This window comes from Haliotis asinina, chromosome 2 (genome assembly GCF_037392515.1).
Source record: "Haliotis asinina isolate JCU_RB_2024 chromosome 2, JCU_Hal_asi_v2, whole genome shotgun sequence".
Lineage (NCBI taxonomy): Eukaryota > Metazoa > Mollusca > Gastropoda > Lepetellida > Haliotidae > Haliotis > Haliotis asinina.
Window position 1 is genome coordinate 55,005,436 of NC_090281.1, and position 213,740 is coordinate 55,219,175.

The window sequence follows — 213,740 nt, forward strand, 5'->3', positions numbered from 1 at the left end:
CACAAACAAGAGAACGAGCTGGCTTAGTCAAATTTCATATATACACTCTTAAAAATGAAACGCATAGCCGTTGTTAGAAGAATACATGCGGTAGTTAAAGAGCAATTATTCCATGCAATTTCTGGGGTGAAAACGGTGAATATTCTGCTGTGAAATGGCGTGAAAGTCACGTCTTTATATGGCCACCATTGGCAGCAATTACTGCTCGGCACCGTCTCTTCATAGACTCGATAAGTGGACTGTGGAATTCTTCCCCACTCTTCATGCAATGTGATGGTATGTTGTCGAAATTACCAGTTTTAGGCGTGTTCTGACGTTGACGGTCAAGTCGACTGTGGTCATCCCACAGTTTCATCGGGTTCCGATCTGGTGATCGTGAAGGCCACGGCAAGACAATGGCGTTAGAACTGGCAAGGTAACCATGATGTGTTCTGTATGATAAGTAGCGCTGTCATGCTGGAACAACTCTGTCTGGCCATTACTAGGAAGAATGTTACATGCAAGAACTTCGTCCAGTTTCTACGGTTTCCAGTTCCGGACTCAACGACACCTCCGCAAGCGATTTCGCCCATGGAAGTCAGTCCAGGGGCGGCAACTGACCTTCTTGGTCAAATCTCCACCTCACGCAATCGATTCCTGGTAATTTGGTGGGAAATTGTTCGCAAACCAGTGGTACGATGTGCTGACTCCACGGCTGTGGCAAGACGGTGACGAAATTGAGCAACCCGGATGACGCGGTCTTGAGGCTTTCGACCGGAAGCACCCCTGGCTATCTTTGGCATAGATGGTAAAGAAAGGCGTTGATGGTAATGAGCATGCACTGTAGAGGTCAAATTCACCGATAAAAAATGTTGCAGTTTCATTGTCTTCAGTTGCCGCTTTTACTCTTTCAGTAGCGAGGTAGCTGAAGCTTTGCAATAGTACAAAGAAGAAATAGTATATTTATATTATTTTGGTGCAGTGAGTGAGTGAGTGAGTGAGTGTGTGCGCGCGCATAAATGCATGTCTCTAATTGTGGAAGTTACTGTATGGCTATTAAGAGGTAAGTAGATCCAGGTTTAACAGGCTTTTCATGAATGTGCAGTAGTAGTAATATTTTTTACGTATGGGAGCTAAATGTTCAGAGCGGTGGCGAAACGTTCTTTTTTCTCTCTTTTTTTTTACAGCATTTCACGTTGGAAAAGTAATTCAGTCCGGGTGGGAGATGGGAACTCAGGAAGAAAGTACGAACATCCTTATGTCTAAACCATCTCCGTGACCGGAGACGTGTCCATTTTCTACTTTTCAAACTGTATTTTCACCAGCGTCGCTGTATAGCGTTCACTTTATAGTTTCACTTTCCGACTCTTTTCATTTACGAGGTTTTTTAATTCTCCCACGTGGACTATTTCGAGGTTTTTATAATCATTTCATGACGAAGTTCAATGGTCTGATCTTTTAACGGCGAGGTCGCTAGCCGTCGCTGCCGGAAGCTCAGAGTGTCTTTGCTGGTGGAGAGAGAGTAAGTGTGAGAGCTTCTGTGCTTCATCTGGCATTAGGATAGGACGCAAATAGATATGTGCTGTAACGTTCGTTATTTGTCGAGTTTCCTTAATGACAAACTTAAAGACCAACTGCACACACGCAAGCACAGACACACATGGTACTCAAATTCTACATACTAACTATTATACAGAATACATATCCATGTGTCAAATCAGACGGCATTGTTGAAACATGTATAATGGTATTGTATTATTACACATGGGGACTGTGCCAGGTCGTTCTAGATATGGTGTTCAATACGACAACATTATCGGTAAACCAGGTGTAAACAATGATATCGGTGTAGCTTCTAACATTGGTAATAATCCTAGGCCAAATGCAAGAAAAGTCCTTGTCTTTAAGAATCTCTCAGGAGCAGTGTGCGAAATAGCTACTGGCCCGCTACGCCGTGGCTAGTAAAAATTCAGTCGGGTCAGTAAGTTTCCAAACTCACTGGCTCGAGTGGCCAGTGAACTTGCATGGGGTAACATATCACTCTCTCCGACTCGTTCATGCACGATTAAGGCCAGATAACAAGGTTCTTCATATAAAGATGAAACCCGAGTCATGCCGGCAATACCTTTTTCTCATCTATTTTCGCACTTGTGAATTATTTTTGTAACACAATTTGGAAACTATTTCGCACACTGGTCAGCAGCCGTGTTATCTAGCTATTACTATGACGCCTCTGTCAGTATATATGTTATAAGGCGGGATCTATAGCATGGCTTGATTTTGACGGTATCTCTACATTTGGTCCAGGAGTATTGTCAAGCAACGTCTCTATTAATAGTGATGTTAGCAACTTCTCACTTGATAATAATAAAGTTGTACTGTATATCCATCAATCTTTTCCTTTTGTTCATGACATCAATTTGCCAATGAAAGAAGTTAACTATCAGCGGTAACTGCGGCTATAGGACGGTATCAAGGGTAACTGCAGCTATAGGACTATATCAATGTTAACTGCGGTTATAATTATGACGGTATTAGTGGTAACTGCGGCTATAGGACGATAACAGAGGTAACTTCGCTTATAGGACGACATCACAGGTATCTGCAGCTATATGACGGTATTAGTGGTAACTGCGGCTATAGGACGATAACAGAGGTAACTTCGCTTGTAGGACGACATCACAGGTATCTGCAGCTATATGACGATATTAGGGGTAACCGCGGCTATATGACGATATCAGGGGTAACTGCAGCTGTAGGACGACATCAGAGGTAACTGTGACTATAGGACGACAATCAGTGATAACTGCGGCTATAGCACAATATCAACTGTAACTGCGGCTATATGTCGACGTCAGTGGTAACTGCGATTATAGGATGACATCAGAGGTAACTGCGGCTACAGGATGACATCAGAGGTAACTGGGGCTTTAGGACGACATCAGCGGTAACTGCGGTATACGACGATGACATCGGGGACGTGTGCAGTTACAACGCCGCATTGACTCTGCGCTGGTGAACCCGTGAAGGTCCGGGGTAGAACAGGCCTTCAGCAACCCATGCTTGCCATAAAAGGCGACCATGATTGTCGCAAAAGGCGACTAAATGGATTGTGTGGTCAGGTTTGCTGACTTGGTTGATACATGTAATCGGTTCCCATTTGCGCATATCGATGCTCATGCTTTTGATCACTGGATTGTCGGGTCTAGACTCGACTATTTACAAACCATATGGCTTGAATATTGCAGTGTGTGGCGTAAAACGAAACTCACACCACTGGTGGCGACAAAGTGCCGTATCTTCAATAAGATCATCTTTCAACAAGACTTTTTACGCAACGTGTCAACGTTACACAATCCCCCCTCGTGATAAACGTACTCACTATCTGCGCGTTGCACAACCTCTCTATCCACCGGTTAGATATAATTCGCCGATTATCTCGTTATCCAGTCGTCTCTGCAACAGATACATCCACCCGATGTTACAGGTCGAGGGTCAGTTAGGAACAATATCAGAAGCTTAGCCAAGTCAAACGTTTAATTGCAATTAGAGAAAGAAGTGACGAGAGTTTAATCGGGAAGGACAATGACGGACAGATGCCTTGTCTCACAAGCGCCCCAAATAAAGGTCCCAACCGCAACAAGCACGAGTGAACTTTATCGAAGGTTCCGTGACTTCCGGAGATACGTATGCATTTGCTTTATATAGTCCATAACTAACCTCTAATTTAGTTGTTTTTTTCTATAGATCTGATTGTTTAAGACTGCTTTCAACGAGGTTCATCATGTTGCTGAGTGCGGCGTCAAATAGCGTTTTAAGTTTAAATAAAATCTTACCTAATATTGCAATAGGAAAATATATTCTAAATTCATAAAGACATCTTGGTTCAAGAATCATATCAGTCTACTGGATTTAAAAAAAATGGGCTTACGTATAAAAAAACTTTTTGTTTAAGTCTAGAAATGACCCAGGAATAGACTGCATTCTGTGCAACACTTACACAATTGGGGCGTGGATCAACAGGTGAAGCATTGTGAGTCATGATTCCTCAGCACCACGGAAAACACTTACAGTTGAACACAGTCAAAATTATAAAACAATTCCATTTCAGATGAGTAATATGTCCTAATTATGTAACCTTTTTATTGGTTTGTTTGTTGATTGACGATTTTCCACCCAGGTTCGGTTTGCAAAGGCATGGTCAAGGGGAGACAACTTTGAAAACCACATGAAAAACGGTCAGGGTTGAAACTTCATTGCACTTGCCCTCTACCCAAATTAGGTTTAATGCGACATACAGGCGTTATAAATACGACAGCCAACATCTGATTGTAAAATCAGATCTCCGAAGTCGTTTAGTGTTTAAAGTAAAAATGTCGCAAAAATATAGGGAACCTTTTTCCAAATTAAAAAAAAGCGATTGTTAATCAATTGCAATTAACAAAACAGACGCAGAAAAAAATTAAACTTACAATCTCCAAAACAAACCCACAGGATAGTCAGAAATATACTCGACCGCATTAGAGTCGTTATGTAAAAATCGCTCATACGTGAATTTGAATCTCTCGTCGTCGGTAGCATCGTCCCTATTGAAAACTTCCAGTTTTTGTTCATATGTTACAAGTCGTGTAAACAGTGCCATAATGGGATAAACGAGTGAAGTACTCGGGATTATTTTTATCAAAGTACTGCTGTCATTGTACGCAGTCTGATTGATTTGTCGTATTTTCGCACATAACATGCGAGTTAATCCTTTTTCAGGAATGGATAAAACTCATAAAAATTAAGAATATGAATCATAGGGGAATTGTGGAGCGAGAGAGAGAGAGAGAGAGAGAGAGAGAGAGAGAGAGAGAGAGAGAGAGAGAGAGAGAGAGAGAGAGAGAGAGAGAGAGAGAGAGAGAGAGAGAGAGAGAGAGAGAGAGAGAGAGAGAGAGAGAGACTGAGCAGGCGTGGTAATATGCCATAGGGGTGTGGGTCGGATGGTCACAGTCATTAAACTGAAGCGGAGGCTCGGAGTCATATCGGTACATGGTCATAATTAATGTCGCCGGATCAGGAGGTCAGACCACTGACGATGGTCATAATTTCACCAAACAACCCACAGCCAAACATGGCTGCACGGTTGTACAACTCATAAAGCTGTATCCAAGCACCACGGGATGCTGGGTGGCTTCACCGGCCGAGATACCTTGAGGGAATGACACATGATAGTCCCTTCTTGCATTATGTTATCAACAGCTATGTAAACGACGTGTCCGTATCACCCGCAGATCGACACAGACCGCCATGAGAGAGGCGATAGGTCGCTTGTTATCTCCCCCTGATGTAACCGCGTTCAGTGTCCTTGGGCAGATAACAGCAGTTATCTCGTTAATCGGTTCTCACGAAGTCTAGTCGGTCCCCGTGCACAGGGCAAGATGTTTGAAGGCTATCTGGGGGCTAAAGTTGAGTAGGTAATTGCACTTATAAAGATTAGGTGTTTGAGAACCGTTTGAGACAATGCGTATGTGACAAAAGCCTCGTCTCACATTTACATTGTACAAGTTCTATCTAGTTTGGTTTTTGAAGAATATGTATGGAAACATTATTGAATTCATTGATGCGACCATTGGTGACTTAATGGTTGAAATGCATAGACATTGTAAAGAAGTACTACTGCTACTTTTACTACTACTGTTTCTACTCTTGATTCTACGTCTTCTACTACGACTACGACTACTTCTACTACTACTGCTGCTGCTGCTACTACAGCTGCTGCTGCTACTAATAACTACTACTACTGCTGCTGCTGCTACTACTACTACAACAACAACTACTACTACTGCTGCTGCTGCTACGACTACTACTACTACTACTACAACAACTACTACTACTACTGCTGCTGCTGCTGCTGCTACTACTACTCTACTACTACTACTACTACTACTACTACTGCTGCTGCTGTTACTGCATCTTCTAGTACTGATACGGGTGTGTGGGGTAGCCTGGTGATGTTCGCTCGTCACCCCGATTCGTCACATTGGTAAAATGTATGAAGCCCATTCCTACCCCTGGTGCTGGAATATTGCTAAACTGAAAACTCACTCGCTCTACTAATTCTGTTGCTACCAGGGGCCACGGTAGTTAACGTACACAGGTGCTGTATCGCGTTCCGTCCACAGTCCATGACTGTCCACCACACCGTGACCAACTGCTGAACATGCTGGACAATGGTTCAAGTACATAAAGCAGACTTAGATTTGCGAGGGAAAATTAGGTCTGCGCCATGTGCACACACCGTCACCTGAACAATGATAGCCGTCACCGTGGCAACAGCTACATACCATGTCGATTAAACCACAGGTAAATAAATAAATAAATAAATAAATAAATAAATAAATAAATCATACCTCGCCATCAATATTTATGGAGAAAATGTTCCCAAGGCAATTTGATTCGATTTGCAGCATACACAAATTAAACTATCATTACGAAGTGATTTGAAATTCAAAATTCCATACAAAAAGTTACACAAAGAGTGAAAAACAGTTTTCATCTCTTTGTTTATATTTATCTAGTTCATCGCCCGCCCGGCCGCTGTCTTGTCAGTTGAAGTCGGCGATGAAAACACACACACAAAAAAGCAAGAGATTGTCTAATGTTCGTTGCACAGATTGCACAGAAGATTATAAATATTATATTTTACAGGCGCTTGTGCGGGAGATAAGAACTTCTGGGAAAGGTCTATTTGCTCGAATGTGGAACTGGCGCCTCCCAAGGCGAAGGTACATTCTCTGTACATTTAGAGAAGATAAAAAAATAATAAAAGCTCAAGCTGAACGTATTTTTTCATCAGACCCCAGCACAAATCTCCACAGCGAGAATACTTTTCTATGTTACTTTGTTATGGGATCTTTGGCGGGCGGGAGATGGTAAACAGACAGAACTTTCGCACAGTTTAACCTGGCAACAAACATGACATTGTATCCCAGTTGCTCACGGCATCAGTCACTGGATTTCTCCTCGTCATGTATCTGGACATGCCGAGTACTGCAACATAATCACAACACAACGCAGAACTGAGTGAATGCACGGTTGAAGGCATCATCTTAAGTGAATGTCTCTAAATTCAAAATATTTTACGAGTGTTTCTTTAGGCTGTGCACGTTCAGGCATACTACTCAACAATCATTAATGAATGTTGTTTCGAAGTTGAGGAGTCAGACAGACACTCTCCTATAGTCATGGCTGACGTAGTTCAATCTTCGCGCAGCTGTGATCCCGTTAGTAAAACCTCAGTCTCTCGCCTCTGGTTTCACAAACTCTGTTATTTCTTGCCGTCGAGTTTTACTGAATCACCGTCCGAGTTGTGCTGTATCTTTCACTCCTTGGCACCGACAAAGGCCGCTTCTATAGTTTCGTTCACAGAACTTTCATCTTCAAGACAACACGGTCACATACAGCCAAACACCACTGTATACTGATGTGTCGAACATGGGGTTTTCTCGAAATAAGAGCTTATAGTCTGAATATTCCATCTTTAGTCATCATTCTGGAGTGTTGTCGAACCCCAGCTGACTCGATAACTATTTTATTAGGTCCCTTCAAGTTCGATACAACCATTGTTGACTGTTATTTCAGTAGCAAGTTCAGAACGTTTGGTACTACTCAACTTCAAAGAATGCAATTCAAAGTACACGCCTATTATTTGCGACTGAGTGAGTGAGTTTAGTGTAGTGAATTTATGAAAGAACAAAACAAAACGAAACGAAAAAAAGAGAAATTAGCAACAACAACAACAACAAAAACAATTTGAAAACAAAAGAAAACAAAAACAAAAACAAAAACCCAAAACAAAAAAGTAAACACAAACCAACAAAATGAAACGGATGGCGTAATGTGCAGTTGGCAATGATGATGATGATAATCGAGCCTGAATCACACAATCCAGTGATCAACAGCATGAGCAGCATTCTACGAAATTGAGATACGTCAACCAAGTCAGCGATTCTGACCAGTTTCTGATTCTGTCGCCTCTTACGACAAGCATGGGTTACTGAATACCAAATTCTAACCCGGAATTTCAAGAGACACTTTATATTCGAAGGGGTTCAGGATTACGCTGTATGGAAAACACGGGTGTTGCAGAATCAGCGAACACCCCGAGTGGCGATCGACATTCCTTGAGGGCATAGATCATGCAAAGCTTAACGCCACTGGCCGATATCTTATCTCGATGAGATTGCAGCCTATTTGGGGTCGTACTGTCGAAAAATATGTGATTTTGATCATTTATGTTAATAGGTTCTAACTAGAATTACACAATTTTATACTTTTTGGCGATAAATCTGATATCTCATGAATATACACTTAATGACCAACATACATAGCCATCCTACACTTCATATTATGTTCATTACCATGACTCTATCTCTAACATATAATCTTAATGGCACATACACATTTCACTGTGACGCAGTTGGCCTTTGGGAAGGTGGGGTGGGTGTGGGTGGGGGGTGGGGGGGCTGTTGCATTGGTAATCGTAAATGGTCTTCCAAATTAATACACTGTATCACATGTCTTTGCGTACAGCTGCCCCCCCGTCAAGAAATATCTGGGTTAGAACTGGTCGTCAGTAACACATGGTAGTTGTAACAAGCGAATAACGTGATCGGGTGGTCAGGCTCGTTGACTTGGTTGACACATGTCATCATATCCCATCTGCGTAGATGTCAATGTTGTTCACTGGATTGTCTGGTCTGATCATTTACAGAGTGCGGGTAAAACAACCAACCAACCAACTTTGGTGTAATTACAAGTTCCACTGTTGTGTCACTCTTGAATATATATTCTCCGTACATAGTACTGTTTTTGGTAAACATGCTTCCGTGCCGCAGAATCGAAGTATCTGTTTGTAAGTAGGCACGCGGTTCCAGAGTAACGCCCCCGGTAAAATATTTGCTTTCCCGATGTAAAATCGTTTTTAATTATATCCATGTTTCCAAAGGTTATGTCTGTAGTAATTATATGTTCTACACTGTCTTAACTGATGGATGGGCTGTTCCACATTTCTCTGGAACGTACATGCTGTTCTCAATTACAAGGGACGGTAAGGTAGCCAAGTGGTTTAAGCGTTCTCTCGTCACGCTGAATGCCCGCGTTCGAATCCCCCAATGTGTGAAGCCCCTTTCTGGTGTCCCCGCCGTGATATTGCTGGAACATTGTTAAAGCGACGCAAACTCATACTCTCTATCTCACTGCCACTTATTTGCGATTTTACAGTTATCGTAATAATGAGCCAGTGAATAAGTTTGTAGGACATCAGAAATGGGCTTCACCTACTTTATCCATGTAGGGAATCGAACCTGGACCTTTAGTGTGATGAACGAACACTTTAACTACAAGGCTACCCGACTGCTCCAAGGTATCGTACGAAGAACGTTTCTGGACTGTTAGGGTTAACTTTGTACATCCTTTTATGTTTATACAGTGAAACTAAGAATGCTTTAAAAAGAGTTTGATATTTGGAAGCACACTTACTAAAAATGTCCATCGCCATATTTTTTTAGCCACATCACAACAACCAATAATATAGTTCAGATGATGATGATGATGGTGATGATGATGGTGATGAAATGTGTTAATGCTAACAAAAGTCACAGAAAAACCAAAAACATGTAATCACCCACCCCCCACCCATGAAGCCATCCAATCTCCGAGTGCGCAGCGCACGAGGTTTCTGCAACGTGAGCCTCCCTCGATACCACCCTCGGGTTATGTGATAAAGATGTTTGATTGCTCTGATAATTGGCTGGTATGTAAAAGCTTAGACCAAAAGCTTCAAGAAGACGAATTGTCTGCGGCCACAAATCTCCAAACTGATGGAGCGGGTATAGCAGATATCGTCGATAATCGTTATCGGTAATCACTCCGCCGTTGGCGATATGAGTTGCTTGACCTCAACGCAGGACACACATGGCTTGCATTTCAACTGGGCAGTGGGCAGAGGCCGGAACAGGCTTCACACCGGTGGGCTACATTGCAGTGACTGGTGTGTAGGGTGAAGGTCTCACCGGATGAACATTGTGTGACGTACATCTGACGTCCACACACAGGGAATAACAGATCGTACCGGCTACACTTTATATGTAAGTTCATACTTTATTCTCTTTTAACGTAATTTCTGGGGAGAAATAGTACCCCTGTTCACACACCCGTTAAAAGCACGTGCTGTTTTACGCCGCAGTCAGCACTATTTGAATTAGGTGAAGCGAGTTGAAGTAAGCACCACTTCAGTGTTGACGTTCACCTCTTTTTATGCCTGTAGAGTAGGCGAGCGGTTATTGTGTTCGTCGTCATGCCGAAAATATGGGTTTGATTCCCGACATGGGTAACATGTCCAAGCGCCGTAATATTTCTGGATTATTGCTAAAAGCGGCGTGAAACTAAACACATTTATTCACTATTTCATCAGATAAAGTATTGATCTAACACTGTCGAGCAAGTGAAAATAAACAACCGTGATGATGCTATAAATGAAACAAACCAGAAAATATCAATTCGGTCGTATTGTAAGTAAAATTCCTTTTTTTAAAATCCTGATAGTTTTGATAACTTTTGTAATTTTGAGTAAAATCCGTATTTTGATGTTGCTCATCTACAAGCATAGTCAGCATGAGGGTTGCGGACTGAAATACAGAGAAATGGACAACACAAGAAAATATTACCCTGTCAGTGTATACAATTTTACCCGAACTCGTTATTTTCAGAGCTGTGAAAACGGGTACATATAAGTTAAACCAGAAATATTACGGACAAATTCATGACGACGACTACACATAAAATAACAGTATTTAAATATGTTTAACAGAAATCTTTATATACAAGGCAACATTAATTCATGCTCCCGTCTGCACTAAAATTGACATCCAACCCAACTCCCATTTTCTGGTGTCCCCCGCCGTGATATCGCTGGAATATTGCTAAAAGCGGCATAAAACCAAACTCACTCACTCACTCACTCCAACCCATCTCTCTCACCCACAAAGACACGTGGTGCTAAATCACCCCAAAGCAGTATTTTTACCCAACTTATTCCAATTCATTCGTGTTTCAGATAGCGCCATCATGTTTTCAAGGTCACTGAGTAAGCCAAAGACTGCGCTGTCCGTGGTGACAGCCTTCTGTCTTTTATGTACGCTCTACAGCAGTGATATGCTCCGGCATCTGCTGAATGGAGGCAACTGGTAAGTGATGTCATCTTTGAACTGATCTTGAAACTTCAAACATCGTTTCGTGAGATATGTCATTCATATGAAAATGCGTTATCGCCAATGATACCTGTATCAAATACCTGCTATCGAGAATTAATTTCATGTAAGTTTAATATCACTTCCCCCGACAACTCAGTTTGACATTCGGCGTTAGAAAAACAAAACACCAAACTGACAAATCAGAGAAAAAGAATCGCAAAGAATTACGTTAATGTTAAGCTAGTGATTACTGTGTTAGGTGTGTGTTTTCAAAGGCACACATTAAGAATACGTTTGGGACGGCGGGGTAGCCTAGTGGTAAAAGCGTTCGTTCATCGCGCCGAAGGTCTGGGTTCGGTTCTCCATATGGGTACAATGTGTGAAGCTCATTTCTAATGTTCTAATGTTAAACTCAATAATGATATATTACTGTCACAACTGAAAGTATTCATGTTCTTTCAGGCCTACGGATGTTCGGTTTACCATGGATCAATGCCCGACGCAATTTCAGTACTGCTACGAACGCGTTTTACAAAGGTATGTTGATAGTACAGGATGTTAATCACTTGTTTGTTCGCAAGGGGCGTCTAACGGGATCGGGTGGTCAGGCTCGCTGAGTTGGCTGACACAAGTCACCGTATCCCACCTGAGTGTATCAATGCTTATAAATTAAAAGATGATCACTGGTTTGTCTGATACAGACTCGATTATTGACGGACCGCCGCCACAGAGCTAGAATATTGAAAAGTGTGGCGTTAAACAAACAAACATGCAGGCATGTGACAGACAATCCGTCACACAAGACTGATGCAATTACACAATCAACATATTGATTATGGCCTTGTAGAAATACGCTTTTCTTCCCGTAGGAATGTATCACCAAAATGGATTGTTATATGGCTACCGGCCAAATCAAAAGCAGATGTGACGCATATCACCCAGATACCCGGATGGAAGACAGTTGTTGTTGGAGATGGGAACTGTCCACAAGGATGCCGGTACGTGTAATAGTGAGGCAGTCTGGATCCATCTCTTTCTTATGTTTGGAATGGAAATGTCAACCTGATGAAATACTACATAAACCATACATGGATGTCTAAGATATTTCTAAAGTACACATCATACTGACCTGTCAATCTTATCTAAAACCACATCAGTTTAGAGGGGTATTGCATTGTCATATTAAAGATCATTTTGTTTTGTTTTAAATGAGATATAGACAGAATTTAACAAGACAAAATTTATTAAGTTGATTACTTGATGAGGTTTTTGAATGTTCATAGAAATGACTACAGTAATAAATAATAATAATCCTGACTCTTAGTATTGGTGTTGTATTCCGTCTTATGAACTTGAACATGGTGACTCTTTCAGGTTTCCTAACTGTGTGTTCCTCGATCAAGAGGCTCAGGGTTATCTACCCTTCTCCATGGCATCGTTACTCCCCACCGACAACCCCTCCAGGAAGAACCTTGGTTACCTCTATGCTATCCAACAGCAGGCCAAGTTTATCTACGACACTGATGTCAACACGAGACCCCTTGACAATCTCTCGAGCTTCAAATACACTAACACATCAGGGCTTGTCTACCGAGGAGGGGCGGTCTTTAACTACTATAAGCATTATGGCGAGCACTGGCACCGTCCTCAGGGAATGGTGAATCTAAATTTACCAGAATCGAATTCAAGGGATTACGTTTTAAGCGATATTCCTCAACCGGAAGTTCAACACGGCTTGGTCAAGGTCAAGGACGATTCAGGGCCTCGTTTTCAACCTATTGCACCTGTTGCCTTTGTTGGATCAGAATCAATGGCACCCTTTGATGCAAAGAACACCATGTTTAGCAGACGTGCCTTTTGGGGACTTATACTCTTTCCCGTCCCGAAAAGCGACATAGTAAGGTCGTATATACTTCAGTCCTTATTGAAACATATCAATGGATTTGTGGGGTTCTTGCCGCCGAATGCTGAAGAAATGCACACGTTACCAGCTTCCAAAGAACTAACGATTCCTGAAAACTTTGTTTCATTACTTTATAACTGGGAATGTGAGAGCACCAGTTTACGTGAGTGTTTCCAGCTTGTCTCATCAGCGCTGCTGGACGGACGTATAATCAACCAGGAAGGCGTTGAATTGATTTCAGCCTGGATGACCGACCTCCAAACAATCGGCTACGAAGGACTTTCTGCTCCTACAGCTAAACCGACTAAACTGTTTCCGAAAACAAATAAACTCCAACATGGAGAAATGTCAGACACTGTTCACTTTTCTCCATCACCCGGTGTATACTACAACAACAACCCCGCTTCAAAAAATTTTGAATGCGTGGACAGTTTATGCGACAACTTCACCTATCCTCCCGAAGACCCGCGTCAGTTTGATGACGTGCTGCTTATCATTACTTTCAATTACGCCTTTCTGTATGACAATATCAACTTTGTGGAGTCATTATACAGAAGATACTTTCCTCATATCCTGTTCTGCGGACCCAACATAGACAGGTTTCGCACAGCTGTGACGTCACTTCCGAACAACGCAACTGTGGCGTACGTGACAGGGATTGAACGAGGGTGGTTGTACTTCCAAGAGTGTTCGGTGTATGCCATGAAAATGAATTTCAACGTGAAGGGTTATCTACAAATTGGAGAAGACACTTTGTTAAATACGTGGAATGTGTGGACATTACCCAGAGAGAACATCTGGTTTAATAAAGGCCACATAGGCATGTGGAGGCATCTTAAAGACCATTGGGTGTGGTGGTCCCGCTCATATGGCAGGACCGCACTGAATAAAACCTTCACATATATTGAATCCAAAGTCAGCGAATCAGAGGATAGTATGGAAAAACGATTCTATAACCAATATATTAAAAACGTCCATAACAACTTCAGACAAGTTTTTCATCGAACGTGCGATTTTTTTTACTTTCCAAATCGCCTGAAAAATGAATTCATACATTTCACAAAACTGTTTTTCGAGTCGACTTTGTTAGTGGAAGTAGCCATACCGACAATGATAATTGGCTTGGATGATGAAAAGAACATCATTCGAGTTAACGGCAAAGTGACGTGGGGACCTTACAGAAACAAACCAGAGGAGTTTTTCAATGTTGAAACTGATCATTTCCTGCATGCATTCAAAGGGAGAAAACAAATGAAACTGCCAAATTGTAAAAAGTTCATGTGTGAGAAGTATCTCCCGTTGTCAGTGGAGAGGATGGTGGACCTATAGAATCACCAGCATCCTGGTTGAAACAGGTTGTCCGCATCCTGCGGAATGTAGTCTTTGTTGATGTCATTGTAACCTTAAATCATGCATCGATGCTCATGATGACAGTAACTAGACTGTTTTGTCCAGACTGACTACCAAGGCACAGCTTGAATAATGCTAAATAAGACATATCTACTATGATCGAGACATTTGTGGCAATTCACTGTGAAGATGGAACTGTCCGAAAGTGTCAGGACTGGTCATCAGCTTCCCATGCTTGAAGAGTAACGGGATCGTGTGGCCAGGCATGTTGTCTGTATTGCTTCGTGCCTGAATATGCTGGATCAATGCTCACTGGATTGTATTTCCTAAACAAGTTTGTTTATAGACTCTCGTCATATAGCTTTAATAATCATATGTGCTTATGTTAAAATCATAACTTTCGTAACTCATCATACAAACCATTTCATTATCTAACTGTCTTGTAAATATACATTTACGTGTATGTAAATATAGATTCACTATATTGAATATATTCATGCTTGTTTGGTATTTTATGATGATAGTTCTGACATGAAATGTCCTGTTATTTATCACATGGAGCATCTGCTATTACCAGTAGATAATTTGAATTGATCTCTAATGAATATGTACGGGTTTCTATACTGTTTCTATATGATGGAGGAGTTATCCCATGAACACCGCCGTCCCATCGTTGAGGTGGAAATAGTTCAAATGGGCTGTGAAGTACAAGCACCATTTCTATCTTTGAGTGAGTGAGTTTAGTTTTACGCCGCTTTTAGCAATATTCCAGCAATATCACGGCGGGGGACACCAGAAAAATGCTCCACACTCTACCCATGTGGGGAATCGAACCCGGGTCTTCGACGTGACAAGCGAACGCTTTAACCACTAGGCTACCCCACCGCCCCTTTACCTTTGAGGAAACCCGAGATAAGTTAAGGGCAGAAGGCAGATATCTCTGATGGTCAGGGAGATTCAAACCCACGATGAACAGATACTGTGACGACGAAGGAACGTAATTCTGATAACGGATGAAGGTACCTTGGATCATTTGGCAACCCTGCAATTGGTTGAAGTGGATCTTTGTCGATTTGTTGCTCTGTGAGTGTAATGCACGAAATTCGAAGATTTATTAAACACAACATGACAGATGTTTTTCCTTTGCCTTTCCATCTTGTCCAGTGCAAGCAAGACTCTTCACCGCTTTCAAATTCGAAATTCTCAAGAGCGCTTTCCCAGTAATTACAGAATAACAGATAATGTTGCTGAACACGTCACGATGACGACACATACTAGTATATCGACGTCTACGTCTTTTCAGTGTGAATCTGTGAATGAGTGAGGGAGTGACTGACGGAGGCATTAAAAGCAGGTATAATGAAGAGGAATACTTTTTATGGATAGACAACTTCCTCATGGCAGTAAATGCGACTTTTCGGTGTAGATGCAAACGCCATTATCACTGGCTTGATAACGATGTTAACATTTACACCAGAACATCGCATCTATAGCAATAGAATCCATAAAAATGACTCTTTATGTTAAAAATAAGTTTATATCTTAAAGGTGATATCTAAACGGGATTTATGCCACAAAATATATGAATGCTCCCTACATATCAGTTTCATATTTATCTTTCAATTGATATAGAATTCATACACAAGACCCACCTCTTTAAAGTGCAATGTTATACCTTGTTTGATATTTTAAAACATAATTCAGTACATTTGTTGTTAAACACTTACGTAATTTCTCGTGCTTTGTTGAGTGAAAACCTATCTGCTAATTATTAATACCCTTAACGGTTTTCTCTTACGGCTCATACACGTAACGACTATTCAAACTAAACACAATCAAGCACATTCCAAACAAAAAAGATATATCCAATAAGATATATTTTTCCTTTCAGTGTATATGTCACATGTCTATTGTAGACGTAAATAATACTTTACACATATTGTTCTGTTTGGGAAATCTTTTCCTAGAACATAACTAGTTACAGGTGGTGAAAATCAGGTATAATACTAAATTACATAATAAATTCGCCCACCCATACTGCTGTACTAACAGTTCTCTTGGGTTACGTTAGTGACGGGCGGTGGGGTAGCCTAGCGTTAAAGCGTTCGCTCGTCACGCCGAAGACCCGGGTTCGATTCCCCACATGGGTACAATGTATGAAGTCCATTTTCTGGTGTCCCCCGCAGTGATGTTGCTGGAACATTGCTGAAAGCGACGTAAAACTTAACTCACTCACTCACTATATTAGTGACAAGGCGGCGTCATGTGATACGGCCTGTCCACAGTATTCAGGTTAAAAACCATCGACCATTTTTTAAGCCAGCGTTCAGACGCCTTATCCACCACTGACAGAAGTACACTCTTGGAACATGAACGAAATCGATCTCAAGGCTCTCGAGGCAAACTTGAGGATGACCCTCTATAGTCCTCCAGATGCTGTGGAGGACAGCGCCCCCGATGTAAACAGAACACGGACATATCTTCACCATGAACAGTCACCCTTATCATGCGGGAACATGAAGCATGAAGAGGCCAGTCTTTGTACACTGTCCAACCTAAGGATGTCAAATATAAGATACGAGAAGGGGACGTCGTTAGCTGAATGCCACGCTTACACTTGCACGCATTTCGTCGTGGCAACGGGTGTAATAGAAGATGGTACGCATGAAAGCGTGACGCCTAGTTGGCACTGTTCGCGTCTTGTTTACACATAAATTACGCATTAACTACGACTTACGTGACCAACATGGTTGACCAACATTGGCACGCACTGGCATGCCATCGCACGACTTAATTACGTCTAGGTCAAGTATTGTTGACGTGTTGTTGACGTGTTGTTGACGTCTAGTGTACGGCATGGTGCGCGCGACGCGCATTGTTCCATCATGGGCATACATTGGCACAGCCACTTCGCGCATGCGTGAAGCGGTCGTGGTATTATTTGGTCCCGCATTGCCTCGCTTGACGCCACGCCATAAAAAAACAGCATGCATTACATTCTAGCTTCATGTATATTTCCACTTCAAGACGTTGAGGACCAGAGAACGAAACTCTTAATGCAGAAAAGAACAGGTGTCATCCACGAGGAAGATCCAAGAGGCTACAGACATTACCCTACATGTGTCTCTGGTTCAAGTCTGCCATCATGACCAACTGATGGGCCCTGGCTGTCTTCTTCTTGGCAGACATCTAGTTGATTGTTCGGTGTCGAGTTGAGGAATGACAGACAGACAGACTTTATTCGGTAATGTAGGCCATGTGACCCATGTTTCAATGAAAATAAGAATAACATTTTAGTCACGATTTTCTTGACATAAACGATTTTTTTACACAAACTGAAGCGATTTTAAAAACAGTTTTAATTTTGCAATTGAGTATATTTGGCAAACTTAACTGACCATGGAATGTTTTGTGGGTTCTGTAATATATTTCAAGTGATTATAATATTCACATACAAAGAAAACATGACCTTCAATGAGATCATTACTGCAGTAATTACAAATGATATTTTGAAAATCTACATTTTTCTTACGTCACATGTTGACTTTGAAATTGTGTTAATTTATTGTTGATTTACAAAACACGCGCCTTGATGATTTATCTTCTAAAAATGTAATATATCTTTCAACGTTAAGTAAACATTTCACATTTGAGCAAGTATTTTGATGACGACAATTTAGAATAAAGGAATGTGTGGACTGCGATGGACATGCGCAGTCATCGCTAATTATGTGCGACAACAATGCGTAAAATGGGCTCAAACTAATCGTGCTTTGCGGAAACTATGCGGGAACACGTCGTGCCATGACCACGTGAACAAGTCATGACAATACACAGACCTCACGACAAGTTAGAAAGCGTGAAAATTGCAACCACGTCGCACACGTCGTCAGTGCCCGCAGAGCTGGAAATTGACACGCTTTGATATGCACTGCTTACTCAAGCTGCATACAAGAAATGTTGAACATTTTAAAATTTTCTTTGCGTACTGGTACAGTTTATGCACACTTCACAACAATTTACGGCAAGTTTACTCATTGGCATGCAAAATTGCGCACCAGTGCGGGGACAAAATTCGTGCAAGTGTCAGGGTTGCTGAACTACGGTAAATACGCAGACACACTCGAGAATTGTTGATCCGTATCCTCAGTTTCTAACAAATTTGTGAGTGAGTGAGTGAGTGAGTGAGTGAGTGAGTTATTATTTACCGTCACATCGGCAGTAAAACAGTGCCGAGAAGATATTTATTGTGCCAATTATGAGCACAGCGTGTACATTTATAAAACGTTTAATTATAATTATACACACACACACACACACACACACACACACACACACACACACACACACACACACACACACACACACACACACACACACAGAGTGTCAAATATCTTCTCGGTACTGTTGATATATATAATTAAAAGGGGTACAAATGTCCACGTTGTGCTCATAATTGGCTCTAACGTCACCGAGCACCATTGAGGCGGATATTATGCTCCAAACGAACATTATAACATATGGACAATGCTATTCAGCAATATTACAGCTATATAGTCTGTAGATAATCTGACCACCAATACCGTTAGTCTTACGACAAGCACGGGTTGCTGCTGATTAGTTCTAACCCTTGTGTCGTATGATACATGGAGAGTTAATACTACATCGTAACAGCATATTCTGGTATCTGTCAACAAAGATGTTGTTGGTTGTTTCATTGTCAATGACTATTTGGCAGAATGTTCTCATGTTGCAACTATGGCGCATGCTAAAGTTTGTTGCGACAAGACAGTCACACCGTCCGACGAAACCAGTGGTCAGTAGAGACCTGGCATCAACAAAGCTTTCTATACAAAAACATCTGAAAACGCTGAATGTTGAAAATACACAGAAAGTTTTATTAATGTTGACAATTCTTCGGTTAGCTGTTTTTTCAATCGACTGATTACTTCACAAAACAATGACAGGGATTAAAAGAAAACACGAGCAAAAACACTTTAATTACAATCTACGTCCTGAATTGTATCGGCTTAAAATGAGTTGCACATGTGTTGCATTGAGAAATACCTAAATCAATGTTGATGTAGTATTTATTTGGCACGATGGATATCGCAGCTTCTCTTGGGGTATTCTTAGCTCACACTGCTTGAAGAATGGATGGCTTTATTGGTGGTATAAACAGTCGACTGCATACGAAGATGAACTACAGTGCAGCGGCGCTATATTATCTTTCGTCGTAGGTTTGTTCGTCTTTTTATGTACGATTTCTTTTGTGGATCTTCCTTGGATAGTTTTTAACTTAAAATAAAATATTTCCGGAACACAGAAAACATATGAATAAGTTCACACACGTTATCGTTGACAAATAGTTCTATTCGCTGGGACTTTCACATCCGATGTAGCATTGATTTGGACATGTACTAACTACATGGTTACCAGATCTAATACAGCATCGCATTGTTAAAAAAACCTTTCATGTCTTCCCCACCAGAATTATGGCATGGAATACATAACACCAAGTATTGACACACTGAGGGAACTGAGATAGACAACATGTTTGAGTCTTAAAATGGCACAAAGGAAAAAGCTTTCGACAGAAACAAATATTACTGGACAAATATATTTTATTTTAAGACAATGCACATTAGCGTTAAATTGTATATTCCAAACATCAATATTACTTAGATCCTAAAAGATTGGACAGTGGGCTCTTGAAGATGTTCCATGTTTGAAGTCTTATTATTAGATGATTCCTTGTCCACTGTTCAGAGATAGCCCATATGCGTGATGAAAAACATTCATATGAGCACGTGTTTGTTAATCTAGCATGGAAGAAACATTTAGCATAAAAAGCGGCTAATGTGTTTGATGTTGATAACAAACGTGCGTCGCTGGAGTTGAAATAATTGGTTTGTAATGCATATTGTCAGTTTCTGTTTGAAGCTAGTTTGTTTGTCTTTCCGTACTCGCACTGGGAATGTTGTTATCATTCAAAGAACAGAACAAACATTGAACAAAACATTATTTATAAAGAAAAAGACCCATGTAACCAAACAGTAATATTCAATATAATACAACATAATCGTATTGATCATTGCTGTCATATTCCTGCTCGAGACCTTTCTGTTGAACGCTATTGTCGTGTTATAATTTCCTTGTCGTGTGATAATAAATCTTAGTGAAACCTTCCACCCAATCGTTATTCCATATCAACAGGAACATAAGGTTCCTTTTCGCGGCACATTGTCATCCAACGACTGAACTGATTAGATGAAAGGATGTGGCATCATCTGCCTGGGCAAGGGATTCATAAACAAACACTTGTAGCATACCAGTGATAGTGAAAAGGATTCTAATTTTATCATTTCACCAATTCCATCGAGTAAAGTTAACGCCTCGAGTCATCAGTGCCCATATACAGAGAAATGACGAAATTGACCATGATCCACAAGGAACCTAGATAGGAACCCTATCTATCTGGCTATCATGAATGCCATGCGAAATCTTCTCGTTCAAAATATGATGGAATTGGCACAAGCACGGAGTGGCAGAGGATTTCGGAGCTGAGAATTTGACGTGTTATTGCCAGTATGTGGAAGATATATCATCCGTTTGTGGCAAAACCAGTCAACCCATGGTTCAAGCGATCTCAAAACTCTGAGAACTGATACTTTCAGGCATTGTTGATAGTCACGTTTTTGTGTATTCCTCTCTGATTGGAAGCAGATTGTTTTCACATTCCAATTTGTTTTTATCAGAGTAAGATATGTTACAATTACCATTTTATTACAGTTTCAACTTGGTTTTGAAACCACATAAAGCGATCATCATCATCATCATCATCATCATCATCATCATCATCATCGTCATCATCACCATCATCATCATCATCATCAGGGTTCGATAACACACATGGCTACCATGCATGAAGTCTATTTTTTCTCTCGACGTGACATTGCTGAAAATATGGTAAAAGCGGCGTAAATCCATATTCGCTCATCATTTTGTCGTTTTCTCAGTTTTTCTGTTCAATAAATTATGTATTGAAATACTTGTCAATATGATATCGATATTACGAAATGATTGTTACCCAATATAATTTATGTTTCACGTACAGGATTCTAAAATATTACGCGAGAATTTGAAATACTGTATTTGCATTGATCTCATATTCTTTGTGCAGTGCAGTGCAGCGCAGCGCTGTGCAGTGCAGTGCAGTGCAGTGCAGTGCAGTGCAGTGCAGTGCAGTGCAGCAACTATAGGAAACTTGTAACCGGCATTATGCATACGAGTTATGTCTCGATAACTGTGTCGGGAATTCAGATTTCAAGTGAAAATGCAAAACATTTTCACACAGGTTTATAGTAGCACACAAATTCATTCAAAGACATCTCCCGAAACGTTCATCGACGCACTTAATTGAAACATGGACGTCATTTGTTCTGACATCTTTGACGGTCTGAATTACGTTGTCCATTTACTGCATACAATGGTCCATGAGAATTGCAGCAGGTCACGTGATAATGGATCCGTGGAACAGATGATCCTGACACATCATATCTCCTCCTAACTGATCCAGAAAAGTCTTCATGATGTCACTGGCAAGTATCAGTTCAGTGATGGAATTGTTTCCTCGGTTTTAAGACATGCACGAGAGCGGCAAGCATGTCGGGACCTGTCAAGAACATGAGGATGGTGGCAATGAAGACAATGCCGACCCATCCCATAGTAACCGCGCTAGGTCTTTCATCAGGGATGCTAATTCGTTTGCGTATAGTCTTGGATAGTGTTGCTTTGTCCACAGCCAGGTCTCTTCTAATGAGCTCAACATCGATCATGGTATGTTCATAAGGTTTGCAAGTACAGCTGTAGCTGCAGCTGCAGAAGGCACTAGAAGCATGGTAGACTGAGGATGCACATAATGAAGGTATAATATCCGAGACAGGCTTCTCATCCAGGGTGCTGCTGTTTGATGCTGTGACAGTGTCAGCAGTAGGTTCTGCTGCAGAGGCAACTGATGCTGCTCGCTGGACCTTACTAGCAGTTTGATCAGGTGAGATTGCCATGTTGACTCTTGAATGCGTTGATGATTCCTGAGTTGACAAACCCTGGCTCGGAGTGATCTGTGTTTCAATAGGTGCACTTATAACAGACGTACTTAGTGCGTCGACTGATAAGACTGATGTTTTAACCACGGTGACTGCCGGCTGAGAACCTTGGGCTGAAGAAGCTATCATACTGATTTTTGGAACTGAATCAGAACTTTGAGACAACACCATGGTGTCAGTAGCAGACTGAACAGAAGCTAGAGCGTTTAGCACACTGGTCGTTAGAACTGCTTTTGAACTTTGTGACGACTCCATAAAGCTGGTGGATGTTTGCAGGATAGTCGTTTGCACGTTTGCGACTGGGGTATCTGATGTAATTTGATTAACTTCAGCCGTCAAAACGCTGTTGACAGAAAACGTTGATGTACTAGAGATAGTAACTGAAGACGTCGTCGCCGATGGCATGCAGTCAGTCTGCAACAGAAATTACATTATATATACACATAACATGTCGGACGAAGGTCAAACTCTTTTTTTGTCAAAGAATGTTTAGTCAGACGGAAAACGTTTTAATAAATAAAATAAGACATCATAATGATTTCAGATTAGACGTTGTTACAACTTACATTAATAACTTGAAGGTTTCCACCTAGTGCGAATGACACAGCCGTTTTGTATGCCTTTCGGTAAATGTACCCTGAAAAGCCAGGGCATCTACTATCTGTTGTTCCAATCCAATAAGCTTGGTTTGACAGGTCAAATGTTGCAGACACAAATGCAGTACTTTGTATTCCTGACCAAGACGACGATGGTATTTCATTGTCCGCAAAGTTTAGAACCCCAACGCAGGATATATTAGTGACTATTGTTACCGAGGTGACAAAGTTAGTAGGATACAGCTCAACGATTTCAAATCCATAAGATGTCTTCCATTGATCTATCGGGGGAACTAGAAGCATACTTGGATCTGTATCTGTCACAAATCGTTCTGGGCTCATGGTGAATTGAGCAACAATAATTCTTGAACTTGAACTGAAGTACCGAGACGTTCCTGAAGGCAGCTGTAGAGTATATCTGTTTCTGTAACCAATCGTGAAGGTAGTTCCTGAAGAATCTGTCACCTCGGCTGTGTCTTCCGCTGCCACGATTGTAACCAAATCTGATGATGACCTCCCTGGAAATGACGTCACAATATAAGAACATCCCCAGGTGTTCAGAGGTGGCATCTGTTCTACCATAAAATCACCCAGCCCGTCTTTTTTCCATGGAAGGACTGGTGTCCAATCCGATCCAACAAATACGGCGACTTTATCCTGAGATGTGATTATGGTTCCAGTCATGTCGGTCCCTACCTGCAGCTGAAGGACCTGGTATGCCATAAGACTGACAGTTAGGATATCACCGTCTCCATACTGAACCAGGTCATGTGTAATGGTGTATGATTGGGCCAGTTTAAACTGGACCCTAAGAGATGTATTAACAGTAGCTGCTATAGCCACTTGACAAACATATGTTTCACAGTATGACGTAACCATGTATTCGGTACCCAGAGAGCTGATTGGAAAGGCCTGAAAGCCTCCAGTGCTATCTCCGTCTGTGGAAGAGAGGCTCTGACTGTAACCTTGAACTGATATGTCTCCATCACTCTCAATAAGGATTCCTTTATTGCTTATTCCGGTTCCAAGAACATTCAGCTCACTGGCCACGGTGATCAAAGATGAGTTTCCTTGAGTAACAAATGTCGAAACTGGTGGCAGGAGGTCTAGGCGTAGCGGAGCTGATATTTTCACAGTAACGTCCTCCGTGCTGATGGTCGATATCAGGAGATCCTGCTTAGATCTGTTGACGATGCTCTCAATGAACAAGACCAGAAACTGTCGTCCATTGTTACTTGGCACTGTAAGGAAGACCCGGCATGAATAAGTTAACATCGTTTTGAACAATATTCAGTTATAAGATTCTGTGTCAGCTTGTTATCTCAGATGAGTAACTATTAAAAAAACTGAGGTCAAGAAGATCATATATGCTGAATTGGTGAAACCAATGAACAGGTAGTGGCAAACACAGACACACAATCTGCGAAAAGTTTGAATACCATCAGTGTCTGATCAGCTTAAGGTAAAACATCAGGCGTCAGGGTCCCAGTTATACCACCAACGGACCCAAACTATAATGACATCAAAACGACTTTGGAAAGCAGTCAGTTTCTTCCAGAGTAAACTCTAATGACGCCTGTAGCGCGGTCATTTAGATGTTGACATTCGGTTGATGGAACCTTTAACACCTACTCAATACTCTGAATCAGTGCATCCAATGTCTGACTGAAACTAAGACCAGACAATTTCGTGAAGATAGGTATTTTGGTATCTGGGAACATCGTCCTGTTGCAACTGTCTGGATGGGAAACTAGACTAGTACATGAAGATGAAGAGAAACCTGCCTGAAACGATTTGTTGTACTGACACAGACAGCAGGATCCAAACCATGAACGTGACATCCATCTGAAAAAAACCCGCAACACTCATGATATATGTCTCAGACCATTTGCACTTTCTCACATTCATTGCATTACATTTGGCGACTAGCCCAGGATGTGGTCGTACGATTTTTAATGATATTGTTTAATATAGCTGCAGGATAAAATTACAGGGCGACCAAAATAGAATCACTTAGCATCAGTGTCATTCTGTGGCACTAAAATACACGACAATGATATCATCCCTGCATTTAACCAAGTCACAGAATCAAATCGGCCAAGGAAGGAGGTACATCTAGCAATGATTCTCATCATACTGACTAAAGGCCTATAGCGAACCTAATGCGAGAATTACAGCATCCGCTGGTGATCCAGATATATCTCATGGGAGGTTTGACCGAAAACGATAGTCTTCCGAAAAAGGCACTACATAAAATATCTGCTGGAGGGTGTTTGTCGATGATGTGTTTTCTGTAGCGGATGACCACTTTCCTGAATATTTTCAACGTGGTGAAACAAAGTACAAAGTTTCAGAGGAAGGTGCTAAAGACAATGCTGAAGTAATTTTTCACATTTGCAAATGCGGTGAGCTGAACCGCCTTTGCTCTCTCAAGCTGAGTCGATTCTTGACAACAAAAGGGTCAGTAGATAGTCGTGCCTGATAAACTGCAGAGTGGTAAGTAAATAGCTTCCTGAAGCAAAGGTATTTGCCCAACACTACCCTTTTGTTTGTCGTAACTTCAACGCGTTTGGGTCGTACGCCAATGGTAAAGAGATTCGTATTTACCTATGTGAACGCATATTCAGTCCACGTTTCACATTTAGGCGCTCTAAACGTATATGTTTACTAAACTCATTAAAGATTAGAACTTGTTCTAGTAATCGTAGAATGATTTCATCATTAACATCGATTGGGTTGTACACGAATTTGCTATTAAAACGTCCAGGAATATCTTGCAGGACTGTTTTTTGATATAATCGGCCTTGGCATTCAACAATACGGTGCATAAACAAATTGAAAATTTTAGAAGTATATTGCTTGGAATGTCATTGACCCGAATACACATAGAGGGCACTACAGCACAAGGCTTTTACACACACATTGACTCATTTCTTTTGTGCAAGGAACTCGACAGGTATGTGTCTTGATGATTGTCTTGGCATAAGGCAAGTAAATTGTTGGAAGGAAGCCAGATCACAGACTGGTATGTATCGCTTTCGATGTCTTTAAAGATCATGGACACAACATGGGAAGGGTACAGAACTTTCATGTTGTGAAGGTCACAATATTATTGATGCGGTGAGAAGCCTGGTGGTTAAAGTGTTCGCTCGTCATGTTGAAGACACGGGTTCGATTCCCCCAGGGATAGTGTGAGAAGCCTATTTCTGGTGTCCTCCATGATATTGCTGGCATATTTCTAAACACTGGCTGTGGTATCATGAGGCCTCTTCCACATACAGAGGGATGAATCATGAATCAACAAGAGGAACCACAAGTGCATGATGTAACTACATGTATGTGAATGCGCTTGGGGAAAGGCGGCAGTTGTCCAGTGGTGGTTTTAATTAACTTCATTAAATACAATCAAACTATAATATGAAGCAAACGCTGCAGAAGTAGATGAATTGCAAATATTTGACGGGGCTTTGATGATATTCATTCAAAGTGAAAATGAATTGTAATAAATATGGTTACGTCGAACATGACTTTCTCCAGTAAACTGGTTGAACCAACTGCAAAACATATGCAAATGAATTGCATGACGATCATGCATCATATTGCTGAAATGCATATGCAAATATTGTGCATGTGAACAGTTGCGTTTTTGTGTAAGGTTTTGTTAAGAATTAGCCATTTTCCAATGAGTTTCACCATTTATAGAATTTTGACAATAATCTTTTCAACGTTACAAATTTATTCTTCTTGTGTAAATAGAACCTTTAGACAGTGTGGACTGCTATGCAAAATCTAGTTTGGACAGCTTACTGAAGTAAGTGGGTATAATTACTCTAGTGGGTATAAACTTTTGATGGGAAATATATGAGATGCGCCAATCTAAGCGTTTTGAGATCGGAAATGGGTACTTTATTAAGCACCTATAGGCTGTACAAACATGTTTTGTCAAATAGGCTTTGGATAACAGATTGTAACTCTGATAAATGCATGGTATTCTCTGAATTTTTTAATAGTTTAATTTTACACCGCCTTACCAATGCTCCAGCTATATCACGGCGGGGGACACCAAAAATGGGCTTCACACATTGTACCTACGTGGGGAATCGAACTTCGGTGTGTCGGACCACAAACTTTAGCCACTACACTACCCCAGCGCCAAAAATACGCAGGGTTATAAAACAAAGAAAAAGCTCGAGTGCACGTGAAAAAACGCTGCACTCATTTTCCAAGCTCCAGAACGAGGTTGTAAATAACAGTCTGGACATCAGACTGAGAATCGATCTTCGCATGTGGGTATAATTGCATGTGTCAGCCTGACCGCCCGATTTTGTTTATCGCATCTTAATAGACAATGTGCAGATCATTTCTAACAGAGATCTTCAAGGGTTCACTCACATGCAGTCGTAGCTTAGATTGACCAGTATGTGCACTCACATAATTGATTGTGGGTTCGTACCCCTCTGGTAATATGTATTTTCAAACAACATTGTATCTATGTATTTATAGCTGGTTGAAACTAGCACCATACGTACTCCACGTCCATACCTTTCCAGTGTGCATAAATTGATTTTATCTATGTACCCCAGCCGGAATGAGAGCGTCACAGCTGTTTAATGATTCATAAACATACGTAGTGATAAAGTCGGAATAAAAATGGATTCTATACACCTGGAAATTAATCAAGCAACACCCCAATTTTTTCTATTGGAGCAACTTTGAAGTGTTCTGACAATCAAAATATGCCGGGTTGATATAGTTTGACACTTTTTTATTCAACAGACGATCTCTGACAAACAACTTAAAGGGAAAAAGTATCAAGACTTTGCTTTATTGCAACGAAATCCAAATTCTTAAAACTGTCTTAAATTCATGAAAAAATGGACACAATTTACTATTCATCCACAGACGTTGTTGTCAGGTGTATTAACACAAATGTCACATGGAAAGAAAGAACAGTCATCTGAGAGTCTGCACACCGACTTTCATCAATATCTAGTGTGTCCTCCCTGCGCACGCACCACCGATTCCAGACGCCTCCTCATTCCTTGGATGAGTCTCCGGATCTGATTCTGGGGGATCCTGTTCCACTCCTCATGCAGGGCAGCCGTCAATTCGTTGAGATTATGGACTGGTGGGTCTCTCTGCCTCACACGACGGCCAATAAAGTCCCACAAATGTTCAATGGGGTTGAGGTCAGGGCTCATGGCAGGCCATGGAATTCTGTCAATTGCATTTTGCCGCAAAAAATCATTTACAGCATGCGCCCTGTGAGGTCTAGCATTGTCGTCCATAAATATGGGTCTCGTTGCCAGAGGATGGTTCTCAAAATGAGGTACCACAGCCCTGTCAAGAACCTCCTGTTGGTAACGAACACCGTTAAGGTTGCCACGGATGGTAATGATATCCAACTTGCAGTTCATGGAAATGCACCCCCATACCATAACGGAACCTCCCCCAAAGGCCACAGTCTCCTGGATGTTCCGTGGAGCCATTGCTGTGTTCCTCTGCCTCCAGACCCGAGTACGACCGTCCACCATGTGCAGCAAGAACCGGCTCTCATCTGAGAAATGGACCTTCCTCCAAGAGGCAATGTTCCAGTGCAAACGGTCATTACACCAGGCCAGTCGGGCTGCCTTATGGGCTGGAGACAGTCTGGGTCGCTTGATTGGCCTCCTTGCCCGGTATCCTGCAGCTTTCAGACGATTCCGAACAGTCCTGTTCGAGATGGGTCTCCCTGGAAGCCACTCCTGTCTCAACCGAGAGCTCGAGTCGAAGGACCTGCGCCGTACAAGTCTCAGTAAAGCTCTGTCCTCCCGGACTGTGGTCTTCCTGGGTCTTCCTGGTCTAGGCAGGTCTTTAACTTCATTAGTGGCCCGGTATTTTTTCAAAAGTTTTGAAATTATGGAATGATGTCGTCCGATTTGAGTCCCGATTTGTCTTAGAGACATACCAGCATTCCTCATGCCGATTATTTGCCAACGAGTGGCCTCTGATAATTTCCTACGTGCCATGACATTGAAATGAATGAAAAACCGAATGCAATCGACAACCTGCGCTTGTAAACACCCCAGGGAAAAAGTGCATTTTTCGAAAGTTGAGGTTAAAGCAATGCACGTGCGCTGTGCAAGCTTCACGCGCGTCATATCAACCCATGAAAAGCTCATGCTGTATGTCAATACATCAAAATTGAATAATCAATCATCAAAATTACTTCGTTAAACTTTGTTAAGTTTTTATGTGTCTTTGAATTTGGTGTTGCTTAATTAATTTCCATATGTATATATTGGTCGAGATATCTTGATTAAATGGAATTTGCCTATGCCTTATTTCAATCACAAAACTTATGTAATGTTGGAGCAGCCATTAACGTAAAATGACTATACAACTGATTTATTTTTTGGGCTTGTTTAATAAGAACCAGATGCCCACGTGTTTGAGAAGTCATTCGATGTGGGAGGAAAACAAATGACAATGGCTTGCACTAATATAAAATACATACCACTGAACTGTTGAGACTATAGTAGAAACAACCTGTTCATATGAATACAGCTTTGTTCGATAGAATTGAAGCGGTACATTAATATGAAGCCTGGATTACATTGAATATTTCATTTGAATGCGACTTCCAGAATGAAAGCGACATATTCATACGATTACAAGGTAGTTCACACAGAATGAAAGGACCAAACCAAGATGAACACAACATAGTTCACTCAGAATGAAAGCGACAGATTCACACAATAAACACAAATTCACACTGAAATAAAGCGCAAATTCACACATTTCGCTAGTCAAAGAGAATGGGTCAACAAATTCATACAAATTACCTTAAGAAAAATACACATTTCCACAAATACAACAACAGAGACGTACAACATACGAGGCAAGCTGAGATGAAGACAACCTACTTCTTGGAAGCCATGGACATGAAAATCCAGTTTACACAAACTCCTGGATACAAATTGAGATGAACACAACGTACGTCACAGAAACCACAGCCATATGAAAATCCAGTTTGCTAAAAAAACTGTATGCAAGTTGAGATGAACACAACCTAGCTCTTAGAAGCCATGGACATATGAAAAGCCAGTTTACACAAAACTTATGGACACATGTGAATATGTTCCAGGTAACTAAGAACGAAAGCTTCGGATACCTATCATTGAGACATTACCAAGGTGGACTTGGAAGGGATAATGACGATCATATGTGTAGAATTACATGGAAATTTACACATGTAAATCTTGATGGCAGCCGTATGTAGAAAAACGCTTAAAAACTTACCGTATAGATGTCTGATCAGTCGGCCATTGTTGTTGTGAAATAGGTAAGCAGAGTCACCCACGCTGTAGCCTCGACACGACTCAGTTTAACCGTCTTCTCTTTTCTTTATTCCCAGTTCGTGCAGCTCCATCGACCTGGCGTCATTGTCAAAGGATTACAGAGAAGAATATTGGTCGATGATAAACGATGTCATCTGGTAGAGAAGAAAATTAATTTAACTGTCTTTCAAACGAGTGCTGTAAAATGATGTTAAAAGTTTTAGATATGCGGATGATATGATATACATCGACAAGCACTTGCATTACGCTTTACCTTTTTATTTCATTCTGTAATGACCATATTATTACTATTATTAATTGCACATACGTTTAGTCTGTGTGACATTACGAAAAGGCTAATAACATATGGGTTCAACTGCAGACTCAATATCTAGACAGTAAACTGGACACTGAAGAGACTGAAATCTCCTTTTTTTGCTATTTGATGATGGTGTCGACGATGAAGCTTTGCTCGCAAATTCAATTTAAGCAATCACAAAAACAGTTACGTAATTCGTGATCTACAATGACTAGTAATCAGAATTGTGTGAATCCAAACCAAAGCGGGAGCCTGTTTTGAGGACGAAAATATTGTAATCCTCATCAGACAACCGACAACTTATAAGGTTCTTTCACATCTTTGTAGAATGAACCCGTTGATGAATCGGATAAGAATTGGTCTTCAATAACCTATATGTGTCGTAAGAGACGACCAACGTCAACGGGTAGTCAGGTTAGCTGACTTGGCTGACACATATCATCGGTTCCCCGTTGCGAAGATCGATTCTCACGTTGGTGATCACTGGATTGTCTGGTCTAGAGTCGATTTTCTACAGGTGCTGCCACATAGTAGGAATAGTGCTGAGTGCGGATGAAACCAACCTCACTTACTCACTCTAGAAAGCTCATCCTTAGATGTACCTAATCAAGACTTGACTTGCGGACACAAAAGGACTGAGCTGTGAGAATATTGTTTCTCAGAAAGTGATATTGATGGAATATTGCTGAAAGTGGCGTAAAATCAAGGTCACTCACTCACTCCAGGAAAACTGAAATCACTCACTCCTTTTATCTTACCTCTTGTGGATAGTCTTTTCGCCGACTTGCATCGTAAATCTAAATCTTTCTTATGGACGTGGAAAGGGTTTTGTCGTTTCTATTGTTTCAGTGGTAACAAGAAATCTCTTATGCATTAAGAAACATATCAGGGAGAAAGGGAGCGAACTTTGTGCTCTTGGGGTGCAAGCGCTGCACTTGTTTCTACATGTCCTATCTCGTCTTGGACGTGTTTGTCAGTAGTGACCACCAGTAGTTCACAAACTGTTTCCTCAGTAATCTTCAGGGGATAATAACCAACACTAATGAAGTTTATGCTGAATTGGTGCTGACTTGTATGGAGCAGTATTCATTATGAAAGAGGATTAAAACAGTTTATACCTTGTGGGAGATGCTCGTCCTTTTCTACAGATCCTTTCAGTTTCCATTTTCAGGTAAATTTATAAATTGTTATGTTCGCTTGAAAATTCACATATCTCGAAATTTTGTAGTCAAACCGTACTTTTTTACATGGATATGCCACAAGGGATACACTTGAGAGTGGAAGATAGAGAAACACTTCCGTCATACATCAATGTGTGGTTTTGAAATGAGTTTTACAATTTGCACCTTGACAGCATGAAACTCCTCCCTAATCAGCACGGAGAGGTAGGAAAAGATGACGGATTAAATGATACTGGAAACGATACCGACAATAGATTTATTTTGAAAGATGGCGAAGAAAAGAAAAAGAAATACAATGAAAGCGGTGGTGTATATAGAGATTGATTAGAGAATGGGTAATGGAGAATAGTTAATTTTTATGACCGACGTCATTTAAGTGAAAGAGACAGGCTCGGACAAATTCTTGTGTTTTTGAAAAGTACTATAATGGACTATACTCGCATCCATGTTAACATCAGCTTGTGCCAGATGACACCAGTGTGGCCGAAGGTGTCGAACACTTGTCATCATAACCATTTCATAGTGAGTCACAAACACGTGCTACAGCTTTAATGCTTCAATATATCTATTTAGATTCGGTTTGTAGAAGATTTGATGGATGTGTTTTCTGACGTTGTCACCATATTTTCATTATGCTTATTCCCGGTGTGACCGTCTATAGGGAATTGTCACTGACACACATACTGTCATCAATGTCCTGGGAGTTATTGTTTGGATGTACTCAGTGGCCCTAACCACTGTTCAACTGGACACTGTTTATGTCTTTATTTGTGTGCATATTCGGGGTTAATCTTCTTTAATCGCAAACCAATTTCCGTACATTGTTACCAGCTTAAAATATACATCTTAATAATATAACAGTATAATAGCAACTTCGTAATGAACCCGTTAGCGTATTGAACTTCACAACTGTAGGATTGAAAATATTTCTGGTGAACAATTATGGTGTTAATCTGATCTTGGTGCCCAAATGTCCATTTTCAGTGGAACCAGTATATAAGATCTTAATAGTATTGATATCTGTGTTGAGAAATCTTCCTTCCACGCATATATAGAACAACCGATTTCTGTTCTATTTCCATCATTAAGCGAAAACATCGGTAGAAAGAATAGTGCGCTCGTTTGATGACCAGTGAATTAATTGCCGCGAAAACGCACGGAGCTGACGTGTTAGCGTGTTTATGAGACGAGGACGAAAGACTTTTTAAAAAATGGCATACAGCTGACTACAGAAGTGTATTGCAGACAGGACTGAGTCAGGGTGCGACTAACGATCACCTGATCACAAATCCCAAATCAGTTCTGGAATATTTAGTGCAGCAAGGTTGATGAACATGACACGCAGTCTTAATGTTCAGTATTTCAGTCACCGATGGAGCCAACTTCTGGAAGACCATTTTGGGACTTAAGCTAATCCTGAATAGACTATTTAAGGAAATATTTAGTCAGTGGTGCTTAGCTATTGTCCATAAACGTGTATTTTCTCTGTCTCGGTGTATATTATCACTTGACAGTACCATAAGACGACGAACGCTCTTGTTGTTCTTAAAACATAGGTGTTTTCCACTTGTGAAAAAAATATCGGAACATCTACGGTTTTTAATCCCATATAATAATTTACGAAGTCTATATATTTATTTTACACACCTGGAAAAAATATCGCAACGTCTATGTGTTAAGAGCCACAGAAGGAGTCGCCATCATATGTTAATGGCAAGAGAGGTTGTATATCTGGTGGTAAACATTCTAGCCCTTCCAGGTATCAACATTGTACTAGATTATATTCATTTAATAATTACGTTTGTTTGTATGATTATTCTGACCCCAAGTGCGCACCATGCATTGAATACATATACGCGCGTGCTACGTTCAAGATGACCATCATCGTGTACCCGTCATTTAGCAAATATGAAGTTTCAATAAACCGTTGCCACAGATCTATAATTTGGAAAACCATTTGTTTTCATTGTTGATAAGCAAATAGGTAAAAGTGATCTTCTCAACCGACAACTGCACAAAAATAGCAAGTCGTTGGTATGAGGAATGCTGACAGGTCTTTGAGGGTTCACGTGGTTGTCAGCCTTTGACCACCAGCGACTGGACAGAACAGGTCAGAAAACTATAGTTTTACTTTGGCTTTGAATGCTATAACGTTAACTGGACAACTTCTAAGCAGCCACAAAATGAAGCTATTTGAAATCTTGGCAAAAACGGGAATGTTCCATTGTACCTCTAAAGTTGTAAAATGTAAATACGTAGCACAAGAAATGTCTTATAAGGTTTTGAAATCAACACATTCCGTCGAAATAGTGGATTGGTAAAAGGACGCATTGGAAGTGTCTTTACAACATAGTTGTCTTCGATTTAAGCGGAGAACCTTAAACAGGGACTTAATTCAACATTGTCAGTTGCTTTTCCAAGAACTGCATTTCTGTTAATGTCGGATAATGTACATGCAATGTTGCAAGCGGTTTTTTCACTTTGTCTGTTGAGGACCATTTTGATAATAACAGGAAACTGTTCTGTCTTACCGCCTACTCCTTTCTTTATCGATACCTCTTTGTCGTAGCACACCATGTAAAGAGCTTTCAAAACACTCGGTATGATACACTACATTTTGTCCCCACTATTCATTATATCTATGAGCGCTTTGTAATGGAAGTTAATTTCGGTGGATCATTAACGACTGTGATTAACGTATGGATAATCTTTTGTAACTAATCTGAAAAGGAAAATGGACGTTTGACTTCTAAATAATTACGTCTCTATATTGCACATAACAGGATACTGCGAAGAGCAGCTTAAATCGTAGTGTGTACATTTTGTGAATGGCGTAGAAACGCCACTATGACTACTTTCCAAAAGAGACAATGGTTAAGGACAGGCTTTACATGTAACATCTATGGATGTGAGATATTGTTTACTGTGGTTTGAGATTCATGTGATGATGATCACACACGGATCCTTTTAGACCGTACAACGCACTTTTTTGCGTTTTCCTTTTTAAAAAAATAACCAAATTTATATCATTCCTAGTATGATACCACTCAGTAGAAGAGTGAGAGAGTGAGTTTTGTGTAACGCGAATTCTAGAATTATTTCAGCAACGTCACCTGAAATGGGCTTCACACTCTGTACCCATGTTGGGAATCGAACCTGGACCTTCGGGATGACGAGCAAAGGCTTTAACCACTAGGCTACCCCACCGCCTCTCTCAGTAGAAAACACTAGGTGAGACTAGCAAGGAATCAGTATATCTGTTGAGGCGTGAGTACTCAGTCGCTTCATGTTGGTTTAAATCAACCTTTGAGAAGGAGACCCTGCAACAACCGAAGCTCTCTCCATTAAGGACGCATAGCTTGAGAGTGGAACCAACCAATGTTAACAATGTCATTAAAGCGCTTTACTAGAATAGTTTAGTATAAGCAGTGTGCGAAATAATGACCAAATTTTGCAATCCAGTCGAGCAAGCTATCCTTGAAACTTACTAGCTCACACTTCACTAGCCCGATATATGAGTGTAGAAATTAAGCAAAAGATTACCCAAAGGTAAAATGGCATCAAAAAGAAATAGGAAAACACTTTCTGAAACATTTGTCTTATGCTCAACTGATTAAAACGTGTCACCATAAAGCTACTATATTATAGGACCATATTAATTAATCGGGTATTTAAACTTAACTAGTCGGAGTGAGTGGTATATTTACAAAGTGATCCCAGGCGGGCAAGTAGTGTCCTGTGTGGATTTATACTAACTCCAATACGAAAGTGTATACGTACAGTCATGCCTGTGTCCTAGAGCGCATAAGAACTCACAGCACAACAGTGTATTCGACACATCAGAATTCGAGGGGATCGAATATGCCCTTCTATGTCTTGGTCACATGTGTTTGCGAAGCCATTAACAAGGTATTAACATATTCACAGAGAATAGTCTGTACAGCTACGAAATACATCTTTAGTATTTCATGTTTACTTTCAGCTCGACCGAATGTCTACCTTATGAATACCCTTTGTGAACTGCCCACATGAAGACAAACGCACTGGTTTGTATCAGCACCACTGGACACTGGTGTCTATCTGACAATCATTCAACGGATGCAGCTAATGAGCCATCAAATACTGGCAAGTGAACCGTTAACAAACATGTAAGATCGATCAGGAATATAAGAATTTCTTTATGGGACAGAGTACGGGATTTTATCTTAGTGTTGCTTTCAGTAGATATTTACACATTAAGAAGAATTACAAGGAACGTTGCTGACGCATAGTTTATATAATTTTTCTAATGGGTGTGGTTTCTGTAAAACATCTGGATCTTACGTGTTTTCAAGAAGTTGATGTAGAATCAGGTTTTGTATTTCATCAATGATAACTCATGTGTTTTGGTTGGTCTCACATTGTGAAAGTGAATTTACAGTTATATAAGACATATGTTCCATCTTACAAATATCAGGAACTAATCACTGATAATTAACTAATAATTTGTTTTCTGGTCTTCGTGGAATTCGTCGAAATCGTTCAAGCTACATCGTGCGCGTCATTGTTCTTGCCTTCAACATAAACGTCTACGACGTTAAATTATATTCAGCACAGTTCTAATATGGACAAGCATACAAATCATACACCTCTACAGGAGGAAATTCAATATTCTAAGAATATAGATGTACTGTTGCCGTACATGAAACATGCATTAGGTACGAAAGTAATGTTAAATTACAATTATCGACTCCTTTACAAACCGTTGTAGAGTGATGCAAGTGCCGGTGCTAACGTGACGTGGTGCTTTAGCTGATTGGCGGCTCTGATAAAACAAAAGAAACGCATAGACGAACAATTTGTTGCAAAAATGTTGTATTTTCAAACATGTATAACACGTCCAAAAATAAGATTTAGTGCATGAAATTTTACATCAGTTTAGAAGACGGTAATGTCTATACAGCTAAGTCAGTAGTTTTGGATAACTGAGACACTGAGATGGCGACGACATAGCACGACCTCGACGTCGGGTTTCCTGACTCTCAGACTAATCTCTTACATCCTGTTCCGTACAGTTTGACCGGATATTCTCTGAAGTCCAGGCACCCTGACTGCTGTGCTCTCACCCGTGGCAGTACGATCACGCAACTGTAGTACCCGGATTACCTATCCTGGTGCTGCATCGGTAACTTGAGGTTTGTCTGTACGGGGACGGTCATTTGTTATACCTGTTTGGTTGCAACGAGCTGCAAGCCATATCTTCCTCAGAGAAACATTCAGTCGCCTGGCAACAGAAGCCTCGCAATCTCCAGCATGCAGTCTTTCAATGGCGATGGTCCGTGTTGCAGAGTCAAGACGTTACTTAGTGATTTGACCTAGAAACGAATGCCGGTCCTGAAAGATTTTTATTGCCAGACCGCGAATGCTCTTTGCAACACAATTTCAAATGGAAGGTGATTTCTATCGCGTTGTGGCGATGCCTTAGTTTCTAATCCTTGTAAGAAATCTCATGAAAATCCACATTTTCTGGTAAAATCGATTTTTCACTTGTGCAATAGTGTAAAATCATGTTATCACCACTTTTTACATAGTTTGACGATTGTTTGAGCACAATAGGTAATTAATATAGATTTCTAAAAATACCAATCGCCTATGCGTTTCTTTTTGTGGGACAGTATATGAAAATGATTGACGTTGTTGTTTAGGGCACACTCCAAGACTTAAGATACGTTTTCCTACGCTGTGAAGTGGGCCTGTGTGTCCACTGTCATGGCTGACTTTCATTAATCCATACACTGGATTTACCATTACATCCAATGTAGTCTGATAGATACGTGAAACGTAAGTTTTCTTTAATGCGCACCTGACTCATATCTCTCAGTCCTAGATCCACTACTGAGATCGAGATGAAGGTAAATTATTCTCTGAAACTATCATTTGTTCTGTGTACCCAACACTTGCAAACTTTGGTGATTAAAAGAATATAGTTGTATGCTGTTATAGCAATTTTAAAATAATTTCAAAGTGAGACAAAAGAAAATAAGAACACGGCCAAGGAAATCTATACTGCAATGGTGTGACTTTCAGTTGTATTTTTGCAAAGGCATTATGAAGCGTATTTAAGTAATGCATAAAACGGAATATGATAATTTTCATATAGGTATTTATCGCACAGTGCCATACTCTGAGCGATTGTTATGAGTGAGTTAGTGAAATTAGTTTTACACCGCACTTAGCAACATTCCATCTGTATGCCAGTAACTAATCGAGTCTGGAAAAGACAATCTAATTATCAATAGCATGGTTATCGATCTACTCAGTTGTGATACAATGACATGTAATTCAGCGAGCCTGACAACCCAGTCCAGTTAGTCGTCTCTTTTGGCCAGCATGGGTTACTGAAGACCAAATTCTGACCTGGATGTTTACCAGTCCAACACTGGAAGCAACATCTGACATAATGATAAAAATGTGCCTGCTGAAAGTGTACTATCGTCACCTGCCGTAAAGGTTGACTAACAAATGTGAAATAACATCATGTCAGCAACCGTAGCGTGCCGCAAAACTCGACTAACAAACGTCAAATAACCACCCATCAACAACCCTCGCTTGCCGTTAAAGTCGACTAACAAATGTAGGGTAGTCAGACTTGCTGCCGTGCTCCCAACTGTATCATGGTCTCTGGATGAAGTTTGTGCATCTTCAGTACAACCTATTTCCGAAACATATAGAAATGCCTTGTTGAATTATTTATACTAGTATTCCAGTAACCTTCTAAACATTCAAATGAATAGAAGCAGCAAAAAATGACACACTATCAACAAATATAAACATAGATATTTTATCACTAACACAATTAATAGGGATACCATAATTATCATCAATCCTCATAACACTTTCCGGTTCACCTATATACATAAACAGTAACGGCGACAGCATGCACCCCTGTCGAACGCTACATATGGTATATAATAAAATTGTGACTTAATTTCATAAATATTTAATGTTCAATATTTATAAAGTGAGAACAAATATATCATCAATAAACAGAAACTATATTTCCTATCAAAGGTTTAGACATTTAAACACTAGCTATATGGTTACACAGAAGATTGATTTCTCCACTAAGTTGGCGGAATCAACACCAAACCATATGCAGATGAATGCATCACCTTGCTGAAAAACATGTGTGAATATTGTGCATGTGAACAGCTGCGTTTTGCTGTAAAGATTTGTTAAGAATTCGTCAATGTTCAGTGATTTTTATCATTTATTTAACGCATTACAATAACCTTCTCAACGTTACGAATTTGTTTTGCGATACACCAGTTAATGTATAAACAATACCTTTAAACAGTATGGAATAGTTTGTAAACTTTAGTTTAGAACAGTTTCTTGAAGTAAGTTGCTATATTTACAGTAGTGAGTCTAATATTTTGAATGGCAATATATAATACAGATATTCAATTTAGTACTTGAAACCAGTATTGTTACTGGTGATGAACTTTTCTTAAAATCAAGGACGGTGTTAGCTAAATTATTATAATGGTCCTTACGTATAAAGAGAATATACGTGCAATAAACCAACCCACTGTTCCAAGTCAGCGGACAATTCTTAAGAACTTCATTGTGAAGTATTACAACCCAGTTCACGCCATTACGATGACACATCAGCATGCGATAAAGTTAAAAGAAACGTAACGCACCACTCACTATAGGTCCGTCTAGTCTATTTCCGCTTCTGTTGTTACATTTCTTGATTTCTTGGCTGCACACCTGAATCCCCCCTACAAATAATACATGATGTGAATCGGGCATATACAGTATCACGTAAGTGCCACGTCTTTGAAACCGTTTCATTTTCAAATAATGACACAATGCTAAACACAATTTAGAAATGATTGTCATATTTAGACTCCTGACCGGCAAACATCCGAGTCATTTATGCCTTCATCTTCTGAAAGAGGTACGACACGACAGCCATGGCATCAGTTGCCACTAATGCGACAACAGTGAAGGTGATAAGTATCACCCCTAGAGAACCCATAACTGCTGCTGAGGGTCGTGGGTCTTTTACACTTGTCAGTTTGCGTATCGTTGCCGACAGATATTGTTTGGGTAGTAACAGTTCGTTCTTGATGTCATTAACAATGCTTGTCACACTGGTGTTTGTTAAATTCGTTTCACATGTGCAGACACAAAACTGTTTTGGAACTGATGAAACTGATACTGACGTAGTTACTGTTACTGTCGTTGATGTTACTGGCGTTACCGTTGACGTTACCGGAGTTACCGTTGATGTTACCGGCGTTATCGTTGATGTTGAGGGATCTGATGCTAGGTTTGGGATGTCCGCTTCAGTGCTTGGTTTATTTGTTTCGTTTAATGTCAAAGTACTTGAGGTCGTTGAACTAGGGAACATAGTAGTTTTTGGTGTGGTTGTAGTCGCTGAGGTTGTCTGGGTAGAGGTAGTTGTGGATGGTGTCATAGTAGTTAAAGTTGACGTTGTTACTTCACTGGTTGCATGCGTTGAGGTGATGGTAGATGTTAGAGAGGTAGTTGTAGTAGGAGGTGTAGGAGGAGCTACAGGTGTGGCCGTTGCAGTGGCGGTTGTGGTCATTGCACCTGCAGTCGCTATAGTTGTAGTTGATGTCGTTGTTGTTGGGCGACTGGTCGTTGTAGTTGTAAATGTAGTAGTGGTAGTTTCACGTGTCGTTGTTGTAGGTGCTGATGTTGAGGATGAACTAGATGACGTTGTTGTCCTTGTCTAAAACATAAAACATGAATTCTCGGCAGTTAGTAAACAAACTAAAATGGACTGATGCAACTGCGTCTGTGTTTGTTATATGGGCTAATCTCATTATTTGTACTGGCTAAGAGAGGCTGAAGATACTTTTTGTTCCGGGTATATTTGTTGAGAAGATTTCCTGAATATATAACATGTTCATGACTCCTAATTTTCTGTGTTGAGTACTTGGCTCATACCGTTAATACGTGCCCTAACCCGTTTCCCAAAGCTCCCGTAACTTGGCGTATGCCTAAGGTGTTACAGTGCAGGAGGCAGGAATGCTGCGAGAAGTGTTGCCAGATCTTAGGTTGACGAGTGCTTTGAGAAAAGGAACCCTGGTTGTTAATCAGCTCAACGAAGAGTCCACACTGTCTTCAAAAGGAATGTGTTGATGTGACAGTTTTGAAAACAGCAAATTTTACATCAAAGTATCTTCTAATAAGCCATGAAGTACCTGTCGTCATTTACAAGTTTGTTAAGGGAGGACATCAAGAAATGACTCCAAGGCTACAACACAAGTATCACCTGATCTAAATACGTGGCACCGTTACAGTGGAAGCTGTCTAAAACGGGACTCATCCGGACTGAAGAATGAATCCGGCTTAGACAGCGAGTCGGATAGTAGGGCTGATGATAAATGTACAAGCCATGGACGGGACTGAGATTTTATTCCGGCGACGACGACTTGTCTAATTGGACAGATGCCGGTTTTGACAACTTCCACTGTTTATCTGTCAGTCAGTTCATACGCGGAGAACAACACAATGGGAATATAACAGTGACAGCCCTGCGTTTTGTTGAGTCAGTGAGTGAGTGAGTTTAGTGTTTCAATAGTGCTTTCAGCATTATTGTTCGCTGGTCAAAGCGGGAATATTGACCGTCTGTGGAGATCATACCAATTACTTTTTTGAAATCCTCAGGTTCTAAACAATGGTCGTTTTGCTGCATCTGAAACAGCTCATCTGGCAGAGATAATACGAAACTTATTTGTAACTGATATGTGATGTCTCAAAAACAACGTAATCGTTGTGGACGAAATTCCGAAATGATATGGCAACGTACGTTTGTAACGAAACGGTTCCTACAACTGACTGATAATTATTTTTTCTCGCTTGTTTTATGTTTTGTCCGACAGTGACGGACCTAAATTGTTATTCGTTATAACTAGAGTTGAAAGTGTCATCAAACGCAGGCCTACCTCCGGCAGTGTCAGCATATTCCATCCTACTGGCATTGACCACGCGATCTTGGATGAAGTCCCGTACAGATACCCCCACAAGGAGCCACATGAAGACTTGACCCGGAGAGTATGAGAAGTGCTGTTTAGAGTTACGTAAGTCACAGCGACGTCATCGACATCATTCCATGTTAACGTTGGAGATGTTGTGTTCACAACAACGTCATTTTTACACGCTGAATCAGCCAGTATTGCCATCGTCACGGGATAATACCCACTGGAAAGTTGAGGGGTAGCGAAGACGTAGTGTTGAAGCCATTGTTCTTTGGGAGGAACTATCATCATGGACGGGTCTGTGTTACTTTGTTCACTTGTTAAATGTGATTGAGACAATTGTGCCACAACAATCCTTTTATTTGATGTCAGCGTCGACGCAGAGGATGATGGTAATGTCAACTCCAACGTATCTCCAGCGTTGGCAATGACGTAATCTAGCGCTTGAAACGTTATTTTTGTATCTGCAAACTCTGCAACAATTTTGATCACGTCTCCAACCGTACGACCTGGAAAGGGCGCTAAAAAGTAGTCCATGCCAGTCACGTGACTTGGTGGAAGCTGTTCTACAATGAAATCACCCTCCCCCCTTTCTTTAACACGGGTCAGGTCTGTTCCTACAAACACCCCAACTGGTTGGGTGGCAATAACGCGAGATCCCGTGAGATCTCCAGCTGACTGCAGCTGGACTGCTTGATACCTGTCCAGTGTGATATTAACGGTGTCGCCGTCGTACAAATCTTTCCCCGAGAACGTGACTTTATTATTATTGGATATTTTCAGCTGAACGGTCACTCTTGTATTATTCACCGAACTCACCACGGCTATTTCACAACTGTGGTCTTCACAGTACGTAATGACGATGTACTCCTTAGCGAACGAATTCACTGGATAAGCTAAGAATGCACCGGCACTTGGGATAGGGCTGTAGTCGCTCTGAGTGAAACCCTGAACGCAGATATCACCACTGCTTATTACCGAGACACCACGATTGAAAACTCCCGAAAACTTCAGATTAATCCTCTTTGAAAGAGTGACACGAGTACTCTCCCCTTTGTTCACGGTCGTGGTAATGGTTGCCTGCGTTACCGGTTCGCGTGGAGCCGATACAGTCACAGAAACCGGCGATGGTTCCTCTGTTGACAAGAACAGTTCCAGAGTGCTAAGATCTTGGACGTGTTCTAAAAACACGACGATAAATTCTCTCCCAAACTGGTTCGGTACAGCTGCAACGAAGACGAAACAGTACCAGTAAATTTAACGTAAATAAACGCGAAAAACAACACATATAGTTTTACATATTTCATGATATGTGCATGTAGTTTACTCAAATCTGACTTTGTTCTGTTGGCCTGTGGCCTTTCAGTCCTGGAATAAAACGAGATTGGATAGTGATCTTAAATGTTTTTTTAAATGATAGGAAAAGAACGACAATTTTAAATATAGGATTTGATGAAAATATACACATTACTAACGTTGTGAAATTATTACTGGACTGAAAACAGTAGCTGGAATACGTCCGGGTTTACGTCACATCAATGACGACTTCTATCACCTGGGATTGGAATCCACACTTTAGACTGAGACACTTAATCGCTGGCCCACAGAGTCAGTGACTTAACCCACACCGCGGCCTTCACAAGAATGGAAGCCTAACAACTGGCAGTCAAGATAGCGTACGTGTTCCCCTCTGTAAAGGTGCGTCATTGTGAGAGTTTGGATTCAAATCCTATTGTCTCTTTGCAGTGAAAACGTACCGATGAATTTCACTTCAAACACAAAAGTAAATCAAGTAAAGTGCAATTTAGACTGCAAATCTTCATAATTTTACCTTCCCCATTTATAATCCCAGAATGTTATTCAGCTTTAGACAAAAGTTGTTTAACAAACGATCATAGATTCAAATCGCTATTATCGGTTTGTGTTACAAGGGAGTAAGCGCTGTAGGTGGAACAGCGGAACAATCACACGTACGGTACGTGATGAATGTACACTTAGACCAACCCTGCTTGTTCTCGGTGTTTCATTTAATGTGCATAACCCCTTGTAACATTTATTTGAATTCCGTTTTTGGTTAAAATGAAATCCACCTGAAATCACTGCAAACAGACAATAGATGGGATTCACGTCCAAACGTATGAGTATACATTTTATATTGAGATGGTGTGATGATGACATTTATTAATATCGACTATATAATATACCCTCACATAGCTACAAGTCCACTACTAATAAAGACATCCCATCAGACGTAATGCTGACTCTGAACCACCGGTTCTTCTACCCGCCAACTGTCAAGGGGCAGTATAATAGTAAGTGTGACTACCCTTTAACGTACATGGATTTGGGTAATTCACGAGCAACATTCCTGCTGTAAATAATCGGGTTAATCCAGTGATCAACAGCATGAGCATCGATTAGCAAATGGAATACGATGACGTGTGTCGACCAAGGCAGCGAGCCTGACCACCCGATCCCGTTATTTGTACGACAAGCATGGTCCAATTCCGATCCGGATGTTCACCCGGAACAAAAGGTTTTCTGCTGTGCTATGATTTTCACTCACCACATAAGCACGTGCTTGATAGCAGGATCACTCCAAGCACCACGACTGGTCCCATCTCGTAGGCAGCACACTATTGATAAGAAACCACTGCATTAAGTACATATACAAATGTGCAAAAGAAAGTAAACTGGATTTATCCCAAACATTACAAAGTCTGAAAACAAGTCGCCGTAGCATTGCAAACGTAAGGTCCAAAGCTGAGACACCTGTGTCAAATGAACTGCCATCAAATAACCGTTTGTGCGATTGTTATTTTCCCTTAAACACGGACGTGTGCTTCATTTAGCTGGTCAGTTTACTGTGAAACACGCTGTGTTAATACCGTTTCATGTACATGTTTCACGTTAGTCGTGTTTCTTTACAGCAGAGAAACAGACACTCACCGTTATCCTGTTATTAAATCTCCTTTATACCGCCTTGATATAACGGTAAAGTGGTCATCATTCACCACTTGCATTCATCGAACGACAAACTTGCATTTGCATCGCTCGTCAGCTTGGAATTCTGATACGATTACAAATGAATCCCTTGAAAGGGTGGTGTTTATTCACAGCTGCTGCCCCGGACGACCCATATATATGCTAACTGGAAATACAAGACTGAGCAAATGTTTTTTCTTGATGCCAGCTCGTACTCAAAAAAGAAAGCACTGCGTGTTCCATTCCATAACAAAAACAACAGTAGCACCTTTTCCCTCATTTCGAATATATTATGCAGACGGAGAATACTTTGATTTTAAATAAAAGAATAATTGATTATATTGACATTAATAATACACAGGTTGAAATTTATAGTCGTATACACTAATGTCTGTACAGTACCAATGTCCAGCATGACTGCTCAAAGAGGCTTTGTTTTCCCTCGACTATTGGAATTTCATCTCACTGACGATCAAACAAGTCTTATTGCCATCAGGCGTACCAAATTAATGTGGCTAACCCATCCTTACGGGGTAATCATTCTGGGTGGACAGTGCCACAAACATGTATTTGTTCACTGCACGTTGCTGTACCCGCAACAATGGTACTTATTCGTATTTATCACAGCGGTGGCCCGATCTCGGCACCTGAAGCTCACTGCATCACTAGCCTGGCGCCTTAGATCCCTCGCCTCCATACCATATACTGCCACAAACGAATGATTTTATGTATCTTAGGTCTTTATGTTTATGTAACCTATTATAAAACGTAAACAGAACATGTACATGTACATTGGGCTGTACATGCTTTGAAAAAAAGGTTAATTTAGCATATACTGAACAGCAAAAGAAACGCAACTCTGGCTTTCTGTCAAGTTTTTAAATAGGAGACATAAATACAAACGCTTACGTTTTTGAGATTTCATTTTTTCGAAAATTGCGTTTCTTTTGCTGTTGAGTACATTTTGCTCTGATTAAAACAGAGACCAACGCAATCTACCCCTTTCATCGCTCACAAACACATGCAAAAGACAAGCCAATTGTTGACTGGAAAAGATACGTCACCGAGTGGTATTCGTCAGGACAGCGAACTGTAGAAGACACAACTTTGATCATGTGTGTCTAAATTTGGAAATGTACAGCACACACACATATAAAGTACTGAAAGCGTCAGGTTTGAATGTTGATGTACTGATTGGACAATCTTTGAGTAGCAGAAAGAAAATTTTCAAACGTTGTGAAACTTTTTTTTCAGGGATCTTCTGGGCCGACGTGGGTACATCGATGTCATAACTGAGAGATAAACTATGGTGGACGTTGAAGCTTCTTGCACAGGTAGACAGTGACTGCCCTGCTTCCAGAACTTTTAAAGCCAATCTCACTATTCACGGTTCCGACACACTGCACGTGTATCATTATCTATGACTGTGATGTGTAAAAGGTCAAATCGGCTGCATGCCGTATGTTACTTGATATGAAAGGAAAATAATCAACTTGGACTTATTGATATCCTTGTGGTCTATATATGTACACATTAAACAATGGCACTTCCAACAATAGTTTCGGACAATTCAGTGGCACAAAAAGTGAAGCCCATGTTTAGTGCTCGCTTTCTCGCTGGCGTACCGCAATACTGGTGAGAGCAGTGTGAACACATTTATGTCGAACTTTGAGTTGTCGAACACGTAAACGCATATCCATGCGTACTTCGTCCGTATTCCTCATGTTTTTGGCTGTGTTGAACGACAGATTCTTGTTTGACTGAACACACTTTTGGACTCAGTTGATTGGAGATGATTTTACGCCGCATCAGTCAGCTGCCCACTCAAAGTGTTGACTGAAGAAGTCGATATGAACTGTTTTGTTCTTCTAAATGCAGGGCCTTGAAACGCCAATGGTGGCATGAAGATATGTAATTGTCACTGGCGAAGTTTTCACACAATATAATAGGAAAGGTCGACCCACCGTGGTCGTTCCAAGAAGAATTCTGTAATACTCACTGTATATAATCCTATAAACCTACACACACATTTCAAGCCAATGGCTATATCTACAAAACGACACACTGACACAAACACCAAAGCCGTACTTTGGGGGACTACGGTCTTCGGATTCGTTTCGTAAGTTTTATATTCCGAGCCAAAATACCTGCTCGGAATATGTATCCGTGAAGACCCATGCTCGTAAGAGGCGACAAACGGAAACGGTTGGTCAGGTTCACTGATATGGTTGACACATGTCATCGTATCCCCATAGCTCTCGGTGTTGATCACTGGATTGTCTGTTTCAGGCGTGATTATTTACAGACCGCAGCATCATTGCTGAATGCGGCGTTCAACAATAAACAAACTAACTACAAACTAAAAACGAATTTGTTCAGCTAACTCACCGAATTATTTTTTAATTGTCTACACATACGACAGGCACTAACAGCACGCAGAGGATCCTGAGTGTCAGCATGCCAATCGCCAGTCTTTCCGAGACATTGAATCCAAAATTAAATGTCCATATATATGCATAATAAACAGGACCATGTCGTGCCAGTTCGCCATTGACTACATTGGCCATGCTCACCCCTGCTCGGACAAGGGCCAGCGATCTGATATTTATAAATAAAATATGTCCAATCAGATCAAAACAGATATTGTTCTTCCGACTTTGTCCGAGGTATTCGTGGACCTGTAAGAACAGTTCGCAAAGACAAAGCCTCAATAACTGCACTTACACGAAAGCATCACAATATAATGAATGTTTGACCTCAGACCATGGTACATCTGACACATCAAATAATTAGGAGATAGATATACTGCGTGCGGTTGCAAATCAAATTTAGAGCTCTTAATGATTGTGTTATATAATAACAATATTTGCGTTTATATTGCGCTAGACTCCACTCACATTGTGAATGCTCATAGCGCTAACTGTCAAAGCAGGCATATTATTACCCCAGATAACCCAAGCTGCCTGTTGGGCGCTAGAAGGTTAATTTCACATTCCATCGAATACCCATTTTCTGCCGGGTGAACAGAGGCAGAGGCTCATCTTTGCTTAACATAACCTGATTGTGATGCGATACATTGTGCACAACACCACACACCGGAACAGAGCAAGCGCATCTACATTCTGCCGTAACTGTGTTATTAAGCCGTATTGTGAAAACAATGCACACAGTGTTGGATACATTAGCAACACCCCCCTTTTTGTCACCACCCATAAATACAACGCAAGGCATGCACGTGCACAATGCTGTACCCCCATGTGAACTGAGCGCACTCTTGATTTTGAGTTTTCAGGAATGTCGGTAAATTACTGCAGTTCATGATAAAACAGTTATTAGTGTTTGTTTCTACTCTGGTTTTGTTTGAAAATGAAACTCATACAACCACACATGCAAATTCCTCGTCATTGATCGATGACCTTTCATGAACGATTACTGTACAGTGTCTGAGGTTCTGATATTGACCGTAAGGAAGTGTAAGAGGTGATGCACTTTCAGAACTCTCATTATCATCATATCAAGATTTATTGACTTCGATATATCTTCAAGTGTTTTCAATCTTAAATAAAAATCAAGTTCCCTCATCTTTTTAAAGAGTATACATAAAGCACCATTGCAAATATATATCCAAGATTGTTTGTCAAGATCAGATTCCAGTTGATGTAAAGAACAAAACTGCTGTGTAAGACTATATTTTGACCTTCAGATTTGACGTGCTCTGCTGAGGTCTCTTGATGCTGCAGTTATGTTTCTATATGAATTATATAAAAAAAAAACAAAACAAGAAAAACTACGGAAGATGCAGGTCGAGTTGAAAGATAAGCAAATGATGTTATTGAGTATGTAATAGTGTCTATAATGCAGTTTCAGATGGCCATTATTTTGACTGTTGTCACGAAGCTCGAGAATCTCTTGACCTTTCACTGACATCATCGTAAGTGCCTCTTTAGGATATGTGACAAAACCTTCGCTACACACAGCTCTTAATCAATCGATAATATTTGTATTGGCTTACAAAGAAGCGGATCTGTAGCGGTGGAATCGATTATGGTGTATTGTACAACCATGTATTGCTAGCCATTCGCTATAATGACACCATGTGATAATAATATAGTTTACGCGTCACAATTTGAAGGAATTACATAGTGACGCTTTCACACATCTATTTCAGTCACTAAAACACATTAATATCTGTTGTAAACATATTCCTATCACAACCGATGTTTTTTTTTGTATTTAGCAATTCTTTGAAGGCATTAACAGTTTAACTTTGAGTAACATTTAGCTTCTGCTTATTTATACATAGCAGAGATTGTCTGCAACTCGGGCACTTGGGTATCCTTTTACAGGATCTCAAACAAAAGGGAGATTTTGAAAGACACACACTCATTACACATGTTTTCCGTAAAAAAGCAAGGACATTATTGAGCTAGCTCGTAATAACTGCATGATAGCTTCAGAGCAATGTCCAATGTCCAATCGGTGACTTCGATTTAATCACATAACTGTATAATTTTATCTATTTTTCTCTGTATGGTTAGAATTTGTCTTCAGCAAAACTTGTGAGATACGACTGATGGGATCGGGTGGTATGGCACCCATACTAGGTTTATGCATGTCGTCGAAAAAATACTAAAACGGTCCAGACTTGATTATACACGGATATCACAGAGCTGGAACATTGCTGAATCTGTGTTTAAACATCCAACAACCAAACCCAAACTGTTAAGTTCATTTTAATAGAAGAAAATCGCACAAGCAGTCCGAATATATTCAAATCTCAATCAAAATATTCTTTTTCATGTCTGTTCCTTTATACAAGAACCTTGCGCAAAATATGAATGGCATACTACAAATCCTGATTCGATTATCTATACACCACGATCATATACCTTGAGAACTTCTCATCACAGCAACTGACAGTAAACAGATATAGCATCATATAGCATCAATTTCCTTTATACAACTTTAATGCTTTCGTATACATGACGTGTGTCACTTGAACACTTTACTGAAATTAAATAGTATAATGATAGCTGGCATATTCATGCAGACAACATAATAAATAGTGAGAAATATTTGAGAATTGCCTTTAGTAACCCGTGTGCATACTGTTTAAGTACAAATACACGTCAGTGAATTGAGTTCTTAATAAATATGACAATAAAAGTTGTATTCATAAAGCAAAAGTGTTGTGGGCAGCGATACGAAATCAGCTCCATTATTCAGCGTGAAGCACATCCTTTCTATCACTAATCAATCAAGACACAATCTTAACAAGTGAACGAGGCCTAATTATTTGTTGCTTTCTGAACAAAATTTATAGCAAACTCATTGCATGTTAGCCAGATAAAGTTCAAGGTATTACTTGCAATTTATCCATACTGAATAAAAAACAACCGGAATACTGCTTATTTTGTTTAATACTTGAAACGTGTAATAATACATGCAATAATAAAGAAATCTCAGAGCTAAACCGTGCATCAAGCAATGTTTTAGTGTTGCTGTTTTTTGAAATAAAAGTCCCGAACAAACAGAATCGCCGGTGTCAGCCTCAGTCTCATTCAAATAAACGCAACAAAACCATTTTCATACCTTGAACAAGATGCTGGAAAACATATTGTCAACTGCTATGTTAATGATGACGAACTGATTGAACTCCAGCCTTTTATACTGGAAAATGATTTATATTTATTCGCTTCACAGAGATAGGCTCTTGTGTCTGTACAAAGCATTGAGCATTGACATACTCCATAGTGAAAAGAAGAAGAAGAAACTGTGTGTCACATCATAGTATTCGGTGCATGACACGGTTAAGAACGAATTACATAGCATCCGACCATTTGGCCTATGAGACACATGTAACCATATATCACAGTAAAACATTTAAGATAAATAAAAATATATTTTGCACTTACATCCCAGTTCTTGAACACAAAAGAACATTCATGCATGCATCAAGCTCACCCAAACACCCACACATCTACACACCCATCCTAACTTCCACTTACCCACCCATACATACATCCACCCCATCTCCGTACAAAGAGGTATTTAGTCTCCTCCTGTACATACAGTTGACTAAACCGGCAAGAGGTTTAACTAATGCTTTGTGTGTACAGATCGCGGTCAATTAGCTGCAAATGCGTTCTGCATTAAACAAACACTTATTTGTTCCTGTTATCAATAGAGTTCCAACAACAAGATAGATACTATCTAGATACCTGCAGATAGGAATAGGTTCACGACGTCTTCATGAATAACTTCTTTTAAATTATCAATTTACCTATGTCCACTCTATGATGTGGATACTGAGTGAGGCTACAGTAAGTGTCTATGAATAGGAGGAGACAGAAATAGCAAGCATGCAAAATGCTCTGTATAATGTTATGTCTTTGTGAAAAAAACCCATTCAGCCATTAATTACTAACGTAATATCTGTAGACTCAGTTGTCGCAAGAGATATTTGGGTGCATTTGATGGGTTTCCATTTAGGAAACCTCTTCCGGCCAAACTGTGTTTTCGCTAATGACTTGTATGCTTTGTAAATATACAAGGTCTAGTTTACGGTATTACCAAGTGTCACATATGCACCGCATAATGGTCAAACTGGGAAATTGCATGGAAGTTTACCCTTGTTGTTGAGTTAAAAGTGGCATTGTCCTCTGCTCATTAATCAACACGTGCACATCAGTTAACACAAACTGAACACAATACTGAATGTACAAATGAACTCATGAAGGGATCAAGTGATCTGTACTGTTTGAACTCACTTGTTTAGAGTCAGAATTTCTTCCCCTAAAGGAAAAATGAGAAGGTGTACATCAGGGATACCTGTTTTCCTCCGAAATTCTTTTCTAGGTGTTAGACGTGGGTGCCGTTGTACAAACAATCTTAGTTTTAAGACTACCTTAAGTCTGGATTAAGGCAAGGGGGTTACGGTAACCTTTGCCTACTATATAAAGCACTCGGGTCGCTTTATGGCTGAATGAGTGTGAGTGAGCTTAGTTTTAAGCCGCAGCCAGCAATGTTCCAGCGTCATGGACGTGGTCTGAAAATAATTGAATCTGGACCAGACAATCCAATGCTCCAGTGCATGAGCATCGATTTGCGCAATTGGGACCCGATGACATGTGTCAACCAAGTCAGCGCACCTGACCACCCGATTCCATTAATCGCCTCTTATACAAGTTTGGGCTACTGAAGGTCAATATTCTAAATTGGACCTTCATCGCTACTTTATCCTGAAATAACGCCGAGTTTTAAACATGTTAACATTAACACTTACTCAATTACGGCAAGGTTGTGGTAAAGCGATTAGAGGAAGAATATCTGTTTATAACAAACGCTATGGCTTTGCCCATCTGTAATTTTGACGGTAAAGAATTTCATTGTCAGTTTATCTGCCCTTTAAGTTACAAAATGTGAACGGTATATTTTCCCGCTTGGTCACTGCCAGGCATGTGTGTCCGTTGATTTGTTTATGCACTGGAGTCAGAACTGCTTCTCGGGTTGTTACAGCGAAAGAATTTGGTTAGTAAGTTCAACTTACACAAAGGTATATCTACCTTCAAAAATGAACAAATGTTTCCTTCCACTGATTTGCTCACACGTACTAGAAATGCGAAGCCAATGAAAGCTCATAATCTGAGTAAGTGAGTGAGTGTGTGAGTGAGTTTGTTTAGTTTTAAGCCTATTTAGTAATATTTCAGAAATGTGTTTGACACATTATACAAACGTAGGTAATCGAACTCGAGCAAACGCCTCTGCCACTAGCTATAGGCTACACTACCACTCCCTCCACCATCTGTTTCATAGTTAGATCTATGAATAACGATTAAGGGTGATGTAAACGCCTCTGCCACTAGCTATAGGCTACCCTACCACTCCCTCCACCATCTGTTTCATAGTTAGATCTATGAATAACGATTAAGGGTGATGTAAACGCCTCTGCCACTAGCTATAGGCTACCCTACCACTCCCTCCACCATCTGTTTCATAGTTAGATCTATGAATAACGATTAAGGGTGATGTAAACGCCTCTGCCACTAGCTATGGGCTACCCTACCACTCCCTCCACCATCTGTTTCATAGTGAGATCTATGAATAACTATTAAGGGTGATGTAAACTCCTCTGCCACTAACTATAGGCTACCCTACCACTCCCTCCACCATATGTTTCACAGTTAGATCTATGAATAACGATTAAGGGTGATGTAAACGCCTCTGCCACTAGCTATAGGCTACCCTACCACTCCACCCACCATCTGTTTCATAGTTAGATCTATGAATAACGATTAAGGGTGATGTAAACGCCTCTGCCACTAGCTATAGGCTACACTACCACTCCCTCCACCATATGTTTCACAGTTAGATCTATGAATAACGATTAAGGGTGATGTAAACGCCTCTGCCACTAGCTATAGGCTACACTACCACTCCCTCCACCATCTGTTTCATAGTTAGATCTATGAATAACGATTAAGGGTGATGTAAACGCCTCTGCCACTAGCTATAGGCTACCCTACCACTCCCTCCACCATCTGTTTCATAGTTAGATCTATGAATAACGATTAAGGGTGATGTAAACGCCCCAACAAGACTGTATGTCGAGAAGGTTGACATCACGTTTGTTTTTCGAATGGTTTTACAGCGGTGTTACCAATATGGCTGTATTGCCACACTATCGGTCAGAGAAGAAAGGGTTTAACAGATCCAGGGTTCAACAGATCCAGGGTTGGAACATGAAGTACTCTGTTTTATATCCAGTTACCTTTGTCGTGCTGATACTTTTGTGAAGACAGGTGGTCACGTAAGAACGAAACCCGTGCTGATATGGAAACGCGACGAAATAGTGACCGTTCCCGTGTTTGTATTGCCAATATACCAAATATTGCACATCAAAAGTTTTACCATTTTATCTATATCACGAACTAGCAATCTTTGCAGCCTAATGGCCTTTATGGTTTTCTGACTGGTTTACGAAACTCACTTTAAAATACTTAAAATCGTACTTTTGAGAATTTATTGCTGACCTTTTCATAATGCCATAAAATTAAAACAGCAACATGCACGAGATGTATTTACCCTGTTCAAAGAAATGGTGAGAGGAATGCATAAAAATTTTGGATTCTAACAGACACTTAATCAAGTATCAAGCATGTCACTGATAACTAACAGTACAAGTCAAGAAGTATAAACTGAAAAACCCCACACAATCGAGAACTTATGGTTTTCTAGTAAACTAAGCAGTGAAATATATGTCAAACACACAGCAGTTGTCTCCTTGGGCGTAACTACTATATATATTGTCCAGCAGGTGGTCACGCGTACTGGACCATAGCGAAATAAGACACACTTCTCAGACTGAAGACTATCTCCATGGAACCGTGTCAGAATAATGATATGAGGCAATCTAGTTCGGTTCTTGAATATCAGTTACAGTATATCACATTGTAATATTACAGTATATCGTTTTGTGATAGACAAAATATTAAACATACATAAAACAAGGGATACATTATTATCAAAAGAACTATAAAATGGTATTTAAAATATGCTTTCACTTCAAGATAAAACTAACTTGAATTCAAAGTAGTAAATTCAGGAAACTGAGTTCAAAATTTTGGACAGTATTTCATACCTAAAAGTTTTTCTGGGCATAATCAAAGGAAGCAGAAGCAGTCACTCAGTGTATGCCTGTACGATGACCTAACACCCTGCCAAAGTAAACCCATTGTATTGTGCAATGTCGTTCTCTCCATATTTAGGATTTGACAGCCTATAGAAATAAAACAAACCGAAAAAAAACAAATGTTACTAAAACAGATATTCTGCATTTATAAACCGTTTGAAAAAAGTTGATTTAGTGGAGTATTTTTAAATGCATTTGAAAGTTTATCAGGAGAATTGATCAATAACATACACAGTTAAAGTCGCTCTAACTTACCTGACTATCCGACGGTACGATCAACAGCATCTTGTCAGCGGGCCAGCGGAGGGAGAGGAGCATCGGAGGAGTGGGATTGATCTCACAGCTTCATCAACACACCTTATGTGGTCCGTTGATGCTGAAACAACGGAAGCCACTTATAGATCGGTAACAGATCGTTAGGAACAACCGACATTGTTTCAAGAGCTTTGCTGGAGTGTCTGTTTATTAGTGGCATTATTGGAGGCCACGTCGTTAATAGAGAATGTTATATGTGTTCCCATGTCCTGCTATGTTCATGACACGAGTGCCTAAATATTGTATTTCCTGAGCGGGATTTAAGGATATACCGAAATTTAGGCATGAGCATGAATATAATGATCTGTTTATTGATGAATATAATCCAAATCTACTGTCAAACGTAGTCAGGCTACACGTAGTAGTTAGAATGCAACGTCACAGAAGTGACTTGACGTAATACCATTGTTCATGATGTCACGTCACCATGACAAAATGATCGCCCTAATGCATCGTATGAAAAATATGATCACCCGATATTTGCATCGCCCTCGTTGGTAATGAATGCAACTACGGATAGTTGTGACTATGTCTTACATGCTATTTCAATAGTTTTGGGTATGTCTTACACGCTACTACGTACTGTTGTGGGTACGTCACAAATGCTACTTCGTATAGTTGTGGCTATGTCTAACATATTACTACGTGCTGTTGTGGTTGCGTCTCGTATGCTACCCCGTGCAGCTGTGGCTACATCTCATATGCTGCTACGTGCAGTTGTGGTTACGTCTCGTATGCTACTACGTGCTGTTGTGGTTGCGTCTCGTATGCTGCTACGTGCAGTTGTGGTTGCGTCTCGTATGCTACTACGTGCAGTTGTGGCTACATCTCATATGGTACTACGTGCAGTTGTGGTTGCGTCTCGTATGCTACCCCGTGCAGCTGTGGCTACATCTCATATGCTACTACGTGCAGTTGTGGTTGCGTCTCGTATGCTACTACGTGCAGTTTTGGTTGCGTCTCGTATGCTGCTACGTGCAGTTGTGGCTACATCTCATATGCTACTACGTGCAGCTGTGGCTACATCTCATATGCTACTACGTGCAGTTGTGGTTGCGTCTCGTATGCTACTACGTGCAGTTGTGGTTGCGTCTCGTATGCTACCCCGTGCAGCTGTGGCTACATCTCATATGCTACTACGTGCAGTTGTGGTTGCGTCTCGTATGCTACCCCGTGCAGCTGTGGCTACATCTCATATGCTACTACGTGCAGCTGTGGCTACATCTCATATGCTACTACGTGCAGTTGTGGTTGCGTCTCGTATGCTACTACGTGCAGCTGTGGCTACATCTCATATGCTACTACGTGCAGTTGTGGTTGCGTCTCGTATGCTACTACGTGCAGTTGTGGTTGCGTCTCGTATGCTACTACGTGCAGTTGTGGTTGCGTCTCGTATGCCACTACGTGCAGTTGTGGCTACATCTCATATGCTGCTACGTGCAGTTGTGGCTACATCTCATATACTACTACGTGCAGCTGTGGCTACATCTCATATGCTACTACGTGCAGCTGTGGCTACATCTCATATGCTACTACGTGCAGTTGTGGTTGCGTCTCGTATGCTACTACGTGCAGCTGTGGCTACATCTCATATGCTACTACGTGCAGTTGTGGTTGCGTCTCGTATGCTACTACGTGCAGTTGTGGTTGCGTCTCGTATGCTGCTACGTGCAGTTGTGGCTACATCTCATATGCTGCTACGTGCAGTTGTGGCTACATCTCATATGCTACTACGTGCAGCTGTGGCTACATCTCATATGCTACTACGTGCAGTTGTGGTTACATCTCATATGCTACTACGTGCAGCTGTGGCTACATCTCATATGCTGCTACGTGCAGTTGTGGCTACATCTCATATGCTGCTACGTGCAGCTGTGGCTACATCTCATATGCTACTACGTGCAGCTGTGGCTACATCTCATATGCTACTACGTGCAGTTGTGGTTGCGTCTCGTATGCTACTACGTGCAGCTGTGGCTACATCTCATATGCTACTACGTGCAGTTGTGGTTGCGTCTCGTATGCTACTACGTGCAGTTGTGGTTGCGTCTCGTATGCTGCTACGTGCAGTTGTGGCTACATCTCATATGCTGCTACGTGCAGTTGTGGCTACATCTCATATGCTACTACGTGCAGCTGTGGCTACATCTCATATGCTACTACGTGCAGCTGTGGCTACATCTCATATGCTACTACGTGCAGTTGTGGTTGCGTCTCGTATGCTACTACGTGCAGCTGTGGCTACATCTCATATGCTACTACGTGCAGTTGTGGTTGCGTCTCGTATGCTACTACGTGCAGTTGTGGTTGCGTCTCGTATGCTACCCCGTGCAGCTGTGGCTACATCTCATATGCTACTACGTGCAGTTGTGGTTGCGTCTCGTATGCTGCTACGTGCAGTTGTGGCTACATCTCATATGCTGCTACGTGCAGTTGTGGCTACATCTCATATGCTACTACGTGCAGCTGTGGCTACATCTCATATGCTACTACGTGCAGTTGTGGTTACATCTCATATGCTGCTACGTGCAGCTGTGGCTACATCTCATATGCTACTACGTGCAGCTGTGGCTACATCTCATATGCTACTACGTGCAGTTGTGGCTACATCTCATATGCTACTACGTGCAGCTGTGGCTACATCTCATATGCTACTACGTGCAGCTGTGGCTACATCTCATATGCTACTACGTGCAGTTGTGGTTGCGTCTCGTATGCTACTACGTGCAGTTGTGGTTGCGTCTCGTATGCTACCCCGTGCAGCTGTGGCTACATCTCATATGCTACTACGTGCAGTTGTGGTTGCGTCTCGTATGCTACTACGTGCAGCTGTGGCTACATCTCATATGCTACTACGTGCAGCTGTGGCTACATCTCATATGCTACTACGTGCAGTTGTGGTTGCGTCTCGTATGCTACTACGTGCAGCTGTGGCTACATCTCATATGCTACTACGTGCAGTTGTGGTTGCGTCTCGTATGCTACTACGTGCAGTTGTGGCTACATCTCATATGCTACTACGTGCAGTTGTGGTTGCGTCTCGTATGCTACTACGTGCAGTTGTGGTTGCGTCTCGTATGCTACCCCGTGCAGCTGTGGCTACATCTCATATGCTACTACGTGCAGTTGTGGTTGCGTCTCGTATGCTACTACGTGCAGCTGTGGCTACATCTCATATGCTGCTACGTGCAGTTGTGGTTGCGTCTCGTATGCTACTACGGGCAGTTGTGGTTGCGTCTCGTATGCCGCTACGTGCAGCTGTGGCTACGTCTCATATATTGCTACGTGCAGCTGTGGCTACATCTCATATACTGCTACGTGCAGTTGTGGTTGCGTCTCGTATGCTACTACGTGCAGTTGTGGTTGCGTCTCGTATGCTACTACGTGCAGCTGTGGCTACATCTCATATGCTGCTACGTGCTGTTGTGGTTGCGTCTCGTATGCTACTACGGGCAGTTGTGGTTGTGTCTCGTATGCCGCTACGTGCAGCTGTGGCTACGTCTCATATATTGCTACGTGCAGCTGTGGCTACATCTCATATACTGCTACGTGCAGCTGTGGCTACATCTCATATACTGCTACGTGCAGCTGTGGCTACGTCATAAATGCTACTTCGTAATGATTTGACTGTCTTACAAGCTGCCACGTGCAGCTGTGGCTGCATCTGGCATGCTGGTACGTGCAGCTGTAGCTACGTCTCATATACTGCTACGTGCAGCTGTGAAAACGTCATAAATGCTACTTCGTAATGATTTGACTGTCTTACATGCTGCCACGTGCAGCTGTGGCTGCGTCTGGCATGCTGGTACGTGCAGCTGTGGCTACGTCGTAAACGTTACATCGTATACTTGTGGCTGTGTCCTACCAGGTCATCACTCACAGCACTGGCTGCTTTAATTTGTTGTTTCGAAGAGTAAAATAACGAATACAAGATCGAACAGGGATAATGACTTTATCTGCTTGGGACTTGTAGATTAAAACGCATGTTGATCTAAAGCCAGTGAGTTGAGATCAAAGCCACTCCGAACAGTTCCTTAATTACTGTCATGTCGTGAGGTCGTAGGGATGATGGTGATGAATGTGGTATTTGCCACACCAACGAACATGGAGGCCAATTGCAATGAAATTCGAACCGATGATCAAAGAATTCTATGGAAGGCACAACTAGGCTTGAAATGATGTTATTTTTCAGTTTTGTAGATTCGGTGCCTCCACGTCCTTATATTCAACGACACCAGGAATGGGCTGTGCACGCTGAACCCACATTTAAAACCAAATTGCCACATGGATACAAAGTGTGACGTCCATTTCTGGTATCCACCGCCATGATATAGTTGGAATATTGCTAAAAGCGGCGTAGAACTAAACTCCTTCACTCACCCAAACCCATTTATCATGATGCGTGGACGCGTACCTACTTGGCTTCCTTAATAATATCATTCTGAATTTAACATTCGCTCGCATAACATTACGTAACGCAGCGTATATTTAGTGCAGTAAACTAAACGTTAAACAAAGATATATTACTGTCTCATACTGCTAACGTGACGTATACGTATTTCTGCCAACAAGGGGGACAGTCGGAGTTGATAGAACTCAATCAATTCTTCCTGGTAATCGTACCAGTGACCTTATCCTATTCTGATCTAGTACACTTCCTCGTGTTGTGTTATATGCTGAGGGTCTGTCTTAATGCACCCCAACATGATCCGTAGGATCTTCATCTCACTTGAAGCACCCATAACAGAGGTGCTTGTAGTGCGTATTGCACTTAACAAAACTCTTAAGGGAAGGGACATTGGCAACTAATGGCACATGTGCCAACATCAACTCGAACTTGTCAAATGTTATATGCTTGATGTATTTGACTGACAAGGACGCAGTAAAGTGAGTCTCGGGACAATCGTGTTTACTGATTGTAATGACGAAAAGCAATAATCATACAATAATTACTCAAATGGAACTGTTTGTACAGTATAAAGTGATATTTCAAGTGTTCATATGTCATTCAGATCTTGTGAGTAACCTATACAAAACTTTGCATCACCAGTATGTATGTATGTATGTATGTATGTATGTATGTATGTATGTATGTATGTATGTATGTATGTATGCATGTATGTATGTATGTATGTATGTATGTATGTATGTATGTATGTATGTATCGAAACATAAGTCTTATTAACCTATTCAGACACTGACCTACTTTTCAGCCGATCCGAATTTTCTTGTATGAAAGTGTAAATTGACACCTCAAACAATTCTAGTTAAACTAAATTCCAATTCCTTGTTTCATAAGAAAGTGATATTTATAAATGAATTGTAATTACAAACTTTAATAACACTGTCTTTCTATATTTTTTGTCGAGGTTGAGGCAGCATACCTCAACTGTGGAATCGCAGACTGCCCCTGTTTGATGAGGTCGAAAAATGAGTCACAGTGCATCTGGCTCACTGGTTAAACCTGTTATGTGTTCTTTGCGCTTATTCAGGGTAGTTCTGTAACGCACAATGAGGTTGGTGTAATATCAGTTCCGTCAGAGACCGCCAAATGTTTCTAGCGGCAGAGCCTCGTTTTGAGATTTCCACGATTTTCAGGTTTCCGTTTGTCAGAGCTCGCTTTACAACAGAGCACGCCGTACGACGTGTTTGCTAGGATTAGAAGGAGCTTAGTGTTGCATTATTCAAGTGCATAGTCTTATCAAATCATACTGAATAATAAATATGCATCCAATTAACTGACACAGTATAAAAACCTGGACTGGTTATCGCACTAAGTTGCGCAATACGACGGGAACCAAGTAAAAAGGAAACGAGACTGTTCTCTAATCAATGTTTTGACATGGTATGTATGGATGGATGGATGGATGTGTGTGTGTGTGTGTGTGTGTGTCTGTATGTATGTATGTATGTATGTATGTATGTATGTATGTATGTATGTATGGGGACCACTTATTGTAGTTCGATATGAGCCTAGCCCGTTGGAAAACAAAATAACCAGGGCTCCATCTCACAAAACTCTCGTAAGATCTCGTAACCTTTCTCGTAGCATTCGTACTTCCTATGTCGAGTAAATACCAAAGAGGTCATTGTATTTTACATAAATAATTGCTGCATCAATTTCCTTTATTGACATAATTGCTGTATTTATTTCCTTTGCATACATAACTGCTGTATTTATTTCCTTTGTACAACGTCGACCATGGGAGTGGTAATGACGGCAAACTGAGTAACTCGATATAGTGGTGATCTGTTACACCAAAGGGTCGATCACCTTCCGTCTGCAGACGAACTGGCATTGTTGCTATTGAGTCTGTACAATAAATATCTGTGGTTGCCACGAGTGCCTAGCTATTCTACATTCTAGTTACACAAATGTGCTCAGTAAGCCAAACAACGTGCTTGCAATGAGTACACAATATCTTTCAGAAATTTCATATGCCGAACGAAAAAGTAGTCTTCCGGACGATTATGTCGGCATCGTGGATGACGTTTGAGTTCACATTGTCAACGGGGCATCGTGCGATTTCCTCAAGGGCAGGACCGAGGCTAACCGGCATGGAGACCGCACAGACTCGTACGGAGATCTTCCGCACCGTACGGATCCCGCGCGGCGTCCGTGCATTGACTGGGCGGAGGAGCGTTTACCATGCACACCTTGTTGTTTAGAACCATGTCTCATGAACTGAAACAAATGATAGATCTGGGAGGGATTGCTAATGTATATCCCGATGCAACAAATGGGTATTAATGTCCGTGCAATTTCACGGGCACCACAAGGAAGCCGTACAGTGATCGTGCGGATATCCAGTGCGGGCTTCACGGGATGGCGTCATATGGGCATCGCCCTTTCACAAAATCGTAGAGGCTACGGCGCTCGTGTAATCGTGCGATAATCGCACAGCTGCCGCCTGCCGTCGCAAGGCGACCGCGCGAGTTACGGGCAGCTTACGGGCACCGTAGATCCATCGCAGACCAAATGTGAACCAGGCATAAGACCTGGATCGCATTTGCCTCGGGCACTGTGTGATTATGTACTCTATCATTTTCCGGACGATTTTTAGGCATCGTGGGTGACAATGGGCTACGACGTTTGTGTTCACATTGTATGGTGTCCCACAGCATCGAGTTGATCATGGGCAGAGTACGGTTTCCTTGGCCACACGCCGAGGCAAACAAGCACGAAGACTGTACAGAAACCCCACGGATGGTTTCCTCGAGATCTCCCACAGTTTTCTGCACGGTTATCGTATGGAGCCAGTGCGGCCTCCATGCGGCAGGTGAGTGGAGATCGCACGGTGCTGGTGCAGTTGCCGTGCGCTTTTTTTAGAAGTAAGAAATCAAAGGTTTAACGCACGATGCCACATGCTAGCTACGGACTTACGATTTTTTTCGGGTTTGTTGTTTTGGGGGTTTTTTGAATTTGTAAAACCTCGTTGTTTGACAACATCGTAGAGGCTACGATGCCCGTACAACCGTGCTGTAATCGTTCGCGTAACCACACGGACACGGAGCTGCGGGTAGTTTACGGGCTCCCTACACCAATCACAGGCGGATTTAAATGAAATATTGATCAATATTATTAAAGAACAGCCCATCCCCATTGCCGTTTTCGAATAAATGATTAAACAGGGAAACAGATCCAAAAACGAACATTATCTGGGATATTTTTGAAAAAAATTAATCATTCTGCGTCTGTGCTTCGTTTTGTAAGCGCAAAAATCGGTATCGGATGGCCCGGCTTGTTGACTAGGCTGACACAGTTGGGTAGATCGATGTTAATGCTGTTGTATGGTCCGGACTCGATGATATATAGACAGCCGCCACATAGCTGGAATAATGCGGCGGGACTTGTACTAAGGGAGCTAACTCCTCGAAGACTAATCGGACACACTACCTTAAACATATACTTGGCGAGCAGTTCTTTCCTTAAATATAAGTAGTTCTTTCGTCGCAATTTTCCAGCTGTACGACGGCGTTTTGTAAATACTCCAGTCCGAACCAGACGATCAGGTGCTTCAACTGGACGTGACCTTGCAGAGAGAGCAAAGTGTAATGACAACGTTCAGTGACATTAGGCAATTTGTATTTCAGATACATCAACACTGTTCTTGTCTCCGTCATTTTCTGTATAGTGTAGTCGAAATGCGTATAACGAAAAACGGTTACAGAACTAGATTTAGTAGTCCTTTTGTATTCGATATAACCGGAGTTTACAACATTCGATTAGCACTTGGAAGGGCTGTAGGGGTAGCCTGGTTGTTGAAGGGTATGCACGTCAAGATCCGATACAATGAGTGAAGCCCATTTCTGTTGTCCTCTGCCTTGATGTGCTGGAATATTGCTACAAGTGGCCTAAAACCTTTCTTACTCACTCACTAGTATTTGGAAGTTCCACTGATGAGTAATTGTTACTCATCTTATAACAACGCCTTGCGTCAACAGATTTATAAAAATGTCTACTGCTATGGAAACTAAATATCTCCCAGACAAAACACTCAGCAATCCTAATATTTCATTCTCTTTACAGTCATTAAATCCATGTCTGATTTAACCATGGCTTGGTTTTATACTGATGTGTACACACTTGTGATCATTCTGCCAATTTATGGCCATAACAGTAATTATAGAGGGAAATTTAAATACACCGCTACTTTAAAACTAACATTTAACATCTGTTTACTTTAATCGTACACTTTCATCATGTTCCGTTTTGACGTACAGACCCTCAAGCATATTTAGGTACTGACGGTGTCCCAGTAACATTTTTAACAGTAACAGGGTTATCTAGTTTCACGGACAAACATAGTTTGAATTTATACTCATTTTGCCACCTTACGAAGTGAACTTATCTGGTAAACGCCTAATGTTACCCTTGGGTAGTTTATATTCACGTCTTCATTTTGGTAGAAGCATCTCAATATCCCTGAAGATCAGGGTCAGAACTGGTCTTCAGCAACTGATGCATGTCCTAACATACAAAACCACCAACATCTTCCCTTCTGCTTCTGTACCTAGATTGTCAACGGCGTTTTTCATATTCTAGAAAACGCAATTCTCTTTAATTATGTTACCAGAGTTTGTTTTCTGTAATTTGTATTATTACTGATTCAGTGATAGTTATTGTGGGTCACATTTCGTATCACGGTAATAGTGTTTTAGCGGCACGCCTTCTAAGGTAACGCTTTAGAGTTGCCTCCTTTTAGACGTTCTTCTACAAATGAGTATGTGTTTTTGACTTTTGCTTAACACGAGTCCGGACAAGAATGTTCTAAGTTAATGGCGATTGGTGACACTGTGCCCGAACGTTCAAGATTCAGTGACTGAATATATAAGGCTGGTTGTTGTGTTCACGAGACACACACACAGACTTACACTCACAGTAATACTGGAGTTGTGTCATCATTCGGTCTATCTGCATTTGTGTGCCGCTTTGTCTGATTGTTAACACCGACATACATCCAAGAATGACCGCTCGCCGCTTAACATTTAGTATAACCGTTTCTCACTCTCAAACCAAGACTTTGGTGAGTTGATATTATATTTGTGACCAATTACTTTAGATTTGACTCACTTGCATTGTACCAGAAACCTCTATTGTGAATCGTTGTATCTTGGTATTTGTCTGCTCAATACACAATATTGAATATTTCAGACTTGTCTGTGTTATATTTTGCTGGTTCATTGGGGATTTCTTATCTCTAAAAGCATTGTCAACATTGGCAATGCTCTTTGCTGATGATCTAGCCATATTTGCAGACTCTGAAAGAAAATAGATATTTTGGTAAGATATTGTGAGAACTGGGGATTAACTATAAACAAAAAAGTCGTCGTTTTTAGGAAGGGAGGCTTTTTATCGAAATATGGAAAATGGTTTATTAATGGACAACACATTGAAACCACATCTTATTACAAGTATCTCGCCATTATATTCTCCTGTAGAAACATGTTTGCAAAAGCATGTGAGACACTTTCCCGACAAGCAGAAAAGGCCCTTTACCCAATCAAACGCTTTATCAACAAAATACAAAATATCCCAGTTGAGGCAGCATTCAAGCTATTTGACGGCAAGATTAAGCCTGTACTTTTATATGGGACTGAGCTTTGGGGTTGGGAAAAACGTAAATCAATTGAAAGGGTTCATTCATGTTTTTGTAAATACATATTACATATTGGCCCTAGGGCATCATGTAAGCAGCGCTGGTAGAATGTGGTCGTTATCCATTTGAAATTTGTGCCTATAATAGCCTTTTGTCGTTTTGTATCAGGATCTTACGCCAAACCCCATACAAATACAGAAGGAAATGTTATGAAATGTTAAAAAGACCAGATGATAATGGAGACGAGTATTGGGTATCAAAGCTGAGAATGTTATTATTTAGACCTGGTTTCGGCTATGCGTGGATAGCACACAATGTTAGTAATGTGGAATGTTTTCTTGATAATTTTAAATCGCTCCAAAGATATCTATTACCAAGAGTGGCATCAATACGTGGTCCTTTCCGAATCTTTGACATTCTATGCAAGAATAAAGACTGATTATTCTCTTGAAAATTATACAAAGCTATTGGCTCAAAAGATTTACGGAGATGTTTGACAAAGGTTCGTTGTAATGAACATGATTTCAATGTTAATTCCTATAGACACTCTAAAACTTAAAGGTCACATGCAACCAAAAAATCAAGCATAATTAAAACACATTTTTCACTTATTCATGACATATAATATACATTGCTGCTTTTAAAAAAACAAATAAACAAAATTATAAGCGTACAATCGCGATTCAAAAGTGCAACATTTTGTACTTGGGCTTACTTCCCCCGAAACGAAGCCCTCGGGAGACCGAGCCCAGTCGTAGCGGGTGGATATGCACTCAAGTGTAACGACGGCTTCCGATTGGCTGTTTCATTTGCTGATATGCTGAGGGTTCATTGTGTGTATAGACAACTTCTTTTTGTGTACTTGATGCGTCGTTTCAGTATGGATTCATATGCTGTTGTCAAAGAAAATCATATACACTAAAAGAAGTCGTTATCCATGAAGAATGTATATAGAGATGTTGGGTTTGGAAAATACATGTTCTCTGAATTTTCGTTCGATCCAATCAAAAATTATCTCAGCAGAGATGGTGAACTGGAAACTGTCGTTCGTCCAAGTACAAAGCAGGACTTGAAGCTGACAAGAGTTTGCACCAGTTTCCGTCAGATCCAGTCATCCGAAAAAATGAATGTAGTTTCTTTGCAACCCACAGACATAAAAACATGTCATGTGTATCACACGTGCCTAGTTACATAATGTGGCTGACACGGGACTCGGGTGCACGAGTCATAAATCATCTTATTTTCTTTATGTCGTATAGTCTGATAGGTGTTAAGTTCAAATTGCACGTGGTCACTGATTGAAGCTGTGTATTGCATGTCGTCTTTAGCAGACGGGCAAGCAGACATATAGGCGTGAATAATCCAGTCACTGAGCTTTCTCTGTGACAGAGACTGCTTACCACAATCAACAAGTTTTTTTACGTAACGAGTAGATTATTTACTTGTTTGTGTACACAACCAAGATTAGACTACTGCTCACAACCTCAGACGCTGGGCATGCATACTGTTTCAAGCTCCGCGAACCTATTCACTGCGCATGCGTTATGGACGCAGCGCAGCACAGCTATTGAAACCAGTTTTTCCCCCAGCGCTGGGGGGAATTTAGTGAAACGTTTGAACTCCGATTTTGCGGGCTTTTTTTCATCGCGATTTTTTCAACTTTATAGGTTGAATTGGCATTTTTTTTATTTGTTTCGGTAAGTGCATACCGAAAGGTACCAGAATCTGCAAAGTTGTGTTTTACGTTGCATGTGACCTTTAAGAAACTGCGTTTTGTACTTTTTGTGTGACTGAACTAGAAGATGAATTCCATATCACATTAGTGTGTCCTCTCTACAAAGAATATCGTGCTAGATATTTACCTGAATATTGTCGTACACGCCCCCGTGTCCAAATGTTTCTTGAATTGATGAAAAAAGCGATATCAAGACTATGTATCCTTTTTTTTAAAAAAAGTGTTTGTACTCAGATCGAAACAAAAAAAGCTGTGAATATATATTGTGGTAAGTTGCACATTTACAGTGTGGCGCATGTGTATGTTTTTACCTCACTGTTTACACATGTTGTACTGTTGCCCTGTTGCCCTGTACTCATGGCAAATTATTAATAATTAACTTTGTGTCTTTTAAGCCCCCCGCTTTGTAACATAGGTCGCTTCCATCGCATAATTAGGAGCCCGGCCCTGGTATTCACAATTCACTGTTAGGTCGTTACTTGTAGTACTGCCACTGCATGCTCAGATCGAAAATTAGTTAGCCAGTAAGAGTTAAGGGTCACCGAGCTTAGTTGTACACCGCTTTTAGCAATATTAGTGATCGAGCTTAGTTGTATACCGCTTTTAGCAATATTAGTGATCGAGCTTAGTTGTACACCGCTTTTAGCAATATTAGTGATCGAGCTTAGTTGTACACCGCTTTTAGCAATATTAGTGATCGAGCTTAGTTGTACACCGCTTTTAGCAATATTAGTGATCGAGCTTAGTTGCACACCGCTTTTAGCAATATTAGTGATCGAGCTTAGTTGTACACCGCTTTTAGCAATATTAGTGATCGAGCTTAGTTGTACACCGCTTTTAGCAATATTAGTGATCGAGCTTAGTTGTACACCGCTTTTAGCAATATTAGTGATCGAGCTTAGTTGTACACCGCTTTTAGCAATATTAGTGATCGAGCTTAGTTTTACACCGCTTTTAGCAATATTAGTGATCGAGCTTAGTTGCACACCGCTTTTAGCAATATTAGTGATCGAGCTTAGTTGTACACCGCTTATAGCAATATTAGTGATCGAGCTTAGTTGTACACCGCTTTTAGCAATATTAGTGATCGAGCTTAGTTGTACACCGCTTTTAGCAATATTAGTGATCGAGCTTAGTTGTACACCGCTTTTAGCAATATTAGTGGTCGAGCTTAGTTGTACACCGCTTTTAGCAATATTAGTGATCGAGCTTAGTTGTACACCGCTTTTAGCAATATTAGTGATCGAGCTTAGTTGTACACCGCTTTTAGCAATATTAGTGATCGAGCTTAGTTGTACACCGCTTTTAGCAATATTAGTGGTCGAGCTTAGTTGTACACCGCTTTTAGCAATATTAGTGATCGAGCTTAGTTGTACACCGCTTTTAGCAATATTAGTGATCGAGCTTAGTTGTACACCGCTTTTAGCAATATTAGTGATCGAGCTTAGTTGTACACCGCTTATAGCAATATTAGTGATCGAGCTTAGTTGTACACCGCTTTTAGCAATATTAGTGATCGAGCTTAGTTGTACACCGCTTTTAGCAATATTAGTGGTCGAGCTTAGTTGTACACCGCTTTTAGCAATATTAGTGGTCGAGCTTAGTTGTACACCGCTTTTAGCAATATTAGTGATCGAGCTTAGTTGTACACCGCTTATAGCAATTTTCCAACAACATCATGGCGGGGCACATTGTACCCATGTAGGTAGTCATCAAAACATTTGTATAGCGGCAGTTCCAGTCCAAAAATTTGGCTCACACGATACTCCTCAAGTTAGATACCCACATGTTCTAGATTCTCTTCTGTTCACTACACTGACATCATTATGCAGGACCAGACCTTTAGTTAGGAGTGTTCTCCGAACTTAATTGTCCCTGAAACACACACTGCAGATCCAACTTTCAGCCCCACTTAACCAAGGCCTGGTAAGTCGATCTATAAAGTTTTGCGACAATAACTTATTTGATAGTAGTTGGTTACAGTCAACACAACTGACTATACAATAGTCGGTCGTCCTGTCACTGAGTGGTGTTGGTGTCGGTCCGGAATAGCGACATTTCAATTTTTAGCATACCCGGTAAAGCCACAGGCCCTCGTGACATTGCGAGGATTGAAGATCGTTTTTAAAAATATAAAAATAATTGAGGTGACTTGAAACGCTACAGAGTACGATAGATCTAGGTATGTGAGAAGTAAAGTAAAGATTAAAAAACCCAAATATTTTGAATAGATCAGTGGGTCAGACAAATTATACAACAGCTTTTAACAAATATAACACATTTACACATGCATGTGAGCTGCGTATGGTTAAAAACAAATAATTTGACTAGATTAGGCAAATGATGCAATATGTTTTTAATGAATATAACCTGTTTACACATGCATGCATGTTGTGCACGGTTTGCATATGTTGTGAATGTAAGTTGTGCGTACTGGGTATGCTCTATGCGTTGTGTTTGTACTTTGCACACAGTTTATGTCACAATATTTTACCTCTGATTAATTATTTTGCCTCTGTTTTTTTTATCTCTGCTTCATTAATCAATTCTAAACAAAGAAATATATGGTCAGTTGATCAAATGTAAAGGAACACTATGGATTCTGATAGTCTACTTTAGCTTATCTAGTTGTCCGCTTGCCTTATGTTCAACATTGTCTGAATCATAATGTCACAGTGTATATTAAAGGTATTCTATGCATTTGATTTACCAAATCACTCTACAAAAAACACAATGAACACGATTTGCAGTGAATTTATTAATCATATATCAAATACATCAATTCAAATGTATGCTGTATCAATAGTTTTGCTTTATTCATATTAACTAAAAGATAACTCTGTATCATGCACATTCTTTTGTCTAGGATGTTGTAGCTCAAAAAGAAGGGAAGCCGCAGTTACAAACCATACTGACCAAAAATATGGCCGGTTAAGCCTCGATGTATATTCTGCCTGATTAATTTGAAATATCGCTTTCCGGGCCCATAATAGCGGTGTTAGCTATCACTGGTAATGACGGTTATTTGAGCGCCGCTGTGCTAATCAGCTTGTGTAGTTCGCCGTGATTTGTCAGTCAGTGATCCCTGTCCCTGATGACTGGTGAGAGCTTACACAGTTGCTTCGTTAATCAGCTTGACTGGTTTGTGAATAAGTGCATTGTCACGTTATTGGAACTGTGATCTGTAGTGTGGAATCCTAGACGGGATATTGTCGCGTTGTCGCATGCCCAAGCAAAAAAAGACAAAATTAACCGAAATGTGACAGTGCGACATTTAGGCCATTTCTTGCATATGTTTCTATTCATCGAAAGGACGACATGCGACAATTTTCAAGGTCAAAACATGTCGTGTTGGTCGCCCCATCTAAGATGTGTTAAAAAGGTCTAAATACTCGACAACACGACTGTGCGACCATGTCCCTTTTGAATTCCATACTTTAGCTAATGCCTGCTGCTAACAAAAAGACGTTCACCTCGTTCAGTGGTACTTCTTTATTCTTATTTAAATACACATTGCATCTACCCATGTACGCAATACATCTATAGTTAAGATAGAGGTAAAATGTTCTAAAGCAAGATCTCTGTCCTTAACATTCCATAAATGAATCCAAAACATTTAAGTTTGTTTTCAAATGGCTACCCATTATTACTCTTGAGAATGATTTTCCGGGTGATTTTCCCCCCAAACACCAGGTATGTACATTCTTCTGTTCATCGTGACGTCAAGTATAAAATATATATTTTATAATTAAGTATATTAAATACAAGAAACACAAACAGAGTCATATAGACAAAAAACTGACTGAAGACATTTTTTCATATTATTTTTTCGAAAGGCAAAGACATTGACAAGAATGGATCTCGCTGGTGTTGACCGGAAATGTGCCGATTTTGTCGAGGGTGGTGACAGTAAATCGTGGTTGAGCTTACTTCGAAATGTCGGGCAACATTTTGGACGGACACTCCATCTTCCAAACGTCCGATAGCTTGGTTTCTTTTGAGTTAAACGTGGCATTGTTGAACAAGGAGGGACAGTCCCAACTTCCGTGCAGTCTTATACCCACCAGTGGTGGTGACAATACAGGCAAATACCATTTCTTGAGACTTTATAAGTTGTTCACTGGTCCCTCGCGGTTTGTTTGACAATATAAACAAACCTCGAGGGTTCATGAGCCCATGGACCCCGAGGGACCATTGAACAACGTATTTATATTACCCTACACCTGAATTTTAATTTTGAAGTGTTTGAAGCACTTCTGTTGAATGCGCGGCGAATCGCCATTTTGCAGACGACACAAGGTAAACAGATTTAGAGTTATCTCAATTCCATCGATTTTCAATCGCAAAACATCGGTAATTTCCGTGCTTCGTGCGTTATTCGAGATAAAAAATGTACTACCATGAAGCACCAGAAGAGTTCGGAATTCACAGCGGTGTACATTGGAAATAATACATCACCTGTAAGCGGGGTACATTGAAAATATTAGAATAGCGCTTAGCCAATCAGAAAGCGACATTCATGTGTGAGGTAAGATAGGTGTGCCTGATACCCACATGCTCATTGGTCTGGTGCCTTACTGGCGATTCCTTCCGTAGTGTGTTTTCAGGCCTTCCAAAATAAAGTCAAAATTATTGATATCACAATCATGCTTTATTATGCCAAAAACTCATATAAATTTAGGTTTCCGAGTTTGTTTCCCGTTTCGATGAAAAAACTTGCGTGAGTATATTTTGTTCGAGATACGCCTTTCTTGATACCTGGTTTGTAGTCTTGGGAGGGGTGTTTGATTCTAAATCAATGTTCAGATATATCACAGCACTCACTTTCACATAACGCTTTACACCAAAGTTTAGCTTGCAATATGAATCCTCATAAAGGTTTTGTTGGGTCACTTGATGAAACTTGCCATGTCGTTCACCAAACTTTTGGGTTTAACAGCTGACAATGATTGTTGGGATAAAATAAACATTCAATATTTTGACACTGTTCAACACAATCGACCAGACCTGACAACTCTCCCACCCCTCCTCTCTTAGAAGCACTTACCCAACTTCTTCTATTGTAATATATTGTATAAAATATATGAATACTCACGTTTCGTGCAAATTGTATGACTTTCTTGTGATGCCGGCACTACTTTTTTCCATGATAGTCTTGTGCTTTTCAGATGTCCATTCAACCTTTTTTCAATGTAACGAAGTTCCTCTTCAGGGCGGCTACTCTCAAGCGATGGCGTCGTATGTACAGACCACTGCCACGATACTCGTTATGGCCTGTATACCCAATGATCACGCTTATTATTCTGCAAGTCAATGGAATCATCACCCTACGTCGTCGTCAATTCCCACTTTCTATTTATCTTAAATCGCACTTCAAGATCTATCTGTTTCATACTGCCCTCCAAGACTGACGTTTCATCTCCACTATTTTCTGTCCTGTGGACGTGCCTAGAGCGTGACTAATGGACTGATGAGCATTATAAATTGACTATAATTATTAATGTTACCCTTAATTACGTCACGGTCACCGACGTTGCAATGAAAAGTTGTGTCTCTGAATACATCTAGCACAATTGCAGGTTGTCCAAAACCTTTCTGTGTTTCCATCTCCCTGGGATAAACGTTCTGCTTTCTTGTGTTGCAATCATAGCATTTTAATTGATAGTTAGCTTCTGTATGACATGGAATCTGTTGCAGCGATTTCAGGAAACCGGTTATTCTCAGGGATTAACGCAACAACTGATAATGTCCTCATTATTATCATGTTACCATTAACAATGACACAGGAACCTATCCACACCTAAATTCAGCTAACTATCTGCATAAAGCGACCCTCAAGAAACGCATAAACGCAAAAAAAAAAAAAAAATGGCAACATTGACTCATTCTGTAGTGCTGCTAGCTATGGCCTTATGATATTAAGAACCGCCATAACTAAGATTCCGGCACACAGTCTTCCAGACATCGCACAATGTCGGTATCTGGTGAGTGAGTGAGTTACGTTTCTCGCCGCTTTTAGCAATATTCCTGGAACATCACGATCAGAAACCAGAAATAGGATTCACCCATGTGGGAAATAGTATCCGACTCGTCGGCGGGACGAGTGAACGTTTAACCATTTGGGTACAACATCGCTTCCGGTATCTGATGTGGTGTATCACCAGCATCTTCAGTACCATGCTTGGCAATCATCCTCACAGACTGTCAGAAGTTGAATTTGACGTTGAGGCATTGCGTTACATTCTGGATGAGGGCCTGTTCCATCATACGAAGCATTTGTACTGGTCTATCTCTCAAGCGTATTGTTTGACCCATTATGTTAAAAAAAGCTTTGTGGAATTGAGATCAGGACTCCGGGCGTACGTGCGGCGGCCTCGTCACGTAAGCAATCTGCATCGATACGTGCACTTTGTGGTCAAGCATTGTCGTCCCTGAAGACTGAAATTGTCTATGTTGGCCATCGAAATGGACTCAAACAACCTTAGGATGTAAGATGTACCGTTGAACATTTAGATTTTGTCAGATCTTCACAAGGTCAAGTTTGAAGGTATGTGAGAGGCACCCACACCAGCAATGAACCTTCGCCAAATGGTACTTGTTCCAGGGTATTCAGTGTTACATGTACAGAGCCTCTGCGGCATTAGTCATGAACAAGCCAATCTGCATTCGTCCGACCACATGCCCCTTCCTTATGGCGTCAAATTCCAGTTACGTCAAGCTGGGCACAAAACTAGTTAGCTATGCTGCTTTGTACTCCGTGGACAACAGCGGGGATATCGGCCTGTCTCTTTGCCACATATGTCATATTTGGGATTTCACTTTCTTAGTAATCATAGCTTTCGGCCATGGGAGCCATGCCAATTTACACTTATCAGAAGGGTACTCAAAAAAGTACGCAGTCTAGACTACCAGTTGTCCGACTTTCATTTTTGTGGAAGTCGCGGTGGCTTAGCGGGCTGGGCGGCTGACTTTGTGTGCTGGCGATTAGGTCCCTGACTCTGAGGGTGCGGGCTCGAATCCCGGATGGGACTCAACCAAAAAAGTACTAGAATTTGTACCTTACTAAGAAAGTGAAATCCCAAATATGACATATGTTGCATTTGACCACTTTCTAAATAGCATCATGTAATCATGTCTCTTTGCCCGACGGATGAAGTTTGACTCTGAGACAGTATGCATACTTCTCGTGGTCGACCTTCATGCCGACTGTCCTTAACGATATTGATTTGCGGATGGTTGCTGTCAAATCGACTTATGGATAACTAAACATCTCTTGCAATCACCCTCAATGACAATGTGAACAGAAACACCCACATGGTGGTGAAAAAAACAGGTGCTGCGATACTTTATCCACGTGTATATTTTGTGGCCAACACTCATCTTTCTATGCCCTAGTACCAAAAACCATCACAGAAATTAGGCACTTTACGAAGTGTATGAGTCGCCTCACTTTGAGTCATTAGTGTTGTGTGTAATTAGTGTAGTGTTTATGCTGGAAATGTGTCCTTATAGCATTCATCAATACACAACTTAATTATGAAATGTTGCGCTAGACAGGTAGTTCTGTTGTCGTTAGTTAGTTGGTTTCCTAAGGTAATGTGAGATGGATGACGATTCTGGCTGATTAGAAATGGTATGGATATGCGAAGGAAGCTTTACACATTAATACAACCCGACAACCTACACCAATGATTGTTTAGATTTTCTGTAAAGCAAGGAGTCATCTTTTCATTCAGTCGATGAGTCAATGTCAGAATATGCCCTAACCATGGATATATAATGGATTCAGTAGCGTCACCCATATCCATCCACTTGTACCGTTGCACACAAATAATTGGACTGTGTTGGCCTAGATTAAGTGCAAGGCGACGAAATAATGCATTATCTTGTAATTCTCTCAGTATGGCTTGAAAAGCTCAGTTTATTCCAGGTGCAACATGCGCGATAGTTTAAATGTTTCCTGGCCATAGTTTGCGTATCGATAAATAATAATTGATAGAATATACTACCGGACTAGACGATCATCGATTTGTTTGCTAGAATACCTGTACGTTGATTGGCAATTTCACGCTCAACCTGAGTGTGTGAAGGACTGACAATGTATCAGTTGCAGCTCCATGCATGGCTGCCGACGAGGACAAAGGACTGGCTTCCAACATTGTACGAACGACAGGTCACAGTGACAACAGTTGGAGATCGAATCCTAAATATTTACTACAGGGATGAAAACAATGTGTTTAGTATACAACGTGTCCGTACTGGGTTTTGCCATCATCAGGTGAATGACAGGGATGGTGTGTGTGTGTGTGTGTGTGTGTGTGTGTGTGTGTGTGTGTGTGTGCGTGTGTGCGCGCGCGCGCGCGCGTGTGTGGACAGACAGGTGAACGAGCGGAATGACAGGCAGGTAATATATATATAATATATATATACAAACAAACATCGATCATACATACATATACCAATGGGAGCGCGCACTCATGCACTCACGCACACACACACGCACGCACACACACACACACACACACACACACACACACACACACACACACACACACACACGCACATACAAACACCTAACCTACAAACCTAGACATGACAAACCAAAATATAACAATCAGTTATTTAAACATACACTAAACTGAAATTAAACCAGTTTGTCCTGAGGACCTAGTGGTAACGGGGCAATTTGGCAGATCATCTCCTTAACGGGGATGGTGGTGGTTAACGCTCATAAATTTCAAGGCGGATGGAAGTACCATGTAAAGAGATTTTTTAATGACAAATTTATAGTTTATAGAATGTCAACATCGGCAAGCCTAGGATATTTGTAACTGTATCAACTCGTGTTATCAAAAGTATTCAATCATGATACAATCACACACAACAATGTCGTTGTAAGGCTTGAATGTAATTTGTTGTTTCGGGATGGATTTGAGCAGAAAACAACTTCCAGTAACTGTTATATTTAGTCATGTCATTTCGTTGTGATTCCTTACGCTTTGTTAGGAGCGGTGGGGTAGCCTAGTGGTTAAGGTTGTCGCCCGTCCCGCTAAAAACCAGGTCTCTATTTCCCACATGGGCACAATGTGTGAAGCCCATTGCTGTGTACACCGTTGTGGACGTAACAGCGGCGTAAAACTATACTACACTTATGTTTCTTAACTCACCACTTAATGAGATTGCTTACACATTTCTTCAGAATTGTCTGGTATGTATTATACATCTGCTTATGATAATATTATGCAGCATATATTTAATATTATCTATTTATCGATCACCAAGCGTACGTACAAAAGAACCGCATATTTATTACACGAACGAACTATTGGTTCTTTGAGGTAACAATCGTCAATAGTCCTTTATGATAATGGTTTTGTCGAACTAAAACATGTATATTTAATATCACTTTTTAATTGTTTAATACAATATGCTGATGGTAATAAAGGTATACACAAGTCAATTTGGGATATTGATCATACGTCTAATGTGACATCACCATGGAAACAAGTAAATAATTCATGAGGTTTTAGAAGCTTGATGACAATCGATATGGAAGAGACGAAGAAACTCACCTGAGCATGGCAATGAGATTCAGTACAAGACGTTTGTACAAGAGGATGTCGTTATTGGAGAGATCATTAGAGAGAGACTTTTTTTACGCAAAAAGAAGAAAGTATTTTTAGAATTAATAGAAATAGGCTTTAATTGTTCATGTAATTATTGTTGTTATGGGGTTCCAAAGTAGTAATTGTTACCACTGGATCCGATTCGTAACAGATATCGGGAGGTGGGGTAGCCTTGGGGTCCAAGCAGTCGCTAGTCACACCGAAGACCTGGGTTCGATACCTCACATGGGTACAGTGTGTGAAGTCCATTTCTCGCCACGTGCCGTGGCACTGCTGGAATACTGCTGAAAGCGACTTAAAACTAAACGCACTCACTCGTAACACTTAGCTTCTCAAACAGCTGGTAATCGTATGTATTGTTAAGGGCCGAATCTTGATAATTTGTCCTTAGGTGTAACCACCAGAAAATCGTTCAGTGGACATATTGATATGGTTGTCAATTAACTGGGAAGAAATACTGTCATAGAAAAACATGACCTCTCTCCCAGAGAATGAAATTGTGGGTTATTGCAGTCTGTCTGACGTCGGTGGCACGTGTGATGGATCAGGGTGTATGCATATATTAAGTAGTGCATGCTCAAAACGCTACAAATTTGTTTAGTAGGAACATCCTTTCCTGAAAAGAAATGTTTCGCTGAAAAGCAGTTGGCAGTAATGAGTTCAATAGGAGGATCATTCCTCGACAGAGGGTCGTCTAAAGACCATGTAGAAATAGGTTTTTAATTTATGAAGTAAAACTACCAGCTGCTGTGTGTCCTTTGACCGTAGATCCCAGTTTGGTTTGTAGGACTGGATCAGCTTGCATAGATGCATTGGTGCCTATCCATACAAACGCTGGGAGGTTGGACACAAGACTTTGAAATCTATCCTGTATTTCTCTGGCAGACAATGTAGCTCCATCAGAATTGGTGTACTGTGGGGTATCTTTGATATTCTCAAATTATAAATGCATATTTATGTGATAATTTGAAATGACAATGCACAGCAAACGTTTCTTAGGTTTGTAGAATTTTTATGCTATTTTTGTTTCCCCAGTCAACCAGAGTGTCTCTGTCTCAGCGTGGTCAGTCAGAACACGACTCAGTCCTTCAAGAATATCAACAAAATCCCAAACCATTTCGACTATTTCTCAGAAGCTTTAAGTACTAATCAGTTTAAGTTTAACAATTAAGAATGACGACAAACGAATTTCTTCACAAATAGCTGTTTGTTTCGAGTGTGTTTTTATGAAACTTAAAATTGTCCTTCACGCAAACAGCTGATGTAAAAATTCTTTTCATGCATGCAGGTTTATTCATGAATGCAATCCGAATCATTCCCGTGAGATGTTCGTGTTGCAATGTGTCCCTAATATCACTAGGTTCTTTGTAATAGGCCCTGTGGAACTATTAATGAGAGTGTTGGCTATATAACAAAGGGCAAATCAATTTTCTCAGACCTTTCTTTGCACTTGGCTCATGTCGTTCTTACTTCTCCACAGAGGTACCTAGTGATTATCAGTATTTGACCTGTAATCACGGACGGATCGATATAGGACTCGATCCATTGGCAGAATTAATAAATTGGTGGTCGCAGTCGATGGTAGATTGGACGTTGTTCATTATATCCATCACTGTCTTCCGTCAGAGAGCTAGAATATTGCTCACTGTATCAACCACTGGGTTCCGTCACTACTCGATCACAGGCCACCACCATATGGCTTGGATATTGCTGATAACGCTGTATCCTGTTTTCTTGACAAAAAAGAACTCAGTAAAACATGGCGTCTATTTCAAAGACGTCGTTGCAACTATACACAGTCTAAGCAAGCACAGTGTTCGCTCGTTACGCCGAAGACCCTTTGTTCGATCTCATACATGGCCACAATGCGTGAAGCCTATTCTGATGTCCACAGCCGTGGTATTGTTTGAATATTGCTAAACGCGGCGGAAAACCATACTCATTCACTCACATAGGCACAGCATCACTGCTTTACAGAGTCTAACAAAGCCTAGTAGATGGGCGCGTCAGCTAATCTAAAGTATACGCAGTGTAACGTAAAATACTGAGGTTAAGATTATTTAAACTGCAATAAGACTACGCGCACATGCATTTTTCCTTTATTATGCCAGAGAATAAATATGACGACACAACACATTCTGTATATATGTGATTCTTTTTATTGTACTCTCAGAATTTAAAAACAATTTAAAATTCAGTATGGCATTTCTAGTCTTTAACATACTGCTTGGTGTGATTAGCATCTAAATCAGTCTGAAATTACTATGCACTGCAATTCCATATGTATTACAGTACATATTGTGTGCCAAAGAGAATTTTGTCACTTCAGTTTTATTTCAGACCACCCCATACTATATCGTCATGGTAGCAATGATAAAGTTAATACAATACTACATCGTTCGTGCTGAAGATAACGGTAACACAGTAAACAGGTAACAATCAGCCGACGTCAAAAAATACAATAATCTTCGTTATATAATACACACGGCTTATGTACAAGCAACAGAGGAACAACTGAATATGGTTGACCATTTAGCATGAACACCTGGTGTCGTCACTGATTTTCATTGATCCATTCATAGAATGTTTACCGTCAGTCTGTTTCGGCGAATAATCGAAACCGGCTTTTCTCTTACTATGAAGCAGAAGTATATAAGTGAACATGTTTGAATATATAAAAGCAGAGTTTGAAGAACAAATAATCTAATTGGTTCAGTTTGAAGAACAAACAATCTAATTGGTTCAGAGAAGCAGTAAATCTGATACTCCTGATCCTCAACCAGCTCACCATTCCGAACAATTTGAACTTGCTCCGACACTACACTCCCCGATACTTCCCTATGCCCTCCACCTGTCCACCCGTCTACCCGAATATTACATCTACCTCCATAACCGCACCTTCAGAACTCATTGCTTCCCACTAGTCTTTCTCTGTACCCGATAAACTAAAGCATAAATAACATACAAAAGTTTTCATTGTTACTGGAAGCAAAATAAAAATGTAAAGACCTAAATGTATTCCTATATGCAGCAGTATAAACGAAGACCTATATGCATATCCTGAGGCAATACTTGACAATCCCTTACAAGCTCTGCGTGCAGAGCCAACACGTTGCTGTAGCAACATGACGTAGCCAACACGTGGCTGTGGCAACAAGACGTAGCCAACACGTTGCTGTAGCAACATGACGTAGCCAACACGTTGCTGTAGCAACATGACGTAGCCAACACGTGGCTGTGGCAACATGACGTAGCCAACACGTTGCTGTAGCAACATGACGTAGCCAACACGTTGCTGTAGCAACATGACATAGCTAACACGTTGCTGTGGCAACATGACGTAGCCAACACGTTGCTGCAGCAACATGACGTAGCCAACACGTTGCTGTGGCAACATTACGCTGCCAGCTCCAAAACCTGACCTCTGTACACCCGTTTCAAGAGGTCACTGATATATATATATAAACAATTTAGAATTCAGTATATATCTGATGTATCACACTGAATAGTTTACTTGAGATGGGTTTTCGCATAACTAGCATATTTATAAACAACATGTAAAACTTCACATCGAGACCAAAAAGGGTGTAATAATTAACACACGTGTTCAGTGCACCCTGCCGTCACCACGGTCAGTTATGACTTAAGCCGGGTTTCGTCGTGAAGACCCGGTGTCATCGCTGATTTCCATTCACATAATTATCACAGTTTCCTTAACACCATACGAAATTGATTTCTGAGGATATTCTGTTGCAATAACGTGCTATAATATTCAGTGGAATTTGGTTGTGACTCTACTAGGTTTCGAGGGGTTTCTCTAGGATTAAAAACGCGAGCAGCGGATCCTGGAACAGGCAAAGGAAGAAACAACTTACGGCGCCTAAAATCGATGAAAATATATTAATGATCTACTCGACATTAAACTAAATATATTTCATACAGCATGTGCAACCGACAGGCCAAGCTTTATAACTGTTCGAATCCACATAAAAACCAAAAAAATTAAAACGTGAGCGCATGTGCACTCATATTGATTTGTTCGCAAAGCATTCTATTTACTATGTACAACCCGTAAATCCACCTTACCGCATAATTAATGGACATGTAGGCCTTGACTGCCTTGGCATTCTATATACACATTTCAAAACAGCAATAACAAAATACATGAATATGCTTATCAACTATCAATGTTTATATCACATCCTGCGTATCAGATAATATAAACTGCACACTTCTTATATATTTGTAAAAGAAATAAAACAGCAGTTCCAAAGAAGGTTGAGACTGAGATCCAACATGAGATTATGCTTCTTCGTCAATGCCTATCCTACAGTGATAACGACTGCCATTAAAATGGAAATCTGTTCATAATGAAGTCAGTTTTTCTTATTTTCCAAGTCTGTATTAACAAAAAGAAAAATTAGAAAAAAGAGAACTCGAAGAAAACAGAGGAGGAAGTTGCACGCAGTCTCTACCTACATTGGTCATATAGTACATTTAGTGTGCCATTCACGCGTAGCTCTGTTTTGGACCTCCTTGAAGATTAACTTGGAGAGTAGTAGGGGGAGGTAAATCCTTTCCGCTGCCCGTGGCGCACTGTAGATTGTACATCATAATTTTGAAATCACGTAGCATTGAGGTACAGTCCAGTAGCACTAGTCCTCCAAGAGTGACCGTGATCATTGTTATGCCAAAATACCCCATGGTTTGAGAGGATGGTCGATCGTCTGCCGCGCTGGTCTTCTTCCGGATGGTCGAAGAGAGATTTTTAGTGGGAACGGTCAGTTTCTCCTTTGTCTCCTCCAAGATCTCCACCAGTTGTTCTGGGGTCGGGTTCGATGTTACGTTCCCGCAGATGCATTCTTCTCCGTCTTTACAGTCGGTGAACTTTTCAACTGCGGAAGAGAGTGAGTGAGTCAGTCGGGTTGTACGCCGTTTTAGCTATATTCCAGCAATATCACGGCGGGGGACATCAGAAATTGACTTCACACATTACATGCATGTGGGAAATCGAACCCGGCCAACCGGTGTGACGAACGAACGCTTTAACTATGTCACTATGCTACCCCATCGTTGCGAAAGGTGGAAAAGAGACTTTACATTTCACCTATGGAGACCTACGTAGACAGTGTCTGCGTGCACTTCCTCCAAAGTAAACTTTATCTTATTGTCCCCCTTCATCACCACCCAGACTATATCCAGCCTCTGGAACCGGCAAAGGTCAACACACGGAGGAACACGTAGATTTTGAACAAATCTTTCGAAACTGTATAAATTCGCTGGGAAAGACTCCTTGTACGAGTTACACTTGCAGTATAATTTTGATGAATGATGAAAGACTTTACGAAACAAACAGTAATCAAATAAATAAAATCATCTCTGAAAGTACCATTTGCCTTGTCCAATATCACGTTACGACAATCGGGAGACAACCACAATGGCACACGAAGCGTTTCCAATTAAAGTGTGACTGCGCTCGCCACATACACATGAAGCATGGGCAATATAGTTGGTACACAAACTTTTAACCAATGTTGATTAAGGCACATACAGTAAGCCACGATGTGAGTAATATGTAGCTAACAGATCATCCGTTTCTTTCCGACATAGCAGGATACCATCTCTAATTTTGCACATGGGGATATGTTTACGTCACCCAGAAACCGGAATATATTGACTTATTTTGAAAACAAATTCTGAAACTTTAATGATACTAACTGCACAAATATACATACACAGACTTAACAACATATATACAACAAACAAGTATACATAAAAGTTTCCCACAAGAGAACATTTCGAAATGCCAGTTGAAACCATTTGGGCATGTCAGAGTAGCTTTAGAGATGCAATGTGAAGGGCATACGTTGCCATTAGCAACACATGTATCCTGACAAAATGACAATATGATTGAGGGACCGACCAAAGGACAATTTTGGTGTTTTGAGATTGTTTAGAAAAAAAATAAAACACAGGAATTGCTTGAAAAAGATTTTTTCAAGTAGTATTCCACAAGACAGATTATTTGCAAGTTTTCCGAGAATAAGCTTGAAGATGTATCTTGAAGATGTATTCATGTAGTTACATTGATGTCATTGCTCTCTTTCCAGGGGTACGGGGGTGTTGTGAATTAAAAGAAAATAATATTCATAAATGATCATGTTCAATGAGGCACCAATTTACTTGATACAATGAACATTAGTACAACAGCGAGTAATTTCTAAAGTGGTTGTATTTCACTGTATTTCATATTATGCCTGGTACTGCTTAAGTTAAGTTATTTCCCTTTAAAACAAGGTTCTAAATGTAATGTAATACTGGAGCTATTTCCCTTTATTTCCCTTCCCAAAATTTCAATGTTGTACAGAAGAGGATTATGACCCTTTGTAACACAAAAGCAATGTCTGCTCAGTCCTTATGTCCTCCTATAGCATAACGTTGTAGGTCTACAGAGGGGAGCTGAGTCCCGTTAGAATATAATCTGAAAGATGTACGGAAAAGAGTTGTGTTCCTTTGGAATATAACTTGATGGATGTACAGAGGAGTGCTGTGTTCCTTTAGAATACACCCCAAACATCTATCGAGGACAGTTACGTGTATGGCCTTCCAGAGATTAACCTTTACTTTGTACAAGGAGAGTTGTCTCCCTTTTAAACAATAATTCAATGTCTACAGAAAATAACCATGAGGGTGTCCAGGGGAGAGTAGTGTCCCCCTGGGGTATAACCTTTAAGGTCTACATAGGACAGGTGTTTCCCTTCAGAATATAACCTGATAAGTATACAGGGAAAGTTGTCTCGCTTTAGAACTGCTTGAACGTCAACATAGTAGTGTTAGCCGTGTGCATGCTGCGAGTTGTGGCCCTTTAGGACATGACCTTGAAGGTGTACTGAGGCCCCGGCTTAATCTCTCCTCCTCCCACTATACCTTCGACACAATACTTGGTGTAAAGATTGACGTTGGAGCCGTCTTGGATGTTGATGAGGACGGGTTTGCCTTCACTGATGACGAGCGTGCAGCTGGTAGCGCCGGAGTTACTGTCATACTGGTACAACCAACACTGCTTGTTGCTGCTTTCGGGGTAGCCTTCACACGAAACCTTGCAATCGTCCAAGGTCGTGTTGGAGATTAAGAGATACGGAAGGCTTGTGGCGGACGCTGGGTTAGCTGGAAGAACGGTAAAATCATCTGATTACTCACCAACTTCATCAATGTCTGTATCTTCTGATCAATATGACGTGATCAAGATAATCAGTTCGACCCATGGCTCTTAAGAAGTACCATATTGATAGAGTGAGTCGACTAATAAACTGTTTTGGATGGGTTCATGTCACTGGACTCATTCTACCATGCATGAGGTCGGTACTGATGGGTCAGTGAGAGCGTATCTAAGTTATTCCTACTGTTTGACAAGTATTAGATGAGCCAGCGCAGGGAACGCGTTTGTGACAAGTAATCTGGACGAATATACTTCGTAGATTGGCGATTACGCACGTGCAATACTTGCTGTCAGTGGCGTGAAATCAATACCGCTACTGTTTAACACGTGTCTCGTAGAGCGATTTAGTTCAGCAAGACACAACCACGACACGATTAGCGCAAGGAAATTGAACTTTTCAGTATTTAGACGACAGCCTGTTTCCTTCTTGTTTCAAATGGAATATAAGCATTTGTCACGTAGTGGCTCATCTAATGCTCAAGCAGTACATTCTCTATTTCTGTACTGGAGACCAGATGCCAGTACTACACGTAAATACGGCTATAATGTTTGATTGGTACAAGCGCGTTTCCGTTTTAAAAGTGCATAGTGTAAAAACTTAGCAATATTCTGAAGAAACTGTATATTTTCCTTTGACATCAGTAAACATGATTTGTAAAATATGGGACAGGACGTAAATTAGATGGTATGTAATACCTCCTTACATCTTCATATTACGGACAGATGAGGACATGATATTCATCTACTGTAGTATACAACATATGTCATATTTGGGATTTCACTTTCTTAGTAAAGTACAAATTCTAGTACTTTTTTCGGTTGAGTCCCATCCGGGATTCGAACCCGCACCCTCAGAGTCAGGCACCTAATCGCCAGCACACAAAGTCAGCCACCTAGCCCGCTCAGCCACCGCGACTTCCTGAGCGGGCTAGGCGGCTGACTTTGTGTGCTGGCGATTAGGTGCCTGACTCTGAGGGTGCGGGTTCGAATCCCGGATGGGACTCAACCGAAAAAAGTACTAGAATTTGTACTTTACTAAGAAAGTGAAATCCCAAATATGACATATGTTGCATTTGACCACTTTCTAAATGGCATCGTGTAATCATACTGTAGTATAGCTGTTACATATTTTGCAGGATTGGTTCTCAGTAGAATGACATATTCTTACAAATACACTAAATAATAACCACGTGGACACGATGATGACGATGCTTTTAACATCCTTACCTTTAAAACTACTGGTTAATTTTCACTCATAAAATGTTTTTAATCAAACACGAGTTCGTTTCTTGTGTATTTCAGGTACCTGTTCCCTAACCTGCTGGGACGTCCATGCCCCACGAGATAGACGGAATTTTACATGATACACACGCGCCGATGATGCATATTTGAATGATAATAACGACATTGCACAAAATTAAAATATTTTGAGTTCATAACATGTATAAGAAATAACAAAATGGCACTTACCCACAATAGGCAACGTTGATTCGTTCAGCATTTTCCTCTCGTGAGTTTTGAAGTCACATTTAGTTGCTAGACAGGCAAAAAATGCAAATCAAATCCCGTCAAATCGAAACGATATTAATTACAATATTAATTCAACACCAGCTAAATTTTCAATCATTTTCTATTTGTGACAGAATATTGTATGTTTGACGATTTGCACTCCGGTTTAACAGCTTTACATTAGTTTCAGCAATATTGCAGCAATACCACAGCTGAGCAAACCAGAAATGCCTTCAACATATTGTATCCATGTTTAGAAAAGTGCTCAGGGTACGGAGCAAATATTTAACCAATATCCTTTCCCTACCCGTGAAATAGGTATGAAGTGGAATAATCTTAATAGGTCAAATGACACGACCATATTTAGTTGCTACTTTTCAAAGATTAATGACATTTGTATTTACAGTCAAGTTGGCAGATGAAAGGCGAGGGCACATCACATGCTTGGGGGACGTAGAAGGGTTCCTTGACATTCCACTGTACGCAGTCCCAGGTGATATTGTCCTTGAATTCAGGCCGAAGAGGGAAGGCGGCGGTCATGTTCAAATCCAGAGCATTGCCATTTAGCCATTTCCAGTCCTTAGTTGGTTCTCTCTTCAGCCCGATCCAGAAGTACTTGTCGTCCAAGAAGATGCTTAAATGTCAAACACAATACGAATGTGTAAGGTAACGCATTGCGGGGTGCCGATTGAAGGGGAGGGTAACGATAATTCATTGGTATTGGTATTGCAAGTATTAGGTAGTTCCTGTCGGTCTTGCTGATTGTTCCAGTCAGTCCGGTGGGTATATGGTAGTTCCAGTTTGCCTGGTGGGTATTACATAGTTCCTGTCGGTCTAGTGAGTATTTAGAACACTTCCAGTCAGTCTGGAGGGTATTTGGTAGTTCCTGTCGGTCTGGTGAGTATTTGGTAGTTGCTGTCTGTCTGGTGGGTACAATGTAGTTCATGTCTGTCTGGTAGGAATTCGGTAGTTCGTGTCTGCCTCATGGGTATTTGGTAGTGCCAGTCTGTCTGGAGGGTTTTTGGTAGTTCTTGCCTGTCTGGTGGGTAATTTGGCGGTTCCTGTCTGCCTGATGTGTATTTGGTAGTTATGACTGTCTGGTGGGTATTTGGTAGATCATGTCAGACTGAGGGGTATTTGATCGTAAATGTCAGTCTGGAGGGTGTTTGGTAGTTCCTGTCTGTCTAGGGGGTATTTGGTAGTTCCATCAGGCCATGTTCTCAAAGATTCATTACAAATGAATTATCATATTCTACATGTTACAAAATGTTTGTTTCCGTAGAGAGCAGTATATCTTCTTGTTTTATGTCTAGTTTAAATAAACACCTATAGAAGGTTAAATTTGCCGAGTGTCATTCAGAAGCACTAAATTCAAAGGGTTTGTTTGGACAGGCTATCAGGTAAGCTTTGGTGGCTTTGTGTGCAAGTGAATGATATTTCACGCCACATCCCTGACTGAATCATGTGCATCTTGGTGGCATATATATGTCCGATTCAAGAAAGATCTACTCTTTTAAATTCCCTGTACATAGTTGTATACATCACGGAAAAACGAGTTTATTGTCATGCCAACGTACCTGCTCATGCCGTAGAGGAGCTCCCAGTCGTCAATGTCGATGTCCCCAGTCAAGTGCCCATTCTGCTCTTCACATTTGGCGACTGCGTTTGACCAGTTCGCAATGCGTTGATCTCCAACATAATAGAGGTACTTCACCGCACTTGTGGCCCCATCTGGGAAAACATAGACGTCAATGGAAGACGGAAAGGTCCGCATGGTTTCCTGGACCAAATCCAGTTCATAGCGATTTCATGCAAAGAGGCAGGCATCTGTGTCCTTGTTTTCACAACAAAACAATGAGCGAGCGAGTAAGTGAGTGAGTGAAGTTTTACGCCGCACTCAGCAATATTCCAGCTATATGGTGGAGGTGTGTAAATGATTGACTATTCAGTGATCAACAGCATGAGCATCAATCTGCGCAACTGGGAACCGATGACATGAGTCAACCAAGTCAGTGACCCTGACCACCCGATCCCGTTGGTAGCCTCTTACGACAAGCATGGGTTACCGAACAACACTATTCTAACCCAGATCGGCACGGGTACAGTAAAACAAAGTATGTTAGCCGTAAACCAACAGCACAACAACGCTCGTCAGTGGATGCTTTAGTGGCTTCATGCTCTTGCTATCATTAGTTTTGCTATAAATATAAATTACACATATCAGAAGGATACACTTTGTCTAAGTAAATTTTATCTAAGCTAGCGTCCAAAAGAAATGCAACCAAATATTTTTCTGGTCTAAACAAAACATGTGCAAAATGTTGTAACATTAAATGCCTGATTGTGAAAAAAACAAAAACAAAAACGACGCAGCTCGTGATCTAATATCTCATGCATGACATCAGGTACATTATCCAGTATTCGATCACCAATGCAAAAACGCCTTGGAGCTTTTTCAACTCTCTGGGCAGCATCTATTGTTCAGTGTTGGGTGTGGCCACAACTAGCAGTGAAGGCGTCGAACCAAGTAGGTGAGTCTTCTGACGTCTTGATCAGGGATCCGTAGCCATTTCTTGGCAATGGCTGATTGTGGCGTTCCCAAATACGAAGACCCAGCTATTCCTAAAGGTGCTCAGTTGGGGACAGTTCTGGAAGAGCTGGAACTAGCTTTCGTCACTAAAGTTCACTCTTCGCCAGTTTCACTGCTGCCAGTGTGGCACGCCGGTGTTGGCACGTCACAGTCGTGTCCTTGAAAGGTCGATCGGCACAGAGACCATGAATGGTCACACTGTCAGCTGGCTGGGTTTCCAATGCTGTTGGCGCTTGATGACGCCACAGTGACGTATCGGTTCGTCAAATGAAACAGCCGTACATAAGGGTCTTCTTTTCGGGTAATGACCTTCAGTCTAGCACTTATTGGCCTGTCTGCAGTACTGCCAATCTTTCGTAGATGTGTGACAAGTGTTTTGATAGTGGATTTGCAGCATCCCTTGGTCCTAGCCACATGCTCTTGTGTCTGTTCCATATGGAAACTTACCGATTGCTCTCTCCCTCTGCTCTGCTGTTAAGCTAGGCATGTTCCTGGATTTCAGTCGATTAACATGATGTAACAATAAACCTATTTAGCTCTTATACTCTAATTTCATACGGGTAACTTTGTGCACAGTTTCTATTTTTTCCGCGTAAATTTGGTATTTTTCACAAAATACGAAATGCAAATGTTCACTGGGTATAGACATGTAGTGTTCGAGAGAGCTTTTCAAACTGACTGACTTTCATTTTCTGTGGTGCAGTGTCTGAGTGGGCGACATGATGCCTTAATTTGAGAATTCGGGTTCTATTCCCGGATGGGGCTCAAACTATTTCGTACAAGAAGTTTTTCACTGAGAAAGTGTTATCTCAATTACAATGTTAGGCCGACAATGCGTGGGAATTTTTCTAGATGGCTCCGAAATAATTCATTTGGTGATGCACTGTTTATTATACAAAGAGTCATAGCACAATTAATGATAAAGATATGATTGTGCATATGTAACATTATATATATATGGAATACACCAGATTGTGGTTTCAATGACTTTGGTTACAAGTGCCATACCGTTCGCCATGCGTTTTACTGTTATTTCAGACACATGCATTTCTGTGTTCTGTCCGACATCAAGGGAATGACAAACAAAAGAGGATACTGTTAGACCCAGAATACAAATACTTCAGTGAGGTCGCAACACGCATCCACAGTAGAGAGGTATCTATATTCATAATCGTTGAAACAAAGACGTCGATAAGACAAACAACCAGGTAGACGTCAGTCATTAATATGTCAACGATTCACCGTTGAGATACAAAGTTCAAGGCGTTGGTTTTGTCTGTAGGGAAATAGGTATTTCTGTGACGACGGAATTATTCATGACAGTGTTGATAATGAGAGGAGTCATGGTTATCTTCGGCACCACATTTGGATGTTCGAGTGCCAACATGGTGCCAAACGTAGTCAAGAAACAGGACCATGTCCCAAAATAAATATCAAACTTCAGACTCGTAGTGGACAGTGCATATATGATTTTTTCAGATGAAGTGTCAGGGTTATCAGATAATATCTTCTTCTATAACAACGTAGTTCACCATTTCACTCGACAACAGCCCAGAAAGTGGCCAACACATGATGTTTGTCGATATTGTAAACAAAAACGTAAACCAAAGGGATTTACTGTCTGCACTCGTTTACATCGAGAACGAGTACAGCAGTGAAGTGTCATCAGCTAGCCGTTTCAGCTGGTTCCCATGGTAGCATCTGGAGTTGCTCATTTGTGACGTCTTTGTAACTTTACGTCACAATATGATTTGAATTACGTCACCACTGTTAATGACACAACAAAACAGTTGTTTGCGATCTTTCTACGTGTCAATACGCAGCGAACAGTCTTGCAGTTTCCGGGAATCAAATACCATTTGATCATGTTTTTCAACCAATCATATTACAGAACAGAGTAACTTTTTGTTTACAATGTTTGATCAATATGTCGAAGAACGACTGCGGGAATTTCTGTTGTTCTTTGATCATACGGTACACTGTTCACGATGATAAGTATTTTTTCATGATAGAACAAAAGCCTACTAAGTATGGACATGTTAGGAAACTCAATTTGATTACGATAATTGAAAAGGTGAATTTGCTCTACCCTCATGAGTAGTGTAATAAAGTTAGTATGACTAAGATCGGGGACGCTTGCGTTAAGGGGGAAATATACTAAATTTAGTTAAAAATAACTTGTGATGCCAAATTCGATCAGTTTGATTACAATATGTTGCACAATATGGATTGATATACGACTAAAGATGATGGTGTGTGGTCCTATGCATAGAGCCCAGGTTACGATCAGTTGAATGTTGGGCAAGGACAGTCCCTGGATGGGTGACAGTGTCTGACAGCCTACCACCTGTGAGTTTCTAGGACTTTAGCCCTACCCCACAACGAAGCACAACAACATGTAGTCTATCCATACAGAAGCAAATTCGTTATAAAATTGCCTCTGTTCACGCAGCAGAAAATGGGTACTCGGTGAGATATTTCATGGAACAATTAACCAGCTTTAGTTGTACGGGGTGATAATAACCAGTTTAACAAATTTGTGGCGTTTTGACAGGTCCACACCGATTCTTACCAGCCAGTTCACAGAATAATCACACACCTCTAACGTTACATATGGGTTACAGATGAAAATCCGTGAATCCCAACCGAATTGTGCAGTTGTCATGGAAGCTCTATGTCTATCACCGTATAAAGTACTGTTGTGTGAGTCATGACATTCCGTAGACTTGGATTTGAAAGCTGAGCTTGTAGACAGACTGCGGACTGGCTTAGAAGGTGTATTTTTGTTATACAAAGCAATGTCTAGTTAATTATGGATGAAAGACTATTGTGACTGATGTCAGTGCTAAACGTCATCAGCAGAGAATCAGTGTCAGTAACCTGCCAAAACCTATGAACATTTGAACCTACAAGGGAGACCACATATGAACACTTGAAGGGAAGCCATTTCGCATAGCATTGTTTCAGATAGCCAGTCGTCAGTTAAATGGGATTCTCTGATAAAGACAGTCCTTGGGAATATAAATGAGATTCTATGATACAGACAATCCTCGGGAATATACTGTTGTCAGCAGCGAATGCTTAGTATTTTTCAGACTTAGTCTGTCGGGTTTCCATAGTAACACAAGAACGTGTATACAGCTCTATCACAATGAGAAAGTGAGTGACTCAGTGAGTGATTTTAGTTCGTCGCTTCGATCAACATCATATCATTAAGAGCGTCCTAGGTATTATTCAGGAAAAGCCCAAGGCCATATGGATTTCACATAAACAACGCAAGCTGTTAGACTCAAATTTTATCATCGAATCAACACGTTCCTGGCACATCCAAGGGAAGCAACTCTGTACAACGAATTCAATAGACAATAAGACAGCAAGTTATGTCACATCCAAAGAAAGGGAATCTTACCTGTCATGGAAATTGACTCGAAAACGAGGACTACACCAAACACCGATAGGGCCATCATCTGAAACAAGATACAAATATGAATACATAGCTCGTTTTCATGGATAACCACAGTTTTACTTCACTTTTTCCTTCATACGAAGTGTCAGTGCTAAATCCTTCACGAGAAGGATGCCGAGTCAGTGCACAGAGTGAATATCGATAGATAGATAGATAGATAGATAGATAGATAGATAGATAGATAGATAGATAGATACAGACAGACAGACAGACAGACAGATAGATAGATAGCAATGTTGCGTTGCTCTCCTAAAAATACGGAAGAAAGGAGGATAAAGAGAGTTAGAGAGCTGCCACACAGGCTGACTTGATATTAACAGCCATCATGGCTAAACAGTCGATCTAGTTAAACAAACACATGTCTTACCTGAATAATGCAATGCATTTGCTATTAATTAGAGTTTGAAGTGGGCTCGTCTGTCCTTTTATATATTTCCACATTAAAATATTGATTATGGGAGGTTGAATGGAAAATTTAATTTAAATATCTCATCAGTGTAGGATTACTCAGATTGTTATGAGAGGGGATTATAATGAGTTTAATATATAATTCAAATTCACATCATATTATGAAATGAAGGAAAATGCTGACACCCGGTATAATATTTTATAAACCCACGCTATAACACCAAAAGTTAATATTCTATTTGAATATTCAATACCAATTTGATCGTGGAGTTTAGGCTTTCATATATTTTCGCTACCTCATAACGTGTGAATTTTAATTTCACTTGGAATGAAAGTTTCTTTTTATTCTGGCTTGCAACAATTTGAAAATAATTCAGTCTAAGAAAATGTTTAACTCCAATGGGTTTAAATCATTCGGAAAAATAAACAATATATTATATAATTCGTAAAACTTAAAGTGCGAAACCGCTTAAGAATGACACCCGATAGTCGAACATTTCAATACCAAACGTGGCAGTATTTGAGGGGATGCGTTTTCAACACTGACTGACCCCTCTTACATGACACGATAACATAAATTACATTGAATGACCACACTATACAACAGATTACAATAAAATATTAAAACATATTTATACACAGATTTAGAATTATGAATGATGTCAATGTGTAATTCTACCATGAGGCATAAAATGCAACCTAGTGACAAATGTTTAAATGAATGGGAGACCGAAAGTCAGTCGACAACCACCACACACAAAACAAGATTAACTACGCCATCGCCGTTACAAGTGGTCGGTAAAGAGAGTCAAGTTTGAATGCACCCAGGGACAAGTTTTAATGCACCCAGTGATAGTTACCTTAGGCCCCGACGTGAAATATTTTCGAGTTTACTTTTGTCAGCAGTAAGTGAAAACATCGGAACGTTCCATCCAATGACTGTCGCAAGTCTTCATTGAAATACCCAGTTATTTATTCATAAATGAAAACATTCTGACAATGCAAGTTACAACATACAATTCTTGAAACTGAAAAAACCCTGCTAAAACACGTTAAACAGATGATCACAGAAAGTGGCATTGTACAATGGAAACTAAAGTATTCAATGTAAACCCTCCCGCCATCACCTCTCATAATAGTTCGTGTTACATAACACTCAAGAAACTCGATAACCAACAATGGACCGGTAAATGGGATATGTTTTAGTGGCAGTAAAACGCGGAAATTGAAAACGTAAGTAAAAATCCATAAATTCACTGTCATCTTCGGGAACCATGAATTGAACACTTCATGTACAGCAACTAAACCAGGCTATTTTCTCGCCCGTAGAAGACATTGTCCCGGTTAATGTTCACAAGGCGCCAATATGGACACATTAAGTAGGCCTATATGAAGGACATAGATATCTACCGTTATTTGTCTACTATCCTTTCAAATACATTTACACTTTACCATATTGATTGATGGAGGTTTGCTTTCATGTAAATGTTACATTTACAAAATTATTATTAATATTATAAACAATGATATTACCACAATTAATGCCCGTATACATAGTATTACCTATTGGTGAGTGAGTCAGTGAGTTTGATTTTACGATGCCTGTAGCAAAATTCACCCAATATCACGGCGAGGGACACCAGAAATGGCCTTCGCATATTGTACCCATGTGGGGAATCGAACCTGGGTCTTCGGCTTAAAGAACGAACGCTTTCATCACTAGGCTATTCCACTGCATTTTGCATCTATAAATTACAATGTTCTACACATGTATGACAGGTCAGGTGTCATATTTCGTTTTTTGTTTCATAAAGACTAATCGCAGAAACACGTTGTACAAGGTTTATAGCATAAACATTATTTTATGGTCATTTGAGATTGTTCACACATTTGAACTCAAAATGATTAAAATACAAACCACGTAAATAGATATTCAAACACTGATACCTCCACAGTGTCAGTAGTCTGTACAGCAATAATTACGTTGGTAGAGTGAATTCCGATTTACCACTGTGTCAGCACTGCTTCACTGCGGCGTTTTTTGACGTGTGCACGTGATCACTGTTTTCCAGAATTTATATTCCATTTCAAAACAGGGTATTGAAGTATACGAGACAGTTATCGACAATAAATAGGAAATGATGCACATATTGATCAATTGGTTATAATGACCAATGTCACCGACATCAACTCGGCGGTTTATGATCGTGTTACCAAAATTTATCCTTTGTTTCTGACAAATGGCATTCATAAAACATTTAGAACCGGTTTTACCGGCAACCAGGTAGATCACATGATGACAATGCGAAACATGAGCCACAGAGAATAGTCAATTCCAATTATCTGCCTGAACCGATGCCATGAGTAAGAAGAGTTCTGAAAAAACAATGGATCAGTGAACATTGGGGAGTACACGAAGCGTTAAAATAGGGGTATTATGGCTACTCTGAGGATAGCAAAAGCTATTCAAACAATTTACAGAACAAGTCAGAGATATCAGGTATCTAAAGCCACATTGCAATGCTCCTGTTTTACGGCGAAGGGTTGTCTGTTTGGATTCCTTAAAACGATCTCTGTAAGCCTGCTAAAACAGTTCATTAAGTATGCGTGAAGCGGTTTCAATACTCAAATAACATAGAGACAATGCATCAGTATCACACGTGGTACCACTTACAGAAAATGCGATCTGGAGACGAGTAACATATCGTCAATTAACGTAAACGTAAAATTACTTGGAAATTCGTATCCGTTTCCAGTACAACGTATCTCTAAAAGTACGAAATATACAAAGCAATTTGTCTTTACAACATGACTGTATCTCTAAAAGTACTTAAAATTTGAATGTGTTTCTGTTGCGACAAATCTCTAAAAGTGCGTAAGTTCAAAGCCATTTTCATAGGCCACATCTGTAAAATTACTTGGAATTCATATCCGTTACTTTTATGACATGTTTATACACGTAACACTTTTCAGTAGGGAAACATTTTCTGATCACTCACGCCTAATACCTTATTTTTTTGCAACACAAACATTGCTAACGAGAGGAATATTGCTCATTTGTGTTGAAAAGAACTAAGTGGAGCATACAGCTTTTGCGCGGACTCATCGATTGAGATTGGAACTAATTATTCACGGCACAAATGGCAATGAAGATTTGACGTGCCCCATTCACGTTATAGTTTATAGATCTAGATCTTGATATTTTAACGGTTAATAGCTGCTCTAATAGCCCACACGTTGTATTCGTAATGTATCCAATGCGCTTGTGCGTCATTAACAGCTGTATCAATTATGTTCATGGTTTATGATTAAGGACAACGATTTTATATTCAGAGATTATGGGGAGTTAAGGCGGTATATCAAAGGGTGGGTCAAAAAACAAAATCAATGGTCGGAGGGTATTCCGCGTAAGAATCTATGGTTCGACGACACTTGGTATCGATACGTTCGGTGATCCATTCACCCAATATTCACGGCTATTCTCCGCTTTACACCAAACGGTACGTGAGGAATGTCAAGACCGGATGTTCCTTTGCACTGACGTTCTATATTTTAATTCGAGGCAATGAGCTGAGCTACACTATAGGTGGCTTTGTCAAATTGTCTGACTTTGTATCCAGCTGTGTCATTGCTCATAATATCATTCACTCCATAGTCAGGCAGTAAACATACGGCTAAATATATGATCAGGGGCCGGATTCACCAAACTTCTTAGAATTTTCTTAGTTTTTATGCTTAAGTTTCTTAAGAATTCTTAGCTGAGAATTTATCTTAAGTAGCAATCCACTAAGCCACTAAGCATAAATCTTAGCTAAGAAATTTAGAAATTCTTAGAATTTTCTTAGCGGTAATCGCTTGGAATTATGGGATGCAAAGTTATGCTAAGAATTTTCTTAGATGACGTATTTGGAATTCCCCGTATCTATTAATAGCACACTTGAACTCTCCTCGCGTGGAGATTGAAAAGAAAATTTACGCAGACGACAATAACAATGTCAATGGACAAGAAAATTACAAGAAAGCCAAACTGGACGGCGGAGCAGACCTTGTTCTTAGCGCGCCTCGTGGAACAGAACAAGGCTGTGTTGCTCGGCCGATTTGGCCCGGGCGTGACATCATCCCGAAAAAAGGAGATCTGGACGGACATTACGAAGCAAATAAATGCCACCTTCACAGGTAAGTGACGATACTTTAAGATATTATCACCTTATGCCCGAAATTGTGAAGTATTTGCCTCCTACGATAATTCACTTATTAATGTATGTTTGTTTGTAATAATGTAAACGTTGAAATAATTGCAAGCTGAAAAAGTGGGATGGCCGATATGTGCTATTTTCGATCACCCATCTCAAAACATAATCGATTACCCATCTCAAAACTTAGACAAGTGGTAACAACATATTGTCTGTGCAGCTTATTATGATCATTTGAAGTAACAGTTGCATACGTGAAATGTTGTGCATTTTCATTTGTAAAAGCTTACAAGTATACGAAAACACACACATATGTAGTAAATACTAGTATGTTCATGGAACTAGCGAGTGGAGTATATATATATTTACAATATTAATTGTTGATCGTTTAATCTGGTTGCATGGTCAATTGTAAAATTTTTCATTACTGAAAATAACAAGAATAAATCAATGTTGATTTGATATGTTGATAATTATTAGTTTTATCTTGGAAGTACAGGTTGATATTCAGGTATTATCCAAGCAGGTAAGATATTTCTACTGTAGGATTTCATGAAAGAATCACACATAAAACATTCCATTTCAACAAAGTGTGAAAGACTCACACATGTATGAGTTTGTTGTCCAAATGTGAAAAACTCACACATTATCATTATATTTTACCCTGTGTCTGTAAGACTCACACATTATGATTTTATTTTACCCAGTGTGAAAGATTCACACAATGACACATTATGATTTTATTTCAAGCAGTGTGAAAGACTCACACATCATGATTTTATTTTAACCAGTGTGAAAGATTCACACATTATGATTTTATTTTAATCAGTGTGAAAGATTCACACATCATGATTTTATTTTAACCAGTGTGAAAGATTCACACATTATGACAAATTTGTTATGTTGTGTTTGCAAGATGTGTCTCATTAATTTATTTGATCAAACACTGACCCCTTTGAGTTATTGTTCCTCATCTTGACTCCCTTAAAGCTTTTGAATGGCAGTCCATTATATGGAGTTGGTTCAATTCCAACCGAAGGCATACACAGAGTCAGTGTTTATTTGTTCCTTAAGTTACTATTAACAGTGCTATGTTGAAATAGCACTAATTTTCTGTAATGTGACTAATTTTGGTTTGCTGAATTGGGCTCTTTTCATACACACCCTTACAATGAACCTGTGTTAATGCCATAACTGGGATTACAATAACTTTAGATCATGAAATTAATAAAGTAAATTTATTGCAAATGTATATATTTGATGTAATATTTTTTATTCAAAACATTTAATGGAATATATTTGTCCTTTTCCCAGGATGTGTTAGAACTAGCGAGGAGGTGGAGAAGAAGTGGCACAACACTCAGGCCAAGTCAAAATATGACATCGCAGCATACAAGAAAGGGGCTGCATCTACAGGTGAGAGTTCAAATGTAGATTTAGGATCTAAACTAACAGATTTTTGTCAATCTGTTGTTCATGAGAAGTGATTATTTTGAAGAAGAATAAAAAGAGTAATAATTACTGATTTTCATATTAATGATTGAATGATGTATGATTATCTGGGCAATGTCATATCACGTTTGTACTAATGTAACATCAATTACACCTTCTTAAAATAAAGTGCTATGGATAAATGACACTTGTAAGTGTGCAATATTAGGCTGTTTACAGGCAATTTCATTTTAAGTTGTACAAAACCCCAACAACATTAATACCACCCAAACTCATAGAAAATATGTTGAATAACACCTCCTCCTGAAAAATATGATTTTTGCACATGTTTGATTATTGATCAATGTATGGTGAACCATGTAGTGTCTGTACATTGTAGGTGGTGGACCATCGCCATTCCCACTGTTAAATGAAACAGCTGAGGTTGTGTGGGACATTCTGGGGAAGGACAATGTGTGCATATCAGGAATCCCTGAGTCAATGGATTCAACTTTACTCCAGATTCAGGATTCTGCTGAGTCAAGGTTTATCAAAATGTTATGCTTTATTGTTTGTCGTAATACCTACAATGAAATTAGGTTCATCACATTCTAAATATTCTTGCCATAGCATAAGGTCTCACGCAAAATCAAGGAAATCACTAAGAGTATTAATAACAAATTTCATTTTTAAAATAACTCCAGAAAAAAATGATATTTATCCATTGAGTTTCATTAACTTGTCATTTTTATAATTTACATAGTGTTTTATACATGAAACAATTCAAAAAGCGATGCCAGCTAAGTCTTACCACCTACATGAAAAGACCATTAGGCTTGACCTACTAAAAAATCAAATATGTGTATAAATAATTGCTGTTCAATTTTGACCAGATTACAAGTCAAGCTGATTATATTTCATTTTAATTTCAGTGATGCCATGACATTGTTAAACATACAGTCGCTGCCAGGTGTGGAGGGGTCTTTTCATGTTGTCGACAGTGTGGCAGATGTGGCAGATGTGGCATTTACTCCAAGTACACCTGTAGATGCTTCAGCGACTCCAGTCAGGCCTACAGGGAAAGTCTCTTCACGAAGTAGAGAAAGATTTGCTCCACCATCAAGACCATCCCATGTTCCATCTTGCAGTGAATGTGATGAGCTGCATCACAAAAAAATGAAATTGGAAATAGAAGTTCTGGAACTCAAAAAGAAAGTAATGGAACATAAACTAAGGAAAATTATGGAAGAGTAGCAGTTTTGAAGTTGTTTCATAGGGGTGTCACAATACGTATGTATAACAATGTTAAGGTCACAATATGATACATATTGCGATACAACAAATTCACGCCATAGTAAGGAAGTCTGCTAAAAGCAGGATGGAAATCTGAGACACTAATAATTTCTTGTGACAGTCATCATAGTTTTGCATATGTTTTCAGAAAACTTTCATTCAATCTGAAATAAAGTCACAAAATTCTAGCTACATCTATATATCGGAGCGGTCTAGAAAAATTTTACTACTAACATTTTGATGGAGATCCATATAGTGTAAAATTTGATTTGATGAAGTTGTAAAATAGGAATTGGTACAGTCAAGCAATTATCACTTTTTGAATTGTCAATAAAACTGTTCCGATGCATTTACTTATTGCGACACCCCTATTGTTTCATATTACATATATTATGGTACTCTCTTTGCTGCAATGATACCATGGTCTGAGGATCTGACTGCTCTGCCTTCTCAAGCCTTTAAATCCATCATGGCTTTTATAACCTGTACATACCAATAAGAGTAGGTTATTTGACTTGAGCCAATCTTTTCTACATATGTCAAGTAATGGTTAAAACTGTTGTTTGTTGTGGTTAAATATTGGGGCTGAGATGTGAATCGTAAAATCATTTACCAAATCTGAATAAAAACAGTACCATATGTAGAAGCTGACAAAAATATTTGTTACGTTATTGTTCTTGCAAATACTTTCTAAAAGTTGACAAATCTATGATATTAACTCTTCCTAATTACCGGTATACTTCATCTGATTTACTTATGTTACAGTTGCTGGATGAATCAGGACTCACGACTTGAGCATTTATAATCAAAAATATATTTTATGTGAATGTATATTTCAATTTTAATTCAAACTACCTGGATTATTAAGATTTTAATGGCTTCATGCCTGTCTTTAAGTAGATATTGATTGATAATCCCTCACATGTTGGGTACTCATCCCAACATAATGTCTACTTGTTCCAGTTGTGTACTTTACAAGTCACCCCTAAAAGTTGAAATGTATCTAAATAAGTATGATGTCATTTCTTTTAAGTGCATTTGAATTCATTTATGAAAATTCTCTCTATTAATGCATTCAGTTTAAACTAATTCTTATAGTTTTAAGTGATATTTAAATTACAGTGATATTAATTTGCTACTAAATCTGTTACTGTCATGTTGGTGACAATGTCAGATAATTTGTCTTACACTAGAAGTGAGTGTTGGCAAAGTGATCCCTGTAAATGAGGTTATGACCAGACAATGGTGGAAGAGTTTGTGGCTGGTCGTCCTCGTCTGGCTCCATCGATTCACCATCAGGCAAGGGAATGTTCCTCATCTTGCATATGTTGTGCAACACAGCACAAGATGTGATGACCTGTTGGGAAAATTAAATTAAACATGTTATGCAAAAAAAGGCCAACTGATTTAATAATTTGTGTATCTTCAGATTGCATTACATTTATCTTGCTTTGTTCACAATGAGGCATGGCATTCAGCTGTGACAGGTACTTTTGGCGAATTTCATTAGATTTTGTACATTGCATAAAAACATGGTATTTATCTTCAATCGCTCCAAAACTAGTTTACACAGATAGAACTAGTTACATCACTGTCTTTGAGTCTCCTTCAGATGCATATGATCCATGTTATTAATTATCATTGACAATTCACTAATACCTATATAAGTAAAAACCAATTTTGAAAATGCATAAGCTACCTATCATATTTAAGCACTAACTTAATATTATTATCATAATTGTTAATTGCTAGATGTAACTTCAGTGTGTGTGTGTGTGTGTGTGTGTGTGTGTGTGTGTGTGTGTGTGTGTGTGTGTGTGTGTGTGTGTGTGTGTGTGTGTGTGTGTGTGTGTGTGTGTGTGTGTGTGTGTGTGTGTGTGTGTGTGTGTGTGTGTGTGTGTGTGTGTGCGCACACGTGCTTATATGTGCGTGAAAATATGTATTGTATATTTTATTGTTGTTAAAAAATGTTCTCAATAATGCCACAGTGGAATAAACCCACTTTAGCACGACCCGCTGCCTTGGTCATAACTTGAGTTGATAAGCACATGCTGCTGAATGGTTCAATTGAAGACAATCTTTCTTGATGATTGCAAAATGATATAAATGGAGTATTTAAGAACATGTATATGTAGACATATGTAACACATATATCTTAATACTTACAGACATGCACAGGCATGGAAGTGCACACACTTTCACAAACACACACACATGCAAGAACTGCTTTAAATAATTTTATTGAAACATAAATATTTTTTTTAACTGTAATTATTAAGAAAGATTTCTGTCTACTTGTAAACATCTTTATAACATCTTCAAAACAGGTAATTCTTAAGGCATAGTTTCACTAAAAATAACACTGAGTTTACACAGATGAATAACTGCCCTCCACATTTATTATTTTTGTACACATATTTACCTTGCATGTTTTTTGTGGTGATAGTCTAACTTCACCATGCAAAACATGGAAACGGCGTTTCAACTGCCCAATCCCTCTCTCGACTACACTTCGAGTCCTTTTATGAGCTCTGTCAGAAAATCAAATGCAGTGAATAATAATTTAAAATCTGCAACAGCATATTTGTAATTTCTTATTGTCACATAAATGAATAACATGATATTTATGAACATTGATAAATAGTCCATTTAGCCCTGAAATATTCATTAATGGGTACTATCAGTTCAATAAGTACATTGTATTCATGAAGTAAATTAATCATTGAGGATTGTAATTTGTTCCAGGAAAGAAACCTTCACTTTTTTAATGCAACCAAGTTACACTTTTATAGTTTTTTTTGAAAGGGGGCATAACTCTATTCTAGTACCCGATGGAAGTCCTGTCGTTTTCGAGGTTTAGTTTACCTGTTGTATGCTGTCTGAGAGCCGGGATGTGGTTGAAGATAAGGTGTGAGGAGCCAATCTCTACATGGATATCCACTGTCCCCAAGCAAATGGCAGCCGGCAGGCATCACATGGCGTGTAAACAAAGCGCAAACGCCGCTCTCGGTCAGTATGCGCGAGTCATGAGTGGACCCGGGCCATTTCGCTACAACATCGATGATTTGCGAACTGTGGTCAAAGATAACCTGAGTGTTGATGCTGTGGTATTGTTTCCTATTCACATAAGCAGGTTCGTGCTGGGATGGTGCCAGAATCTGAATGTGGGTGCCATCTATCACCCCAACCACTCCGGGAAAATTAGCGATGCCATAGAAACCTAGTTGGTTTCTTCGTATTTCAGCTTGACTGGTAGGAAACGAAATAAACTGTCGAACTATGGCAGGAGCAGACACTGCAGTTATTGTTTGTGTAATGGCCCTACTGACTGACGACTGTGAAACTCCAATATGATCAGCATTACACAGCTGCATCTTCCCAGTGGCCAAGTATCGCAGCGTCAACAGAACTTTTTCTGTAGCCGATAAGGGATTGCTTCTTTGTGTCAGAGGTGAAATTTCATTGGAAATCAAACTTACTACAAACTGTATGCCATCTTTGGATAAACGAAATCTTCGTGTCAATTCTTTTTCAGTGTATTTTTCTAAAATGTTGTTTCTATCGGTGCTTGCATTGGCGGCCATCTTTGTTTACTTTAAGAAATTTCTTAAGGGCTTAAGTTACCTATGCATGGTTCTTAGTCTAAGAAAAAATCTTAAGCACTAAGAGGTTTGATGAATACGACTTAAGCAAAATTCTTAGTATTGTAGAGGTTGTTATGGAAACTAAGAATTCTTAGCAGATTTAAGAATTCTTAAGGTTTAAGAAAATTCTAAGAAGTTTGGTGAATCCGGCCCCAGAGTTACAACATTCAAGGGATCAGTGAAGCTTTCAACGAGCCGTTGCGTGTGTTTGTGACTGATGCCACTTCAAAGGAGCAATTATATTGAAAATCAGAACAATAGCTCCCACCAGCCACGCTATAATGGCGGAAAGATTTGACTATAGGTTTAGGCTATTCATCACAGAATGTTATAATGCTTTAATGCTAACATGTTTTTGTCTGAAGATTCTGTTCTGAAGCTTGATGAAGTTTTGTGATGCAAACAATACATTCTACAGTCTGCGTAAACAACCCAAGGCTGTAGCACACATAATCTGTATGATAAAGTTAATTTTGCTGATGGATAGTAAAGACGAGAGTGTCAGCCGAGCGAAATACCATTACAAATCGACTTAGATGTTCCACCGAAGGCTCTGCCATCGACGCTTGTATAAGTTTATGTACAGTGTGTTGAGAAGAGATAAGCCTTAAAAATGAAACAGAGGGCCCTCTCTTTGTTGCTCTGGGTTAGCCACTTCAAAATACATGTATCATATTTATGTAAATATAAAGCGTTTATTATACAATAAATGTAATTAGATTGTCTACACAGGTACAAGCGCGGTGTTGTATTGCTCGATTACTATTCTTCCGTTTATGTCGTGTTTTATGTTGTGACTTAGAGATCCGCCCATGCTACGACCCAGAATATGCACAAGTCGTCAATAAAACGCGATGATAATATATGCTGAAACTCAAATTTCGAAAAAATAAAATCTCATAAACGTAAGCGTTCATATATATATATATATATATATATACATATGGAAATTAATTAAGCAACACCAAATTCAAAGACACATAAAAACTTAACAAAGTTTAACGAAGTAATTTTGATGATTGATTATTCAATTTTGATGTATTGACATACAGCATGAGCTTTTCATGGGTTGATATGACGCGCGTGAAGCTTGCACAGCGCACGTGCATTGCTTTAACCTCAACTTTCGAAAAATGCACTTTTTCCCTGGGGTGTTTACAAGCGCAGGTTGTCGATTGCATTCGGTTTTTCATTCATTTCAATGTCATGGCACGTAGGAAATTATCAGAGGCCACTCGTTGGCAAATAATCGGCATGAGGAATGCTGGTATGTCTCTAAGACAAATCGGGACTCAAATCGGACGACATCATTCCATAATTTCAAAACTTTTGAAAAAATACCGGGCCACTAATGAAGTTAAAGACCTGCCTAGACCAGGAAGACCCAGGAAGACCACAGTCCGGGAGGACAGAGCTTTACTGAGACTTGTACGGCGCAGGTCCTTCGACTCGAGCTCTCGGTTGAGACAGGAGTGGCTTCCAGGGAGACCCATCTCGAACAGGACTGTTCGGAATCGTCTGAAAGCTGCAGGATACCGGGCAAGGAGGCCAATCAAGCGACCCAGACTGTCTCCAGCCCATAAGGCAGCCCGACTGGCCTGGTGTAATGACCGTTTGCACTGGAACATTGCCTCTTGGAGGAAGGTCCATTTCTCAGATGAGAGCCGGTTCTTGCTGCACATGGTGGACGGTCGTACTCGGGTCTGGAGGCAGAGGAACACAGCAATGGCTCCACGGAACATCCAGGAGACTGTGGCCTTTGGGGGAGGTTCCGTTATGGTATGGGGGTGCATTTCCATGAACTGCAAGTTGGATATCATTACCATCCGTGGCAACCTTAACGGTGTTCGTTACCAACAGGAGGTTCTTGACAGGGCTGTGGTACCTCATTTTGAGAACCATCCTCTGGCAACGAGACCCATATTTATGGACGACAATGCTAGACCTCACAGGGCGCATGCTGTAAATGATTTTTTGCGGCAAATGCAAAATGGCCTGCCATGAGCCCTGACCTCAACCCCATTGAACATTTGTGGGACTTTATTGGCCGTCGTGTGAGGCAGAGAGACCCACCAGTCCATAATCTCAACGAATTGACGGCTGCCCTGCATGAGGAGTGGAACAGGATCCCCCAGAATCAGATCCGGAGACTCATCCAAGGAATGAGGAGGCGTCTGGAATCGGTGGTGCGTGCGCAGGGAGGACACACTAGATATTGATGAAAGTCGGTGTGCAGACTCTCAGATGACTGTTCTTTCTTTCCATGTGACATTTGTGTTAATACACCTGACAACAACGTCTGTGGATGAATAGTAAATTGTGTCCATTTTTTCATGAATTTAAGACAGTTTTAAGAATTTGGATTTCGTTGCAATAAAGCAAAGTCTTGATACTTTTTCCCTTTAAGTTGTTTGTCAGAGATCGTCTGTTGAATAAAAAAGTGTCAAACTATATCAACCCGGCATATTTTGATTGTCAGAACACTTCAAAGTTGCTCCAATAGAAAAAATTGGGGTGTTGCTTGATTAATTTCCAGGTATATATATATATATATATATTCTATTTAAAAGCAAGTGTTGCGTTTCGTTGGCTGTTCAGTATGATAAAACGTAAATTTTGGCAAGTGTATGGCCTAAGATGTATCAAAGCCAATAAACCCGGTCTTGTTCTTATTGAGAAGGGGCGGCGAGATAGCCTAGAGCTTATAGCGCCCGCTCGTCACGCTGAAGAACCAGGTTCGATTCCGTACATGATTACAATATGTGAAGCCGATTTCCGGCGTCCTCGGTCGTGATATTCTTGGAATATTGCTAAAAGCTCATTCACTCTTGACACAAGCAAAGAAGTTATTTTTTCTTTGAATTCTAAGTCACTTTTCATACTATTATGACTGAATAATCTCAAGAAAACAGTGGCAATTATGAAGAAATCGGTGAAGAAATACAACCAAAAGTCCGAACTCGTGAACACGATGCGTAATGCTTAGAACTTCCTAGTCTATTCTACTGCAAAGAATGATAAACCGAACTGACTCAAATAGGTATTCAATCAATGGTCAGCCGTCAGTTTATCAATATTGACAGTTTTCCTTGTAAGGAAATGCACTTTCTTCAGCAGAGTGTGTTAAGTAGGAGACATCAATACGGACCTCAATAATTCAAAGATGTTTGTAGTTTCCAGCACGTGAGACGCCAATATGGCTATAGAGTGGTATCATTTCTCAATAAATCATCATAACGTTGAACAATACTTATTGATTATTGTTCAATTTTCCGATATCCGCATGCTGTGTGCGGCCCAGTTATACACACAGTGGATAGCACAAAAGGAAGTGACAACCGACCGACGGACGGAAGGATGATGGTGTATGACGGTTAAAGATTGGCGCCATTTCAGTATGTTTTGGTTTGATTGACTAAATATGCATAACATAAGTTCCTATGGTATATGGAAAATGTTAAGCACCTTCGTATGAAAATCATGTCTTACCTATGCGTAACGTTTTGGCGACACACATACATGACTATTCAGTTTATAGAAATAGAAGAGTAAGTGAGTTTAGTTTTACACCACACTCAGCAATATTCCAGCTATATGGCGGCGGTATGTAAATGATCGAGTCTGGACCAGACAATGAGGTGATCAACAGCATAGGCATCGATCTGCGCAACTGGGAACCGATAACACGTGTCAACCAAGTCAGAGAGCCTGGCCACCCGATCCCATTAGTCGCCTCTTACGACAAGCACAATCGCCTTTTATGGAAAGCATGGGTTGCTGAAGGCCTATTCTACCTCGGACCTTCACGGGTCAGAAATAGAAAAGACAAAATCACATACATTGACACTGCAGAGGGGGTCCACTAAACTGTGGTCCGTCGATCACTGAATCGACGCAAAAAAAAATCCAGTTTCAGTTTATTATGGTAGAGGAGTTATTGACCAGCTAGAAGGTCAGCCCGTGAAGGTCCCGGGTAGGTATGATCTTCGGTAACCCATGTTTGTAGTGATTGTATCGGGTGGTCAGGCTCGATGACTTGGTTGACACGTCATCGCATCCCAAATGCGTAGATCGACATATAGCTTTATATCGCTGAGAGCGGCGTACAACAAAACTCACGTGCACTCACCCGCTAAAATGTGAGCGTCCTCTGCCTGTTAGGATACACCCATACAAGCAAGACACATGTAAATATCTACTTTGTTTAGTGCTTCGTGAGTGATTTATTCATATGCCTGTCGCACATTGGTCACGTTTTGCTAAATGGGGTGGTTCACACGGGACTTGTTTTCTGAGAAATATTAAATGAGAAATCTGAGAATCTGAGAAAAAATATTGATCATTCCTTCGAAGTACATTAGACGATAAACAGACGAATGTCTTTTTGTGCGCTTATTATCCTAATTACATTATATGCAGAAACTCTTCGAATAACATCTTTGATTTTCATGAATAATAGATTCTCAGCGAGAATGCCAGTTATGGACACATGCTCGTAAACGCTTTCATTATAACTAAAATTCATATGTAGTTGCCTTTATGCACTGAAAAGAAAACAATTATAAAGAACATATATTCAGAACGAAGACAATATTCCACGGTTGCCATGCCAATGTTTCAGCAGTACATTATTAATACATAATATACATTTTTCCTTTGACGAAGGTGGATGGATGTGAGACAATGAAACAATTCACCATGGGGGACTTGTACTTTTCAAAAAGACCTATGCAAAAGCACACTGGGTTTAAATAAACATTTAATAATTGAGGATATTTACCACGTAACCTTGGCGATCGATCAATGAATCAATCGTTTATTATCAGCTCTTTTGTGATAATTTTGTAATCATCTTAAAATGACAAAGAACACGCCGACAGTAGCTCTGTGATTTACAACCTACAGTAAACTAAATACGGTGTATACAACTATATACAATGATCATTAGATATATACGATATGAAAGATTCATCCATTTTGATTCAACAGATAAGCAGGCCCTGTATGAACGATAAGATCTGTTGTTTCCCAAACCCAAATAAACCTGTTTAAAGCTGATTAAACATAAAACATCAAAACAAATACCTTTCAAAACGCGTAAAACATTCATCTGATCGTTGTTATTAAGTGCAAACATTTAAAATCAAATATGCTATTATTCATAACATGCCAGTTAGCAGTTTCTGCTGAAGGAGCACATTTGTGAATGTACATCTCTCGTCGGCGAAATTTTGTCCTAGTACCTTCCCGAAGTATGCGAGTAAGTCTTCCTTCGTACTACCATTTGTTTTTATCTAAAGCATAAACCAACAATCACATGGCCACGCTTTTTATTCATCCATCACAGTGAGAAAAAGTCCCTTTAAAGTGCTGTAAACCAGATGCTTTTATGTCCGACCTAAAACATAACACCGATCATTTGTATGTGTGTGTGTGAATAAGCGCAAGCGATGTTGTGAAGACTTAAGTTTGATATCTTTTGAAAATTATTGTGGAAACAATGTGTGAAATTCTTCTTCGAATTTTCAGCTATGATATTCAGGGCAAAAGTAGTTGTGCCCGTGAAGATCCGGGCTAGAACTGGTCTTCAGCAATCCATACTTGCTGTAAAAGGTGACTAACGGGATCGGATGGTCAGACTCGCTGACTTGGTTGACGCATGTCATAGCATCCCAATCTATGCTGATGGTGGTAATCACTGGTCTGTCTGGTGCAGATTCATATATTTACAGACCACCGCCATATATATTGAATATTCCTACTTACGACATTAAACAAACAGCCAACCAAATTACGTTTCTTGATGAGCTTTGTAGTTATGTACATCAACTTCTGATTGGAAATGAGTTGAGAACTGTCACTTCAGTTTCAGTAAATCCATCACTAATAGTGAAATAGCACATTTGAATACTTTGAATTCCTTTTCACATTTAGTTAAATAGATGTCGCGACAAAGGCTCTGTTCAATCCTGCAAAGCAAGAGGGATGATTGTTGGTGAGTCTGTGGTCATCGTGCTGATGTAGACAATGGATGGACAGACAAGGGACGCAACTCTTCATAACTAATTGCGACTCATTAGATCATTTGGCCATCTGTGTCCCTTTCAGAAATGTATAACATTTATGAAAGTGCATAGAAAGCATATCATATGTTTGATTGTTTCAGCAAGCGTTTAACATACAATCATGTAAAACGTGCACCTGTCCATAGCGTATATATATATAGGATAAATTTAGAACGTTACGACCAGATAACATACTCCACATGGCCTTAAAAGGTAACGCATTGACAGGAAGTTCATGCATGGACCACAGAAAACCAGTAATGACACCAGAAATGTAACGAGACAAAATTATTTAAGTCAACAGATAATCGAGTTTTGACCAGAGCAAGTAATGGTATATAAACACCCCCTGCATCGGTAGCCCATGCATTTGATCGTAACCTGCCATATTGAAGTATTCCACAGCAATGATAATTGTCAGGAAACACTGTTCTTAAACTCGGATTGTGGATCAATACATCTGTAGATTTGGGGGTACATGTGTTAAACTCACAGAGTAATTCTTTAAAAGTATGACTTGTCTTGAAAGGCATTAAAAGGCAAGGATTAATGGAGGTCATGATATTTGTTTTCAAGAAGACGTCCTCTCCTGATGAAGGAGTAAGAACATATTCCGAAACGCATTCCACAAAACAAAGAACCTCCCGTCCATACATACTTGCCTTTAAAGTGATTAGCAATCGGAAGTTTATGAATCTGGGGACAATGGAACAATTGTAAGTCATATAAGCAGTCGAGTAATTTGTTTACGATTCTCGGATCCTAAGTGCAGGTAGCCTTTCTAATTCTAGTTGAACTTTTATGTTCTAATTAAAGACAAATGGTAGAAGAGGACAAGATGCCACTTGTTTCAATCGTTTGGTTTTTTTTAAAAAAAATTGTTGTAAGATGAGAAATGTAACTGTATGATGGTATGCTCACATTTCAATGCTGAGACAAAATATATGCCTGGATATTGTTGATATAAATTCAACATGAGTCATTCCAGTATTTTCAGGTAACGATAATAGCTCTAAACTGTGCTGTGTTCTTGACAAAAGCTCTTTCCATGCTTACAGTAAGAAATGACAATATTTGGTAATGGAAATGAATGTTTTTGAAATTAACTACATTTGTCTTATGCATTGATTTCGAAAGTAGACACACATGAGTTCCCACTATAACAAGACCACATACATTAAAGACTACTCTTGGAACGCTTAATAGCTAAAGCTAAGTGTTTGGGAAATAGACAAGTATATACGTGTATCAGAACTAGTCCTGGAACTTTCAACAGTAAAACTGTGTGTTTGGAAACAGACACGCATAGATATGTATCAAGAGCAATCTTGGAACTTTCAACAATAAAACTAAGTGTTCTGGAAAAAGACAAGCATATCAGCCCCTTACATCTATATGTGAGCGTGGATGTTGTTTGGGTGGTCTGGGGTGTTGATGGTCGGGACCGGTTATCACAGACACCAATGCCGCTAGTGGCACCATTGGAACTACTGCCACAATAGGGACGACGTGACCTATGTGAGGTTCCAGCCAATCGCTTACTGACATGTTTATTCCTTCTGCTTCTCAAGTCATGGCGCTCCATCGAAACCCGTTTATTTCTTTTCATATACGTGTTGAGAAATCTCTCTTCCATTAAATCAGTCTCATACTACATTCTAAGTTTGGATGCTTTGTTGTGTCGTATATGAATATAAAGGAGGCCAAGGTTCTTTCGTTGTTACTACATGAAATATTCAAGAAGAACATTGTCAGTAGGTCCGCAGAGATCTCTTGACCTCAGAAGGACCAAATATGTTTTATGCGACGAAAACAAGGTCGCAAAACTCGTTGGAAAGGATGTTTTACAAGACGTGCTTTTCTGTTTTTGTAATAAGCAATGAATTAATCATTGTTTTCCTAGTTTTATTTGTAGAGGAAATACTTACCGTAAATATGAATGAAAAAAGAACTTGTAATGAATTCCTTCCCATTGCTTTTCTTTTTATCCAGTTGTGGTAGTGTAAATCTAGGTAAAGAAGATATATTTTCACACATGTAAGTTAACCATTTACCTTAAAGCTCCAACCTCCTGTATCCCACGTTGGCAGAACCTTTGCCGTCAACATGTTCCAAAACTAAAGATTGCGGTTAGTCGCGAAGAAAACTCGCCTCCTAGAGTGCAGCAACTCGTGTGTTATCCTACTGGATATCACTCTGCGTAAAGATGTCTTCTCCTGTACGTGAGCTGGAAAGGAATGAATTAATCATGATGCCCTTTCAAAAGTTTTCCTTGCTCAGAACAGAACCTGTTTCAGTTTCATCTTCAAAATAAATATTTAATTGTTTCTAGAGAACGGTATGGATATCATGGCTTCATCCTGCTGCTTGGATCTATTACACACTTCTAACCCATCTTGAATAACATGCTACTCAAATCATGAATTCCTGTTCTACAAAACAAAACATGGCGAAATAAAAGCCATGTTAACCAACATTTGATTTCCTGGATAAAAATATCTGAAGCCCTGAAAAGGCATCAGGGGTTTAACTTTACAACACATAAACACCTGAAGTGTTTTTTTTTTAAATGAAATCTGAGGTGCAGAAATTTAAATGGATGTTATTTATCCTTTTTATGACTTGCGGTTACCAGGGAGATGTGTTTACATAGATACTGAAGGTAGCAGTTGTACTTGTTGGATTAATTATTCACGTGTGGGCACGTGAGATACGGTTATATGGGCTCAGTTGTTAACAGAATAGATCTATTTCGTATTCTTCTATTCGATCCTTGTGTTGTGGCTCTGTTCAGGTACAATGACACCACAGTCACGGTTCGGTTCCCAGTCACGAACGTGAAGCAATTACCGCCTTCGGTGGTGATGTTTCGGTACAAAAAGCGTCCTTGACTGCCCAAGACACGGAGAATGCTTCCATTGGAAAGGAATCACAATACGCCAGTTGCAGGCTTCTAAGCAACACTGTGTAATAAAACTCTGTCTATATACAAGTAATCGTGTGAATGAATGACATTGTTGACAATCAGGCAAACAAAGGACCTTGATCACAATCAGAAATAAACAATTGTCCTGGTAATCAGATAGCTGATTAACATTGCTAGAATACAGGTAACATTCAAGTGAAAACATTACATTCCTGATAACGAGTTAAACGAATTAGACTTTTGTCAACTGAAAGAAATAGTGTTTAGGTCAGTAGGTACATGGATTACGCTATTGAAATTCAGGTATAATGGTTTGTTGAAAATAATGATGATAGTTGTTGGAGTAATAAGGTACAGTATTTAATGATCATAAGTGATCTTTGGCTCCTCACGCCACCAAGGGACACAACTCTGCAGAATGACAGCTGCGAGATTTTTAACCCTTGTGACATATGATACTGTATGCATTTTAGGTTAACGATACGCATTGATAACACAACATTCTTCTCATATAATGCTGGAACTTGTACTTCAGAGTGTAATAAGTTGTAACGAATATACCGCTAAGCATACGTTATCTTGATTAAAAGACAGCATCACCAACCCACTTCTGCTTGACAGATACATGCTGAATTCCATACAATGAAACAGATCTATAAATCAGGCAGTGCAAATATGTTGCCAGAAAGTTCATAAATAAACAGTTGAAATTCATTACGATTCGTAGTTCGATATTTGTGCGGCAGTCAAACAAGTCAATAAATTCAACCTGTACAAACTTTGAAGTAAAGTATGACGTTCAAATCTGAATGTCAGAACCTGGATCAGTAAACCGTTATATCTGTATTTCAGTCAGACAGGTCATAACAATACACATAATAATGACAATGATTGATGGTTGGTCATTGAATGATTTTACATAACGCTTAAATAACACTGGCAATGATCAATTATACCTATATGGAGTAAGTACTCAGATTTCGATTATTCTTGAAAATTGTGTAGCCTATGTCCTGCTTCCAGAGACGGTACGTGACGACAACAATGCGATCTATCTCAGCGGGTTTTAAATCAATTATAACACTAATATACTTACGTGGTTTTTCAACGTCCTCATCCAACAAAAAGAAGGGATCAGTCTTCGTATTTAACACATTATTTCACAACCAAAATAACACAAGGAAGCATTTTAATGAGAGCACTTTTACAACTTAGAAAATATTATCTGGTGCATTATCATGCATGCTCGTTGACATAACTGCACTAACATGCACGCTGTGGAATCGATTCATTGTTACAGGTCACCTGTGGCCCAAGCATGTCTCAAGCGGAGACTAAATGGATCGATGTCTTTGCTTGGGGAACAGGAAAGTGTTCTTCATCCTGTCTGTTCTGATCGATGATCATGATGTCAATCATGGATTTCTCATCCAACATTTACAAGATGACAAATGTTGGCGAGTGATGACATTGCCCAATACCTGTCATTCGCACAATTTGCATAAAACACTAGTGGTGACGGCTTAGAGTAGAAAATACAAGTGGCATCCATATTCACCGTTTAACTTTCTACTAATGTTTATAATCATTGCAAGACCTCGTATGTGTGCATGCAAGAGTCGCCACGCTCACTTAATAAGTAAGGAAACATTTGCCATTCTATCTACGTAATTAAAGACTGATTTCCTTAATATTCTCCTTTAGCTCTCTAGTGAGTGTAAAACTGAAGTTAACATGCAATCAACACATTAATATTTCCACTCATTGACAAATCACAATATACTTCGTAATACAATATCAGAATTTGTAATATCCCTCTGTATGAAATTGTAAAGTGAAACAAATTTAGTGTTTGTTTACGCGGAATGGTCTTTAAATGTGGTGTCGTGGACATAAGACAGCATATTGAAAAATGAGATCCAAAACGTTTTAGACACTTTTAAAGCGGATGGGGTTGGAGTGGGTCATACCCATGGGTCTACGTCTATTAATGGAACTAAACCAAACATATAAGACCTCTGAGTTGCTCTGCAATATGCTCACTACACGAAAATTTCGGAGAGCGTCATATGTGTTTTGGAGGAGACACCGTGAGAGCATGTATAAAACTGAAGCATCGGATCCAAAAGGATATCAATAGAATTCCTTACTTGTCTTGTACCCCATGTTCCCATACTTTTGTCAGCTGAACGGTTGATCAGAACAAGCTCATCTTCCTGCGAACACCTGGTATCAATACGTATACTGTTTGATACATTTAATGGGAAACATGCTCAAGTTTGAGACGGAACCAAACAATGGACGCAGCTAAGTCGCTTTCTTTTGTATGTCAAGTGATTCAAATAATGCACATTTAGTCCCGGATTGTGTATTTCTATTATAACCATTAACACAAGAGCTATGTCTCAAAATGAAATGGTTGATATATATGAACAATTAATCAGTGTGACAGAGGAGTATATTAACAGCTCTTTAACCATATATCCCCTGTCAAGAACCGACTATGGTGCATTCTACTATTAGAAGCACAAAAGATCAGTCCTTTGGTGTTCGGACAGACGTTTTATTAATTCCATTCTATTCCTTGTTGAAACCGTCATAGTGAAATCGATAGTGAATTCATCTGCGAACGTTTATGCAGTTTACAGAGTACATGGGCGCGCTTCATTATGCTAGCTTGTCTCTACGTTTATGAACAAACAATATCACTGTACTGGGAACTGAAAGAATTTCTTTTCAATAAACGACATTGATTTTTGGATCCTTATTGAGCATCAGTAGTTTTTAGTAGTAATAATATGTGCATTAAGGTCTCTTTTCTGTTGGAAAGAACAACCTCTGAATCTTTAACCCAGTTGTACACTTCCCTTTTAAATAATCTAACGCCACAATACTACCGCCATCAACAGAAAACCATCAATTGCCGTACCCGCTGAGCCGAGTAGTGGTGTATTGCACTTTACACAACCACTGTCTATAAAGTACCCGCATCAGTGGAGGCGAGCAGTGCTGCATTGCACTTATCGTAATGGCAGACCATTCCATGTCTCTTTCCCTAGTAAAATGTGCCAAGCAAGATGGGAAAAGACACGTTCGTCTTACGTTAATTTAGGATGGGATGGTCTGTGTTCGAATCACCTACCTTCCGCTTCCATCCACTAGACGAAGGATCAGGTTGACACGGTGAATATGTATGAGAGATGTTCATAATTATTTAAAGTCTATGATTTATCAAACCGAACCCGATTATTTACAGTGAGTGAACGTCATGTTACGCCGCTTTGGGGAGTATTCCATAATGGCGGGGGACATCACAAATTCGACGTTCTATGCTTTACCATTGCCCCGGTTGTTTAAAAGATCTACATGGTATGCACACAGGAATACTACTTGAAGTGTAGAACAAAATAACAGGACATTTTGTTCGCTCGGTCTGTTTTCACGTTTCATATAATATAATATATTCTTTGTCGTATTCAGTTGTGGTGCTGTGCTGATTGGATGCCACTGCACCTCGATCGCGTTGTTACCACTGCGATTGGACACTGATCATTGTCAAACATGAATAGGTTTGAACAACATTCAAAAACCTGTATCTGCAAGTTGTTTTATAGATTCTGCCAAATTGCTTCACATCGACTTATGTTCACAACAAGTAAAACGCCATATATTAAGTCAAGGATGGTACAGTATACACAGCACATAAAATAACTACACACTGATTTGTTTTGATCATGACATATACCGTGAGTAAAACGTTAAGCGCCACCCAGTGTATTTTGCAAAACAAAATAGGCTCGCACATAGGAAATCTTTCGAAAAAAAAGAGAATCATAACTTGATTTAGTACTTTTAATTTAAAAACAAAAACCATATCTTTTACTTTCAACAGGATGCATGCGCTTTTAGAAAACATACATTTTGCTTTCCTCAAATGGTTACCCTCTTTTGAGTGAATAAATGAATGAGTGAGTTGAGGTTTACGCTGCACTCAGCAATATTCCAGCTATATAGCGGAGGTCTGTTAATAATCGAGTCTGGACCAGACAGGTGATCGACAACATGAGCATCGATCTGCGCATTTGGGAACCGATAACATGTGTCAACCAAGTCAGCAAGCCTGACCACCCGTTAGTCGTCTCTTACGACAAGCATAATCGCCTTTTATGACAAGGATTGGTTGCTGAAGGCCTTTTCTTCCCCGGGACCTTCATGGGTCACCTTCTTTTGAAAAGTGAAAATCAGAAATGACATTTATATATGGTCACATGATTGTCACTTTTAACAATTGAAACCTAAATATAATAGTCTTGTATAAACATAACAGGGATTGTTATTTTGATTTAAAAAACAGTTCATCATATCTGTAACAATATGTCATTTAATTGTAAATACAAAGGGTTATGACATCCCTGAATCAGTTACCAGGTGAATCTTCTCTGAATGTGGATTAGTCTCTCCAGTTAGTTCAGTCTAACATTTCCACAGCTTCACATCTTAGTTTTGAAATAGGCTGGCGCTTAACTTTTTATTCTCGTTATATATACTGCCACCACAAGCTGGAACGTCCAGTATCTTCCTATAACTAGACTCATGGTATCGATGTATTGTGTATCGATTGCAAATGTCATGTTGATAATAATATCGCCTTTATTTGGGTTTTTGCATTATTTGACACATAATGAGTTTCTGTACTAATTTATTATTCATTACAACACACAGAATAGCTATTGTTATATTGATCTGAATGTCCCTTATGTTAGCGTGTAAAGCATTTGTTTGAAGCATTAGGAAGTTATTCAGTTCTCCACTATACAAGATGACCGTATGCTCAATGCGAATGTCAATTAACACCTGTAGAAAATATCTTCACGAATTGCAAGCTATGTATACCCTAGTGAATATTACTCGATATATTTGCAATTAATAACATGCTTTTGCCAAGAGTTGTGATGACAACATAACCAACATTTAATGAATATGTTAATTAAATGGTAAATCTATGGAAAAGAGCATCGTGAAAATAAGCATTCTATCTCGTTAGCGAGCGTCAATACATTTCGCAGTATGTTCGAATCACCCAGTCCATATTTGTCGATAACGTACACTTGTGAATCACAGGAAAACATTATGAAAGAATTAATCGTTTTATAGGCCTTCATGGGTTGAAACGTAACCCGATAAATAAATATTATAGCTACAAAGGCATGACGTTACTATGACAACTATGTTCATTTTGAAGTATTGATTCAGGTCTATGAAGTACATGGTAGATAAGATGTTCAAGCTGGTACATCTGATGACTGTGTTTAGAAGGAATGGAAGAATTGGACTTTCTGGAACGCTCGTATTTTGAATAATATATGCTCTAGCAATGTAAAATACCAAGCGACACCGACACAATCTCAAGGACGCATATTCCACCAATATCGATTTCAAGACTTTACGATATTGCAATACTGAGTCAATAAATGAAAACAATGGATAAACAATAAATGAATTTTGATTGCCATAAAGTCTATTATGTATTACAAGATAACAAGCTCCATAACTCGCCCACACATTGTGGGAGAGTGTTCCCTATAGCAAATAGCGAAGATGTCTTTGCGACTCTTTATAGATAATGGTATTTTAAGAATGTGTTACACACAAATATGAACCTGTTTCAATGTGGCTAAAGAACATGAATTTGTTAAAAACCTTTTTTGTAAACTTACATGTTACATTTAAAGCGTATAATGCCATACATCTACTTACAGCGGGTGGGATTCTGTGTAGATAGATTTGTAGTAATGTCATTTATTCATTCGGCATATTCGAGCAGGATCTTTCTACCCTGTATATGTTACAGGGAATATGCATAATATAATCAGTGAACATGCATAATCCCTGAAAATATCAGGTAATATGTGTAATATCTGATTTACTCATGGAATGTGCATAATACCTAATTTTTGTAGGAAGTATACATGTTCACTGCTTTTTCAAACATGTTCCCTGAAACTGTTTGCACGTTTAAATGTTTTTGTTTTTGGTTCGTGCGTGACACCATTGATGTAAAAATATAACTTTTTGTGTCCTCTCACTGAGCCAGATTCTACCAAAACAAGTCTCTCTCATAGCGAGAGTTGAATTGGGCAGATTGGAGTTAGTGTTTTGATAATATTTAGTCCACATAAACTAAAGTCTGTATCAACAAAATGCTCAATTAGTAAGATTAGTTAAATTTGTACTAAAGTGTGAAACATGTACATTGATATGCTATTATTTGAATCTCGGGGGAGGATTTCAGGAAATGCTCAATTAGTGATATTAGAGACATACTTTTAACTAGTTTAAAATTATTTATGTAAAAATAATTATTTTTCCGAGCACAAACATTTAGGGCTCTGATTTAATAAATGTGCCAATTGGGCTGCACAGATAAATTCTATGCTTGATACAGTTTCGCCAAAGATAAATTGTTGAAGGAGTAAAGAATACTAATTATCAAGATAGATCATTTTCACCCAGTTATATTGGAACTTAAGAATTCTTTGAACTTATGCAATCACCAAGTGAATTCAAAAATAATATTACATCGTACTGTAATACTTCATTCGTGTTTGGTATCAACAATGGGAACATTCCTGGGTCACATAATCCACTACGTATACACTCCGATTAGACTGCAGAGTTTCAAATGCCATTAAAGAAAGTATTAGATTTATATCCAATAACTGCTGGGGTGCTTGGGGTGCTGCCTTCGAAGACACCCTTCATCATCTTTTTGTATGCACTAACTATGATATGATAAGAAACGTTTTATCATATTTCAAACATGGATCTTTATGGTAACCAAGAATTTCCCATATATATAAATCATGATATTTTCAAATCAGGACATAACTTTATTACCATTTCAAGAGCATTTAAGTTATCTTACGTTTTCATCTGGCTCTTTGGAGAACTAAAAGCATGTTTGCTGTATATATTTATATTCATGTATAGTGTTATTTATGATATCAAGTACTTTTATAATTGCAAGTCGCATGAATGTTATTTTGTCTGGATAGGCACTAATATATGCTTCTTGATTGTTTGCCAATCCAGTTTCTGAACAAGATATCAGAACTAAATATGTTTAACCCGAATTTTAATATTACAGACAAACACCACACACACTTGCATGCATCTTAAATCCTGTCACATTGTAGATATAGACTGTAGTCCTAGAACAAAGGCTCACGCTTCTGGCTTATGCTAATAACCTGGCTAGCATCTCTCATCTAGCTATAGTGCTAATTACCTGGCTAGCATCTCTCACCTAGCTATAGTGGTAATTACCTGGCTCCCATCTCTCACCTAGCCATAGTGCTAATTGCCTGGCTAGCATCTCTCACCTAGCCATAGTGCTAATAACCTGACTAGCATCTCTCACCTAGCCATAGTGCTAATTATCTGGCTAGCATCTCTCACCTAGCCATAGTGAGATGTTGTTCTAATAAAACCTTTTTAGTTACACTCTGGCTAAGTGAACCTAACGTTTAGCTTGTTAGTACAACATCTAGGACGGCGTAGTGCAAGATTTCCCACTCAGCTTCGATGAACGTGTGATGTTTTTGTTTTTGTGTGTGACTCCTTTGATGTAACAATATAACTTCTAGCTTGGTGACGATGCAAAGACTAACTTCATCAAGCCTTCCTCGTGGGATCATCCAGAAGCTTCAAAGTGAAGGTGATCTCCTTGCTGCAGTATGTAAGTCGACATCAAGCGAAGAGATCGACGCTTCTACAGACCCTCCACCAGAAATCGACTTTGCCATACCAGCATCAAGTGAGTCGCCATCTGAATCATTCTACAACTGAGACTCGACGGGAAGATATCCATCTTAAGAGAAAGCAAACCAATGAATCCCAGATGCATCAAGCAGAGAGAATAGTCAATGTTGGCAGGCGTGTGATGACATCAGTAAACATTGGTTACAATGTAACCACTCAAATTTTCCACGTTGACAGGGGCCGGTCAGATTCCAGAAACCTTATTTGAGTTGTGCTGGGATGTAGTGAGAGTGACTTGTATGACATTGCCGTTAAGCGGGGTGGGGTGGGGTAGCTTCGGGTTTTTATCCTTCGTGGAAAGTATTCCCGCAATCAGTTTAATGTTTGTGCTACTGCCCTTTACGGTGTTGACGTTGCCAGGGACAAAAACATTTCATTTCGACAAGCTGTTCAGTTTGAGTCTAACTGTGGTGGTAAGGGATTTGTCCGTTGTAACTGTGCTGGGTCACAAAAATGCCAAACACACCACTGTGCGTGTTTTGAGACTAAAATTTTGTGAAATTTTCTAAGAGTCATTCTTCTGTTACATGTAAAAATAAATGAATTACATGTACCTGGTGATCTTGTTTGCTTTGAAAATGACAAAATGAAAGTGACAGAAATTAGGTCCGACGAAGTCAGCACCACTTTTCAATGTTTGCCATGTGTATTACCCGTGGAGTAGGATACGCTTCCCTTTTGCTATCCAACACCTAATGCTATCGCTTTTCTTAACCACATTTTGATAATGTCACTGGAATCTATTCTGCTTTTCACAGAGGTATATCATCATTGATTTGCAGTGTTTGCTGATTTTCTAAGCTATTTTTCCTTTACACCACATGGGATTGTTTCTGAGGATAGTCAAGACTATTCTTTTGCACTAAAATTCTATATTTACGACTATGGAAAGAGATTTTGTCGCATTTATTCAGGCCATGAAGAATTCTATGTCTTAATTCAGAGGTATGGGATTTGTTCAATTAACGCAGCCATGACAAGAGTGAAAACGAAAATAACTCTTGCTAAGAGAAGCATCAATGTTAAAGTTTGCCAAAGTCTCCGGTAATCAAGACATGTCAGTGTCACATCTAAATACAGTGTATCTTGTTCTCTGAAGAATGTATAAATGTCAGTTTCTATGTTTTGAGGAAGACAACATTCCCCAATGAAGCTGACATCCAGAAATCCCCGCCTCTATCACTTTCAAATGCTGTTTGAAAGACATGCTCTTCTCTCTGAGTCATAGATGACTTGGGAGCGTACAACACGACATGGCTTTGAGTGAATAATTATGGATGTCAGCTCCTAATTGTTTGAGGAACACAACGTTCCTCAATGAAGCTGACATCCAGAAATCCCCGCCTCTATCACTTCCAAATGCCGTTCGAAAGACTTGTTCTTCTCATTCAACCATCAATATTCTGGTACTGATGCATGGCGTTTTGTAAATGCTCTTACATGCCAACTTTGAAATATTTTGACGGCCTAATGCTTTTAAATGCTGTAGCCTTGATCAAAACCTTACTCTCTTATCACCAGCAGTTCAAATTTAATGAATCTTCGTATTTGTCACACAACCGTTTATTTTTCAAAACAACCAATTATGATAAAATGTACTTTTCCAGTATTCTGTTTTTCCAAGTTATGCAATCGATGGCACCTAGCTACTTCAATTCAGAGACAAGCTCCTTGTTTAAACACGTAACATCAACGGTAATTGGGCTACGTAACAATTTATTCCTTTTCTATAAGAGAATTAGCTTGTATGAAAAAGTCTCTTCGAACTTCGATCTTTAGAGTATAATTGGTTAATCTTAACCATGACAGCTATAATTAATGCCTCAGGGAATCTTCGACTGATACATCTATCATCTAACGTATCGATCCCATGTGCTTCCATAGAAACCTTTGAAAACCTCACAATGTATCACTATCTATGTATAGTTAAGTCAAAGGTGTTTTACTGTCTTGTAATGTTCCTTTAGCAGACGATGTACCAGTAGGTATTTGGAGGTGAAAGGGCCATTTGGTGCTAATAACGTCCCATGGAACATATAGATTTGTGGTGGCGGTTGGGGTAGGGGGCGTGGGAAGGGGTGGTTGGGGTAATGGGCGTGGAGTTGAGGTGGAGGGGGGTGTTTGGGCTTATGGGGAGTACGGTTAGGTGGGAGGGGGTAGCTGAGGTCGGGGGTATGGGGTTGGATGGAAGGGAGTGGTTGGGGGAAGGGGCATGTTTTGGGTGGGAGGGGGTCCTTGGAGTAAGGGGAGTGGAGTTGGATGGAAGCGGTGGTTGGAGTAAGGGGCATGGGGTCGGGTGGTTAGACGGGCTTAAGGCCGCGTTCAAGACCTTCAACTCAGTAAGCATGTTTGCGTATGCTTGTGTGTGCGAGTGTGCGAGTGCGCGAGTGCGCGAGTGCGCGAGTGCGCGAGTGCGCGAGTGCGTGAGTAAGATTTCCTAACTGGACAAGACACTACTAATGTCAGGTGTATTAAGTCAGACAAGTGTCACATCAGCATCTAAGTTATCATGGAAACCCCTACAACAACACTGCATGGTAACCAGTCAGAGTTATACCATACAAAGCAACAACAAGTACCACCATTTAAAGTGGTTTTGGTATGAAGTGGACTGAGATCGAAAAACCGCCTTTCTTCTCTCAGGACAAACGCTCTACCTTGTTCACCATCGAGGCGGTCCATTGTACGCTGTGGGGCTGTCATGAAGTTACAAATTTCACAACAAAGGGCACGATCATGTGCCGAACCGTGTAGTCCCCTTGTAAATCGTATTAACAGTGGCATAGAAACAATTCACTAAAACACCAAGAAACATGAACACTTACATTTATATTTAAAAACTAGGTGGCAGGTAAGTTATTTTAGAACAACAACAAATACAGTCATTAAAATAAGTGCCAGTAATTTTACATCATTTGCAAAATCCATTGCATACCTGTTAGGCCAGCTCTCACAACAACCAACAGTCTGTCAATCATCCCATCAAGTATGTATTTCAACTAACCTATATCGAGGCTTCACGTGCTCAGTAACTGTTTGTAATGGTCCCCATTTGAGCAGTCAGCTGATACAATAGGTTCTGTGGGGGTAGAAACAGCATCGTATTGTTGAATAAATGATAATGTGCTAATCCTTTTACTGGCGTCATATTACCAATGACGTCATCATGAGATGAACAAGGAAAACCGTGCAAGCCAATGTATGTTTTACTGTTTGTTCAGTAATAGCACACTGACCATTGTTAAAGGTTCCATGTGTGGCGAGGTCTACATATTTGCCTGAATCTTGTCAATCACATTACAGTCGTATGCAACAGAATTCTGTGATATAAATAATTTAATTCATTTGTTAGCGTTTGGATGCGTCTATATATTTGGTTGTACCACGTACGCATGGACCTTCTAACTACAAGCATTAAGAAGCCGCTTAACCACAAGCATGAAAAGGGGGACAGTCCAAAGCTGTAGGAGGGGTGTTGACAGTGACGACACACAGCATGACCTACAGACAGAAAGCCTTCACTTCTGTTAAGTTTTCAGGTCAACCGGTTTCATCCGAGCGAAGGACTCACGGTCTCTCATCTTCTAAACTCACTGCACGTAAGGTCTGATAAGCGGTTCACGTTTCTAATGAAGAATATTGCATTTGTCGAGTCTGATAGTCATTGGAAAAGGACTTGATCATGACTAAGAGTTTTTTTTTCGGTGTAGATTCTCCATCTTCAAGAAGTTCAAGGTCGACCATGTACTGGTGGCGAGTAAGAGATGGACTGAGGACGATAACCCTAAGATCCCCACTGCTAAGAAAAACGCTAATCGGGTTTGGCGAGAGACGCTTAATACGAAATGAATCGTCCTGAAATATTTCTCCTTTAATGGAATTGGGTTCTGAGGTTCTGCATATCTCCCTTTCAGCCCCACCCCCACCCCTCTGGGGGAGGTCGACCTACAACTCATCAAAGACTTCAGTAAAACAAGCACTCGTTCAAGAAAGTCAATACAGTCGAGTGACCTCAAAATCCATAAGCCATAAGCTTTCCCGTAATAACTCCAGCACATTGAGACGTTACGATGCTGAGGTTTTGAACCTCCCAAGATTATTTGTATAACTAAGAACTGATTCTTGGAACTTCAGCATCTCCCTGCAAATATACCGTTATAAGAGGAGACGAAGATCTTCACGGTATGCTATAAGTGCAGCGAGACACGTAACACGGCGGACCTTTTGGAATGGGTCAAATCAACTTTGGAGAAGCGTTTTCGGTTCTTGCAGAAACAAGAAGCGCACTCCCTCTGTCCACAAGAGATTTTACAAACTGAAGAAGTATGACGGGACACAAAGAAACAGTTTCCAATATCGATTTCGGATAGCATCAACACCTTAGTACATGTACCTGTATTCCTGTAGTATACCCAAACTTGCAGTTGTGGGACATAGACCCCAGCTAAAAACAAAACAATTCATTGGAATCCATGGTGGTCTTTTTCTTATCGGTCTCATTCACTGAATTGCCTGTACAATTGTTTAAAATCAGTGTGGAACAATTTATTTTGTTTCTTTCTTCTCCTACTTTCTTTTTTATTCTGTCCAAATATATAAATTAACCTTCCTTTTTAAATACTCTTTCCAAACTGATTGTCTTATTTACTGTCATACATTTTTCCGAGCAATGTATTTTTAAGCAAGGTTCAATCCAGAACATATCTACTCTTTGTCACTTAATTTTCTGTGGAATTGGCTTATTTTTTGTTGAGTTTGCTTATTACCCTTTATGGCTCTTTGTCATAGGCGACAGTGCGGTCTTCCTCCAGCGATCAGGAAACCCACACCAGTTGAGGTATTGTAGAGATTTGATTATAAAATGGCTTGAACAAAATTTACAATGGATCAACCAGAAAAGCTTTACTAGAAAAATGACTCGGAACAGACCTGCAAATGCTTTAGGCCAACAGCGGCAGTTGCAGTTTGAAGGCCGTCATGCAGAAGTGCATCGGGCAGTTTCGGAAGTCGTAGATAATCAATCTCCATCATTAAATTATTTTTACAATTACCATTACTATTATTGATTGAAAAGACATAGTTTTTAACGAATGCCGATGTTATCTAGCATCCTGCGTTTGACAAAATACAAAAATATACAAAATACATCAGACTGGCAACTGATTGATTTATGTGTTTTTTCCTGAACACTACGACTATGGAGTTGAAAGGTTAAGGATCAGGTTTAGCAAATACATTCATCGTGGTTGACTTAGTTGTCTAGTTCTCCGTGGAATTCAGACTACAGGTCATTGATTGCTGACTCTACTCCACTTTACATGTAAACAATAACGACAAAAGTGTCGGTGATTGATCTCTTCGTTGACATGATATTGTTTGGTGTTTGGTTTAAGAGGAGGTGTAAGCCTAAACTAACATTAGATATCAACCTGCTGGATGGTGAGTGTTGCATGAATATTTGAAGAAAATAAACTGTTATGATCATGCCATCGAACTTTAGAAATCTTATCGAATTTGAGCATCCATGTGACCATCGTCAAGACACGAAAAACAAGGATGCTTCTCTGACAAGAAGCAGTTCAAGCGCCACGAACATGCTTCGTGTTCAATAACAGTGTACCGGAAACATTTTCATTCATATGAGTGCATTATCGATCACGGGCTATATTTTCGAAGATCTCCTAAGGCTAAGATAGCCGTAAGTTAATCTTAATGTATGACACTTACAACCATCTTAACACTCGCAGAGCTTCGAAAATCTAGGTCGAGAATCCACTGTAACGGACACCAGACAGACTGTTTCAAATCAGGTAATACCGTACGACTCATTTGTAAGATTGAAACGCTACCATCTTTCACAGCGTTTTGTGTTCGAATTTTTGTGCAAGTTATACTCTTCACAAAAGGTAGGGGAACTTCAGTTTTAATTTACGATTGGAAAACAATGGGAGATATATCGGAGCCAATCAGTGTTGATATTATACGAGCTGGCATCAATAAATTTTGATTATCACGTAGACGTTTTCAGGGTAGAAACTACATTTTGATTTTTTTACCTTAAGATTCTGTACACAGTCATTATCCACAGTGACACATTTCTCCCAGCATTTCTTGACATTGTGCAGACGGCTTAAAAAGACCCCCTAATTTCACGGGAAACCAACACTCCGCCTCTTCAATGACCTCAGTAGCATCACCAAAATAGAGTCGCCATCTTCGCAGATCTGTGATCGACTTGAAAATTCCTTTTACATCTCACAACAGGATCATAGGATCGAAGCCATCTTCGCCATAAACAGATTTCATGTCCTCTTGATTCTGTCGGGCAGTGCAACCCTTCAGTTGCAAAAACTTGATAACACTGAATGGCTCAATCTTCTGTAAGCATGGGGCTACTCGTGTTTAGGATCAACTACCAGAAGATTGAACAAAGTGAAGTAAATAAGGATCACTGATGTTACCTTATAATTTTCAACATAATTTCTCAATAAATTCATGGCGATAGTTAGAATTTTTGTATATTCATTCGTAATGATGAATTTGTTGAAAGTGCATCGACACTGGTACTTCCTCATGACCATACTTGTATGTACAGTAATCGCTCGGTGTATGACGTGAATGTGCATGTGAATGACAGCCTATGTACGTGTCCCCTGCCTGACGCTCGGCATTAAGGGATACACCCAAGACTAGTGTTTGAGTGGAGGAGTCATACTAAACCAGGATATCTTAGTGAGGTAGCATTATACACCAAGATCAAGTCTGGGCTAGTACTAGCAGCCAAACATACACACACATGCATGTCGTCGTATGAACGAAATATTCTCGAGTACGACCTTAAACCCCATTTCACCTCATCTCACCATGCATGTGTATGGAGCTACTGCGTTGCGCACATGCATCCCATGACTAGTATTTAGGGGCCGTGATAAAAAGGAACGGTGGTGCGTTCATATGATGTCTGTCTGAATATTGTTGACGCTTATGCTTCCCATGCGTAGCCCTAAGAATTCGTAACTTTGATCGTAGCCAATGTCTTCAGAATGGGCTTACGAAGTTCGTAAGATTACGAACGTTTCGCGAATAGCCTGGCATGTTCCCCTACTCTTTTGTAAGAATATTAAGTAACGAAAACTGAGTGAGTTAGTGTCTGAGTGACTGGGTTTTAGCACAACATTGTATTTGATTTGAGGGCACCGGAGCGAGGCTTCACACATTGTGCGGAATCGAACCGGGTCTTTGGCGTAACGATCGAAAGCTTTAACCGCAAGGCTCTCAATCGCTCTTAGAGTTCTAACGCTGTATGCCTAGGTATTGGTAATGTTACGATGACGGAAATAAATTTACTGGTAACCCGAAACGACACATGCACGTTAAAAGCTACGTACACCAACGTATGAGTGTGTTTTTATTTGCCTGTTTTACTTGTTATCAGTCGTACAATACGTTGATGCTGTTTCTTTCTGGAACACTGCCAACAATCACCAAGTTAATGCGTCACCATGGTAATATGAGGTCTGAGCCCTGGTTGGAAATGCGTAATGAAATCGATGCGACCAGACCAGTTTTGAAAGTTACGAGTTCAGCAAATGTCACTACCCAATAGCAAATTACCAAAACAAGAGATGGCTGATAACAGTCTTATATAATATGAACTGAATAAAAAGAAAATAGGCGATATTCTATATCGATATTTAATCTATATTTCCTTTAATTTTCCGATTTGTGATTGCCGGGTAGCCTTGTGGTTAAAGCATTCCTTCGTCACGCTGAAGGCCCGGTTTCGATTCCTCACATGGGTACAATGTGTAAGGTCCATCTATGGTTTCCCCCAACCGTGATACTGCTAACGTATTGCTAAAAGCGGTGTAAACTAATAATTTAAGACTAATTGTTAATATAGTTTATGATGTACAAAGTAATATTGAAAATGTTTTCATTTTCATAAAATATGACAAAACTATATTATTCAAAGAATCAAAATAATCGATATGTATGATTTGAACTTGATCAAAGTTTGGTATGAAGTTTTGAAAGGATCTTATTTTGTGACGTCGTTGTGAAGGTTGTCATGATCGCTGAGTTGTGTGAACAATTAAATGTACAGTTAATACTTGTTCTTGCTGAAAATCAGTTATCCCATATTTGAACATTAAGATTCCATTCTTGTCTGTGAACATAAAATACAATCTGTTTCACTGTGAACAATACGGGCATGAACGTTGGAGTCGCTAATAGGAAAACATAGCTTTGTTTAGCAGAGGTAAACATCAGTTTAATATTAGTATGTACATTCTGGTTCTGCCCCAAGCACAAAATGAACTACCCGGAAAACGAAAGTTATCTCTTTAAAAGTAACTTATTAAAAGCAAATATGCTGGTATAGGGTGGAACCCAAGCAGAAAACATTCGTCAAAAGGCAACCGGGTACCGAGAACACCACAGGTGTCAGAAACCTTCGTGCGAATCGTGCATTAGTCCAAATGCACTTGCATGATTGTGGCATACAGATGTACCGATGTTGGACAGCGCTAGCATAAAGTAACCATCACGAATATGCCAACAAGCACAACGAGACAGGGCAAATGGTATGTATCGGTATCGGCCGAAGACCGCTGCATTTGGCACATTCCGCTGAACAGATTCATGACGGCGACAGCACTAGGACACGCCGTCATTAGACTAACAGTCCGAACGATTAGTTTGGGCTTCTATAAAAGCCAGCTGTCCATTCCGTGGAATTGTCCTGCGTCGTCTACACTGTCAACGACGCCAGCGGTGGGCACGGTTGGTACGTCGGTGATAGAGACGGGACTGGGAGAGAGTGCTCTTTACAGGTGAAAGTCGGTTTAGTCTGTTTAGAAACGATGGCAGAAATCGAGTTTTTTGACGTAAATTAGAGCGACCCTTGCCACGCTCGATAAGTTAGTTGATCCGCATCATTGAAAAGGCGTCATCGCGTGGAACGACAAGACAGCTTATCATCCGAGGAAATCTGAATATCCAGCGTTACAGGGATGAGGTGTTGTGACATTTTCACGATAGCAGCCAATAGGAGACATTTTGCAGCACGACAAGCTGGGCCTCACCCCTCAAGAATTGTTCGAAAATACGTGCATAACGTCGGCATTTTGTCTCCGCAAGCGCGTTCTCCAGACATGAACCCCATGGCACATCTCAAGTTGATGGTCAGCTGAGACAGCGAGTGCCACACGTCCAGCGATCCAAGAGAAACTTGAACAGACACTCTTGGACTGATAGAACAGGATTCCTGCTGACGTCATCCCCATTTGCGTAATTTTTACTTTTGCCCCTTGACTCTTTCTTAACGAAAATACAAGACCAGCATTACAATGAATTGTCAGTCAATTTAATAGACAATGATTACTGTTTGCAAATTATTATCGTAAATCTTATCATACATCTTTGTTTCTAGTTTTGGTCAAGTGAAGACAGTGCTAACTTTTCGTGTGTCCGTTAGTATTTTTTATGAATAGCGGGTTAGTAATTTTGGGAACACCTGGTGTCATCACATCCATCCAAGTAATTTTTCACATCTATTTTTCCCTTTATACCAGGCGGAGTTTGTTTCTGAGGATAGTCGGAGACGGTCTTCTTTCACAGTGATAGTCGGAGATGGTCTTCTTTCACAGTGATAGTCGGAGATGGTCTTCTTTCACAGTGATAGTCGGAGATGGTCTTCTTTCACAGTGATAGTCGGAGACGGTCTTCTTTCACAGTGATAGTCGGAGACGGTCTTCTTTCACAGTGATAGTCGGAGATGGTCTTCTTTCACAGTGATAGTCGGAGACGGTCTTCTTTCACAGTGATAGTCGGAGACGGTCTTCTTTCACAGTGATAGTCGGAGACGGTCTTCTTTCACAGTGATAGTCGGAGATGGGCTTCTTTCACAGTGATAGTCGGAGATGGTCTTCTTTCACAGTGATAGTCGGAGATGGTCTTCTTTCACAGTGATAGTCGGAGATGGTCTTCTTTCACAGTGATAGTCGGAGATGGTCTTCTTTCACAGTGAATCTCTGTATTACATAAATCCGAGTATCGAACATGGGAGTTTTGGACGTTAACCACCTCGTCATAAGCCCTGAAGACGTCCACCAAAGGAGACGCTCGTGGAAACATAATCCGGAAATATCTAACGGACGCAACTCCGTACCGCGCCTAACAAGGCCACTTAGGAAGCAAATCTTCGATTTTGAAAGGTGTAACATCTGTTATGATAAGTTTGTTTCACTCACTGGTTACTATAGTTCGCATTTGAGTAACGAATCGAATCGTATGACACGACCATAGCATTAGCTATCTAATCTAATCTAATCATGAGCGACAAGAAAGTTACGAAACTGTGAAAGAGATGGCGAACGTGACATGACCATGGTTGTGAGAGGGTGCTATTTTAATAAAGACAAGGTTCAATTAATGGCAACACTCGCTATTACCATTATATTCATGAAATGTGTCTCTCTTGTACACATAGACAGATGAACAAATGTCACCTTCCATCATATGACAAAGGTACTATTAACTGAGTATTAACTCAGTCTTGACATTCATTTTTGAAAAGCAGTGTAAATATAGTTAGCAGTGTGCCTAATGAGGTAACTGTTTTCACTTTACATTACAATGTTGAACGTGCACTTGGGGACAGTGGGTTGTTGGCCCAGTGGTTAAAGCCGTCTGTCGTCACACTGATGACCCTGGATCGATTCCCCACATGGGAACAATGTGTGACGCCCATTTCTGGTGTCCCCCGTCATGATAATGCTGGAATGTTGCTAAAAGCGGCGTAAAATTACACTCACTAATTATGTCAATTACAATTAATTACTGACATGTACAACGTCAGTGCCAAAGAGTACCCAGGCTTAACAATCCTCGGAAAACAAATTCTTTTAAGTTTAAAGAAAAAGCTGAGACATTCATAAAAATAGATCACTGAATATCTGAGATGACACCAGGTGTTAATGAAACGTTTATCATGCCGTACCGACAGCGCCCGCCGCTCAGTGAAACTAGGTGGAGGGGGGGTAACTGGGTGGGTGTATACTGTATACTCATTGTCATGGATTGTGGGCACTGTACCTTTAGTTGCACGTCAACTACCTACATCACTGATGGCGTGCTGCTCACATAAACCATGACTTGTCCTACAGTCACTGAAATAACACGACGGGTTTTAAAAAAATTCTCACATGAGAATACAAATGAGAGCGACGTTTGTCTGGAATGGTTGGCTCCGCTGTGAATGGATAATGTTTCAGCCTAAAACACATGTTGACTTGGGTGTAGACAACTCCGAGACCGCATCTGCACCGCAGTGATTAACTGTCGTAACTTCATTGTAACAACACATGGAGAACATTACAATTGACTTCTCATGTCTAGAACTGTATGTATTTACCCACTAATTCATTATTGTATCTATTTACCCACTATGCTCTGGACTGACTTAATGGACGTTGTAATATATTTGTGAAATGTATATGAGTGAGTATATGAGTTAAAACCATATGCATATAATACAGTAGAAACATGAACGCGCGAAACTAGTCTTCCACTTTTCGATCATGAAAACAGAATTCACCCTGTTTCTGATGAAAAAACAGGTGTACGCTCACGATGTGAGTGTACATCACGCAATGAGACGATCAATGACTACTTACTGTAGGTACGTTGTAGGGACACAGCTTCCAATGGCATTCCTTCCTCTGTACCACCACCTATAGCTGTATGACCACAACATACACATGGACAAAGTAATTAAGACTAAATATCAACATTACCTTTATATTGTCCCCGGATTATCTTCAAATCCCAGTGTAAGTGACGGATATAAGCAAACGTGGGTCTGAACACGCGCCCGTGCCTTGCCTTGCCTAGCCTCTCTGTCAACGTGTTTGTCTCGACATTGATTTTCTACCCGCTAGGCGATATACATGGAAACGGAAACACAATGATTTTTAGATCGATCTGGATGGAAAGCTTCTCATGAATTTATCATATCCACAGCACAACAATAGAGTCGGGTGTTTAATGTCGTAAACAGACAATACGGGTGTTTCACAACCTCATGTATATATACTTCTGAATTGTTATAAACATGCTCTGAAATGTTTGTGTTGATGGTGTGTTGACTGTATTGCAAAGCGTGTGGTTTACCAAGAAATGACAGCTGTGGGGAAATCTACCCTTGCTGTCTGCAAAGACAAGCGATTCATTTTCGGCGAGATGCCACCGTGTTCAATTTGATTGGCTGAAAGGAAGCGGTCGACAAAGGGAAGTGATGGGACTCATGAAGGGTTTCCTCACAAGCTTTGATAAGTATACGATGACTCCCAGATGGACTTGCAGAAAGGGTCACACACTGAATAAAAGATTTCACAGGTCAATACCAGACGCAGTCATTTGCATCGCTTCAACTTTTATTTCGTGAACAGGGAATTTTACAAGTAAAACACATTTGCTTAGTTGCACCCATTAGTGCGTATACCTGTCTTTCGTCCTATGTTTCTGGACGTCGACAAATAAGTGATGCTCTTACCCAGAGAAGTCATCTGGCAACTCCAGAAAACTGGTATTGACAGACTGACATAATCGTATGAAAAGATTAAGTGTTCTGCAACCACTTCCACCATAATAAACAGCACTGGTATGTGTCCAAGTTGTGCTAATTATTTCCAAATCTGTTATTTATTAATGCGAAGCTTACATTTGCTGTCATAGGATGGAAAATCCAATTATTATGGTAAATGCGTTCAGAATATAACTGCCACAACATTTCCGTTCCTTTAGAGCTGTTTAAGACTTTCGTTCCGGATAGCTGCTAGAAATTACTTCCGGTCGATCGTGATACACCGTGCAAAAAAAGTAACGGATCCTGAGAATCATCAATGCATGTCTTTTGTTCTGTATAAATAGGTAAATGGAAATGGTCAGGTCTTTGAAGTTGGCGATCAGTCGAATATCATCCAGTTGATAGCACAATAGGTTACAGAAGGTCGTGGTCCAATTCGAAATTTTCATTTTGTTACCATGGCTACTAATACAGGTATCAGGTGTGATGGCAACACGTCGACGCCTAACGTAGATGGGATTTATGGTGGTGTGTGGACCTGTGCGTTGAGCTCTCTGATCAGAGCCCAGATTTTCGAAACTCTCTCAGCGCTAAGGTAGTCGTAAGTGCCATAGAGTAACATTAAGCTACGACTGTCTCAGCTCTAAGAGAGCTTCGAAAATCTAGACCCAGGTCACATATCGGTTACGGAAAGATGGACGTGGAGATTCCTTGGATGGGTGACCGTGTTTTTGCAGCTTGACTCCTGAGAGGCCCCTGCCCCACAACAAAGCACATGTTAAACATGTAGTCTCTCCTTAGGCAAATGAGTTTGTTCAAACATGCCTCTGTTCACCCAGCAGTAAGAAATGGAGAATAGTTGGAGATGGAGAAATGGTGGGTTTGACTTGACGTTAGCGTTGAATCCCGGATGTGGTAAGTAGGCAAGCGGCCACTGTTGAGTACTGGTCATCACAAGACGTGCACGATTTGCTTTTTGAGGAATACACACCAGCATGTGCCTTTTTATCTTTCAAAATGAAACGCGTTTAACAAATGACCCCACAAACTGCGCGGTGATGTTGGCATCATGGTATTGGCCCTTGGTTCTGGTTTAACTTGTTGTTTACCGCGGTTCTCAGCAATAGTCCAGTTGTATTGCGGAGGTCTTTAACTACGTGAGTCTGGACCAGACAACTAACCTCATCCGCATCGTCCAACGCAAATGAGATACGATGACGTGTGTCAGCCTGACCACCCGATCCTGTTCGTCGCCTTTTACGGCCAACCTTGCCAGAGGCGTCTAACCCTGACGTTCACGTGTCTGGAGAACGGGGATACCACGACACACCACAGATACATGTGCTATGTTCCCGAAGTTTAATCTCAAGACCAAACAATCTGTACTTTTTGCATAGTATCTGTCGCCTCGAATTTCAGATTGTTTAAACTGTCCTTTCGTTAAGATGCATTAAAATAAAAGATAGGTATTTACAATGTCATCAACTGAGACGGGACTTATATATTGGAATATGCAGCTGAACAATATACTCGAATAATTCTGACGGCTTTATTTCAAAGAAAGTCAAACTTCCCGCTATTTATTTTGACCATCATGCTTCAGAAGCTACAAAATCAAAAAGGTTTCATGTTACTTGTCAACACGTATGGTTGAAATGATTGGTTGTTTTGGCGCTATCGTGCTTATCGTCCTATCATTTGAATGGCAAGTGGGTCTCCATACTCTTCTTTGATACAACCAGGTGAGAAACAGGCGAGGGGCATGTCATTTTTTTCGTGTAAGCCCGATATGTTGGCAAGCTGTATATTCACATAGTATTGAGAGCTTGCCCAAACTTTTTAGCTACTTATGTGTAAGCCCGGGCATTTTCTTAAAATGGTAGCTATGCCCCTGGGATATACTGGTTTAGTACCATCCTGGGTGGTCACAAACAAATTGCAAGATACTCAACTCCTGGGCAGTATATACCGTCAGTGTCGTACACGTTTTACTACTCATGGCGTTATGTGTTTTAGAATTAGAAGTACGTAATAAAATTGTATGTCACTTAATCATTTCCAAATACACATGAAAAATTATACGATTACGAATATATCTCTGGCAGGTGTTTACACAAGACTATCAAATAGTGTTGATATCCCGTGTTCTCCTAAGTGTGTATATGCAAGGCAGTTATTCAAGAGAAACATGTATTAAAGTAAGTGATATTATAGTGGTGCGACAAGACAAACTGGACTAGACATGAGTCATGGTGCAGGTAAATGTTTCATGTTTCATGAGCTGGAATATTGCTGAGTGCGGCGTAAAACTACACTCACTCTCTCACTCATCTTCCTTGAGAGATATTTTGGTAGTTTTGTAGATGAAGAAGGTATGTGGAATTATATATTGGTAGTACCTTCACCGAATCGTCGAACACAATGCAATAAAAAAGTTGACTGTGTATAGAACTTGGTTTTCCTTCACCCATGTTTCATGTTTCATGTTTCAAGCTAATATCTCTCCTAGGCGGCCGAGGAGATTGTAACGAACTAATCCATCTGTTACAAAATGCACATGTTTCAGGTTAATTGTTACCGTGATCACTGTCACAGAGAATCACATAATTTATTATAACTGGTGCAAATGCACTGACAATAGTGACGTATCTACCAACAATTCAGTGGTTGGAATCGATGGGAGAACAAGTCGTAATCTAAAGGACATGAATACTGTTCTGAATTCATGTCAATAACATGCAAACAATGTACAAAGTCGATGACACAGACGTCTGCACACGACATGCTATTACATCACGCGGAGTCGAATACGCCATAGAACGCTCAACCGTGGGACAACACAGGAAGGAAAAATAAAAACAGCAAAGCTTCCCCACAATATAAGTGTGCAAGTCATGCGTGCACACACCATTGATGTATGCTTTTTGATAAGATTCTACAAAATTGATTATTTGGCAAATATAGTCGAAATCGAGAAATTATGTTTTTGATCTGATATATTAATGCGGAAATGTGCTTATTAGCAGTAACATGAAAGAGAAATATTAGAATATTGTGTTTATATTTTGAACATCGATTGCACTATATGCTAGAGAGATTGGTAAAGGAGCTACAAGGGCACCAATCAATACTTGAACCAAATATACCCAATAATGTCCACGCATGATTTCAAAGATCGCACTCCAGATAAAGCTACTATTATTATTTTATGTTATTATAGGATATTTACATAGCGTACACATCCATGCAGCTGGTGGGTGCTGATGGCGTTGGTATTTTCCCCCTCGATCATTGACTGTCAGTCTCAACGGAACATCGTATTATCAGTCTCAACTCCCGTTGGAGTACACAGCTCTTTCACTGTTTTTAGGGAAGCCACCACAAACATCACTTTTTTATATTACGATACTAATTCAGCTATCTCGAATGAATTATTGCAACGTTGCATGCCCTCTACAGGCCGAACGTAATCTCAAGCGATCCCCATAGAGATATGTCCTTTGGAGCACTCTTTACGAATATCCTAGGCACAGCTTGTGACTGAACCCAGTTCGGCAAACACCGACAAAACACCTATGCGACAGTTTTCGATATAAGGAGCAACTGTTTACATTCCATATACTGCATGTATTATCTGTTTTCAAGTTCTTCGTCTCGAAATTTCAAATATCGGCAAGTCGGAAAGGACAATACGTTTTGCATCAATAGGAAGCTGAAATGAGGCCCAATATTGCCGAAAATGTGTGACAGTGTGCCTTTAAGCTACGTGAAAGTGTCATTCTTTGTAAACAGTGGTGTATTTGTATTGTATAAAAGTGCGAATATTGACAATATACTGACAGGAAGCCCCTAGAACCGTCAGAATAATCATTCAGTCCGACTCAGAATGTTACAGAATGTTGTGGGAGTGATATTTACCACATTTAGACGGGCATCACATGCCCTCTCCGTTTGCACTACAATCAGGATTTGCGTGAAGGTCACACCATACGGCCTGGCCTATTTTGAGTAACTTATAGCATTGGGCTAGTCCACAGAGATAGGCAATGTGAAAATGCCATTTTTTCTTTTCACACAAGTATTTTAAGGAGGAATACTGCTTAAATTGCTGCTTTAGACCATTATGACTCACACTTGAAGTTTCCTTTAGGACTGAGGTTTGACGACCATAGAATAATGTTCCAACACATAATATATTTCAATGACCGTAAAACGACTTCTCGCCTTGTCGCACACCACGTGGCGAACTTTTGTCATATTTGTGACATCAGTGATGCCGTACGCTACTGACTTGTAGTATATGCCTTCCCTTGATTTCATAACAGCAATTGAATTGCCCGCGCATGTGTTTGTTATTCCAGTCAGTATACTGAACAAAATATATTAGGGATATTGGTATTTTTAGGATTGATATTTTATCAGTGTGTCAATGAACAAATAGATCATTATTCAGAATTTCAAAATTTACCTATATCCCTAAGTATTTTTGTCTTAATGCCTTATATGAGTGTAGTTGTTTACAAAACAAGGAACGAAAGAATTATGTCTTTGAATTTCTATAGAATGACTCTGAGGCAGGGACCGTGATGACCCGGGTTAGAATTGGTCTTTCGGAACCACACGTATCATAAGAGGCGACTAACGGGATCGGATGGACTCGCAGACTTATTTGACACAAGTCATCGTATCCACCTTGAGTAGATTGACGCTCATATTGTTGATCTCACAATGTTCAGCTACACACATATCTGGCCAAGAGAATCAGTGATTGCAACCGTGTCGTAATATAAAGATATTAGGTATATCCTCCTTTGTTCTGTGTTGTGATATAAAGATATTAATTAGTTGTTTCTGTGTCGTGATATAAAGATCTTAAGTATTTGCTTCTATATGGCGATATAAAGATATTAATTATAAAGATATTATATATCAAGATTATTAATCGTGATATAGAGAGAGTAAGTATTTGCTTTTGTGTCGTGACATAAAGATATATTATTAAGTATCTGATTCTGTGTTGTGATACAAAGATATTACGTATTTTCTTCTGTGTCGTCATTTAAAGATATTAAGTATATACGTCCACCACATACGTCTGTGTTGTATTTTGGTTTTACGTATTTTGCGAAGGTCGTCATTTCAAACCAAATGGCATGGCATTGACCTTTCACAACATTGCCTCAACATAACAAGTCTAAAAAAAGTTTTGGAAATATTTGGATACACCTTTCCCTAAAGGCGATTACATTTTCGAAATATTCCAAAGAATCTAAAATCTGTTAGTTATTATGTTTGCTGTTTAAATCCCCACTCAGACGCCCTGAAGCAATATGATTCTGATCCAGACAATTCAGTGACTTCCGCCTCGAACATTGACATGCGTAACGGGGACACGATGAAATGCATCATCCTAATCAGCGACCCTTCAAAAATAGTTTTTCTTGTTCCCACTGATGTTCCTGACATAGCGTAACCATTATAGTCTTTTATACAGCCAAGGAAGGAGATAGTTTTCTGTATTCATCTTTGCCTTGACTTGCCTTGTTTTGAATCAATACCATGTGTATTCTCAACAGTTTACCTCATGCCAGGAAAGAACCAAGTCTAATTGCATCAAAACAATCAATTTTCAACTTTGTGCACGACTAGTTTACACGACAAACTTTCCATTCCTTGGTGCAAGCGTGACAATGTTATCCTGTCAGATGCCTCTCACGACAAGCATGAGTTGCCGATTTCTCACCCGTGTGAGTGTGCACACCGCATCATAGAAAATGAAAATAACAGTTCTTTGGAATTGCCCCTTACATACCCTCAAAGATATCCAAGAAGCCTGACTTTGTTTTTGATGAAATAAGTGTCATTTATCACAAGATGGCAAATATGCTGAGAGCTGGCAGACAGCGGGAAGAGCGAGGACAGACCAAGGAGAGACAAGGAGGGTTGAAAACTGACCAGCCCATATACCCAAGCGTGAGTCAGACTTTGCCAGATTCCACTGACAGTCTCTGTCGGAAGGTTCGCCCTGCCTTAGGTACTTGTGCTGCGAGAGTAGAAACGCACATAGTTTGCACATGGTTACCCATCCAACTACTCCCCGCCACTAACGTTCCTTAAACCCGTAAGGGTTCATAGAAGGGTTAACGAACGCAAACGTATTTACATATTGATATGTGGTTGGTCCATAAAGGAATAGAATAATACACGTAGTACGTACATATTCACATCGCCGTAGGCAGTGTTCAGAGATACATTATTGAAAGCACTTACTCACGGCCGCTTAGACGTTAAAGAATGTCCATTGACAAGACGTAGTATGTAGCTTAGACAGTATTTATTCACAACAAACACAATACATTAGAAAGACAATACAGATCGAACAAATTGGCATTGGCATTGGGGATTGGCATACAGGCCCAACTTGGTTTATATTATACGCGGTTTGAATATTTACATTGATAACATCAACTTGCGAGGCAGTAAATACGGCGGTTGATTGATAAAGTTTAACCCACTTAACTGATTGCGAAATTGTAAATAATGTTGTTATGGAAATGCATGAAGCAAATAAGTGGCTTCAGAAAGAATACTCAGAAATGGTACGAGGGTTGGCTGAAACGTTCTCAGCCTGAGTGGTTCTTCCCCACCAGGTAGACAGGTATTTGCCACCAATGAGGACAATCATTTAGTGAATCATAGACACAAGCACTACAAACGTACTAATAGTTTTATCTCAACTACAGCTCTTTTGGTAAACCTACCCTCTGAAATCATCAAAAATGGACAAAACTGAATACAGGGCAGTCATCAAGTACTTGCAAAAGAAAGGGATGTCCCCAACACAGATACATGCTGACATGGTCTCCACTCTAGGGGATGATGCTCCTTCATTTTCCACAGTAAAGAAGTGGGCTGCAGAATTTAAGCGTGGCAGACAAAGCCTTGATGATGACCCACGCTCAGGAAGGCCTTCAACAGCAACCACTCCAGAAAACATCGCGCGAGTGCTCGATATGTTGATGGATGATCGACGATTGACTACTCGACATATTGCTAGTGTAGTGGGCATCTCTCATGAGAGGGTTGAGCATATTATCACAACGAATTAGGAATGACTAAAGTTTCTGCAAGATGGATGCCAAAGCTCTTGACAGCAGAACAGAAACGTGTCAGGTTCCAGACGTCCCTTGACAATTTGCGTCGTTTTGAAGCAGATCCCGATGATTTTGTGGCACGATTTGTAACCATGATGGGACCTGGATACATCACTTTCAACCAGAAACAAAACTACAGTCAAAACAGTGGAAGCATCCTGATTCACCAGCTCCGAAGAAAGCCAAGTCTGTTCCTTCAGCTGGAAAGGTGATGGCATCAGTCTTTTGGGATTCCAGGGGTATTCTGCTCATTGATTATCTTGAAAAAGGTCAAACTATCAACGGCAGATACTATGCTGATCTACTGAACCAGTTGCGAGAAGCAATCAAAGCCAAACGACGAGGGATGATCGCTAAAGGTGTCCTCTTCCACCAAGACAATGCGCCTGTTCACAAATCGGTGGTGGCCATGTCAACAATCCGCGATTGTGGCTTTGAACTCATTGACCATCCTCCTTATTCACCTGATTTGGCTCCTTCAGACTTCCACCTGTTCCCCAAAATGAAAAAGGAACTCGCCGGTCGCCATTTTGCAAGTAATGATGACGTCATTTCCGCTGTGACTGATTTTTTTAGGGTAGCTGAAGAAGATTTTTTCCTGACCGGGATTCGGGCCTTGCAGCATCGCTGGCAAAAGTGTGTGAACTTGGAAGGGGACTATGGAGAAAAATAAATTACAAACGTGGACGTTTTTTTCACAGTGAGGTTTAGAACTTTTCAGCCAACCCTCGTACATTACTATTATGCTGAATGCTGGCATGTCACTGAGAGTTATCGACTACCAGCAGACCGGAAAACATCACCAAACTACTGACGTTACCGACCGTTAACGTTCAGGTCTAGCGGTTATGGGTTGAAACTTGAAATAGACTAAAGCATGAAATGTTGCAAAATTCTGGGGAATATCATGATAAAACATATTTGTGGGTGTGCCCGATATTTGTTGCCAGGTTTCCGAAAAATCCAAGATTTAGCTTTAGCCTTAGTACTTCAATAAGTGAGTCAAACGTGAGCCAACGCCCTCACCACCAGAGTAACTTTCCTTCCTGAACGCAAGAGTAGCGACCACGTTTGTTCAATATGGTATTTGTCAGATCGTCGTCAATGAGTGAGTGAGTTTAGTTTTACGCCGCTCTCAGCAATATTCCAGCTATATGCCGGCGGTCTGTAAATAATCGCGTCTGAACCAGACAATCCAGTGATCAGCACCATGTGCATCGATCTACATAACTGGAAACATGTGCAAAATTGAACCCTGGTCTTTTGTCTAACGAGCGAACGCTGTGACCACTAGGCTAATCCACCGATTCAGATAGTGTTACGACGCTTTCTAACTGTAACTGATAATTCAATGAAACTATATACGCCTAAACTAAGTATGTACCTAAAATGGACTTGCGTATATATGGAGACTTCGTCTCATGGCAAAATGTCTGTAATAATGCTGGTCACTCTCTCACACATTCATTGACGAACACTTCCATAAGGCATCTTTGTACATATACTCTTGAGGAACTCACGCTATTTTGAACTGAGTATTCCTGCTGCCCCAACTGTAGGCGTAATTAGTCGCCTGGTGTTCTCATTCCGGTTGTGTAACTAAAGTAATGGTAAATTCGTCCTCCACAATCAATACAATGTTTTTTTATTCTGGTGTGAAATACAAATTATTGATTCTAACAATCCAACTCCTAACTAAAGGAAGAATAATTGGAAAAGTAAAGCGATTTAGATGATGAGACATAACTATGCAGAACCATCGTCTGTGTGGATATTGTGTGGTGAACAATGAATAAAGGAACCCTATTGACGTTTCCGCATCAGAAACTGGTTCCTGGTGGATAATGAGAACGCTAATGACAACATGGATTCTGTCAAGATTGGACATTGTTTTTTTTCTTTGATGGATAAAAGGCATTATCCATCGAATAAAGCCAAGCAACATGAAGTTAGAAACGGCTTCGGAATTGGGGATTCGAATCCCGAGCCTGAATATTTTTGTTCATATTCGGGATTCAAACCACGAATCTGAATTTTTGTTGACATTCGGTATTGTCCTTTTGCAGAGTATGTATGTATGTATGTATGTATGTATGTATGTATGTATGTATGTATGTATGTATGTATGTATGTATGTATGTATGTATGTATGTATGTATGTATGTATGTATGTATGTAGTTTTACGCCGCACTCAGCAATATTTCAGCTATATGACGTATGCATGCATGGGTGGATAGATGGGTGGATAGATGGGTGGATGGCTTGATAATGTGGATGTGTGTATGCTTGCATGCATGCTTGCGTGCGTGCAGAGAGGCGGGTAGGTACGTCGGTAGGTACCTATGTATGTATGTGCACACACATATGTATGTGTGTACGTATGTATTTCTCTTACACATTTGGAGTTTGGAACTTCAGCGCCCTTATAACGATGCTCTGGATATCTTGCCTGGATATCTTAAATACATAAACAACCAAAGTACAGTTTTCCATATTTGAACATCACATTCGGGTTTCGGCATTTGAGAGCCCGGATTTGTGTTCATAAGCAACAAATAAAATGTCCTGAAACCCGATGTATCCCACTGAATGAGCAATCTAGATGTTCTCGTTGCAAAAGGAAACGCTATTATATTCCCAATATGTATGTAAGTGGGACTCTCAAGTATGTACCCAGTCTCAGTATGGGATGAGAAGTGATGGTTTGGTAAGCGATGTGTTTACAGCAAAATCGGAAATTGGGTTACCAGAAATTCCAAGAAGTTCAGTTGCAAGATCACTGTTTAATTTAATAATTTCAGCTTAAAGTGGATGCGTGCAATAAAGATTTCTAGAGCCTGTGGGCCAGAAAGAGAATGTGGAAAAATATATGTTGGTTCTGTTTGGGATGGTTTTTTGGGGGGTATATTTAAGCGCTGCAATAGCTTCAGCTGTGAAAACAGAAACTTCACTATCACTTAGTGAGGTAGAGGCGTGTATGGCGACCGCACCACCAGTAACGTTTTGTTATGCAATGAAACACGCAAACGACGATTGGTACTTGCGAACCAAGACAATGTACACTATCCAAAGAATGGTTAGCTACGACGAAAATGGATAGCGAGGTACCATTCCGACTGAAGAACAAATCATCTCACTGTTATCTCAACCCACTTATGGATACCTTATAGTGTAATTAATGTTTTTGAGATGTATTCTAATTACATGAACGTCAAGCAGTGAACAATCGCATTTCACTGAAATGGGCAAATACATTATAATTAATGCTAATGAAAACAACCCAGTTCGGAAAGGCTATACATGTTATAAACGGCGCAAATATTGTCAACGTCACCCCAAACTCTGTGATAATTCTTAACGGTGGTAATTTTGCCACAAACAAATATTTAGTTTCCAAACATCAGTCCTTAACTGTCAACATTATACATAATTACTGACCTTATACATATTTACTGTTTATACATATTTCCTGTGACATATATATGTTACAGTCAATACGTAAAACCAGGGATTATGCATGATCCCTAAAGTTTCAGCGAGTATGTATTATGTCTGAATCATTCAGTGATTATACATAATCAGTAAAACATGCACTGAAAAGTAAACTAGAATCTCAGACACATCCCCTGAAATCACTACTTGCGTATATTTCTTCAAAAAAGATGTGAAATTAGGCTTTTGTATTAATCAGGATAGAGACTTTTCTTTACTACAGTGATATCTTTATTCGACATAATAGATTTATACATGTTTGGTGTATATAAGGTATGATGGACATGTTTGGAGAACAACAATGCTGTTTTTATTTTGACCATACAATGATGAGTGGCTCCTTGAATTCCGAATCTGAAAAAAAAACCCATTCAGATTCTGTAGTTGCATACCGAATCGGAATCCCTAAGCGGAAAACAATCCAGATTCGGGATTCAAATGCCGAAACCAGAACTTGAAGAAACCTCAAACTTGAGGTTAAAATATGGAAAACTGTTGAGATACCCAGGCTCATCCCAAATGGATGGATGGATGGATGGATGGATATGTGTGTGTATGCGTGTGCGTGTGCGTGTGCGTGTGCGTGTGTAGATATATGTTTGCAGGCAGGCAGTACAGACAAGGCATAAACAGCAATTAAGAGGTGAGGTTGTTCCCAAGCCAAATGGGACATGTGTCCTTCGACTTCAGCGTGGATCAGTGGAAATGCCCCGTGACTGGATAGTTTAGTGGGAGGATACGATGAGATACGAAGACTCACGACCTATTCAAACGGTCAACATATGAAAGCTGTTCAATATTTATTGTTTTCCCATTGCTTTTCTTATCTGTTTACATCCGTTAATGTGGACATACAACAGTAAGAAATCGTGATTATAATTGTAGTCTATGCGATGTGATCTGGTAATGTTAACAGTATTTTGTATTGTAACTTTAGGTTTGTAGATATTATAATACGTCCTTTTGCTGATGTAGATTTGTTTGAATGTTGGGCTTGTCCTATTTCCTTTTTTCAGTGGGTAAATTAGCTGGAAGGAATTGTCCAGTTGAACATTTTAAATACAGTATCGGTATATATGTACGTCATTCCCCCTGACCTCTTTGACCGCCATTCTAGAAGTCGGGTAGATGAGGGGTGCATACAAACTCATTATCAAACGGATACAATATTGCAACAAAAAGTGAGATGTTTAGCTGTGTTGGCAAAAATCAAACAAAGCTACTCGACGATATAGTCGGGCACATCCGATTTCTTTAGACAAAAACAGTTCCTCTCGAGTGCACATCTTTCAACATCAAAACAAAAAAACAAGTATAACTGGACCAGTTGCTCTCTTTTATTATTATCATTCCCAACACCAGATTTTCGAACTTAAACAACAGGTACTGCGAAAAACCACCAACATTCGGCTGTTGCTGCATAATATGCATCTAAAGGTTAGACTGATATTTGAATACAGTCAAAGGTAACTGAAGCCCGACACGTCAAAGCAGAGATACAAAATTTTTGGAGAAAAAACGAATATTCTGGAACCTTGTTCAATCAGTGTATGCAACACTACATATTCTACTGGAGGGTTTACAGTAGTAAACACGCATAATGCATTGTCACATAATAAAGTAACAGTTAAACATCCACATAATGCAGCCAACGAACATGGCACGGGTAGGATTTCGATTCTCCTTCCGATGAAACAGGACATTTTTCTTTCTTCATCCTCGAAACAGCTACAGCAGGCATCACCGAACCTACTCCATATAACATATATTTACATACTTTGAGTATTAGGGTATCATTGTCTGTCGTCATGAGGAGCTTAAACGTGAAGATATTTGAGTTACTACAAAAATACAATGAGAAATATAATTTTCTTAAGTCATTATAATGTTCGCACACAAGTAGAAAGTGATACTCGTTTTCCACGTCTAATTCACAGTGGACATATTCTTAAACAATAGTCAACATTCGACCATCTGCCTTCATTTACGTTGAACTTTAGTAAACCAGCTCTTAATCCTGCATATAAGGTACGCTATTTCTATATAGTAATGTCAGTTAAGTATTTTTCTGGAGATAGAAAACTTTTGTACTCCTTATATAATCTATATCTTGTGCTAACTTGTAGAACTCCATTCCAAGATTGATAAAACATGTTTATAGCAACATCTTTGAAGTGTCGAAGAAATATCAACTTATTTCCAACTGATTGGCTAATCCATACAAACCCAAATCCATGGCTAAACAACAAAAGACGTATTGATGAAGCATAGTTTGTGTATGAATGTTTATCTAAATTAACCAACATGTCATATGCTTTCTTAGGTATTCGATTATTGGGCAGATCAATTAACTTTAACCAATATTTTACAGCCCGACATAAGGCATTGATATATAGTGGATATCTGCCACATTCGCCGTAGCATTTGGCGTTTGTCGACCAACATTTAGAAATCTTTTACAAACTGTGATATGTAAATTTTCAATTTTTTCGAATCTATTTAGTCTCCACGCCCCAGAGACGTATAATAAAATAGGTTCAACCTATTTTATTTAAAAAAATACAGTGGGGTCAACAGTATTCAGCTTATTCAAATTATGGAGAATTTCCATCAGTACACGTTTACCTCGGAGTGCTAGATCAGATGCACATAGTCATTTTACAGGTAGAAAACAAATAATACCAAGATACCTGTATGTATTGACAGTTGAGATCATTTCATTTTTCTAGAACCATTTTTCACATATTGCTAAAAGACCACCCCTTCTAAATACAACAATCTTAGTTTTATTTAGGTTGACACTTAGTCTCTAAGTATCAGCAAAGTTTTCTAAAACATTTAGTTGTTCCTGTAGTCCAGAGAAGGCATCGGATACCAGAATAACATCATCAGCAAACATCAGTTGTAATATTTGAAGCATATTAAGTAATAGTTGAGCACCATATTTTCCATTCAAGATAATAACATCTGACAGTTCATTGATGAAAAAGGAAAAAAGGATTGGACTTAATATACAACCTTGTTTCAGACCAACTGGACAGTCGAAGTAGTTTGTACAACATTTCTTGCTAATCGTACACGAGCTTAAACTGATTTATATATTCCTCGAAGGGCTGCCAGAATTTTAGCACAGACGTCTGTACGTCTTAGACATGACCATAATTTGACACGACTGACAGAGTCAAATGCTTTTTTTTAAATCAACGAATGCAACGTATAATTTCTTTCGTCTTTTTATAGACACATCTGTATAATTGCATTGAGTGTAAATATATGATCGACAGTGGAATAGCCCTGTCTAAAACCAGCTTGAGTCTCAGCTATCGTATCCTTTAGATTAACCCAATTCGTCAGTCTGGTATTTAGCACACTGGTATATACAGTGGAAGCTGTCGAAACCGGCACTCATTGGGACTGAAGAAATAATCCGGTGTGGACAAAGTGCTGGATTGTAGAACTTATGGTAATTTTATGGCGGTGTTGACAACTTGCCGGATTGGACAGATGTCGGTTTTCAGCTTCCACTGTTTTTTTACTGTATTTTCACTCTATTCAACTACACACAATAAGGAGATACCTCTGTAGTTATCAGGATTGTTTATCTTTTCTTGTTTATGGAGCGGGATGATAGTGGCTTTTGCCAATCTTCAGGAAACAACCCAGTATCGAAGAGCTTGTTGAATAATGCACCTAAGAAGGGCATTAATGTTTTTTCAGAACATTTCAACATTTCACATATAATAGCTTCATTGCCGGGCAATTTGCCATTCTTCAAATGGTTAAGAGCTGTGTGTATTTCTTTATCCGTGGTGGGTGATTCCAACACGACATTATCAATGTCATCTAAAACCATATCATTGTCATGATCATCATCATTAACCACAAAATCATTATTATTTACTGTACCACTCGCAGGTTTACAGTTAAAAACATCACGAAAATGATCAAACCAAGTGTCCTCACTTATATTGTTCGTTACTTCTCATCTGGGAAAATGTTTCTGAGTGTTCTCCAGAACAGGTGGATTTGACAAATTTGCTTTCAGCTTGTTTTTGGTCTGGTTTTGATAGTACACTTTGCTTCATTTGCAAATAGACTTATACTGATTTCTTAGTTTACAGTATGCGCTTCTGTTCTGATGAGTTCTGCATTTGCGATAAACTCTTAGACTCTTGCGTGCTGCTTTTTTTTTGAATGAACACAGGCAATGTTATAACACGTTCTTCTTGGCTTACTACACTCACATTGTTTCCTCATACAGTCAGCAGAGGATAGAACGATATCTGCAAATTTGCTAACAGCGAAATTAAAATCAGAATGAGCACTACCAAGTGTATGAGCGACTGACTTGATTCGGATAGTTTGTTTACAAATGTTTCGGACATGGTGGGGTTCCATCTGTATGAATACCTTTGGGGTTTGTTGGCTTCAGGAGAAACCTTGCTGTCACAATCAGGTGTTTGCATAAAATAAAGACATACTGGCATATGTTTCGATTGTACTCTGGAATCGACTAGCATCGAGTGGCATAATTGGTGCATATTGATCGAACCAATAAAATAATCTACAACACTGCAGCCTTGTTGAGATACATAGTTTAAGTATACTAAAATTACCACAACTATCTCTGGGTGCTCTCCCGTTAAATATGTAAGAACTATGAGTAAACCACACGTCTAGCAACTGCTCACCAAATTTATTGGTGGTCTTATCGCATGACTTCCTGTAGTCTATACGGACAAACGTTTCTTCGGGAAAGACCGCTGTATCTAGTCCAGGTTTATGTACTGTCTCTGGCGGGCTGTTGCTCTCGCCTACACGTGCGTTCAAATCCCTACATATCAACACGTCACAACTGAGATCATTGCTGTCACTCAGCCAGTGGTGCAGCTGCTCTATAGGTGGGGTTATGTCAGCTGTAACATAAAATGTGGAGCCAACCGGGGGAGTATACATTCCAAACAATAATACATCTTTACCGCTGTTTAGTACAGATCTGTCTATTTTAAGGCAGAGGCTATTAGGTATGCTGATGTCCATTTGATGACAGTACTTTACAATTGAGTTGTGCGCAAGCAGCAAAACTCCGCCCGAGAGTCGACCTGCCTTGGCAATCTTATGGGCTTTTAGCTGGGGAAGTGCTATAACCTTGTCTAGAAACGTTTCGACCAGACATATAATTTGAAAGCTTGAGAGGTATTCGATAAAATCATTATCATCAATTATGGATAGAAATCCTTCTATGTTCCAAGTAACATATTTAAATAGAAAATTGGAATCCATTGACTTAGCACCTGGTTGGTCTGTGCAAGACATATGGGCCGGGCCGAGTCCCTAGCTGCCATCCTTCATAGGACTCCACGGTTAGCTGTTGCCCCCCGGGGGGCGGGGTTGACGTAGACTCTGGGGTCAGTGCTGTATAGGTGCTGGCAGAGGTGAGAGTCGAGGAGTAGGAGATGGGAGATGACGTTAGTGTCTGTACCTTGTCCACCGCAGGATCTCCAGACGCTGGATTGTCTTTAAACAGTCTGCGAGGTGTATCTAGTCGCTGTCTTGCACTGAGAGAGTTTATTTGTCTTGTTTCCAGTCAACCGTTCTTATAGTAAGCATCAAACCCTTTGCTGCGCAGATCAGACAGAGTTTCTCTTTGGTGTTTAGTGAGGTCATTTGCCACGCCTATCCCAGTGTTTCTCAACTTGTCTCGATGTTTGATTACGGAGATCTTCTCATCAGTGAGGTTAAACTTCGCTATAAGTGGGCGTGGTTCATCGGGTCTGGAGTTTCTGCCTATGCGGTGCGCCCTTAAAATATCGCCTCTATCCCATTCCTTAATTTTCACATGTTGGTTCAGAACTGAAATGATGTAATCCTTACATGACTTAAATGTTTCATTTGGTTGTTCAGGTAGACCATAGAAGACTATGTTGTCTCGTCTACTAAACGCCTCTAGTCTATCTTTTCGGATCCGTGAGTTGACACTATCTTCTCTAGGTGATCTGTTTTCTGCACCAATGTGTCCATGTCCATATAAACGTTAGCTTCCTCATGTCTGATTCTGTCGACTTCATTACGCATATCGGAAATAGATGTTTCTAGAGGGGTGCATTTTTTACTCAGCACATTTAGTTGAGCTTTGATTGCGCTCATCTCTGATAAAAACATATCTTTGAAATCTCTTAGCTCAGCTCGTTATCAACTCTTTTGTTATATATTTTGACGATTGTTTGAACACAGTAGGTAATTAATAGATTTTTTAAAATGAAATGCGTTTCTTTTTGGGGATAGTATATTTCTAACAAATTGCAGAGAAATGAAAAACGATCTGTCATTTGGTACCTCTTAGATAATGGTATGCGCTCAGATAATATCATGTAAGTATCTTCAGTATTGTTATATGCTTACTTCCCATCATAATCAATTGCAACCGTCAAAGATTTGGATTCCTTGATTTAGATTCAGACGACTAATTGTTTTCAAGGACACCCTCATTTTAGTCTTTCATAACCATTGTGTACAGGTATCAGTTATCTATGGAATCAGTTATGTCCTTATGATTACATCATCTGGGAGGGGGTGGGTAGTGTCCCCAAAACACGAAACAAGCGATTCAGACTACTTTTTTGTGCACTTCGATTTCTAAGTTCGATTCTAGCGGATTTATACCTATCTCAAACTCACAAATGTTTTTTGCATAGTTTGCTTCCTAAAGTTTGTGATGCATTTATTGCAGATTTTGCTCTTTTGGGGGATACCAAGATAAAACAACATTGCAAAATCAGTTTGCTTGAGGTTGACGGATAATATGTGTAAAAAGAAAACATGAACACTATTTATCTAGGTGAGGCCTACTAATTTTGGTAGACCCCTCGTACATTCACTATAGCAGAATAATCCACACAGTGGAAAAATCTACAATTCTACAAATACACGTGGAACATTGTGTCACAGTGACTAACACTCGCAGATAACAGTGGCAAGATTACAGGTAGAGTTGGTCAACTCGAAGAAACAGGACTGAAACATTCACTACAACTTTTTAGCTAAATTTACTTCTACACTATCACCATGTTCATCCTGTTTATTACCATTCTAGATAAACTCAGAAAGATTATAGTCAGTCATCTTTTAATAAGCAATCACAGAATATTTAGGGATTAGACTTCTTTGTGCTGTTCCAAATCCATCCTTCATTTTAATAGCACAGGAAGAGGTCGTTAAAGTAAAGTTATTTCGGCATCTTCAGAAAATTGATCTCATGCTTGAAAATCGATGTGCCTGTTCGCCTTCACATAGCTGCATATAGCTGGAACTCATCACATAAAAGATTATTGTTGACTCGTGTTTCAATGCTGGTCCTTTTGTCGTCCGGTGACGTTCGATACAATCGACCACCAGAAGCAGACTGAACTTGCAGCATAGATACGGAGCCAGTGGCTCTGTCCTGACGTTAGTGTACTATACCTGGCAGACTGAAGTTTGATCATTTATTTTCTGACAAGTCTGTTTTAGAATCTGGACGTCCCCAAGGCTCCGTTGAGATCTCGTCCTGATCCTTTAGATTCCATCAGTACCGGAAAACTCAGCAGATAATTCATTACATCCTTGCTTTTGATTGTCAATTTTAGTGCCTGTTAGACAATATATGAAACCTTGTTTGTCAAAACGTTAAATGCTGAATGTCACCACCTTTGTTATAAGTTTAAACGACGTGAAGATATGTTGATTTGTCTTGATTTAGAACAGTCACATGGATAATCTCACCACTGTCAGCTCCAACAATCTTGCCACTGATGCTGGAGAAAGTCTTGGTGTCCACATTGACTCCTGGTGGACAACATCCAGGTGTCCACACTGACTCCTGATAGAGGACATCTAGGTGTCTACATTGACTGATGTGGGAGAACATCTAGGTGTCCACAATGAAGGCCATCTAGGTTTCTATATTGTTTTATATTTCCTGTAGGGGGACATCTTGGTGCCCATATTAGCCCCTGTTGGGGCATATCTAGGTGTCCACACCAATCCCTGTTGGGGGACATATAGGAGTCCATATCAACTCCTGCTGGAGAACATCTGGGTGTCCATATTGACTCATGTAGGGCGTCTATAGGTCGACATAGACTCCTGTCTTGTCATGCAACCTCTGATAGTGATCGTCTGAGTAGATATTGCCCTTTTCTCGCAGACACCTTGAATCGTTTCCCCATCTAGTCACTGCCAATCTTGTTTGATGATTCTAGTGTAACTGCTACAGAAGCCTCTCAACATGCATATAAATAAAGTGCTAACAAGACTACGAGGTCATTCAGAATAGAGGCATCGTCACCCACGTTTCCTATACTTCATTGGCTCCACGCTAACGTTATGGCTTCATGCTCCTGATCTATCCATTCACCCATGGAGCATTTGCCCCTTACATACCAGATAAATTCGTGGGCCTGTCCTTGCACTTTGATCTCGAGACAAGCTCCTACTCTACATCCAATCTTTTTATTATCTTTTTAGTTTGATTTTGCTTTGCTCTCTTCCACTCAGGCTCTAATCAGCGCCAACTCATCTTTCAAATATACACTATAGACGCACCACGAACATGATAGTTTGCTATGTATTCAAGCATTTCTGTTGTTAATTTGAATAATTATATTCTGAATGGTCTCTTCACTTTCTTCTGTGCAAATTGTGTGAGTGATGGTGCTACAAGTAGGGCAGGAAATGCTTACTCGCCACACCCATTTAGACTACCCATTGGATACTTTCCATCGCGATTTTGTCTGTTTCATCCAGTGGAATTAGGATTAGGAAAAATTGCATCAGAGAAGCGTTCTGCCTGTGTCAAGCTGGTAAGGCTCATCATCAGCTCATACACCTTCTCTCTTCTTTCAGGAAACGCTGCCCAGGCAGACCTACAAAGAACTATTCGGAGAGGACTGCACAAAACAGAGGCTGGATTACCCAGAGTGAAGAAACTACGGTATTCTATCCTCCCAAGGGCACAGAGAACAAAGGGGAACCTGAGTGTACTTGGAATGCAAAGGAGACATTTTATATTTGCCATATTTTTACTGAATCTTGTCAATCACATTGTAATCAAAAGGGGCATAAAAGATTAGCTTGGATATATCTGAGGCTGTATGCGGGCCAAATCCGGAGGATATATTCAGAGAAATTGATAGCTGTCATTTTACGGGAGGCCTAAGCACAGATTCTAGGTCATATCTCTGGGTGAAAAACCACATGCACGGTGAAAATGGTAATGAAATTATGGAACCGTGCCACCATGTTTCTGAAGACATTGCGTTTGTGTGAAGAAGTACGGTTGATAGTGTAATTGTCAGCCCATATTTCATAAGAAAATATCACTTTCGAAATATTACATATTGACGCTCGGATTAGTTTCCGCCAATGTGAGATTAAGTGACTCGTTAATCTACCGCTCCCGCGAATACGTCACGCGTGTTATATACCAACTACATTTGGAACAAAGAGCATTGGTCGATACTCTTCTCTCGACATCTATGTGTTATGCCGTTTTGAAACATCTTTCAAGAAGACTGACGACTGACCTAAATTACGACGTCGATAAAGCAGTCATCCCCGACAACGAAATTCCAGTGCGTGCGGCAAGGAAGGTAAGCAGACGACACAGGACTCGTGACAACCGTGAAGCAACACAGCCGCGATGTTAGGTAAAGAATGTAGATGAGAAACTTTGGTAAATCACACGAGGACGCTTATGGTGCGATCAGTGCATAACTAGAACCATAATTAATCGAACTAGGATTCGAACCAACAGTCATTCCTTTCTGGCTTGCCTATTCTACTCAGCTATTTGTGGCGGCTACTAGAAGTGGTCTGCCACCATGACGCACTAAGGCAATCTATTCCCAGGGCAGTATAGAACATGTGTTAATACAGGTATTCCACAGGGTAGAATCCACATGGTAACCTATCACGTGCACACCATATATCCCATGTGACCTCACGGCAACAAAACGCCTTGGGATATAAACTAAATCCGACTAAAGACCGAGAAACAAATAATTTACCATGGTAAAATAATTCACCCATTTTACCCAAAACACCTCATGACCTAGTTATTAATAATGCATCTCTAAGATCAATACAACCTTAAGTCAGGAGAATGGTTTAACTTTAGAGTCTTCAGCTATCAACCTTTACATCTTTCCTCGATGCGAACGCCATAGGCTGTAATTAATTCCAAGAAAACTGATTGTTTCCAGAAGACATGCCCGGCGGCCAAGTCAATATCTAAGCACGAACATTAAGTACGAACTGTCAGCAGGACAGTTCCGTGCCCGAAATGTTAAACGTCATTGTGTTTACACGTTTTGTGGGCCATGTATAACATCGCCATGAGGCTTTTCCGGTACATCCTGCATCTTGAACTCAATACTTAGTGGTCGAATCCTCCGGGGCGATATCAATACACTGTAGCATGCAAGTCTGCAACGACACAATGCACACTGAAGACCTTTCAGTGTTCTGTAAGAATCACCATGATCAGAATATGTTTTTAACGAACATATGACAGCTGAGCGCTCTTCAGTGATGCCTTTGGTAGGCGATGTGATATTATTTAACATGGCAATGAATGAGTGCAGCCAAATCTATGGGGATATGCAAATAAATTATATTTTACAGACGCATCATTTTCTTTGAGGAACATGCTGTAGAATGAACAAAGTTGATTGATTGTTGTTTAACGCCGCACTTCCAACTATGTGGTTGTGGTCTGTGAATATAAACCGTAAACAAACTACACTGCTTTATGGCTCGTGCACCTGGGGTCTGTCTCTGTCACATTATGTAATTAGACAGACAGGCAGGTGCGATTCCTGTACACATGACATGTTATTACGTCTGTGGGTTGCAAACAAACTACCTCCATTTTCCCGGATGACTGGGTCGGACGGAACTGAGTGCAAACTCAGATTGTCAGTTTCAAGGTCTGTATGTACAAAACCCAACATTTCAATATATAACATTTATGGATAACAACTTCTTCTATTGTGTGTGCTTAGAAGTGGATGGATGAATCATAATGATTGGAATATTTTCAAACTGTTTAACGCTGTATTTTGCACGATTCCACGAGTGACCAACATAGTTCTTACTATTCCTGTTTAAAAGCATGTAACTGATAATATGCCGACGGTACACTAGAACAGTGATATAAACTGCCATCATCACAGACACATTTATACAATTTAACATTTCAACCACTGGCCTTTGTTGCGAAAACACGCCAATCAAGTTATCTCACTAGCTTCTGTCATGATGGGACGATAATTCACTCACTAGGGTCTTGGTTAAAAAAGGTAGGAATAACAAATATAAAGGGGATATTGTACCACATTAGTCATTCTTGAATGGGATTAACAGGTGTGAAAACTCGGTGGCCACTTCGGCAAAAATCATTGTTTCAAAGAGGCAATTACATTTTCGCGGGTATTGACACTTTGAACACTGATGCATTGTCACATAGGTATTGTTTATCATCTCATCTGGTACGCTGGTCTTTTCGGGCATGTTGATGAATTCAAATTATGGCTCACACGTCTTACATTGTTATTATATTGTATGTATGTAGTATATGTCCGGTTTCGTCTCTATTCGCCTTCAACCCATGTCGCATGCAAAAACAATGTAGGCTTATTGAGATTAGAAAATGCAACCCAATACTGGTACTGGTACTAATGGGCTTTAAACAGGGAAAACGACACCATTTAAAGAAAGTCCATATTAAATTATTTAACGATTGTGTTTAATCTTATTCAACTAAGATAATTCTGGTATGAAACAAAAATATCAGATCCGTTGATCACGCTAAGTGCTTATTACTTGGAATAAACATGAAACTACCACTCATGCAGCAGTATCATTACTTATACTCTCTAATTTTGTTAAATTAAGATAATTCTGGTAGTGAAATAAAAAATTTCTGCCAGAAATTTCTGCGGGAAAAAAAATTTCTGCCAGAAATTTCTGCGGGAAAAAAATTTCTGCCAGAAATTTCTGCGGAAAAAAATTTCTGCCAGAAATTTCTGCAGAAATGCATTTTCAGAGCCAATTTGTGAGCTTATTAACACGTGAACACACTGGCAAATGAACTTTTCGTGTTCATCTCCTCGAGATCTTTCCAATGATATAAAATATGTCTTTGTAGCTTGCTCCCTTCTGTATGTCAAGTTAGGACTCGCTGGCCATTCCTAAGTTGTCCCGCCCGGCCTTATTGTCTGGTGGAGTGAGCAGAGAGGAAGTTAGCAAACAGGATTTTATGATATTGTGTAGGATAACCTGTCTCCATATTTTAATTGCAACCGGCCATTTTCTTTATCTTTCTGTTGCATATATTGTCACGTGGGCTGACTCTTGTGTGGAAAACTATGTTTTAAAAAATACAGATATCGTTTCATCTAGAGCAATCGGAAATAGAGAAGCATAGTTGGATATTCTACTGAACTTGGGTTAGACCCGATCTTCAGTAGCACATGTCTTAAGAAGTGACTGGCGGGTGTGGTTGATCAGACTCGCTGACTTGGTTGACACCTCACTGTATCCCAGTTGCGATCGATACTTATGATCGGCATCACAATTATTGCCTGGTCCAGACAGGAAGACAGGTGGTTATATTTACGTTTGTTGTTTGACACTAAAGAACCGAGTATGTACAGAACACGACACCATGACAAAACACGCAACAACTACAAGATCGGCCTAACCGCCCTATCTCGTTATTCGCATCTTCCGTCAAGAATAGACGGAACAATTCTACACCTGTGATTATCCGATACTTGTTGTGAGAGGCAACTAACGGGATCGGTTGGTCAGGTTGGCCTGACTTGGTTGACACAGGTAATCGTAACCAATTGCAAACTTCGTAGATCGATGTTTATGATGTTAATCGCTCGATTGACTGGTCAAGACTAGATTATTTATAGACCGCTATTCATAGACAGCAAACAACCTAATACTAGGTCTTGCTGAAGTCCCGTGTCTATATGAAAAGCTGCCACTATTTGTTCAGAATATCTATCTAATTTGTCTTAACTCGATTACTTATATTTACATACATGTCTGCATTTGTTGGCTGTGAGAAACAACCCTTGAAAACTGAGTGAGGGAGTGAGATCCAGCAATATCTCTGAAAGGACATCAGAAAATGGGCTTCACACATTCTAATCGTGTGGGAAAACGAACCTGGGTCTTCAGCGTGACGAGTTTTAACCACTAGTACAGCATCGCCCTTGTAAACAATTGAGGCTTACGAGATTACAACCATTCCGATAACTACAGAGTTGACAGGCCTCTACATAAAACTGCAAAGCAGCATAGCATATACTTTATTTGGAAAAGTTTATAATAAGAACACTGTACAGTTTCTATTCACTCATGACAATTGTTTTATCATACTCTCTCTAAAGAGAAGTGCATAGATGATATTGATCTATGATTTTTTTTCAAAATTAGAGCTCGATTGTATCTCTATTGTACCATAATCATGCTGTTTTGTGCGCATGGAACGAATGTACAGCGGTCTTTAGTTTTCCCTAGCTAAATGAAAGAATACCGTTATGACGCGACTCATTGCTGTAATTAAAACGTCGTCATTGTGACAGATTGTTACCGTAGGGTAACAGTCTGCCATTGCTCGTCATCTCGATGTTCAACAGAATCTTTATGGTACCGATATCACAAACCATTTCTTCGCAAGACCTCAGATTACCACTGCAGTGGAGGATAGGGACTTTATTTGGGAATGGAACTGTCACATGAACTACAAGTGCAGTGCGTGGTTTGAGGATGATGTCGACGCAAACCATTTGTAATCGTACACGAGAAGCTGTAATTCGATCCAGAAGACCAAGGCTGACACGCAGAAATCTAACTTTGTGCGCCACAGGGACAGGTTAACTGTATAGAGACAAAATCTTAATTTTCATTTAGTTGTTCCTGCACGATAATGCCAGGTCTCATAAAGCACATTCCACAATTCATTTTCCACAGAATAAGACCATCACAGTACCTCCATGATGTTCCATATCGTTCGACACTCGCAGAGCACGTGTGTCTCAAACATTGCAAGAGGAATGAGCCAGAATTCCACAAGGTCCAATTCATAGACTGATTCAGACCATGCAGAGACGGTGAAGAGCAGTTTTGGTGCTCACGGTGGCCACAACAGGTAACAAAGACTGGGCAGGGGCGTCTCCACTTATAGAAATCAGAGAACTATTCATATTAACAGACATTTCATATTTGATACTGTGGAACTTGTTTGCAGCTGATTCAGAATGTCATGTGGCATCTCCCTTTAAAGTTTGCAGATTGAATTCGTGAAAATACACCAATGCGGTCCTTTTAGGGAGAGCATATATAAAGAAACATGAGCTTTTTCTACGAAAATACAAAGAGTAAACGTGTTAATTCAATCATAGTTTCATTCAAATCCTTCCTTCTATCACACACACGCTCATGTCGACCTTCCTTTTACTAACTTAACAGCAGAAATGGTAAATGTTCTATGTGAAGCCAATTTCTTGTGTCTCCGACGTTATGATGTTGTTGTTATACTGCAGAAACCATACTCACGCTCTCCTGTTTGGTATTTCGGTACGTCTCTGGAAGTTCAACACCTGTGACCATGGGAGACAACCCACCTGAAAGAGAAGAACCAAGCGGTATCCACAAAGAATTTGGAATTTGGTAACTCACTGACGATAAAATACTTACGGGTTGTCCCTTTCGACATGCTCTGGGAATCTAATGTTTATAAAGTACCTTTCATTTTCCTGATAGTTTTGGTATAACTCAAAGTTTATCAATGAGTCCAGTATGGCCACATGACAACTTTTGCGGCACCGCTAATCAGATACACGTATTCTCATGAATGAATATTGTCTCCACCACGTTTGTGAGAACATCCCAAGTTTTGCACTTGAGACAAAACCGTCTCTAAAAGTAGCGACTCCTTCAGACGCCATGAGACTGTTAGCGTTATAAACTGTTCCTCCGCCTAAAGTGAGGCTTTTCGGTAGCAGTCAATTTTCTTTAATTTCAATTCCACGTGTACATTTCCCTTTTTTCTGTTGCCCTACACCAAATCTGAATCTATAGTTTAGCAAGCACTTTTAGGTGCATTAAGAGCAGACTGAATTACCTGATCGCTGTGATTGGTTGATTTTGTGTAATATTTTTATTTTACTTTGAAATGTCCGTCCATAATAAAATTAAACCTTTTCATAGTTCACGGCTGTCTTGTTTTCACAGGATGATTTATACTGAATGTATCAGGGGAAGCAACTCCGTCTGTCATAACGAACAATAAACATTCTCCATCAAAACCACGTGTAAGCGATTAGTGGTCCGAAGCTGGTCATGCTCTTTGTTTCATTTATTGAGTTTTCGGTCTTTTGACTTATGGCTCTGATACATGAAACTAGTCAGCAGCTACATAACACTAACACCTCCAGAAGCACATGTTCCAAATTGAATTTCGTCAATAATTTAATCAAAATGAATAATAAGTAAATAAATGTGTAATACACACCGAGTTTCAATCTAATGTTTGTTACATTGGTTGACAATCTTTTGTCAAGTACATGGTGATAATTCTTGTTACATTTAGGGATTTTCCAGACGCTTCAAGTTCCTAAACGTTTACACTGGTTGTCTCCCTTCAACCGTTCATGCGCCCTCAGCAACGTCATATGTGAACGCAAAGAGCTGTATCCGCATCTGAGGTACTCGGAGACATCTGAGACATTTGAAGTGATGTTATGATTGAAACGTTCGATCACAATGTAGGACGCCTTTTTCAGGTGTCCTCAGCGTGATGCTGAAATTGCTAAAAGCGGCGTAAAACCTCACTCACTTCAGAAACACGTGACCTTCACCTACTAGTATATGGTTCGATATGATGAATCATAACTGTAATCCGTAGTCCTGTGATGGCAGCACCATGAAACACACTCGAACCGGACAGTAGCTTTCAATGGTATAAGCAGGAACAAATAAAGAGTATGATCGAATTCCGCTGTTTTTCAGCAACAGTAATTGTATGAAGACGGCTTGACCGGAATAACAGCATCCTAGTTCCTTTGTACATAGGTGCATATGACCATTGCATACTAACACCACTTACAATCGACAATCCCCGTCGAAATCTGGGGTGGAACTGACCTTCAGCAACCGCTTGTCGCAAGAGACGACTGACGGCATCGGTCAGTCAGGGTCGTTGACTAGGATAATCCACACCACCATGTCCCAGGACCTAGATTTCTGAAGGTCTCTTAGTGCTAAGATAGTAGTACGTTAATGTTAATGTATGGCACTTACGACCATCTTAGCACTCAGAGACCTTCGAAAATCTAGGCCCTGGTACGCAGATCGATGCTCATGATATCAATCATTTTGTCCAGCCCTTGATTATTTGCAATGCTGTCACATAGCCAAGTGCGGCACTGGACAACAAACAAAATCTCAAAGACAACAGAATCGCAATTGGTTGAGGTGAACATACTGCCATTTCAACCAAACTATGTCGGGTCGCGGGTTACATCGCTGATTAAGCTAATGACTAAAGTATTCAAAGTGGTAGAAAATCGAATTAAACTCACTCACTCACATACTCACTCACTCACTCACTCGCATATAAGGTACTCTACCTCGCCATTTCACGAACAGTCCTTAGTGAACTCATCTGAATAGTGACCCATCCAACATAATCGAAATATTTTGAAGAAATGTGGGCTTTATATTCGTGACTACTTCAGTGTTGATGACAACAGTCGATATTAAATTATAGAATGTCTCGTAAAATCAATAAATAATTAACTGAATGACCAAAGAACGCGTACACTTAAGAACACAGTCAGGCAAATGCATACCATACCTTATCGACACATTACTAGCCTGAAACGTTTCATGAAAAGCTGCAAACATTGAATCAAAAACAAAAACACAACTTGAAGACGTTGTCACACACATCACCACCATCGGACATGATATATTTCTTGTTTGTTTCATATGAAGTCGCCTTGAAACATAGGTTTCCATTTTTTTGCCTGACACTTCACAATGGAACCAAGCTAAAGATCACGTATGTATTGTACGACAAAACCAGATAAAAACATGAACAAATGTATCCACACATTATTACTCATTACAAATATTACTCATTACAAACATGAAATAAAAAAATGCACAGATTCAATATTTCATCATTGATCTGTTCTAAATGTCTTCAAGTCAAGTACACGCCTACAATATGTTTTTGAAAACACATTCTTCATGAAAGATTTAGTCGAGCTACTGTGATTCTTCTGAGTGGTGGGTGACTAGTGTTTAAAACGTCCGTCAGTCACGCTGTAGGCGATTCACCACAAGGGTACACTGTGTTAAGCCCATATCTAGAGTAAAACCCAACTCACTCACTCACTCACTCACTGGCGCTTCCAGTTGTCGGAAGTCCAGCTTTGTATGACTGCTTGGATTTAATTGTTGACTTGGCCTTTATCAAATTCAAGACAAACAAAGAAAAACAACACTGTTGTTTAGTTCACGAGCTGTCACTAAACAATACGACTCGTTCAATCTGTCCAAAGAGAATCTGTATGAAACCTCTCGAAATGGCTGATAAAAATCAAAACGAGATATAGGACCATACTTTTAAAAATAAACCGTGACCGACATTCTTAACACTTATTCCAAGGCGTCTACCATTAAGATACGCCTTACATTGAATACCCAGCCTAGTCAGCACTCAGTATAAACACCAGTAATTTCATAAAGACACATATCCTCCCAATACCTTCTCTGCACGAAGCTTATTCTCACTTACGCCTGTCTGAAAGATTTATCTCCCCTTGATCCCCTATTTATCCTACAGGGGGCGCATTAGGTAACACCATTACACAGCGACTTGTTCGTTATCCTTATATTATTAACAGAAGGGTATTTCATATGCTTTGTATAGACGAATGGACGTGCCATTATCGCGATGATGCTGTTATTTTTATAATCTAGCTGGGCGATGTACTATGGACGCCTAAAGACGCTAACACATTTACAGTCTTATTTGATTGTACTGAACGAAAATACAGAACCCGTTGTAGAAAAGTCATTTTCTTGAATAGTTTATCTCGATATGAGGTTTTTCTTCTTTCATGGGTTAACATTGATGGTAGTTTAAACCTATCCTGATTACCGACAGACCAGACTAGATGACATTTAGATACATGTGCTACTCAAAAGAACTGAAGAATATCGGTCTGTATATTTTTATTCGAGATAGACGCTTCACTAAAGACGCTTGTTCTTAATCAAGTATTTCACATGTGAATTTGGTTATAAGTAGCATGACAGCTGGTGTAATTGTCCAAACATAATACATCTAAAATTATTTAGTTTGATTTGCATAATACGCATGTGCTGTCTTGGTTAATGTTCTTGAAGTGCCGACGAATTTAGTCGACGACATACCAAGTCATTTAAAATCACAAACTTTCAAATTGCAACTGAGATGTACAATGTCCTGGATTACCAATTAGCTTTCTTTCAACAGATGTGTTGCAATACTTGTCCTCAGTGCTGTCAACACTAGTCGACATGAAATGAGGGTGATCCAATACTTCATGTCAGTCAGCGTGTACACAACTTCACACGCTGTTATTTATTTTGTTCATCTATTAATCAGTAAGTCAGTCGTCAAAAACCTAACATACAAACTCTCTTGAAATAGTTCTATAAATCACCCTAATAGACTCATAAAAACTACACGATCAATCTAAGTCTTCGGCGAAGGTCATGCGGTACGAAACGGCGTTTCCGACCAGCTGAAAGTCACCCGAACACAGTTACTGTTTAAATCAAATGATTAAATAATTTCCTGCTTTGAACGTTATTCCCAGCTTTTCTCGAGTTTCCTTCTTGCCTGAAATCGGAGCAGGAACTACACGTGTTTTCACTGATTTCTATGTTCCGTCGAACGGCACCAGCAGGGGTCCAGCAAGGAGAGCTACCAGGCCATGCGTTGTTGAGTGTTCTTGTAATAAACACTTGTTGTGTTCGGCTCTGTGACAGAATGCACCGAATGCTCTGATGGCCGTACTTACAATGCCATTACGCACTGAGGTACCACTACCAAATACTTATGTCACACAAATTTAGGTTTCCTAAGAAATCTGGTTTTAATTTAGACTTCCGATGCTGGGATATTTGATGAATCGCTTTGACATTGAACGATAAGCCTAATATACCGATGAGTGACATTGTCGGTAATTAATGTATCGTGTTGCTAATATAAACGTCCAACAATATCAATTTGCCTGTGGTCAGGTGATCCGACGTTGATTTATTTCATTTGTGTCCATTTTGTTTAGTATTCGGTTTCTCTGTCCCTCCTTCGCAGTACTTTAGTAGTATGTGTTTGTTGAGAAGCAGATACACTCACATTACAAATTAAGTCGTTTCCTTAGTATATAGCATATACATTAAACTCATTAATGAATATGTCGATATACATCATGTTCACTTAGTACCACCTTTTGTAAATGAGTGTCTATTCCCTTATGAAATATTCCCGAGGGAAACAATGACGAGGTGATGCTTTCTGGATGTGGCATAAAACAAACAAACAAAACAATATGACGGGTGATGACGGGCGTGGCATTAGATGTGACGATGCTCACCCCTTATAAGGTACACTGAGAATATATAAACTATTCATCAAGGACAGAAAATAAATGATCTTAATTGTTGAACATTGAATAAATGGAGCACTGTGAATTAGATCATGACAACACAGTATTTAAAAAGGCTGATGCTTTAGTATCACCAGATATACTTTACACTGTGTGGTAATGATGGCTTGGTGATATCCTGCATGTCACATGACTACTTCGAATAGTATGCGTTCACATTAATAGGTCTCATATATGGTTATACAAAAAGCAAGGTCCCATGTTTAATGTTAAGAAAAAAATCAGTTAACTGGACAAGAAAAATCCAGTCAGCTCGAGAGATTAAATTCAGTTAACTCCACAATAAGCATTCAGTTAATTAGGCCAGAAGAATTCAGTCAGCTCGACAACAAGAAATCAGTTAACTAGACAAGAAGAATCCAGTCAGCTCGACAGCTTAAATTCAGTCAACTCGACAACAAGAATTCAGTTAGCTTGACAAATTGAATTCAGTTAATTGGCGAAAAGGAATTTTGTTAACTCCACAACAAGAATTCAGTTCTTCAGGCAACCAGTAGCAATTCAAGCACTTTTAGATGTGCATAACGTGTTACAGACTATAAATCTGCTCATTCGCACACTTAGAATGTGTATTAGCTGTTTCTGTCACAGTGAACTACTAAATCAAGTTCAGATATGGCATACTGAACTGATTTTGGTGTTTGTCTTTCCATTTGTTGTGATGGACAATCCTTTTCCGGATAATTATTTCTAGTCATACGTTTAATGAAATAATGTGATTTGTAAAGATTTTCCACAGACAATCAGTGTATTAACAGGTAAATATGTATGGTGATTGCCATGCAGATAAAGCATCACCTCATATGAATTTCTATCAATGATCTACTCATACACGCATAATCTACTAAACAGAGCACCAGTACACAGATGATAGAACGTTTTTGTTTCCAAGAAATCTTTTCAATGCACAAATGGGCTTCATCGCATTTCGAACAGTGAACCGAGTTGAGAGGTTGTCGAGTCGTTCATTAATATATTTATTGTTATTATTATGACTGGAATGCGTATGGTTCCACGTTGCTTTATTCGATTGTTTTCTATATTGTCTCTTGGGATTAACTGGTACGAGTTGATTTGCTGTGATGTGTTAAAAAACATCGTCTGGGTAAAATGGTCTTGAAATTGTATGTCACAAGAAGGGCATTAGGTATTCATTACTTAGCAAATCATTATTACGAAACATACTTATTTATTTCCGCTGATAAGAACATAATTGTAAGGCAATGTAGCATCTAAAGAGTTTCTTACGACCAAAGAATGAACAAAGGAAAGCATTTAACTGCGATGCACTTATTCTTTAACTACAAAGGAAGTTCAAACTGTATGACTCAGAAAGAGCGGAATTGTCCTTGGTGTATCTGACTCGGTGTGTTTAGTGCTAGTCTATATCAGAAAATGCGCAATGTACACCACTGACAGCAATGTTTGCGAAACAAACCCGCCACGGGATCAATAGCTAGCTGGGGTATACATGTTCCAAAACCATCACAAACATACAGTTGGATGGCGCATTTGAATTTACATTTTGCGGAACTATTACTTGCAAAAGCGCACATTCAAGCACAGATTCCACTCAGGAAAGTTTCTAGTTTCGACACGTAGGCATGCTGAAGGTTGGATAATTATTGCAGGAACATATTGGAATGCTATTACCACAGTGAATATGGTATTACATTGTATTGTCATTGTGACAAACGGAAACACTACTGATGCAACAGCTGTGGTTCATTAATCAACACAGTTGATACAGACACATTAAGTTTTGATGTCGTTTATTTACACTACGAAATTAGATACCTCCGACAAGATGCTCCCTGTACAAATGCCTATTATGTAAAATATAACGAAACTATAATGGAGGTTGAAAATTAGCCCAACAAGACCATGCCTTGAAAGATTTTCAATTTTTAAATGTTTAATAATTTCATATACGTGAGACAGTATATACTCGTTAAGTAGATTTCTACAAATGTAGATTGAAGATTAATCTTAAAATATCATTCCCGAAATCCCATCGTTCGGATCAGCAGTATAGTAAATATTGCATTTTGAAATGTTAAATTCTTTCATATATATTATATATTTTCCTATACGCGGCTTCTGCGACTGTAAAGTACAGATCTCCAACACGAGTTGAAAGAAGCTTCGGCAATATCATCAATTTACTGAAAGTGTGATATATGGTTTCATTGTTTATTACATCCAAGATTTTCATGTGAAAAACAAGATGAAACTTTCTTGCAACATTAACATTACAAGTCGCATTACTGAAGATCAATAACCGTTTTCATACCAAGCACAAAATTGTTTTCTTCCATCCCACGAAACAATCGTTAACGCAGACCCTCGAACACGTGACTCTTTAATCCGCCCATTTCCATAATCAGAAACCCATCCTAACTCGGTACAGACTCCCCTTGGGGGAGGACAAGTCTTAATCTCTTTAAGCATCTACAAACAATTAACTACTAATTCTTAGAAATAGTTTTGTGACCGGATTGGACGGTCGACCGGTATCCCCCTCGAGTTATGTGCTTCGACCGGTGTGGCTATCTTAGATTTGGACACGGCCAGTGATGCGTGCTGGGCAATTTTCGCCGGGTTTAGCAGGATAGCATTTGATACAGAGCAGATGGTCGAATCTTCACTCGCTCTTCTAAACATCAGTGGCCAAATGAATTAAAGGTGCATACTTAAGGTGGAGAATGCTTCCGCATAATATCTCTGGTTTGTGGCGAGAAATGGCCATGGCTTCCCGTGCTAAACTTGTAATTATGTTTTATGAGATCGGGGTTGTGGGGCAAATCTGTAGTCGAAACGGAGGGGTGGCCCCGTGGGGGTGGGGGAAATTGTACAGAATGAAATACTAGAGTTTGTAATCAGCAACATTGTGTATGACATTGAGGAAACCCTTTGTGCATCTTGTATATGTGAGAATAATAGAGAAAAGGATTTGTAATACTTTTTAAGCGACTTTGATCAGTGAATTGAAATTGAATCGACTGTCAGTCAGCTAAATCTCTGCCTTTCACAAGTTAGTTCCTGTATTTACATATAATAGCAACATCATACTTGATATCGCTAAAGTTCTTAAAATAACAAAATGAGAAACTATCTTATGCGACAAGGGTGTATATTTACATTGCAAACAATATCATATATAATTTGTGCAAAGAAAGATTTTACTCTCCTGTATTGGATTTACCCAAATTGTATTAAATAAAATAAGGAAGTCTAACGCGATATGGATGCATATTTACATTGCAAATAATTGAATATATATTTTATTTAGAAAAGGGTTTAACCCCTTGTATAGGATTTAGCCAGGGTGATAAACACAAGGCTGTGTTAATTTAGTGTTCGCCTTTGTATTTATCAAGTAACATGTAACACATATTTCGTTGTCAACAATCAGATACCATAAAGATGTCACACTCGAATACTATTTCCCTCTCCCCTTCTCACTAAACCTGAGTGGACATGGGGATACCGTTTCAGTATTTCGGTGGCATCACAAATTCTAACAGACAGTTACTTTGATGCGTTATTATTTATCACAACACATCATTGTCAGTACGAATGTGTTTACACTTGCGTCTATAATTACATTAACGTTTGGAGGAGAAGGGCGCAATCTGCATGACTAACTTCACAGATTACATGACATAATCATCATGACAGGTATATTAATGATTGACAGCCATCATGTCAAGTGGTATGCTTGTTAATGTCAGTTATTAACGTTTAGTTAAACACAATCAATTACAGGCTTCTCGCCCGGTGTAATTGGTTATCTGTGAAGTATTTACGTGTATTATTAGTAATACGTAGATGGATGGGCGTTATTGGCTTGTAGAATCACGTGTATATGTCAGTAAACATCAGATTGAATACGACCGTAAATTCGAAAACATTTTGTTTGCAGATTTAGTGTATATGCCATGGAGCAAATCGGGGATCATCAGACTGGAGTTATGTAATTCCTTTCCTACAGCTTTAATACTTTTTACAGTGTGCGAGATATATGCACGATAACTGCAAGCAAGAAATATTACATACCAAATGTCGCATGCCGTCCTTAATTAATAATTGATTTTGAAATAAATTCCAAATGCGCTTAAATTTTATGTTTTAAAAGTATTTTGAACGTGCAGTCTTTCGATACGTTCAACACAAAAGAAAGTTATTGTGTTTTCAATATTTTTATGTGAATCCTTTCAATGCGTTCAATAAAAACAAGATTATTGTGCTTTGAAATATTTGAATGTTAAAACTGAGTTTTTAATTTATGTGGTACATTCAAGTATCATATCGACTGTGCCGGACAACAAACTAATGTAGCATTTCATCGGTGTTTTGCTGATGTGGGATCACATAGAAATAGATAGCATAATAAAATAATAAAACTAGGGCCAAATTATCAGGTGCAGACTTTGAACATGTGATATTAATCGCCTGAAACATGAAAATACACTTCAAAACATGCCAGATTTATACTCAGATAAATCTTCTATATCATTTACCAATCAATTTGTCAAATTAAATATGATATGTTTCGTCTTGGCATGTCAATGAAGTTAACATGCCTCCATAAATCGCGTATTAAACAGTATGCAAGGAGTAATAAAATGTTTCATTTCTTCCAATTAATAAACGGTTTATTTATGAGAATTTGGCTTTCAGCGGACATGTGGGTGTGTGAATCACAGTAACAAAGCGTACAGAGAACGGATTTTAAAACCAAAAGCCGTCTCCATGGAATCTGCTAATTATTGATTTCAACATTTCAGTGTACATTTCAACACATGCATGACCATTTCAACCTTTCACTGTGCATTTCACCATCTTTATGTAGGTTTCAATTTTTCGTTGCACATTATTAACTCGTTACTCGTCATTGTCATAATATCAACGTGCATTTCAAATTTCCATGTATATTTCAGTTCAACTTCTCACAGTGCATGGAAACGTTTGTTGTAAATTTAAGACTTGCACTGTACATTTCAACGTTTCTTGTAATTTTAAAACTCTCATTGTACATTTCAACGTTTCTTGTAAATTTAAAACCTACACTGTACATTTCAACATTTCTGTGTATGTTCAATCTTTCTCTGCAACATTTCAACACTTCAGGTGCACCCACTCAAGTAATTTACGCTATATTTAGCGGGTCTCATTACAACGACCTATTGCTTATTAAATAGTGTTATATTATACCTATTGTAATAAATGAAATAAAGACAATAGTCGCCGTTTCTTTCATGTTGTACATTTTATGTCATCTTTCTTTGGTTATTTTAAAAGCAATAATCTATTCTTTGCTTTAATTATACCTGTAGTCTGAAAAATACAATTGTAGTGTACACCTAAATAATGGTTTAGCAACATGACGCTAGGGAATATAGGTTTTGTTCCTTACAAGTCCAAATGTAAGAAATCGATTGTTATTGATAATAATAATCACTGTACTGGGATTTAATGTGTTGATCTTGTTCAGTCAAGAGCAGGTGTAATCGGTAACAACAGCAACTTTGGATCAGCGGAGACTGTTAATGTCAAATATTTTAGCATGTTAATTGCAGTTGTCGATGTACATATTTGACATAAAAGTGTCATGTGAGTTTCTTAATAATCTTTCATCACTTACTGCATCCGGAATTCTGAAACGCACACAATATTAGCATTCTTAGCGCAGTGCGCGTGTCAGCTTGGCAGCACGGGGCGGAGTTTGTACATACTGCAATCCACACCACTCTATACAGTGCATTGTACGAGTAGGAGGTGATATATACAACGGCTGATTTCATCGAGCATGAAGCCCGCGATGACATGCTTCCATTTACAGACTCAGCGAGCGGATGTCAATGATTTTACTGCCTCATGAATATTCATTAACAGGCCCCTTTTCAGCATTATGAAGCACGACTCGATTCACTGCCTTCGTATGGAAGGAACGGTTTAGTAAGTCAGGCACGTCTCACTCAAAACGCAGTTTATCAAACAATGAGCCCTGTGTCATAAAGTTTAAATAATGTGTTTTGCTTTACAAAAGATTGAGATTGATAATATTTCAGAATTGTGAATCACAAAAAACAGACATTATAAGTGTATTGTGCACATTGTATTTTGCCAAATATATTTGAATAATGTCACAAGTTTCAAATTTCTAATTTTTCAAATGGGTATTCACTCCGTTTGGTTTAAAAACAGCGTTTATGTTCCCCTTTGTGTGGTTTATCTCCGATCGTGTTTATTTTGCAGAAACTGTCTTTTATGTTGAAAGGAGAGAAAAGAATATTATGTCTCGTTTGAATAGACATTGTCATTATAAAGAAATATACCAAAATATCACTCCAAAATAGCCGTTTGCTCTGTAATTTGCACCGACGTATGGTATTAAGGGTTTCATTCATCCGTCTATATTTCTTTCGGTTTTTTTGATGGATGTGTTGTATTCCTGTAATTTACAGCTAACTCCCCTGAACTCATCTGCCGCACCATCCCTATCACGATGTGTCAGCAGTTGAATCGAAGATTATAAATAATATCAACTGTATTAAAGTGATAATAAATCTAATCATTCGCATATACGCGAAAGTTTAAGCGCTTTCATGTGTTGTTATGTTATGCTTTAAAAGCTGAATGTATGTGAATAATGTTTTAATTCTAAATATAGCTAGATTTGATAATTATAATAAGCTAGATATTAATAATGATTTCTGTGATTGGTAAGTTAGATAATATATATAGATAATATTATTGTTAATTCTATACTGAGACCATTTGCTTCATAAAATATTGGGTTATTTGGTGGTGGTGGCGGGGGATACTTTGAAATTGTTCAATCTGTGGCTTTTTCCTATATAAATTCCGTATTGATAAAAACCAAAACATTTGGGGACGACTTTGTCACATCTTTCATTCTAATATTTTCATCTGTTATAGCCAGTACTTCGAGTTATAAATGTTATAACTAATGGGGAAATCGATATGTTATATTTGGTGTAAATGATGTTTACTTATTTGTTGAAGCAAGGGTAACAACACAAATTCACCTCTATATTTTATTACCCACTTCGAAAATTGTTACAGCTGTATGTTGATTTTCAGTGTAAATGAAGTATACTCATGTATATAGAAACAAACACAGCACAGAAAGAGTTGTCTGTGTTTTAACCAATAGGGAAAACCATGCTACGGTCAGATATGAATATCGGTGGAATGATGCATACATATGTATTGAAACATATTTATCCGACTAACTAACAAACCTAGAAATAATCCCACACTTGTTGCCTCTGTTCATCTCAATGTAAAACAAACAAAACGTTCATATTTCCGTCGTGTTTAAAAAGCCCAAAACACACGCTTTAAACATTTCAAAGAGTGAATATGGTACGTTTTTCCAAACATGTCTTCCCGACCTGGCCACAAAACAACACCAGACCCGTGTTTTCAATGCTAGCATGCTACCCTGTGTGTAATTATTACCCTCCGATTCTACAGATTTTACGAGCCCCAGGGTCAGGGGTGAGGCTCCATACAGCTAATGTATAGGTGTCGCTCACATGGCGGAGTCATCCAGTGCTCAGAGGTAATGTGAGAAGTATAGTTGCCGTATTATGGTCGCGGTTGTAGTCCCGACTATCGTCGCTAGACTGTGTGGTCGTCGTCGACGAGATATGACTACAGAATGCAATCTGATAAGCTGGAAGACACTTTAGTAGCCCTGATAACAGTAGGTCTTTGTGTCCTGATGTCTGAGGACATTGTTACAAGTGTCCGGCAATGTCCATAGGTGGTCGAAAGGTGAAAACGCATGGGTCGCTGATCTGATATATAAGGGAACAAAACCCGACATCCCTAGTATGATCTGTGCTTCTTGGTTAATCTAACGTCACGGTGACAAACAGACCTTAACTGAAAATATCTGATCCGAGAATACATAGTGATACAAATGTGGCCATCACACAGGTGAGTGCCAGGCTAGTCAGGGTCCTTGGACCTGTTCTGGTCGTGAGAGGTAATTGAATGGATCGGGTGGTCAGACTCGGGGACTCTTTGAGAACGTGCCATAACACCAGTCACTGAATCCTCATCCTTGTTTGGTGCAATTTGATTGACTTTTATATAGTTGGAATATGCTGAGATTTAGAGGGAACCAACCAACTAAACGATCAAACCACCAAGCAACAAACAAAATACCAACGAACCAACCACACTATCAAACTAAACCATCCAACAAACCAACCATCCAGCTAACCCAACAAACCAAAGCAACCAACTCAACAAACCAGCCAACCTAACCTAACCAAAACGAAACGAAACCAAACTTAACTTAAACCAACAGTGAAAATATTCTCCCAGTTACTCATGTTTGACATCACCCATCTGCTATCAATATATTTCATATGCAAACATATACTCCGGAAATAAACATTCTCTTTCAAATCGTCATCTTTTCATGTTTGTAAATAGAATAAACAAAAGCCATTCCCACAATCATAAGGAATCTCTGCTAAAAGCAGGCTCCATTGTGCAGCTCCAAGCAAACCCCGATCCATATCTAAAAGACCAAACAAGAATTACAATGATTTGTTGATTCATCTCATGCCATCCTTTCAGAAGATAAGGTTTATCCTACAGAAGCCGTGATTAAGTCTATCGTGGTTGTGGCCGGCGTGCTGCAGAACGATAGCACCTGCAAATGGTTATGAATGCAGTCTTATGTTTATGTTGACACACCAGATAAGTGAGACGTGCTGGAGATCTCACCGGGTAGATACGACATATAAAGCCGGATTGAATGACAAGCAATAAAGTGAAATAGATAAAGGTATATATCTTTGTCATTTGAGTTTTATATTTATGTAACTGACACCCACGGGGAGGAAGGATGCACACTGGGATGTGACGGAACAGAGAGGTTTACTTTATGTCAAGTGTTAGAGGACAAGGTGGTGTTGTCTTGTACACAGCTCACAGTCAAGCTTTTCACAACGAATAAAACAATACGATTTCATATGCTGTACCAGATTTTTAAAAAATGATTTTCATTATTTTATGTTTCCAGTTCCTTGTTAAATGTCAAACTGGCATCTACAAATTATGATATATTTACTTTTTCAATTTCATGTAGATATTAAACAATATCGTAGATGTTAAACATTGTTTAAATTAATTATCATTTGTGTATTTTCAGTTTCATGTAACAAGTCGAACAGTTTTCATGTGTACGTCATGTGTAGTCAAATTGAAACACAGTAGGGACAGATATAAATTGAATTGTTAGTTGTAAGATTTTAAGATTTTCAGAAACTGTTCCATGTAACATAAAAACAGCTTTAAAAATAATTATCATATTGTTGGGCTTCCAAATCCATATTAAGCTGTCAAACCGTTTTGAAGACTATTTGAGTTACTCATTTCAAATAAACGTGGAACAGTGTCAAGAAGCTTCGAAATGTGAGATAACGTTTTGAAGTTGTTTATACATAAACATGCCGCATCAAATAATTTTGGAATGAATTGTTACCTATTAGGACTGCAAATCGAAAGTATCACCAGGAGTTAGTTCGATAGAGAGAAAAGGCACGTATGTTATTTTTCCGTGTTATTGTTTGTTTTGCTCTTTCACAAAAATCATTGATAACTATTAAACCTTGATAACATCGCCACATTCCTTTCACCACTATGGTAATCGTATTATTGCTTTTTGTATGGAAGTTGGAGGTAAAAGGGTCAAGGGCTATTCGTGTCCTTACAAAAAATACTCCGTAATTACAGAAGCCAGTACTAATTGGTGTATTGCAACAAAATCTAAACCTTCTAAATCCAAACCCTCACCTTTATATTGTGACGTTTGCTTCTATCCTAATTAAAACCAAACATGTATAAAACATATTTGATATCTGGTAGATTTTTTAGAATCAGCGTTGCCGGAACTTAGATATATTTGATATATTTAGCAAACGTTTACCTTTGCTTTTACTGACCAGATTTGTATAGACATGTCGAAAGGTCTGGAGTATTTGAAAGCGAAAAGGTATTGCCGTTTTTATCTTTGAGGTTTCAAATGACAGAGCAAAGACAGCAACAAACCTTTTTCGATAGCAACATGATTGAGGGTTACCGAAGCATCATTTATCGTATCACTTTCAACTGTGAGCAGTAGATGATGATATGCAAATGTTGATCTTTAGTCGAATCACTCTGCTGGGATATAAACATGTCAACGCGGTTCATATAATAATCACTTGTACACACTCCCTGGGTGTCCTGCGAATGCTATACACAGAGAGTTGCAGGCCGTTAAGAAATTAATGATCCCAGAAGTCGTTTCTGGTAGAGCCATGTCTTTTCATTACTACATAAAGACTTTATTTCAATACATGGATTGATATTGAAAAAAACAACAACTTGGCAACCAAAGAGGCGTGAGGCAAGTGGATAGAGTGTTCGCTACTTGCACTGAAGAACCGGGATCGATTCATGACTGGGCGTTTTGACTTTTTGGCTCATTCACGACGGCACTTCACTAACAGTAAATTGAGTTAGCTGTCTTTGTATAATAGCTCTTGTGTAATTATCTGTAATATGACATCTATTAACAACCGTCCTTACAGAGGATCTACAGCGAATGGGGGTGAATTAAGCATATTATCTCGCCACACACATAAATGTCGTTTTCTGAATGGCTGAGCGCTCTTCTATCATTTTCAATCTACCCCGCTTACAAGCCAGTAACATTTGCTGTGTACGCAGCTGGGAATGCCGTGGTCGTATTATCTATCTCGAATAACATTGAATGACGAATGATATACGGAAATTACCGATAGTTTCCCAATGCAATCGATGTGAGGGACATAACTCTAAATCGGTTTTTCTTTCTAGCGATGGCTACAAAAAAAGGTTTGTACCAGTGTTTCAAACAATTCAAAATTAACTTTGAGGTTTTCGGTAAGATAAATATGTTGTTCACTGGCACCCCGGGCTCAGAGAACATAAACAAACGTGGGGGGTACATCGGCCAATGCTCCCCTTGTGACCAATGAACAAGTTATAATATTCCAGCAATATCACCGAGAGATGTCAAACCTGGACCTTTGGCCTGAGGGGTAAAAGTTGAACGTCACTGACTACCCTACATCCCATATGACCTATCGCAAATGCTTGGGGTGGATTTATTCATATATGGCCCGTGAAGATCCGAGCTAGAATTGATCTTAAGTAACCCATGCTTGTCGTAAGAAGCGACTAGCGGGATCGGGTGGTCAGGCTCGGTGACGTGGTTGACATGTCACCGTATACCATATGCTCATGATGTTAATCACTATATTGTCTGATCCAAATTCGATTATTTACAGAATACAGCCATATGGCTGGAATATTGCTGAGTGCGGCATAAATTTCACTCACACTCTCATTATTCATGTATGTATGTTTACATTTTGCATGGTTGCGTTCACTGGACATTTGTATGTTCATGTATGCATATGAACCTCCATATATATGCCACAGCATGTGAACACGTATAGCATATTTTGATGTTGATGATGATGCGCCTGTTTAGGGTATTTCGATGAATTTGGCCATTCATTCCCAATACAACAACCAATTATACATTTGGCATTGTCCACCATTCATCCAACTCCTCTGCACTCAAATGCCAAAACCAGCCATTTTACTCAAGTTCATTGAGTCGACCTCTCTTTTTCGTGTTTTAATCAACAAGCAAAGATGTTTCTCCTGCTCTCGTCGTGTCAATGTACCACAGGCGGGTGCTAGACGGTAGCCCAGTATCGGAGACTGATTTAGACACAGCAATCAACCAAACGTACTCTAAACCTCCCCATAAAATATGCGTTTCCTTGAGGCGTTCTCACGAGAAAACCCGATATCAGCTGTGATGCTTTTGATACCGGAAAACATCCAACTGACTCTTAAATAAAGCTATTTTCCCCAAAGCTGTTTCTATGTCTATATATTACGGTATTGTTAAGAGCGCGTATTTAACATGTCTCCAGCGTTGGGAGGGTAGCATGTGAGTATTTCATTTTCGACATATACTTTCTATCACTGGTCAGACTTGTTGATGGATTTGGCAGTTTTCTCCAGACTCGATTATTTACAGTCCGCCGGAATATGGCTGGAATATTGTTGAGTGCGGCGTAAAACTAAACTCACTCACTATGGCATTTTACAGTGACATATGTTCATAACTGGCAAAAGGAAACATATATTTTTGTACAGTTTCATGAGATAGTGGGGCGGTGGGGTAGCGTTGTGGTTAAAGCGATCACTCGTCACGCCTAAAACCCGGGTTCGATGCAATACATCGGTTCAATGTGTGAAGCCCATTTATGGTGTCCCCCGCCGTGATGCTGCGAGAATATTGCTAAAAGCGGCTTAAAACCATACTCGCTCACCCTTTGAATATTGCTTAAAATGTTCTATACTGAATTCAAACAAATGGCCCTGTGGTTTGAAGTTCGAATCCCATTTTCGTCAACAATATGATGATCGGTTTCTATCATTCCCTTGGCATTATGCACTAACTCCTTCACTTCTTTCATAAATCTGACAGTTTGTGATAGCTATCAAACAGCGTTAAGCACAGCGGTTAACCCGCCTCCTGTTATTGCGGAACATTCTCATCTTTTCCATCAAAAGTAATTAACATATTAATGCAGCATCCCACATCATAACCGAAGCGGTAACAGAGACTTAAGAAACATACACTCAATAGTAACGCACATGTGTGCCTCGGATGTTCCACATCGATATATTTACCAATTGCCTCAGGTAATTAATTTACCACAATTAATCAACACTGGAGCCACGGGACGACCTCTTTAGAAAGTGTATGTACTCTTTGACTGGGAGTCTCTAGGAATTAGAATGTTTGTACGTATTTTCATGTTTAGGAGATAACGGTTTATCTGACAACTTGGCATAGATTTGGCAGCCCGACCGTCACTGACGTCGAAATGATGTATATATCATATACATAGCATCTTCATCCGCAAAGATCAAACACTAACCTATGTATATTTTGACATAAACTAGATACTTGACAGATCACCTAAGGTTACTCAGGACGATTAGGTAAAGATAGCATGTAAATTGTTTTAACAAGTTATAGCTAAGCAAGACGGAACGGAAATTTCCCGTTCACTAAACCTTTCAAACGCAGGTTTCACTTAAACGTCATATAAGTCTTCAAATTACGTTTGCAGGAAGTTCAAGAGGAAACCTTTTCAGTTATTGATTTCATTTGGCCTGATATTCATATCGCTGTCACGGAGTATGGCTATCTTATATGTCTTTATAAAATAACTATTGATTGGAATGTACAACAAAGAGACTATGTTCATTTCAGAATAGAAAACGGTATCTATAATTAGAAATGTATTTCCTCATAAATTTTGAAAAAGGATTCTCTGAGGATATCAAAGAAAAATAGTTGAAGATTTTGGGGGAAGTTTTGTTATTGCTTTGTAATGGATCGTTTTTGTTTATAATTATATAGCATCGTTTTTTGCTTGTAAATGTACTTGTAAAGTGTAAATTAATTAAAAACAGATGATGGAGGTTTCGTCATCTTTGTCATTATCATCATTATTATCATTACATGCGTATAAACCCTCTCCATAAACATACGGAATCTCTAAAAACACAGTTCAAAGTACATTTCCTAGCGTATGTTCATGAGTATATTTTTATGAATCAATATCAGCCATTTCCTGTCATATTTACCTGATAAAATAGTTTACCCTCGTGATATAAATTATACAAGTTTGAGTGTTGAGATGTAGGAAATATTGTCTCGCCTAAACACTGCCACTCTCACGCGTGAATGGGATGTACAAAAGACCAGACTGACAAACATTTATTGACAATGTCAACACAACAATAATACCACCACGATGATGCACACATTTACGTAAGGGTATATGAATAATCAATACGGATGGGTTGATAGATTTTATATTTTAATGCGAGTCTCGTGTGTTCTGTGGTTTGTTATATCTTGATCACAACGAACTGGAAGGCAGGGGAAGGCAAAATCATTTAATTGGTACAAAAACATATTTCATCCATGTATGGTTGTATAAAATCAGTATGTTCACGCACTGTGTTGTGAACATAACACCGTTGATTTGCCAGTGTATTTGGTAGAAGTATGTGAGTGTTCGTTCGTAAGAGCCAGGAAAACGAAATCATACACTTCAGAATTCGATCTGACAACAATTAAATAAAATCGTTATCAACATATCACTGGCTGACCGTGTGTGAGACTGGCATCTATATGATATATAAAATATCTTCTATTATGCGTGAACGATACGCATTACCATATCGTGCTTGTTTCATATTCAGATACCATCAAACATGGACGTAAAACATGTTTTTGCTGATAAACAAGAATAATTTTATATACACACAATACATACGTACATTTGATTATAGGAAAATACAATAATATATGCAGAAACGCTGATTTCATTGTTTCTATCAGCCTTATGGCAATATAAATTATAATATCTATTAATGTGTATGCATTAAGCCCTGAATATTTTTCTTATCTAAAAAATCACATCACTCCATAAGATATACATTGTAGTTATAACATGTTGACAAGTTTGGAAACAAATACACGTAATCATAATTTGCAATCGAGTCCATTTGTCGACAAACCATTTGTCGCTGTTTGTTGCTGCACCAGCCGCGGGGCCCGGCAATATTAACAGCCAAACATTACTACAAATACACCTTGTGTTGTCGCTCACCAAATCAACATATCCATCTCAACTGTATATACATAAATATCCATAAACATATGCGCATTTTTATGCATTCAGGACAATAGACAACATCCTGTTGATTGTTCATGCTATGTAAGTATCATAAACTGGGAACCATTTCCTTTTATACTGCTCCATGAATGATGTCATCTGGCGTATAAAACATATTAAAGTTATGATCAAAACAATGATACTGTCATAATATGACAAATGTATATATATATTTTTTGGCAATATGAATGTAGTCTCTGGGAAGTAGAAAGTACTTTTATGGCATTGCCTTTAGGGTTTCATGCGTGAATATATGTCAAATATGCACATGCATTACATGAAACCTACATACAGGAGTATTAAAATATTAGGTCGATGACATCAGGAAATGTCCCGAAATGAACAAGCATGTCCAACCTGTAGCCGTTGTTGTGCATTGTAGTAAACGTTAGGCTATGCTACATTGTGATGTAAATACGTGCAGTAGCGGAAAATACTCCTTGTTGCTACGAATACAGATAATAAACAGTGGTCAGTTACTAGCACATTCGTTATTGGTAAGTAAACATTCAACAGTGTTTATATTCTTATTGTGAAAAAAACGTTTATTATTTTTTAATTGCATGTACAATGGACGGCAACCGATACATGTAACCGTCGTATGAATTATAGCTATATGCTTTGTGCTAATTATCTCGAAGCTGTATATGATGCCAAAATGTTGCAACATGTTTCAGATAAAATGCATCACCAACATCTCAAAAATGACGGCTTCTCATATTTCCGTCTCTGCTACATGAACGAAAACCCCTTACAAAACGAAATCACAAAGCGTACTTAAGAATTTAGTGTGTATCTGCGCATTAATTCCGTCGGAAAGAACCAATTAAACATAATTAATCATTTTACAAGTCTCCTGATATACAACATTCATTAATTTATACTGACATTTTATCATAGTCTAAGCGAAGAGTTCAAGATATTTTAAATACAGGCGTATATACAGTTACACTGTATTACCATCCCAAAAGAATAATGCTGTTTGTGGAACAAATGTTTTATAAACTGAAACTCACTCAGCACGTTCAGTGTAGTTTCCCGGCGTGGAATGTTACGCACCAACACACAGTATGAATACATTTACATGAAGCAGACAAAATGTTATGAAAAATAAATACCATTGTATTATTTTATGACACTTATCGTCTAGCAAAAACATATGTCCCATATTCCATTAAACTTCATTCATGAGACACATCTTATTTACATATTTACAGTATTATATATAATTGCAGAGGAATATACATACGTAATTATTATTTATCATATCTTTATTTCTATTGCAAGCGCTTCCAGAAGGATATTGAGCATGGTAAAATATATTCTTCTTGTTATTGACATGACTGATAGTTACATCCTTATTGCTGTATCAACAATTTCGTATATGCAACAAAACGTGAATAATTTTAATAAAAACATGCATGAAATTGAAACAACGTATTAACATGAGAGGGTATAGAACAAAAATAGTGAACGACATGACATAAGAACAGTTTTATTGATTATATGCCTACACGCGTCCGGTCCCCAAAAAGAGCTCGACACTCATTTGTTTGCAAATACTATTCAAACTGTAAATTACAAGAACAGAGGACGTGCTAAGCGCATTCTTACCAACGCCGTCGACGAACAGCTACATTGACATCTAAACAGTAATGTAAAAATTGAAATAAAATTGTGCAGCACATTCTTTGTATTGGTCACATACAGCGAAACATTCTACGTGAAGAAAGCTTCATCGTGGGATTTTCATTCAATGCCAAACCTGAAGTAAGTTTCATTGTAATATGTTTGAGGAATTTCCAGGCTGTTATCCCACGACAAACGCCAATTCGAATCATTGAAACCACGCCGTTGAAAGTTAAGCAAATTAGTCTCTCTCACTCTACCAACACTGTCGACAGCAGGTCACGAAAACAAAATATTTTAGTTAACATCGTATTTGTTTAAAATTTTCTTGTAATCGATTTTCCCGCTAACAAACAATCTTAAACCGATCAACATTTTTTTTACGATTTACCCTCATGATTATAACTAGCAAGTTATAAGGGCTTTACCATGTGTCAAGCGGAGAAGTCAACACATGAGAGGTGAGAATGTTGGGGGTAAACAACCTCCCTGCCTTACCCTTACCGTCAGTGGTTGGCATGTCGTTCGATGCTTCCAATTCAACCTTCAGTTAGGACGAGGAAGTGAGAATTTGAGCAATTAGGGTGTATGTTATTATTATCATAGTTTTTAGCAACTGGAGGGATCCAGTGGGTTAATGAAAATAGAGTTTAACATTAAAATTCCCAATAGAGAATGTAAGACAGCTGCTGTTTGGAGCCTTTACATATATTACCTATGTCGATGAGTTTTCGTAACTTTAACGGTGTCACCGTGTTGCTCGTAACTGCTGCTATAATTGCTGCATTAGTCGTCGTTGCCGTTGTCTCATTTAGCCTAATATGTTGTACACTTACATGCACCTGGTTTAGAATGTTTGACGTTGCTTGTGTTACTGCATTAGGTTTAACATGATTGATGTTACCGCGTAACGTTTGATCTTTTGTGCTTGATGTCACTGGTGTATCTGCATCCAGTCAAACATACTTGATGTTACCGCGCAACTTTTCGATCTGATGTGCTCGATGTTACTGGTGTATTTGCATCCAGTCAAACATGCTTGATGTTGCCGTGTAACGCTTGATCTGACGCGCTTGATCTTACGGGTGGATCTGCATCCAGTCAAACATGTTTCGTGTTACTGTGTACGCGTTTGATGTTACTGGTGCATTTCTATTATGTTAACGTGCTTAATGTCGCTGGTGTAAGGATATTCTAGCGTGTGTGATATAGTGCAGCAGTCAGTGTAGTTATCATTACATGTTTCGCACACTGATAGATTGATTCACTGACCTGGGGTCACCACGAATGATAACCGGCTGATGCCTGTATGGTGTATTTTACACTAAGAACTAGTCACTGAAATGAACACATATTAGACAAAAAAATCAGAATAAACAACAACAGAATATAATGAAAAGAAGCGTTCAGACCTTCATTTTCAGAAACTTTTCGGAAATCTAGACTTGGCACATAATCCAAATGTTTGTTTTGCTGGTCGTGTTGCTGGATTGCTGATATTGCCTAACTTACTTGTCATGCTGCAGGAGTTACTGATATTGGTCTAACATGTTTAACATGATGCTGGGGCTGCTGATATTTGCCTAATATGTTTGGCATGTTGCTGGAGTTGCTGATATTGCCTAACATGCTTGACATGTTGCTGGAGTCAGTGATATTGGCCAATCATGCTTGACATGTTGCTGGAGTCAGTGATATTGGCCTAACATGCTTGACATGTTGCTGGAGTCAGTGATATTGGCCTAACACTCTTGACATGCCTAACACCTTTCTGAAGCTGCTGACATTGGCCTTACATGCTTGATTTGTTTATGGGACTGCTGTTATTGGCCTAACGTGCTTGATATGCTGTTGGGGTCACTGATATTGGCCTAACATGCTTGCCCGGTGGCTTGTGTCACTGATCTTGGCCAATCATGCTTGACGAACTTCTGGTCTCGCCACAAGGTGAGACACATAATCTGATCAGTTCAGCAAGCTCATTGACTCACCATTCCCTGAAGTGATATGACATTTTATTTTCAATCGTTTTATTGAAAAACAAAAAAATACACAAAGGATAAAGTCCCTGATTGGTTTGGAACAATGATTATCACTATTACTTATTTGTGGCAGTTAATATTATATATATTCAGAGACTAAGCAACGAAAGTGTTTCCGAAAATAGCTCTCAGATGGCCCATTATGGTGTTACAGAATTCCTGGATCGCTATCCAAAATCATTCTATATGTATCTTATATTAAATACTATACGTGTTAGTTGTTAGATGTGTAGAACCTGTATAAACCGGACGTCTCCATTCATAACAAGCTAACATGACGTAACTCTTTCACTCAGTCATTCACTCACTCACTCACTCACTATATCACGTCAGCTATCACACTCCCACTTCATCACTCACTCTTGTTCAATCAGGAAATATTTATACATTTTCAAAATACTTTCGAGTTAGCTTTTTCAATAATTGTAGTTTTATGATTGAAGAAAAAAGTATTAACTGTTGGACAATTCTCGAGTTTTCTTTTTCCCCCGTTTTGTATTATATTTACCATAAAATGAAAATTAAACATGTTATTGTCATTTAATAACTGTATTTCTATTTTATGTTTGATATAAACTATTAAAGAGCCATATTCTGATTATGGATATATTTATTCCGCACTTGTAACGAGTGGGAGTTAATTTGTTTTGACACGAGTCGAATTTCGATAATTAAATCTCCAACTGCCAAACTCAATGGCAAACAGCTGGCGAGGCCAATCGTAATATCCAGCAATAGAAAATTATTTCAAATGATAGTTCCTTAACAACTGTTTTACAATCTCCTGATGGAGTGTACTAGAGCTGGAGGGTTAGGCGTAAATCGTCAGCAACAACATTAGATTTGAGGGATTAATAAGCGACAGAAATTATGCCAATTAACGCTTTGTTTTACATCTTTGGGCTGCAGATATCTAGCTCTCAGACGTGATCGTACTTAGCGACCCTCGCTGACACGGCTCCTGGTTTTCTGCGATGTTATATAGCCACTTAGGACAGACATTCAGCGTAGGTTTACATGAGCAATGTGCCAGAACGAATTGTAACATTTGTGCGTAAGGAGAATAGCATTGTTGACATTTCTGTGTCATCAGCTAATTTGATATCATACGGAGCCAAGGGTAAGGTATTCGGTTTTATAACTAACTAGAAATATTGTGATCTCATCTTTGGATCAGTGAATGTTTGTTTAGCTTAATGTTCTTACCAATAGGCGTCCATTTTAGATGTTAAATGTCTTGAAGAAATCTTAATGTCAGATGCAACTGAGGAGAAATAGAGATGAGAAAATAGAGCTGCTGAGACTGTGAGGCATATAGAATGTCTTATGGGGATGATATGGGGCGTTGAGGTAGCCTAGTGGTTAAAGCGTGTCAAATCACGGGTTCGAATCCTCGCATGGGCGAAATGTGTAAAGCCTATTTCTGGTGCTCCCGAAAGGTATATTGCTGGAATATTGCTAAAAGCGGAGAAAACCCAGACTCAGATCAGTCATTCAGTCTAGCTTACGGGGTGGAACAGTATATTGTACTGATATGCAACATCGAATTTCTGTTGCACTTTACACCTATACTACCAACATAATTGTCATTTATAAGGCAATTGTCGAATTTCGACAAACTTGGACGTTTTTTTTCGTCTTTTTAGTCAAATAATATGTTAACTTCAGCATTTAAAAAGTTAATAACAACTAACCCAGGAAATCAATCTTGTTTATTAAGTACTGTTCAAAGATTCTCACATTGTCGGTAGAAGCTTGTCAAATTCCATTATCGCAAAGGCAGCTCTAAATACAATTATGGGATTTGAATATGAGTTTCAAATATTGAAACTCGTGCAACTTGTTAGGACGCTCTACCTAAAAAAAAATTAAAAAATACACATATCACCCAGGTGGGAATCGAAGCCGGTTCTTCGGCTTTACTAGCGAACATGTTAGCATGTTAGCTGCTAGATTGTTTCCCAAAAAGAAATGAGAGAGAGAGAGAGAGTGGGAGGGAGAGAGAGGGAGAGAGAGAGAGAGATGAAGAAGAAGAGATTAACATAACAAGGAAAGGAAAGAAAAGGGCGGAGTCACAAGAAATGTACGGAGTGCAGGCACAGAAGAGGAAGTCATCATTGATCTTACAATGTCCAGACCACTATGCATGATTCTAGAACCATTGTTTCCGTACTGGAACACTCCTTACAGCAACAGCTGTTCAAGGAACAGGTCCTCTTTCCGTTTGCAGAAGCGAACATACTGTTACTTTTGAAAATGTAACCATTGTAAACTTTTAATCGAGTTTGAGCTACATTGTGGATGATCTGGATAGATAAACAGATAATTCAAAATGAACATGTATATCTGCTAGGAACTTGTGCCCGTGTGCGTCTGCAAGTGTCTAAACAAAAACAACCAATGCCTACCCATGTCAATACCAATATTCCTGCTAAAGGCAAAGTCCATTGTAATCAATGGATACCATGAACATGTGTTTATGAATCACTCTCCACCAAACCAAACAACCAAACAACCAAACAACCAAACAACCTTTGGCAACGCAGCTGATTACACACATTAAACACGAGAGCACTATTTTCTGGCACGTTAGTAAAGTATATCACATTTTTTACGGACAGATGAACCCTTTCTCGGGTCGGTATGAGAAAAATGCCAAGAGAATGACAGATTTTCCATAACTGCCAAGACCAAAAGAATGCTGAGACTACTGCCTCCAGTACGCATACTTATTAACTGCATCCCACAGATCAAAATGTTTGCAAATAGTATTTTAGAATAGTTATCATGGTCTGCGTCCTGATAAACTAATTGACTCCTCACTTCATACGGAGCGAGATGGTTTAAGTATAGCATTTTACTTTTGATATTAAACGGATGATGAAATGTTGGGGCAATTACCGCTCAAGCTGCTAACTGACAAGCTGTTAAACCTACATCAATTAGTCTCGTATTGCGCCAATCTATCGCTATCAGTATTATACGTATCGAAATCGTAGGACAAGTATATAAAAGATGCGTAAAACCTTCCAAATGACATTCATAAAAACGATAGTTTCGTACTCAGCGTTCGGGTATCAGCTTTGAGTGTTTCTTCCATTTTCATTGGTTGTTTATATCACGTGACTTCTGTTGCGGTTCAGCCATGTTTTGGCTGTGATGGGGTCACTTGGTACACCGAGAACATTCCTCCGCCGTTGATTACATCTGAGGAACAAGCAAATATTTGGAAGGAATAAAAGTGCAATTACACCTAATGCAATCGGCATCGGAAAGGTTATTTATTATTGAAATGGACACTTATGTAGACATGAAGACTATTGCCGAGAGTATTACTGCCAGGAAGTATAATACAACATGTGTCTTTGATTGTAGGATACGGCCATGTTCCAGAAACTTGAAAACAGTAATAAATGCGAACAATGTGTAAATGATTTCACGTGTAAAATGGAAAAAGAAATCCTTTACGTTGCTTGGCGATAAAGGTTCTGAAATGGGTGATAAACACGTTGTGTAACTTCTTAGGCATTTTTGATGATGAGTTGATGAAGAATTATGAAAATGTTTATGCATATACAACTTCTTCTACTATTCTGCGAAGACGACGTCGTTTCGACGTAGTTGCTTGATAACTACATTAGTATATAAAACTGAAAGAAAATGTTTCATTGCAAGAATTCTCAAATGCAAGCCATTACCTCTTTTGCACCTCTCACCCAACAACACAGTTGCAAACGTATTTCATATTGCTTAAGATGAGTATTGTAAAATTGATATGACGTATTCATCTGTAATATGTAAACAGATTTTGTGGCAAGTATGTCCATGGCTAGCAACACTGTATCTTTAGATACACATTATACTCGTACATCTTTATCATTAAGCTCGACAGCTCTGATGATTCGACATGATCAAGAATGACGAAAGTATTAGTCATGAACTGACTTGGCATGGACATACAGAATTCATCAGAGCTTCCTGTTGATATGTTTGCAAAATAAATACTGCTTATCCAATATTTGTTTGGATGGTTAAATCCCTGATCCGACCCATAAGAATATATTTACATACAGTGGTACAGATGTTAGCATTGCTGTTCATATATATGAACTATTTGACATTAATACCGCAGATCATTCCGTGCAAATCAAGTGCTAAGTATTAATAAAGAAATATTAAACTAACATCTGTCAAAGCTGCCTGTATAAGCCCAGGGACTATTTTGGAATCCAACTCAGTGATCCTATGAGATATGCCAATTCTTATATCAACTAAAATGTAAGGAAATACCCCTAAGATATAACCATTCCAAACCAAACATCAAATCACCAATTAGCGAAATGTGTTTCTCAGATTAATTATCCTACGCAAATTTGACATGCGTTTGTTATCAAATCATTCAAAAGGAATGCAGTGACCTTATTTAACGAGGACCCTACAAATGATCATTGCACGGTTTACTCTGGGAAAATCTTTGATACAGTTGGCGATCTGTATTAACTGCTGTTATGTGTTGGAACTAGTAATCTCGCTTGCACTCAGAAGCATACAAGTTTGCGCCAGCCGGTTAAATGATAGCGAAGCCAAGGATCCGTGTACCAGTCGCACTGACAAGCCAGGGCAAGTTAGTTTAATTAGCGTTTATTTCTCAGTGTCAAATTCGACATACATAGTACTATGCTATAACCCTGTTAATATTCTGTTTCAATTACTTACACCCATGATATAGCTGATTCCCGGATGCCTGAAGTCTCAATGCTGGATTTAATAAATTTCAAATTTTATATAACTAATTAAACCTGCATATTTATTCACGATGGATTAGTTTGAAATACAAATTTCAGAATCTGTGTATATCTATCATATGCTTATAATACCCCCGTAATCAGCGAACAGGAATGTATACCCACTGAACTAGGTGTCTGTATTCGACGCGTCAGAATATGTAACATTTTAGATTAAAGCACATCTGAGAATCTTGTTTATGAAGTTGAAGATTTGATTTATTAGTGTCAAAATAGAAAAAAAATGGAAACGGATACATGCGTTATCTTGATCATACTCTTCTGTTTTTCCTTCTGAGAAAAGACCCAATGGTATTGTTGTTCTATATCCTAGTACAATGGTAATGTCTGTATTTTCTGTTTTCTTGTTTTTGTTCTGATCTGTATGTGGATAACATCTTGGGTTTTGCCTGACTGCGTGTGTACTGTTTCCATCTGAGCTTGTACTAATAGCTGGATGCACTGCAAGTGTATGCCTCTCTTAAGTATTTGTACCGAACGAGTTCGACTCGATTTGCTGATGAAAGATGAGTTTCCCAAATGTAGAATTACTTTAAACAAAGTCATAATGATCTATTTTTTGTAACACACATTCTTTCTATGTGCAATTACATTTATATAAAAAACAACTATTTTGAACATAAGTTACGATTAATCATACTTTATTTACATGATAAATAAATATAAATATAAATATAATATTTTAAGAAAGCGAAAGTGGTTTTCAAAGCGAACAGGAAAATATGGTGTATTGTTGCATAATTGCTGGTTATATAATGAGATTGTTATTCATATTCATATTAACTCGAGATATGGTAATTTTAAATTCGTGGTGTGTTGAATTTTCTATAGAAGATGCTTAGTGATATAGTGATATTTCTTATACCAGAATCATATTTATCGACTTGTATAACAGTTTCTTTATTATCAGTTTAGTCCAATCCTACAGAAGCGTTCATGTTTCTATTCATCATGGGATTCACTTAATATCAAATACATTGTATGTTGTATTCAGTGGACACATACTAAAAAGAAACAAAAGCGACATGCGCCGTTTTCATAATCATACGAAGTCCCTACTCTTTGTACCATGATCGTGTGTTTATGAATCACTATCAGATAGCTCGACACCAGGCGTTCTAAAAGATGAGCTTGCCTAGCTCTGTTAGCGATGTCGAATATGTAAAATTCTCATATAAGTATATACTGTTCCTGATGATAACTATAGATGTAATTGTATAAATCACTGAAGGAAATTAAATATTTATACTGTTTCACATAGAATACCCGTCGCCTGTTAAATGTCGGACATACCTATAGTATAGAACTTATAAGTGCATTCACACAACATGGTTGATAAATGAATACTAGTGAACATAAATCAAACATACTTTGAACATCAGTACGAAATCAATGCCAAAAGCAGAGTCGATTTTGCAATTATGACTATATCACGAGACTGTGTTTGTTTGTACTGTATGATGCAGCATGTAAACAATTCAGTCCAAACTTAGGAATTCATAGAAGTTAATATACATACAAAGAAAATAGATATAATTCTAATAGATTTAATTTTCTAATTAAATAGAAAGTATTACATAGTTCTGCACAGGAAATTACCACGATCGATCGCAAAAAAGGATTGATATAAATAATAAATAAATTCTGAAATTGAAAACAATTTTCCAACTATTTCGACACTCGAGACAATTTCACAGGATAACATGATGAGAATTACAACCGGAAATTTCCAAATAGGACTAATTGACTAAACTAACGCGGTGCTGTCGAAATGTGTGGACAGGTCGTCTTTAAATATTGGCCAAGAATTGACTCGACGGACTTTGATTCAAGTTTATTTCCAACAAACTTAATGATTATTCGAAATTGCTCGGAGAATGTCCCACGGAAAACAGAGTTCATTTATGTGGATTGTCCATTTGATCGTTTGCTGTCCACTACAAAGCTAAGTTTTAAATTCTTGACCACAAATCACTTGTTTGTTTACACAGGTCTGGCAACAGCGGTATTCCCACGATGAGGCGTCTGAAGTAATCGATAACATTCCCACTGTAGGAGTTCGGGGGTACCTATCACGATCCTGGAATTCTTGAATGTTATCGATAATAAGTGTTAATCGACGTTATAATTGACAATACTACAACGTTAAATATGTTGATGTGAAAATTATGGCAGAAACGGGTGTTGAGATATATCTATAATATATTTTCCATTTATTCATGGTCTGTGTGTATATCAGTCACCTTAACTATTCACGTGAACAACTCGTAAATAAATATGTAATAAATATGTAATTATAATAAGTTGTCATCGATAACAGCAGCAAGTGGTATTGACAGTTGTCAATCATTACAAGGTCGATTGCATTTCCTTTTTTTATTCGTTTAAAATTAATGTGATTTCCGTTTATATGAATACTTCGAACTTCGAAACTTTCTCGCCCTTTGGGTATGACACTGGGTGTTCCCGCAGTGGTTAAAAGCGACAAGGTCCAGTTCATAATGATCATCCATGATCTCTGCTTAACGTAGAGCCCCCTATGTCAAAATCGTGCTTCATGAAAAAGTGATGAGAATTAATGAGAATTAGCATTCGTTAATGGTTGTGGTTAGCTGGCTTCATCGGTGTCTCCATCACAAATACATGGTAAGGCAGGCCAATTATTCACCTGAAAACACCGTGGCTATGTAGTGCATATAAACACCTTATGGAAGATTTTAATGTTCTGACCCGCAACAACCAACGTTTGGGTGAGAGTCTTTTGCAGCTCTTGACAATATTCGTTGAAAGAATGTGCTCGATAATACTTCAAAAGTTCTGAAATGTAGACCACGGCTGTTGGCGACTATTCTTCCAACATACTGGTTACAGGCGGCAGGGTAGTCGTGTGGCTAGAGTGTTCGCTCGTTCCGGCAATGACCCAGGTTCGGGTACAGTGTGTAAAACTGTAAAACCAATTCTAATATATATATATAAATATCCAATGTAAATAACCAATATCTAATATATATAATCTTACTCACATACTGGTTAATTCGAACACTTGATAATCCGAATAATTACACTCTAACCTAACAGTCTGGGTGAACAAGTTTCTCTTATAGATGATATACCATAATGGATTATCCATTTCGTTATTTTAACAATGACAACGTTTCTGTATAGCTTCTCATACTATTTTCAAGCATGTCAAAAATAGTCAGTTGTCAACCTAACCTAACGTTTTTAAAGTTTCCATTTGATTCGGAAGGGATCATTAGCAAAGACAGATCCAAAGTTTCACATATGTGGGTAATGTGGTTCAAGGGATATGAGTCATCACAACGCACTGAGATGTAATATTTTAAAATAACTGTACAAAATGAAAACGATATGTTATAATGTTATATATTTGGTACCCAATGGTATGTCCTTAGATAATATCAAATAAACTATTTTCAGAATGATCTATTCCCGTCATACTGAACAGCGAAATTTTGGACTGTTTGATTTAGTTTTAGACTGGGGTGTTTTCCTAGGCCACACCCATTTTGATCTTTCAAAAACGTGTCCAGATATTCAAGCTGGCACTGTTTTCAGTATTTAGCTTAACCCTTGGCATCATGCATGAATAGTGAAAACATTAGAATCATGATCAGTTATGTTCTAATGATAAAGTCTTCAGGAAGGGGATGGGTAGTGTCTCCAAAACAAACTCTTTCAGTAAACATGAAGGGGGAAAGTCACTTTAACAGGAAATTGTATTTTCTAGTTGCTTTTTTATCCACTTAAATATCTAAGCTTGATTCTAACGGGCTATTACCTACCAGTCTAAAACACACAAAATGTTTCTTTCATATTTTGTTTCCTGAAGTTTATGATTCATTTATTGCAGATTTTGCATTACCTTGTGGAGTACCAAGATAAGAAGACAAGCAACAATGGGATCGTGAGACATGTAACATAGGAAAATCAATTTGCATGAGGCTCACAGTTAATATGTAGAAAAAAATAACATAAACCCAGCTGCATTATGTCATTGTCCTGCTGAGACTCACTACTTTTTGATTTCCCCTCGTATTAAGTCTAAAAACCTATACCGAAACGTCGATATTATCAAAATATAGAATTTGATCATTCATAAATTTGTGTCATCTCTATACCTGCAACTTCTAATATACAATTTGTGAAAATTACAGAATATGAATGTTTCCCCGGATGAATGATGAAAGAGCTCACGGCTACAGCATGAACAACTTCACGTGGGCTGATAATGCCGTATAACAGTTAGTCAGTTGTAGATACCACCTGTCACTCCGGAAACTATGCAATATGATATCGAACATGAACAGGCCAAGTGGACGCAAGTGTTGAAGGTTAGAAACAAGTTTAATAAGTAAGAAAGTGTGTTGTGGCGTGTATTTTCGGACACAAGGAGCGTCCCACATTATCAACAATCCGAGATTTATTCGACAGATGGATATTTTTTTCACAGCGAGTGATACGTTTAATAGTATCGCAGTCACAGAACGACCTGCTAGACTTACGCGGGAGGCAGACTTGTTCTATATAATTGATTACAGCCTCATCATACACTCTCTCCATTCTCAGTGTGAATAAATTACACCTTAAGTTAGAATACGATATTTTCTGTCATAGTTATGACGTCGATGTTATTTGTGAAAAAGCTACTTTTCCTCAGTAAGCTATCTAACATACAGACCTGTCACTCTCCGTTTGTCTACAGACACATTCTTTTTAGAGTGTAACTGGCGAGTTCTACAAGTACGGAGGCACCGGTTAAACGGCCATGTTTTATGCATGCTTGTATGATATTCTAATGGTGATGCAAAGTGATAAGTGTGCCAATTTATTCTTCAGATGATCAAAAAATATACATGATAGGTGAAGGGTGTGATGTCATATCTTCAGAGAAACTATTGGGAATGGTAAGTACAAGTGTAGACGCTGCTATTACCAAAGCAAAGTTTTAACATAGATTTTAATTAATCCTTAGTTGGGATAACAAGCCAAAGCTTATGTAAACTGTTCATTCTTCCCAGAGATTTTGTATTATCAATCCTAAATATATTTCATTGATTCATTATTCCTTTTTTTTATTTAGTTTAAATCTTAAATGAAATAACGTCAGTGTATAAATAGTTTTGTTCTAGTAAGGTTTAGCATGGCTAGAGGGCTACTAGTACCGTATGAAGAACGTAAAGGGTGTGTTTTTGATCCAGTGGGGTGTTTTCATCCCGCATATCTGGAGCATTGTATAATGTGATCCTAAAGGGCGTGTGATGATCCTCGAGTGACTACTGGTGATGCTAGAAAATGACCTGTGTGATTGCACAAAGCGATCTTAGCGCTAGTACTGTCGTAATACTGTGATAAACAGTGGGCTTTGCTCTCTTTGGTCTGCATGGGAGTTGATTCCTTACTTCCAGTAGCTGTCTCACGGGCTGACAATCGTACCGAAGTACTTGTAATGTTGTCACTTACTGCAATGAAAGGCAAACAAATGATCCACATGACGTTTAAACTCGCCATGAAACTCGAACCTGACAAGTGTTTGTACTTTTTTATGGTAAGCGGCTTACACGTCCCAGTCTGGATCACAACCAATCACCTGTCGTAATTGAAATCCGTACGTGACACTTCGTGACTCACCCTCGTCCTGCCGTGGCATGGAGAAAGTCAGATCGCGAGGTACCAAGCAAGGCCCATTCATAATTGTGACAACTCAAAAGCATTGCAGTGTACACCTTTGTGACGTGACAGACAGAGCACTCCACAGGGATGTGACAGAGTACGGGACATCCGGACGGCGAGGTTGGTCAGTGGTTGGGAATACATATAATGTGGGAATGTGACAATGTCACGTACGTCTGTACGATAAGTGACAACTAGCTAAGCCTCGAGCACCGAGATGTTGAATCGTGTCGTCATAAAGGGGTAAGTTAGTCAGAGGTAACACGCAGCTTTGTCCGTTGCTGCAATTGGGTGACTTTGGTCTAACTCCTACTTGAGCGACATTTCAAGTGTATGCCTGGATAATCTGGGAGGAAAACCCGGAGTAGGATAGGTCTCAGTCGGTTGAGTTGGGTAGCGTAATGACAGACCATGTGTGATTCTCAGAACTAGTCTGAGATTCAAACCCACTATGATAGTACTCTGACCAGCCCAATGGACATCACAGATGACCGTCATTGTCACTGTGAGACTTTTACCCTTTACTTTTTGTTGTCCACATAACTAAACAGTCTCGGTACTCTCTTAACCATTTCATTCGATAAGAATCGCATCTCAATTTCAACTACAGAAGTACCATGTGTCTAAATACTTTCTACGGCCATAACCTGAGCCATGACCATTTGTTTGCTTTAATACCCCAAGTATCATGGGCCTCAATGTCCCTTCCCTCAGTACTTTGTGCCTAAATACCCCCAGCAGCAGTATCGTGTGCCTAAATACCTCCAGCACCAGTATCATGTGCCTCGATGTCCCTTCCCTCAGTACTTTGTGCCTAAATACTGCTTACTGCCATACAGTGAACCCCAATACCCATTCCCTCAATACCATAAATCCTAATCCCTATTCCTCAGTACCACGTTCTCCCAATCCCTATTCCTACGGATCATGAACTCCAGTGCCTCTTCGTCAGTACCATTACCCCAATCCCTATTACTATGTACCATAAACAACAAAACACACTTCCTCAGAACCACAAACCCTAATGTCCACTTCCTCAGTGCCATGAGCCCCAATACCCTCTTCCTCAGTAACACGCTCTCCCAATCCCTGTTCCTAAGAGCCATGAGCTCAAGTCCCTCTTCCTCAGTACAGTGAACCACAATCCCCACCCCTCATTACTATGAACAACAATACACTTTTCCTCAGTACTACGAACACCAGTACCCACTTCCTCAGTACCATGAACCCCAATCCCTATTCCTAAGTACCATGAACCCTAATAGCCTCTTCCTCCGTACTATGAACCCCAATCCCTTTTCCTCGGTACCACGAAGTCCAACCCCTCTTCGTCAGTGCTATGAACCCCAATCCCCCTTTCTCAGTACCATGAACCCAGTCCCCCAAGGGGGTAGCACCACCCTGCTACTCAGCTATATTCCTGTCATAAGATGGTGGCCCGTAAGCATGTCGAGACTGGACCAGATGTTCCAGTGATTGACACTATGAGCAAATGTATACGTCGGACGCGTGCGATGCTACGTTATCAACAAAAGACACCAAGGATGATCTTTACTGTAACATTTGTTGGATGCATGGCTGCGTGCGTGGATTGCTATCTTACTGATCACACAGATTTTCTTGTTGATGTCCCATACCTTTGCTTTGGCTGGTTGCATAATTTGTAACATGGCTGTAATTTGGAATGTTACACGTGGCTGGGTCCACAGTGAGACACTATAACCATGGATATAGCTAACTAGGTTTTTTCACCTATTAGTACATTTTTTTCCATTTCCAAGCTTAAAGTTAACTCGGTGCATTTACATATCAACAATCAAAAGCAAAAAAATCACTTCAGTCACTTGTATGATTTTTTTATTTGCTTTTTACTTTCTGTTTTCATACTGTTGCAGTTATGTTTGACCGGTGAGCCGTGGCAGCACAAGAGGTAATGGACGCCTTCATTACGCTGAAATATGTGATAAAGTTGCAAGTTAAAATTGATAACGAAAAGCTATTTCGGTGGGGGATAAAATAGTAATTTAAAAGGCATCATTGACATTTTCAGTTTTCAATCATAACTTATCCAATCAACAATCTCCGCGAACCCACAAGTTAGGCGAGGGATATTCACCCGTGTTATGCTCTAGACAACAGTGAGCGGTCTCTTTGATCTGACAGGTGAACACAGAAACACATTTGTGTCAAATCTCACGGAGTTATTTTTGACCTGTTGTCTGGGGCGTCCCCTCTGGATGACAAGCCGTTGTCATGCATGCCATACTTCTCAGTTTTCAGTCAAAGGACAAGAACCAATTAGTCTTTAATTTCATTTCGTTTATGACGAAAAATGAAACTGAAATCAACACTGGATACAGAGATGACCCCCGCTATGACGAATGTCGACAGCACTAAAGGGCGTGTCTGTCAACAAGGTAATAAAATGTGAAAAAAATAAAACTGAAATGAGTAATAGCTCAGATTACATGACTTTGTTTTATGTTACATTCTGTAAACACTCGCTCAGTCAGCATAATGTAGACATCACACATCTGTGCATTGTGCATGTAAAATATGCATATATGCATTGTTCACGTCGTGATACACTATGCTGCTATTGTCGCCTACGCAACAGATACGATTCAAACACATATCTTTGAAGAGTAGCCGGCATGTGAAATTAGGTTTACGAATTTTGTGTGTTTTATTTGTGCATGGTAAGTCGATGAAGATTTGCTGTCTTCGGTTAGTAAAAAAAAAATGGGGATTAACAGGGGTTTACGACAACTTCACTGCGTGTGTTCGAGAGTGAGTGAGTGAGTCTCGGTGGACAGGTGAGTAGGTCTCGGTGGATAAGTAAGCGAGTGAGTGAGTGAGTGAGTGGGTGGATGAGTTAGTGAGTGGGTGAGTGAATGGTTCTTAGTGAGTGAGTGAGTATGGTGGAAGTGTGAGTGTGAGTGTGAGTGTGAGTGAGTGATATAGTGACCCATAATCAGCTTAGTGAGGGAGTGAGTTTAGTTTTACGTCGCACTTAGCAATATTCCAGCTATATGGCGACGGTCTGTAAATAATCGAGTCTGGACCAGACAATCCAGTGATCAACAACATGAGCATCGATCTGCACAATGGGGAACCGATGACATGTGTCAACCAAGTCAGCTAGTCTGACCACCCGATCCCGTTAGTCGCCTCTTACGACAAGCATAGTCACCTTTTATGGCAAGCATGGGTTGCTGAAGGCCTATTCTACCACGGGACCTTCACGGGTCCATAATCAGCTTAACATATCAGAATCAGAATAATCAGAATTAACATATATAAATGTGCATGTTTGCAGGGAAGACACGCACTGTAACCAGGCTCTGCATATTAATTTTCAGGATTGTGAACATAGATACCACGATGATATAGAAACTAATCTTACTGTTCCTATGTTACGGATGATTCCCTTTGTGAACAATTGACTCGCCTTTGCGTGTGTTTGTGGCGAGTGCGACAATAGTGATCTCAGCTGAACAGGTCAGAAGATTGCTGTATAGACCCAGCTTAACATAATGAGCAGTGGTCATATTTCAAATATTTAGATGATGACAAAGATGACAAATTGTGAAATCAACCAAACGAGTGAGTGAATAGAGTTTGGCGAATTCGAAAGAAATACAAAGAGCTGTGTAAACAAGATGGCACATCCAGGAAAACATAACCAGTTTCTATAGACTTCAAAAATAGGTAGGGGAAAACCCATTGAGCAATCGTTTCAATGACATTCATCTTGTGTAGGCAGCTTCATTTCACGTTATCACCACACGCTAACAAAATGCATGGAAAGCACGTGCACAACGTGGGAGCTGATGTTTTTCAGGCAGGTCGATAAATCACTGTAGACCATTTTTTCCGATAATTTTCTTGCATCTGTGCATGTTCAGGGTTTTCAGGGTGAAATCACGCACCACTGACTGAAAATTGTAAACCTGAAATATCCATGTCATATTCCAGTCACCTAACAAGGGGGATAACTGAACGAACAGCTATGCTTTGAATGAAATCCATGTGGTGATGCATTCTCAAAACATCCACTATTACTGTATCAACACTGATTCAATCCCACATATCTCCCAATTTCGACAATCGTACATTGAAAGTACAGTTCCCCTACGTTTTTGGAAGAGTATATCTGCGATCCGGAATCCTTATCCAGGGACCCGTGAAGGTCCCGGGGTAGAATAGGCCTTCAGCAACCCATGCTTGCCATAACAGGCGACTCAGCTTGTCGTAAGAGGCGACTAACGGGATCGGGTGGTCAGACTTGCTGACTTGGTTGACACATGTCATCGGTTCCCAATTACGCAGATCGATGCTCATGTTGTTGATCACTGGATTGTCTGGTCCAGACTCGATTATTTACAGACCGCCGCCATATAGCTGGAATATTGCTGAGTGCGGCGTTAAACTAAAACTCACTCACTCATTCACCCCTTATCCAGGGTTGACTAGCGAAAACAGAGCTCATTATACCTATGTGGAGATACACACTAGGAGATGTGACAGGATCATACATTGTGGTGACAGCCAGTTCGTAAGCTCTGAAGTGACTTTCCTCACAGGTCCTGACAGAGACACACGTACCGAGGGTAATATTTAGAAGTGAACGAATAACACAAATAGGAACATACAAACCATCAATCACGAACGAAACATATCTTGGATTCGAACCATCAAACAACGGTCAGTCAGCAGCTTTTCACATCGACTAAAGAAGTCCAGCCCTGTCCTACAGCTGAACCTCGACTGAGTAAGTTTCATCTCCGCTTTCAGGAATACTCCAATAAAAAGACGGTGGGAGACACCAGAAATGGGCATCACAAAATGTACACACGTTGAGAAACGAACCCGGGTCGTCAGCAGGACGGGTGAACGTTTAACCACTAGGCTACCCCACCGCCCCTGCATGCTCAAAGTGCAACAACTATTAAATAAATTCTCGGGCGAAAGAAATGATACCCATGTTTGATCGAGATTAAAACTGTAACCAACACTACTTGGTCATTCGACGATGATTTATTTCAACTGTGCATTTTAGTTGTGTTTTGACTTCAGGTCTACACTCTTTCGACGTTTTGTGTTCTTTCAGACTTGTAACGTTTCGATGGTGTTTGTAATGTCTTTAGTCAAACCAAATTTTAAGTGTAGACTTTTAGAGTATTTCTCAATATTCTTAGATGTACCAACAAAATCACCTTAATAATTAGAAACGAAGGGAACGGTTTTATTTTACGATTTTGACTGGTTCGCAGATGCGACTATATCGCCTGTGTATCCTAACTAAAACTATTTCTGTGATATGCAAGTCTTCCGATTGTGCCATTGTGAATATGATTGTCACTGGTGGCCTTGACCTTCACACATGACAGGTGCTACCGTCAGCACACGCTCCTCCAACACCTGGTGTCTATTCCATTGTGGTGGCATCTCCGTGTGTCATTGGTAGATTTGATTGAGCTCCGAATGCGAACATCTGTTTATAACTGTCCACCGTTTCCGGTCCTAGCTTCGACGATCAACAGTTACTGGTCTCTGAAATGAATATACAGATAAAAACTAACAACATTTTAAGAACTTGGGTTTGCATTTATTTGCTTCTGGGTCTGTATGACAGACCAGTCCTAGCTTTGATATAGCTGGTTACAAATAATGGGAAGGTGTCCATTGTAGATGTTGATATAAAATTCGTTTGTACAGATTGGTGTACTAATCACATAGGCCGCTGTATATGTAAAGCAAAACTGTATAAAGCTGCTGCATGGATATTGCGTGTGCGTGTGCGTGTGCGTGTGCGTGTGCGTGTGCGTGTGCGTGTGCGTGTGCGTGTGCGTGTGTGTGTGTGTGTTTGTGTGTTTGTGTGTGTTTACGGGAATAAACCAGTGAGCGCATTTACCTATAAAGGAGTGAGCGTTGTTTGGGACTGTTTTTTGTAATACGTGAACGAGCTATGGATTAGGTGCATTAGTGTGTGAGCCAGTGCATTCGTGCGTGGGCGAGTGAGTGGGTGCATTCTTTCTCGTGTATGAGCTGGTTCATTGGTGAATGAGTGAGTGGGTGAGCGAGTTTAGTTTTACGCCGCACCCAGCAATATTCCAGCTATATGGTGGCTGTCTGTAAATAATCGTTTCTGGAATAGACACTCCAGGGATCAACAGCATGAGCATCGATCTGCGCAACTGGGAACCGATGACATGTGTCAACCAAGTCAGCGAGGCTGACCACTCGATCCCGTTAGTCGCCTCTTACGACAAGCATAGTCGCATTTTCTTAACGGAATGAGCGAGTGAGTTGGCCCAAAGTCAGTGAATGAGTGCGCAGTGCAGACAGTCAATAAGTGCATTAATGCATGCGTGAGTGAGCGGATGCATAGTGCGGGTGAGTGGGCGTGAGTAGCCACAGTGCTACTGTGACCAGATACTAATTGTTCCTCATTCTATCACCCCTTAGTCTGTCTGATATAAAATTATTACATCCTTGACAGTCAGCAATAAAAGCAGTGTGTAATGCTGCTGTCATAACACAAACTTCAAAACCTCACTACTGAGGGTCTCCTCGCAGATTCCTCACGGTTGAGTCATGGCGGGAATGACTTATGAAATAAATTCTCTCATTCTGATTTCATAACACGGTCAAATCATAAACTCATTTGACTGACGTTTAATGTCAGCAGGTCCCATCAAGCGAAAGTATACAAACAGGATTACAAATGTTAAATATTACAGGAGGCTTATTGCATTTACAATTGAAAAATATCCCTAAATCTGTCTCTCACCTGTTAAAGGATGAGGACCACAGGTCACAGGAATATTTATTGCAGCAATTAAAGAAGAAAGCCATGTATGTTTCACTGACTGTCAAAAAGAAAACATAAAACTCAACGTACATATGATCTGTAGCTGCAAACCTTGCGTCACTTACATATTACACGTCCGGGGGTACCCAAGCAGAACAAATCCAGTCGATTTCATTCTACTGAACGAGAAACTTGAATTTGCTGCTTGAATACTTTTATTGACAAGTTAAGATAAGAATTTTATCATAATCAAATGTGTGGGTTATTTTTTTCAGTTGTTTATACTTGTGAAAATTGTTTATATAATATAAGAGAATGCATTTCATATGAGACGATGACATCTGTGGCGCTAATTAGTAAAAAACATTTAAGGTAGATTATGTGCACGATAAATATGGAACAATATTGTTTCAATGAATAGATGTTTTCCATTCCGGGTAAACCCGGGAAAGAATGGCTCACTGGTAAGCCAAACTTAGGCTACTAACAGAATCGGTTGATCAGGCTTGCTGATTTTGGGATGCTCATGATGTCGATCACTGGGTTGTAACACTGCGGTTGCTGCTACACTACACGTTAAGTTGGTTGTTGAATCGGAAGGCATCGGGCACGTTCTTTCTGTTTGCGTATATAGTTTTCAGGACAACTGCTTTTATTTCCTGAGTGAGACGTTTCGATACAGCTTCTTATGCCGTTGTACAAGAATCTGTTTCGAAAAGTCACATTTACGAAACAAAAGAAGTTGTTATCCATGAAATTAGTTCAATAACTCTACCCTCATTAATTCGAAGTTTTCCCGCCTCTGATTTGTCTTGTCAGGTATGAGTGTGTATGACTCGCTACGATGATTTAAGTACATGTGTTTTTAGTCAATATTTTACATGCCTTTCCATGTGTTTGTGACGATGACACCCAGATAATAATCATATTAAATTTGATTTATACATGTGCTTATGATCGAACATTTGAATCCCTATAGAAGAAATGTCTTATGATTGTGGAAAGGGCCTTCATGTTTAGTGTAATACATTTCTGAAGCAGTTTGTAACAGGAACACGCAACTGAAAACAAAGCAGCGTCATTCACGACGCCATCGAACGTGAAATACGAGAACCGTTGATCGGGGATTTGTAGTCTTACTGAGATACGTCAAGGGTGGGTCCAATATCAAACGAAAGACAAGTGTTTGGGGGTATGAATAATTCAATTCGTGGCCGATGTGGATCTGAATCTCCACGAGGAGTTTAGTCTCTCATCCATCACAGAGGATGTATGTCCACCTGTCACCCAGTCCATTTTCTGTGATCTTTCGCACATGTGCATAAATCATCTTGTAATAAATTTCTTGTTTTCATATCTCAAAAATGTTCTTGTTGGATAGTGTAGAACATAAAAGTGTTACTGTAAAAATGTGACACTGTCTTTGAAGTTTGTTGTTTTGATCTGAAGCTGTGTATGGTAACAAATTTTTGTCTTTGACAGCTGCGAATGTGAAGACTGTGGGATTATAACTGCGAATCCCTTTGGCGACAGTGTGATGTTGGATTGGTAGATTATGTTGAAAGAAAGACTTTTCGATAAAAATAAAGTTTTAGCTTCTTAAAGATTACGACTCCATTGAAGACAACAAAAATTACTACAAGTACTTGGACGTATGAGTTATGCCTGTAATTTAAAGGTCACATGCAACCATAAAATCTTATTAAATCTTGTTAAAGTGCATTTCGTGGAATTATTTTAGATTTACTTTCTTCTTTGGGAATGACTTTCCGTTTTAAAGTAAAATAAAGTCATGCTGACTTGTGGAAATAATTCTGAAACTTGCATAGATATCAGCAATAATATTGAGATTTAACCACTTGTATGTTCACTCATACCTTCACGATCAATGAACAATGGATGATGTCTATCTACATATATGAATATGCATGTTGATATTTTCAGAATTTCTTGCGTAAACATTTTGTGACTAGCGAATGGAATTGAAAGTTAGGGCGGCATATTATCTTTGACAGATTACATATAAACGACAAAATCCTCTTCGTAATGATATTAAGTGTTGCCTACTAAAAGTGCGCGCGAAATGAACTAGCCTATACAATAAGCGTATGTTTATATTCGTTTGGATTTTACTTCAACACACGTACATGCATACACACACACACACACACACACACACACACACACACACACACACACTCACTCTCTCTCTCTCTCTCTCTCTCTTTCCTATAAATCCCACAACTCTTTTGAATATGTTAATGGTAAATTTGATGGAAAAAATGATCTGATGCAACATAAGTGAGCTTTGTATGCTTTGAGAGTGAGTAATACAATATACATGTAATTCTAGCCATAATCATTTTAAGACTTTTCTGTTACAAAAAGCACATATACGTCGACATTAGGCATGTAATACGTCGAAATATTCCAATATTGAGTTTAACCTTAATGTACATACTGTCAGAAGACCTTTTCTTAAAACTCAAATACCTTAAAGGTAAGTTTTCAGTACATTATAATACGGCTACAACGATCTATGAAGATCCAATAATTTTAATTCGATATAACCAGACTTCGTTATACGCATTTCTACTAAAATATACAGCAAGTGACCGGGACCTAAAAGGCAATTCGTTATATCCGTCATTTCGTGATAAGGGTGTTCGTAATAAACATAGTGTACTTATAATAATTAATCGGAGTTTATATGTCCTTACCCTACATAAATGTACTTTGTACTGTTTGAGAGTTATGGTCCCTTGTAAGAAGCGAGTGTCGGTTCATCAAAGCGATGATCAAACCTCAGTAACGTAAGTTCGGTTGGTGCAAAGATGACATGACTGTCCCTCCATACATCCACAGAGTGTCACATCAATCGAAATCTTTATTCTTGAATCATACATATTACTTTCGTTTGATCAAAACAAGAATATTTCAAGGGTGTCGTAGCATATTTATTGCGCATGAATATTCAAAAAAGGTGTGTGAGACAAAACCCTTCTTGTGTCCAAATACTTGCTTTACCTCAATGGATAGAGATAAGAATAATTTCAATATTAATATTTTTCGTGAACGCCCTTTGATGTCTTGAACGTTTTTCAATTTCGGGACGGTCCTGATTAAGCGCAAGCAAACATAGATCAATAAGGTTTATTACTGCGAGGATGTAATAGAATAAATGCGTTTATGAGATAAACACATTTTGGAAAAGATTCCTGACAAGTTTAAATTGATAAATGACAAACATCAGAAAGTTTGTGCGTTTGTTGGACAATCCTATTTTGCACGAACCTTAGAATATGTACGTGCGATATACACCCGTTAGGTTTACAAAGCGTATGAAGTGGGGATTTATGAATGCATTGAATGTTGTCGAAACCGGAGCCGTCGGCAATATTAAATACTGTCACGGCGTAGAGGTCTACATCTTCAATACTTATTGCATAAGCATAGTGTCGGCCACCGGCGACAGGTAAACTTTAGATTGAAAATCGTCTGTGTATGGCGTAAGTTTCATTTGATTAAATGATATATCCACCCTCTTCCAATATTGAGCTTTACTTTGTCCTTAAGGAGGAACTGTTCCCATGTAAGCTAACCACACAGTAATAACATTGGCAGGAGTACAACTAGACAGTTGACTTATTGAATTCGTTTGTCCGGTGACTTTAGCTCTTAATCTGTGCGGACAAAGGTCATGGTTCGAGAGGAACTTGTCCCTGCATTTCCGAAACCATTATGACTTTATTTACTTGCCAGCTCCACAATGGGAACAAATCTATTTCACAATAAATCCGTCGAGAGGAGGGGTAGAGAGAGACAGCCTTGGCTCAGACCTCTCTGCGTTACCCAGTGATGAGCACGGTCCGCAGGTATGTCCAACAGGTGTGAAGGAGGGACAGGGGGAGAAGAAGAGGGGGGATGGGAAAGGTGTGGAGGTGGTGAGTGCCTGGAATGCATTGTTTTGGAAGAGTTTTCTCTTGATGTATCGATACAAGTAACGGAAAAAAAATTGAATTCAGTCAAGATGCACTTTTCGTCTCACTATTCTTGCTGTGAGTGCTATTAGAACTACTTTTATGAAGGATTATTGTTCATCACCCTGAAATAAAATAATCAGTATCTTTTTTTTCAAGGTTCTTGACACAGCACAATGCATGTTTTATCACGAGTTTCTGTGTTGCTTTGACCGATGTGGAGGCAGCTGTACGTAACTTAAGCTGTAATGATAATCTTATCATCAAGTAAATACAGTATGTTGACCAAAAGACTTTGATTAAGAAATATCTGTTTGCAATATTTCAAAGGTGGCGATTGCTGCATTAATACACAACCTACCTGACAAAGCATGCACCGAAATACAGCACATATACATGATATTAAAGCACTACATTTTCAAACCGTAGGTGCGGTAGAAACGAAAACTACAGTACCTCAGTCATAATATGTGAACAAATAAATCACCATCGAAATATATTCATGAATATGTCTATTTCATTTCTACCAAGGGTGTATACTTTCCTTTGCACCTCAGTATATTCAAATGTGTGGTATACTAAACATGTTCAAATACCAGGCACTTTCCACTTTCCTATTTAGGGTCAAAATAAAGGTGATTGTAACTGTGCATTACTATGCAAAAGTAGAAAATTTCTACTACTTACAAAAAATGTTTTATCCCTAGACGAAGCTGTTGGTGGAACACATGCATATTTATTTATATCGTTTACTTATATTTTTTCGATCAGTTGCTAATTACTGTTATGAACACCCATTAAAAAAACTAAACTTCATGTAATCCACTTAGAATTACGCTGTGTATTAAAATCTCCCTCATTGAAATGAAAGAGATGGTGCTCTTTTATCACCGAGAATTGTCATATATTGAAACAGATTTGATGGGTGAGGTGTCAATGTGAAATGAGCACCATAAAAAAGTCGCCATAATTCTCCGTTTTTCTCGCCTCATCTCGCCCATTGGGCAAAAGATAACAGTTATTGCTAGAAATTTATCAAGAAATCTTATCAATGACTGTGTCCGGTGAATCTGACAACATAAAATCGTGGTAGAAATCTATACAACATTAATCCTACAGTTAGCGAAACCACACGCATGCCGCGAAGAAAATAACATTAGAACAACTCCAAGTAATAGCAGCGCCATTTACACAAATTGATTTCAGATTAATAAACTTGGGCTGGAATTGCATACAGGTTATGCCTTCATTTTGTTTTCGTTAGATGAATGCTGTGGCCAAATGGGCTCGATTAATGGGCCCGATGTGGACAGTATGGGATTTTGTCGGGTTAAATAACTATTTTCATTTTAATTTCTGTTCTAATGCCATGTAAAATCTGTTCGGTCCGTGATATGTTCTGATCGATCTGGAGGACCAGCTGATTCCCAGGAGATAACTCATGCCCATCTGTTGGATGGTGGAATCATCTGGGGAGGATGAAGTCGATGTTGGCAAGGTCATGGTGATGTGGCAACGACCTTCACCACCGTGGTCGGCAATATGGGAACAGCAAGTCGTGATTATGATCGAATCAGGACCAGAAACACTGGAGGACACTGTTTTACTTACAGTCTCGAAGTGTTAAATGTACATATGTTCCACGGTGTCTTTAGAAGCGACTGCGTGGGGAAATCGTCTCAGTCTTGGCTCGGTGTCATCTTAACCCTGAGGCACAGGACGTTGTTCATGATATCAGCCACTGATTCTATGACATCTGCGACTCAGACAATATAATTTAAAGGTTTACATATATAATTTAGCCATAAACAACAACGGTATTGAATAATATCCACTCAATGTAGTAACAATCCAATTACGTCCGGGGCCAAAGAAAGGCATAGAAATCGGATGAAAATGCATTCGATCGTGGGTTATGCTTTCGAACTTATAATTACTTTTGCATTATTTTGTTGATTCTTATCAGCCTGGTAACGTTTAAATAGCATATGTAGATTTTCTATTAAATTCAATCATTAAGTGTATACTTCTTTTGTCCGGTAGCCTATTGTCAAGAATCAGTTGCCATTGTGGTGACTTAACCACTACAGCAAGCATTACAGTCCTGGAGAATGTTCCACACTTATTCACATTACTTTAGTACAGTACTACTCTCGAAGCAGATTACCCAAACACAATCATCGTCTCATTAGTTAATGTCAACTAATAAGTTAATTGTGTGCGTTTTCAATGTATATGGAATATAGGGGGAAAACTTCCTCGTCCTTTATAGAGTTATGGTTAATATACTGCACTCCGAGCGTCCAGAATGGTAACTTGTCTTAACAGTGAACTCGCTAGACGCCCGTCTGAACGGCGGCTGGGCCAGTCATAGCGAATTACAGCTTATTTAGGGAGCTGTCACTTCTAAACGTCTTTAAAATGTGAACATAATAATCACAAGATTTCCTGGCGTATTTGCCTGCTTTTTCATCTGTCACCCTCCCTCTCACTGTCTTTCTCTCCGCCCCTCTGTTTTTGTCTCTCAGCCAGTCTGTTAGTGGCGTAACTGGGACCCTGTCTAGCAAAACGAGCGCGCATTATAATTGCAGTGCTAGGTTTTACTAATTTACTACTATTTCTAGCTTGTGCCCGGTGTTAATAAATCATATTTCATATATACTGCTTCATCGTGATGTTCAGCCTAACATATTGAAGTTTTAATAAATTTTTAATATGTTTAGTGTGTGTTCGTCCATACGTATGCATATACATGTACTTACATCACATACGTTTTAGTTTCTAGTACCATTTCTTATAAAAACACTGAAACCTTCTTCAGTCGAGATGGAAAGCTTTCCTGTATTATCTGTGCTTAATAATCAAACTTATTTCGGCGATATTTAAACCACTAATAACAACCAATAATATCATAATCAATGACTTTAAATGACTCATATAAAGCTTGTAAAAGAAGCGTGTTTCTGAATTTTGGTTTGTTTAATCGCCGAATTTGTAGATATATTAACATTGTGCATATTTGTGTTTTCATGGAACATCCGTGCATTTAGTGATGCCGCGCAACAGTCACGTACGAAAATATCGTCATGAAACTACTGCAGTGATGTGGAGTATTGACGGGTGGATATTGTGACCCCCCGATCCCGTTGTGTTGTTGCCTGTGATCGAAAACTCGATATTTCATTGCAGCAAACTCAAATCATCCATGCGTGTTAGCTAAATGTGCTCGTTGCTGCGGGTCAGAGCAATTTCAAACTGTTTTAACATCCAGCGCTTATCTCGAATGAAACAATTCAGTGGAAACAATGCGATGTTCACTTCCGCCATCTTGTCAGTTCACCAGGTATCCCGCTTTCCGAGACATCGCGAGATTTGCTGTGATGCGTTTTCTGTCTGCATTGTTTTTAACCGCGTAACTCCAGCTATACGTAGGCCTGTTTATAATCGTGTATGGACAATACAATCCGGTGATTGACATCATGAGCATCGATCTAAGCATTTAAGAAAAGATGGCATCATCTAAAGTTGGTTTGATATCTTAAAGCTTCATTTAAGTCAAATGTCATTGCATCACTTAAGTCAAACGTCAGATAAGGAATTCTCTTTACCATGTTTTATGTATGAATGGTACTATTAGCAATGTGTATCAAAATGCATTTTCTTAATCGCCTGTTGCCATCATCAAAAGCCAGTGTTCACGCACGAGTCTACGTAATCACACAAAGGAAGACAACGATATCATAACGGTGTTATTGAAAGTTGTTTGGTGTCTGAGAAAGTGTGAATTAAACCATTCTCCTGTCATCACGCGTCAATTAATTTTCTCTTTTGAAGTGTGTTTGTCAATTTTGAAAGTGCGAATCGATAGAGTATTTTAAATATGCTTTTAAGAACTGTGATGAATGAACTAACAACGTAAGCAGTCATTCGTGTTGTGGACAAATTAATAAAGAAGATCAAAGGAGATGGAAATATTTAATTAATTTTTACAAATAAACAGGTACGGTCGGCGTTGGAGTCGAAACATGATCGCCCACTGTAAGCTTAAACATGGTCAAAGTACGTGTAACACAGGTAGATAATACCTGTCTATGTAATGACTTAAAGTTTAAATATTTTTAGTCGCTTTTATTATACCAAGCTAAAAAACATTTTTACATTTACCCCGAAAAATACACTGAAGCATAAAAGCGCAAAGGGTCTGAAAAAGAGGAATGTCCAAGAGAAAACATTCTTCAACACCTGCACATTACTATTTGATAGTGACATTAATGGACAGGTGTTTGTATATTTGTTGCTTTTTATAATTCCTTTTATGCCTTTCCTAGCAACGTCTTTGAATTAGACATTGAGTGAGTGAGTGAGTGTAGTTTTTCGATGCTTTGGTAATATTCCATCAATATACCAATGCGGTGGACACCAGAAATGGACTTCACATTATACCCATGTGGGGAATTGAGGACGGGTCTTCGGCGTGACAAGCGAGCCACAAACACCCAGGCTAATATGAACCTGTATCAGTCACAGATACAACGAAACGCCACCCAGAATACCCAGATCTGATAAATTATGTGACAGTAATATTATGACTGAGTGAGTTTCGTTTTTCGCCGTTTTTAGTAACATTCCAGTAATATCACGGAGAGAGACACCAGAAATGGCCTTCACGCATTGTACCTGTGTGGGGAATCGAATCTGGTGTTCAGCGTAACCAGCTAACACTTTAACCACTATAAGCTACCCAATTAGACACTGAGTCGCACGGGTGTTGTTTGGAGCTTCAGATTCCAGAAAAGCGGTTTGCTCTCAAACAGAGTAGTTGGTCTGCTGACAATACGGTTTCAGGGCTGAGAGAGATTAGTGTTAGTCCTCTGGGTAGTGAATATTGACACCCCGACCCTGGGGGGTCATAATAGATGGTGTCTTCTCTATCTAAATTTCATTAATATAGTAAATAAATCGGCATATATGTTTAATTATTTGACAATAATGCTAGTAATATCAATGTTATCCCTTTAATCATTGCAACCACCCTTAGCCTTGACTTAACGTAATATTTTAAGAAGGATGGAATAGTGTTGATGTTTATCTGGTCTCTTTTTTTGTAGTTGGTCAGTGACGAAAATGGTATCCGATGATATTCCTTATTTTGACTACTATATATTTTTAATCAGGTGAACATGCCTTTGCATGTGTTTGTGATCGGCGTTCATGAGTACACAAGCTATCATAAATGAAAGATCATGCAAGTACTATATGTCGAAATCAAACAAACGACTGTAGTTAAAGAGCTATGTACAGCAGCAGCGGTCTGTCTACGTACCTATGTACGTACGGACGTACGTACCTACCTACCTATCTACAAACGTGTGTGGAGTGAGATTGGGGTAGTTGGTTTCATACTGTATTCCTTTTTAGATGTAAAAAGGAATCACATTGTAGTGGATACATTGGTTAACCAGTCTTCATTTCGTCTCTGATGTATGTAAGAATTATTTAGATCTAGCTCAACAAAGCTTGTTGGGATTTATCAATGGGTCGATGTAAGCCAGAGGAAAAGATGTTAATGGACAACCATGCACAACCGGAAGTCTCGAGTATTTGCAATTTTTGTGTCAGGGTCTAAATTAAATGATAGACGAGGAACCCAGATAGTTCTGCAGTGCTCCGCAGTTGACGCTACTGACTGGGATCAGTCTGCAGAGAAAACATCCTAGATGGCTCAGCAATACTGTGCCGTTGACTCAACTGACTGGGATCAGTCTGCAGAGCAAAACAAATCCCGGACAGTTAAGCAATAGTCCGCAGTTGACTCAACTGACTGGGATCAGTCTGCAGAGAAAACATCCCGAGGAGTGTAAAAGCCTCAGTGAGGTTCAAGTGAGACGCTGATGTTGAAAGCCGCAACCAGCGCTGCGCTGCGAGGTCGGGGCTGGCTGACACACCATCAGCAAGCTCACACCTTGAAACATCTGATCTTAGCGAGGCGATGACCTGGCAATACAGCGGCACGTCCGCACACCCAAAGATGACGCCGTGACTTATGTCGCCCCCAGCATCCTTGCAATCATTGATATGTTAGTAGCGTACGGATAGCCAAGTGGGTAAAGCGTTCGCGCGTCATGACGAATACTCGGGTTCGATTTCCCACTCGGTACAAGGTGTGATATTACTGTTATTCCCAACTCATTCACGCACTGATGTGTTATCATTTCGCATAATCAGGCAGATAGGCCGATAGCGTTCTGTTAAATCTGACTGCAATAAGAGTACAACATAGTTTCACTACATATTGAATAGTAATAGATTAGATATATGGCTTGTGTGGATTCGTATACCCCGATGCGGGGCATGATGTCAATACTCACTGAACTACTTAATTAATTAACGAGGGCTGCCACAACAAACTGCACAAATCCTGTTTCGTCTGGTTGCCATGAACGTAAAGAAATTAGTACTACCTCTTCTACCGCTGGTACTAAATCTGGTATTTGTGGCATTGTGGTAACCATTACCTTCTTCTTCTTCTTCTTCATCATCATCATCATCATCATCATCATCATCATGTAATCAACTAACCATGACAGTTAACAGGAGTATTTGTACAACCTAATATCTTCATCTGTATCTCGCGACATGCTTGTATATTGGCACTACACAATAAACATCACTTTACACCTCTGTCACCTGCAGCTTCGGTATTATCTGCTTGATAACCACCCTTTGTAATTCTTACAAATAACACAATGTGGACCAAATAACGCGATAAGCAGAGGAAGGGCCGAGATTACAGAATGACAAGACGGATACGAGGGCCAGGGGTGATAATTACTAGAACACTGTTGTTGATATACGATGGTGCCGTCTACATGTGTTACGTCACGCGATGAGTACATTGAAAGAGATGCTAGATGTGGATCAGGACTGTACATATTGTATGATAAGCCGTCTACCTAGTGCCAGTTTTTATGAGCAGTGGATAAAGTAGTGATCTGTAGTGTTTGTGGTGGTGATGGTGGCGGTGGTAATGGTGATAGTGATAACAAGTGATGAAGAACAAAATGGTACAGCGAAGGTTGTAATTGAGAAGTGAACACAAGTAACACAAAACGAATGCATGGCATATTAAAACGAATGACGAGTGAATGAATGAATGAATGAATGAATTAACTGTCAAAATAGGAATGAATGATGAATGAACGCATAAACTGACTGTTAAAATATGAATGAATGAATGAATGAATTAACTGTCAAAATAGGAATGAATGATGAATGAACGCATAAATGGACTGTTAAAATATGAATGAATGAATGAATGAATGGCAATTATTAAAACGCTTTTCACACTTGAATACAGTGCATACTACCGCTAACAATGTACATTCCAATATGGGTTTAAATATACCAACTGTTATTCACCAGTTTTAATTATTCCCATCGACCTCCCAGAAAATGCCACCATCACATATGACTGTTTCAAATTATTTTGTCTGAACGATCGGTTCCAGTGTCAGGACTGCCTGTGAAATGTGTTGTCTCCGCAGACAGCGGGGCAACCTCCAGCCGAGGAGCGCATCCGTGTACCATTAAACACCAATGGAGAACCAGTCGTTAGTAACGCCATGTAGCGAACGAACAATAATTAAAGCAGTCGACCCATTTCGAGTAGGACATTATGATTAATAAAATGAATACTTGAGTATCCTAGCCATAGAATTGATTAAAAGACGGGTCTGGGGTGATTTATAAATGGGAAATATGAGATAAACAATTACTGCCAATGCATCTTATCGGAGAGAAGACATGGGGGGATAAACTCAGCTTAACGCCACCCTAGTTTTCCGTTGTAAGGAGTTTTATCTTCATTTGATTTGCACCGGACAATGACGATAACAAACAGGTAGCGCGGCCATCTTGAAAAGACGACCCTCCTTCTGAGCATTGGGCACACATTGATTAAATCTTTGATTTGCGAGCTGAAATAAATAAACACAAGAATCATGTTGGCTTGTCCATTGTCGCCTTACTTTGAGGCCAATGGCGGCACTGATAAGTCCCAGCTGGTAGCCTTAATTTTACTCCAGGTAAATGTGGAGTATCAACTTTGCGATATGTTCGGGCCGGTCTTTATTTGTTTTGGGCGACTGTAAGAGGCGTCATGAATAACGTGAGAATATGACACTAAATTGTTAGGAATAATTCTGTACAAACGAGGACCTGGAAACTGGTGCAAAGAGAGGACGTACTTCTTCTATAATATTCCGTGTAAGGTTACCTTTGGTTTATTTGTAAATTATGAGCGTTGTATGGTTGTTGTAGTATTTGTTTTAAGCTACAGCAGTTTTTTTCTATCATAAGCTACTCCATGACTACTACCATCAATGTAAGTATCTGGACTGTTGGTGTTTCAAAACTACTTATGTTGTAACAAATTCTGCTACATCAGGATTATTTGTAAACTTGTAAACTAACGCCAATGTTACCACCAACACTACTGTCGGCTTTGCCAGAACAAGAAGCGACCTCGCTTTCAGCAGTGATATACAGCTCACTACCATTAACATATCACGAATGTTTCCATATATTCACCCTGCAATGAACACTACCATTGGGAATACAATAATTAAAGACTAGCATCGCCACTACAATCAACATAACTTTCAGGAATATGTAGTACAATCAATACTACCTTCAGAAATAATATACACACTAAAACTGCGCTACAATCGGTACTACCTACTGCACTACTATCATATGTATGATCGACTCTGCCATCAGCCCTACCTCAGAACTACCAACAGTGCTACACTACCATTAATGGTTACCATCAACGCAATAGTCAATACTACAATCCTTAACACCATCACACAACGATCAACATTTACATAGATTCTTCTGTCAATACCGCGAACATCTTCAGAATTATCACTACCAATAGCATTACAACTGAGACTACGTTCGGCAAGAACAGGATTAATTGCATCATCATTAAATCAATAATTACGCATTGACCAGCACTAGAACTAGCACATCGTCAAGAATACGTGAACAGTTCAAGTTACCTTCAGCACTCTATCAAGTGTTTGCCAACAACGATACCTCCAACACTACCATCAACACTACCATCAACACTACCATCAGTGCTATCATCGAAACAAGCATCAGAAGTGTCAATATCTTGCAATCAGCATAGAATGAACTCTATCATCCGCACTACCATAAACACTACCCTCAAAACTAGCATCAAAAGTGTGTTGTGCCTGCAATCAGCATGGAGTCAGACCTATCATCTGCACTACCATAAAGGCTACCACCACTGTTAGCATCAAAGGAACTGCGCTGGCATCAACTGAACCATCACCACTACCAAGAATACTAGCACCAGCACAGACACTGATATGGACACTACAATGAAGAGCTCCGTCAATACATCTAAAACATGCAATGAACCATTGCCGCTGATGTACTTACAGACTAAGCAATAGGTGTCTGTCAGACAGATACTGCATGCCTGAAACACCCCGACCCCCTTAGCTAATAAACACACACTCTTGGAACCCAGGAAACAGATACCACGATTCAATACTACTAATATTGTTCTAATGTGTTGCTTGAGACTATAACTGTATTAATCTCGTTCTATGAGAGTCAGTCACAAAGTTATAAACCAGTTCTGACACTCAAGATGCAACTAGTCGATGTCGCCTACTGTAACGGCACGCGCAGCCTAAGCCTCGTTCTGATCTCAACTAATCTGCGGGACTGTCTTTACAGACGGATGCGCCCTCTAGCGCCGGTGAATAATGGCTTTCGATGCTCTCAGTTCGACCAATGTCATTTGTTTTCTCTCGTTCGTAAATTGCCCTAAATGAACATGCGTCCGCTGCATTAGGGTTTATGGACCCTCTTCGCAGATTACATTCCATATGCCCGCCATAGATAATGGGAAAATGGCTTGTCAGCCTCGGATAGCCTTTAATACAGGGCTGAAGAACATTAAGAATACAATCTATCGCTGCTCGCCAAGTAATAGGGAATTTCAATTTATTGCCATGTCGACAGAATAACTTCTGACATTGTGGCGTGTACATTAGTAAAGGAATTACACTAGTCAATTGAAGTAGCAGTTTGTGATTGGTAAGACTAGCTTGTTACGGCAGCCTCTTGGTCTCTGCTCTGCTTTTTCTGAAATCGTGGGTCGAGCCTCACTTTGATGAGATGAAGTCATTGCCACAAAGGACTGGGTAATGTGGTGGAGGTCTAAAGATAAAAGCTGATCGGAATAAAAGAGAGGCCTCATGATATGTTAGAGAGGAAAATTAGGAATCAATTCATCTTTAAAAATGAAATGTCTGGATTGTTGAAAGAAGTAATGAACAAGTCTATTGACAACCGATATATTACGCGAATCCTTGACAAGCACGGAACGAATTGCTAGCAAGCACGGCTGACGTCAATCGACATTAAATGAATTATAATGATTACTATCTGTATACAACAAAGAGTGGCCCCGGTGGATTTTGTAGACGAGTGAAACAGAGAGGAAATAAGTCACGCTAATGAATTGAATAGAGTTGAAACTGACATCTTGAATAGCAGCAAAGACAATCTTGGAACATTCAATCTGATCTGAAGCAACAGTGAGCTTTAAATCAAGTCAATGTCATTGATCACTTTTAACTTGAAATGTACATTAGTGTTAACAAATTACATCAGCGATGTTGACTGGAAGCCAGAGACTTGGAGATTGCTGCTAACAGTTAAACAGTTGTAGGGCTATGAACAAAGGTTATGGTTTCTCACAGTTATCATACGGGAAGAACTGATAAAAGATTGCGGGGGCTTGAAATGTGCGATTTTCACAATATTGCAGTCTACTTCCACAATGGATGTTTTAACACATTATAACACGGATTAATCGATCAGTTTGCACGCTGTTCAATGGGAGTATACATCACGAGCAGCTTTCAAGCGCTAGATGGTTAAATGTGTCACGCATTGATATATCACACTACCGGGTACCCATTCACTGCTGGGGTATGAGAACATTTTCTGAGCAAAGTGTCTTGCCAAATGTAACGTGTTTCAGTGTGGAAAAAGACCAAAGTCCTGGAGATTCCAAGGAACCAAACTGGTCAAACACCATCAACTACCCTCCATGATCAACGTTGCTTAACTTCGCCTGAATGTCTTCTGAACATCATTAACATGATAAATGCTGTATTCTTGTCGACTACCTTCCTTCTACCCATTAAGCCAGCTATCTAATCAGCGCAACCTAACTACCTACCTAACTGTCTACCTACTTCCCCAGGCACTCGCATACTTAGCTATTTGTCTATTTGTCAGTCTGTATGCCTGCCTAACAAACCTACCACTCCATTGCATATGTACCTATATCTACCCATCTATTTACTGTGGCGTCCTCCTACTCAATAGAACATTTACCTACATCACTATGTTTCATTCTAATTCCACCCCCTACCCATCTACTGATTAAACAGAAACAATTATCCTACCTGTTTGCATGTACCCCGATGCCGTTATTCAACCCCTTCGCCTAAAAAACCTTACCTTTATTCTCTATACATTGCCGCCCATCCGCTCATACTCCTTATCTGTGTTGCTTTCTACCCTATCCATCTATCCGCCAATCATCCTCTCATCACCCCAATATACAGCTTTTCTTACCAGACCACTATCCCCATCCCCAACCTTTACCCTCCCCACATTCCTCTCCATCTCGCCCCTCGGCCCACCAAACGCCCACCCCCAACGCTGACCCTAACTTCGCTTCGATAATCACGATGTCTCTTAATGTCCCGCTGTCATTATCTGTCTAAGGCTAAACAGCAGCCCACATAGGTTAAGGGTTCAGAGTAACAAGA

The 213,740-nt window shown here is 39.5% G+C and overlaps 4 protein-coding genes across 4 annotated transcripts; 1 reads left to right on the plus strand and 3 right to left on the minus strand.

The window, feature by feature from the left end:
- Nucleotides 1-22,079: 22,079 nt before the first annotated feature.
- Nucleotides 22,080-79,836, minus strand: LOC137274483 (uncharacterized). The gene is made up of 5 exons (XM_067807690.1): nt 79,527-79,836; nt 41,955-43,231; nt 40,486-40,735; nt 23,387-24,411; nt 22,080-22,988 (listed from the first exon to the last, which is right to left on the minus strand). Exons 1-5 carry the CDS (start codon nt 79,834-79,836, stop codon nt 22,080-22,082), a joined length of 3,771 nt encoding a protein of 1,256 aa, XP_067663791.1.
- Nucleotides 78,579-130,911, minus strand: LOC137273928 (uncharacterized). Its single transcript, XM_067806836.1, has 8 exons — nt 130,806-130,911; nt 110,312-110,484; nt 91,167-91,224; nt 86,745-86,898; nt 85,572-85,801; nt 85,129-85,194; nt 83,367-83,606; nt 78,579-81,334 (listed from the first exon to the last, which is right to left on the minus strand). The coding sequence occupies exons 2-8, from the start codon at nt 110,363-110,365 to the stop codon at nt 80,949-80,951; spliced, it is 1,188 nt and encodes a 395-aa protein (XP_067662937.1). The 5' UTR covers nt 110,366-110,484; nt 130,806-130,911; the 3' UTR covers nt 78,579-80,948.
- On the plus strand, nt 95,325-99,745 carry LOC137273927 (nuclear apoptosis-inducing factor 1-like). The gene is made up of 4 exons (XM_067806835.1): nt 95,325-95,807; nt 97,139-97,240; nt 97,656-97,800; nt 98,188-99,745. The coding sequence occupies exons 1-4, from the start codon at nt 95,624-95,626 to the stop codon at nt 98,507-98,509; spliced, it is 753 nt and encodes a 250-aa protein (XP_067662936.1). The 5' UTR covers nt 95,325-95,623; the 3' UTR covers nt 98,510-99,745.
- On the minus strand, nt 98,335-102,325 carry LOC137273926 (putative nuclease HARBI1). Its single transcript, XM_067806834.1, has 4 exons — nt 101,414-102,325; nt 100,971-101,079; nt 99,737-99,905; nt 98,335-98,416 (listed from the first exon to the last, which is right to left on the minus strand). Exons 1-3 carry the CDS (start codon nt 102,130-102,132, stop codon nt 99,738-99,740), a joined length of 996 nt encoding a protein of 331 aa, XP_067662935.1. The 5' UTR covers nt 102,133-102,325; the 3' UTR covers nt 98,335-98,416; nt 99,737.
- Nucleotides 130,912-213,740: the final 82,829 nt, after the last annotated feature.

What these genes read in the sequence shown, in the direction of transcription:
- LOC137273927 (XM_067806835.1), top strand. Translation starts at nt 95,624, where the DNA reads ATGTCAATGGACAAGAAAATTACAAGAAAGCCAAACTGGACGGCGGAG. An exon ending in AATAAATGCCACCTTCACAG is followed by an intron (nt 95,808 to 97,138) that starts GTAAGTGACGAT and finishes TCCTTTTCCCAG; the next exon opens with GATGTGTTAGAACTAGCGAG. An exon ending in GAAAGGGGCTGCATCTACAG is followed by an intron (nt 97,241 to 97,655) that starts GTGAGAGTTCAA and finishes TGTACATTGTAG; the next exon opens with GTGGTGGACCATCGCCATTC.
- LOC137273926 (XM_067806834.1), bottom strand. Translation starts at nt 102,132, where the DNA reads ATGGCCGCCAATGCAAGCACCGATAGAAACAACATTTTAGAAAAATAC. An exon ending in TCTCAGACAGCATACAACAG is followed by an intron (nt 101,080 to 101,413) that starts GTAAACTAAACC and finishes ATTTTCTGACAG; the next exon opens with AGCTCATAAAAGGACTCGAA. An exon ending in CACCACAAAAAACATGCAAG is followed by an intron (nt 99,906 to 100,970) that starts GTAAATATGTGT and finishes TTTTCCCAACAG; the next exon opens with GTCATCACATCTTGTGCTGT.
- LOC137273928 (XM_067806836.1), bottom strand. Translation starts at nt 110,365, where the DNA reads ATGTTGACGGCAAAGGTTCTGCCAACGTGGGATACAGGAGGTTGGAGC. An exon ending in ATCAACGTTGCCTATTGTGG is followed by an intron (nt 83,607 to 85,128) that starts GTAAGTGCCATT and finishes CCGTTCTTCCAG; the next exon opens with CTAACCCAGCGTCCGCCACA. An exon ending in CACCAAGTATTGTGTCGAAG is followed by an intron (nt 81,335 to 83,366) that starts GTATAGTGGGAG and finishes TCTCTTCCGCAG; the next exon opens with TTGAAAAGTTCACCGACTGT.
- LOC137274483 (XM_067807690.1), bottom strand. Translation starts at nt 79,836, where the DNA reads ATGTTGCCACAGCAACGTGTTGGCTACGTCATGTTGCTGCAGCAACGT. An exon ending in TGGCTCTGCACGCAGAGCTT is followed by an intron (nt 43,232 to 79,526) that starts GTAAGGGATTGT and finishes TTTACTGGTACT; the next exon opens with GTTTCGTCTTCGTTGCAGCT. An exon ending in ATATGCTGACACTGCCGGAG is followed by an intron (nt 40,736 to 41,954) that starts GTAGGCCTGCGT and finishes TTTATGTTTTAG; the next exon opens with ACAAGGACAACAACGTCATC.